Source organism: Schistocerca cancellata, chromosome 4 (assembly GCF_023864275.1).
Source record: "Schistocerca cancellata isolate TAMUIC-IGC-003103 chromosome 4, iqSchCanc2.1, whole genome shotgun sequence".
Taxonomy (NCBI): domain Eukaryota; kingdom Metazoa; phylum Arthropoda; class Insecta; order Orthoptera; family Acrididae; genus Schistocerca; species Schistocerca cancellata.
In genome coordinates this window covers 681,190,759-681,479,116 of record NC_064629.1, presented here as the reverse complement: position 1 = coordinate 681,479,116, position 288,358 = coordinate 681,190,759, and the positions used below count along the sequence as shown (strand labels likewise).

The 288,358-nt window shown below is 40.3% G+C and overlaps 1 protein-coding gene across 2 annotated transcripts; it reads left to right on the top strand.

The window, feature by feature from the left end:
• The first annotated feature begins 68,422 nt into the window (after window positions 1–68,422).
• LOC126184565 (oxysterol-binding protein-related protein 8) lies at window positions 68,423–279,971 on the top strand. Of its 2 annotated transcripts, none has more exons than XM_049926994.1 (19): window positions 68,423–68,441; window positions 69,285–69,400; window positions 77,443–77,584; window positions 77,670–77,732; window positions 99,647–99,708; window positions 129,562–129,783; window positions 148,346–148,490; window positions 149,513–149,731; window positions 151,372–151,538; window positions 167,822–168,000; window positions 200,688–200,865; window positions 206,607–206,703; window positions 221,052–221,248; window positions 229,392–229,517; window positions 245,835–245,978; window positions 261,835–261,939; window positions 267,947–268,108; window positions 269,216–269,391; window positions 279,222–279,971. In XM_049926994.1, exons 2-19 carry the CDS (start codon window positions 69,368–69,370, stop codon window positions 279,442–279,444), a joined length of 2,640 nt encoding a protein of 879 aa, XP_049782951.1. In that variant the 5' UTR covers window positions 68,423–68,441; window positions 69,285–69,367; the 3' UTR covers window positions 279,445–279,971. The 2 variants fall into 2 exon arrangements, with proteins under 2 accessions (XP_049782951.1, XP_049782950.1); XM_049926993.1 differs by lacking the exon at window positions 68,423–68,441 and adding an exon at window positions 68,706–68,978.
• Window positions 279,972–288,358: the final 8,387 nt, after the last annotated feature.

The window sequence follows — 288,358 nt, the reverse complement described above, 5'->3', positions numbered from 1 at the left end:
CCAGGAGGAGATACAATCACTATTACAGTTTAAAGAGGCACAATTAGAAATAAATAGGAAACATAGGGAACAACTAACACAGTTGCAATTAGCATGCAGTAGCGAAGGTGATACCCCACCAGGTAGATTGCAGAGGGAGAGTGCGATAAATTCAAAAAAAGAAAATAGGCAGAAAGAGGAAGACGAACTCAGAGAGTTAGAAGAACGGTTGTGTCGGATAAAACAGGTGGCAAACGTAACTGGTTATAGTCGACGGTCGGAAAACATAAATGCGGAAGAAGAATGTATCGTATCGGTACAAACGTACACTTGTTTTCCGGATCCTGATAACTACCAACATCCATGCCTGTGTCTGTCTCAATTTCAAGATTCATTACCTTCATCGTGGGGACCGCTCCTCAAAATGAAGTTTGTGTGTAACCATTTGAGGGACGAGAATAGAGCGAAAATGCAGGAAGTTATTAAAGACTGTAGTAGCTACAAGAAATTTTGTTACAAGTTTTTAAATGAATTCTGATCGAAAAGTAAGAAGGACCAGGTTAAGCAAAGAATATTGATGCCAAATTGTAACGAAGGTGGTATAAGAGATCCAGTGGCGTGCTATCAGGAAATGCTGAGACGAAATAGGTATTTGGATGTGCCATACGAACCTGGGGAGCTCATTAGGACCTGTATAACGAAGTTGCCAGTGAAATTGCGCAGAGATATAGCGATAGCAGGCAGAGGTTTAGACGATTCTGCGTCATTTCGGCACTTGTTACAGGAACTGGGTAATGAGAGCAACATCGTGAATGGAGACACGACTCATAGGTCAGACAGAGTCGAGGATTGGAACGGCAGAAACTATCAGAATGACAGGAGAGCATGGAATCTTGGCATTTCATTCTTGTCATAATGGATTGATGGATACGAGAAACTAATCCAACATATCAGCCCTTAGCATGTTGCCTTAAAACATATGCTGCTGGCACTGAAAATTGTCTATGTAGCAGACATACTCTACTGATATGTAGGAATGCAAATACCATACTTCTGATCATAGAATAACAGTAATGGCATCTGTTAGGCTGGTCTCTCAGAGAAAAAAGACATAAAGGTCTACAAAAATTTGCAAATTTTGATTTGTAACACTAAAGTAAAAGGACTGTTTCCTCAAAAACTAGTTGCTAAAAATGTTATGTAATAATGCCAATGAGTCCAGTTTAATTAGTGCGATTTGACTATTGCAGGTACTTAACACGTAATGTAAAAGGTCGACATTGTGATCAGTATGGCATGGGGTACATGTACACTGCTGTTACAGGTAACATCAGTAATGTGATCGAAGTTTTTAGATTAGCTGCCATCTGATCTATAGTATGTCATTGTCGTGGTGACAGTTATAATGAAGTGCTGCGTATGGTTGTTCGGTATCTGGTGTTAGGGAATGAGGCCACTGGCACCAAAGTTTCTAACACTTGTGCTGTCCCTTTCTCCCAGCTTGTATATTCTCTGCACACATTTAATTTTCATGTAAGCACAGGTAACTAACTAGCAAATTCTTTGCTGTGTAAAATCGACCGTTAAGAGTGAGGCGTATTGTCCATGAAAATGCTGTACTGATTGAGACGATCAAGGGAAAACAATCGTGTGGGCTTCATCACATTTCTAACATCAAATTATGGAAAAGCTAAGGACAGATCGAAAGTAGGCAAGTTATGGTAAATAGTGTATTTATTTGTGGTGTGTAACGTTGTGCAGGGTCAAATCGAACATAACAATTTTCAGTCGGGATGTCAGGAAGTATGACGGAATAGACTGGTCGAATGAGTCATGAATAGGAGTCGACAGAGTGGTTTATGTACGTATTTTTTGTCATATGAATAAGGATCAAGCAGAAACGACGTGATGATTAATGAGTGGATAAAGATGGTAGATAGAGAGAGAAGCGACATGATAAATAGTAGTGGATAAATGTGATATTTAAGGAGAGAAGCGACGTGAAGCAGTGTGATTAATAAAGAGAGATTCGACGTGATGAAATAGTGGTAAATAAAGGTGAGTTGAATAATGTGGAGATGTCTTAGATGTATGTTACAGAGAGGCCTGTGTGTGCTGCAATCGAGATTGATGCTAATGGCGAAGGAAGACCAGGAAATGATGGAGTAATGGACGGACGGAGAGCCGAAATACGAATGAAGAGATGAGGACAACTGCACAACGTGAGAGGACATAAAGGGAGTATGAGATGCAGATGGTGAACGTTGTGGATGGAATACTGACGTAAGATGTAATATAAGTGTAAATCTAATTCTTACCATAACATTTGCAATATGGCAAAAATAATATCTTTTTTGTTGTTGTTGAAGCCTGGTACCAGTATAACTAATCAAAACGGTCCCAAGAATGTGTACAGTTATTTTGCAGGATGAATAATTTGTGTATTTTTTGTTCTTAGATGAAATGTCGCAATTCTAAGTTGATATTTAGCAGGATGAATAATCGGTAAAGTGAATGCAGAGGTAAGCCGATGGAGAGAGGTGCCGGAGTGAAAGGACGTAATCGGAGACTGGAATGCTATCTCCGAAACAACTCCATGTGTTATGTGGTTGAGTATAAGGGAGCAAAGGTATGGTATGTTGCCGTGAGTGTGGTGGTGTTAAGGTTAGCTGACTTCTAGACCTATTCTGTTGGTGTATTAATGGGTTGAATGACAAGGAAAATGTGGTGTCAGTTGAGTGAGAGTCGTAGAGTAGTGTGATCAATGCACACACCCCTGTAAAGGGGATGCTACCGATCCATAAGTAAAACATTATTGTGCTTTCTTGTTTGATTTGGATTAACCTCGATGGTAGGTCAGGATATGACGTCATGTGGATAGTACATACATATCCTAGAAATGTTGTCATATATAATAAAAGGTAAAATATGTAAAGAGATACTGATTTCTGTCTGTTACAAGCACAAAGGTGCATTGTATGTTGTAGATTTAGAATCATCAGTTTCTAAAATGTTTATTGTTTTAGGATCTTAAAGTAGTCTACTATTTAATATTATGTGGTAGGTAATTGTGAGCTGTATAGATTGTTTTTTTTGTTTTGTTAGAACACTTTTATGGGGTATTAATTTCAGACTGTCATAAGCACAAGGTGCGTTGTATATTGTAGTTTTAGAATCAACAGTTTCTAATATGTTCACTGTGATAGGATGTTAAAGTAGTCTACTATTTGATATTGTAATTATGAGCTGTATAGATTGTTTCTTATTCCTTTTTTTTAACGCTTTCATGTTTTGTATGAGGGACGACAGGTACAATCAATAAGAACCATAAGATAGAGAATCACCAATGTAAAGCCATGCCCACTGAGCGGAGTTTCTCATGTGTAATTGTTGTATAAAATGTAATGGCGTGTTTAGGTTATCTTTGAATCATAATAGAATTTATCGCAATAAAAAAGATAGTGAAAAGAAAAAGATTGGTGGCCTTGTTCTTCGAATAGTGTGTAGCCATGATATCCAGAATTTATAATGTGTGCGCCATTCATATTCAGTGCGATGGTCACGTGTTGATCAAAGCCGTTGAATAAGAAAGAAAATGTGGTATTGCCAGAGCGTAGTGAACAATCAGAGTTGTGTAAATTCCAAATAGTCAGATGAGCGTTATCCGTTTCCGTTGCGTGTTATTCAAACAGAAATTGCAAATGTTGTGGTAAGAATTAGATTTACACTTATATTACATCAAACAGGAGAATAATTTGTAGCTTAATTGTGAGTACTAGAGCTCATAAACAGTCATTGATGTTGATAAGAATAAATCCACTCGCTTGGCAGACCACTCATTTTGCAGGTCTGACTGCTTGATGCCACAGTGTGAGCAAGGCATGTTGGTGCCTCTCAGTCTGGCTGATTTTATTTTAAAATATGGATCCAAGGACTGCAGAATTGTGTTTAATCATCGTCTCATTCACTTCATGAGTTTTACCTCTAGCAGATAGACTCTTATCTCGTGTACCATCTAACTCAGAATCAATCACTTCGAGGTTAGAATGCTTTCTGTCAAAATGAGGGGAAATCGTAATTGCCGAACCATAATCAGACGCATTCGGGAGGACGATGGTTCAATCCCGCGTCCGGCCATCCTGATTTAGGTTTTCCGTGATTTCCCTAAATCGCTCCAGGCAAATGCCGGGATGGTGCCTTTGAAAGGGCGCGGCCGACTTCCTTCCCCATCCTTCCCTAATCCGATGAGACCGATGACCTCGCTGTCTGGTCTCCTTCGCCAAACAACCCAACTCCCATAATCAGACGTGTGTTTCGTATACATCCAGAACCTATCAAGGAGTTGTTTCACGCAGAGTTACCAGCGTATTATATTATTTCAGTATAAAATTCCCATATTTCAGCAAATAAATGACAAATTGTGACGCACAAGTCAATGATTTCGCCACTAAATTCGCTGATTTCAAACCTGAATTACTTCGATGTCTTCCATTATACTTCTGTCTCATTAGGAAGTCTATCGTGCTATATAGCACTGTATTGAACACTGCATTTTCGGAGAACTTCCATAGCAAAATACATTAACAAGCTCTTATATCATAGCACTCCTTTCAAACTGTACCGAAGTTATCTGATGCCAGATTTATGAGTGTACTGAAGAGTTCCTAGCGAATGTCGTTCTTAATGGTGAGCAAGCTCGGGCTGTTCGTTCACAACCCCGGATGCTGATAGATACAGATGTCTGTATAGACACCACATTTGATAAAGTTCTGCACTGCCACCATATGAATAAAATACGGAATACCAAACTAGATTTGTGATTGGTTAGGAAAGTTCCTAGCAAATACCGCTTTGCTCTTAACATAGATAAAAGTTCAGGCCTAAATGTAGTTTCATGCATGCCTTCAGGGAGTATTATCATAGCTTCCGATAGGAGTGCTGTTCGGCACAGTGAGTGTGGTGGTGTCAGCTCCTATCTCAGTGCTCGGCCTGGACGCCCGTTGACATAATAAGCTGCTGTTCAGTTCTAAAACTATAGTAGCGTTAAGTGCAGAATCATATAGCGTGTGCCAAATTATCCAGCCCATATCGAACAATAGGAGACTAACATATATCTGTCCACATCCTGAACTGATGATATCCTGTTCAGCTGGTGGCTGGAGACTTTGCAACGGCAGTAGCATGACACTCATGAACAGCACTTTAAAGACATCAGTGTTCCTATTCTTTTCCCACTGCACGTGGTGGTGACAACCATACACGTTGAACACTGTTAAAAGTTAGGACAAATGCTGTAGTTCCAAAAATCAGTGGGCTCCCCATCAGTTTAAACGTAGTGTAAGTGTGCTTGTCACCATCTTAAATTTACAACAAGTGAATTTTTCCACCATTTTAAACTTAGGACAAATGATCTCTTGGGACTCAAGCTTAAGGTAATTGGGGTGGGGAAATTTGTTCAAACTGTGATGTCAGAGGGGTTACGGGGGCTGTTTGAACTACAACATCAGAGGGGCAATTGTACAAACTTTCGACAGTTGGGCTAGAAACATTTCTAAAATCAGAGAAAATGGACTCCTGATTTTCGAATTTAACTGAACTGAACATGACTTGAAATTCAGTTGAACTGAACTGAGTTAAATTGAGTTTCACTTTGAAATGCCACGCTGCTGTATGGCAATTTTGTGAGTTATGGGTATTTTTTTTTCAATTTCCCACTATTTCAGACTTGTTGTTGTGGTCTTCAGTCCAGAGACTGGTGTTATGCAGCTCTCCATACCACTCTACCCTCCACAAGCTTCTTCATCTCCAAGTCACTACTGCAACCTACATCCTTTTGAATCTGCTCAGTGTATTCATCTGTTGGTCTCCCTCTACAATTTTTACCCCCCACGCTTCCCTCCATGACTAAATTTGTGATCTTCATCTATGTCCTTATCCATTTCCATAATATTGTCCTCAAGTACATCGTCCTTGTATAGACCCTCTATTTACTCCTTCCACCTTTCTGCTTCCCCTTCTTAACTTATGACTGGTTTTCCATCTGAGCTCTTGATACTCATAGTGTTTCTCTTTCACCAAAGGTCTCTAATTTTCCTGTAGGTGGTATCTATCTAACCCTTAGTGACACATGCCTCTACATCCATGCATTTGTCCTCTAGCCATCCCTACTTAGCCATTTTGCACTTCCTGTCCATCTCATCTTTGAGACGTTTGTATTCCTTTTCACCTGCTTCATTTACTGCATTTTTATATTTTCCCCTTTCATCAATTAAATTTAATATATCTTCTGTTACCCAAGGATTTCTACTATCCCTCGTTTTTTTTACCTACTTGATCCTCTGCCGCCTCCACTATTTCATCTCTCAAAGCTACCCATTCTTCTTCTACTATATTTCTTTCCCCTGTTCTTGTTAATCATTCCCTAACGCTCTCTCCGAAGCTCTCTACAACCTCTAATTCTTTCAGTTTATACAGGTCCGATCTACTTAAATTACTACTTTTTTGCAATTACTTCAGTTTTACTCTGCAGGTCATAGCCAATAAATTGTGGCCAGAGTCCACATCTGCTCCTGGTAATGTCTTACAGTTTAAAACCTTCCTTCTAAATCTCAGTCTTACCATTATATAATCTACGTGAAACCTTCCAGTATCTCCAAGCCTCTTCCACCTTATACAACCTTCTTTCATGATTCTTAATCCAATTATTAGGTGTGATTAAATTATGCTCTGTGAAAAATTCTACCAGGCAGCTTCCTCTTTCATTCCTTACCCCCAGTCTATATTCATGCTTTTTGCTAACCTGCCAGCAAGACAAGCGTTCGCTCTGGAATTTCTTGCTCGCATGGTAGTGATCAGTGAATGACCATGGAACAGTCTGTGGACAGACGAAGCCCATTTCCATCTCCAAGGATATGTCAGTATGCAGAATTGCAGAATATGCGCAATGGAAAATTCACTTCAGCCGGTATCACTTCATTCTGCAAAGGTGATTGTGTGGTGCGGGTTGACGACATCGTTTATTATAGGACCGTATTTTTTTCCCCCCGAGGTGATGAGCCTTTCCCGGTCCTGTTACCTGTACCGTCACTGGTAAACGCTATGAGAGTCTTTTTCACATCAACGTCATTCGAACTCTTCAGTAGCACATATGTGTGGATAAGGATCATTTTTATGCAACGTAGCGCTCTTCTGCATGTTGCACAGCCAGGGAAGCGGCTGCTGCAGAGGCGTTTCCGAAATGATAGAATTATCAGCTGTCATTTCCCTACAGCCTGGCCGTCCATATCGTCTGATGCTGTCATTTCCCTACAGCCTGGCCGTCCATATCGTCTGATCTTAATCTATGTGACTTTTGTCCGGGAGGTTATCAAAGAGATGTTGTGTTTAGAGCTCTAATCACGAACGTAGCTGCATTGAGACACGCATTGTGCAACGCATCCTGAACACGACCTACGAGACACTCCAGTCTGTTGCGGAACATGCTGTAACTCGATTTCAGCTTGCGGCAGAAAACAGTGGACAACATATTAAACATGTGTTGCGCCAGACTCATGACAATCAGAAACCGATGACACTTTGCTTTTTGTGCGATTTGGCCCCAGGACAATTAAAAATCGATGTCGTTTTGTTCTTATGCGGTTTTTGCCCCAAGGACAATTAAAAACCGATTTCTCCCATCCGATGTGGTGCGACCGAGCGGTGGTCGATGGGCTTACCTAACTAACAGTGTCATAACTGTTGACTACCGAACTTGGGCAGTCATGCACATTGAACAGTATGGATGGTGTACTGTGCCGACCCCATTTACTTTAAAACGCTTACAGAGCCATCTATTGGTAAAATTATCGTTGCATTTTTTTTTGTTCCATGACGTTGCCCCTCCCTCCAACTCCCCGCATCAATAATATGCTGTTCAAATTTGAGGTAATTATGAACAGTGGTTCTCTTTCTACAACGATTTGAAACTGGAACTCTATTTATGGGTACCCTCTACATCAATCAGCATATCGCTTTAAAGGGGCAAGTAATAGTCAACACTAATACAAACATGAATTTATTCTTCTCGGGGATCCAACTGAGTCATATGGTTATACAGTAAAGCGTCAAATAAAGTGGTATAGGCATGCGTATTCAAACAGAGAGATATGTAAACAGGCAGAATATGGCGCTGCGGTCGGTAACACCTATACAAGACAAGTGTCTGGCGCAGTTTTTAGATCGCTACTCTTGCTACAATGGCGGGTTATCAAGATTTAAGTGTGTTTGAACGTGGTGTTATAGTCAGCGCACGAGCGATGGGACACAGCATCTTTGAGGTAGCGATGAAGTGCGGAATTTCCCGTACGACCATTTCACGAGTGTACCGTGAATATCAGGAATCGGGTGAAACATCAAATCTCCCACATCGCTGCGGACGGGAAAAGATCTTCCAAGAACGGGACCAACGACGGCTGAAGAGAATCGTTCAACGTGACAGAAGTGTAACCCTTCCAAAAATTGCAACAGATTTCAATGCTGGGCCGTCAGCAAGTGTCAGCGTGCGAACCATTCAACAAAACATCATTGAAGTGGGCTTTCGGAGCCGAAGGCACACTCATGTACCCTTGATGACTGCACGACACACAACATTACGCCTCTACTGGGCCCATCAACACCGATATTAGACTGTTGATGACTGGAAACATGTTGCCTGGTCGGACGAGTCCAGTTTAAAATTGTATCGAGTGGATGGGCGTACACAGATATGGAATTCATGGACCCTGTAAGGGGCAGTTCAAGCTCGTGGAGACTCTGTAATGGTGTGGGGCGTGTGCAGTTGGAGTGATGTGGGACTCTTGATACGTTTAGATACGACTCTGACAGGTGAAACGTACATAAGCATTCTGTCTGATCACCTGCATTCATTCATATCCATTATGAATTCCGACGGACTTGGGCAATTCCAACACGACAATGCGACACCCCACACGTCCACAATTACTACAGCGCCTCCAGGAACACTCTTCTGAGTTTAAACATTCCCGCTGGCCACCTGGGATGCCTTGCATCGTGCTGTTCAGAAGAGATTTCCACCCCCCCCCCCCCGTATTCTTGCGGATTTATGGGCAGCCCTGCAGGCCTCGTTGTGTCAGTTCCCTCCAGCACTACTTCAGACATGTTACGTCGTGTTGCGGCTCTTCTGCGTGCTTGCGGGGGCATACACGATATTATGCAGGTGTGCCAGTTTCTTTGGGTCTTCAGTGTATAACCATGAGCTTTAGACTGAGTTCTCCTCAGGCTTCGTTAAGTAGTAACAGATTGCCGTGTGGTTGCTGCCCTCTTCTTTACATAGACGTGCTACTGGCTTCATGTACCGGTGCTCAATCAATATTTAACGTTACAATGGCCAGGTTGTTCGTTGCGCTTAGCTGCATACCGCCGTCTTTATTGATAATGTTACCAGATATTTTTATTTCTATAGTTTCTTTAATTAGGCTATCCGAGAAACAGTTAGTCTTTGTAATGGAAGAAGTGGCACTGTATGCAGTTTCTAACCTTCTCTTATGTATTTGCATAGAATTAATAAGATTTGATAATGTTCGGCAGACCTCATTGGAACATCTATGTGGTTCGCTCAAATAATTCTCAATGCCGTAGAGAATAAGGAAAGTGATTATAAATTTCTTGATTAAAAAAAGTCTCAAAATCTGTGATAGATGTTTTCTACTTTTTCTCTTCTTCAGAAATTACTCAGTCATTCTCGGCATATGATGTCTTGGGGCATATTTCATGGTTTTCTTCGAAGAAAACTCCAGGGTCGTGTTTGCTAATATGTACTATTTTCTTTTAATGAAATGTTGAATAACTTTCTTTGACAAATTCCGTCATTCTACAGGCTGAGGCGCTTAAATCCGGACAGATTTCAATTTGAACTTCCCGCCATATCGTAGTTCCGCCAGAGGTCGCGATTGGCGTTCTTGAAAGCCATAGGCATCTAGTAAACAGTAAGAAACTCAAAATGGCCGAGATGTTACGGACAAGTGCGGAGTACAACCGAAAAGCCGCGATTATCAAAAGTCTTCGCGCTGGGCGTTCGCCCACTGAAGCAGTTCGATTCTTCGGGCCCCGAGATCAACTGTTTACGATGTTGTGGCCAAGTATAATGTCCCGGAGAATCTGGCGAAGGTTCCGCTAACCCTGCGAGGAAACCTCATTCGAGGAAACGCGTGTCACTAACTGCGGAGTCATCGAAAAGGCTCAGGCACTGATTTCGGAGGACCCGGGGAAATGGCTGAGGAAATTGGCGTCAGTATTGAATGTCAGCGAGCGAACAATTCGTCGGATGGCAGAGGAGGACCTCATGCGAGCCATTTAGTCCAAAACTGGCTCTCGTATACCGTTGACTTGTTCTGGTCAAAGGAGTTCTGCCCCCCGAACAGCCCGGAGTTGAATCCCTCTTGCCGGCCGCGATTGTCAAGCGGTTCTACGCGCTTCAGTCCGGAACTGCGCGACTGCTACGGTCGCAGGTTCGAATCCTGCCTCGGGCATGGATGTGTGATGTCCTTAGGTTAGTTAGGTTTAAGTAGTTCGAAGTTCTAGGGGACTGATGACCTTAGAAGTTAAGTCCCATAGTGCTCAGAGCCATTTGAACCATTTTTTTTAATCCCTCGACTACTATATTCGGAGCGTAGTCGAAAGAGCTACCAATAAGACGAAGCACCCTAATGTCGCATCTCTACGCACCGCTATCGAAGCAGCATTCGCGAATATGGGCAGCGCTGTTTTAAAGAGTACGTGCGATCGTTTCAGGACAAGATTGGAGACGGTCACTGCAGCTGAAGGGGGTTACATCGAGTAATGTTACTATTGAAAGATACCACTACTTATATTTAAGAGGATTTTCATTTTCATTGTATTTTGTACTAATAAATTTGATTTTAAAAAAGTTTCATTTGACCGGATTTAAGGGTCGCACCCTTTTTTTCTTCTTCTTTTTTTTATTAAACAGCTTATAATATACTGGGTGTGGGAGAGAAACGGACCGGTCTGGATACAGCGAAACAGATCGAGGACTATACCGTAATACATTTTCAATAACAACAACAAAACCCTTGCATAATGCCACATCACCCACTGTTCTTGTTTTGAAAATGTCTTCTTGTAGGCGGTCACCATTTTTACTTTCACACTCCGACGACATGCGATGAAAATTGTTCATGGCACGTTTGGGCATCTTTATAGCAATGTTATTGATTTCTCACGAATGGTATCTTTCAGTAACCGTAATTGTTTGTAGATGTCTAGCATACACTCTGTGTTTCAGAAACCTCCAAAGATAGCAATCACAGACCGATAAATAGGGAAATGTGGAGATCAAAAATGTCTTCACTCCTTGAAATGATGTGGTTATCAAACAGCCTGCGCACTGCTGTCACTGAAATTTGAGTACAATGAGACGTAGCATCATCGTGCCGAAACCAATACTCATTTGCAGAAAACTGTTCAAGTGCCAGGAAGGTGTCAACTACCGCTGAGATGTGACTATGGTTGCTCTTCCATGTTCACTGTCAAAAAAGAAAGGGCCGATTATGCCCATTGAAGAGACAGCACACCACTCTGTGGCTTTCCGGCTGTGTAAGAGGCGTTAATGGCGTTCTAAAGGATTGTCCCCTCAAGATTAATGGCAGTTTCGTAGTAACTGAGATGACTGAGACGAAAATGTACCTCGTCACTCATCCACAGCAAATTTAAGAAGCCTTCATTGTCCCTAATTTTAGTCAACAGTTGAACAGACAGATTCATTCCCTTTTTAATTATTTTCATTTAACTGTTGTACAACCTGTCTCTTGTATGGTTGCAGCTTCAAGTCATTTCGGAAAAATCTGTGCGCACTACGACTGGATATTGCCAGTACTGCCGCAATTCGTTTCACATAACGCTTTGGACTGTTGGTTACACTTTGCACCTGCTGTGAGCGACAACTTATGGGTCTTCGTGCTGAATTCAGCTTAAGTGCACCTCTTGTTGCTTCGCAGTTTTTCACCCATAACCAGAATGCATGTGTCGATGCTACAGGATCATTCCGTCTAAGGTTGAAATGAAGATGGTATTCCTGTCTAGCAGCAGCAACACAGTCACCAGTTCTGAAAGGGCCTTCATAGCTACAGCACATTGACGACCGTTTTAGCGCTCCATCACAGCAAATAGCTTACCGACCTGAAACGGATTGCAAACATTCAATAATACCAATCCACTTTTAGGGACAACTGAAAAGAGCACTTTTTTTTCTGCCACATCCTGCACATTGAATCAAAGCAACGAAAGCTCCTCAACAAACATGTGCATCTCGATTTCACAACAGCTTACAGTTCTCTTGCCTCTCTACACTCATTCCGTGGAATTATTTGCTCAGGAGGAAGAGTTTTTTAAATATTTTACTGGTTTTTGACATGATGGTTTAATAGGGTAATGTCTACGTGTGGAAACGAGAATAGTTGATTCGTTTATCAGTAGAAATAATAACTGATGTAGTGTTCAATGAAACTAAACCCTTCCAATTGCTTCTGGTAGTCTCTGAAATAGTACCTGTTTCTGTTTCAAATCTACACACTGCGCACATTCTACACAATTTGTGACGTACTGGTTTCCTTCGGTCCTACCAGTACTTTCAGTGTCTGGTTCGTCGCCTGCGTCCTCCACGGCCCGGTAAGACGTGATCACGCAATTCACGAAATATTTCTCGCTTCAATTCTGCCGGCACAACTACTTGTGGTCCTAGTTTTGTTTCTATTCACAATTGTCCCTCATGTACGCTAAACTGCTGTTACTTGCTGTACTGTTTACTTTACTCGCACGCTGCACACGTTCTAAACAATTTCTGACGAACTGATGTACATCATTCTTCCTTCCTTTCCATCGGTACTTTTCCGTCAAGCTTCGATTCGTCGCCCTGCAGCCCCTATTGCCCATCAGCAGTTATCACGCATGTCACATAGTAACTGTCGCTTCAACTGTGCTGGCACAACCACCTGTGGTCCTAATTTTGTTCGAATCCTGCCTCGGGCATGGCAGTGTGTGATGTCCTTAGGTTAGTTAGGTTTAAGTAGTTCTAAGTCTAGAAGACTGATGACCTCAGATGTTAAGTCCCATAGTGCGTAGAGCCATTTGAACCTAATTTTGTTTCTCTACACAATAATGCATTATGCATGTTAAACTGCTGTTGCTTGCTGTACTGTTTACATTGCTAGTTGGTGTTCTGTGTTCCCTCCCGTCCAGCAAGATCCTTACCCAAAGTTTGTACTAACGTTATTTTCCTGCTTAAACCGCCCGCATTTCTGTGCTTCTTCCCTGGTTTGTGGATTACATCGTACTCAAAATTCACTGACTTTTTAATGCTCATCTCGTCAGCCTACTGGGTGGATTTTTCAAACCTAGTGACCACGTCAAAGTAACGTCAGATCGTAGATCGTTGCAGCAACGAAAGGTACCTAGCGACTGGAAGAAAGCGCAGGTCATTCCCGTTTTGATTCAGATCAGATGACTGAGCACTATGGGACTTAACATCTGAGGTCATTAGTCCCCTACACTTAGAACTACTTAAACCTAACTAACCTAAGGACATCATACACGTCCATGCCCAAGGCAGGATTCGAACCTGCGACCGTAGCAGCAGCGCGGTTCCGGACTGAAGCGCCTAGAACCGCTAGGCCACGACGGTCGACTCCCGTTTTCAAGAAGGGTCTTAGGACAGAGGCACGTAATTACGGGTCTATATCATTGACGTCAATTTGTTGTAGAATTAAGGAATATGTTTCGTGCTCACGTATTATGACGTTTCTGGAGAACGAAAATGTCCTTTAGAAAAATGAACATGGATTCCGCAAAAAGAGAGCTTGCGAAACACAGCTCGCTAAGTCCTCCATGAGACTTCAGGAAGAAATTTGACACTGTCCCGTATCGGGCCAGATTTGCGACTGGACTTCTTCACAGATAGAACTCAACATCTCGTTCTAAACGGAACAAAATCTACAGGTGTAAAGGTAATTCCCGGAGTACCCACGGAGGAGTGATACGACCGTTACTGTTTACAGTATATGTAAATGATGTAGCGGGAAGCGTCGGAAGTTCTTTCAGATTTTCGCAGATGATACTGTTGTCTGCGAAAAGCAGCAATGCCAGAAAACAGTATCTATTTGCGAAATGACGTGCAGAAGATTGATGAATCTTACAGACTCTGTCAGTTGACTGTGCACGTAAATAAATGTAACATATTGCGCATATATAGGAAAAAAATCACTACTGTACGGCCATACTGTTGATGACAAAACAGTATATGCTGCAAAATATCTAGGAGTAACTATCCAGTGCAACGTTAAGAGCATTTACCGTATAAAATAAGTAGTGGGAAAAGCAGATTACAGACTGAGATTCATAGGAAGAATGTCAAGGAAATGTATCTCATCCATAAAGGAAGTCGCCAAAAAACGTTTTTTCGACCGATTCTTGAGTATTGTTCATTAACTCGGATTCTTACCAGGTAGGACTGACAGAAAAGATAGAAAAGATCCAACGAAGAGCGGCGTTTTTCGTCGTCGAATCGATTAGTCTGTCCGAGAACATCACAGATATCCTCAACAAACTCCGGTGGCAGACACTAGAAGAGAGGCATTGTGCATCACGAAGAATTTTACTGTCAAAATTTCTAGATATCGCTTTTCGGGAAGCGTGTTGCAACATATTACTTCCTCCCACATTCACCTCGCCAAATGATCACGAAGAAAAAAATTGCGAAATTAGAGCTAATACAAAGGCTTAGCGACAATAATTCTTCCCATTTGCAAATGGAACATAGAAGGCGGATCAGTTTGTGGTACCAGAAGTACCTTCCGCCACACATCGCTGGTGGCTTGCGGACTATGATGTAAATGTAGATTTCTTTCACTACCTTTGACTTTCTTCCTACGGGTAAAAAAATAAAAAATATGTTGCTCTGTACACCAAGCTAAGCATCTCTCTCTCCATTAAAGACTAATTCTGTGGTGTCACCGCCAGACACCACACTTGCTAGGTGGTAGCCTTTAAATCGGCCGCGGTCCGTTAGTATACGTCGGATCCGCGTGTCGCCACTATGAGTGATTGCAGACCGAGCGCCGCCCCACGGCAGGTCTAGAGAGACTTCCTAGCACTCGCCCCAGTTGTACAGCCGACTTTGCTAGCGATGGTTCACTGACAAATTACGCTCTCATTTGCCGAGACGATAGTTAGCATAGCCTTCAGCTACGTCATTTGCTACGACCTAGCAAGGCGCCATTGCCAGTTACTATTGATGCTGTAAAACATGTACCGTCAAGAGCGATGTTCACCAATTATGGATTAAAGTTAAGTACTCCAGAAGATACGTACGTTTTTTGCTAGTCTCAATTCCTTGTCCTGTTCCAGACCTCACGCCAGCCTGCGTGAGTTTAAACGCGTGCCTATCGGCTTCCTTATAGTGGGTTGGCTGTCTTGCCAATCCACAACAAATTCTTCTCTGCTCCACTCTACTGTGTTCATGCAAAGGCAATAGGATATCCTTGGCCGTCAACCTTCAGGCACAAAGCACCCAAGAGCATGGTTTGATGCATCACAAAACAATACAAAAACCTCCTGAAAATCTGGAAACCCCAATAATGGACTCGATATTAACGCCTTTTTTGATTTGTCAAAACCCCCTGACCTTCCTCTGACCACACAAACTATATACCTCCTTCAACAACTGTATAAGTGGTCGTGCAATACCCACAAACCTCCTCACAAACTTTGTATAATAATGTGCGAGACCTAGAAAATATTAAAACTCCCTGGTCGTTCATGGTACCAGAAAATCTTGCATTTCTTGCACTAATCTAGGATCAGTTCTTACGCCATCTTTATTAATTACATGGCGTAAATAATAGACGTCTTCTAGTGAAAAATGACATTTCTCAGTACTTGGTGTCAAATGAGCTGCCCATAACCTTTTGAATACTTCCTCAGTCGTTACGTACATTCCTGCATATCTCTCTAAAATACGATTATGTCATTGAGATACACCAGACAGTGATGCGGTTTCAATCCTTTTAATACTCTGCCCAACAAAGGCTGGAATATTGCAGGTGCATTCTTCTATACTGACAGTGTCCCCAGTGTGCTGAAAATGCAGTTTTTCGTCTATCATCCAGAGCCACTTCTAACTGATGGTATCCACTCTACAAGTCCACTGTCGAGAACTATTGGCATTGCTCAACATTATCAACCGGTTTTTTGAAGTTTGGAGTTGGATAGGCATCTCTCGTAGTTTTACTATTTAAATGGTGGTAGTCGCAAAAGAATTGGTATTTCTTCAAACCATCTGCAAACTTCCTCAGTATAACTACAATTCCCACCTCCCAGTGGCTACTAATTCCTCGTGTTATACTGTAAGCCAGTTGCTGATTAGTAAATTCCTCTAAAATTGGTTGCAGAGATTCTGTATGTGCTCTGATACACTGATGCTTCATTCCCTGTCAGAATCCTGTGTTGTGTTATTGCTGTAGCAGGCAACAGCCCTTATGGAAAAAACAGATCTTGAAATTCTAGCAACAGGTCCTCCATCTGTGTCCCTTTTATTCCTTTCAAATGCTTTAATTTTTCACAAAATCCAGTCTTACCAGCATCCTGTGCCTTCTCATAGCCTACACCTTTTGTGAGGCAGTCTTCTTCATCCGGAATCTCTAATGTAGCCAACAATATTGCCTTCAACACCTTAACTTCCTTGGCGCGAAAATTACCCAAATTAACAGGTACAATCTTGCCTCCATCCCTCTTTTCTATGCATATAATACTAAATCTCACCAAACAACATGCTACATCTCATACCTCACTATCCTCCAGCAGTTCCACCATACACAACGTATCACTTTGTAAGCCATGCTCCACATGCGCCTATAGTGACTTTCCGGTGACACTCGACACACAACCATGTGAATTAAGGTTTAATGTCATTATTCACGGTTTAACTGTATTGTCCTGTACACTAGACGCACATCATGACGCATCAGTATTGACAGCATGTCTTCCCACTAAGCTCCACCTTAGTCATCGAAGGTCAGTTGTGGAATGATGTTGATGCAGAAAGTCTAATCCTAGATCGAGTTGTAGCTCTCACTTACATGAGACACCACTTCCACACATTGCCTAAACTTGATTGTCTTAAACTAAAAATTCGTCATTACTGACCCCAACAGTCATATATCACCAATTCCAACTCCTCATAACTACTAACTCTCTTGAGGCCACTGACATAAACACCCCTGTGTCCAATAAAAGTTTATATTGCCTACCACATATCACCCCCACTATGGAACATTACGCCTCTGTATCCGCTTTTAGTGCATTTATCTTCACTGGGAACCTCTTTTGGGGTCCCTAGGGTTCCATCTAAGCTTTAATAGGTAATTCATACCCCCAGACCAGCCCCACCACAACCCATTTTAAATTGTCGGGAGTCCATGTGATTCTTATTACCTTCGATGGTTGATAGCATTTCCTCTACATAAGCCTTGCTCTTCCACAATTGAAACATTTTTCATGTGATGCATACACATTTCTTCAACCTCTCATACCTGATGACAGATCTAAACGAACCTCGCCATGGAGATCTTGAGGTACCTCAGTGCGCACCATCCTGTGTACATTAAGTTTCCTAATTCTACCCACAAAGCCATCTACTGCACCATTATGCCTTTTGAAAACAACACTCATCTGTTCGTGGAAAAATTGTGCACTGTTCTGCTTCATTTGCCCTTCTTCCAATCGCTGTTTGTGCTGATCAGAAGTCTCTGCTTCGCACACCACCTCTGTTTACCATACAAAGGTCTGCTGTCTGTAGTAACTGCTCATCTGACCACCCCCCTATGTCAGCTGATGACGTGAGATCCTTCACAAATGCTAACACATCCTCAGATGACCTACCAGAAAAGGGAGAAACAAGGTTGGCAACAGCTGGATCCACTCCAACAGTGTGTGACTTCAACAACTTGTAACCTCCCTCTCACTTATCGACCTTAATGACAGTGAAAAATTAAACCACGTGTACCTAATGGAAATTTGGGAAAAGCAATCATCACCGAAGTTAATCTGTTGGTAAAGAGGGAGGAAAGGGTTACATCTAAATGAAAGGAAAAATGCTAATGAAACAGGTGGAAATTAATTTTGAAAAGGGGTAAAGTTAATAAAGAAAGTAAATGTGCGGCCGTTACGTTAACAATTGACTAGCGGTAATTAGATATTTGAGATTTGGGGAAATTACGGTCGCCAGTCCTAAGGACAATTACTATAGTAACTGAAAAAGAAAGGTTATTACACATATAATTAGCACTAGAAGCGTGGCAACTGAAGGTTGACACATGCAGTGTGAAAACTGAAAGTTTGTCAGAAGTAATAAATTTCGCTACACTCTGACTTAATTTAGCAAAAGAATTAATAAAACAGCAAAATCGAAAGTTAATTTAGTGACTGAAGTTAATAGTGAGCTTTCTTTCTGAAGCACATCGAAATTCAGTAAAATACGGTTAGTCTTGGACTACCTCAACAATCATTTCAAAAGCTACTTGAATCTACGCAATTTAGAAATAAGGGATTTAACTTTGAACTTGAATTAAATGATTCTGAACAATTAACAGTAGTAAAATTTAGTACGTACCAAGCTGAGCTGCAGTCACAGGTAAGCTAAAATACAGTAACAAAACTCGCACTCTTAATTTGTGCTTGTGTACTCTGAATATTGTAGCCAGCTATGAATACCTTAACTGAACTTTGAAATTAAAGCAGTGAAATCGAATGATGCTGGCATCTGAATTTCAATGACACTCGGGTTCATTCTGGAAAAGGAAGGGACCCTGCTTGGTAATGCAATTGGGACAATGAGCAACAAACGTTTATGCTAAGTTGCTGTAATTTTGTGATGCAACAATTTTAAAAGTTTGAAAAGCTGAGGTCTGCCATACAGTTCTAAAACTTTACGTGCTTCCAGTCTTCCTTGTTGGCTGATTGAAGGTTTGAAGCCGTCGATCGAGGAGGTGGCGACAGTCACTCATTGTCGGCCATCGCTGTTGCTGAAGCTGGATGTTGGCGCGCCTTCTTCTCGACACGGTCACCAGACGAAACGGGCTCTTGATGTGCGCCAGCTAATGCTTCCTGTCCGCGACACCATGTTAGAAACTATCATCGCAAGTCGAGCGCAATTACATTCTGCCAAACCCCGAAAGCGCGGCAACTCGCGGGAGCTTCACACAACACACCTGCTCCACTGCACCACCCCAGCCAGACTCTCTCTGCTCAGCCCGCGCTCCACGCGGCAGAGTTAACACTACCAAAGATCCTAAACACTTTCGTTCTCCACACGACCTATCGATGTATTTGTTCGATAGTATAGTTTTCCCTAGGCCAGACCCAGCGTATAAATACAAATAATATTCACAAAACAAACCAATTATACATCGACATAAATGCATATATATACAAATAGTAAAACAATTACAATATACAAAGACACAGAAATGTTATATCTTCAGGTAACAAAATAAGGAAAAAAATTTGCTGTGCAATAGATGGAAATAGGAGGATATGCATTTCCGGCGTTACACGTGCCCCACATTGTCTGAGGATGTTTGTGCAACCTAAACAGACTCAGAAAATGTCCCAAAAAAGAAACAGCGGAAATGCATGTGCTCAAAACATCAACAAAATTTAGTATTCGTCTAATTAAGCATAAATCAATTTTTAGACCATAATAATTGAGTGGAGACACTCCTAATCTTATTCCACTCTGTCATCTTGCACAAAATAAAACAAGTTGACAACATATTAAAGTTCATAGAAAACATAGAAAATGGTTTAGCTATTCCAAAATCGTCAAAATTCGTAACACTATCAAGAAATGGAATTCTGTTTACAAAATTAAGCAAAGTACATGGTCATAAAAGAACAGGTATATCAAATACACAATTTAATAATTAATTACATAGAATACACATTTTATATAACCGTTTCATAATTAATATTCTCGTCATGAGAGTGCCATTAACGCTAAACAAGAAAATAATATACAGCAGATCGAGAAAAACATAAATATTGACAACAGAATTCTTTCACATAGGCTGTCCGGGAAGAAAAACATCTCCGCCTTCCTTACTCGCAAGCATAAAGAATGCTGACAGCGGCACAAGAGCCGACAGCGACACAAGAGCCGACAGCGGCACAAGAGCCGACAGCGGCTCCACCTTGCCAGTATTGTTGCGCCCGCCTGTGCGGCACGCTTGATCTCACTCGCCCTTTTAACGACATTTCCAGAACGTGCGTTTCACTGAATTCTTTCGGAAAAACTCACTCCCGAGCAATCGCAAGGAGTCCATTAACACTATCACAGTGGATAACTCGACACTGTCCATCATCACACGCAAGTACTAGCCTGAAACTCAAAACAGCGTCTAAGTACATCGGCAATGACTAGTAAATTACACATTCATTAAATCTTACAGCTAGTTACAAAATCATATTTACATTCCTTAATCTACTGTGACTCAGCTGAAAACTTAAACTAGCAGCTTGGATTTTTCAATTGATTTATAATGACTCTCTTTTAAATCATTTAGTAAAAATTAATTACTTATTAATTACAACTTCTTTAATGCCCTCTTGGTCAGGCAAAAGCATGGCAATCTAGCAAATCGTTTAAATCTTACACTCTATATTTACATACTGTACAAATTACCCATTCTGTGGTATTAATCAATCCTAGGTTGGTACAATTTCAAGTCTACAATGTTCCGTATACCTAATAGTTTTCCAGAGCTTGGATACTCTAAGCAATAAGCATTTGTGTGAGGTATACCAATGACTTTATGTGGTCCATTATAAACAAACTTAAATTTAGAGAGTTCATTGTCTATCTCGCTCGATTTCTCATGAGCTTTTACAAGTACTAAGTCTCCGATTGCAAACTTATCAAAACGTGCTTTAGCGTCATGACGACATATGCGACCATCGGCTTTTAGCTTCATTACTTCTCGCAAACGATCTTTTTTCACACCAATACTAATGTCAATCCGTGGAGGGAATTTGATTATCTCTTCCACAAGTCCCAGTTTGTCTGAAAACACACTCTTATTCCTCATTATCACTTCATACAGGCCCCGTCTTTGTTCGTGTGTTACGTTTGACACACCGTCTACAATACTTTCCAATTCACTTTCTATACTATTGTCAATGCCAAGATTCCTCACGTTACAGTAGTTCAAATTCATACCTAAGTCAATGGCATCCGGCCACTTAACAATGTGTATAGGCTGGTATTGCCTATGCATGCCGTCTCCTGCCTCATCAAAACTAACTACTATTGTTTTTTCTTGTGATGTACAAGTCAAAGTTTTGCTTTTGCAATTAATCACTGCATGGTACTTTAATAGCCAATCTAACCCGATAATTACTTCCATAGTTAAGTCTGGCACGACGACAAATTCTTGTTCAAATCGTGCCCCACATATCTTGAAGTTGACAAAAATCTGTTTTGTGACTGGTTTACTGGCCTTCCCAGTAGCACCGATAATTTTCACTCCTTTTACTGGCATAACTACGATGCCGGGTCTGTCTTTCAGTAACTCAAATATTTTCCCAGATACAGCACTCAATTCTGCACCGGTGTCAATCAACACGTTTAGTTGTAGGTCGTGCATATTAACAGACACTACTATCTGTCTACACTTGTCCTCGACTGTTTCTTTATTTTACCACAGTAAATCCTCGTCTATATCCAGGTCATTCCAGAAAAAACCATCCGGCTTTGATCCTAAATCCGGCTTATCTGGCGGCTTTTTCAGCCTGTGTTCACATACAGTGTTAATTTCAACACGTTTGTCCTGAGGCTTAGTCTGTAGCTTCGCCTCCAATACCGAAACCTTTTCCTGTAACTCGTCAACTAGTGAGTGTTGCTTTGCCCAGTAGTTTCTGCAATTACTTCCTCTGGATCTGCGCAACCCACACTGCTACCGTCTGACCGTATAACGTCAGCTCTAACCTCATACACGCTGTAATCTACGTGCTTTCCTACCAATCGTGTCCGGCTATCACTAAAATTTTCGTAATCTTTCTCCTTAATACTCTCGCAATGTTTAAACTGGAGGTTTGCGTCGGATGGGTCGACTACTTCTACCACTACAACTTTCGGTAAGGTCTGCCGCGTAGGGCCAGAACTTTCCGTTACTACTTCAACATCTAACTCCTGCGGGACGAAACACGACGAATCTTGCTCGTGCTCCCCATTAACATCGACTGTTTCTGGTAAAGTCTGCCGGTTAGGGCCAGAACTTTCTATCATTTCACAAACACTATCTTCCTGCGGGACGAGACGCGGAAAATCCTGCACGCGCTCCTCATAAACACTTCTCCCGTACAGGCCCCTATAATCTCTTAGTTCGTCGTATAAGCGACCGAACTGCCTTAACCAGACCTCATCCCTCTCTGCATCCCCTCGCTCGATGACAGACGTTTTATCCGACATCTGATCTCTCAACACTTGCGAATCATTCTTAAACTCAATCTCCAGTTCCGCTGTGGAAATTACAGCTGCCACTTTATAATCGATTTCCGGAACACTACTTAAATTGTTCTCACTGACAGCGAATGTACTTCCTACTGCCGTGTATACAGCTTATCTACTTCTTGTGGGCGCACTCCTTTCTCCTAACACTGGCACACTCTCCCGCCGTTGATTATTCCACACGGAATTTTCATAACGACGACACCTGGGTTTTCTCCTGTTATTGGGCCGCCAAAATTTCTCCACGCCCGGTCGGCCCCTCACCGGCGCGGCTAATGGTTTCCCTGTCTCGTCCCAGCAGATACGCTCCCCGGATGCTGCTGAGGCGGCTGATCACACCCTCTGGCGTTATTACTATTCTGTGAAGCACGTATCACGCTATTATGATACTGGTTTCCGAGATTCCTGTTATTATTTGCATTGTACCGATTGTCATTACGGCCCGAGCCACTATTGTTATTGCTGCCATGGTTGCGGTATGCATTATTCCCATGGTTATCGTTGTTGTGGTTCCCGTTGTTGTTACCACGGCCTCTACCACTGTCGCGATTATTGCACCAATTGTCCTCGTCCTCCACTCTTCCCAGGAAATCATTTATTGTCCTGTAATTGCTTCCTGCGTAGCGTTTTGTATCATCTGGAAGCTTCTTGTAGAGTTCCCAGACTATTTCGGATTCCGTGCGGCGATCACGCAAATATTCCAACTTGCGGATCCAGCCCTCACAAAACTCCTTCATCGAACCGCGCGAATTCGCATCGAAAGGCCTCGATACGACAAATTCGCGCCAGACACTTTGCTGTTTTTGCTCTGACCAGTATTCAGCCAGAAACAAATTTTTAAACTCGTCAAAAGTCAGGTTCGTAATGTTGAGGTTTAAGCCCCAACGCTTGGCATCACCAGCCAACACATCAATAATCGCATTAATTTTTCTCTCATTAGTCCATGATCTGGGTAAAACTCTTTCACAATTTTTAATGAAATCCGTCGGGTGTATACCGCCTTTTTTCAAGGGGTCGAACCGCTCCTCTTTCGTCAACAATTCCGAACTATGTGCACAGATTGGCACATAGCTCTGTTTTTCGTCAAGTTTCTTTTCTAATTCCGAAACTCTCGTAATTACTTGGCAAGTGGTTGTCGCAAGCCTTTCCACTTCCCATTTTTTCTCTTCGCAGGTATTAACCTGCTTCGTCACTTTAGCATCAACCTCGGACACTAAAGCCTTTAAAGTTTCCACCTTCTATTGATCCTCTTTTTTCACTAATTGAATTTGTTCCGTCACCTTATTCTCGATGATCGGAGCAACTGCTTCTCCTACACTTTTTTCGATTCTGCTAATTTCGGAATTAAAACGAGTATTTATGCTCGCAATTTCCGCCTGAACGCTTACCATTTCCTGTTTAAGATTACCGATTTCGGTATTAATTACAACAATATCTTCTTTCATTTTATCAACTTTTGTGTTAACAACTCCAACATTGTTGTTAACAATATTAATAGCTTTGTTCTGATTGTCTAGCTTCCGTTCAATTTTTTCAGCCTGAGCTTCTTGCTTGGCAGTCTGAGCTTTAATTTCTGCCGATTGACTCTTGATTTCATTAATCAAAACATTCAATAAATCAGTTAAATTCCCGGAAACTACCGGTTTTACTTCCGTAGCGGCTTCCTCTTTAATTGTCCCCCCATATTCGTCATCAAGGGACTCAGATTTGATTTTCACTTCCGATTCCGAAACATTTTCTAAAGTTTGGAATTCCATTTCTGCTCTTTGTTGCGTTTCGGCGGTCGCGTCTTTCATGCTAGCCGCCTGCCCCTGAACAATGGGTACCGCGGTGCGCGTTTCCCACTGTTCGACCGATTGTTTCTTATCCAAGTCTACCAAATTTTGGTAATTGTTGCCTTCACTCATTTTAATAATTTTCAGTATAAATGCCAAATCTCAAATCTAATTAGGATTCCTCACACTAATATTCTCGCTGACGTATCGACCATTTCGTAACCAGTACTTTGTTACGAGATTTGCACAATGCAAAATTCGTGTCCAGAACAACCTCAAATTGAACAACGTCCTGTCACGGTCGCCACGTGTAACCTCCCCCACACTTATCGACCTTAATGACAGTGAAAAATTAAACCACGTGTACCTAATGGAAATTTGGGAAAAGCAATCATCACCGAAGTTAATCTGTCGGTAAAGAGGGAGGAAAGGGTTACATCTAAATGAAAGGAAAAATGCTAATGAAACAGGTGGAAATTAATTTTGAAAAGGGGTAAAGTTAATAAAGAAAGTAAATGTGCGGCCGTTACGTTAACAATTAACTAGCGGTAATTAGATGTTTGAGATTTGGGGAAATTACGGTCGCCAGTCCTAAGGACAATTACTATAGTAACTGAAAAAGAAAGGTTATTACACATATAATTAGCACTAGAAGCGTGGCAACTGAAGGTTGACACATGCAGTGTGAAAACTGAAAGTTTGTCAGAAGTAATAAATTTCGCTACACTCTGACTTAATTTAGCAAAAGAATTAATAAAACAGCAAAATCGAAAGTTAATTTAGTGACTGAAGTTAATAGTGAGCTTTCTTTCTGAAGCACATCGAAATTCAGTAAAATACGGTTAGTCTTGGACTACCTCAACAATCATTTCAAAAGCTACTTGAATCTACGCAATTTAGAAATAAGGGATTTAACTTTGAACTTGAATTAAATGATTCTGAACAATTAACAGTAGTAAAATTTAGTACGTACCAAGCTGAGCTGCAGTCACAGGTAAGCTAAAATACAGTAACAAAACTCGCACTCTTAATTTGTGCTTGTGTACTCTGAATATTGTAGCCAGCTATGAATACCTTAACTGAACTTTGAAATTAAAGCAGTGAAATCGAATGATGCTGGCATCTGAATTTCAATGACACTCGGGTTCATTCTGGAAAAGGAAGGGACCCTGCTTGGTAATGCAATTGGGACAATGAGCAACAAACGTTTATGCTAAGTTGCTGTAATTTTGTGATGCAACAATTTTAAAAGTTTGAAAAGCTGAGGTCTGCCATACAGTTCTAAAACTTTACGTGCTTCCAGTCTTCCTTGTTGGCTGATTGAAGGTTTGAAGCCGTCGATCGAGGAGGTGGCGACAGTCACTCATTGTCGGCCATCGCTGTTGCTGAAGCTGGATGTTGGCGCGCCTTCTTCTCGACACGGTCACCAGACGAAACGGGCTCTTGATGTGCGCCAGCTAATGCTTCCTGTCCGCGACACCATGTTAGAAACTATCATCGCAAGTCGAGCGCAATTACATTCTGCCAAACCCCGAAAGCGCGGCAACTCGCGGGAGCTTCACACAACACACCTGCTCCACTGCACCACCCCAGCCAGACTCTCTCTGCTCAGCCCGCGCTCCACGCGGCAGAGTTAACACTACCAAAGATCCTAAACACTTTCGTTCTCCACACGACCTATCGATGTATTTGTTCGATAGTATAGTTTTCCCTAGGCCAGACCCAGCGTATAAATACAAATAATATTCACAAAACAAACCAATTATACATCGACATAAATGCATATATATACAAATAGTAAAACAATTACAATATACAAAGACACAGAAATGTTATATCTTCAGGTAACAAAATAAGGAAAAAGATTTCCTCATTTTCTTTCCCACTAAATTGTTATTAAATCCAGTTCATCCACCCTTAACTGAGTTATCTGATCCATGAATGATTGAATGGCTTCCTCCCTGATGACAACTTGTGTCTCTAATTTTGCCTGTGTCTCACTGTTACTCATTTTCACAACTCAGAATTGATAATAATCAACAATAACATAAAAATATTAATCCACCAATAACACAGATAGAACACCTGTACTACCAACCTACTTCTGTTGCCTAGTCATGAGCCACCTGGACTGTCTACATTGTCTAGCCATGTCCCAGAACGATTACACATAAAGCAAACAAGTGCTACAGACTCGGCACAAGAAACAGAATGCACAGGTTCTAACCACTCATCTCTGGAATTATCCACTGGTTCCTCCAGCCTTACAAAAATAGTCCCACTATTATCGCGTCCCCTAATCCTCAGCCCCCCACAAAAGAACAAGAATAACCTCACTCATCGCAACAGACGATATTTTGGTTGTGGCTCGAATGTCGCACTCGGTTGGTGACACACTCTCTGCTGCTGACTGCAGTGACATCGGCTTCCATGTAACCCCTATGAAGAGTGCAGTTGCACTCAGTTGGGTGAGTGGTGGTGGTTACTTGCCAGGGATAGCCAAGAACGTTTTATTCAACTTTGGTACATGCTTTGTAGTGGATCAGTGAGGCAAAACAAACCTCACTCCATCAACCCCGGCTAGCACTGACGTCTGGGCAGCAGCTTACGCCATGGTGAGAGGATGCTGCGTAGGCACCCTGTGTTGCTGACGGCAGGCCCATGGACGTCCAGTGGCCTCTGACATTCACAACTGTGATGTCAGAGGCATGCTACTTCTCCATCGAGATGGCACCTGGAATGGCCCCTCGATCCTGCACACTTTTACCGAAGTGGCTTGTGGAGACAGCTGTGTGTGAGATTCTACCCATTGTCCTCTGGCAGGAGTCGGGCAGTGGCTGGCACTGAAGGACAAAGTCCTGTGGGAAACTCAGTGGTGGCGGCAGCGCCCTGATGGCAGACTGGCAGTGCTGGGGAACTAGTTCCTGTGAGGAACTCAGTGCTGATAGCAAAAGGTGCAGCCCTGTCCCGAACTCATGGTTGCTGCTGGCGATGCACAGTCGTCTGGCTGTCCAGCGTGGCCCTGGCACTGTGGTGGTATTACTAGACTCCAGTGAAAGGAAGTGCCTCTTCCGCAAAATTCAGACATATTTATGTTGTTCCAAGGCTCATTTGTTTCATTAAAACCTGGCACCTAGTCACGTCGCCCATAGCAAAAGACTTGCCCCAGTGTGATTATATCGATCCATTTGCTACGGTTATTACTGCTGTGTTGTGCAGTTTTCCCCTGAGTGCAGCTATCCACGTTTTGCAGTCTCCTCACATGCATCTTATTCTGACCCATACGTCGCCACACTGCGGCCACTATCCTGTGGCTGCTAGAACAATACTTCACACTGGCTTTCTCACCACTTCTTATTACTTTTGTTAAAAGACTAGGTAACGACGCTACACTATATATAATTGTAGCAGCGCAGTCATTTATGAAATGTAAAAGATGTAAAACGGTTAGTTGTTATTAGATGTGTTATGACCTCACAAAAGCAGTGTTTAGTAATTAATCACTCCTCACCATTATTCAGTAAAAAGCCACATTCTTCCATCATTTATAGCTCACACATCTGCTCCTCTATATCCATAAATCGATAGCAGAATCTCAATAACTTTACTCACTTGCAATCACCTTTTTAGTATCTGTTAATCTCTGAATAGTTCAAACCCTCATTTTCACACGTTCTGTGTCCATAAAACCGCATGCCAACCCTCGGTTTCTACCCCTCCTTCCACTTTTTTTAATTGTTTGTTCCTCTGATTTTACACAGATATTAATCTCTCTGGACATAGATCCAGTAGTGGAGCTGTGTGTGCTTGGGGATAAAGGACCCATTGTTATTCTTATGTAAACAAACTGGCCACTTGGCCTAGCCTCCTTATGTAAACAAACAGCACTCCAGTAAGCTACTCCATTGTTTATTTAAGCTAATTTATGTATCTAATATAAACAAACTCCTTTCTTTTGCTCTTAAGTTATTTTTATGTAAATCTAATTTATGACAAGGGGCATTTAGCCCTGTCTTAAATACCATAATTTATCATTCAAAATGGCTGTCTTTCCCCAATCTTCCCTCTCTCTGACTAGTCCACTTGTGCTCTTATCCTGACGTAAACAACCCGCTCACTTGTCTTCTACTGTTATGTTTATGCAAGTCTAATTTATGAAGATATGCTTTTAGCCTATCTTAATTGCAATAACTTATCATCCAAAATGGCAGCCTTAACGGTCCCCCACTCTTTTAATTCAAATAGATGATATGTAAATGGTGGGTACTTACCCCATTGGTAGGATTTGTCCCCGCCACCAGTCCAAGTTGTGGCTTACCCCCTACCATTCACTGGGGTATGGTCGCCACCATCATAAGAGGAACCCATCATTCATGCTCTGTACACTGATGTATCACCAAGAACATCAGCAGCAGCAGATGTTACTTTTGTGGCAGTTTGTTACAATTTTTGGCCAACTACTGGCATCTTTGAGCACAGTCAGCAGTCTCCAACCGAGCATACAATGGTCTATCTTCGTGGGTGCTGAAAAAGTAGCTGCACCGTGTCATCGCAGTACGTCTGTGTGGGCCATGCCTTCCTTGCCCTGCTGCCGTCACCAGCACAGTATGCAGCGGTGTCACTGACCTGCAACACTGACATCATGACTCACTGATGAGGCACCAGCATTCCGGCACTGCACATGCACCTGCACCCAGGAGCCACCTGCAGCTCTGAAGACAGTTATACCTCTGTAAATTCTGCTCGACCAAAAAATCTTATTAGTATCAATGCTGTATCACTGACGCTTTTCGATGTGCACTGGATCATTGACCTTCACTCTTCACTTGAACTCCTGATCACAGCATAGCCCCAGCCACAGGTTGCTATAGGAGGGCGAGTTGATGTCTGCCACTCGTTGAAACATCATTGTTAACGGTATGTGGTCCACGTGTATCACAAAGTGCTGATCTTAAATGGATGATCGGAAATACTTTACAGCCAAATAAATGGCGAGAAGCTCTCCGTCGAGCGCACTTCACTGCTTTTGCTGCTCAGAAAGCTTCTTTGAGAAGAATACAAGTGGCTGCCATCTGCCAGCCACGTGTTCCTTGAATGGTACCGACAACCATCTGACTAGCGTCTACTGACAGTGTAATGTAGCTTTCAACAGTAAGGTAGCTTTCAACAGTGCCATTTTTAAATTTTGAAATTCTACTTCAGCTTCTGGTACTTTACTACCGCCAGAAATGTTTTTCTGTTTAGCAGTTTGTCTAGTGGTTCTTTTATTGTAGCCAAATGAGGCAATGTCCACCAATAGTAATTAAGCACTCCAATGAACTTGCAGAGTCCTTTTAATGTTGGAGGCAGCAACATCTGCTGAATTACCTCCACCCTCTCAGGGAGAGAGACTGCATGCCCTAAAAAATGCAATTCCTTTTTTGCAATCACACATTTGTCTACATCCACATCTATTTCTATACTCTGCAAACAACCGTGAGGTGCATGGCAGAGGGTGCATTTCATTGTACCAGTTGTTAGGGTTTCTTCCCATTCCACTCACATATGGAGTGCGGGAAGAATGATTTTCTGAATGCCTCTAAGCGTGCAGTAATTATTCTAATCTTATTCTCACGATCCCTATGTGAGCGATGCATAGGGGATTGTGGTATATTCCTAGAGCCATCATTTAAAACCAGTTCTTGAAACTTTGTTAATAGACTTTCTCGGATAGTTTACATCTGTCTTCAAAAGTCTCCCAGTTCAGTGCCTTCAGTATCTCTGTCACACTGTCTTGCGGATTAAACAAACCTGTGACCATTCGTGTTGCCCTTCTCTGTATATGTTCAATATACCCTGTTAGTCCTATTTGGCACGGGTCCCAAACACGTTAGCAATATTCCAGGATGAGTCGCACTAGTGATTTGTAAGTAATCTCCTTTGTAGACCAATAGCTCTTACTCAGTATCCTACCAATAACCTGAAGTCTATCACCTGCTTTACCCACGGCTGAGCCTATCTGATCATTCCATTTAATAACTCTACAGAGTGTTACATCAAGGTATTTGTACGAGTTAGCCGATTCCTACTGTTCTCTGTTAATTAGAATGCCGTACTCTTCTAAACATTGAAATAGAGTTCACAAATTTTTTGTGTGTTGCTACCTTGTCTCAGAAAATACTAAAATGTTGTCTATCTAGCAGATTGTAAGTGATAATCCTCTGAGCACTTCATGCAAAAAGTGCTGCCGCATTTCTGAGACCGAAAGTCACTGGATTAAACTCAGACAAACCGAAATCTGTCATGACAGCTGTCTTATGCCTATCTGCCGTGGCCGTCGGAATTTGTGAAAAAGCCTTTGCACAGTCAATAACACAAAAAATGAGCAGTCTCCCATTGCTGTTGAAATCCGCTACATTCGGTACAGGGTATCTATCAGGGATGGTGCTGGCGTTTAAGCCCTACAATCTCCATACAGTCTCCAACGACTGTCTTTCTTGCATACCATATGTATTGGCGAACACCCGAACTTGTCCGGTGGCAGCCCTCAATGTCGTGCAGTGACAGGTTGTGCCATCATAGTCTGAATGTGATACAGCATAGAATAATGGGATGTTTCACCCACTGAAACAGTCATTGAGTGCGGGGAATTCCTGTAGCAGCTCTAGAAAAAAGCTGTCATCAGATGCTGAAGTGGTCTTAGTAGACTGCACCTTCATATCCTTATTGAGTTGCTCATGCATACCGTTGGTGTGGCGCAAATGCTGCCACTCTCATGTAGTACCTTCCAGTTCTTTATAAGGATCAGACAACTGTGATCGAAGGGACGCATTCTCCTCGTGTAAAATGTAGACTGGGTATGGCAAGGAAAGCGTTTCTGAAGAAGAGAAATTTGTTAACATCGAGTGTAGATTTAAGTGTCAGGAAGTCGTTTCTGAAAGTATTTGTATGGAGTGTAGCCATGTATGGAAGTGAAACATGGACGATAAATAGTCTGGACAAGAAGAGAATAGAAGCTTTCAAAATGTGGTGCTACAGAAGAATGCTGAAGATTAGATGCGTAGATCACATAACTAATGAGGAGGTATTGAAGAGAATTGGGGAGAAGAGGAATTTGTGGCACAACTTGACAAGAAGAAGGGACCGGTTGGTAGGACATGTTCTGAGGCATCAAGGGATCACAAATTTAGCATTGTAGGGCAGCGTGGAGGGTAAAAATCATAGAGGGAGACCAAGAAATGAATGTACTAAGCAGATTCAGAAGGACGTAGGTTGCAGTAAGTACTGGGAGATGAAGAAGCTTGCCCAGGATAGGGTAGCATGGAGAGCTGCATCAAACCAGTCTCAGGACTGAAGACCACAACAACAACAACAATGTCTCTATTGTTCTCTGTACCTTGTTATAATTAATTTTGGTAGCTTTGAGGGTGGCTTTCAGTGAATGGTACGTGTTTATCCAGATCGACAGCTTCTCCAGATAAGTAAGATCCTGATACAGCTTGTACGAGCACACGAGATATTGAGTTTTTCTCGTGTAACACATGTGTGTTCACTCCGCATTGTTTTGGGTGTGGTGGAGACTCTTGTCGAACAGGTGCAGTTGCAAGACACCCGGACATTGCACATCACGTGGCATGCTGTGGAAGGTAAACAATGAAACGAAGACACAGCAGGCACTTGCACTATGTTCTGATTAACGAGATCAGGCATTAAGTGAAACTGTTGAAAGAAATTTGTGCCAATTATAGGACCCCCCAAGCCTGCCACTGCAGAAGTGCAAGGTCAACGTCTTCTCCTTGCATGTTGAAATCTTCATATCGTTGGCTATTGCCACAAGAACCAAAGTCTCTATGGGGCATGTATTCGTGATCTTAGGGATCACTCTTGCGACGGGGCGGAAAATAAGTGCGGTTGAAGAGTTCACATGAATGTGCGTATACAAATGTTCGTTAAAAAAATGTTAGTGCAAATTTTGGCTCTCACGTAAGTCTCAACGTATGATTTCCACACTTGGTGCATTAGTACACTGTTCCACACCCACGCATTAATTATAGTTTTTGAATTAATATTCACGCAGACATGAGTACAGTTTATGCTGTGGAACAAAAATTAGGCGATTTTTATTGCAAAATCATTTTTCACGACACAGTGCAATTAAGTTTTTATCATCACTATTTATTGGCATCGTCCTTTTCTTTCATACAATGAAATTAGTACTGGTGAGACGGTTTACAGTTTTACTTTAATAATAATTTTACTCCGAGCCCCCAATAGCAGTAATGTAGGCTGCTATAATCGAAAGTTACTCAGTCAACTCGAACAAAACCACAAGTCCCACTGTCCTCTTTGTTCTAGCAGTTTTGGCGCGAGATCACATATCGCCACATGTTCACTTACTTCGATGTATACCTCGTAATTCGTACTCACACAAATAATCATAGCACTTCCAGTTCACCAAATATATGCTTGCACACTTGCACTATTAAACAGTACTCTTTGCCGAAATAAATCGGCGCGAAAAATTCTTACTCAAACGACCACATGGTCCACCCACAAGTGGGGCTCGCTCGCCACCCACCGGCCAACTCCTCCACCCACACGCTCACCTCTTTGTTACTCACTTTCTGTGATCTGGCACAAAACATTCTATGCACAAACCAACATCACATTTGGAGCACATTGTTCTTGGGGTTCCTTTGCAGTTTTCCGCCGCACAGCATCTTCTTTTTTTCTGTGGCACCATGGTTAACAGATGATTTGTTTCATCATATCTAATATCATGCATCACTGTGCCTTGGTTTGAATTACCTGCAGGGCGTCCAGGACTTCTTGGTTCTGCAGCATTGGAAGTCAGGTAACATTTCACAGTATAGCACCGGAAGTGCAGCTAAGACAAATGGCTCTGAGCAGTATGGGACTTAACATCTGTGGTCATCAGTCCCCTAGAACTCAGAACTACTTAAACCTAACTAACCTAACAACATCACACACATCCATGCCCGAGGCAGGATTCGAACCTGCGACCGTAGCAGTCGCGCGGTTCCGGACTGCGCGCCTAGAACCGCGAGACCACCGCGGCCGGCTGCTAAGACATATTTATACCAGTCTTTCTATGAAGAATCCACCCATTATGTATAGAGATATCTACAAGCCATGTAAAAATTGGCCACCACCATTTCTTTCCTCTGATACTCACTCTATATAACGCTACATTTTCATCCATTCGGTCAGTTCCTCCCATATTTTTGTTGTATTTTCCAATTACATTAGGTCGAGGTACAAGTATTATTTTCTTCTCTTGTCTAGAGTATAAGGGCAACGGTGCTGACTGGATTGATATCATGGCTTGTGGAAGCAATTGTTACTGTAGCCCTCTGGCAACGATTATTCCACTTTCCTTGCTGCTCTTGTAATCAAAATCTAACATAGTGTTAGAAGGTATGAGATGACACTCTTTAGGCAGACGATTTTCACGAATAGTCCCAGTTGCACCAAAACCTCGTTGCTTCAGGTAAATCAACAATGTTTGTGATGTAAACAGGTTGTCAAAATAAAACCTGTATGAAAGATGTTTGTTCTTTTCAGGAAGAGAATCGATCATTTGAATCAAAGGAGCAGCACATTTTCCAAATGCTTTCTCATATTTTTCATTCCTCTGAGGATCAGCTCCTTGGTATATTTGGATGTCCACTAGATAACCCATGGTTGTGTTTAGACACCATGCTCTGTACCCATATCTAATGGGTTTACCTTTCAGAAACTGTTTACATCCATGTCTGCCAAAATACTTTATCATGCTCTCATCGTAAGACAAATCTTGCTCAGGCTGAAAGTGGAGAGCAAACTTTTTCCTTAGCATATTTATTAATGCATTAGCATCTACATTTGTAGAATGAAAATCCTTTCTTCCAGGAGTGCTAGTTCTGCAAGGTTCGCAGGAGAGCTTCTGTGAAGTTTGGAAGGTAGGAGACGAGGTACTGGCGGTATTAAAGCTGTGAGGACGGGGCGTGAGTCGTGCTTGGGTAACTCAGTTGGTAGAGCACTTGCCCGCGAAAGGCAAAGGTCCCGAGTTCGAGTCTCGGTCCGGCACACAGTTTTAATCTGCCAGGAAGTTTCATCTATTTTTGTGTTGAAACGAGTGAATGAACCTCACAATTGTTTCAAACCAGTCCCTTCTCATCGTGCTGTGGACCATTTCATTTTTCATGTACAATCCAGAAACCCAATAATATCTTCTTCTAGGTAAAGGATTACAGCCAGAAAGAATTAGAATTCCTGGAAAACCTATTATCTCTTCATATATTATTTGTGGATCTGAGAAGTTCTTGAGCAAAGCACACTTCGTCGATTCGATGAGAAGAAATTCAATTACTTCGTCGTTCAAAAATAATTCTAAGCACTGTACTGGAGACAAGTTTCTGTATTTACTATAATCACTCTCAGGAAATACAGAACTAACACTACGCAGATCGTCTTTTTTCCAATCTCTGATTGCAGTTTTTAAGATCTGTGACTTTTCCTGTTCATCTGGTTTATCATCAGGAGAGAAATTAATCTCAGGTTCACTACTTAACCTGTTTTTACTTGCTAAAACCACTTCTGCACCAGCCTGGAGTTACCTTGGTCCAAGATTATCGACGTTTACTCCCCCATCTTCTTCCCCAGAATCTTCATCCGAATCCACATTAGCTTCAGGAGATTCAATAAATATATCTGTTGCATCTTCTTCCTACCCTTCAAGAATAGCCAGGATCTCATGGAGAGATAGACCTCTAAAGAGAACGAATCGTTATTTTCACTGTTTTGCCTAGTGTGACATATATGCAACACAAAATTAAAACTGTATTTGGAGCCACAAAAATAAGAATTGCATTTTGTATATAACCATTAACATAAATTTCAGTACTTTTAACATTATAATCAACCATAATTTAAACAAATAGTACTATAATTTGCAATAAAAATGATACTTACTTCTTATTCCAAGACATACTCTCACTCAGAAAAGTCTGCCGTACTTGAAGCACCAGTCACTGACCACTTAATGCTTTCAACTGACTGAAACCTACCTGAACATGAACAACAAAGCCTCCTTATCTGAAAGCCATACAACAATAGCCACTCCAAACGCAGGCATTGTTGCCAACGAGAGAAAACAATGACAGGCTGTTCCGTGACATATATGTTACGCTAGGCAGAAATGGGTTAAGGTTTTTTGACACATACATCCCTCAACAGAAATAAGTACACCATCGGAACCGCGCTAAAAAGTACATCCTATTTACCATGTTACATTAATTTCTAGGATTATTCTATCGCCCGTAAATCAAGTTTTAGTTTTTTTGCAAAATTTCGCCACTTAGCGCAAATTTGCTTGTTTACATCTGTGCTCCAAAGTTTTAACATAGAACTGCATATAGCACTGTTTTTAGACGTAATCTTAGCGATCTACACATTGCACTGCTCAAAATCTTCATATATATAATAATTAATTAATTATGGGCGATAAATGTTAATAGTAATTCGCAAACAATGAAAACTATTGCAAGCTAAGTGTATAGTATAACTTAACTAGTTTAAAATACGTGTGATGCCACCCAAAATATCATATAGTACCGTTCTTTACGTCTTGAATTTTCTATGGAATTTTATAAACAATTTCCCATCAAACTTTGTTTATTGCTCTTTACGAGCTTAATTATTTATGAATCTTAACATATGACTACGGCACTCAGTTCGCTATGACGAGACGATTTTAATGAGTCCTTGCTCATCTCTGTAAGTTGTTATTTACTATTTTTATTAATTTTTCAGTATTCGTGATATTAAGGAATTTTCAAGTTACTATAACTTTTGCGTCTCGTGACTTAAAATAAAGATCAATCTTTCAGAAGGTGCTGACTACAATCCACTGCCGCATCACTCTCCACCGTAAGTTACGTAGTTTTCGCGTAATGCGCGAAAAACCAAACGATGCCCCAAGCTGCGGGCCACGTGGCTGCCGTGGATGCCTCCGCCGGCATCCCACCGACACGTTGCAAATCTCGCGCGGGCGCGCCACACGCTTCCGTGAATGGTGCACCATGTTGTGCGCTCGCTCTCCACAACACAGTCCCTGCATACTAAACCTATTCATCTGGTAACGGGGGTTTGTACCGTCACATTCTATTATTCGATTTGGTGTCAATGAAAAATTGGTAACCTAACCGTAGATATTGCACTAAAAGAAAGAAAGAAAAAAAAACAGTTGCCAGATGAGACCGTAACATTCGTGCAGTTCATGCCGCGCTTGTGGTTCTCCCAACGAGCGTGCGTACCTTCCAGTGCTTGTCGTCAAAGTTTGGGTACTTGCGTGACCTTGTACATTGTACATCTGCGTTTCCAATCTGTATGTGGTACTAGCACCAGATGAATGTATCACTCTTACTAGGGCAGGATTAAAAACCATGTCTCTTTTCTACATGCTGCTGCTCCACTTTTTTCTCCGTCTTAGCACTGAGCCTCTCTAGCTCCCCTGCGAGCTGGTTAACGGAGCGCTCGGTGTTCGCCGGCTGCTGCTGTGGTGACGCTATGCTTGTTCCAGGGCTGGTGACGTCAGCAAATGTGGACATGTGCATGTCCAAGCCACTGACCATAACTTCCTTAACTGTTGCACATGTGCTTTCATCACTTGGTGCAACCGCAGTGGCACGTGCTTTACGTGCTACCTCAGTCATTGGTAGTTCACAAAAAGCGGAAATAAATGTTCTAACATTGGTTGGCAACCTGTGCAGCCAGAAGATAACGTAAAGACTGATCAGCCAATAGTTCTGTGCCAGCCAAGGCATGTTAAAATTGCGAAATTTGCCAGTGGGAGTTACCTGCACATGCTTCGCCCTCAATAATTTTGTGCAAGTTCGATTCTGGTGGTAGCACATTGTTCTACAGCAAGGGCTCTTTCAGTACTGTGTAGTACTAGTCCTGCAAACTTGATCTATTTATTCGATCATGTGTAAATCCAGTTGTGACACTAACACTGTAAACTTCTCCGAATCATCACTAATACGGTGTTACCAAAAGATAGCATCTGCTTGTGGGAACCACAGCTACAGTTTGGTGGGCCGAAATGCAAATACATTGATGATCCTAGGTAAGCAATTTATGAAGTGCTGATTATTGAAGGACTGGTGATCACCGAAGGTTCAAATGGTTCAAATGGCTCTGAGCACTATGGGACTCAACTGCTGTGGTCATCAGTCCCCTAGAACTTAGAACTACTTAAACCTAACTAACCTAAGGACATCACACACACCCATGCCCGAGGCAGGATTCGAACCTGCGACCGTAGCAGCAGCGCGGTTCCGGACTGGAGCGCCTAGAACCGCACGGCCACCGCAGCCGGCGATCACCGAAGGCAAAATCATCTGTGGAGGTGAAAGCTCCTCTTGCTTAAGCGTTGTGTCTGTACCAGGCTTATCCGTTGTCCATCCATTGTTCCATACCACATTTGTTCGGAAATGGAATGTGGTGGCATGCATGGAAATCATTCAACTCGGGATCGCGACCATGAGAATGTGCTAACCCTTCCCCAATATTAACGTGGAACACGGTGAGTGATTTAAACAGAACTTTATAGCGCCACAGCATATCCACTCCCTATCTAAATAACCATGTGTTACAAGCACTAAATGTCACTACTCGACTTGTGTCTGGGATAGTGATTATATTCGCATTGTTGACGAATCGATATCTATCGATGTAACCACGCGTTCTATATTTATATAAAATGCAACACATTCAGCTATTTCACATTTCACAAAATCTATACAAATTTTCAACTGTTATTATACAGGATGGCACCAAAAGAACGCATTAGTTTTAAACTACTATGATTATACTTATTTTAATCGCATATAAAACGTATTTATACTAATGCAACCTGTAGGATACACTATTTAAGAATTGCAATTAAGTTTTTAAAGATAGTGTCCGAAAGATGGCGCCCTTCTTCCAGCACACACATTGCACTGCTCAGACAGACCATTATGACCACCGACCTACTATCGATATGAACCCATCCAGGCGATAACAGCGTTACCTGGCGAGGAATGACTGCTATTCAGACGCACGCACGGTGCATGTAGTATCGGTGAGCGTACTGTTCGCATGTAGAATGTTCGCATGTAGAATGCGTTTGACCGAGGACATATTGTGATGGCTCAGAAGCTCGGCATGAGTATTTTGGAAACTGCACGACTTGTCGGGTGTTCAAGGAGTGCTGTGGTGAGTGACTTCAACACGTGGCAAAACCAAGGTGAAACCAGTCCACACGTCGTGGGGTTGGGCGGCCACCCCTCATTACAGATGTCGGACGTCGTAGGTTTGGCAGGCTGATAAATAGGACAGGCGGCGAACTGTGGCTGAACTAACAGCAGACTTTAATGATGGGCAAAGTAAAGGTTTGTCTGAACACACGATGCAAAGAAAACTCCTAACAATGGGCCTCCACAGCCGACGACCCAAGCATGTGCCAATGTTAACACCATGACATCGGACACCTCGACTTGAAATGGGTACGTGACCATCGGCCCTGGATATTGGCACAGTGACAGAGCGTTGCATGATCTGATGAATCCTGATACCTTTTTCATCATGCTGATGGCATGGCACGAATCTGTCGTCTTCCAGGGCAACAGTTCCTTGACACCTGTACTGCGGAACAGAGACAAGCTGGCGGTGGCTCCATTATGCTCTGGAGATCATTCACGTGGGCATCCATGGGTCTACTGGAGCTCGTGCAAAGCTCCATGATGGCCAAGGAGTATCGTACACTGGTTTCAGACCACTTACACCCTTTCATAGCGAACACGTTTCCAGACGGCAGTGGTATTTTTCAACAAGATAATGCTCCATGTCACAAGGCCAGGAGTGTGATGGACTGGTTCAAGGAACACACTGGTGAGTTCTAACTGATGTTCTCGTCCACAGCTTGCCAGATCTGAACCCGATCGAACACTTCTGGGATGTGACTGAACGTGGCATCAGAGCTCATGCCTCCCTCCCCGGAAATTACGGGAATTAGGTGACTTGTGTGTGCAGATGTGGTGCCAAGTCCCTCCAGTGACCTACCAAGGCCTCACTGCTTCCATGCCACGAACGCGTTGCCGTTGTTATCCATGCCAAACGAAGACATACCTGCTATTAGATGGGTGGTCATAATGTTCTGAATGATCAATGTAAAAGTTTTTCTTTAATGTTCCACATAACTTTTGTCAAACTGTGCCGTAAAATAGCAACAATTTCTTCACGTATTTCAATTTTCAGATTGTTGAATGAACTATGTTTGCAGCAATTAACTTCACATTTCAAATGACCCCATAAGAAGAAGTCGCAACCGATAGACTTTGCGAGCGTGCATGCCAGTGGAGGTCGCCAAAACGTGAGATCAAGTGTTGAGGAAACATTTCTCAAACAACTGCCATGGATGCATTAGCCGCGTGGGCTACGGCTCCATCTTGTTGGGACCACGTTTCTATCATGTTGGTCCACAAAGCTTCAAGTTGTGGCGGCAAAATATTGGGGAGCATTACAACATAACACTAAAATTCTTTTGGGTTGCCTACTGCCCAGCAGCGACAGTTTTGCTTATTTACAAAACCATCTAAGCGTAAAAAGAGTTTCATAGCTCAACATTAACAACACATTATCAGTAGCACGAATATCAAGCATTCTCTCACAGAACAATCTCCGTTCAATCAAAATCACGTTCATGCAGCTTCTGTACGTTCATAATTTTATAAGGCTGGAAATGTAACTCACAGTTCAGGATGCACTGCAGCAAGCGCCGAGACATGCCGAAACTAGGAGCACGCCGCCTAGAAGAGCAGCGAGGACTTTGTAGAACAGACGCTCTTACTCTGTCAGCATTTTGCCGAGTTCGCGCTGTACAAGGGCGACCAATCGACTTCTTTTCATAAGTGATTCAGCTGTGCGAAAAGAATTAAGCTAACGCAAGTACTGTGTTGCGTTCAAGTAATGAAAGATTGTTGTTTTGGGGGAAGAGACCAAACAGCGAGGTCATCGGTCTCATCGGATGAGGGAAGGATGGGGAAGGAAATCAGCAGTGCTCTTTCAAAGGAATCATTCTGGCATTTGCCTGGAGCGATTTAGGGAAATCACGGAAAACCTAAATCAGGATGGCCGGACACGGGATTGAACCAAAGTCCTCCCGAATGCGAGTTCAGTGTGCTAACCACTGCGCCATCTCGCACGGTATTGAAGGATTACCCTCAACATTGAACTGTATACGGAACAGCCATTGAACAGTGGTAACAGATTCATTACTTTTGAAATACGTTCAGCTGTAAAAACACTTTGCTGAACGGTCCACTGCGCCATTGTTACTGCATCTGGGTGCTCTAACCGATAGAATAACAGTGCTTAAGGGGGGGGGGGGGGGATTGGGGGTGATTGACTGCTCCCCTCCACTTCTACTACGCAATGCAATTCTATACGTTTATTTTGCGCAATCCTGTCATATTACAATAATAACGTACATATTTAGGCTTTCAACCTGCTAGATACTCAGCTATACTATAATAACAGTTACGGAGTAGGTAGACATTAACAGCTGTTTTAAATACTGAAAAATATTTGATCGTTTTGATGTCACAAGCTAGTTTGCTGTACAGCTTGTTTCCTGTTTGGGGTGGTCAGTTACCTAGTGTTTCAATAGCGACATTTAATTATATTTAGCTCTAAAGGTCAGGAGCATGCAGTAAAGGATCCACTTGGTCTCAAATCTTCAAATATTTGTTACCATTCAATAGCAAATAACGCAGTTTTGAATACAACTATGCTTTCCTTTTTGATGACTACTACTGAGTACATCTTTTGAATGCATGTAGTAATATATTGTATCTCGGGTCGTCACAACAGTAATTCATAGTCTAGGAAGCAGGACCAGGGTAGATTGGCACACTACAAAATATCAATAGAAAGTGCTGTAATTGAATAATCAAACACATTTACTTATCTTTTGAAAAGCAGTCATGCAGACGTACAAACATTTCCAATCTCTGGATAAAGTCTTGTCAACTCAACATAAAGCTAACTTTCTAGCTGCGCAGGTTGTCGCAGATCTAATTAACTATGACGTGAGCAGTCGCTGTCTCGTGGAGCTGAGCTATCAAACTTGATGAACTGCCCCCTCTCCCCCCTCCTCTAGTGCTGACGTCAGCGTGCTTTATGCCAACGATAGCGAGGGTGTCGTGTAGTCTTCCTGGAGAGGGGTGTTGCGGTGCCTGATTTGTATATACTGCCACCCTGGCGCCAACCCTCGGGTGCTGGCGGGCTTTAAACAGTCAGCGGATGATTGGTATCTTACGATGACACCATATCCCTCTCCCCAAATCCCTGCGCGGTCATAGAGACGAACGAGTACCATAACGATGACGGGGAGGAAGGCAGGATGTAGCAGATAGTGAATGAACAAGGGCGGTAGCAGCAGCATCTACATCTACATCTACATCTACATCCATACTCCGCAAGCCACCTGACGGTGTGTGGCGGAGGGTACCTTGAGTACCTCTATCGGTTCTCCCTTCTATTCCAGTCTCGTATTGTTCGTGGAAAGAATGATTGTCGGTATGCCTCTGTGTGGGCTCTAATCTCTGATTTTATCCTCATGGTCTCTTCGCGAGATATACGTAGGAGAGAGTAATATACTGCTTGACTCCTCGGTGAAGGTATGTTCTCGAAACTTCAACAAAAGTCCGTACCGAGCTACTGAGCGTCTCTCCTGCAGTCTTCCACTGGAGTTTATCTATCATCTCCGTAACGCTTTCACGATTACTAAATGATCCTGTAACGAAGTGCGCTGCTCTCCGTTGGATCTTCTCTATCTCTTCTATCAACCCTATCTGATACGGATCCCACAGTGCTGAGCAGTATTCAAACAGTGGGCGAACAAGTGTACTGTAACCTACTTCCTTTGTTTTCAGGTTGCATTTCCTTAGGATTCTTCCAATGAATCTCAGTCTGGCATCTGCTTTACCGACGATCAACTTTATATGATCATTCCATTTTAAATCACTCCTAATGCCTACTCCCAGATAATTTATGTAATTAACTGCTTCTGGTTGGTGATCTGCTAAATGACAAGGGATCTTTCTTTCTATGTATTCGCAGCACATTACACTTGTCTACATTGAGATTGAATTGCCATTCCCTGCACCATGCGTCAATTAGCTGCAGATCCTCCCGCATTTCAGTACAATTTTCCATTGTTACAACCTCTCGATGTACCACAACATCATCCGCAAAAAGCCTCAGTCAACTTCCGATGTTATCCACAAGGTCATTTATGTATATTGTGAATAGCAACGGTCCTATGACACTCTTACTTCGGAAGACTTCTCTCCATTGAGAATGATATGCTGCGTTCTGTTATCTAGGAACTCTTCAATCCAATCACAAAATTGGTCTGATAGTCCATATGGTCTTACTTTGTTCATTAAACGACTGTGGGGAACTGTATCGAACACCTTGCGGAAGTCAAGAAACACGGCATCTACCTGGGAACCCGTGTCTATGGCCCTCTGAGTCTCGTGGACGAATAGCGCGAGCTGGGTTTCACACGACCGTCTTTTTCGAAACCCATGCTGATTCCTACAGAGTAGATTTCTAGTCTCCAGAAAAGTCATTATACTCGAACATAATACGTGTTCCAAAATTCTACAACTGATCGACGTTAGAGATATAGGTCTATAGTTCTGCACATCTGTTCGACGTCCCTTCTTAAAAACGGGGATGACCTGTGCTCTTTTCCAATCCTTTGGAACGCTACGCTCTTCTAGAGACCCCCGGTACACGGCTGCAAGAAGGAGGGCAAGTTCCTTCGCGTACTCTCTGTACAATCGAACTGGTATCCCATCAGGTCCAGCGGCCTTTCCTCTTTTGAGCGATTTTAATTGTTTCTCTATCCCTCTGTCGTCTATTTCGATATCTACCATTTTGTCATCTGTGCGACAATCTAGAGAAGGAACTACAGTGCAGTCTTCCTCTGTGAAACAGCTTTGGAAAAAGACATTTTGTATTTCGGCCTTTAGTCTATCATCCTCTGTTTCAGTGCCATTTTGGTCACAGAGTGTCTGGACATTTTGTCTTGATCCACCTACCGCTTTGACATAAGACCAAAATTTCTTAGGATTTACTGCCAAGTCAGTACATAGAATTTTACTTTCGAATTCATTGAACGCCTCTCGCACAGCCCTCCTCACACTACAGCCGCCACGCCCCTTATTCACACCCCAGCATGTGCCCTGATCTTGGCTGGTAACATCTGCCTGGAACCTGACCAAAGGGCACAGCTTTTGCATCATGATGCAGTGTGGCTAGTGTGGCAGGCGAAGCTGATATGATGTCAGGAGCAGTTGTTGCGTCGCTGGGAGCCACCAGAGGCGGCTCACGGCCCGACAACGGAGGCAAAGACGAGGCTTTGGGTCTTCATCCAGGTGCTTCGGCTCTGGATGCAGCACCTCCGATCCACAGCGCCACAGAGCCGACCATGACGAAGGCGAAGGTTGAAGCAACGTGATGACGAAGGTGGCCTTGCCGCTGGGGTAATGGGTCTGAAAACAAAGAGCCCACGGCAGTCATCTAGGTGCAGCTGGCTGCGATGGCGCCTCAGCACACTGATTGGACCATGTAAGACATACACAGCACGTCCAATGCAATGGACGATCGCCCCTTCTCCCAGCGGCGATTTCTGCGGAAGCACCTGAAATAAACAGAGTCGCCTAAGTAATATTTACATAGCTGCGGGAGGCGGCGTAGATATTGCCCGGCGCGGCGCGTGCAGTAGCTGGAGCGAGATGCAGTGGCAACGGCCATGCATCAGCTTTGCAGGAGATAGTGCTGCATGTGCATGGGATCAGTACGAAGATGAAAACAAGAGCAGAGTCTGGTCGCAGATGTGGATAGAGCGTAGCTTTTCCATTTATTCCCTGAAGGTGCAGATGAACCATTCAACTTCGTCGTTTGACTGGGGACGGAACGGCGTTGTCATGATGTGGTGGATGACTGAGGCAACACAAAACTGCTGGAACTTAGCAACAAAAAACTGTGAGCCATTGTCACTCACAGTAACTTCAGGCAAAGCTTCTAAATAAAACTTCCTGGCAGATTAAAACTGTGTGCTAGACCGAGACTCGAACTCAGGACCATTTCTATTCGCGGGCAAGTGCTCTACCAACTGAGCTACCCAAGCACGACTCACGACCGGTCCTCACAGCTTCAATTCTGCCAGTACACAGTTTTAATCTGCCAGAAAGTTTCATATCAGCGCACACTCCGCTGCAGAGTGAAAATTTCATTCTGGAAACATCCCCCAGGCTGTGGCTAAGCCATGTCTCCGCAATATCCTTTCTTCCAGGAGTGCTAGTTCTGCAAGGTTCGCAGAAGAGCTTCTGTGAAGTTTGTAAGGTAGGAGACGAGCTACTGGCAGAATTGAAGCTGTGAGGGTGGGTCGTGAGTCGTGCTTGGGTAGCTCAGTTGATGGAGCACTTGCCCGCGAAAGGCAGAGGTCCCGAGTTCGAGTCTCGGTCTGGCACACAGTTATAATCTGCAGGGAGTTTCATATCAGCGCACACTCCGCTGCAGAGTGAAAATTTCATTCTTCTAAATAAAAATTGTTAGACAAGCCCTGGACTGTGGTATCAGCCATGGAGGAGAGCATCAGCATTACGAACAGAAATTTACTAAAGGCATTCACGATGATGAGCAAATGTGCGTTCCAAAAGGGGCCCACAAAATCGAGATGTAACCTTCGCTACAGTGGGTAAGGTCTAGGTAAGGCGAAGAACTTTCGAGGTGGGGCCCGCCTGATTTTTGGCAGAAGTGTGGCACTGAGTAGTCAACTGTTCAATTTGTTGATCCATGCCATGCGATGTACAGTGACGACATGCCAACTGCTTCATGTGAACAACACCCCAGTGTCCTCGATGGAGAAGATGGAGCTCTGACTGCTGAAGAAGAGAGGGAATCAATCAACACACAGCCGGCAGAAGTAGCCGTGCGGTTCTAAGCGCTGCAGTCGGGAAACGCGAGACCGCTACGGTCGCAGGTTCGAATCCTGCCTCGGGCATGGATATGTGTGATGTCCTTAGGTTAGTTAGGTTTAACTAGTTCTAAGTTCTAGGGGACTAATGACCTCAGAAGTTGAGTCCCATGGTGCTCAGAGCCATTTTTTGAATCAACACACACGACTAGGCCGAGTCTCTTGTGCACAACAAAATCACACCCTGGTGGACCGTGAGATCGTGCTGGTGAGCAAACTAGTGGCGAGCCAAAGAGTTTTGGATTTGGTGTGCCGAACGTCACCAACAAAATACGCAAGGCGGGGTCAGAGACCTTGCCAGGAGCAAATTGGACATAGTTAAGAGGAAAGTCCTGCGCCGTATCCGAGTCCTGAACATCCAAGAAACAAGAAGCAGTCGAAGTTTTCTTTTGGTCATTAGTCTACTGACTGGTTTGATGCGGCCCGCCACGAATTCCTTTCCTGTGCTAACCTCTTCATCTCAGAGTAGCACTTGCAACCTACGTCCTCAATTATTTGCTTGACGTATTCCAATCTCTGTCTTCCTCTACAGTTTTTGCCCTCTACAGCTCCCTCTAGTACCATGGAAGTCATTCCCTCATGTCTTAGCAGATGTCCTATCATCCTGTCCCTTCTCCTTATCAGTGTTTTCCACAAATTCCTTTCCGATTCTGCGTAGAACCTCCTCATTCCTTACCTTATCAGTCCACCTAATTTTCAACATTTGCCTACAGCACCACATCTCAAATGCTTCGATTCTCTTCTGTTCCGGTTTTCCCACAGTCCATGTTTCACTACCATACAATACTGTACTCCAGACGTACATCCTCAGAAATTTCTTCCTCAAATTAAGGCCGGTATTTGATATTAGTAGACTTCTCTTGGCCAGAAATGCCTTTTTTGCCATAGCGAGTCTGCTTTTGATGTCCTCCTTGCTCCGTCCGTCATTGGTTATTTTACTGCCTAGGTAGCAGAATTCCTGAACTTCATTGACTTCGTGACCATCGATCCTGATGTTAAGTTTCTCGCTGTTCTCATTTCTACTACTTCTCATTACCTTCGTCTTTCTCCGATTTACTCTCAAACCATACTGTGTACTCATTAGACTCTTCATTCCGTTCAGCAGATCATTTAATTCTTCTTCACTTTCACTCAGGATAGCAATGTCATCAGCGAATCGTATCATTGATATCCTTTCACCTTGTATTTTAATTCCACTCCTGAACCTTTCTTTTATTTCCATCATTGCTTCCTCGATGTACAGATTGAAGAGTAGGGGCGAAAGGCTACAGCCTTGTCTTACACCCTTCTTAATACGAGCACTTCGTTCTTGATCGTCCACTCTTATTATTCCCTCTTGGTTGTTGTACATATTGCATATGACCCGTCTCTCCCTATAGCTTACCCCTACATTTTTCAGAATCTCGAACAGCTTGCACCATTTTATATTGTCGAACGCTTTTTCCAGGTCGACAAATCCTATGAAAGTGTCTTGATTTTTCTTTAGCCTTGCTTCCATTATTAGCCGTAACGTCAGAATTGCCTCTCTCGTCCCTTTACTTTTCCTAAAGCCAAACTGATCGTCACCTAGCGCATTCTCAATTTTCTTTTCCATTCTTCTGTATCTTATTCTTGTAAGCAGCTTCGATGCATGAGCTGTTAAGCTGATTGTGCGATAATTCTCGCACTTGTCAACTCTTGCCGTCTTCGGAATTGTGTGGATGATGCTTTTCCGAAAGTCAGATGGTATATCGCCAGACTCATATATTCTACACACCAACGTAAATAGTCGTTTTGTTGCCACTCCCCCCAATGATTTTAGAAATTTTGATGGAATGTTATCTATCCCTTCTGCCTTCTTTGACCGTAAGTCCTCCAAAGCTCTTTTAAATTCCGATTCTAATACTGGATCCCCTATCTCTTCTAAATCGACTCCTGTTTCTTCTTCTATCACATCAGACAACTCTTCACCCTCATAGAGGCTTTCAATGTATTCTTTCCACCTATCTGCTCTCTCCTCTGCATTTAACAGTGGAATTCCTGTTGCACTCTTAATGTTACCACCGTTGCTTTTAATGTCACCAAAGGTTGTTTTGACTTTCCTGTATGCCGAGTTTGTCCTTCCGACTATCATATCTTTTTCACCGAGCGAGGTGGCGCAGTGGTTAGCACACTGGACTCACATTCGGGAGGACGACGGTTCAATCCCGTCTCCGGCCATCCTGATTTAGGTTTTCCGTGATTTCCCTAAATCGTTTCAGGCAAATGCCGGGATGGTTCCTTTGAAAGGGCACGGCCGATTTCCTTCCCAATCCTTCCCTAACCCGAGTTTGCGCTCCGTCTCTAATGACCTCGTTGTCGACGGGACGTTAAACACTAACCACCACCACATATCTTTTTCGATGTCTTCACATTTTTCCTGCAGCCATTTCGTCTTACCTTCCCTGCACTTCCTATTTATTTCATTCCTCAGCGACTTGTATTTCTGTATTCCTGATTTTCCCGGAACATGTTTGTACTTCCTACTTTCATCAATCAACTGAAGTATTTCTTCTGTTACCCATGGTTTCTTCGCAGCTACCTTCTTTGTACCTATGTTTTCCTTCCCAGCTTCTGTGATGGCCCTTTTTAGAGATGTCCATTCCTCTTCAACTGTACGGCCTACTGCGCTATTCCTTATTGCTGTATCTATAGCGTTAGAGAACTTCAAACGTATCTCGTCATTCCTTAGTACTTCCGTATCCCACTTCTTTGCGTATTGATTCTTCCTGACTAATGTCTTGAACTTCAGCTTACTCTTCATCACTACTATATTGTGATCTGAGTCTATATCTGCTCCTGGGTACGCCTTACAATCCAGTATCTGATTTCGGAATCTCTGTCTGACCATGATGTAATCTAATTGAAATCTTCCCGTATCTCCCGTCCTTTTCCAAGTATACCTCCTCCTCTTGTGATTCTTGAACAGGGTATTAGATATTACTAGCTGAAACTTGTTACAGAACTCAATTAGTCTTTCTCCTCTTTCATTCCTTGTCCCAAGTCCATATTCTGCTGTAACCTTTTCTCCTACTCCTTCCCCTACAACTGCATTCCAGTCGCCCACGACTATTAGATTTTTGTCCCCCTTTACATACTGCATTACCCTTTCAATATCCTCATACACTTTTTCTATCTGTTCATCTTCAGCTTGCGACGTCGGCATGTATACCTGAACTATCGTTGTCGGTGTCGGTCTGCTGTCGATTCTGATTAGAACAACCCGGTCACTGAACTGTTCACAGTAACACACCCTCTGCCCTACCTTCCTATTCATAACGAATCCTACGCTTGTTATACCATTTTCTGCTGCTGTTGATATTACCCGATACTCATCTGACCAGAAATCCTTGTCTTCCTTCCACTTCACTTCACGGACCCCTACTATATCTAGATTGAGCCTTTGCATTTCCCTTTTCAGATTTTCTAGTTTCCCTACCACGTTCAAGCTTCTGACAGTCGAAGTATCAAAATCAGACTCAGACCCAACAGGAAGACAGCAGAGTATGTCGGCGTTGGCCGTGGGCTGATACAAAATTTCGTATTTATTGATAATTAGATAAAAAAGAGAGCCTATCGATGCATCTTCTGTGCAGTACGCTGCGTAACGGTCTTGGATGGACTAAACAAGGTCTGCAGAGGCATGTGGTCTGCCACCAGGGAAAATTTGAGACCAAACAAGTTCTGATGCAATTTTGTTATGCCATATACTATGGCAAGAGCTTCTTATTCAATTTGAGAGTAGATCCTTTGAGCATCTGTCAACAGTATTGAAGCAAAGGCAAACGGGCGGTCGTAAGAACCATATCTGTGGGACAAAATGGCCCCAGAGCATTGAGAAGAGGCATCGACAGCTAGCAACAACAGATTTTTTTTTGGGTCAAAATGTGCAAGACAACGCTCATGAAGCAACGCATCTTTCAAATTTTGAAAGGCGTCCTGACAATCCTGTGGCCAAACAAAAGGAACATTCTTTCTGCGACACCGAGGCAAGGGGACTGCAATTTGAGCGGCAGTCAGATTGAAACAGATAATACATTAATTTGCCCAGCACAGATTGCAACTGGCGTACACTGCGGTGGGGTGGAAGTTGTCAGGTGGACTGCATATACGATTGGAGGGGATGATCACCCTGTCAATTGATGACATAACCCAGGTACTCCAGATCAGACAATGGTTCAAATGCCTCTCAGCACTATGGGACTTAAATGCTGAGGTCATCAGTCCCCTAGAACTTAGAACTACTTAAACCTAACCAACCTAAGGACGCCACACACATCCATGCCGGAGGCAGGATTCGAACCTGCGTTCGTAGCGGTCGCGCGGTTCCAGATTGTAGCGCCTAGAAGCGCTCGGCCGTAATTTTTCCCGAGAGCATGCAACTTTACTGTATGGTTACATGATAATGGCGTCCTCTTGGGTAAAATATTCAGAAAATAAAATAGTCCCCCATTCGGATCTCCGGGCGGGGACTACTCAGGAGGACGTCATTATCAGGAGAAAAAAAAACGGGCGTTCTACGGATCGCAGCGTGGAATGTCAGATCCCTTAATCAGGCAGGTTGTTTAGAAAATTTAAAAAGAAAAATGGATAGGTTACAGTTAGATATAGTGAGAGTTAGTGAAGTTCGGTGGCAGGAGGAACAAGACTTCTGATCAGGTGAATACAGGGTCATAAATACCAAACCAAGTAGGGGTAATGCAGGAGTTGCTTTAATAATGGGTAAAAAAAAAAAAGGAACGCGAATAAGCAACTATGAACAGCATAGTGAACGCATTATTGTAGCAAAGATAGACACAAAGCCCACACCAATCATGTAGTACAAGTTTATATGCCAACTAGCTTCCCAGATGACGAAGAGATTGAAGAAATATATGATGCGACAAAAGAAATTATTCAGATAGTTAAGGGAGACGAAAATTTAATAGTCATGGAGGACTGGAATTCGATAGGAGGAAAAGGAAGAGGAGGAAAAGCAGTAGGTGAATACGGACTGGGAGTAAGGAAAGAAAGACGATTTCGCCTGGTAGAATTTTGCACAGAGAATAACCTTATCACAGCTAACACTTGGTTTAAGAATAATGAATGAAAGTTGTATACGTGGGAGAGATTTGCAGAAACTGGAAGGTTTCAGAGAGATTATATAATGGTAAGACAGAGATTTAGGAACCAAGTTTTAAATTGTAAGACATTTCCAGGGGCAGAGGTGGACTCTGGTTATGAACTGTAAATTAAAACTGAAGAAACAGCAAAAAGGTGGGAATTTAAGGAGATGGGACTTGGACAAACTGAAGAACCAGAGGTTGTAGAGAGTTTCAGAGAGAGCATTAGGGAACGATTGACAAGAACAGGGGAATGAAATACAGTAGAAAAAGAATGGGGAGCTTTCAGAAACGAAATAGTGAAGGCAGCAGAGGATCTAGTAGGTAAAAAGGCGAGGGCTAGTTGAAATTCTTGGGTAACAGAGGAGGTACTGAATTTAATTGGTGAAAGGAGAAAATATAAAAAAGCAGTAAATGAAGCAGGCAAAAAGGAATACACACGTCTCAAAAATAAGATTTGACAGAAAGTGAAAATGGCTAAACAGGGATGGCTTGGTTCAAATGGCTCTGAACACTATGGGACTTAACTTCGCAGGCCATCAGTCCCCTAGAACTTAAACCTAACTAACCTAAGGACATCACACACATCCATGCCCGAGGCAGGATTCGAACCTGCGACCGTAGCGGTCGCGCGGTTCCTGACTGTAGCGCTTAGAACCGCTCGGCCACTCTGGCCGGCAGGGACTGCTAGAGGACAAATGCAAGGATGCAAGGATGTAGAGGCACATATCGCTAGTGGTAAGATAGATACTGCCTACAGGAAAATTAAAGAGACATTTGGAGAATAAAGGATCACCTGTATGAATATCCAGGGCTCAGATGGAAAACCAGTCCTTAGCAAAGAAGGGAAAGTAGATAGGTGGAAGGAGTATATAGAGGGTCTATACAAGGGCGATCTACCTGAGGGCAATATTATGGAAATTGAAGAGGACGTAGATGAAGATGAAATGGAAGATACGATACTGCGTGAAGAATTTGACAGAGCACTGAAAGACCTAAGTCGAAACAAGGACCCGGGAGTAGACAAAATTCCACTAGAACTACTGACAGCCTCGGGAAAGCCAGCCTTGACAAAACTTTTTCATCAGGTGAGCAAGATATATGAGACAGGTGAAATGTCATCAGATTTCAAGAAGAATATCATAATTTCAATCCCAAAGAAAGCAGGTGTCCACAGGTGTGAAAATTACCGAACTATCAGTTTAATGAGTCACGGCTGCAATATACTAACACGAATTCTTCACAGGCGAATAGAAAAACATGTAGAAGCCGACCTCAGGGAAGATCAGTTTGGATTCCGTATAAATGTTGGACTCCACGACTTATCTTAGAAGATAGATTAACGAAAGGCAAGGCTACGTTTCTAGCATTTGTAGACTTAGAGAAAGCTTTTGACAATGTTGACTGGAATACTCTTTCAGGAACGAAAGGATATTTACAATTTGTACAGAAACCAGATGGCAGTTATAAGAGTCGAGGGCCATGAAAGGGAAGCAGTGGCTGAGAAGGGAGTGAGACAGGGTTGTAGCCTAATCCCGATGTTATTCAATCTGTATATTGAGCAAGCAGTAAAGGAAACAAAAGAAAAATTTGGAGTAGGAATTAAAATTCATGGAGAAGAAATAAAAACTTTGAGGTTTGCTGGTGACATTGTAATTTTGTCAGAGACGGCAAAGGACTTGGGAGAGCAGTTGAATGAAATTGACAATGTCTTGAAAGGAGGATATAAGATGAACCTCAACAAGAGTAAAACGAGGATAATGGAATGTAGTCGAATTAAGTGGGGTGATGCTGACGGAATCAGATTAGGAAATGACACACTTAAAGTAGTAAAGGAGTTTTGCTATTTGGGGAGAAAAATAACTGATGATGGTCGAAGTAGAGAGGATATAAAATGTAGACTGGCTATGGCAAGGAGAGAGGTTCTGAAGAAGAGACATTTGTTAACATCAGGTATAGATTCAAGTGTCAGGAAGTCCTTTCTGAAAGTATTTGTATGCAGTATAGCCATGTATGGAAGTGAAACATGAACGATAAATAGTTTGGACAAGAAGAGAATAGAAACTTTCGAAATGTGGTGCTACAGAAGAATGCTGAAGATTAGACGGGTAGATCGCGTAACTAATAAGGAGGTACTGAATAGAATTGGGGAGGAGAGGAATTTATGGCACAATTTGACTAGAAGAAGGGATGATTGTTCGGACACTTTCAAAGGCATGAAGGAATCACAAATTTAGTCTTGGAGGGTAGCGTGGAGGGTAAAAATCGTAGATGGAGACCAAGAGATGAATACACTAAGCAGATTTAGAAGAATGTAGGTTGTAGTAGTTACTTGAAGATGAAGAAGCTTGCACAGGATAGAGTAGCATGGAGAGCTGCATCAAACCAGTCTCTGGACTGAGGACCACCACCACAACAACAACAACTAGGACAAGATGGAACTGTTGCCGTCAGCTGCTGCAAATAGCGCTGGAATATGGCAGGTGCCGAAGCGCTGCCAAATGGCAAACGCAAAAACTTACACAAGCCAAGATGAGTGTTCATAACAAATACTTATTGTGACTGTTCAAGTGCAATCTGCAGATAGGCGTTGCGCAAGTCAGTCTTTGAAATGAAGCTGGCAGCCCCCAGCTTGTCCATCAGCTCTTCCAGGCGTGGCAATGAAAAAGTGTCAATCGCTGTTTGAGGGTTCACTGTGGACTTAAAAGCGGCACACGAACTGAGTCTGCTTGAAGGTTTCTTTAAAATTACAATGGGTGATGCTCGTTGGCTGGCAGCAACTGGAGCAGTAACACCATTGTCCAGCCCCGATAGAGGTGGCTCAGTGGTTAGCACACTGGACTCGCATTCGGGACGACGACGGTTCAATCCCGCGTCCGGCCATCCTGATTTAGGTTTTCCGTGATTTCCCTAAATCGCTCCAGGCAAATGCCGGGAGGGTTACTTTGAAAGGGCACGGCCGACGTCCTTCCCCATCCTTCCCTAATCCGATGAGACCGATGACCTCGCTGTTTGGTCTCTTCCCGCAAACAACCCAACCATTGTCCAGCAATGTTTGAAGTTCTTGCGCAACCTGTTCGTGAAGTGCATGCGAACAGGGCGAGCTCTGCAAAAGCGCGGGTGCCCATTGGCTTTCATCGTAATGCGTGTGACAGAAGTCTTCATTTTTCTAGTCCATGAAGAAACAATGATTGAAAGTCTGCACAGATTTTGCTCATACTGTCACTAGGGCCGGCCGGTGTGGCCGAGCGGTTCAGCGGTCGCAGGTTCGAATCCTGCCTCGGGCATGGATGTGTGTGATGTCCATAGGTTAGTTAGGTTTAAGTAGTTCTAAGTTCTAGGGGACTGATGACCTCAGATGTTAAGTCCCATAGTGCTCAGAGCCACTATCACTAGGTGCAAAAGAACATTGTTCTAAATGTAAAGTCCAAACAAATCAAAATAATAAAGCACGAAAATATTTGCACTGTCATGTGAACGGAGAATGGTAATTGTTGCTGTTTCATATGTCAATGATAAGAAGCAGGAAAACTGCAAACACCAAGCACTGGGATGTCATAACCACTGCACGCTGTGAGCGTAGCATGCCACATTTTGCAAATGTGATCTGCCTGTCAAGTCATATGCGCTGCGATTTAACAAGAAAACTGAAAAACCAGTATCTAATTGCAATTGTACATCGTGATCAGCAATGTTCACACTCGCAAACAATTTATTGCCCCGGCGCTGATGCAAAACGCCGTGTCTGTGTGTCACATGCACTGCTAGTTTGTGTGCATGGTGCCCCAGTGTGTGGTTTAGACGACACACTGTGTACAGATTGGGAAGTTCACGATCGCAATTGCGAGGCGGACTGAAAGGTCTTTTTGACACTGCTAGTAGACCGGTTGCACGTGTCCTCGCTTCCCACTACGATGACAAGTAGCCTCACGCTAACCACAAGAGCTATGCGCGTGAGCTGCAGTACAGCGTGGACAGCTTTTCCTCGTCTGAGCATTGCTTTGCTGTTGTTTATGCAGTGTGCGGAGCTAGCACGGTGTAGAGCGTGGGCCAGCCGCCCAAATTCGAGTTTTCCTGGTCCGGTCGCAGCGCGCCTCCGGAAGCCGAGCCTTAAGTGATGAAGAAGACGGAGCAGAAGTTTAATCTCAGAACACACACGTGTAATAGCAAAGCTGTCCTCTACAGCGTCGCAAGCGTCCCGATAATCTAAAATTTTAATACTTGCTGCAGGTTAGGGTCTGCGTACTTGAGGATCCGTTAGCGAATGCGAGAGTTCGTCACATTGTGAGTGACTGTGTCTCTGGTCATTGCATCGTTATAATATTTGCACACTCACGCTTCAACCGACAGTGCCTAGTACGGCCATGGAGGTCGGCATACCACTGACGATACGTTTATCCCTGCTATTTCTTGAACCGAAAAAAAAGAAGTCACGTGCAGCAGCCACGAGCGCTTTTTCTTCAAAATATTTGCTAAGGGCCACTAGTAAGTCATCGAAAGAAAGGTTTTCCGATTGGGACATAGTAAACAACTTCTTTGCAAGTCTAACCTCAACTGTGATATTATGAGTAGTGAAAGAGAGCTGCAGAAGAGCAGTATACAGGGTGGTCCATTGATCGTGACCGGGCCAAATACCTCACGAAATAAGCGTCAAACGAAAAAACTACAAAGAACGAAATTGTCTAGCTTGAAGGGGGAGAAACTAGATGGCGCTATGGTTGGCCCGCTATATGGCGCTGCCATAGGTCAAACGGATATCAACTGCTTTTTTTTAAAAAAATAGGAACCCCCATTTTTTATTACATATTCGTGTAGTACGTAAAAAAATATGAATGTTTTAGTTGGACCACTTTTTTCGCTTTGTGATAGATGGCGCTGTAATAGTCACAAACATATGGCTCACAATTTTAGACGAACAGTTGGTAACAGATTGGTTTTTTAAATTAAAATACAGAACGTAGGTACGTTTGAACATTTTCTTTCTGTTGTTCCAATGTGATACATGTACCTTTGTGAACTTATCATTTCTGAGAACGCATGCTGTTACAGCGTGATTACCCTTTAAATACCACATTACTGCGATAAATGCTCAAAATGATGTCCGTCAACCTCAATGCATTTGGCAATACGTGTAACGACATTCCTCTCAACAGCGAGTAGTTCGCCTTCCGTAATGTTCGCACATGCATTGACAATGCGCTGACGCGTGTTGTCAGGCGTTGTCGGTGGATCACGATAGCAAATATCCTTCAAATTTCCCCACAGAAAGAAATCCGGAAACGTCAGATCCGGTGAACGTGCGGGCCATGGTATGATGCTTCAACGACCAATCCACCTGTCATGAAATATGCTATTCAATATCGCTTCAACCGCACGCGAGCTATGTGCCGGACATCCATCATGATGGAAGTACATCGCTATTCTGTCATGCAGTGACACATCTTGTAGTAACATCGGTAGAACATTACATAGGAAATCAGCATACATTGCGCCATTTAGATTGCCATAGATAAAATGGGGGCCAATTATCCTTCCTCCCATAATGCCGCACCATACATTAATCCGCCAAGGTCGCTAATGTTCCACTTGTCGCAACCATCGGGAATTTTCCGTTGCCCAACAGTGCATATTATGCCGGTTTACGTTACCGCTGTTGGTGAATGACGCTTCGTCGCTAAACAGAATGCGCGCAAAAAATCTGTCATCGTCCCGTAATTTCTCTTGTGCCCAGTGGCAGAACTATACACGACGTTCAAAGACGTCGCCATGCAATTCCTGGTGCATAGAAATATGGTACGGGTGCAATCAATGTTGATGTAGCATTCTCAACACCGACGTTTTTGAGATTCCCGATTCTTGCGCAATTTGTCTGCTACTGATGTGCGGATTAGCCGCGACTGCAGCTAAAACACCTACTTGGGCATCATCATTTGTTGCAGGTCGTAGTTGACGTTCCACATGTGGCTGAACACTTCCTGTTTCCGTAAAAAACGTAACTATCCGACGAACAGTTCGGACACTTGGATGATGTCGTCCAGGATACCGAGCAGCATCCATAGCTCACGCCCGTTGGGCATTTTGATCACAATAGCCATACATCAACATGATATCGACCTTTTCCGCAATTGATAAACGGTCCATTTTAACACGGGTAATGTATCACGAAGCAAGTACCGTGCGCACTGGCGGAATGTTACGTGATACCACGTACTTATACGTTTGTGACTATTACAGCGCCATCTATCACAAAACGAAAAAAGTGGTCCAACTAAAACATTCATATTTCTTTACGTACTAAACGAATATGTAATAAAAATGGGGGTTCCTATTTAAAAAAAAAAAAACGCAGTTGATATCCGTTTGACCTATGGCAGCGCCATCTAGCGGGCCAACCATAGCGCCATCTAGTTTCTCCCCCTTCAAGCTAGACGAATTTCGTTCTTTGTAGTTTTTTCGTTTGATACTTATTTCGTGAGATATTTGGCCCGGTCACTATCAATGGACCACCCTGTATTCTTGATAAACCCCTTAAGCCTTATCGAATTCGCGGAATGGCGGTGCTGAGTACTGGTTGGGTGGCGTGGGCTGCTGCGGAGGCGTCGGTGTTTGTTGAGCAGAAACTATCGCCGATAGCAGTCGATTAATAGTGTCCAAAAGTGAAGACTTCTGCTGCGCCTGAAACTGTATAAGTTGCGTTAAATTGAGGGCGGCGGACGCGGCGACAGTGTGCAGCAAATATGGCGCAGCCATGTTAAGAAAGCAATGTTAGTACTAACAAAACGAGAGAAACACAAACTTAAATGAATACCGTCTATGTGATCTGCAGCAAAAATGTCCGCAAACAAGCTCAGACGTGGGTACTGCGATGCAAAAACAACACGTAATTTTTTCCGTGATTTCGCAGAAACTGCAGCAATATACCTCTTCGCCAACGCATTGTTATATCTCGGGTGGTCACAACAGTAATTCGTAGACTAGGAAGCAGAAGACAGACTAAAGTAGCTGGGCACACTATAAAATATCGATAGACAGTGCTATAAATGAATATTCAAAGATTTACTCATCTTTTGAAAAGCAGTCATGTTGTGTGTACAAATCTTTCCAGTCTCTGAATAAAGTCTTTTGTCAACTCAACAGCAAGCTATCTTTCTAGCTGCACTCGTCCCCGCAGACCTAATCAACTACGACGTCAGCAGCCGCTGTCTCGTGGAGCTGAGCTATCGAACTAGGGAGACGCTCTGCGCTAATGAACTCATGATGTACACTCCTGGAAATTGAAATAAGAACACCGTGAATTCATTGTCCCAGGAAGTGGAAACTTTATTGACACATTCCTGGGGTCAGATACATCACATGGTCACACTGACAGAACCACAGGCACATAGACACAGGCAACAGAGCATGCACAATGTCGGCACTAGTACAGTGTATATCCACCTTTCGCACCAATGCAGGCTGCTATTCTCCCATGGAGACGATCGTAGAGATGCTGGATGTAGTCCTGTGGAACGGCTTGCCATGCCATTTCCACCTGGCGCCTCAGTTGGACCAGCGTTCGTGCTGGACGTGCAGACCGCGTGAGACGACGCTTCATTCAGTCCCAAACATGCTCAATGGGGGACAGATCCGGAGATCTTGCTGGCCAGGGTAGTTGACTTACACCTTCTAGAGCACGTTGGGTGGCACGGGATACATGCGGACGTGCATTGTCCTGTTGGAACAGCAAGTTCCCTTGCCGGTCTAGGAATGGTAGAACGATGGGTTCGATGACGGTTTGGATGTACCGTGCACTATTCAGTGTCCCCTCGACGATCACCAGTGGTGTACGGCCAGTGTAGGAGATCGCTCCCCACACCATGAGGCCGGGTGTTGGCCCTGTGTGCCTCGGTCGTATGCAGTCCTGATTGTGGCGCTCACCTGCACGGCGCCAAACACGCATACGACCACCATTGGCACCAAGGCAGAAGCGACTCTCATTGCTGAAGACGACACGTCTCCATTCGTCCCTCCATTCACGCCTGTCGCGACACCACTGGAGGCGGGCTGCACGATGTTGGGGCGTGAGCAGAAGACGGCCTAACGGTGTGCGGGACCGTAGCCCAGCTTCATGGAGAGGTTGCGAATGGTCCTCGCCGATACCCCAGGAGCAACAGTGTCCCTAATTTGCTGGGAAGTGGCAGTGCGGTCCCCTACGGCACTGCGTAGGATCCTACGGTCTTGGCGTGCATCCGTGCATCGCTGCGGTCCGGTCCCAGGTCGACGGGCACGTGCACCTTCCGCCGACCACTGGCGACAACATCGATGTACTGTGGAGACCTCACGCCCCACGTGTTGAGCAATTCGGCGGTACGTCCACCCGGCCTCCCGCATGCCCACTATACGCCCTCGCTCAAAGTCCGTCAACTGCACATACGGTTCACGTCCACGCTGTCGCGGCATGCTACCAGTGTTAAGGACTGCGATGGAGCTCCGTATGCCACGGCAAACTGGCTGACACTGACGGCGGCGGTGCACAAATGCTGCGCAGCTAGCGCCATTCGACGGCCAACACCGCGGTTCCTGGTGTGTCCGCTGTGCCGTGCGTGTGATCATTGCATGTACAGCCCTCTCGCAGTGTCCGGAGCAAGTATGGTGGGTCTGACACACCGGTGTCAATGTGTTCTTTTTTCCATTTCCAGGAGTGTAGTTATCGGTTGCTTATTGCAAATCTTTTGTGTACCACTGTTTAGAAACTCATCAGATGGGCAGTGTGGTGTACTATTCGTTTGAATCACACATCTGTGCTATTACTGAAGCTATTCAAGGGCAGATCGCTGATTATTTTTGGGAATTTGTTATCGAACTTCAAACTTAGGTATTTACGGCTCTTATGTATTAATATCAGTATATGGGAGGTCTTCTTTTTCTACTTCTGGGTGGTTTGATGGGGCCCACCACAAATTCCCCTCCTGTGCCAAACTTTTCATCTCAGAATATCACTTGGAACCTACGAACTAAATTATTTGCTGGATGTATTACATTCTCTATCTTCTACAGTTTTTAACTTCTACAGCTCCCTATAGTACCATAGAAGCTATTCCCTGATATCTTATCAGATGTTCTATCATCTGGTCCCTTCTTCTTGTCAGTGTTTTCCATATATTCCTTTCCTCACGTATTCTGTGGAGAACCTACTCATTCCTACCTTATCAGCCCACCTGGTTTTCGACATTCTTCTGTAGAACCACATCTAAGATGATGTTAAGTTTCTCTCTGTTCTCATTTCTGCTCCTTATCATTACTTTTTCCTTTCTCCAATTTACTCTCAATCCATGTTCTGTGCTTATTAGACTATTCATTCCAGTCAACAGATCCTGCAGTTCTTCTTCATTTTTACTGAGGATATCAGTGTCATCACCGAATCTTATCACTGATATCCTTTCACCTTGAATTTTAAACCTTCTCTTTAACCTTTCTTTTATTTACATCATTGCTTATTTGGTGAACAGATTGAACGGCAGGGACGAAATACTGCATCCCTGTCTCACACTCTTTATAATCCCAGCGCTTCGTTCTTGGACTTCCACTCTTATTGTTCCCTCTTGCTTCTTGTATACAGTGTATATCATCCATCTTTCCCAAAAGCTTATTCCTATTTTTCTCAGAATTTCAAACATTTTGTACCATTTTTCATTGTCAAATGATTTTCCAGGTCAAGAAATCCTATGAACATGTCTTTATTTATTTTTTTGCTGAAGCCAAACTGATTATCATCTAATAGATCCTCAATTTTCTTTTCCTTTCTCCTGTATATTATCCTTGTCAGCAACTTAGATACACGAGCAGTTAAGTTGATTGTCCAATAATTCTTGCACTTGTCAGCTTTTGCTATCTTCGAAATTGTGTGGATGATGTTTTTCTGAAAGTCCAATGGCATATCGCCAGTTGCATACATCCTACACACAAGTTGCATACATCCTACATACCACTGTGAATAGTCGTTTTGTCATCACTTCCCCTGAATGATTTTATAAATTCCATGGAAATTTATCTAGCCCTTCTGTGATATTTTATCTCAAGTCTTCCAAAGCTCTTTTAAATTCTGTTTCTAGTACTGGGTCCCCTATCGCTTCCCTATCCACTCCTGTTCCTCCTTCTGTCACGTAATCAGACAAGTCATCCTCCTCATAGAAGTCGTCAGTACTCTTTCCATGTATAAACTCTCTCCTCTGCAATTTCCATTGCATTCTTAATGTTACTTCCCTTGCTTTTAATTTCACTGAAGATTGCTTTGACTTTTTTATATTCTGGGTAGTCCTTCCAACAATCATTTCTTTTTCAATTTATTCACGTTTTTCAGGAAACCATTTCGCCTTAGCTTCCCAGAACCTCCTATTTAATTCATTTCGAAATGAATTGTATATCTACGTATATTCCTGAATTGCCCAAAACATTGGAAGATTTGCGTTACTATTATTTCAAGTATTATGGACATGCACTTGGGCTCTTAAGCTAAAATTCTTTATGTTTTCTTTAGCATATATTAAACAAGTGTAGATATACATACTAGGTGGTGTCATTATCTTGAGTTCTTTCAAGTGATTTTTACAGTTTTTCTTGGTGCTGGACCTAATATACATGCAAACTGTTTCCTTGTGCCACTTGAACATGGTACTATACTTGAACCCACTGAGTTACAGTTGTAAATGAAAGGAAGCAAAGAATGAGGAAATTAATACATTTTTAGTAATAATGTACCTGATCTTGTGCAGTAGGAAGAGAATACAGCAAGTTTAGCAAATAGATAATTAACATGCCATACACTGGGGTTGCTTTGACGTGTTGTAGGTAAATTTGGCCCACTGGTTGGAAAAAATTTTAAATTTTGTTTCCCACTAAAACTACATTGTTAGTATGGGGTTAACAAGGCAGTATGCATTTACACTGTGTAAAGGATTAGGAAGGTTGTGAGTTCATGAAGTAATACTGTGTTGGCAACACTGGACTCAATGTTGATCATAAATATTTTAACAGCTATTACACCCAATAACTTCAGTATAGAGGGTTCATATCAGTTATGCTAAAAATGTGGTGAGTTTAATTTTGCATTCTGTCAGTATTGGGTAATAAGGTGATAAACTGTCATTTGTGTGAAATGCAATTTAGGTAATACATACAACACTTCTCTAAAATGTTCCTTTTTTTTTCAAAGCATGGGTTACTTTTACCTGGGTCAAAGTAACCCCAAAATGAAGATGAAGTGGTGCTAAAATCCGATTGTGGTTCTGAAAGTATTTCGGATGTGCAAGATGATATCCAGTACCACAAAATGTTGGCAGATAAATTAGCACTTGGGCAACATGCTACAGGTTTATATGAGGAAGAAGAATATTCAGGAAATGGGTCTTAGATGAGTGATGAGAGTGCTAAAGTGAACTGACAGGAAAGTCAAAGTCATACTGCAAATAGCCAAAACAGAAAGATAAACTATTTTACCCTTGGGACAGCTTGATGAAAATTATCAGTCCAACACAACTAACAAAATGTGACATTTTCTCATATCAGAGCTTCAATAATTTGTTTAATAAGGCACATATCCGTACTGCACAGTGTCCTTAACATATGAAATATTCTTTTTCCAAATAGTTATCATAGTTTAATATGTAGGTAACTTGAAAATTAATTAGTCAGTTGATGAAATATACTTCAATTGTATATTTACTGTATCACTGCCAGAATTAAATTCAATATTCCCTGTCTTTACCTTCAAAATTTAGTATTTTATTTGTTCTTCATGCTCCTGAATGTCTACTCTAGAGATATTCATTGTGTTTACTTTGTCCCAACATCATACTGCCACTTTTTCATGAAGAAATGAGTGAGTGGGTCAAAGTAGCACCAAGAGCACATTACATTAGCCCTTTGTTTGGGATTCCACAGAAACAGATGTGTTGTTTTTTGTAGTACAAGTCTTTGACAATACTAGAAACATGTATTTGGAATTTTATATCTGCCTTTAACCTTTGTTTTCTTGTCACATATAAAAATACAGGCAAAAATTGGGTCAAAGTAACACCAGTTTATGTCCATTTCATTGTAAGTTTTTGATCTACATGCAATCCCAGTAATTTGACATTTTCTCGTATCTCGTTTGAATGTCTTCAGGGTGAAGAAAATTTCTTCAGATTTTTATTTTATTTGTTTATCATCTGAAATCATTATGGCACTAAGTTAACTACTGATAATATGAAGCTATGTTCTGGTCACCATCTATGTCATTGTTTTGATGAAAAGGCTGTAGAAAAAAGATTTATGCTCACCATAACTGAAGAGATTCATCAGTGGATACACCTGTATCCCAGTGCTTCCAGAAAGTGTAGCTAATGGCCACTAGCTATCACTGCACTTCCCAGTAGTTTCATGCGTTAACAAGTCAGTAGGGCTGTTACCTTTCAAGAGTCAGCAGAGTTTATCCTTTTAGTTAATGTTTTTGGTACAGGTGTGCCACAGTGTAGCATAATCAGTCTAAGAAATTTCACGAGTAAGATTCTTTATATCTGTCAATTATACTATATTTATGCTTACTCTAAACAAAGAAATTACAATAATGCTACTTATGAAGCTTAAATTATCTATTGCTTTCAACAATTACAGTGGATAATTGAAAATTATCAGAAAATTGACTTTTTATAGGTGAAAGAAAATGGCATCTCGAAAACGGACTTTCGACTTTAGAAAGGATTGGGATGTTATCGAAATACATTGTATGATCTTCAGTTCAGATTCTTAAGGCCTTAATTCTGAAACCAATGAAGTCAATGAAGAGGATTGTTATTCCAGATTTTAAAAACATAGAGGAACCTGATAATGAAGAAGAACAATCAGATGCTCTAGCACATCAAAGTTAGTGTCCAGCTGTGCCAGTATCCAATCCTATTAAAGATAATCTACCAGTGCATCTTCAGAGTTCTGATTCATTGAAGGTGAATAGTGCAAGGGCTCCAAATAAACTCTATGGGAGAAATAAATTCAAGTGGAGCAAAAAAAGAGGAGTTCTTCATTGCACTCCCAAAAGGAATGTTGTAGTGTGGTTACCAGGAACAAAAATGAAGCAAGGCATGTAACGAGCGCACTGAATGCTTAGCAGCTGTGCTTTACAAAAGAAAATTTCGATCTGATTACAGAGTGCAGTAACACAGAATTTTAAGCTCAGAGATCTAACTCCAACAAAAACAAGGATGTTAAAAATTACAGTGAGGCAGCACCTAAAGACAATGACGGTGGATTCACACTTGTCGGACCGTCACTGTAACGATTTTAAGCGTAGACGGTCAGAGGATTCCCGAGCATTCACACTACATGGCATGTCAATGTTGAAAGAACATTGTGACGTTGCAGTTGGTTCATAAAATACCCACCAGAGGCGCTGTTTCATAGTTCATGGTAGAACTTATTACCAACAACAGAGGCAGAAATAGAAAAAATTATTCATACAAAAATCAAGAAAAAATCCTCTGCAGGACAAGATCAGATCCCCTGCTTTCTTCTCCATAACTGCAGCAACCTCATAAGTAAACCACTGTCCCACATAATAAACTCTTCATTCCTCAATGGCATATTTCCTAATATACTGAAGACCGTAAAATTATACCCATTCACAAAAAAAGGAAGTAAAGATGATACCAGCAATTACAGGCAAATAGCAGTACTCTCAGTATTCAGCACAATATTTGAATATACTATGGCAGACAGACTAAATTCATTTCTGAAAACAAGAAATGTCATATCACCTGCTCAGTTTGGTTTCCAAACTGATGCAATACAGCAACTCCTAGATTACACCTTAACATTAGTACACAAGAAACTTCCAGCCATAGAAATTTTTCTTGACCTAACAAAGGCATTCAATACGATCAACACAATATACTGCTGCAAAAAATTTATTCCCATGGAATAAGGGGCACTGGCCATGACTGGTTTAAAAGCTACATGAAAGACAGAAACCAATATGTCTAAATGAATGCAACCAATCGACCAGGAATCGCCAATACTGTACAGTTATCTACCCAAATCACAGAACATGGAGTTCCCCAAGGCTCAGTGTTGGGACCCTTATTATTCTTACTTTATGTAAATGACCCCCCCCCTCCCTTAAATTTACACAATAACAGAACCTTCCTGTTTGCTGATGATACCACAATTATGATATCTGACTCAAATTAACATCTTCAAGATGCAATAAACAGGAGCACAGCACAATTAAATTCATGGCTTAATTCAAACAGACTACTCCTAAATATAAAAAAGACATTACTTTCCATACAGTTCAAAATAAAAACCCACCAGTACCAAATATATCACTGAGTGATGATAAAATCAACTATGTAAAGGAAACCAAATTTTGGGGGTTACCATTACTGACACACTTAAATGGAAAAGTCTTATTGATATAACCTGCACCAAATTGAGTAAAGTATGTTTCATGATTAGACAAATAAGGAATATTGTTAATACCAGTGCCCTCATATCAATGTACTATGCTCTTTTCCACTCTATAATAAGCTACAGAATTATCTTTTGGTGCCACAGCGCAGACGCAATGAGGCTGTTTAAACTGAAAAAAAGTAGTTAGAATAATATTATTAAAACAGCAGAAAGAATCCTGTAAACCATTGTTCCAGAATCTGAACATACTATCCCTGCCACATCAGTACATACTGGACCTACCATGTTTCACCAAGAAAAATATTAGCAACTTAGATATAAACTCAAACTGGCACCAACATAATACAAGGTCAAAGAACTCTCTATGAGTAATTCCCCATTCAACAAAACTATACAGTAAAGGTGTCAAATATATGGGAATAAAACTCTACGATCATCTCCAAATAGCTGTGAAGAACATTTCACAAGTGAAGGATTTTAAAGTAAAACTACAGTCACTCCTAATTAAACACTGACTCTACAGCATGCAGGAATTCCTCGAAAACAACCTGCTATAAGGAACAGTTATAAGGAACTGCTCAACAAAAACATCAGATAATGGATCCCAAACTACTGACCTTATGTAACATAACTGAATGTAAGTTTTACTGGTATAATGATAAATTCTTGTACAGAACAAATAAAAGACCTAAGCACATTACACATGTGATATAAAATGTAATCATTTTATAGATTCATAGACATGTACCTCTTCTTATAAATGCCTAATATGTATCAAATGACCCGTCCTATATCATGATGTGAATTTCTGTACTATGTATGATTCAGAGGATCAAAATAAATAAATAAATAAAAAGATGACTCCTCCTCTCCAGCTCCTTGGGTAGAGTGTGGAACTCACCTTCACAGTCTCGGTTTTTTAACGTTTTTCTAACACAGACCCTTTTTGCTCACTGCTCCTGTTCCTCATCATCAAACACAACAGCAATCACTGCAAGCTACTTTAAACTAAATTTCGGCATTTTATGGCCCTTTACCATAAACTACAAAATAGCGCTTCTGGTGGGTAATTTATGAACCAGCTGCAACATCACAATGTTCTTTCAACATTGACGTGCCATGTAATGCGAATGTTCAGGAATTCCTCTGACCATCGACGGTCAAAAATGTGACAGTTACGTGACGGTGACGTCCCTACAACTGTGAATCCACCTCTAAACAAAACAAACATGGATGTGCTACTTGCCTGCAGCAACAGGGAAATATCACGTGATTCCGTCACTGGTCCGTTGATACATTCTTCCGGGGAAACCTTGATGTGATGCTGACGTAACGTGGCATGTCGGTGACGTTCCATTGACAGCGTGTATGAATGCTGCTATTTGAACTACAGAGGAGACTCTTTTGACCTGACGGAGGTGACGGTGACATTCCATCAAGTGTGAAACCGCCTTAAGCCTTTATATACCGAAAGCACTGATTGTCTTGAAATCCAAGCTCTTATAGGACAGATCTACTATGCTGAAGTAATGTAAATGGGAGGTGTCTTTACAAAATAGCTCTTTGACCCAAACAGTGGAACAGGAATATTTCGGCTTAAGCAACCTTGGTTGAAGCGAGTATCAGATTGTTAGTAAATGGTCTCAGATTTGATGACAAAGACACTTGAATGCAGAGAAGACTGAGTGACAAAATTGCTCCTTTTTGGGAAGTATTTCGGCACTCCATAAACAAAGTGAAAGAACTGTACGTACCTTCCAAATACATCACAATAGATGCAGAGTTAGTTGGGTTTAAAGGCTGGGGACCCTTTAAAATGTATATTACTTCCAAACCAGACAAGTATGGGGTCAAGATAGTGATGTGCTGTGATGCAAAATACTTTATACGCTTGATGCAGAAATGTATGCAGGTAAGGGCTCTACACCAGATAATATAACTGTGGCTCGATATTAATGCGAAAAACAGACTTCTTCTTTTCATGGAACCAATAGAAATTCAAATGTGGACAATTGGTTTACATCCATAGCGACAGCTAAGAGCCATTTAGAGAAGAAAATTACCATAGTTAGTATGCTGGTAAAAAATAAATAAGAGATTCCTCAGGATTAAGGAGAGAGAGCCAAATTCTGCAGTGCTCTATTTCAGTGGTCACGTTACCCTGTTATCATACTACCCTCCAAACCCACAGAAAAAGAGTGTTCTTATGCTGTCAGCCGTGCGTGAAAAGGGGGATCAACCAAATACAGTAGAACTCCCAAAAATTATTCAGTTTTATAACTGTGCCAAAAGAGGTCTTTACATGCTAGACGAGTTATGTCATTCGTTTTCTTGCGCTAGGAAAACTCGTCGTTGGCCTCTCTGTCTATTTTTTAACTTATTAAACGTTAGTGAATACAACTCTATGTTACTATTGGGAGGGCGCTCTGCACATGACATGGAAATATTTCGGAACAGAAGATCTTGCCTAAAGAGATTGGTTGTAGATGTGATGCGACTACATATGATAATACGTTTGGAAGAACAAACTTTTAAGAAGAGAACTCCGTAAAACCATCAGTCGCATTTTACATGTGCCAAAGGAGGAAGATGGCCAAGGGGATCCAGCATCGACAATAGAGAAGTGTATTTTCTGCCCACGAGACCATCAACGAAAAGTGTGTGTTTCATGTCTTCAGTAGTGTAATTTTTTCTCTCTGGACATTTTTTCTTAAGTATGATTTCAGTGTTTATTACATTATTTTGAAATAAACAATGTAAACATTTTAAAAGTCCGTTTTTATTTGGGGTACAACTATACCCCAGAGTAGCAGACCCGTCGACGAAAATAGGTGTAGCATTCCACAGTTAAGACAGAGGCTAATTATAAAGCAACATTCAGTTCAGCCAAGTATAAATAAGACAAATATATGCACTCCGTTCCACAGATCCAGTGTGAGACCTTTAGATATGTAGTACACGTCAAGAAATTTCGCCGAAGATGAGAGTTAAATTAGGGAGGTATGCCATGGAATTTGTGGCAGTTAGTCTTGACTGCATTTCCCTGGCATGCTCCCTGGTTACCGCCTCTGGCACTCGTCTCATAAATTCAGTCGTTAATGATTTTTAATGGGTAGCAAAATTTTTATAGAAATTTTATCCACCTGTTTCCCCTAATTTTTCTTAATTTAGTTCAGCGTGAAGATATTTGTTGGATTTACATATTTCATAAGGCGCTGAGTGGCTGATTGTCTGTCTACGTCTATAGGCCCTGCATAGCACATTGCATTCTATTTATGTCCTGTATGATGACGTTTAATGAAATATTGTTATAATTGAAATAGTTTCACTGTTTTGGGCTAACAAGTCGTCTTTGCAGACTTCAGATTCACCTCTTACTCTTTTTTCGCACGTCTTCTTCCCGAATCTAAATAATCTGTGGTGCGGTATTGCCAATTTGTCACACACTTGAGAAGCTAATACACGTTGTGATATTTTCTTTTCGCAGCTGAATGGTTTATACTCTTTTTCTCTCTAGCGAACATTTTCACTTACATACTATTATTAAACTAGTAATTAACTCATTATAATATGCTATAATTCATCATTAGTCACACCATGCCATTTCCTTTTCGCCAAGAACAGATGTCATCACAGCTCGTGTTTTTATGAAGACATTACTATGGCTGCTTTCCTGTACAAGCCCTGTAAATCTCGTGCGTGCAAAGCATTAGAACATGTAATATTTGCTGCGAGATGTTACTGAGCTTTGAAAATAAAAAAAAAACAATAAACACATTTAGCGGTCTTTATTGTTTGACAACACTTGGCGTCTCAATAAGTACTTTGGTTGTGTTTGCGATCGACTTTTGTTAACAGGATGCGTCTGACGGCTCATCGTAGTGTACTAATTGAATTTGACGGATATTCGTAGGGCTGAATAGAAAATCGGCTTGTCTTATGAATTGAGTCGGGAATTGACAATGCTGCAGGACTGTCGCAGAACGTATTATTTGACGCGAACTGTATCTTATTGGGTCGCAAAATAATAGGTACCACTTAAACACTACTTTCGCATCGTTGTTTTTCTTGTTTGTGTATTTGGTACGAAAGCTTGCGAACACGAGAGAGAACTGCCAAGTCACTGCGACTGGCTGATATTTCGGAAAAGTAGTATTACCTGTAGATGACTAGATTTGTTTCCCAATTTGTACTTAGCAGCAGAGCGTGTCTGTAGTAAACTCTTGTGTTTGCGAACTCAACCTGTCATTCGTTTTGAAGTCGTGGTACTGAAGTCAGGACTATGCGTGATGTGGCACAAGTATCCCGTTGCAAAATTTTTGAATGTTTTTTCGCAGACGTTGCGTTGAGGGAGAGCTATGTTTGTAAACATACTGTCGCTATTGGAATTGAATCGTCTTTTCTGTATCGCCGAATGTAAATGGATATGGCAGAAGAGCGCAAAAGCAGAAAGGTAAGTTACTCTATATTTGGTCCAGATGCTTGTTATGCATTTTATTTTTTAATGCAAGTTACTTACCATAAAATGTAAGAGATAGAAAGATGGTTACATAGCATATCATTTAAGTATCAGGGATGTAATTTTCCATATTATTTTAATGTGGCATTAATATATTTGTTGTGTGTTCACTGCGAAATTCTATAGCGACTAGAAAGAACTTGTTAGTGCGACATAAACGTATGTCTTCCTCAATTTGAGTATGCAGCTTTGTTACAATTTTTTTTTTTTTTTATGCTGACACTAGACAGTGTTATCCCATACCAGAAATACCTATACATTTTGCATGTGAATGAAAAGCCCAATCTGCTACTGGTGTGACCATACGTTTGCCAGTAGCAGTTGTTTGTGAAGGTTAAAAAATATTGTCCCCTTTTAATACCACTCTTTTTGTATTCTCCATAGAGGCAGTATCCAATTGTGCAAAAATTAGATTATTTGATATCTGTGTCTGAGGACTGTTGTAGTTGTATTCTGGTTTCAGTGGCATAGTTTCCAGGTGTTATGCTCACCTTCCTGGTTTAATGTTTCAGTTCTGTATCATTATTCAAGTGTGATGCGAAAGATTTCTTTAAAAGTGTTTTGGAAATCTGTGGAATAGAACACCAAAAATACACTTCTGATGTTCATGTAATATTTTGGAGTAATTTCACATAATGTATGATTAATGCAATTTCAAACTACTGTTATAATAAAGCCAAAGCAGATGTGAAAGTGTGAGTTAAAATAGCTAAAGGTTTTTTGTTAAAAACTAAATGAAAAAAAAAAAACAGAAAACTAATACCAAGTAGCTCCCAATGATATTGTGAATAGAATTTAAAGTAACACCATCATTAGGTGAATTTTTTCTAGCCAAACATAATGAAAACCTGTCAAAGTTTGAGCGAACATTTGTGAACACCATCTTATTGAGAAGTGACATCAGAATTGTAATTTGAAAATTTCAGTTTAATAGTTGGAATGGGTTTGAGTGGTGGTGTTATATGCTGATCTCTCTCAGCAGGATAAATGATCAAAAATAATGTTCATTATTACAGTTCACACTAGTAATAAACAAAGTGAAGCAAACATTAATGTAAAGACTATTTGAATTCCATGGAGCTGTGCTAGATACGTTTCCATTGGAGATGACATGTGTTTGGCAACAGAAGAAAGGTTATTTACATACAGTTGTGGACAGCTTTAGAGTTGCAGCTGAAAACCAGGCTACAGTATTGTGGCTTTCACCATATTTTAAAACTACATTTGCTTCTGCAATGAATGTATTAAAAATATTTGTACATTTTATTTGGCAGTATTTTGTATATCATGATTAGTTCTCTTGGCGGTAGTTTCAGATTTCAAGTAATTGTTCAGGGATATGTATGTTACACTATGCTGCGTTAGTCTGATAAAGAATTTTACAGTATCTTGTTTTAAATGTAATACTTGGACATAGTATATAAGGAAGTCCTCTTACATAAGTTGTTACTGTGTCCCTTCTTGCTAAATGCCAGCTTTTAATTTGCAGTGTAATTCTTTTGAGTGATTTTCCTAGTTTCTTTATTCTCCAGTGAACGCAGTGTTTCTGTTGCATATCTAAGATTCCAGTAGTTTCGTAGTATGGTATGACTCCTCTGTTTGATTTGATCTTTTTTTGTGTGCCATGATGGCTGGTTGATCCTGTGAATATTATTGTGCTGAATGGAGTTTAGAGTGCTGTTACTGGTTATTTGACATATGCTGTAAGCTCTACCCTTAAAATAAAAGATGCAGTGCACATAAACTGCTGACGGCTTCCAATATTGTTTTGACTTCAGTAATAAATCCTTATTTGTCCATAACGGTGAAATAGTTAATGTAACTAAATTATCTTCTGCCAGTGGTAGATTCAGTTGCTGTATGCAGCAACACAACATCAGCACACCACTCTACTGGTGTACTGTGGTTCTATTAACATGTGAAATGGCACAATGGTTTAAGCATTGCACATATAATTAAAGAGTAGTGAGATTCAAATCACCATCTTGAATCAGTATGTGGCTCCCCAAATCACTCAAGGATAATACTGGGATTATTCCTTGAACAGGCCAATTCCTACCACAAATCATCCTCCAACAAATCATAATGACTTCATTGCAGGCAAGAAGAAGGGGCTTTCTCTGGTTTGCAGCTTAACTGATTGGTGCCTCATACCCTTCTTTGGGAAGCAGTGCCGACCGGGGTGGCCGAGCGGTTCTAGGCGCTACAGTCTCGAACCGCGCGACCGCTACGGTCGCAGGTTCCAATCCTCTTTGCTCAGAGCCATTTGAACCATTTTTGGGAAGTAGTGTCATGGCAGGTGAGTGAAACTGATCTGCCAGTGGTGTGATTCATAATGAAAAATCTGGCAGATGGAAGAGTTCATCCCAGAAGCTACTGAGAACAAGGTTGCAATCAGATGCATGCCATTACATCAGCACCAGTGACAACAGTTGCCTGGGGTCTGAGACAATTTACAGTTCTTTTGCAGAGGTAGACAGAAGTTGTGAGGGCAGCTAACTTCAAATCAGCACAGCTGTATATTCACACCATCATTCATAGGACTGAGAGGGGTATGTTGATATGCAGCTGAGTGCAGAGTCTAAACCAGAGGCCGTGTAGGTTCTGTGATGATCAAACCTGTAGATTGTTTGACCTACACTACAGTGTGGAACCTTGCAGAGTTTCCCTGGATTTCTCATGCATGTGCTATACAATGGAAGTTACAATTCTGGTGTCAGATTGTGTGTGGAGTACCAATAGGGTCTTTTATATTAGGCATACCTTGAGACTCCAGACAGAAACCAACTACCACTGTAGAAACAAATTATCAAAACTATACTCTGATTAAAATTACTTTGTGGTTGACAGGCTACAGTTTCGGTGGGCAGTGTTGGTGTGCATGTAGCCACTGTTCAATTGGCTGGCTGCTGACCCCTACCACTCAATTCGCTGAAACGTCAGTCACAAAGTAATTTTAATCTGAGTATAATACCATAAGAAATAGGGGAGACCCCAGATTTAAAATCCACTGATGTGCAAAATGCAAGGACGAAAGTAACTTTAACTTGATTTGTCACTGCCAAGTAACATAGCTTAACGAGTATTGGACTATACGTAGAAATACCTGATACAATAGTGTAAAGAAGGTAACTGAAAGGAATACACAATGAGACGAACAGAAATGACATTTTTATTCAGAGACAATAGTAACATGGCAGTTATAGTGATTTATGATGGTCCCCTAGACATTACAAAAGGTGGTACATGGTTCTTAATAGGATGTGTCCTCACCATGGATAGCAACAAATGGTCTGCAATGTACTCCCATGCTGGCCACAAGGTTGGTAAGCAGTTCTTGTGGTAGTGTGGCCCATACCTGTTATCAGCATGGTTGACAGCTGGTGGGTGGTCATTGGTGCATGTGGGCGCACTGCAATACATGTTCGCGAGGCATCCTACATGTGCTCGATGGGATTTTTTTGGTGTGGGGGGAATGGACAGGCTAGTCCATTCACTAAGTATTTCACTATTAGTTGTATACATTTTCATGGAACAAGAGCCAGTTTGGCCTTACATTTACCAAGAAAAAACAAAAAAACTCAAAAACACACAGCATTTTCTATCAGGTAATAAAGTTGTGTAATAAACTCTCCCGATGAAAAATTACTGAAATACATGTATTTAAAAAGGCAGCTAAAATGTTCTTGACAAATGCTGCATAATCAGAGGACTCAGATAAGTGGTTAATAATGGATAGGTATAGCACCAGACATTGTCCCATTACAGTACTGTATTACTTTTGGAAGAAAATCATCTGCCATGATCTATAGTGCATGATAGTAATGTCATTCTCCTGAGTTCAACATCTCACTCATCATGGGGGACAATGACTTGGTTTTTCTGGTGGACTGGGGGAGGACATGAAGATGTGCAAGGGTGGATAGTTACATGTGTGTGGACTGCAGTCCATTTTCCTAATGGACTGTAGTTAGTGCTAGGGGCATAGCAGCAAGTTCATGATTCCTGAGTCACCAATGGGTGTCCTATATGTGTGCAGTGATGAAGACCAAAACTGTGTTTACATCAAAGATTATTTTACAACAAGGACCAATTGAGTGAGGCAGTGCAGTTGTATAATCACTGGCATCATATTTGGAAGGATGAAGTTTGCTCTGTCTAGCCATCTTGATTTAGATCTTGTGTTGTTTTCCTAGATTATTTAAGGCAAAGGTCAGGATGGTTCCTACAGCAAGGCAATGGCCGACTACCTGTCCAATCCCCTTAAAAGTGCCAGTAAATGAACATATCTGACATTGTCAGAATAGGAGAAAGCAATTGTAAGCAGATAATCAAATGTAAAATTACAAAGATTTCAAAAACTTTGTATAAAACTTTTTGAAATTAAAAAAAATATATGTATTGTGTCTACCACATTTAATATTAAAAAAATTATAAATGATGATCAGTTTTGGTAGCATAAATACCATCTTCAGAGCACATGTAACATTAGAAATGCACTAGCAGTGTACAACACTGTTGCATCATCCATAATATTCTTATTTTAAATCTTCAAGTAACATCTGTTACGTACAGTCACACTTCCTGTGATAGCAGAGAAAACAAAAAGCCAGTACAGCATCATAAAAAATTAAAAGAAATGTTTTCGTTACAGTCAGTAACTGCAAGCAGGGATTTGCCATGTGAGCTGTACTTGAAGTCAAAAGTAAAACAAAAAAAATGTGTATATACAACATTTGTCATACTGGATAGCTTGTCCAAACAGTATAGATGTATTACACTGGATGGCACGACTCCCACATGCTAGTAGTTGCAGCAATTTTACAGAGTTATATGGAAAGTTTTTAAAATTTTTATAATTTTACATTTGCTTCTGTATATATTTTGTGTGTATGAATATTTGAGCTTTTTATTTTTGTTGCATTATGATGACATCCTATTTCATTGTGAAATGGTCCTTGCTTGAAAAAATAAAAACAGAACACAAGTTCAAAAACATAAAAACAACAAGAATTAGTAGAGATTAACACATAGACGTGTGCTACTGAGCAAATACTGAAGAGTAACTCACTAATAATTTTAACTCTGTCTAGATCCCCACTGAGAAATTTTGAACTGTTCATGAATAGGGATTCTTTACTACAATATCTTTCAGACAAGTGGTTAATAGTCTGCAGTGATTTCACTGTAGCTTATTGAAAGAATTGTGATAGGAAAAATGACTTGGAAGCATTATTTGGCTGCTGAAGTCTGATCTCAGTAATTAACTTTCCAGTGCAGGTGGATACAGACAGTGGAACTCTGATAATGTTTTCTTTGATGACACTCAAAGTAAGATAAATAATGTAGTGTCTAAAATATAATTCCCTCAGTGGTTATCAGGTAGAATAGTTAATGTCTCCTGGACAAAGATTTTAAGAATAGTTTACACGAGATGGCTTTGGACGAAATTTGTAATGAACCAAATGGGTACTTAAAATTTAATCTCTTCAATGATAAATTCGTAATATTATTTGTAAATGGCTTTTCTCATAAATTAAACAGATAGGACATTTAAAAGACAAGTAAAAAGTAGTAGATCAATAGCAGGATTAAAGTATCTTGTTAAAAGGAAAGGGAAATGTATCTCCTATCAAGAACAAATAAAAATCGTGTAGTAGTTGTACATTACAAAAATTACTCAACATTACTAAGAGAAATGATTAAAAATCAAGTAACATGTGTACTGTCAGAAATCGGTAATTCCAAAGTAGTCCTAAGTCTACACAGAATGTAGTGAATTGAGGCAGCAATGGTCATTGAACAAGAAAATGATACTGTTGATTTAAATGGAAGGGCTATAAATGTCACATGTAGCTGTTATGTTCAATAACCATTTTTAAATGTAGTAGAAAACAGAGTGACAAGCAGTTCACAAAGAAGCAGCGAGTTGCAAAAGCAACTCAGAAAATTCAATCATATGGATGTGTCAACCAATTCTCCTTCTGAAGCTAAGAAAATTATATATTTTCTCAAAAATAAAAGCTCGTATGGGTTTGATGGTGTTTTCTAGAGTGCTAAAGTGTTGTTCCCATATATTAACTGCTATCTTTTCTGAAATATGTAGTTTATGGCTTATACAGCGCATATTTCCAGACAGAAAGAAATATGCCATTGTTACAAGCCTCTATAAAGGTGATACGAGAGATGTCAATGGCTACAAACATATTTCAGTACTATTGTCATTTTCCAAAATTATCCAGAAAGATTTATATTAGAATAGTATCCTACCTGAGCAACTGTATTATCCTTAGTAAATCACAGAGATGGTAAATAAAGTTCTTCAAAGTATTTTGAATTTATTTCAGAAAAGGTTTAATTTTCAATTAATGAAAAAATTACATTTTCGTTTCTGCAGTCTAGAGCCTCCACCTGGAGGCTCACGTCAAAGTTATGATCTGTCATCTCCTGGCCACCTTCCAGATCAGGGGAGAGTAATGACACCATGTAACACATGGTGTGGAAACAATAACTAGGATGTAAACTTCAGTTGTTTTGATATCCATATTGGTGATAATTTAAAGTGGAAAAATTCAGCTTTGAGCTCCTAAAACAACTCAGTTCAGCCACATTGGCACTTCGAGTCATTGCAATTCTACAGAATAAACAAATCAGTAAGTTAACATATTTTTGCATATTTTCATTCAATAATGAATAATGTTCTGGCGCAACCCGTCTTTAAGAAAGTAAGTTTTCCTTGCTCAAAAAATACTGTAAGAATAATTTTTGGTGCCTGCCCATGATCATTTTTTAAACATCCATTTAAGGAATTGGGCATTTTGACTATTGCTTCACAGCACATGTAATGTCTGTTGAAGTTTGTTGTAAATAACACACTACAGTTCAAAAGAAGCAATGGCAGACATCATTACAGTACCAAAAGAAAAAATGACATTCATTATTTTGTATTAAGGTTGACTTTAGCACAGAAAGGGTGCATAATGCTACCACCAAAATTTTTGATCATTTACGTAATGATATAAATTTTCTGACAGCAAAGTTAAGTTTGAAAACAAAATAGAAAAAAAGTTTAGTCTTGACAACTCCTCCTGTTCTGTAGAAGAACTTCTATTTATGTAATATGTAAAACTGTTGAATAGGAATTACTCCTTCAGCTGTGTATAACAACAATGAAAATCCCCGAGTGTAATAATATACAAAGTAAAGGGAAAGTAAGCACTCACCCATAGATGAGTGATGTATGGCTCATAGAAACACACGACAGAAAACAACATTTGTACTAGCTTTCGAGCTCTTGTTCTTTGTACAGTAGAAGCACACCCAAATGCACTCATCCTTGGTTGTGATGAGACACTATGTAATACAGATACAAAATGACTCATTCTACATCATTGATTCATTGTGCAAATGATCCATGGAACACAAAACTAACCAACCTAATTTGTCCTATAACTCGGCACAATATGTGAGGTACACATAGAGTGAAACATTCTATACTTATTCTTCAGTATTTGAGATCATTAATATGCTGTCATTGCAGATGGGATATCAGGAGTTATCATACTCTTTAGCATTCAGTGACTAAATAGAGAGCAAGAAAAATGAAATGAACAAATACTTTCTGCATGTTATTCTCCTGCATACAGACATGACTGCCCTTTTACGTTTTTACCTTTTTCCGTTTTATTTTTCTGCCTTTACTGAGATGTCCCATTAGCGGAATGGAGCCTATTTGAAACAAGGGACTGATGACCTTGCTGTTTGGTCCCTTAAACCTCAAACAACCAACCAACCATCCTGCGTACAGTCTACCTCCTGCTGAAGCAGGATGACTACATTAGTTAGTGTAGTCAATTTAGACAAATCATGTGTATATATGACGTATTTAATTATAGATACTGTTCCTCACAATTGGAACCTTCCCATGTACATTTGTTCTTGCTTTGATAATCTAAATTCTGAACTTTCTTCAACAGGGAATGAGTTCTCCAATACCAGTTCCATCTGGAGGCTCACGTCAAAGTTATGATCTGTCATCTCCTGGCCACCTTCCAGATCAGGGGAGAGTAATGACACCACCAAATTCTTCAGGCCGTGCATCAGTAGGAGCATCGATTGGTAAGTTCATTCTATTTCATTGTGTACATAGTTTTTGTACTGCAAATTTTCTGTGTGGTAATTTACTGTTTTGATATTTCACCAGATCAGGGGAGAGTAATGACTCCACCAAATTCTTCAGGACGTGCATCAGTGGGAGCGTCGATCAGTGAGTTTATACTATTTACTTCATTGCAGATATTATGAAATAATATTTCATGGAGAATTCTAATGCATTAAAATTTTCTGTTATCATCCTATATTACAGCTCTTGTTGTTTTCTTCTTCTTCCTCTTCTTCTTCTTGTGTCTTTTTTGTTCTTTTCATACAAATTTCATTTTTCATCTGGTTTACATACACCAAATACCTGTTGCATCACGAAGTTGTCTCAATTTCCAATTCCTTACAGCCATGTTACTGCATGTTAATGGAATTATTTTCTTTCCACAGACTTTGACCTTACCTTTAATCAGATTGTACTCATTCATTCTTTCATTCATTCACTCTCACCTACTGTGTTGTGTAGACCTCATTATGAAGGAGAGCCTTCTGAGTTGGGGAACAAATCAAGATGTACATTAGCAGGGAGAAGCAGCTGTCATAAACTTCAACTATGTACCTTTGTAAGAACTGCCAGTAATGTTTATTGGATGATGTTTATTAATAAAGAGATTTACCTGCATCCATAATATTCTTGAAATTGTTGTTAATGAAAATTTAAGTAATCGAAAGGCAATCCTTCATAAAGCTACAGCTTTTTTACTGTCATTATTCATAGATAGTTTATATACCACTGCATACGCTACTGCTCTGTATTGGTGTCAGTAATTATTTGTGTAAAATAATTGTCTACATACCGTTAGAGTGAAACTTTATTTTACAGTGTACATTATTATTTATTGTGCTAATTGAGTTATAGTCCCAGAGCCCAGATTTTCAACAAACTTTTAAGCCTGGTTAATGAGGAATGAGTTTAATTTCTTGTTTGAAATTGCCTGTTCCCTGCATTGCGTCGGCCGCTAACTTGATGGTGGTTTTTTTTTTTTTTTCCTCATTTGGTCATGACAATCAGCATTAGATTCTGGAACCTATAGGACATTATTTGTTTGGAATTGCATGTATGGGTCTTTGTAAGACTAAGACTTAAAACTATTTGTTGAAAGTCAGTTCCAGGCCTGTCTGACTTGTTCTTCATCTTAAGATTCTTTCTAGGTGAGGTAGTTCTTTTATAATATCTGTATTCCCTTGAGACTGCAACTTTGCCGCAAGATGTTTTTAAGCTGCTGTGAACTTCATGTACTATAGAATCATGGAGAATGCTACTCACAATTTCCACTTCTTGTTCTTATGTTTCCACGAGACATTTAATTATAGGTAAGTTGGCTAGTGTTTTACATACAGAAAAGTTGAGACTAGATTACACATCCTTTGTCCTTTTTGCAGTTACATAAGGAAGCAGATAATGTTATGACATTAACTATAATGCTAATGGTAAATATTGTGAACATGTTCTTGCAAGAAGACCCATTCCACTTGACAATGGCCAGTGATTGTTAGGTCAAAGCTTGTGGTATTTTGACCGCTTGACATGGCTGAAAGCCCGAGGATTTAGGGAAGTAGACACCTGCTCTGCTTTAAGGAATGAAGTTCATTATTAACAGCTATATGTTTGGATTTCGAATGCTCACATAAAAAAATTCCAAAGGAATCATTGGCACATTTTTCAGATCCGAAACGATTACTGCATCACGCTATCTGGACATTCTTCGTGAATTTGTGGCGGTACAAATTGCCTTAGACGACACTGCGAACACCTCATGGTTTATGCAAGATGGTGCCCGGCCACATCGCACGGCCGACGTCTTTAATTTCCTGAATGAATATTTCGATGATCGTGTGATTGCTTTGGGCTATCCGAAACATACAGGAGGCGGCGTGGATTGGCCTCCCTATTCGCTAGACATGAACCCCTGTGACTTCTTTCTGTGGGGACACTTGAAAGACCAGGTGTACCGCCAGAATCCAGAAACAATTGAACAGCTGAAGCAGTACATCTCATCTGCATGTGAAGCCATTTCGCCAGACACGTTGTCAAAGGTTTCGGGTAATTTCATTCAGAGACTACGCCATATTATTGCTACGCATGGTGGATATGTGGAAAATATCATACTACAGAGTTTCCCAGACCGCAGCGCCATCTGTTGTTGAAAATTGTAACTACTGTAATTTCGAAAGTTTGTCTGCCTGAAAATGTACTGTTGTCTCAAGCATATTGCAACAAACGGTGTAAATGAGTCTGATGCTGTGCTGTAAAATAAGCCCACTGTCATAGATTATTTATATATAAAGAATTGTGTGTTGAAAAGGGGGTGAGGGTGGGATGAGACTGGGTTTGTATGTAACTTAATGCATTCTTGATGATACATATTTCTTAGCCTAATTCAAAGTGCGATTAAGTGATGGAGGTTTTTGGCTGAGCCACATTAAGAAAAGAGAACTGTGCAGTTCTGTGCAATCATTAGTAGATGTTACACTTCATTTCTGAAGTGTGGATTGTATGGAATTATTATTAAAGGTTTGTGCTTGCAGTCTTCATGTAGGATTTCGGTACACGCCCGTAAGATTTCTGAAATAATTGTTTTGGAATACTGTTCTGTTCCATAACTCTGCTGTATTTTTAGATCGGTACAAACATAGAAGAAAAGACAGTACCTCAGCTTATGTTCAGATTCTACAACCATATGTCTGTACCCTGACAGATTGTTGTGGACATCATGCGAAATATGCTATCAAATGTTTCATTGATGCATACAACCTCGGAGAAAGTATCTCTTACATACTATTGGACATGGACTCAGTTTAACCTCATTTCACCAGTCTCCATACAAAAGTAATAAAATTGCTTACAAAATAGATATATCCTTCACCAACAACTCTTTCTCCACATGTTGTAGCTTTTCTGCTTGCTATTTAGATTTTTCACGTTACGTACAGCAGTCATTTGTATTGGAAAACTATTCAAACTTACAATTAAACGAAGTGCTTATTTTATTTTGTGTTCTCCCAAGATTATTTTCTCTTCTCTTAAATGTGTAGCTAGTCATGATCCACTGATTGGGTAAATGTAGACTGAAACTTCCTGTCAGATTAAAACTGTGTGCCCGACCGAGACTCGAACTCGGGACCTTTGCCTTTCGCAGGCAAGTGCTCTACCATCTGAGCTACCCAAGCACGACTCACGCTCGGTCCTCACAGCTTTACTTCTGCCAGTATCTCATCTCCTACCTTCCAAACTTTACAGAAGCTCTCCTGCGAACCTTGCAGAACTAGCACTCCTGAAAGAAAGGATACTGCGGAGACATGGCTTAGCCACAGCCTGGGGGATGTTTCCAGAATGAGATTTTCACTCTGCAGCGGAGTGTGCGCTGATATGAAACTTCCTGGCAGATTAAAACTGTGTGCCCGACCGAGACTCGAACTCGGGACCTTTGCCTTTCGCGGGCAAGTGCTCTACCATCTGAGCACACAGTTTTAATCTGCCAGGAAGTTTCATATCAGCGCACACTCCGCTGCAGAGTGAAAATCTCATTCTGGAAATGTAGACTGTTAAAATGTTTGTGTGTGCTGAAAAAAATTGCACCACATCAGGGTCCCACTACTTTACATATATGCTGCAGCAGTAACCTCTGATGGAAACTTTTTCATTGCCCTGTACAGAAAAGGAGCTTGGTCTTTTGCATAAGTTGAGTAGAATCTGATAGGTATCTGATGGGCTTGAGATGTCTTACATTGTTGAGTGATTTTTGGACGAATATTACAGCCTTCCATAGTGAAACAATTTCAGAAGGCCAAATTCAGTATTTTGGTCTCCTTTCTGCATTGTCTCTTTTGGTGCCAGTATGGTTGCTGAGTAACTGAATGCATTATTTTAGTCCTCTTACTGACTACTTCGAATTTTTGGTGAGATTGGTTTACAAAATTTTACCTTTGAATTCATAGACTGCTTCCATCTTTGGTCTCATTATGTTCATTTTGGCTTTGTTCATCTGTTGTTTGTCAACAAGGCTTAGGTTTTGCAGAAATCTGTGATGAAGCTATCTTTGCTTCAGTAGCAATTTTTGGATACAGCTATTGAACTACAGTGGGATTTCCTTCATACCTTAAGACTTTGCTTTGCATATACAAGTTTAAGGCATACTTTAAAAGTATTTTCAATTTTATCCATTTATATCCACATCTTTGTTGTCTTCACTCTGAAACCTATTGTGTGCAAGCCTCTCCATCTCTGCATAACTACTCCAACGTGTATCCATTTGAACCTGTAATTGAATATTTGGTGTCAAATGTTCAGATACATTGTTTCCTGTCGGTCTTACTAAGCATAAATATGTCCATATGTTATCTGGCATTTCTTGTAACACTTGTAGTTAGCCGTGCGGTTTGAGGCGCCATGTCATGAACCGCGCAGCCCCTGCCGCCAGAGGTTCGAGTCCTCCCTCGGGCATGGATGTGTGTGTCGTTCTTAGCTTAAGTTAGTTTAGGTATTGTGTAAGTCTAGGGACCGATGACCTTAGCAGTTGAGTCCCTTAGGAATTCACATGCATTTGAATATTTGCACCTGTAGTTATTGATGTTATAATAGCTATACAGTCACTGAGATTTCCTATTGTTTGTTAATTGATTTGAAATGTGTGAGTCTGTTAATAGCTAGGAGGCCCAACACATTTCCCTCAAGATCCGTTATCCAGCTAATGACCCAAGGTATATTTCAGAATAAATGTTCAGAAAAATCTCTCACAAATTGCTTTCCCTGACACCAGTTTTAATGAAATTACTAGTGCTGTATAGCTGGCAAATTGAAGACTTCCCCTGCCACAATAGTGTGATCAGAAAATTTACCTGTGATATTCACATAATTTTCTGTGCAACTGTCAGCTGCTACTTGTAACAAAATCATCTCTGTAGCAACCAACATGAATTCCAAAAACACGTACCTTCAAAAACAATACCTATGCCCTTCCCACATGATTCCTTAGTTCCATGGATAGAGATAACTTGGGGAATCCAGTTGTTTAAACCTTTCAAAATGTTTAAGTACCATGGCAATGCATTACAACCAAAATACGCTTATATCGGATATATGAGCAGGTTTTGCTTGGACTAAAAATGTATTAATGGGCAGAATGCAGCATGTGATCCTGGGTGGAGGTTATCTAGAGATTCAGAAGTATTTTTAAAATGTGTCCCAGGTTATCGTGGTATGAAATTTACTGAACCACAACTGGAGTTAGTTATAGCATACTAATATGTGGGAGTTCTAATGTGTAGGATTAGGAAGTGGGACAATCACATTGGCTTAACTGTTTGTAAAGCAAATAAGTCTTTATTTATTGATAAAATACAAAGAAGCTGTCATTTTTATGTGAAATAAATTTCTTGTGAACACTCATTCAACCCATAATGGAATAGTGTTATATCAGGTTGGACTATCTGAGGAAATTGATCATATACAAAGAATGGTAGTCCAAGTGGTCACAAGCCACAACTTGCCCTGACAGCCAGTCTTACATCTCCTGCCTTTCAAACTTCACAGAAGTTCTGCTGCAACATTGTGTGACTAGCACTTCTGGAAGAAAGGGTATTGAGGAGATGACTTAATCACTGGCTGTACTCTGCCAGGAAGTTTCAAATCGGCACACACCCCACTGCAGAGTGAATATACATTCTGGAAACAATACCCAAGACCATGGCTAAGCCATGCTTCCACAATATCTTTTCTTAGAGGAGTGCAAGTCCCGCAGGGTTACAGAATTTCTGTGAAGTTTGAAGGTAGACGATGAGAAACTTGCTGAAGTGAAGTGCGGCTGTGAACGCAGGTCATGAGTCTTGCTTGGATAGTTCAGTTAGTAGAGCACTTGACCACAAAGGGTGAAAGTCCGAGATTAGAGTCTGTGATGTAACACACTCTTTCTGACATCAACGGCAGTTCTGCGACATAAATTGTCCACCTACCTCAATACTGCTGCAGATCTGCACACGTAACTCCTGACTGCAGCTACTTAAGAGATCTCAGAAAAAGCGGTGTTGAAGAAACTGAGATTCCATAACTACTCGCCGGAGGCCACTATAAGTACAAAAAAAGCTGAAAATAGTCTTGTGTACACTAAAGAATAAATCAGAAATGGGTTGCTGTTCAAATTTCCAAGTTCAAAGGTCCTCTTAAACTTGCATTAGGATTTCTTTTGTATTGCTATTAAGCAAGATCATCAGCCCACATGTGTTCAAATCATTGAAGTTCCTGTTCACAGTCCTCGTCACACTCAAACAGCCAGAACTTTTCCTTTCCAATTCTGAAATCATTTACGAGAGTAACACAGTCAATAAACTGCTATTTACTTTTGCACTCGGCATTCAGTGGATGTCCTTATTTGAAGTTTTTGCTTGCCATAAATACTCAGTAAAGAAAATTTACTTAGTACCACCACGCTTTTAGTTCCAAATTTTAACACGCAATTTCCTCCAGAACAAAATATCTCTCGACTCTTAAAATTTCACAAATAGTTAAAGGTAAACACCAGCTACCTTTATCACTGTACTGAAACACGGAAGTCACAATATCACTTCATTTTACACGTAATGCGTTCGGACACATTCAGCGTGACCGGCTCCTTCGAAAGCTAGTCCACCACTTCTTTCTTCTCTCTGCCACTACAAGCCTTTCTATCTCATGCTTTAGGTGGCAAACAATCTCACTTCTTATTGGCTGTATAGAATTACGGCCAATCAGAACTGACTTTCAGGGCGCGGCTTGCACCAAAATCTAGCAAGAACCAACCACTGCCCTCAGCTCATTGATGTCATTAAAGTAAGCAACTCAAAACTCTCTTGTTAAACAAATAAAATGAAATAAACTTTAAGCTGTACCCTTCTGAGGGTACCCAGCATTTCCATGTCTAAATTTACTTAAATAATTCATCTCTTCCTGGACAATATTACCGTTGTCTTACAGCCAGCCTTGCTGTTCTGTAAATATTTTTCATTTCTTCTTACAATAACAACCTTCTGATGTTTCCACAGCACTTAGCTCTCTTACTTAATATTACTATAGTGAAGAAGGAAAGACGACAGTCAAAAGTTCTGAATGATGAAGAGGAGGAATGATAACACGAAATTAAAATTAAGTAGCATTGTCATTAACTCGAGTCCTAGTGTTCGTCAAACACTTAGCCTTGCAAAGAGTGCAAAGCCCTCTGAGGTTTTCAGTTATTCCTGGCTACGTCTCTTTTTTTTGTACATATCTCTTTAGGTCAATAATATTTCTTAAGCCTAGCAGTTTATGAGACTTTACAAATTCCAATCGGTAAGCATCAGGGTGAGGTTTCTCTATTATCCTAAATGGACCCACGTACTCATCAGTAAACTTTTCTGTTTCCGAGGTAAGCTTTTTTGATTTCTCCTTGGTCTTTATTAAAACTAGATCACCTATTTGGAAGCTAGTAGGATTAGCTCTAGCATTGTGTCTCCTCTTTCTTTCCAGTGCCTTCTTCCTTATAGTAGCACGTGCTAGTTTCTTCTTTTCTTCCATAGTTAAATCAGTAAGACCAGGGAATTCTACAAGATCAAACAAGATGTTATTTGCCCTAATTCCACACATTAGTTCTACAGGTGCAAATCCATTGGCTTCATGTTTAAGATGGTTAATGACCTCCTCAAAATACTCTATGTAGTTGGCCCATGCAGAATGTTTCTTGTGGCAGTAAGTCCTACATAATCGGTTTAGTTCCTTCATGGTCCTCTCACATGTATTACCTTGAGAAAATATTCTGAGATCTTAATATGCTCTACCCTACATTGTTTTAGGCACTCCTCAAACCTCTTAGAAATAAATTGTGGCCCATTGTCAAATAAGATAGCTTTAGGCACTCCTATATTTACAAAGTATTCCTTTTCCAATTTGCTTCCTATTACCTTAGAATTAGCTTTCTTGAAAGGGTAAAATCTAATGTACTTGGAAAAACCAGCTACCAAATGCACATACACTTATATTTAGGCCAAACAGCACCACCTTACATTGATAACATCTACCTTCAAATAGAAACGCCGTATACTTTCTTGATTCCTTGGCTAAAGGAAGATTCCAGTAACCACAGGTTACATCCATGGATGTGAAGAATTTTGCCCCTTTAAACTTCTGTAACAGTTCTTCTATATTTTCAGGTCTGTCACTATCAGGTAATACTATCTTATTCAAGGCTCTAGCATCTAATACTAATCTGATCAAGCCATCCTTCTTTGGCACTATAACCAGTGGGTTGTTATAAACACTTATTGCTCTTTCAATGATCCCTCACTCTAGCATATTCTGAATCGGGCCACGTACTGCTTCCTTGTGTACTTCAGGAACTGCAAATGGTTTTTTGAAAAAATGGGCATCCTTTTTCACTGTCAAAAAACATTCGTAATCTTTAACTAGACCTGGCTGATCAGAAAATACTCCTATATGCTTAGTCAAAATTTGTCTTAGATCATTTCTTTGTCCCTCATCTTGCTCACTTAATTCTAGCAATTTATCATTGATCCTAGCTCTGACACTATCCAGTTCAGACGGATCCACTTCTTCATTACCACCATACTCATTATAGCCTTCCATTAGTTTTGTTGTCCTGCAAATACAGATTGGCAAGTCATTTAGTTCTTCATCCTCACTTGGTCTCTTACCTATGAATGGTATAGTGTGATAAGGTTACCATTAATTCTTATCATTACGTCATTGGTCCCAAAATTTACCCATCCTTCATGTTTACTAAGAAAATCGGCACCCACCAGCGTATCAACACTTAGTTCACTAATTACTAAGAAATTCTGCTTAATTGCTACCCTCTTTACTACTATGGGTAGAAATATTTCTTGCTTCATCACCTTTTTGGTTTTTCCCATTGCTACAATTTTATTTAGGCCACTTACTGGCATCATTACTACCTGCTTATTTGCTGGGAGTTCATTAACAAAATTTTGGGACACAGCACACACCTCTAATCCTGTATCAATCAAACACTTTACATTTTCATCAAAAACACATACCTCTATTATAGGCTGTCCTACGTACTCTTTTATTTGCAGGTTCTACCTCGTCTAGTAAAACCTGCACCGTTTCCCTTCTGTCAAAACCTATGTTCTGTGTGGATATCATATTTATGTTTACTGGGTCTTCCTCATGCTTAATATTATTACTACTAGTGGCAGCTTCTACCAGTCTGTCCACTATCGCTAAATTGGAACATCTTTCTAGAGTTTCCCATTCTGTATTTACATCTGTTTCTGTGACCCTATACCAGGTGTCATCAGCATTATATATTTCCTCCTCTTCACTACTCTCAATAACTTAAAATAATCTATCAAGCACCCCTTCGACCCCTTCTCCATTATTGATTCCACAACTGTCAGACAGTTCCTTCTCTGTTTCGCCGTGCATATTTACCTCCACCTCCTGATTCAGAACCTTATTATTAGTGCTGATCTCCCCTACAAATGTGTTGTTATTACAGGTGTTACTACTACTGTGCTCCCTTAACTCTACATTGGTCAATTCCCTTGCCTCTTGCAGCTCCTAATTATTCTCCCCTTCTTTCTTACTGACTACATTAATACTAGGTGGTTGTACTGGTGCCGTTCTTACAAATGGTTTCGCCAGTGGGTTCAACTGGTAATGTTGTTGTCTACGAGCACCAGCCTTCTCGTAAACTCTTAGCAGTTTTCCTGTCGAGGTACGCCACCACTAACTGATGTCCTCCGCCAGCTGGTTGCGTCATCTCCTGACAGCTGTCTACAGTCGCCATACTGACCTCGGTCACTGACCCGATTATCATATGTCCAGCCTCTCCCTCGTGATCGACGTCGGTATCTGCGTCCTCTCTGTACACGCATTCTGTTTATGTTTACCTTGGCTCAGATTTTCATTCTGCTAACAGGATGTCGATACTCTCTCCTCGCGCTGTCCTCCTCTTTTAGTACAGTTTCTATACATTCAAGATATTGCACGAATTTATCTACATTATCTCTAGGTGCAGATATAATCTTATTCTTCCAATACCAAGGTAGCTTATTTTCTACCCCCATAACTATCTGTTCAGTTTCTACCTTAGTACTAAGATAGGTTAGAGTAGTTACCCACCTCTGTACGAATCTTTTTATCCCTTCTTTCTTGGGGCTGTATTTTTCCCCAGACCAAAACTAATTTAGCACATCCATTTGTTTATGCTTTCCCCAGTACTCTTCAAAGAAAGCTTGCTTAAATTCCTGTAACTTCTTATATTTATCTGAGGCCAAGTTTCCCAAGATTCTTGCCTCCCCCATTAAGTTAGAAGTAATAAACCCGATCTTCTGCTTATCACTCCACCCTTTAGGCAAGATATCCTCAAAGTCATTCCAAAATTCATGTGGATGTACACTTTTATTTGGATCAAACTTGAGAAACTGACGATGTGTGATATACGCAATCTCAGCGGATTCTATTATTCCACTAGAAACAATGCTACCACTACTGTTAGTAACACACTGTTCTACTTTTGTTATTCGACAGTCATGCTCACACAGTTGCCCTTCACACTGTTACTGAATTGGTTAAGATGGGTTTCCAAGCCCGTGACGTTATTTATTACCTGTGCCCCAAGTTTTTCACACTTATCTTTACTTTTTTTCAATTTACATTCTAATGCTGCATGATTTATTTCACCATAGTTTTCCACCACTTGGATATGTTCATGAGTCTTGACTCTCTCTGATTTAACATGCACTTTAAACTGTTGGTGGTCATCAGTAACTTGTTCGATCTGTGTTGTTAATTCACTTTTTACTTTAACAATAGATTGTGTACATCCCTGTTTAACCTGATTGATTTCAATTCTTACATTATTGTTAAGCACTGCCATGTCGCGCTTGCAAAATTCTCTTAGATCTGAAATTTTTTTATCCGGTTTAGATTCTATTTCAACACCCATATTACTCATTTTTGAATCTAACCCACTCATTTTTGTATCAATATCAGACCGCATTTTACGTATTTTAGAGTCCATCTCATAACGTACCTATTTTTGTCATATTAGACTCTAACCCACTCATTTTTGTCAATAGATTCATTAACATTCCTGCTACACCATCGTTTGCCCCATCATTGACTGACACAATTTCCTGATCAGTATTAGCTACCGCAACAGGTAGTTCTGAAACACTGGGGTCCGATACATTCTGTTCCCCCTCCGATCCATAATTACCATATAATGAATCTGACAAATTACTACTAAAATTTGCTTGTGATACATCCATCTAAAGCTCATGGAATCATTAACTTCTTCCCCTTTTTCTTTCCCCAAATCTACCTTCAGCTCGTCCTTCACACTTGTCCGCTTACTTTCAGCCATGTTATTCAATTTCTGCACACTCGCACACAAAGTTTTAAAGGACACTATACTTAACTTTGCGCTTCTGATGTCTCCGACACAGCTAGCTGTAACTGCAGGTCCGACCACCATTCGCTGGGCCATCGTACCAGTTTATGGGCCACCACTCAGCTCAGCACTCACAGATGATGTTTATTTGAGACTGTTGCTGAAACTTACAACATTTAGCACTTCATTCATTGCAGAATCACAGTGTCACATCAAAGTACAGTTGTCTGTAACTTGAGATAAAGTTATGACTAACTGTTGTATTAACACACAGTCGTATCTGTGCTAAGATGATACAGTCATCGTAAGTGATGATTAGAGGTGGTCATTGATTACGGAGAGACTGGGCTTAGTGGCACAAAAATAACTTTCCGCCTGCGGCATCGTAAGGAAACATATGGGGGCATGTCTGTCTCAGATTCTTTGATGTTTCTAGCAGTAACTGTCCTTACTTGTGATGTCAATGTGAGGTATCATCTTTTGCATGAGACCTCGTTCTGCAAACAACACCACAAATACAGTGCACTCTACTCATCTGTTCCAGTGAACCAGATGAATTCCTTTGTACTTCACTCTAGTTCATAAGACTGATTTTATCAGAGAACTTTTGTGGTATAAATACAGTTAACTGTGCAGAAAGTGCTCCAGGCTTATTACGTGGTAGAATATTTTGATCACCCTCTCAAAATAGTGAAACCAGGAAAACGTCGACAGTCTGTGTATGCAGCCTTACAATAATTCTGTATCTGAAGATGACTTTCATATATATGAGTGACTGTCTGACCCTCCCCACCCCTCATGAAGTGGTTTTATGTCACCTACCCAACCTACAGGACGTTCAATTCCACTCCTATGCAACACCCCCTCCCAGTCCCTTGCCACAGGGATATGATCCCTGTAGCAGACAAAGGTGCAAGACCTGCTCAATCCACCCACCCAGCACCCCCTGCTCCAGTCCCATCACAGACTTATCCTATACCATCAGTGGCTGGTTCAGCTGTGAAAGCAGCTATGTCACATACCGACTCTGCTGCAAACACTGCACAGCTTTTTATGATGGTACAAGGGTGGTTTGAAAAGTTCTCGGAATCACCACAAGAGGTCAGCGCTAGCGCAACAAGTTGTTCACGTGATATTCATTGGACTGTTGCCTGTAAACATGTGCCATGTCAATGCTCTTGGAAGAGAGCTGTGGTGGTCACGTGGCTCTGTTGTTGTTCCCATATAGTGATTTGCAAAGATGGAAAAAATCGAGATTTGAGCAGTGATTAAATACTTTGTAAAGAAAGGTATGAAAGCATAGGACATTCATGCTGATTTCCAGAATACACTGGGGCTCTGCTCCTTCATTTCAACTGTTGCCAAGTGGACAAATGAATTTAAATTTGGTGATGATCCACACAGTGGTCGGCCAAGATGTGTTGCTACTTCAGAAATCATTGCGAAAGTGCACAAAATGGTCATGGAGGATCGCCGATTGAAAATTCATGAAATTGCTCACACTTGCCAGATGTCATCCGAAAGGGTATATCAGATTTTAACTGAAGAATTAGAAATGAAAAAATTCTCGGCAAGATGGGTGCCACGACTCTTGACACATCCTCACACACGTGCCATTGCCATGGCAAAATCACACGAACTAAGGTATGAATTGAATTGTTGCCACACCCACCTTATTCACCTGATATGGCTCTGTCAGACTTCCATCTCTTCCCAAAACTGAAAGTTATTCTTGGTGGACAAAGATTCACTTCAAACAAAGAATCAATAGCCAGAGTTGACAACTATTTTGCAAGCCTGGAAGAAACTCATTTTCGAGATGGGACCAAGTGCATTAATCTACAAGGAGACTACATTGAAAAATAAAAAAAGTTTCAGTGATGTAAGTACTTTTTTTTTTCTATTCCGTTCTGAGAACTTTTCAAACGACCCTCGTACAACTACCAACCAGCTGGCCACTAAGATGAATGGCCACCACCAAACTGTTGTCAAGAACAGAGTTGATCACTTGGTGACACAATATGTAGCTGAGCAAAATCTGCTCAATTTCAGTGGCTGCTTCACAAACTAGGTTATATAGTTCCTTCCCTACACAAACAACTTCTCTGAACTATACAGACAGAGCTATCCTTACAACACATTCTCCTCTCCTGTAGTCGTCTTGACTTCAATCTCAGGTAACACACTGTCTCCACCTTCCACCCCCCCCCTCTCCACCCCCAACCCAACAGTTTCCCTTCCTCCGTCCTGTCATCCCCCTCCCTGTTAAAGTTCACATGTCACCTTCAGTGTGTGCCACTTCCCTCTGGCCACTACAGTTGTGCCAGCCCGTATACCCACCACCCTTCCCTCCTGCATTTCTAGCCAGCAAACCACCTGCCTCCCTCAGAGCCACTAGCCACCCACCCTTAGTCTCTATCCATCTCCCTGTCTCCCACCTCCCAACTCCCTTTCCTTCTCCCTCTATCCACCTCACCCAACACTACCCCCACCATAACCACTCCACCTGCCGAAAAATGGCACTGTTAGTTCAGCTGGCAGCATGCGGGCATCATAGTTCTCTCTCTCTCTCTCTCTCTCTCTCTCTCTCTCTCTCTCTCTGTGTGTGTGTGTGTGTGTGTGTGTGTGTGTGTGTGTGTGTGTTCATCAAAGGGTAGCTCTAAAAGCTAGCAGGTCTTTCTTTTATGTGTGCCTATCGACAGCTCGGTGCTTCTGATTTTCATTGAGTGGTCTCCTTTAATTCAAAAATATGTAGTGTATGCAGAGTGATAAAGCAATCTAAAAATACTGATAAAACACCAGCAGTGGGCCATTACAGTGCCAGACAGAAAGTAAAATGAGAAGTTGGTTAAGAATACTTTTCCTTCATGACAAAGTTGCTGCAACAGCTTAACATTGTGATTTTTTGAGGAGGAAGGCAGTCATGATTGTGAAAGAGAATCATGACTTTGGAGAATTGCTTCAGACATGCTCACAAAGGTCAACAGTCCAAGACTATCAATTATAAAACTGTCTTACATAATTTAGTAAGTTTTGAGTGCTTTTGAGTGTCTGGAAATAATTTGTTACTGTATTACAAGTTTGTTCATATAAATATCGAATTCCTTTAAATACAAGATAAATTTGCTGTAAATTTGAGTCCAGAGTTTAACCTGCAGTCTTGATTTTGTATTTACCTTGATACACATTAAAAATTGGCCAAATCAGACAGCAACATGACTGTATATCTGACTGTGTAGAAATCACATCATTCGGAAACCATAATTCAGTTATTTCCTGAAAACCTATGTCTGCTTTGCATCTAAGTTATATCACACCAGTGGCATAAATGTACTTAAGTTTTAAAATTTTGACAAACTTCACTAAAATTTTGAGTTTTGTCTTTAACTATATTTACATACTGATCAGCTTAGGTTGGCAAAATACTGTAGCCATTTGCAGAAGTTAAACATTCACCATATATGTTTTATTCTTATTCATTAGGTAGTCTGAACTGCAAAATGTCAAAGTTTTGGTTACCATCACATAATGACTTCAAACACAAGAAACTGCTTGAATAAAGCTTAGAGCGTCTTGCATTGTGTGTTGGTGACTGGGTTAATCTATACTGTAACAGTAGACAGACTGCCTACACTGTGTCAAGATTTGCATGGCCACAGGAATACACCCACTGGACACAGACTACATGGAAAGGGATGTTTTCTGGTGTGACGAGTCATGATACGGGTGGTGCACACAAATGGTAGTACATTAAAAACTTGATGAAGTGATTTACACAGCTTGTGGGCAGAGCACCAGTCAGTCAGGTGATTGAGGTATTCTGATGTTAGGGTTGTTTTGTTGGGATTAATTTTGGTCCATGAAAAAATCTACCATCTCTCCCAAATGACTGATATAGGAAGCTGTTGTATGGCCATTGCACCTGTTGTTGCATACGGCACCCTTCAGGTGATCTGTACAGTTATTTGACAGTGCACAGTACCCCATTACTCCTGAATTGTCAGAATGGTTTGAGAGATGTTAGGAAAGTGTTTGTGTAACCCACATGCCATGAAACTCGCTCATTGAGCACGTATGGGACAGCATTTAGCAAACTAAATGCAACTTCAGTCTAGCTGTGACCAGTCTCTGTGAATTGGTGATGGCAGTGGAACAGTCGTGAATCAGGATAGCTCTCCATTACTTAGTCATGGAGTCTATGCCATATTTTGTTGCCATCATCATCGGACCAAAAGGATGTGCTACACAGATATATATGTATCTCTAATTCTATTACTCATGAATATGTTGTAAACCTTGCTTACTGTTGTAAATGCTAGTAGTTTGCATGTACACTTTTCATTTGACATGGTAAGGCAAATGTAGCAAAAAGACAGTAAGAACAATGTAAGCTGACAGTAAGGATAATTGTGAACAAGAAACATCTGTAGGCATCCATGAACATGGATATTTTGATCAGACAACCATTTAGCATGTAGTAGATGGGTCACATTGGATCATTGTCGGTGGATGTACCTTGAAGTCCTCAGGCAAGCTTCAGAGGCAGCTTAGCATGATGGTGGAATCACAATTGTTGCTCAAGAATTAGGAACAGCCATGTATCTGTGCAGTGATTCAGATTCCTGTTACCTGTAGAAAATCTATCAGCCTTTAGGATAATAAGGTGAAGATAGTCAAGAGACAGCAAGAAGAGATCATGACATGGACTCGGTGAAATGTTCCACTAATGCTACAAAGGTATGTTAAGCCATAATGAGGGTTTCTGACAAACATGGCTGGTCAGCTTCAACAAATGTGTTGAAGTAGGTGTGTCTTCAGACAGTACCTGGAGATTTGCCTATAGCGTGGTAGAGCATTAAATTTCTATCGCCAGACTCTAGCTTTCTGCACATATCGGGCATTAAGGAGAGCAGCAGTTGGTAGTTCCATTGCAACAACACCAAAGAGCACCACCGCACCGTCTTATTGTTATTTTGTGTTACGGCCCAAGAGACTTGACCAAGCAATGATCAAATCTGGTAAGCCACATTAATTAACGTTAAGAAAGTGAAAGATACCTTCCTAGGTGTTGTTAATGATGTATGGTTGAATGGTAATTTTCCCAGCATGTGGGGAAAGGAAATTTCGGTTCCTTTCCTGAAACCAGGGAAGTACCCTATAGTACTAAGTAATTAAAGTCTTGACATCACTATAAAAGATCCTAGAATGCATGATCAACTGGTGTCTCATCTGTGTCCTAGATTCCAAGAAACTATTAGACTTATAGTCTTGGTGTATGTTGCTTAATCACAAAATATTTTAGAAACGGCAGTGTTGAGCGTGTTTGTCATATGAGGGGCATTCAATAAACAATGCAAAATATTTTTTTCAGAAAGCAGGTGGGTTTAATTCAGGATTCAAATACTCTATATTATTCCCCACTCCTGTGGCTATAAAACCCTACTTGTCAACATAATCTCCATTCAATACAACAGCCTTATGCCACCTTAGTGGAAGGGCCTGTATGCCCACATGATACCACTCAACTGATCGACATAAGAGCCAATGTCTTGCTGCATCAATGACCTCCCCATCACCTATTTACTCCTTCCCACAGAGTGAATCCTTCTTTGGGCCAAACAGATGGAAGTTGGAAGGTGAGAGATCCAAGCTGTAGACTGGATGAAGAAGAACAGTCCAGTGAAGTTTTGTGAGCTCCTCTCAGGTGTGCAGCTTTGTGAAAGTCCTGTAGTGCAGCGAGGTGTTTGACTGTGATGCAGCACATGGGATATTAGACAGGTTTGTGTGACTTTGTTGCAATGATGACAGGCACCTTGCTCAGTGACTCGCTGTGATTTTGTTCACTGCCAGGTCTCCATAGACATTCTGCAAGTGCTTATAAATATCTACGATGCTCTGGTTTTCTGCCAAAAGAAACTCAATGATAGCTCTCTACTCAGAATGGATCTCCGTTAAAGATGACATTTTGAAGGCTGCATATGGCACTGACACATATTAGAACTTAATAAAGCTATAGGGACTGAAGCAGGAAGATTCCATGATGTACCACAACAAATTTTGCATTTTTTCAACCGAAATTGCCCAAGAAGAAAGTGTGTTTCATCACTTATTGAATGTCCCCCCCCCCCCCCCCCACCCAATACAACTATAACATTACATACCCTACTGTCAAAAACTGCAGGCTCATACAGTGTCACATTTGGAACAATGTCCAATAAACACCTTGATTGACCATACTTGTCTTTTCCTTAATGTTGTATTCCAACAGCAGTTGCGTTTCAGATTGACACACACTGCATGTTACAGAGCTGAAAAATTCAGACGCCCACATAAGTTGACAAGACCTTGTTTTTCAATGCATTATTGACTGCTAATGGTGTCATAGTAGGTCACCAACTTGTAAATATTCAAATAATGGGACCAGAAGAGCATGTGACGAACCCACCATTTCCGTGACACTCATTTCCTTTCTCTGAGCACTATATTCTAATCTTTTTCATTGTCAGTTATATCAACTTTTTTTATTTATTTGTTTAGTTATTTATTTTAAATCTGCATACAGAAGTAGTCAAACAGTTTCTGTTCATTCTCCAGCATATATCCTCCAGCATTCCTGTTCTGTTGCCCACTCTCCAGGTGTCATGTTGATTGTCATTTCTGTGGCAGAGAGATGACCCAGTATTCTTTTTGATCACTGTATATTGTTAATTATATCTGTCTTTTTCACACTGGCATAAGATGTTCCCAAGACTTCATCCAGTTTTGATGTCTCTGATGACATGCTGACTTCTGTCTGCTAGCAAACCCTTGGTACACTCACATTTATTCAAATGTTCTACAAGCAACATGTTTTGTTAAATGCACTGACAGAAAAAAAATCGCAACACTGAATTAATATAGAGCAGGGGTTCTCAACCTTTTTAAGATTGTGATCTACTATGTGCAGTTTAGCCCATTTATAAATCTACGGACTTAAAATTCATAAAGGTTGAAACACAAAACAACACTGAGCCAGAATTAACCATTTCCATTAGGAGGAGGAGGAGGAGGAGATTAGTGTTTAACATCCCGTCAACAACGAGGTAATTAGAGACGGAACGCAAGCTCGGGTAAGGGAAGGATGGGGAAGGAAATCGGCCGTGCCCTTTCAAAGGAACCTTCCCGGCATTTGCCTGAAGCGATTTAGGGAAATCGCGGAAAACCTAAATCAGGATGGCCGGAGACGGGATTGAACAGTCGTCCTCCCGAATGCGAGTCCACCTCGCTCGGTAAACCATTTCCATTACCTATACAAAATACGTAAAAGGTAATTTCTCTCCATCAAAAGTTGTAGGCCTACTGCTCAATTTTAAAGATATTACATAGGTGAAAAAAAATTCAAATATACACCATCATACATGTTGGAAAAAGTTTAGTGAGATACTTGCCTTTCCATAGTCTGAAAGATGAGGACTGATCAGTTTATTTCTACACTTATATTTCTCTATGTTCATCATTGAAAACAATGCATTGCATAGATAAATTTATCTAAAAAAACAATAAATTGTAGAGTAGGTTTTTACACTCACTTTGCAAAAGTACCTTCGTTGTATTCTGACTTTTAATTAAATATTATTTTGAAATCAAATTATTTCCTCTTCAAGTTAATACTCACTACAAGAGGTAAAAGTACCCATTTTGTTTGCAATATCTTCCACATCCTCTTATTGTAAATGATGAACTATGAAAGCTAGAACAGATTTCATTGCCCTGAAATCTGAAAACTGGTTTAGACTGTCTTCAGTGCTATCAGGCTGGCTGTATACTTCTTTGCAGCTTCATGATCCAATGACATTTGTAGATCTGACAGTTCTGACTGTGTTTGAGGAAAGTTTTACACATTTAATTTCTGTAACCGTGCTATCCAAAGGTCAAGTTTTTGCATGAAGCACTTTATAAAAGACATTAAAGTTATAATGGTCTGGTTTTTTCCTTGAAGTTCTTTGTTTAACTTATTTACACGTTCCAGTCACAATAATGACCACCACCTATGTTCGACATCAGTGTGCAATAACCACTCACAGACAGCAGGTGACAGCACAAGCAGTGGAGGGTATAAAAGGCATGAAAGGAGGACGCAGGAGTTAGTGCAGTCATTGTCGTAATGCGGAAATGGAGCAATTTATCAGGTATTCGAAAGGGCATGTTCATTTGCTTGCAGGACAAGGGTGGAAGCATTTCCAGAATAGCTAAGTTAGTAAACTGTTTGCATGCCACTGTGGCTACAGTATGCTGTGCATGAAAAAAATGGTGCTATCCAAAACCGACACTTAAGGAACTGTGGTGTACCATGGGCCATAGATGATAGAGGTGAGCAACTGCTGTGGAGGTGTGAATAGACATGCAACTGTTGAGCAGCTGACCACTCCGATGAATCAAGGGGTTACTCAGAGTGTCTCCTCAGTGACCGTTCTGCGAATATTGCTACGTATAGGCCTCCCCAGCAGGTATCTGGTTTGTGCATTCATGCTGCCTACTGCTCATTGGTAATGAAGGCTGGAATTTGCATACCAATACCGCAGTCGAATCTCCACTGAGTGTCGACTAGTGGACTTTTCAGATGAAACACATTTTATGCTCCATCGGACAGATGGCATTGGTGTGTACAGCATGTAATGTCCTCACTCAGGCTGCAGGAGGGAGCATTGTACTTGTAGGAATGTTTTCATGGCATTCCCTGGGTGATCTCTGACTTGTTTTCAGATGTGGAAAATGAGGATTCACTAGCTGCCAGAAAGTGCACCTTAACAACTATCCCATCGTCAAATTGTTTTGCATGCTGCATCAGTATTTCTTATACACAGAATGATGATATGTTGTATGAAAGACACTTTTTTAGAAGATTTACAAAAAAAGATAGCTATGATTGTAATTTACTTTGAAGATTAGAAAGTTGCTTCCTCCTTGACCCACTACCAACAGCTGTTTCCGATTGGAAGTCTTTGTTAACTGTTCGGAAGTGGTGTTCAGTATTTTCCATTATAGGTATGCCTGCTGCTATTGTATTGGCATTACACATCAAACTTATACACCTACATTTATGCATTGTAATGGGAATTGCATGTTTTCCCATGTTCAGCTGCACTCGTTTTTCACAAACACGTTAGTAAGTTTGTCATGTACACTTGGCACGAGCATTAAAGGCGGTGAAATGCAGATGGAGACAAAATACATGTTGAGAGATTTACCGCCTACAAAAACTGTGTGAATAATCCATTGTCAGCAAACTAGTATTTTCCAGAAGCAGCTCATTTAAACAGATTTTGTATATGGTTTTGTAAGATCAACTCAAAAAGCCATGGTGATCGACCGATAGATTGCGATCAGTGGGTTGAGCACCCTGATGCAGAGCAATGAAATTTTGGGAATACATTTGTCTGGGTAACATATTTCAGTGATAAGCATTGCAAGATCACAGGTTAATCTAAGTGTGAGATAAGCCATTGGAAATGTAAAATGCTGCTACATGAATAACATGTGTAAACTGCAAGAATGTTGAATGCAAGCATGCAAACATGCATGCATTTTCTTGTACAGGTGCTGGATGTCAGTTTGTGGGATGGAGTTCCGTGCCTGTTGCATTTGGTCAGTCAATCCAGTGATGGTTAATGCTGGTTGTGGATTACTCTGAAGCTGTCGTCTGATCATGTTCCACATGTGCGCGATGGGGGACGGACCTGGTTATTGAGCAGGCCAAGGCAACATGTCTTTCTTCAGGTCTCAAAATATATGAAAATTGAATGGGGAGAGAACGGGACTGTATAGAGGATGTGCAAGGCCTTCCAGGCAAATCTTTGTCATAGTTGAAACAATTAGCCCCTTCAGTTCTGGGAAAGTCATGATGACATTTTTCGTTGACTGCAAGGACCCGCTGCTCATTGACTTTCTCATACATGTCACCACAATTAACGCACAGTTGTAAATGGATATTTTGCAAGAATTGAAGCAACCCATGAAGTCCAGACACCCAGGAATGTTGACAGCCAGCGTGATTCTGTTGCAGGGTGATGTCCGCCCACATGTTACCAAGGTTGTTTTGACTACACTGCAGAAGTTTCTCTGGGAAGTCCTTACACATCTTCCATACATTTCTGATCTCTCCCTACGGGATCTCCATATTTTTGGAGCCCAGAAGAAAGATATTTACGCCCATCAATTTGCTTCAGACGAAGAGGTGCATGCTGAGGTACAGTGTTGGTACCATAGGCAACTGCAAACATTTTTCCATGGAGCCATTAACTGTCTTGTCTCACAGTCAGATAAACAGATGAAAATGACATTTTGCATGTGAGATTCATTGTTTATATTAATTACATGAGACTCTTCCTTAACTCATATTTAGCTGGTTACTGTGCTTTTCGATCGTTCATTTTGAGCCTTAAAAAGACTTGTATTATTCACATTTTGTTTACAAAACATATATTATCTTGTCTGTTGATATTGAACCAGCAACAGAACATCAAAAACATTTGTCAGGGCCAACCCCTTTTACTACTGTGAGTAAAACATATCTGATTTGTTCATATAGAATGAAACAAAACCTGTCACCCATGGAATTGCATAAAGAACTATTCTACACTAATTTTTGTTTTGTTTTCAGATGTAGCAAACTGGCTTGACAACAGTGTGTCTAAATCTGGAGAATCTCCTGCATCCGACAAGGTATTATTTTGCTCACAAAAATCTTCCATTGTACTTATTTACAAAGTTAATCAATCACACATTTGCATCAATTAATTAGAAGATTGTTTATCTGGATCACCTTGTTAATCGTGTTATGTAACTGAAGTAACTTAAGAGATGATATTAATTTAATGTCACCAGTAATGTGAAAATATATATACTGCAGTCTTTGTACACACACCTGAAAGTATTTCACCGTAATTTTTTTTTTTTTTTTTGTCATTGTAAAGATGTGAATATCAAACGCTCATTGTTGTTCAAAACTTTTATTTCAAACATAGACAGTCCTGTAGTGGATGCATAGCAAGTAACACTGTGTTACAGTGTTGAAACATCCTGTTCATTGAGTCAGAGAGCAGATCTGATATGATTTCATCTTTCCTTAATTTTCTTTGTTGAAACATGTTATGTTTCAACAAAGAGTACCAGTTTCCCAACGACCGATACGTGTTTGCAGCGAATGTGTGGGCGGGCAATTGAATACTGCTTGGTGGTGTTGAGAGCATGTGACACAGTAAGGGAACTGCACAAGCAGAGCAGAAATGAATAGGGAATTGTTTTAGTGAAAATACAGTCAGCAAATGGAGTAATCCACTGACATAAACAGCTTTGACAAAGGGCAGATTGTCATGGCCTGGCACCTGGGACTGAGCACCTTGGAAATAGCTGCCCTGGTGGCTGTTGTCATGGCACTGTCATGAGCATCTGTGGAAAGTAGTTGAAGGATGGTGAAATCACGAGTAGACTCTATAAGGTGTTAGATATCCACACCTTGTCACAGAACATGGAGGTCGGAGGCTTGCTCACTCTGTAAAGCAGTATAGGCAGTGATCTATGGCAGATGTGTTGACAGGGTACAATGCTGGACATGTACAACTGTTGAAGATTATTCCATTCAGTGTTTATTGATGAATGTGGATCTCTGTGTCTGATGGCTCTTGTGTGTCCCCATGTTGATGCAATATCATCAATTACAATCGAAGTGGGTAGGGTATTATTTAAATTAGACTATCAATCAATGGAAACATGTCACCTGGTTGGATGAATAGTGTTTCTTGTTACACCAGATCGATGGGCGTGTCCAGATACCCGTCATCCAGGCAAATGGCTGATTGAAACCGAACTGCACCATCATTGTCTGTCGTGGTAGTGATATGCTATAGTCGACATTACCTTGGCCTGTAGTGGGATGTGTGGTAGTGATAGAAGGCACCGTGACTGCTGTGGACTACCTTGGGCTGCAGTGGGATGTGTGGTAGTAAAAAGCACCATGACTGTTGTGGACTATATGAACATTATTGTGGGCCACTTGCATCTCTTCATGCTTGATGTCTTCTCAGATGGTGGTGATGGCATTTTATAGTGGGATAACCGTCACAAAGCCAGAATTATGCTACAGTGGTTTGAGAAGCATGGTAGTGAACACTCATTGGCGTCTTGTTCACTAAATTTTCCTGATTTTAACATGATGGAAGGCACCAGCTCGGCACCACAAACCACCGGCATGACCTGTTATAGGGTAATCAGTCCCTTACTATTTCTGCCTCTGAATTAGCTCTCAGTTTTGTGATTGTTACCAGAATAAATACACATACGAGGGTCATTTCAAAAGTTTTGCACACTTTGCATGCGTGACCACTGTGGTGGCCTGATCAAGTTGAAATTCGTGTCAGTTGTGACCGAACCTTTAGGCATGATGTTTGTATATCTGTTTGCTGGTTCAAATGGTTGTGTCAACAGTAATTTAGTTTTAAAATGGAAGTGAAACAGAGTCAGGTTTAAGTACACATAGTGAAAAGCATTCTTACATCAAAATCAAATCCCTGCATGGAAAGAACCCAGTAGAAATTTACAACCCTTTGGGAGGGGTGTGTGTGATTAGTGTAGTGGATCATAGGACAGCATCAAATTGGTCTGCCCATTTCCATGAAGGTTGAGTGAGCACTAAGAATAACTCAAGAACTGGAAGACCATCAACTGTAACAGACTACTCTTCTCATGTTATTGTTAATGACCTGTTGAGAGAGGATTGATGAAAAAGTGAGGAAAATCAAAGATGAGAAAAGTTGCTGAGTGAAAAAGTCTCACAAAAATCATGGAAAAATTGCTCAGACATTACTGAATAGAAGGAGAACAATTTCTGAAAGGGATTTTTGCACTCAATGAAACCTGCATACAAGATTATGACCCACAACGGAAGCCTCAGTTGTCACAATGGAAAAAATTCCGTCTCTCCACACTCGAAAAAATTCTGCCACAAACAAACATAAAACTGATGATGATCTTTGCATATGATATAAATGGAGTCATAGCTACAAACAGAGTGCTCCAGAGGATGTCTGTAACGGGAATGTACTACAAGCTGTTTCTACAAAATGTTTTGCACCTTAAAACTCAACAGAGAAGCCCTAACAAGCTTTCAGCTACTCTTCTCATTTTGCACAGTAATGCAAGACCTCATATTGTCTTACCAATGAGAGAAACACCCAACAGATATGGGTGGGCAAACACTTCTCCACCGACCATTCTGTCCTTATACGAGCCCACCAGACTTTGATTTGTTTATCAAGTAGAAGAAACAACTCCGTGGAAAACATTTTCATACATTTGATCAGGCTTCCAGTAAGGTGCGCGAGCGATCAGACAGCTCAAAAATCAAGGTGCTCTTTCTGGAATACAGAAGTTGACAAAACATTGGGAAACTGTCATAAGCAAGAATGGAGATTATATTGAAGGCTTGTAAAGGTATTTTGTAAAATAAATTAATTGCTTTAATTTTGTCTTACAGTGTGCAGAACTTTTGAAATAATCCCCATACTTCCACTGCCAGTGAGATCCACCTATCTCTCCGAAACCCTTACCCCTACTACTACAGATCTCCACTTCTACCATCCCCACCACCCTCTACAAACCCCGTCCCACCACAATCTATAACCGTCACCCCCCCGGTCCCCCCACTGTCCTAGTGCTGCTCCATTGTCCCAGCCACCCCACAGTGCCCACTGCCTCCCCTTCCCTCCAGGCTGTCCCACAGCCTCCCCTTCCCTCCAGGCTGTCCCACAGCCTCCCCCTCCCTTCCAGGCTGCCCCACTGCCTCCCCCTCCCTTCCAGGCTGCCCCACTGCCTCCCCCCTCCCTTCCAGGCTGCCCCACTGCCTCCCCCCTCCCTTCCAGGCTGCCCCACTGCCTCCCCCCTCCCTTCCAGGCTGCCCCACTGCCTCCCCCCTCCCTTCCAGGCTGCCCCACTGCCTCCCCCCTCCCTTCCAGGCTGCCCCACTGCCTCCCCCCTCCCTTCCAGGCTGCCCCACTGCCTCCCCCCTCCCTTCCAGGCTGCCCCACTGCCTCCCCCCTCCCTTCCAGGCTGCCCCACTGCCTCCCCCCTCCCTTCCAGGCTGCCCCACTGCCTCCCCCCTCCCTTCCAGGCTGCCCCACTGCCTCCCCCCTCCCTTCCAGGCTGCCCCACTGCCTCCCCCCTCCCTTCCAGGCTGCCCCACTGCCTCCCCCCTCCCTCCCAGGCTGCCCCACTGCCTCCCCCCTCCCTCCCAGGCTGCCCCACTGCCTCCCCCCTCCCTCCCAGGCTGCCCCACTGCCTCCCCCCTCCCTCCCAGGCTGCCCCACTGCCTCCCCCCTCCCTCCCAGGCTGCCCCACTGCCTCCCCCCTCCCTCCCAGGCTGCCCCACTGCCTCCCCCCTCCCTCCCAGGCTGCCCCACTGCCTCCCCCCTCCCTCCCAGGCTGCCCCACTGCCTCCCCCCTCCCTCCCAGGCTGCCCCACTGCCTCCCCCCTCCCTCCCAGGCTGCCCCACTGCCTCCCCCCTCCCTCCCAGGCTGCCCCACTGCCTCCCCCCTCCCTCCCAGGTTGCCCCACTGCCTCCCCCCTCCCTCCCAGGCTGCCCCACTGCCTCCCCCCTCCCTCCCAGGCTGCCCCACTGCCTCCCCCCTCCCTCCCAGGCTGCCCCACTGCCTCCCCCCTCCCTCCCAGGCTGCCCCACTGCCTCCCCCCTCCCTCCAGGCTGCTCCACTGCCTCCCCCAGGTTGTCCCACTGCACTCCTCCCCACCCCCACCCCCACCCCCTCCCCTCCCCCCACCCCTAGGCTATCCCACTGCACTCCTCCCCACCCCCATCCCCTCCCCTCCCCCACCCCCTAGGCTGTCCCACTACCCTTCCCCTCCCCTCCCCCCCCACCCAGAACAGCCTCCACTGTCACGCACACTCCCTATCCTTAGCCTATGCCCGCCCCCTGCTCTCCCACACCTTACACCCCCTCTTCCCTACCCCTATACACCTACTACTCCAACTCCCTCAATACCTTTGCTGCACCCAACCCTTTCAGTACCGGCCCACTGTACCCCACAGCCACTCTACTATACCCTGCAGCCATTGCACCTCAACTTCATTACCTATTCTTCCCCTTACCCCTTTCTATTGTCACCACCCTGTATGCCCTGCCACCACATTCACCATACATGCTTCTAACTCTTTGTACACCCTTATCACCATTATCCATATCTTCCCTTTCCTCAGAATCTCCTAATCCTTTCCTTCTCATTGCCCCTGCCCCAAATGCAGCTGTCTGCCTGGCAAACCAACCACTGTACACTTTTATAAATACTTTTCGTCTCATGGCTCCCTTTTATGAACACCAGAAATTGTAAAGTTAGTTTTGTAGGTGATAATATTTGGCAAATTAGATGCTTCACATGCTCTCAACATGCCTCCATTGCTGACATTACTATAACATCGTGTTGCTTCGTTTGACTGAAACCTGCTTGTGTCCGGATGATGGAATAAGTATTCATTGCCAGCAAGGAAGATGAAGGAGAGGCAGTGGTGTAGTGTTCCTTGTTACTACATTTTGTGTTGTGTCTGATGCTTAAATCCAAACTTCCTGCATTTTTGTATGAACTGAGGGTGTAAAATACAAGACAGCCATCAGTCTCTGGCAAGCGAAATTCGCCATTGCACCCCCCTCAGATTTAGTGGTGAGATGGCCCAGTGGATAGTCCACCAAAAACTGAACACAGATCAAGCATGAGAACAAGAAGAAAGCTTAACATATGCAACATCAAGTGAATTTGAATAGCCATGGCCTCATGATTATGCAGTCATGGTGTTGGACTGTGAAGGGGAAGATCCACGTTCAAATCTCCCACATGCCATATCTACCACAGGAAGATCATGTGTACATCACTTAGAGGGTTCATTGAAAAAGTTAGAAACTGAAACACTTCATGTGATTTAGATTTATTTGCAGTAGTGCATTGGGGAATGTTTCTGTCAGTGAGCATAGGTTCCTATTCAAAAAGTTTTGCAATAAATATCCTCTACAAAACCTAGAAGTTAATTATAGGTGATCTTAATTTTTTTTATCCATCCAGAAGTTGGACAAAATAATATCCCCACCCACCCAATAAGCAGGTTGGAGAGAATGTCATTTGGCATCCGTCACATATATATGATGTGAAACAAAGTGGAGGAAGTGCAACTACATGTAGAGTGGAGACTGATGTTCATTGTGTCCACAGATGTACCCATTTCCCATGTGTAACATGCAGCACCAGTCAGTGTACTGGAGTGGAAAAAGTAAGTGGTTGTCATTAGAGATACCATAGGTCATACAAAGAAATATGACTGATTTTGAACAGTTATTGCCACTTAGGGATATTTTGCTTTTTTGCATTGTTAAACATCCTTTTTATAAGATATTTGCGTGAGAATGTAGCTGAAAGATGATCATGAAAGACTGGAACTGCCAAAACGTGTCTTAACTTTTGTCAAAAAATTTATTTATACGAGACAGCTGCTTCTGAATGAAAGTTCTCAAGGGGCAGTGTTTAATGAAAGTTTTCAAATCTGTGTTGCAAGAACTAGATACATTCTCATAATATATTGGTACATAGGGTGTAAAAAAACTATTAAAATGGTGTGTTTAGAGGAGATAAACAATTTTTTTATGTGACAAAATATCACAGATCCACCTTTTTCCTACTAGGGGTCTGTGAAGCTTCTGAAACTAATAATGATCAGACATGTTGTTCAAATTGTCATCTGACAAGAAGTGTTTTAGATATGTTGCTGAAAATGTTGTCAGTTTACGTTAATGCACAACTAACACTCTGTGCATTAATGATTGTTTGACGTGCTCAAAACTACCAGGTATTTCACGCATAATGACTGCAGCTTCAGCCAAATGGGCATTCAGCTCTTTTGCAGTGTGTTGATGTCTTGTGCTGCAAATGCTTCATCTCCCTCCCTCAAATACAAGAAATCCATATGAGTGGGGACAGGAGAATGTGATGGCCATGGTACTAGCCTGCAGTTCATAATCCAACAATAAGGAGAACTTTGTCTAAATGTTTTGACGTCAACACCAAAGTGAGGTGGGGGGGTTGTCAGACGTTGTACTGGAATCGGAATCGTTGCCTGGCTGCTGTCAGGACATCCTCCATCGTTTCCAGTAGTATTTCACAGAGAAAGACCAGTAATTTCCTCCACATACTGTCTTAGACGGAAGAAACAGCCCAATCAGGTGGTTGTGAACCATACCAGCTTGCATTTGTATGGTAAATCCTCTGTTGATGGTGCAACACTCCAGTTGCTTTAGGATTTTCCAATGCCCAGACATGTCTGTTATGACTTTTGAACTGTGAACATTGGCCTAAGGTAAGGGAAATCCAGCATCAAACAACTTTTGACATTTGTGTCATACAACAAAAGTGTTTTCATCTCTTTTAATAAATCTACAAATTTTTGTACCTAGTTTTTTTTACACTCTGTATATCAGTTATTATTGGAGTTAGCTTCCTGCAATTAAAGAGTATTTTTCACCAGACATCCAATGAAAAGTACTGTTAAATTGCAGTGTACTTAAGATGGAAAACCAATAATAATTGAAAAATACTGACTTTCATCAACGAACTTGCTAGATTATGCCAGAAGTGGACTTTCCATGGCTGGAGTAATTTTTCCTGCTCATATGAATCTCATTTGTGCTTGTATATGAAATGATAGGCTTTGTTGTGGTACTAATGTTTATACAAGCTGAAAGAGGCAGTTTGGTGAATGTTTTTAATACAAATTTGACTAAGTTTTTGTCCAATGAGCTTCTTTTGACATCCAACCAGCCAGATTTCTCCTGCAGATCATTGCTTGCAAGAAAATGTTCATATTACTTCAAAGCTACTGGAAGAGGTGAATGGTTATGAATTCATAATTAAGGAGGCTAGGTGATAAGCATAAGCATATACCTATGTTATCAAACTGATCTTGGCCATTTTCAACGTTCATAACAAGAAAATACTGTCTTGGCACCTGCAATCCCCAGCTGGAAACAGTGCCTCACACACAGAATGAAAACAATCATCTAAAATGATTGCTTAGAGTTCATCAGCTACCTTACCTTTCAGAGAGCAGTAGTACCTAGTCAAAGCAATGTGACTGTTCAGATTATTACAGAGCTGATCTGATTTTTATTTCCAGAGACAGTCACATTTATGTTCATATGTTACTAGTATCAACCGTATCAAATGCTTCAATGTGCACCATGTTATTGATGACCGTTTGTTGTTGTACTTCGTTACTCAGCTTTTATTGTGATTCACATTTGGAAGGAGGAAGTCTACATTGAAATATTACCCTGCCATACTATATACATAAGAAAATCCTGCTGCAGGGATCAGTGTAAAAGTAGACTCGATGGACCACATAACACGATTTTGTTGATTGGTAGACTGTGTTTTGTACTTGTTATAAAACTGAAACAGCTTCTTTGCATTCATTTGGCTTCTGAGTTCTACAGTGAATTTTTTGTATACAGTTACTGTTGCACTGTTTGTTGAAAAGTATTCTCTACGTGCGTGCTAACTTCAGTGTTACTACGGCAGTGTTTATACGCTAAACTCTCGCCAACCTAGCCCTCAATAGTCCGACCTCTCAGTAATGTGGCCCACATCTGGCCACTAGTTGCTCAAGCAAAAATGGTGCATGCAATAATGAATTCCCATGTGTAACAATGTTGTATGTTACTTACAATGATAAACAATACGATACATGTTTGCAATTGTGACTTTCTCTATGGTTCAGTATCATGACTTCTTCTAGACCTCAAAAAGAAACTGGAAATTAGAGATAAGTTGGACTGAGGTTCTTCAGAGAAAGACATTGCTCTTGAGTACAGTGTTGTATATGCAACTATTTATGACCAAAGTTTAACAGACTTAGAGATAATCAAAAGCATACAGGAAAGTTATGATGAAATAGATGAAGACGAGCTCATAGAAGGAGAGAACATGAAGATATATCACACTGCTTATGCTGAAGATGCAGACATCTTACTGAGTACATTATGCAGCCATTGTAAAATGCAGTACCGATATAATGCTTGTAAAGCTGTTGTGTGGTAAAGCATTCTTCTGTCACGTAGAATCATTGCAACAACCAAAAATTTGGGACACGTTTCATAGTGAGTGCTATTACTGTGTATATACACGCTCAAGTACTAAGTTTTCTATGAAAATATATGTATCTTTGGTTTTAATAAAGTATAATTCCTATGTATTTACACAAAATTTAAACACTCTCAATAATCCAGAAATTCCACTAATCTGGTCCCCGTATGTGCTAGGAATGGCCAGATTAACGAGAGTCTAATGTATTAGGGGCAGTAATCCTCTTTGATGCCGTTAAAGGTTAGTCACCTTTTGTAATGCCCTCTTGTCTCCATAAGAAATTTTAATTTTTCTATCTCTGGTGGGTTCACTCAGTTAAATTTTCCCATGAAGTGTACATGCTTCCTGGCATCAGATACAGTAACTCTAGATTCCAGTAGCAGATTTTCAGCTGCCATGGATGCACCAGAAAGCTAGGCTTGATAGTGTGCCTTCATTAAAAGTATGTTAGGTACAACCTTACTATAGACCAAAGCAACACTACAACAATATGTCGTACAGAACACTATTAGACTGTTACGGTATAAAGAGAAAAATGTCATCCATATAGTACAGAGAACTTAGAAAAATGCTCTAAAGTAGGAGTTGTTGTTCGTGGGTGTTCATATTATTTTGTCCAGTGCTTGTACATTATTCTGTTAGTGGGATTATACAGTTTGTGTTGGACTGGGACTGGAATGCTGCAGGAGTAGTAAGGTACAATAATTTTCCCGAAATGGCTTCAGTGTATGTATGGCATAATGCCACCTCATAGTACCACATTTTTCATGCAGAAACAAAATTTGATCTTAGTATGTTCCTCATTTCAGTTTACATAGTTTATATGCTAATAAAAAACTTTCCATTGTTTAGCAAAATATTTTTATGTGCAAAAATTTGCCATTCCTATAGACAAATGAATTTAACATTTGAAGCTTGTTCACTATGATAGTGCAGTAAGAAAGTAGTAGTGTACTGAATGTTTTTAAACAGAGCTTAGTAATTGTAGCTTTAGAGTATGAGCAGTAAGGTAAGTGATTTTCCAGGAAATATGCATAAAAATTTAGAAGATGTCTATGGAAGTCCTCTGATGGTGCAGTACCATTACTATGATGGCGAGGACAGAAAGGACATGATGATGAATGTCTTTATCACTGTTACAACAGTAGGTGATCACTAGAGAAACCTGAAAGAGGTATGCACCAGATACAAGTGGAGTTTAGTTCTGAGTGACAATTTATGTACAGTATGTTGAAAAGAGTAATTATTAACCTTGGACAGGAAAGCATGGATAAGTTTGTGAATCAACAAAAATGCATGTGATGATAGTAATGGTTATAGACAAAAACAAGTTTTGCAGAAATTTGTTTCACACATTTGAAAATAAAGGGAACAGACTGAGGTAAAATGTTTCCATTCTGGAGAGAATGGACTTTGTACTTGCACTAAGAAACATATAAAAGAGAAGTCCAATATGAGAGGAATTATTTACTTTTTTTTATCTTCCCTATTAGAAACAGAGTGAGCATAAACAAATAATTGACATGACATACTAATTGTGAGTCTAAGGCACTTAAGTGAGAGATAAAATTTAGAGTGCAACTGAGGAATGGGAGACATATACATTCAGCTGTTTAATGTCTTATTTTACACAAATGATAAATTTTGTTTTTCTGAAAACTGTCATCCCCTCCACTTCTCCACTGAAGTTTTATTCTGTGATAACCTGAAATTTGAGAGTGGGTATACTAAGATTGTAATATTAGCCAATTATGTTATCAATAAATTTTCATGTCGATGAACAAATATTATTTTTTTTTAAATAATCAGCAACCAGTCGCACAAAAGAAATTTTGTTTCCTTAACCAGTTTCAGGCACTAAAGTTCCCTTCAGAAGGCTGTACAGACAAATTACCATAAATAAGTGGAAGTTAGATAAGAATATTAAAATTTAATAATGAAAAGTTTAAAAATTTTGATACTTTAAATGTAAAAAATAGTACATCCTTACAACTACTGCATTATTTGTGAGAGTCAGAAGTAAGATGATAAATCCCATAATAGAGAAAGACCTCATAAATGCTTCCATGTGGTTCAAAGTGCCTGTACAAAAATGGTATAAGGAAGCCGAACAAAAAGTGCAAACATCGTGACAGAACTGGAGCTAATCAGTTAATGACATGCATATCTTAAAGTTTGTCTCAGGTTGGGGGTAAAAGTATGATAAACTAATAAAATAGAATCTTACACAACTGTAAGTTTTCATTAGACATAAACAAAAATGTAAGTGTGTATAAGCAGCATAATAAGTAATATTTAAAAAACCTAATAAATAAAATAAGAATACAAATGACAAGTGGTGCTATGGATGGGAAATTTGTGAACTAACCTTAAAACAGCTGTAGTTAGGTCAGTATTTTGTACAGACACTATGAACCACATGGAAGCATTTACGAGCTTTTTTTTGTGTTAGGGATTTATCATCTTAGTTCTGACCCTCGCAAATAATGCAATGGTTAAAAATGTGTACTATTTTTTATCTTTAAATTTTCAAAATTTTTAAATTTTTTGTTCTCAAATTTTAATATTCTTGTGTAACTTTACTTATTTGTGGATATTTTTCTGTACAGACTTCTAAAGAAGAGCACTAAGTGCCTGAACCAGTTAAGGAAATAAAATTTCTTTTGTGCAGCTGATTGCTGATTATTTGAGGGGAGCTGGAACGATCCATCTCCTCCGTGTTAATTTTAGCAAACAGAAGGAACATTTTTTCTAAAACCATTAAACATATTGTTCTGAAATTTGGACTACATGTTCAGTGAATATTTCGCTACAAAGTAATAATGCCATGTTAAAAAATATTTATTGGTTTTTGTTTTACAATTTTTTTAAACAGATGCTTATTTTTTTCTCTAACATTTTGCACTTTCTTCTATAACTCTTGAATTATACAATATTTTTTTACAGTTTATTATAAAAATGAAGGAAAAGTAGTAAACAATATTGTGTATAAATTTCATTGATATTCTGTTAGCAGTTTTTGAGAAAATGTTCCTCAAAGATGAAAATTTTAAAGTTACAGGAAATGGCTTCCGAAGTTTTTTAATACATTCCTGCCCCATATGATGGATTATCAGCATCCTCTTTTTTTTCCAGTGTTAGTTTCCGTTTCACTGGTCTTTTCTTCCCTTTTGCTGCATGTTGTAGGCTTTTCGCTCTTCTTCATGCACCTCTTAGTCTTTCTTCATCAATTAGGCGCATTGTGGAAATGGTGGTGTGTCGTGGTTGGAAACCTGAATGTTTCAGCACATCACATTTGATAATATTTCCTTCATTGTATATTGTCACTGCATCATACACTCCAAAATGCAATGTTTTTATCTGTACAAACACTCTTTTGGGAATCCTAATCCAAATTAAATTATTTACACTTTCATTTGGATTTTGCGTTTTCTCATGTAAACACTTTTCCAATAAACTTGGCTGTGATAAATCTCTGAATATGGGCTTAATTACATCAATACATCAATTACAGCATTTGGCAAATTGTTTTTTGGGCATATTCCTTTTCTGATTGGTACTTACACCATGAGTCATCCATCACCTGTGGGGCACAGTGCATGTTGTGGGTTCTCATTTGTTGATGCAGTATGAAACAATAATGCCCATACTGCTCTGCTCAATGCTTCTTTATTTTGCCTAATTGAAGGCCCATAATACCTCTGAAATCTATCAATTGCTTCATCTGTCAATCTTCCTCTTCCTCCTAGGGTCTTACCATCACCAAGCTTCTGGGATCCTAATGTCTGCTTTAGTTTGCGCAAGCGAGCCTCCATGCGCTTCTGCACATGTCCAATGCACTCTTGTTTTTTAATGTGAATTTCATTGCCATAAGGTTTGAGTTCCTCTACAGTTTTATATCCCTTAGAATCACCATCTCCTAGATAATTAGTGTATCATACATTATACGACTCCTGTGATATGATCTGGAAAAAATTGCTTTAACTCCCTTTACTTCCAGCGCTCCACTCGTGCCATGAAAATTTGCTTCACAACTTTTACTATGTTTGTCCTTGGTATTGCCCTTACATCTACAATGTTTTGAGATAATACATCAATTACTTTGTAGCTGTATCCACTGGTAGCTGTCAAAACTCCATTTAGAGATTTATGACCTCTACATTGCCATGATCCATCTAAAGCAACAGTTAAATCTCTACAATTCCCATTATCTGTCACAGCTTCTTCAACTGCTTTCTTCATTGTTGCTTGAGCAATATCTTCAGCAGAATATCCCAGCGATTCATTATAAAATCCAAACTTGGTTGGTGGTTTTGGGAAGTTCATAATGCGAGATAACATTGTCCCTGCACCACTGTCATTGCCAGTGCAATGCAAGCCATACACTAGCCTAACATTTATATAATACGTCTTCTTTCCACTATTACCACTACGAGGAATACTGTTAGAATTAGAAAACAAAACTTCTGCAGCACATTTGTTACACTTCAATAACATTTTACATGCCAAACCAATGTGTGAAGTTATTTTCAATTCCAGCCCTCTTTCTTTGCAAACTTCGCATAGTACATTATGTTTCAAAATATTAGAGAGCAAGGAAATGTTAATTATTTCATTCACTTGATTACTGTCACTTTCATAGTTTTCAAATTTTTCTTTGCTGTCACAAAGTTTCTTGCTGGAAGAAGTTCTATAACATTCATTTGGAGTAATCGGTGAAGCAATCTGAGCAGCATCTCCCTTCAAAACAACAAAAGATTTCTTCTTTCACTCGTTGTGCCTTTTCTTGAACACTCGATTGCTAAACCACGGCATATTGATATCCCGAAACCAAATACGTAAAACAGGTACAAGCAAAATTCGTCAAATATGCGAAATTGAACAGCTAAACAACACAAAGCAAACTCCACAAGTCAACACATATGGTATAGCGTGTATATTTGCCAGTATGAACAGTCACTTGTCACAGAGATAAAGCCATACAACGTTGGAAAACAAAACACTAATTCTGCAAAGGTACCCTGCTAGCAGCCAGCGAATGGCACCATCAGAGGTGACGCACCAAGTCGCTACAACCGTTTACACGTCATGTAAACTTTGCAGTGATAAAAAACACACTTAGAATTCACTTAAAATTCACTTAGAAGGGTGAAACTTGCTTTATTTTTTACAGAAAACTCCAAATAATGAAAAAACCAAAAAATGTTATTTTTATCATTTTCATCGTTCCGGCTCCCCTTAAATAAATACACCATCTCTGAAGATGGAGAACATAGTAAACAAATAATGTCCTACGTCTTTTTTTTATTACAATAGCAAAAATTCTGATCTGTTATGCCATCACGTTTCTTATGTTTTTGATATAAAAAATTATAACTGCTTTAAAATTATGCACAACTGCTGTGGTGACTTCCAAATGATTTTCATTGTCCAGTATTCATGTGAAAATGTATTAGTTTATGTGTGAGGTAGCTTATGACAAACAAAAGAGCCTGTACATGTATAGTAGGTGTATTGAGATACATTTATCTAGTAATTGATTTCATAATTGTGGGAAACTGGTTCATTTGCTTAAGCAGCAAAGTGATGTTGGAGAGGTTTTGTTTTTGCTCTCTTAGTTTGTGTCTTAACATTTTATCATTGTGCGCATATGATTTCAACATGCGATTAAACTTTGAATGCTCATTATAACTGGCTGGGTGCACTGGTTCTCGTGTCGGAAGGCATGGACAAGGAACATTTAGCACTACTGTACCTAAACTCAAGAGGTTTTGCTTAAGACAAACTATAGTGACCATAATCTACCAAGACCAGGAATGAGTCCAGAACTAGTAGAAACAGGCAGATCAGCTGGGGGTGTCACAGCTAGTCACCCAAGAGTAAACAGGTAGACAACAAGTCACATGAGAGTAAACAGGTGGACAAGAGTGAAAGGAAGACAAACAACAGAGATTGCGCAACAGAATAATGAGTCTATTGAGTAAACCGAGATCAAAAACCTAGGTCATAGGGAATTCGGAACCAAGACAGTGATGTGTAATGAGATCAATCAGTAGAGCAGAGAATTAATGACTGACTGCAGAGCTACAGTGCTGCTGGCTTTAAAGGGCAGCCATGGGCACTTATAGTCCAGCTAGGTGAATGTGTCTTCGCGGCAGCACTTGCAGTGGTGACATAAGTGCCCACAGATGTAGCAGTGCTTTGTAGTGGCTGTCTTAGAATTCTATACCTTTCAGGTTCCAAACTCACTATGCCAGGCTACCAGATCCCTCCCCTGAAATGTGCACATAAGGCCATAAGTGCTCCAGACAATTCTTGGGAAAGTGAACTGGTGGCATGGATGGATTCCCAGCGCTGCAGCCTGCTGGCTGGTAGAAGGAACCAGTGTGTCTGGGAATGTGCTTGGGTGTGGCGGCGTAGCCTGTGATGGTGTGAGTGACGATGGCCAAGAGGACAGAGTGCACTGAGACCTCAACTTCCATGCTCACATCTGTGGGAACTGCCATTAATGCCTTGGAGTGCAACCAGTACCTGTGCAGATGTGGGAGTGATAAGGGCAGGTGTTCCGGGAGTGATTGAGCCAATGGTGGTGCAGTTGGTAGGCGGGGATGGAGCTGGTTTGTGTGCCAGTGTTCCAAACCCCTCAGAGTGTCAATCATCGTAAGGAGCCACCAGTGGGTGGCAATCACTGTGACTGGTATCCATGAGGGTTTTGCCCCATAAAAGTATGCCCACACAACTGAGCCCAGCAGAAAGTGCCTAAGGTGCCGGGTCCAGGGTTCTGTGGGTTGTGGGCCTAGGAAATGGAGGCTTCATTCGTGGGCAGGATTGGTCCTGTATGTGCTTAGAAAGATCATGCGTACAGCTGTGGTGATGGAAGTACCCATCATTTGTAACATTTGTTGTTTAAACATTTGTGCCATATGCTCTGCTTTGCTGTTGGAGGATGAGTGAAACAGTGGACTAAACAGGTGCTTGATGCCGTTGGATATTCAGAACTGTTGGAAAGTTTATGCTGTGAAATGAGGCCCAATGTCCAACACAATAGTGTGGGGAAGCCCTTCAATGGCTAGAATATGCACGAGAACATTGAGAGTGGTGTCAGTTGTGGTGGACACCGTGCCAATCACATAGGGGTAGTTAGAATAAGAGTCGACGACGATGAACCACAGAGAGCCCAGAAAGGGGGCCAGCAAAGTTCAGATGAATGCAGCACCAGGGGTGACGGGGGGTGAGAAAGGGAGTAAAAGACTGGGGTGAAGCAGCGTGTGCAAGCAGAGCAACTGTGCCCCATGGCCTCCACATCTCTTCTGTGTAGTGCTGGCCAACAGGTGTTCACCTCATGAGGCAAGGCATTGCAAAGAAGCATTTTTCCTGGCACTCATTCTTTTGAAATACTTTAACTGTTCACGTTACTGCCCATGTGGAGCATTTAGTACAAGGGACTACCTAAATACTCGCAAAAATTAGTACTCCTTGAAAGTTAATAAAGATTTTGGTACAGTAATGATTCTGCAGTTCTTTAAAAATGGAGGCACTTGGGATATTTCATTTCTAGGAAGAGAAACCTATCCAGGCAAGTGACTGATGATAAAATAGTGTTTTTGACACAGAGTTAAGAATGGAATAGTTATTATTTAAATGTTCATCAAATTTCTCGTCCATGCAAATAAATGCTACATTAATTTTACTTTTCCTGATTGTGGCAAAAGTTGTAATTATGGTTCTTGATGTAAAATGCTCTGTAAAATATCTTCTCAGTGTTGGAATTTTATGGTTTGGAGCAAACCCATAAATGGCATGATCTTACAACCCATATAAATCCACGTGTGAGGCATAATTAACACAATCTTGCTACAATTCTTGCCTCATTAAGCACTCAGAATGTCAGCTGGTTTGATGCTGGTCACCAACCTTCTCTCTCTGCCAGGAAGACCTGTTGCACTACTTTGCACCAAACTTCCTTTCTCACTCTCACCTAACACTTTTCATTGTAGAAGGACTTCCCTCCAGGTTTTACATTTCACATTATACACATGTACACATGAAACCTCTCATACATACAACGCTTTAACACACTTACATTACAAAAGAACATAGTTAAAAAAAATAAATTCACAAATTTCTTTAAACATAATTTTACAGAAACATGAACAATTATTTCGATATGCGGTGGGTCAAAGAACATTATAACACAGCTATTACAGTATTCATAGAAAACATTGAAGTTACATAAAAGAAGTACAGTTGATAAGTGTTACATATACCTCATGCTTCAGTTATGTTTCCTGTGAAGGTTACCATCAGTGAAACATCTACAACCCATCACGCAGTGTTGGGCGCGACTATATACAAACTTTCCCAGAACAACATACTTTTACAGAGATGGGAATAAATGTAAGATTACCTCATCCAGTGTATATAAGAATACCATAAGTTACATTAAACATAAACATATCATTATGGAGAAGTGGTTTTTTTTTCCACTGAAAATTTTGGGTAACAGTGGTTAAATGAAATGGCATGTGACAAGGGCCTCCTGTCGGGTAGACCGCTCGCCTGGTGCAAGTCTTTCGATTTGATGCCACTTCGGCGACTTGCGCATCGATGGGGTTGAAATGATGATGATGATGATGATGATGATGATGATGATGATTAGGACAACACAACACCCAGTCCCTGAGCGGAGAAAATCTCCAACCCAGCCGGGAATCGAACCCGGGCCCTTAGGATTGACAGTCTGTCGCGCTGACCACTCATCAGCTACCGGGGGCGGACAGGGGTGAACACACACAAAAGAGAAAGAAGTTCATTGACATTGCTTTATAGTAAGCTACTTTTGGAATTCTTTATATTTCAAAAAACTACTAAAATATTTGACTTCCAGTTTGTGAAAGACACCTAAGTAACAAGATTAACAAGCATTTTATGATACACACAGTGTTTAGGTCATGTTTTGAAACAATGGCATTTCTTGTTCTGTCCAATGGATGTAAGGTCTTTAGTCTTTTATATTGCGAGCACCTAATGGTTTCTTTGATTTTGGTAATATTAGATAGTATGTGTTACCATGGGGAGTTCTCTCTATTTTGGATTGTTGTAAATATATTTAAATTTTAAAATAAACCTGCCTCATATCCTCTAGTTATGGTGGCACTTTTTAACTGTACGAAGTGTAACACTACACATTTTAATTTTACGTGACTACTTTATTTTTAGTGTTTTTCCGATCTGTCCACAAGTGTCAAAGAAGTCTAATTTCATTCCAAGGAATGTTGTCTCTGTGCACTTTATCTATATCCGTGGCTTTCTTTGGTTTTAGGGTCTCTGCCTTTTGCGACCTGAACCCTTTGCTGGCAGTATATAGTATCATCTGGTGGTTTTTTTCTTTCCTAGTTCTGTGTGCTGGTCTTTCTTTTGACAGTACTTTGTTTTCGGTGTACAGAATTTTGCTATGCATTCATCTAATTCAATTGTTTCATTTCTCCATTGGAATTGTCTTCCGACTCTGACCACTAAGACTCATTATTTGGTTCTAACTTGAATGCTTTTCTGAGACATGTTAGTCTTCATCTGACCGTTCATCAAAACTTTGCTCTAGTGGCATTTCGTTGGTCAAGAGTACTTCGTCCGCAATACTGTTGATTCATCTTCTTCCATTCTCCTCCTGTTTATCACTGTACTTATTTTCCTATCATTTATTTCAATTTCATTATCGGATCACTCATTTTGCGCAGTCCTGTTAACATCCATACCCATCATCCCATCAGTATTTGCTGCATGGAAATTCTGCGCGGTGCTGTTTACTTCAACATTCTTCCTTCCGTCTGATAACTTTCAACACCCTTATTTCTCCAAACACTACTACTTGAATTTTGGATTGCATAATCCATTTTGAAATCTTCCTATTTGCATTGCTTTAGCCTCCTTGCACAGATTGTTGACCTGTTCGTGCCAGTTAGTTATTCCTGACAACTAATTTTTACAAGAAAACATTATTTCATTATCATTTAAACTGTTGTCAGTATTTCTTATTTCATCTACGATTGTTTTCTCTTTAGCTATGGTGTCATTAGCTATTGTAGTGAGTTCATTACTCTCTGTTCTGAAGTCACTACTCTCTCTCTCTCTCTCTCTCTCTCTCTCTCTCTCTCTCTCTCTCTCTCTCTTTTTTTTTTTTTGCCAGTGCTACTGTGCTCACATTGGCTGCTAACCATTTGGTCCTATCTGTTGCTAGTGGGAGCTCTGCCTGCAAGGTTATATTCATTTTATTGGCTGCCTGGCATGATTCATCCCTCTGCACATCTACATCTACATCCATACTCCGCAAGCCACCTGATGGTGTGTGGCGGAGGGTAACTTGAGTACCTCTATCGGTTCTCCCATGTATTCCAGTCTCGTATTGTTCGTGGAAAGGAGGATTGTCGGTATGCCTCTGTGTGGGCTCTAATCTCTCTGATTTTATCCTCATGGGCTCTTCGCGAGATATACGTAGGAGGGAGCAATATACTGCTTGACTCTTCAGTGAAGGTATGTTCTCGAAACTTTAACAAAAGCCCGTACCGAGCTACTGAGCGTCTCTCCTGCAAAGTCTTCCACTGGAGTTTATCTATCATCTCCGTAATGCTTTTGCGATTACTATCTTCTATCAACCCTATCTGGTACGGATCCCACACTGCTGAGCAGTATTCAAGCAGTGGGCAAACATGCGTACTGTAACCTACTTCCTTTGTTTTCGGATTGCATTTCCTTAGGATTCTTCCAATGAATCTCAGTCTGGCATCTGCTTTACCGACAATCAACATTATATGATCATTCCATTTTAAATCACTCCTAATGCGTACTCCCAGATAATTTATGGTATTAACTGCTTCCAGTTGCTGACCTGCTATTTTGTAGCTAAATGATAAAGGATCTATCTTTCTGTGTATTCGCAGCACATTACACTTGTCTACATTGAGATTCAATTGCCATTCCCCGCACCATGCTTCAATTCGCTGCAGATCCTCCTGCATTTCATAACATCTGTTGTTATGCAGCTAGTCTCTTGCAAAATTTTGCAGTCTCTACCTTGTGCATGAAATTTGTAATGTTTATTCTAATGCTGTTTCCTATGTCTGGCCCATGAACATCTTTCTGTGTTAGTTTTGCCCACAACTTTAGCAGTCCTTAGTTTTCTGTGCTGGTGTTGTCATTATAATTTTGCAGTGCAAAACCTCTGCTGCAAGTGGCTAAGTTAAATCGTTTTATGCCCTTTCCCCTTTGTACCATGTTGAACCAGTATCTTTTGCTATTATTTTGACATTGTTGTGATTACCTCAATTGTTATTGTTTGGACAATGATCATGATTTCCTTTCCAGCATTCTTCATCCTCTACTCTTTCCAAAAACTTAGAAAGGTATTTCTGATTACTACCTCTGTATCTTTCAGAATCTTCTGGGAGCTTTCTCGATAGCTTCCATATAATCTGATTCGGGTTGTCTCCTTCTCAAGTTAGTTAATTTCCTGTACCAGTATTTGCAGAAATCTTTTATAGAATTCCTGCCTTTATTGTCATACATTCTAGCCATAATCAACTCACACCACACAGTCTTGGTTTCTGTTCTGACCAGTACCCCTCAGTAACTTTTTTCTTGAAATCACTAAAAGTCATTTGATCTGTGTTCATATTCAATCTCATCTCTTGGCATCCCCTGGTAATGCACTAATTACCACATTAATCTTTCCCTCATCTGTTAATTCTTCAGGAAAAATCCTGTAGCAGTTTTTCAGGAAGTCTATAGAGTGCCAACCATTATGTCTTGTGACTCAATCAAATTGTTCTTTGGCCTCTTAACGGTTTGTTGTGAGCTACTCCATCAGTTACAGAAATGGAGGTGGTCCCTAATTTTCTTCTCAAGGTCACAAATTTTGCTTTGAATGTGAGAAGTGTTTGGCTTACACTTCTGTTCCCAATTTAATTGCTTCCATATTTCTTGTTCTGTCAAATGTGAGCGTTCTGCTTTACAATCATCAATTTCAGTTTTCAACCTGAAAACTTTTTTGTCTGCTTCTACCTTTAGTATAGATTCCACACTTTCTTGGATCTTTTCGATTTCCAAATTGAACCTTGCTTTAATATCATTAATTTGGCTTTGCGTTGTGGCTTGGCATTTGTGGAGGTGGAACTTGAGCCCTTCATTACTCAAAGTAGAGAGGGTGCAGAGGTTGTGCAGGTGGTCATGATGCATAGTGCTTACGTCAGTTAAGACATCTAGGTAATTAGTACAAGCAGCGATGGACATCATTATCCCTTCCAGGTATCTCTGGAAGATTGCCGAAGCAGAAGAGATCACAATGGGCAGGCACTTGTATTCGTATAAGCCAAAGGGAGTGTTGATGACCATAATGCATTGTGATTTCTCATGCAGTGGGATCTGCAAATATGCATTGGAAACTTATATCTTAGAAAAATATTTGCCCCTGACTGAGTTTGTGAGGAGGTCCTCTGGATGTGGTATGGGGTACGTTTCCACTTGTGGCTGGGTGTTGACTGTCAATTTGAAATCTCTGTAAAGCCAGCGAGAGCCATTGGGCTTCTTGACCATGACCAGGGGTGTGACCCAAGCTTTATTTTAGCAAGTTCAATCACCCTAGGTTCATGGAAGAGATGGAGTTCTTCCTTCATGACTATCCATAATGAGACAAGAATAGGACATGCCTAACAGAAACAGAGCACTGCATCTTGACATGAGGAGATATGCGCTTGGAAACCTGTGGCCCACCCCAGGCCAGGTTTAAACAGAGGCCCAAAGGCAGCACAGAGGTCGTTGAGTTCCTGGAAAGGAACTGTCAGATTTGACATGAACCTCATCACCAAGTGAAAATCCAAACAGCGAGAAGGCACCCAGACCAGAAATGTAGCCAGCTGAGTGTCTATTGACCACAAACAGTGTTATCAGCCATGTGACCTTTTTGTAGGCAGTAGTGATTAAGAATGGAGCAGGAAGAGGTGTCGAATTGTCACCATATGCGACCAATGTACGAGAAGGTGGCGCCAAGTCAGCAGAGCCCAGGTGAGCTTACATTTGGAGAGTTATCAAGGAAATGGTGGCTCTTGTGCCCACCAGATAATAGACCTCTTGGTTCACAATCATTAGTGTTGTGATTTGGCAAGACAGCCAAGCCACTATGAGGAAGCCGAAAGGCACGCGTTTTAGCCCACGCAGGCTGGCGTGAGGTCTGGAACAGTTAAAGGGATTGAGACTGGCAAATAAAGTACGTAGCTGATGGAATACTTAACTTTAATCCATAATTGGTGAACATCGGTCTGACGGTACATGCATCACAAGATAAATAGCAAATGATAATGGCGCCTTGCTAGGTCGTAGCAAATGACGTAGCTGAAGGGTATGCTAACTATCATCTCGGCAAATGAGAGCGTATTTTGTCAGTGAACCATTGCTAGCAAAGTCGGCTGTACAACTGGGGCGAGTGCTAGGAAGTCTCTCTAGACCTGCCGTGTGGCGGCGCTCGGTCTGCAATCACTGATAGTGGCAACACTCGGGTCCGACGTATACTAGCGGACCGCAGCCAATTTAAAGGCTACCACCTAGCAAGTGTGGTGTCTGGCGGTGACACCACATTCCTCCCCCGCAAATCGGCGAACGGTTGTGTTATAAGGCTTCCGCCCGCCATGGAAAGGACCCCATGTTGGCGTATGCGACGAGGTGGGAAGCCTAACAACAGGCGAGGCTGTGCCACTCGCACCCTGCCATTCGGCCCGAGGGGAGCTAGGAAACGCCTGAAAACCTGCTTCAGGGTGCACGCCAACATGCGGGGTATGCGCCCATAGAGGGACAGGAGTGGCCGAAGGGTCGACCTCCATCGAGCCGGAGCACCCGTCGGGCGAAGACGACAGATGGTCCGGAGCGGGCAAGAGTTCCATGGTGGAGGACAACTGGTCACGGGAAGTGAACGGCGGTGCGTGACCCAGGGAGGCGCCCGGCGGTTGCAGCGACGCGTCCACCGCGGGCATGGCCGGCGGGTGAACAGGCGGCGGCGGCGCGTTGCCATGGGGCAAAATGGAAGGCAGCGTCGGTGACACCTGGGGCTGAGGCGAGCCAGTAGATGGGTCCCCAGGGCACTGACCGGATGGCACCGTCGCTGAAAGCAGACGGGGAGCGGCAGATCCCGTGCGACGACAGAGGCACAGCTGAGATGCCGACGCACCTCACCAGAGGCCCCCAAAACCAGATACATAGTGCGGCCGAGGCAGCGAAGAATGCGCCCTGAGAGCCAACGCCGTGAACCATGATAGTTGCGATAATAGACAACGTCGCCTGGAGCAAAAGCAAAAGCAGGTGGCCGCCGCTGCACAGGAACCTGATGCGGCGGATGTAGCAAAGACATCAAGGTTCGATAAGGGCGACCGTGAAGCAATTCAGCCGGCAAGCGACCATCCCAAGGCTGAGAGCGATACGAGGACAAAAAGAGCAATAACGCGTCCTCCCGAGAATGCGACTCTTTCAGCTTCAACATCTGTGACTTGAAAGTCCTCACCAATCGTTCAGCGGCACCGTTTGACTGTGGCGATAACGGCGCGGACATCAGATGTTGAATACCATTGGCCTTGCAGAATGACCGAAATGCTGCGGACATGAATTGCGGGCCATTGTTGGAAACAATAGTCTGTGGAAGACCTTCAATGCAAAAGATAGCGGACAACGCTTGGATGGTGGCAGATGACGTCGTGGAAGACATCCGGACAACAAAAGGAAAATTACTGAATGAATCTACCGCAACCAACCATCGAGCATTCCAGAATAGACCAGCAAAATCAATGTGTAAGCGTTGCCAAGGGGAAGTTGTTTTTGGCCATGCAAAAAATTTCCGCGGTGGTGCGGATTGGTGTTCGGCACACGCCATGCGAGAAGAGCACATATTCGTAATCGCAGCATCGATTCCGAACCAAGTACAGTGCTGACGAGCAAGTTGGCTCATTCTCACTATACCCCAATGTCCTTGGTGGAGAAGCTTTAAGACAGAGGACTGTAATGAATGTGGGACCACGACCCTGGACTGATCATTATCAGAACGCAACAGCAAAACACCACATCGTACAAAAAGTCTCTCCTTGTGAGCAAAAAATCGGCGAACCAACGGATCCTCGATCCGTGACTCTGACAAGGGCCATTGCGTAGCAACAAAACGCAAAACGGTAGCAAGGACAGGGTCAGCAGCTGTGGCTGTAGCTACACGACGAAAATCAATCGGAAATGATTCGACCACGTCATCAGTTTCCGAATCAATGAACATGCAAGCAAGTTCGGAGGAATCGAATGCTCTATCCTCAGCAACAGGCAAACGGGACAACGCATCGGCATTTCCGTGCTTAGCAGTGGACCGATACAAGATATCGTAGCGGTACTGCGGGAGGAAAATAGACCAGCGAATGAATTTGTGCGCTGTACGTGGAGGTACAGGCTTGGTCGGATGAAAAAGCGATGTCAAAGGTTTGTGGTCTGTGATGATGGTAAAGTGACGACCATACAAGAAATCATGAAACTTGGTAACACCAAATACGAGAGCCAGTGCTTCTTTCTCGATCTGTGAATAATTTCTTTGCGCAGACGAGAGCAATTTGGACGCAAAGGCAATAGGGCGATTGTGCGAACCATCTTTGTGCGCAAGCACAGCACCGATCCCGAAATCTGATGCATCCACCATCAACAAAAGGGGCTTCTGGGGATCGAATGGCGTAAGGCAAGTATTGGAAAGCAACGCCAATTTCAACTGGCAAAAGGCGCGTTCGCATTCCGTCATCCAGACGAATGGAACACCTTTACGGCGTAAGCGATGAAGCGGAGCTGAAATGGAAGAGGCGTGGCGCACATAGTGATGATAGTAATTTATTTTTCCCAGCCCACTCTGTAGCTGCTTCAAATTCTGTGGCGAAGGCAAGTCTTGCATGGCACGGATGTACTCTGGACTGGGATGTATGCCTTGGGCATTGAGTGCATGTCCCAGATAGGGTAAGTCACGAGCAAAAAACACACATTTGTCCTTCCGCAAGCGAAGACCATTTTGTCGCAAGACCTGAAATAATGTTCTGAGAGTGGCTAAATGTTCTTCTTCCGTCTTTTCGGAGATCACAATATTGTCCAGATAGTTTGCTGCAGTAGGGACCGACGCACAAACAGTTTGTAGATATTTCTGAATCAATGCAGGGGCGGATGCACACCCGAATGGCAGTTGTTTGAATCGGTACAAACCAAGATGCGTGTTAACCACCAAAACGCGCTGGGATTCTTCGTCCACCGGTATTTGCAAGTACGCATCTGCTAGGTCCAACTTCGAAAAATATTTACCTGGGCACAGTTTGTCAAAAAGATCTTCCGGGCGGGGTAAAGGAAAAGTTGCAGTCACTAGTTGTGGATTCACTGTTGCCTTGAAGTCCACACAAAGTCTCAATTTTCCGGAAGATTTGTGCAAAATTACTAAGGGTGATGCCCAGAGGGAAGCCTGCACACGTTCAATTACACCTTGTGATTCCAAATCGTGTAACGCTTTTGCGACCTCATCACGCAATGCGTGGGGAACATTGCGCGCTCTGAAAAATTTCGGTTGCGCGTTGACTTTCAGTTCCAAATGTGCTTTATAGTTCTTAGTGCAACCGAGGCCCGGTGCAAAAATGTCTGCAAATTCTTCACATAGACGAGAAACACTGTCTGAAGGCACAGTCTGGTTCACTAATAGGACCTGATTTACTATAGACAAGTTAAACAACTGAAATAAATCGAAACCAAACAAGTTCACTGCAGCAGAAGAACGAAGGACGTAAAATGACACAAGTTTCGATTGTCCCTTGTATGTTGCAAGAAGGCTGCACTGTCCTAACACAGGGATCGCCTGTCCGGAATAACTAGTTAGCTTAACATTTGCGGCATGCAACGGAGGTGTGCCCAGCTCTTGGTACGTGTCCTGATTGATCAGTGAAACTGCAGCTCCGGTATCAAGCTGGAATGGTATCACTTTGCCGTTAATGTCCAAATCTACAAAAAGTTTATTGTCCCACTGACGACAAGAGCGACTGTCTTGTGCAACGTGAACTGACACTGGTACAGAATCACTTGCGACATGACGAGATTTCCGGCGATGTCGACGCACACTATTTGTGGGACCAACACAGGCACTGTTAGAGAAATTGGCACTGGGCGGAGTGGAATGTACTACATGAATTTCCATAGGCGAAGTGTCGCGAGCCTGAGTATCCTTGGTTCAATTCCGATTCCGGCGCAAAGCAAAGGGCCTGGAATGGTTGTGAGTGTCCGATCGGAGCTTTTTCTGGCAAACACTTTGAACATGTCCTGTTTATTACAGAAAAAGCAAATAGCTTGGCGTGACGGGCAGTTCTCACGTGAATGTCTAGTAGCACACCACGGGCATGATTTTACTGCATTTGCATGCCGGCACGGGACACGTGGCTGAAAGCCAGGCGGCTTTGGCGCGGCCGGGCACGAGGACTGTTTACTGTTCCGTGCAGTTCGCCCGACGGGCCGGTTAACGTGACACACAGGTGGCAAAGTTTCAAATGATTCCTGAGCAAAGTAAAGTGTGTCCTGCCAATCCAGTATGTCAATCACTTGTTGAAGGGAGGGATTGACTAGTTTCAAAATCTGTTCCCGTATACGAACATCAGAAACGTTCTGTGCAATTGCATCACGCACCATAGTATCTGAATAAGGGAGTCCACATTCACACTCAAAAGCACAATCCCTAGTAAGGCCTTGCAAGGTTGCAACCCACTCCCTATTAGTCTGACCCGCCGTACGTTTTGTACGAAAGAACGTATACCGTTTGGCAACTACATTGACTGATTCTTTGAAATATGCATCTAATGCAGACAAAATTGCTTCGTAGGACAGAGTTTCTACGTCGTGTCGGGGAAACAATTTGACTATCACACGGTACGTGGACACGCCGACGCACGATAATAAGAAAGGCTGCCGCTCGTTACCTTGAATTCTGTAGGCGGCGAGATGGAATCCAAATTGGCATGACCACTCCGTCCAGCTTTCCAGCGCCGCATCAAAAGGACAAAAAGGTGGTGCAACTGCGTGTTGTGTCTGCGTGAGCGGTGGAGCGGCGGCTGCCGCATCGTTTTGCAGTGCACGTTGACCCTGGACGAGCTGTCCAAGGGCATCCAATAAGGCCTGCGTCTGCTGATTCTGCAAGCGATAAAATTCGGACAGTACATCTGGAGATTGTGTCGAAGCCATGACACAAGTAAATCGGGAAAATCAATACGAACGCAAAATTCTCATCGCCAAACTGTTGTGACTTGGCAAGACAGCCAAGCCACTATGAGGAAGCCGAAAGGCACGCGTTTTAGCCCACGCAGGCTGGCGTGAGGTCTGGAACAGTTAAAGGGATTGAGACTGGCAAATAAAGTACGTAGCTGATGGAATACTTAACTTTAATCCATAATTGGTGAACATCGGTCTGACGGTACATGCATCACAAGATAAATAGCAAATGATAATGGCGCCTTGCTAGGTCATAGCAAATGACGTAGCTGAAGGCTATGCTAACTATCGTCTGGGCAAATGAGAGCGTAATTTGTCAGTGAACCATCGCTAGCAAAGTCGGCTGTACAACAGGGGCGAGTGCTAGGAAGTCTCTCTAGACCTGCCGTGTGGCGGCGCTCGGTCTGCAATCACTGATAGCGGCGACACGCGGGTCCGACGTATACTAGCTGACCGCGGCCGATTTAAAGGCTACCACCTAGCAAGTGTGGTCTCTGGCGGTGACACCACAATTAGATTGATAAACAACTTAGTAGCTTAAGGATCACCATGGGGAACAGTTACCAGATGTTCATATACCATCCATTGAAGCATGTGGAGAGTGGTATCCAACTGTTCCAACAGTTTATGGCAGTTGGTTCAGAGATGTCCATCTTTCCAACAACAGGCACAATGTGCCCAGCGATCCAGACAATCCACATGTGTGTGTCCTGCAAAACAGTCAAGACACAATGGGTGACCCTGCTGCTTATACCATTGGGTTGTGGCTGTCTGCTATGAGGCCATTGAAATGTCTAAAATCGAGGAGTCGTGATGCCCCAATTGAGGAAAAGACATATGAGAAATCTGCCCCTGAGGCAGCAGCTGGACCACAGCTACCAGATAATGGACTGTGAGTCTTTCATTTGTATCCTGTGTGATCTCAAAAGAGTGCGCAATTGTCTAGATATTGTGAAATAATGGGTTGTCCAGTTTGAAGGCTGCAATGCAGCCTTCTGGATTGGTAGTTAATTGGATCACTATGTTGTGAATCAAAGAATCTGCATATGAGGATTTGCAAGATGGATTTACACAAATGATACTGGAATGTCATCTCAACCCTTGCAAATCAATCACTCCCAAGCAGTACGACTGAAAAGGTTGCTTGTAGTATTGATGGAACTCGAGGCACAATGCAATCACATTGAACTGTTGTGAATAATAATTCAACAGCAGGAGCATGTCTCCTCAAATGTGGGCATGACTGCTTCTTCAGTGAGAAAAACTTCTCCAGGGAAGCCCAAGAAAGGAAGAGGGACCATTGGAAAGCATCACTTGAAACCTCAGATGTGGCAAAGTACTGTTTCAACTGCTGCAAATAAGTGTCCCAGACCTCTTTGGCATTATTAAATGACGGAAATGAGATTGGACAGAAAGCCACATGGGAAGTGACCACAGCCTGGATTGGGTGGGTACACTGAATCTGTAGTTGATCTTTTAAAGCTGAATTTCCTGATGGAGCAACTCTGTCTGTTGCTGTTGGAACTGCTGCTGCAGGAGTAGCTTTTGCTGTTCCACAAGTTGCACAAGCTTTGCATCTACAGGGTGCCGCTAACATTTTACCTCATCACCAGTTCTACTGACTGACTGGAATTTAATAAGACTGGGAATAACTCAAGAACCAGAAAGGGAGACCAACCAGCCAAGGGCATCACAATGAGTTGCGTGAGAGGAAACACGTGGACAACGAGACACATGAAAGTAAACAGCTGGACAACAAGGGGAGGAAGACAAACAGTGGAGATAGCACAGTAGAATAATGATTCCAGTAAGTAAATCAAGATCAACAACCTAAGATATAGCAATAGCACAAAGTAATTATGACTGGCTGGAGAGCTGCTGTGCTGCTGGCTTTATAGGCCAGCAAGGTGGGCGTGTCCTAATGGTGGTGCTTGCAGTGATGATACCAGTGCCTGCAGATGTAGCAGTGCTGCCTAGTGGCTGTCCTTGAGCCCCATATCTTCTGGAGAACCTCCCGAATTGCTGGGCCAGGATACTGGACGATTTTTATTTCATTTGTTTTTGTTATTTTTTTGGATATATTCTAAAATACTAAATCATTCCTGATAGATACCTGGTTGCTGGTCAAATAACTTCCACATTGCTATCTGTCTACAGAAGCTGAGGTGGTAAAATTGATAATGGCTTGTATTAGTTTTAACAGTTGAAGAGCCTACTTTTTTAAATGTATAATTAACATGAAGATGCACACTACTGATATTAACTATTAGACTCAGTCGTTATAATGCTTCCCCCTCCCCCTCGTTTTTCTGGTTGGTTGGTTGGTTGATTTGATTTGAGGGAGGAGCCAAACACAGAGTTAATTGGTCCCATCGGTTTATGGAAGGATGGAGAAGAAACTCAGCTGTTCCCTTTCAAAGGAACCATCCTGGCAGTTGCCTCGAGCAATTTATGGAAATAACAGAAAACGTAAATCAGGATGGCTGGACACGGGTTTGAACTGCCATTGTCCCAAATGCAAGTCCAGTGTGCTCACCACTGCACCACCTCACTCGGTCCCTTTTTCTGATGAAACACTGTTGGTAATTGCAAACATTATAAAATGTTTTTATTGTAGAAGTAAAGGCATTAGCTGAAATTAACTGAAGCTCATAAATGTTGCTAGTTTGCTTTATCCATTTTAAATGCATTTGAAATTCAGCATGTATGACTGTAATACACTAATTAAAATGTGTGTTCGCTGTTGCCTCCCTCCTTATAGATGATGTAGCTCACAGCTTTATGCATATTACCAAGTGTTCTTTGAGACATTGTTGTACAAGCATTGTGAAGTTTTGTTTATATTTTGCATGATATATATGACCATTATTGACATTGTTGTTGTTCCATAGATAAGGAAACAGGTAAGCTTCTCTTAGCATGCTGTTCTCGGCCTTTGCTGTAATTGTAGGCGTATGAAAGTGGAACTCAACCTAGACATTTTAATTACTTTATATTATAAAATTACTCCACAACAGGTATCAGTTTTCAGTAATAAATTGGAGATCACCCATGACGTGGATAACTATAATACCTCATTTTCTTTTTTCTATTTCCAGTTACAACCTCTAACAAGAAAAGAGTCGTACAAAGCCCAGCGCAAAAACTACTGCCGAGAGAAAAAAAGAGTGGCTAAAGAACTACTGAGCTCTCTCAAAGATCCATCTGTAATTGTATTAGCTGACTGGTTAAAAGTTCGTGGCACGCTTAAGAGTTGGACTAAGTTGTGGTGTGTGCTAAAACCAGGACTTTTACTATTGTACAAGAGCTTAAAATTGAAGGTAAATTACTTAAAATGTAGTTTCTTACACAAAACTTTGATCTCTTTAGTCTGGCTTCTTTGCTTCTTGGACTCCAGTTAACTTACGTATAAAGAACTTGATGCCAAGTGCATTTTTGATGTAGGCTTCAAAAGAGTTTGTTGTGAATACTGTGGTATGAATAAAATCTCCTTGAAATTCCAGCCACATAAAGTGGTTATACATCCATGAACTTACAGTTGAGTGCTGCTTGGACATTTGCAAGTGGTAACTACATGGTACAGCTTTATACACTGGGGAAGTTTTGCATTAAGAAGGCCAATCTGTTAATATATGAGAAAAAGTACCACAGCAGCTGTATGTTGAGAATGACTTTATTGTCTCACGTGACTAGTTTTGGCAGCACATTACCGTCTCCTCAGGCCCCAGCACTGCCAAAAGAGTATTAGATTTCCTTGGCACATTTATTGTAGATGTCTCATTACTGGTACTCATGGGCTAGCTTTCCTCAGTAGTCTCTACTCGACACCATGTTGTGATACTTTTTCTCATATATATACAGGGTGTTTCAAAAATGACCGGTATATTTGAAACGGCAATAAAAACTAAACGAGCAGCGATAGAAATACACCGTTTGTTGCAATATGCTTGGGACAACAGTACATTTTCAGGCAGACAAAGTTTCGAAATTACAGTAGTTACAATTTTCAACAACAGATGGCGCTGCGGTCTGGGAAACTCTATAGTACGATATTTTCCACATATCCACCATGCATAGCAATAATATGGCGTAGTCTCTGAATGAAATTACCCGAAACCTTTGACAACGTGTCTGGCGGAATGGCTTCACATTCAGATGAGATGTACTGCTTCAGCTGTTCAATTGTTTTTGGATTCTGGCGGTACACCTGGTCTTTCAAGTGTCCCCACAGAAAGAAGTCACAGGAGTTCATGTCTGGCGAATAGGGAGGCCAATCCACGCCGCCTCCTGTATGTTTCGGATAGCCCAAAGCAATCACACGATCATCGAAATATTCATTCAGGAAATTAAAGACATCGGCCGTGCGATGTGGCCGGGCACCATCTTGCATAAACCACGAGGTGTTCGCAGTGTCGTCTAAGGCAGTTTGTACCGCCACAAATTCACGAAGAATGTCCAGATAGCGTGATGCAGTAATCGTTTCGGATCTGAAAAATGGGCCAGTGATTCCTTTGGAAGAAATGGCGGCCCAGACCAGTACTTTTTGAGGATGCAGGGATGATGGGACTGCAACATGGGGCTTTTCGGTTCCCCATATGTGCCAGTTCTGTTTATTGACGAAGCCGTCCAGGTAAAAATAAGCTTCGTCAGTAAACCAAATGCTGCCCACATGCATATCGCCGTCATCAATCCTGTGCACTATATCGTTAGCGAATGTCTCTCGTGCAGCAATGGTAGCGGCGCTGAGGGGTTGCCGCATTTGAATTTTGTATGGATAGAGGTGTAAACTCTGGCGCATGAGACGATACGTGGACGTTGGCGTAATTTGGACCGCAGCTGCAACACGGCGAACGGAAACCAGAGGCCGCTGTTGGATCACCTGCTGCACTAGCTGCGCGTTGCCCTCTGTGGTTGCCGTAAGCGGTCGCCCTACCTTTCCAGCACGTTCATCCGTCACGTTCCCAGTCCGTTGAAATTTTTCAAACAGATCCTTTATTGTATCGCTTTTCGGTCCTTTGGTTACATTAAACCTCCGTTGAAAACTTCGTCTTGTTGCAACAACACTGTGTTCTAGGCGGTGGAATTCCAACACCAGAAAAATCCTCTGTTCTAAGGAATAAACCATGTTGTCTACAGCACACTTGCACGTTGTGAACAGCACACGCTTACAGCAGAAAGACGACGTACAGAATGGCGCACCCACAGACTGCGTTGTCTTCTATATCTTTCACATCACTTGCAGCGCCATCTGTTGTTGAAAATTGTAACTACTGTAATTTCGAAAGTTTGTCCGCCTGAAAATGTACTGTTGTCCCAAGCATATTGCAACAAACGGTGTATTTCTATCGCTGCTCGTTTAGTTTTTATTGCCGTTTCAAATATACCGGTCATTTTTGAAACACCCTGTATCATCAGCTGAAGTCCCTCATCCATGCAATAGGATGGACATCCATAAACTGATCTGTTAAGTTCTCTAGCGATTTTTCTATGCTTCTATGATGAGAACGTAGTTTTGTGGTATGCCACATTAATCAGTCACATAAATACAGCTGCAGGTCAGCAGCTTCATACCAGTCAGTTACCACTTGACAGTGGCGGAGGAGCACTTGGCTGAACACTTGTGAATTTATATCCAGTTAAAATGGTTAGAACTCTGAGAATATTTTGTAATCATATTGATGTAAAATGTTTAATTCATACATTACAATACTCTGGTATTCATTTTGGATGACAACAGATGGGATGCCTAATGTTGATCACTGATGGAAATAGTTCTGAAGTTTACAACTGCCTTCACCATGGCAGTTCAGGCATAACCATTGAGACTGCAGTCTCCTTGACCAATGTAGTCCATAGAATTGATTGGGGCAAGCATATAGTCTTTTGTGTAACTTGTTCTGTTTGCTCTCTGGAATTGTCTATAGCTGGAATCACATTTGTCCAGTTGTCCCTGTTCTGCTCAAGGTCAATAATCTCCGCATGCATTCCTGCAGCATCTGATTGTATCCTGGATGGATTGGCAGAATTGACAAGTTGTGTGGTGTAGCTCCCATGTGTCGCACATCCTTGAAGGTCAGCCACTTAGTGTGTGCATCTGTCCACCAACCACCTCCATCATCTGCTGCCTAATATGTGTGAACTGCAGTTCACAGCTTTACGTAGTAACTGGTGGATTACACTCCCATGCTGTTCCAATGTATCCATGTCCGGGTGACTTATCAAGATGACAATATTGTTTAGATTTCTGAAGGTATTGTGTGAACCTCTGCTACTAAATTGACAAGAAGTTGTGTATCTTAATGTGTGTAGTGGAGTGGGGTTCAAATTCCCATTTGGTCATCCAGATTTATGGTCCATGTTACTTCATTAAATCATTTTTGGTGAATTCAGAGATACTGCCCTATCTTTCTTCAGTACAACTCTGCTCCATTTCTAATGACCTTAGCGGCACTAATGCAAAAAATGCTAATCTTTGTGTCATTTTTAAATGTGTGTTCTACAGGGCTGGCGTGGATGAGGTAATGTGTGAAGTTATCATCATGTTTAATCAGCAGATACACCTGTTGACTGAGTTGTGATACTGCTCCATAAACTGCACACAGCTGCCCTTTAGTGTTTCCTAAAATCCATCTGAAAAACATGTGCAAATGGCTCAGAAAATATTCCCAGGCATTTCAGGCCAGGATTATTATTGACAGTTTGCTAGATTTCTTACATTTGTGGAGTCAGATTGTTCCAGTTACCACAGAAACCATTTTCATTTAATCGTACAAGCATAATGGACTACTCGGCACCGCGCGGGATTAGCCGAGTGGTCTAGGCACTGCAGTCATGAACTGTGTGGCTGGTCCCGGCGGAGGTTCGAGTCCTCCTTCGGGCATGGATGTATGTGTTTGTCCTTAGGATAATTTAGGTTAAGTAGTGTGTAAGCTTAGGGACTGATGACCTTAGCTGTTAAGTCCCATAAGATTTCACACACATTTGAACATTTGATTACTCGGTAATTAAAGCATATTTATCTCAGTACTTGAGTAAAAAAAAGCTGGAATCATACTTTTCAGTAGACAATGGAAAACCAGCAGCAACCCTATATTATGAAAGCATAATTTTCTCAGGGAAAAACCATGATGTGCTAAATCGTACTCTGGCTCAGATGTTTGGAACTTGATCTATCAGCACACCATTGTGCAGTAATTTACATGGAGAGTCTGAAGCTTCCTGACCACCCCCCTCCCCCTCCCCTCTCCCGCCATTAGGGAGACATGACAATGGAGGGGCCTATGGTATGATGAATAGGTCATTCAAGTACATTCAAATTCAACCCTCTGGATCGAAGTAGCTACTCACTGAAACAGCCCTGTGGTGTTTCACAATTCCCAGCAAGGACAAATTTGTATAAATATTATTTAATACTGTATGACAAATATATTGTCAGTGTGAGAAACGTAATGTACAGAATCCAATATACAATATCTGTCCATAGTATTTCCAAGTAAAATTATAGAGATCGACTTGTAAACAGAGTAGAGCTAATAGAAGTCAGTGTGATACAAAAAGCCCATGCTTTACAAGCAGCCCTAGTCAGTATAGAAAATTACACTTCCCCTTTGTATGGCCACACACCCTTGAAGAATTATGAGACACACCAAGTAAAGAGCCCCACCAGGGGGCTCGCGTACTATTTGGTAGGTTTAAGCTTGGCTACCATGGGGCCCTAGCTTTTGCAGCATCTTTTCCCTTTCATGCTGTGTGTCTATCCTCTTGCTATTCTTTTTCCCCTACTTTTGGGAACATGACTGGGATGTTTTTGGAAATGTTCTGTATTTTCAGTAGGCAATATAAGAACAGTGTTTCCACTGTTTTTTGTTCCTTTTTTTCTTTTTTCATTCCCCTTCTATCTTCCTCTGCTTCTGTGTTTGAAGTTCCTCTTTTTTCTTCTACCTCGCCATGCATCCCTGAAGGCTGTCCCACATGTTTGACACATAACAGGTGATATGGTAATGCGTAATTCTCAGCCCCAGGTTGATAGGTAGGGTTTGCACATACACCCTGGTACAGGCCAAGCCCAGGGAGAGGTGATTGCCTGAGCTGCTACCTTCCCAAATTGTTGATTGGTCCCTCTGTCAGGTGTTCAGGAGGTGTGAACAATCACTTAAGGTGGGTACATCCCCCCCCTCCGAGGGAGCCCACCCAATTGGAAGGAGCATGGCATTGGAGACACTGGCAATCATGGGGGATTTTCTTGCAGTGAGCCAATCATCATCTTCAGTCAACATCTACTAAATGTAAATGGAATGAGGCTGATGATTCAGAGATCCTCCCAGCTTTCCTCATGCGTTCATGTACTGAATACAGTCAGTCCATTGCTATGGTAAATCTGTTTACTATTCAGAAAAGTGTTGATGCAGTTCCCGACCCTGTGAAATCCTGCTCTTGTTTAAGCATGGAACTTTGCTTTTTGAGACTACTTCAGTGTCTCAGGCACAACAACTGCTTGCAGCTTCGCTCTTCCACGGCTATCCTACTCATGTCGAGTCCCATCGGATGCTGAATTCTTCCCTTGGTGTTATTTACACACGGCTGCTCAATGGTTTGGCTGAGGCAGAAATCCAAACGTACCTCTCTGATCGGGGTGTCAGTGCAGTGCATCGGGTGATGAAAAAGGTAGATGCATCCTTAGTTCCTACACGCACTCTTTTTCTCACTTTTGGCAGAGTGGTGTTTCCATCAAAGATCAAAGAAGGCTATGAAATTATCACAGTCCAACTGTACATCCTGAACCCAATGTGCTGGTACCAGAGTGATCATTATAAACACACTCGAATGTCCTGTCGACAATCAGCCAAATGTGTGGTAGGGATACTCACGAGGGCGATTGTCTGCTTCCTCCTCCTCCCCACTCGATCAATTAAACGGTGACCAGGCTGTCTCCTCCCAAGATTGTCCCATGTATCTCGACAAGCAGGCTGTCCAGGAGATCTGGGTGAAGGCAAAAGTGCCTTTATGGTTGCTTACAAGTTGTTGGCCTGTCGGAAACTCTGCATTCTACTATCTGGTACTTAAAGTACTGTTCTTGTTACAATGTTCATAGTCAACCTATCTCCCTGACTACCCGGCTTCAAGCTGTTGCAGTCTGCATTTTCCTTCCTCACTTCACCATCTCCCTTTGTAGCATTTACATACTTCCATCATTCATTGTCACTAGGACAGACTTGCTCCAGCTTATTGGGCAACTCCATCACCCCTTTCTGCTGCTCGGTCACTTTAATGCACATCATCCCCTTTCGCCTTAACATGGAAGTATCCACATTCCTTTCAGACTCCATGCACACCTGTTCCCATTTGGACCTCCCCTTCTGCACTGTCAGCTTGCCCATCGTCTCGAGTGGTCTGTTCAGTCTGGCATGTACTCAAGCAACCATTTCCCATGTGCTATCCATTTGCTGATTCCTACCCCACCTACATGCACATCCAAATGGCAGCTATCTAAGGTCAGCTGGAGGCTTTACTCCTCCCTGGCAATATTTGATGAACAACGTTTCCGCAGTTGTGATGAACGGGTAGAATATCTTACGAATGTTAACCTTACCACCGCAGAATGTTCCATTCCTGGCACTTCCTCTGTACCACGCAGTGTCCCAGTCCCTTGGTGGAAGGAGGCATGCCGTGACGCAATTTGCGTGCGGAGAAGTGCTCTCCGCAATTTTAACTGTCATCCTATGATAGAAAACTGCTGTCTTTATGAACAGTTGCATTCACAGTGTCATCGCAAATCCAGCTAGATTTTTCATTTACTAACTCTTTTAATAATTCCAGTCTCTCTTTCATCATGTGGGCCAACCTCTGACGGCTCTCTGGGACCAAGGTCCATTCCCCACTTTCCAGCCTAACAGTAGCAGATGATATCATAGTAGACTGTGTTGTTATCTTGAACACCTCCAGCCGATATTTTGTGGAGATTTCAAGCTCCACCCACTATCACCTTGCCTCCCTTCATCGGAAACGAGTGGAGAAGGCTCTAGCGATACCCCTCTCTTCTCAGAACCGTGAGTGCTACAATGCCGCCTTTACTATGGTGGAGCTAGATCATGCTCTCACTTCATCCAAATCCTCTACCCCAGGGTCAGACAATGTTCACATACTGCTGTTGCAGAGCCTTTCTCTTCTGGGCAAGCACTCTCTCCTTCACATGTACAATTGCATCTGGGTGGAGGACACTTTTTCCCAGACATTGGCATGAAGGCACTGTCATACCCATACCTAATAACAGTAAGAACAGACACCTTCCTTCTAGTTATCACCCCCATTTCTCTCACCAGCTGTGTTTGCAAGGTGATGGAATGTGTGATTCATGTCTGGCTAATATGGTGGCTCGAGTCTCACAATTTACTAACCACTGCACAGTGTGGATTTCGAGTGCACTCTTCTGCAGTTGACCATGTCATCACTTTGTCCACCCATGTCGTGAATGGTTTTTTGGCAAAATACCAGTCTAGCCATGATTTGTGATTTAGAGAAAGCTTCTGACACCCTCTGGAGGACTGGTATCCTCTGTACTCTCTACACATGGGGCTTCCATGGCTGCATGCCCTGTTTTCGTCAGGAATTTTTAAAAGACCAAGTTTTCAAGGTATGTGTAGGTTCTGCATTCTGGGACACCTTTATCCAGAAAAGCAACGTGCCTCAGAGTTCCGTCCTGAGCATCATCCTCTTTTTTATCGACATTAACCCTATTATGGCCTGTCTTCTGCCAGGCATCTCCTGCTCCCTTTTTGTTGACAATTTTGTGATTTATTTCAGTTCTCCACAGACTTGTCCCCTTGAGAAGTGTCTTCAGCAATATGTCGACTGTCTTTACTCATGGAGTGTCGACAATGGTTTTCACTTTTCCACTGACAAAACAGTTTGTATGAATTTCTCATGGTGCACGCAATTGGTTTCTTCCACTGTCTTTATGTCTTAGGTCTGTTGCTCTTCTGTTCGTTGAAACTACAGAATTCCTGGGGCTCGTGCTCAATAAGAAACTTTCTTGGTCTTTCCATGTGTCTTACCTGACCACCCGCTGTACGTGATCCCTCAATATCATACTTGTCTTCAGCAGTACTTCCTGTGAAGCGGATCAGACCATCCTCCTCTGTTTGTACCAGTCCCTTGTCTGTTCGAAACAAGACTGGGTGTTTTGTTTATGTGCCTGCACGTCCGTCCATCTTACACCATCTCAATACATTCCAACATCGTGGCATCCATTTGGCCACTGGTGCCTTTTACACTAGCCCGGTTGAAAGTCTGTTTGCAGAAGCTGCCGAACTACTGCTGTTATATTACCATGACTTTCTTCTCAGCAGACAAACATGCCATTTGTATGCTATGCCTGTGCTTCCTTCTCTGCTGACTCCTTTGATCACCAGTATGGGGCATGTCCCCCTCCTCTGTTACCTCCTGGATTTCGCTTTAGGCTATTGCTCCAGCAGCTTAACTTCATGCTATCTGCCACGTTCTAATGGGTGTGAACCATCCACCACCTTGGCTTCATGCAGCGGCCTGTGTTCACCTTGGCCTTCATTTGCATCCTAAGGACACTACTCCAGCCTCACTCTGTTTCATGACCTTTGCATGTATCACTGTAAGTTTCATGACCTTTGCATGGGACTTCGCAGTAGTACCTTTATGTACATTTATGGCTCTCGGACTGACTGTGGTGTCGAGTGTGCCTTCATCATTGGTACTGACGGTTTTCGGTATCAATTTCCAGAACACTGCTCAGTATTTACAGCACAGCTCTTCGTCCTGTATCAGGCCATGCAGTACACCTGACGATCCAGCCTTTCCTATTGCATCATCTGCTCCAACTGTCTGTGCCCTTCAGAGTCTCTCTCTGCTGTAAAGTCCATCCCTTAGTGCAAGGGGTCCAGGAAAGCTGTCACATGCTCTCTCTTGATGGAGCCGCTGTGATGTTTATAGGGTTCCTGGTCATGTCGGTCTGATGTGGAATGTGGCCTCTGCCAAGGCTGCAGTGTTTACCTCAGCCCACTAGTTCTTCCATTCCCTCCAGTGGTCTCTGTTGCCGTCTGTCAGCAGCTGATGTCACTTTGGCATCGCCACTGATCCTCCCTTCATGGGAAAAAGCTCTGGGGAATTAAGCCTCTCCCAGCGGCATGGATTACCTGCATGGATGACCACCTCTCGGCCCTCTCACCATGACATCATTTTAGCTAAGTTGTATATTGGGCACGGTCTTTAACCATCACCATTTGTTAAGTGTTGCTCCCCCACCACTTTGTACCCACGGCCTCAAGTTTGATGGTTCTCCACTTCCTGATGGAATTCCCTTTTTTTTTGACCACCTACGTTCTCATTTATGTTCGCCATCTGAGTTATTGGCTGTTTCAGTGGATGATGCGCTGGCTGTCAATCGCATTTTACTTTTTACCCATTGTAGCAATGTGGCGAAGGACATTTAATCTTTATTTCAGAACCTCTGTTTCTCTATGGCATATTTTGTGGACCTTTCTCCAAGTCTCCCCCCCCCCCCCCCCCTTTGCTGTCTTTTCTTCCATCGATTGGGCTTATTGTGTAGTCATTTTTAACTCATTTTTTGTTTTCGTGTTCTACGGTTCTGGTATTGGCATGTATGACCGTAGTAATAATCAAGTAAAGAGCTTGTTTTAAAGCAGCAGAGCATAAAGTGGTCAGGTAATCTCTCCCATTAATGGTGAACCAGCTCTTTATATAAAATTTGGAAACAAATTAATGGAAAGCTTTGACATAATTGCATGGCTGACATGGGGGAGGGGCAGGAAAGAGAAGTTGTCACAAGAACTTTTATATGAAAATTTCACTGGAATAGAGATTAGAGGCAAAAACCATTTCACATTTGGCATATGCTGACAATGTGGTCCTGATGTCCAGTGGAAGAAATATTCAAATTGTGATTTCATGGAGTGTGCAGCAGACAACATCACATTACTTGTTAAAGAAACAAAGAAGAGTTCCTCCCTGGATGTGATATTCAGGATAGATGCATGATGCACAACAGAGCAAATTATTATGATTATATTTTTAAAAAAATATATGTATTATTATTAAAACCATAGGCATCTGTGGCATGTTAAATTTTGGAAGTGATGGCAAATTAATTTTGGACTGTCCCCACCATCCCCTCCCAGTACTGAACCTTGCATCTACACATGCTTCAGACTCAGACTATGTAAGACGTTAATCCAACCAGTGGTGTTACATATATGTGAAACATGGAATACATGGAAGCTAGAGTGGAACGATCAACTGACATTTAAACAGGAGAGTATAAACATATTTCATGGCAGATTAAAACCATGTGCCTTTCGCAGGCAAGTGATCTACCAACAGAGTATCCAAGCACAACTCACAACCTGGCCCTCAGAGCTTTACTTCTTCCAGTATCTTATCTCCTCCCTTTCAAACTTCGCAGAAGTTCTTGTGCACATCTTGCAGGGCTAGCACACAGTTTTAGTCTGTTAGAAACTTTCAGATCAGTGTACAATCCTCTGCACAGTAAAAATTCATACTGGATTTTAAACACAATCTTTGGCCCATTATTGAACCTTCATCATTCCCACATAAATGAATGAAATGCGGAAGATGCTCTTCAGTGGCGATATGATAGGGGACATTTGTGTGCAGTTGTGAATTTCCTCCTGACAGCAAGAAGAGTTAGTCGCTGGCAGTTGGTCTACAAGTGACAATGTGCAGCGAGCTTTGTGAGAGTCTAGTTACTTGTAAAATGACAGAACTAATTGAGCAGTGATATTGCATCAAATTTTGCCATACGCTTCGCAATACCAAAGTGGAAACCATGTACATGATTTGACAGGCTATTGGGGGTGATGCCAGGAGCAACTTATACATAAAAGAGGGGTACAACCACTTCAGAAATTGTTGCACATCTGTGAACAGCAAACCACATTCAAACAAACCTTCAACAAGTCAAAATGAAAATGTCATTGAGCAAATGCAAACTTTGGTCATGAAAGACTGTTGAATTATAGTACAAGAACATTCAAAGAGGTATGTATAGCTACTGCATCAGTACATTCAATTTTGACCAATAATTTGTGCATGAGGGGAGAGTCCATGAAATTCATACTGTAACTCCTGTCAATGGACCAGAAGAAATTCTGTCTTGAAAACACACACACACACACACACACACACACACACACACACACACACACACACAAAACATTACTGTTGTTAGTTAGGGTCCATACTCCAACGACATGGCTCCATGTGACTTTGGACTATTTTCACAAACTGAAGATGCATATGAAAGGAACACTATTTGAGTCAAGAGATGACATTGTTCAGGATCCGGGGGCCCAGCTGATTACCATTCCAAAACCCACACTCAAGAACTGTTTCCAACTATGACAGTAGTGTTGGGAGAAGCGTGTGCATTACTAAGGAGGCTGCTTTGAAGGGGATTAGGGTTCTTTACCTTCAAATCAGTAAATATGTTTCTGCCAGCTGAAGATTCCATATTTTTTTAACACACCTTGTGATAAGAGGAATTACATAAAGAACCATGGAGTCAATGCTTTAGGTGGGCAGACTATGTTATACGAATGAATGCTTTGTGTCAGCATTTAAAGCCACTGTATTTTGTACTTTATGGAAGGAGACTGCCTGTCAAGCCAAAAAGGAGAGATGAGGTGATATAATTCAGGAAGATCTGAGACCAGTTAGTGTGGGAGTCGACTGGCAACAAAAGAGCAGTAGGTAAGAACCAATAGCAATTGATGGTGGGGGGGGGGGGGGGGGAGGAGGGGAACATTGTCACAGCACACTGTCCCCTGGGTATGATTGTAATGGTGATGGTCGTATTCAAAGCTTTTGGAGTGTGTGTGTGGCAGAATACAGGTGCTATTGGAAACTATTGCAAAGAACAATCTCAGCAGGGAATGTAACTGTTTGAATTGTTCTTTTCTGGTTTTGGTTATGCAAATTCATATGTTGCACACACAATGCTAAAATCAAGATACCAGCCAAATATTCCATTGGGTGGGGAGGGGGGGGGGGGGGGGGAGAGAGAGAGAGAGAGAGAGAGAGAGAGAGAGAGAGAGAGAGAGAGAGAGAGAGAGAGAGAGAGAGAGAGATCCTTTATTTGTAGCAATTTCAAATATACTATCAACTAAATGACAAACTGAAATGTGGTCCCTTGTCATAAGGAATTACTCTCCACGTTGGCAGAGACTTAAGAGACACGGCTCAAATTACCTTTGGACAGAAAGTCAAAATAATTTTTTGCCATCAGCATGTCATTTGAAAATATCAGTACTAATAAGTGCTGGTCAAAGTATTTGGTGCAAGATAATGTTCCATCATTACCTCAAATGTCAGGTAGAAAATTCCTTGATGGGTGAATTATCTAGGGGATCTTTGGACAACATTTACATACTTGTGCAGTATTATATGAAGTATAATGGGTAAAACATATTGAAAAAATTGTAACATGCTATTTTTCTTAAGCAGGTGGAAAACCATGACCATATACTAGAAACAAAGGATATACCACCCACAGAACAATCCTCTTGATTTTTTAACAGTCTTTCATTGAATCAGAACATGAATTGCAGTAATTCCCTGGTAAATTAAACTGCATTGGGTGTTCATCCAAAATTTGCTGTAGCTGCTCCTTTAAATTAGGATCGAGTGGAGTGCTGCTTGAGTGGTCTGATGAATACGATAATGCATACAATGAACTTAAGACAATAGTTGTTCCAAACGCTGTATATGTCCCATTTCAATCCACAGCAGCCATTAATGGTTGGCACTGGTGCATCACAGTATGGCATCGAAAGTACTGATGAAGTAACTAATAGAGTTCTGGAGTTTTCGTTGGTTACCATGGTCATGCTATGGATATTGCCAGTGAGATCACACTGCCCCTCTTTCTTGAGAACATTGTTGCTTGAGAAGTCTCAGTTTTTACATAACTGATGCCACACTGCTTTCCTTAAATGGAACCCATTGTGTGTGATGTCCACCATTGCTGCATGGATTGTGGCCACATTTAATCATCCCAGCCAGATGAGTTGAATCTGTGCTCTGACCCTTGTGCATCAGATATACTTGAAACTAACTGAGAAACTAGACATCTGTTATGGACCACAAGATCCACACTAACTACTTACATCATCATTGACTACCCTTATGCAGTATTCATAAACCATAATTCAGGGCTAGTAATGGGTGAATGACCCATCCAGACTGTCCCAGTGTATCCACATCCCAGTTGCCTTTAATGTGACAGGATTACTGATCAGCACTCTTTTTTCCTTGTGTCAAAAATTGTGTACAATTTCTATTCAGACTTGAGTATCCATGTGTTTGAGAACAGATTTGCTTTCAGAACATTGTCCACTTGGGTTGGAGCAGTTTACAACAACAGAGTGATGATGTGCAGAACTTACACTAATATGGAATACCTCTGACTTTGTTGGAAATAAATATATTTATTATTTCCAGAGATTTGTTGAAAAGTCTGTAGGAGCAATTAATTATGGCACAAAGAGGTGTAACTGTTTTAGAAATGCAAAATTGCCCTTTGTTGATCTTGGCTATTACTGATACGTGATTCTGAGTTAACAGTAGTTGTATCCAGTGTAAACTGGATGTATCTCAGGATCTTTGTAGAGCTGTTGTACACATTATAGTGGAAAATGTTTTATCCAAATTCAATTTTGTTAGTTGTACTGTATGTTTTGTTGAAAACTTGTCATTCATGCTTTTCAAATGCAAATAGTTTCTGTCATATATATCAGGTGCCCAAACATTCAAAGTTAAAATTGTAGAGAGTATTGAGGCTCCTGAAGTGAGTACTTTGATATAAAAGAACAAATATGTAGTCCTTTGTTTGATATTAACATCTTTCCGTTTATTGTAACAACTTAAGCTCATAACAGCCATTCAGTGACAACCACCAATTTCAGTCTATGCTTTGCAATGACATACACAATTTTGTTGCATTAGCTGAATGTGTGCTCTACAGAGAGACCCTACCAACCAGCTTCTCTCCAGTTTTTACCTGTACTTCATACATAAATAACCCTTCATATACCCCATAGAAAAAAAGATCTATATGTGTGAGATCCAGTGGTCATGTTGGTCATGGGAAAGGACCTCCCTATCCAACCAAATGTTGATTATATTAGTTTTACAGATACTTACAGACATTAATGTTGACATGGGATGGTGCAGCATAATGTTTAAACTACATATTCCAATGAACAAAAAAAGGTATATTCTTCAACAATTGTGCCAGCACATCTTGAATGAATATCAGGTAAAGTACACCAGTTACACTAAGTGGCAGCAAATAATATTCTGTTAGTCTTACAAAGTAGGCTTCCACGGCCGTAACTGACTTCACTTAAAACTTTCGAGCTGATAGGTCATGATTGACGCATAAAACTTTCCCCTAACATTTCATCTCTGACTGTGGGAGACATCTTCAGAGGTAATATGTCTGAAGATTCAGAGATGAAATATCAGCGGAAAGTTGTAAGCATCCCCCCACAGCCTATCAGCCTGGCAGTTATAATTGAAATGTCCTGTTAGTTGATTTTGTACAATTCCACCCTATGCATTGATAAAGAATTATTCATAAGAGATAAATGTGGTTATCCCATCATAATCCTCATCCTTGAACAAAGTGAATTGTTGGGAGCTAAGTACTGTACTACTGTGAAGTACATGCCAATGAGGGACCTGAACTATGACTTCAAAATCATTTGGCCTCATTACATGCAAATGTCATTTATGATATGGATACGTTTGCTACTTTACCCGTAGTCTTCATACCATGTTCTTCAAGGTTTGCATTTTATGGGAAACTTGGTCAGAGGTTATTGATAAATTGTGCACGTGCAAATTGAACCCAGTGAAGATAGTCAAAATGGGGTGTTAAATCGATAAGATGTATCTTCTTAAAGCAAAAAATGTAGTTTATTCGGTATTCATTTGGATGCACCCAGGATTGTTTTTAATGTGCAAACCAGTCATGGCAGGTCTGGGAGATGATATTGTACAAATGTAAGTTAGTCACTGCAGAGCTTAAGTCTGAAAAGGAAATAGGAAGAAAATATGTCCCAGCCAGCTTTGAGCCAGTGCCAGAGAGAGAGCTTGTGGCTTGGGCCAATACTCTCTAGTGGTGGCCAGCAGTCAGTAAGTGATTTATCTTCCATGATTTGTGTGGTGTCACCGCCGGACACCACACTTGCTAGGTGGTAGCCTTTAAATCAGCCGCGGTCCGCTAGTATACGACGGACCCGCGTGTCGCCACTGTCAGTGATTGCAGACCGAGCGCCGCCACACGGCAGGTCTAGAGAGACGTCCTAGCACTCGCCCCAGTTGTACAGCCGACTTAGCGAGCAATGGTTCACTGACAAATACGCTCTCATTTGCCGAGACGATAGTTAGCATAGCCTTCAGCTATGTCATTTGCTACGACCTAGCAAGGCGCCATTACCAGTTTATATTGAGATTGTAAAACATGTACTGTCAAGAGCGATGTACACCAATTATGGATTAAAGTTAAGTATTACATCAACTACGTACTTTATTTGCTATTATAAATTCCCATAACTGTTCCAGACCTCACGCCAGTCTGCGTGAGCTTAAACGCGTGCATTTCGGCCTCCTCTAGCAACATGGTGTTGGCTCTTCTGCCAACACATCAATTTGTATTAGCAGATGCACAGTGGGTAGAGTGTAAGTGGTTCACATTCCATTGGAATAAACAGGCTCTGCTAGAGTGCTGATCTTTCTAGGCAAATTGGCCACAATAAATTATACTTGAACATAACAAAATGCAAAAATTCAAACTAATATCAGACTTGTACTCCTCCCTCCTCTGCAAGAGTTTGGGTTGTTCGGGGAAGGAGACCAGACAGCGAGGTCATCGGTCTCATCGGATTAGGGAAGGATGGGGAAGGAAGTCGATCGTGCCCTTTTCAAAGGAACCATCCCGCCATTTGCCTGGAGTGATTTAGGGAAATCACGGAAAACCTAAATCAGGATGGCCGGACGCTGGGTTGAACCGTCGTCCTCCCGAATGCTAGTCCAGTGTCTAACCACCTCTGCAAGATCCACATATATTGGGGAGGGGGGGTGGCAGGGGGAGGGTTTAAAGCAAGGCACAAAAGAATATAAAATCTATTAGACTGGTTTAAAAAGTTTGTTTTTACAGTTTGTTGTGTTACTAGCCTGACATTAACCAGATTGTCCTGTTGTTGAGAATGAAAGTGCAAGGTGAAGGTAGTGGCCCTCATCATCCACAGCGGTGCCTTGGGCCTAACATCTACAGAACATGACCAAGATACTGCACCAGTGTCTCTGAGAAAGGGACATTTCTATAGTTTCAAGCCAAGATCTGCACTTCATAAATGAGACAGTATGCACATCAGCCACACAACATGTTCCTCAAATGACCAAAAGAAAACAATAATGTCATCAAGATAAAAAAGACACACAGTGTGCCTCGATCCATATAATAGCAAATCTGCAAATAGTTAAAAAGTAGCAGGGATGTTTCTTAGACCAAAAGACATTCTGGAAATTTGTGCAGCCTAGGAGGTACAAAACATGCTGTTTTGGGTCTATCCTATGGTGCTCAGAGTTTCTGATGGTAACTTGACTTCATATTTAAGGTGGTAAAATACTTGAAGTTCCTGAAGTGGTCAAGCATTTTGCCAATGTAAGTTAATGGATAAGTACAAGGACTCTTAAGTCAGTTTACCACTCTCATATCGACAAAATAGCCAATAAGTCTTTCCCCAATTGACACTCTGCTTGGATACTATGGCAGTAGATGAACCCCACTGGATAGAGGAAGGCTGAATTATGCATATGTGTAATTAATACTTTATAATTTTTTCAACTACTGACTAAATGGTAATTATGTCTTCTGAGCCATGTCTCCTTTAGGAATTTTGTGTTGTGTCAAGTCAGTCACAGGCTTTTCCTTGAAAAACTTTGACTTCCTCCAACATTGGAAATAACAGATATCCATCCTGTTCCGATAAATGCAACTACTTCTCTCTCAGTTGACTGGTAATTGGTGACGTGACTACATATATTTCTCTATTTGGCAGTGTTTTCATATTCTATAGAGGTTGCTTTCTATGTGTTCTGATACAACGATGGGCCCTCAGACTTTCTGTAAACTCTGGTTATTATGTTTTCCATGATTTCCCTAAATTGCTCCAGGAAAATGTCTTTTAAAGGTCACAGCTGATTTCGTCCCCCTTCCTTGAACCAATCAGAGCTTGTGCTCTGTCTCTAATGCTCTGATTCCTACAGTGTGTTAAACTCTAATCTACTGTCCTTCCTTCTTCAGTGGTGTTCCATGTGGAACTGTTACTTCTTGTTTCCCAAAATTACCTAAGCATGTGGTAACAAATATTTCTCCATTGCTCCCCTCATCTCAGCAAATTTTTCTTTTCACATGTACTTTGAGGTTGTCGAGGCTCTTGTTTCTGATGAGTGGGTCAACCAGAAAGAGAATTCCTATCAAATTTCGGTTATGCAGAGAACTCTTCCTGTTGTAACAGGTCAGGAGCTTCATGCAGTGCTTAGGAACACTTACAGTGTCTGTCTCGGTGTGGCAGCAGGGGCCCCGATGATGGCTATTTTGTTGGCTGTGACCGATGACAGCTGTGTGGCAGCGACTGGGTAGCTGGCAGAGGGCGACTGTGAGGAGGTTGCATCCTGGTAGCGTTCGTCAAGCAGTGATTACTGTGGCCCAGCGGCATGTGGCAGTCAGCATTGAAGTTGCTGTGTAATGATTCAGCTTCTCTCGCTGACCCAGCTAGCTTTGGATGCAATACTCATGGCAGGTGTTGCCACAAAAATATAATCGCCCTCGAAAACTGAAAGGTGCAGTTCGTGAAGGTGCATAGTGAGCGTGATTAGGATAGTTAAAATGTGGATATCTTTTAGGAGGCATTAAATTATATGGTGTAGATTTTTATGAACGAAAAGAAAGTTTATTCCTTATTCAGAGCACAGTTTGGTGTACTCAGGTTGGTTTGCAAGGCGCCAGCTAGTAATGGCTGGGATGATAGATGATACATTAAAAATGTAAGTTAGTCATTGCAGAACTAGTCAGCAAAGAGTTAGCTATGTGGGAGCAAGTGCCAGAGAGCGAGCTTGTAGCTCGTAGCTGGTAGTGACCAGCAGTCAACACGTAACTCTTCTCCCATGATCCCAGTAGGGTGCACAGGTACATAGTAAGTAGAGTGCCAGGAGGTTACGTTTTCACGGTAACAAGCCGCATCAGCTAAAGTGATGATCTTACTTGGCACATAGGCCACAATGAATTGAGTGTTACAAGACAGTATTTTAATGAAAAATTCAGGATAAATATTCAGTGGGGTGAGTGACCTGTACAGAATTTTTTTTCTCATACAATCAACACCATTTCGTCAAATTCTGCTGTGCCAGCCGTTTTGTACTGAGAACCGTGGTCAGGTATTTGTGGCTTCAACAACAAAGTCTCTTGTGAGTTTCTATACATAATGATGAATTTCTTCCCATTAGGATGCTATGTGTTGTGAAAATTTTCTTTGCAAAATTCGTCCAGACATTGTGCTGCATCGTACCTTAAACGAATATCTACTATTTCATCTTAACTAGTAGTGATAGACCTTCAACAACTAGCTACATACTGTGAACAGTCGTGAACTCTTTCCTGGACACACACAATGATTTTGTGTTGTTTTCCAAGGTACACCACCATCATCAATCCTGCAGTGTTTTTTATCAAACATAGGTAGTTCAAAAGTGTGTGCAGATTATTATAAATTGATGCATATTTGAGTGCATTTGTATCTTGTGTTACAGAGTAGTCATTGGGTAGGAACAATCCTTCTCAATACATGCCAGGTAATTGAAAGGCCTTCAAAAAAGGATGGATTCTGCTTCAAACTTTTCCACCCACTGGAGCAGTCCATATGGGCACCTAGAGGACCACACAATGAAACGATTGGTGAGGACTGAACCTTTAAATCATATTTTGGCTATGTCGTTCAACATAAATACTGATAGGCATTTAGGATTAAGAACTGAACTAAATAATGTTGTACTTCAGTGGGACAAATATTTTGTTAAAGGATGGAAGATTTCTTTTTCTTTCTTTTACTCTTGGAGCTCCACTTCCACTTCATGAACTGTTAAATGCGCTTTCAGCTTGCGAGACAGCTCTGTGACAGTGAAAATAATTTAGCAGTGCAGAAACTGCATTTATATTTTGTGAGGTAACAACTTTACCTGATAGTTCATACAACCCTTGACATAACACGTATAAACAGTGATGGTATTTGCCAGTGATAAATGTTTTATCTGGTATGTAGCATTAACTATTTTGAATCAGTACTGCATTATGTTCTCATGGTTGTTAGTGCAGACTGTAATTTTCAGTTTGTGTGATTCATCAACTTACATGCTGTTGCATATCCAAATTATCTATTTTGACAGATTTTCATGTTTGTGTGACATGTGTCATAGTCTTTGTTTTCCCTAAGTTCATTATGCAATAAAATAATATGGGAAACAGTACCTTAAGTCACATACCAAGATTTTACTAAGCAAGGAATGACCACCATGTATGAAAAGTACAATTTTTTTCTGGCTCCGTCTGTTGTAGGCAATGAGTGAGCCACTTCGTGGAAGAAGTCACAGCATTTTAGTAATCTGCATATGCCTTCTTCTTTCTAAGAAGATTGTGCATGCAAACATTGTTTAATTTGATTTTCCTGTAACTCGATAGAATAATTCTTAAGACTTTAATGTTACACAGAAAATTTAGTTTTTAGGTTAGACTTAGAGATTCATGAAACTTATTTTCACTTCAAGTACTAATCGTGTACACAGTACACAGAAACCGATTTTTTCCCCCCAATTGTGATGGGTTTCCTGAGTATGAAATGTTGGTGAATACTTCACTGGTCAAAATACAAATTTTAAATTTTGCAACACCTAAAATTGGTGTTTGTTTCTTTTCTTCCTTAGGTGCTGTTGTTCAGCCATTGCCAACATCTTACCTGATATTCAGAGCACCTTCACAAGCAGCTGGCAAGTGCTGGCTTGATGCTCTGGAGCTCTCTCTCCGTTGTTCATCATTATTGGTTAGGAGTAGTAGTGCCTGTAACAGAGGCTCAACTGATGCTACTACCAGCCATGAAACACAGTGGAGTGAAGCTGATTATGAGCGCCATTTCAATGATCATGGTAAGTATTCAAGTTTGAATTGTCTCATAAGGCTGTATGCTTGCTTTTCTCCCATAACAATGAACCAACCTGTAGTTTCCACCTCTCCTGTTATTAACACTCAGTAGTGTATATCTTCTGGAACCTCCCCCCCCTCTCTCTCTCCCCCCCCTCTCTCCCCCCCCCCGCTCTCTCTCTCTCTCTCTCTCTCTCTCTCTCTCTCTCTCTCTCTCTCTCTCTCTCTCTCACACACACACACACACACACACACACACACACACACACACACACACACACACACACACCTACCCTACTACACCTGCCTCACTTTTGTCAATTATGCGGTTGCCTTTACCCCACACCCGTCACCTATATAAACTATTGCAGATTGCACATTTAACACTCCTACCCCCTCCCTGGACTGCTAATTTCGTTTTCAACTGTCCAACTGCAGCTGCTCCATAAGATTGCATCACAGATCGGCCAACCTCATGGTCCGTGACTTGCCTGCCCCCTTGCTGCACTCTCTCGTACCTACAGCCTTTCTCCCTCCTGGCTCTCAGCCCATCATTAGTTCTTCTTTTGCACAGTAACACTGAGCTTCAGCTCCAAATTGCTTTCTCCCCTCCCCCCATTTCCTACTGTCCATCCACCCTTCTGTCTCATTCTGATGGTAGTTTGCCAGTGATGTGGATGGCTGTGCTGGTGATAAAAAACTATATTATTAAGAACCTTTGTGGTGATGAAACTGTGATGACTGTTCTGTAAGAGATACATTTGAGTTACAAATGCATTGAATCAGTAATAGCATGTGCTAGAAGCATAACAAAGAAAATTCTAACTTATTTCTGAGTACATAAAAAGTATTATCATTGTAGCTGTAGATTACATAGACAAAGACTTTGAATTCTTAAATAAAGTTTTCCACCAGTTTCATTAATGACACTTTATAGCACTGTGTTTCATATAAGTTCAGAGTATTTCTGAAACTTCCTGGAAGATTAAAACTTCAGGGTTAGTCTCAGTCTGGCACACAGTTTTAATGTGCTAGGAAGTTTCATATCAGATCACATGCCACTGCAGATTGAAAATTTCATTCATAGGATTTCTGTCTCCACACTGCATTAATTATTGTTAGATTTCAGAGTAGTACTGTAACTAGATGTAGTTGACAACAGTCTGCATCTGCTTTCCTTTCAGTGTTGAAAGTTGTTGCTGTATTTTCCTATATAAGGAAGTGTATTATTTTCTGAATTTCTTTCAACTTTTAACTCTTGCTATACTGACTTAAGAAACAAAAATTCAGTAAAGCTATGAGAGATTGTGCCTTCAAAACTAACTGGTGGAATTGAGCGAATGATGATATTTCTTATGATAAAATGTTGCTCAAATACAACAGTTTCTGAATTCATTATTATTTGCCCTATCCCTGCCAGATGCCTTGCTATCAGTCAGTAACCTTCTGCGTAGTGTGAGTTCACGCACGCCCAGTCCATATCCTTCAGCATCATCTTCCGGCCCCAGCCCTAGTCCGTGTCCCAGTCCTGGCCCACTGTTTCAGCAGCTGTTTCATGCAGTAACATTCCTGGAACGTGAGTGCCCACCCTCTATATGCATAAGCCCTGCCCCAGTAGAGCCCAGCCCTGGACCTGTGTTTACAGATTTGGATGACCTCAGCCAGCCAGACAATGTACCTGAACAGCTCTCACTGTCAGACTCGGATTCAGAGGGATCAACTGGCAAGCGAGATGAAGTGGGTGATCTGCTGGATGACCCACCTGAGACCATATATGTTCACCATGAGGAACGTCCAGAAGAGTTTGGAAGTGTGAGCACAAAAAATTCTGTTTTTATCTTCTTTGTGATTTAGATGTGAAGTGTGTGTTTACTTTTGACTATGAAGCAGAAGTTATCAAAACTGAAAGTTAAAATTATTGTTTTTAAAGTGTGCCTATCTGTTATAACATGTTAAAGTACAATATGTGACAACCCAATAGACAGGAAAGAACTTCGTAGGGTGATCATAATTAAACTTCCAGTTTCAAAACACTGTAAAAAAGTGGACTCCTGCTGAGAATGGTGTCAAATTTGAATAGAATGTTATCACGGAAGTGGGAAACATTATGGAAACATTTTTTTTTAACGAAAATTATACCACTGGATGGTGCTGTCAGGGTATACAAAATAAAAGACCCAGAGTACATAGCTGTTCCTCAATTTGCATCTGAAATGCACAGCAGGATTGTCTCAGTGCAGGATCATGTGCTGCTGGTGAAGCTCTTTTACAAGAAAGGTGACTGTGTGCCAGTAGCTCTGCAGAAGTTTCAGATGCTCAAGAGAATGAAAAAGGGCATTGGTTCGATGTCTGCCATTGGTCTGGAGAAAATGAGTATGAAATTCAAAGAGACAGTGTGGCAGAGAGAGGAAAACAACTGCTCCAATGTCACTAGGTGTTGTGGCCACAGCATTACTATGGTGTGCACACATGCAGTGTACAGGCTATCACCTGAACTTTAGATGTGCCCGTGAGCACAGTGCAAAAAATTCTATGAAACATCCTGCATTGTTATCCATACAAAATTATTAATGTTCTGGAATTGTTTCATGCTGACTTGCCTGTAAGACAAAATTTTACTCTAGGATTTCTTGCTCACGAAGAAGCAGACAATAATGGCCCTTGAACATTCTGTGGATAGACAAAGCCCATTTTCATCTCCAAGGAAGTGACAATACACAGCATTTCTGAATATGGGCAATGGAAGGTGTGCTCATACATCAACTGGTGCGACTTCATTCTGCAAAGGTAACAGTGTGGGTTGACCACATCCTTTATCATATAGCTATTTCCCCCCTCCCCCCAGAAGATGGGTCATGCAGGTCCTGTTACCTGTACCATCACTGGTAAATGAGCACCAATGTTTTTCCAATTCTTTAGCAGCATGACTGTGTGGGGAGGATTATGAAAGATTATGGACCTCCACACATTGCACAGCCAGTGAAACAGCTGCTGCAGAGGCATTTTGGAAAGGCTAGAATTATCAGCCATTGTTTACCTACAGGCTGGCCATCCAGATCACCTGATCTTAATCCATGTTACTTAGGGGTGTTGGGTTATTGAAATATGCTATATTCAGTGCTTCAGTTACAAAACTTAGCTGAATTAAAGGCACAGTGCACAACACATTCAACAGATTTTTCCCATCCGATGTGGTACGACCTTGCCGTGGTGGATGGGCTTAACTAACTAACAGTACCACAATTGTTGAATATCAAACTTGTGCAGTCATGCACATTGCAAAGTACAGTTGGTGTAATGTGAAAATCCCACCATAGCCATCGTATTTCGATTCATCTGTCATTTGTAGCTGAACCCATTTACATTAAGAAACTTACAGTGCCATCTAGTGGAAAAATTTTCATTAAATTTTGTTTCCAGAACATTTCTCCATTCAGTTCTTTAATAATATCCCCTTCAAATGTGACATCTTTCTGAGCAATGGTTCATTTTTTACAGAACTTTGAAACTGGAATTTTAATTATAATCACCTTGTGTGTGTGTGTGTGTGTGTGTGTGTGTGTGTGTGTGTGTGTGTGTGTGTGTTGCAGGGGAGGGAATAGAGAGACTGCACAGTGGAGGGGATAGGGAGATTCTTTTGGAGGGAAGTGATATGATGGATTTAAGTGCAAAGCTTTAGTATATAGACTCACAGCAAGCAAGCGCGCGTGCGCGCGCGCACACACACACACACACACACACACACACACACACACACACACACACACACACAGAGAGAGAGAGAGAGAGAGAGAGAGAGAGAGAGAGAGAGAGAGAGAGACTGACTGTGGAAAATTGTAGCCAGAGTGAGTCTCGTAGAGCACCGACAGGAATGAAATTCACCATGTTATTTTTATGGTTTACATTGTCAACTAATGGAAGACGAAATATTTCATAAAAATGGCCCTTTCTGTATTCTAGACCTATTGCAAGCAGACAAAATCTGTGCTGATAAATTGTGCTGTTATTAGTTATGGGTACACTACAGAGACCCTTAACAGGGAAATTTTTGCTAGTCATCATTGTTGCTGAAGGGTCAACCTGCAAGCAACATGATCACATTTTTCTTAGGATTATATTGTTGAATTCAGTCACGGGGAGCCTATACCCAACAGCCCATGATTTTAATACTCTTCTACATACTGATAGGGGATCAATCAAAACTGGCTCTTGTAAAAGGGTTCAGATCACTAGGCCTTAGTTTCTAAGGAAATAGATAATCGTGATGCGTATTATTTCATATTGTCGTTCAGGCAATCTATTCCTGAACTTCATGTTGCCAGTGCACTGGCTCATAAATGTCATAAAAGCATTCAAAACACACATTGTCAGCACCATGCATACTGAAAATAATACACTTTGGTACATGCATATTTCTTTTGCCTAATAGTCACTGGAAATGAAACTTGGATTATATTCATGGAAATGCACTTGGATTTAATTAGTTAATGGTAATAATGTGTCTGATTAATTGCATAAAATGGTATGTTTTTAAATTATCTACTACTGTATATTCTGTTATTCTGATTTGTTATTATATTATTGTATAAAGTAAAGTTAATCTTCATTTTTATTAAATACTTTAAATTATATATGTGATAAATAAACTAAATGTGTACCTGGATATTTCAACCCATGATGTCCCGATTAGTAAGTAATCACTCTACATGCAGTGCTGACTTTCCAGTTGAAAGTGGTGAAATGCTCAAACCTGATGACGGTTGACCTCGATTATTTCAAAAACCAGGGCCTAGTGACCTAAACCATATATGAATACATTTAGAGAGACTAAACTGCTTAACTTTATTGTAGGATTGCCTTACCCAAAGGACAGTATAACTCTGGATTAAATTGTCTCATTAAGTGTTATACCCACATCTTGTGACAGTATTCTGCTGCATTGAGTGACAATCCAATGTGGCAAGCTCATATATCATTGTATCATATGTTCTGCAACAGTGAATGAATGACAGTGCATGATTCAAGGCCAAATACCTGTGCCACCGTGCTTTGAGTCCAGCCAGTTTATCCATGAGCTAAGCATTATCAACAGGCTGTTCTAGACCATGTCACTGCTATTGTGGAAGAATGGAATTTTAGTGTTGAAGCCTGGGACATAGTATGATTTTTCTGACTGCACTGGGCAACAATGGACAAAATTATGTTATGAAACTGGAGAATCTAGTTGGCACATGGGAACTGGACATTGGCATATAAAACCACAATTCCAGGATAATGAACTTTTAAACACATCATAGCAAAATCCTTTCTTAAATGCAGTACAGCTGAAACCAAGTCAGTTGACACAGCCTCCTGACAGATTTGGTAGGCTGGACTGAAAATAAACTTGCGGTAATCAAGGAGAAGCTCCATGATGATGATCAACTCTACCAATTGGCATTTTCTGATGAAAATATCTATTTTGAATGGCAGAATGTAATGTTTTCTGACCTCTCAGTATTTTCCCCAGCAAACGATGGTCCAGTACCAATTTATAGGCTTCATGGTATCTGTGCTTTTTTAGTGGCCAAAACATGATAGTCAGAAGTATGGACTGTTCATTCTGTTAATTTTGTATTTTCTGTAGATGAAACATATTAACACAGTAAAACAAAAAATCACTGCTGAAAGTAGGTTCATTCTGAATTCTTTCATCTTGCAGTTGCTTTTCAGTCAGTCCAATATGGCACCAAACTATGAAGTTAGTATACTGAGTGCTGCAGTATTCAGTTATTTCTTACTGTTGTTTTGCACTTGACTCTCTTCATGTCTTAAGTGCCTCCTTCATCTCTAAAATCCTGTGATTTTCTTGTGGGTTTTCATAGGATGTGTGCTTTATACTGAGTGTCAACAAGATGTAACTCCCCAGCTACACTTGCCTTTATTTTCCTAAGCAGTACTGAACGCTGTTTAATGTGAGTGGTTCTAGGGTAATATGACAGGCAATTAAAATACTAGCCACTGTCCCTTTTTATGCTGTCAAGTGTACTTTCAACAGACTGTGCCTAAATGCAGTAAACAGTTTGCATTGCAACTGCATGAAAATATATAACTTTATATTTAAGTATATCCATTGTGGATGACAAACTGCGGCTGTGATTTAAATTGATGTTTATTTGGTAATAAATAGGCAACAAGTCGCTTTTTTATGATTTATTCAACCCTGTACATGTTTTTGAGCCTCTGCAGGCTCATCTTCAGATGGAGGTGTTACAGAAACATTATCTTGTGCACCAAGTGTAGCTACGTAGCGTAATAATGCAGGTTATATGAGCAATCTGATGTGAATACCACAAGGCAGTGCACTGTAAGTACCTAAAACATAAAAAAAAAAATTTGTATTCATAAATGTTTCGTCACCGATTACTAAATTTCCATAATTTCTGCCAGCAACGCTAGCACTGCATCTAGCTACACTTGGTCCACAGGATAATGTATCTGTAACACCTCCGTATGAAGATGAGGCTGCAGTGGCTCGAAAACATGTTCATGGTTGAGTAAATCATAAAAAAATGAATGGTTGCAAATTTTTTATATATAATCCTCACTGATAAAGGTAGTGCGGTGATTTACATACCAGGCTTGAATGTGGAAGAATTAGGTTTCAACCAGTTATACTTCAGCCATCTGTGCATACATTTTCTTCCTCCACCATCCTTACATGATATATGCCTGTCTCTGTCTCTGATGACAACAATACATTTTTAAATTTTAACATTCCTTCTTCGTTTCTTGTTTATCTTGTAGAGTATTATGACACTTTCTCACTGTGATAGCACATCAGAACTCCACATACAGAAAAATTTTTTGTGACATTCTCTTGGTTGAATTATTAGACTGCATGAAATACATTCATGTCCACAAATTTAATGGTCATACATGTCCACAAACCACTTGAGATGCTGTTACTGTGTGTGTGTGTGTGTGTGTGTGTGTAAGATGCTTCGCTAACATGTTTACATGTGACAAAGAGACAAAGAGTAAAAGATACACTGGAAGACCAGCAACAGGCCATGGGACATGCTTGCCACATGTAGTGACTCTTCACTGACCACATACGGAATGTTAGTATGGTGTGTGGTGCCCTCGTATTGCAATACAGGATGCACAACAGCTCCTCATAGTGTGGGTGAGGCCATTCAGCATAGCTTACACTTACTGAAGTGTCCTCTAGAGATCAGCATTGGTTTGTGGTTGCAGAGTTAGAACTGCCATGTATTTTGTGTATTTCTGTATTATCCTATCTTAGGTTTGTCCACACAGTGTCACCATAAAGCAACAATTGTTTCGTAAATCTCGAAGATACAAGGTGATCAGAATTATCATGTTATCCACTGTACGGTTTGCAAAGGTTAACAGGACGGCAAGTGATAATATATGAAATTCATTAACTATGTGTCCTGTTCTAACTACTACTTGTGAGGCTGATCGAGAGACGCCTTAAAGGCTCAGTTGACTTACCCGATATGAGAAAACCAGTCAGAGGATGGAGAGGAGAATTTGCAATTCATATGATACTTGATATTAAAGTTAGCGACACTAAACCGGTGTCACACTTCTCCACACTAAGTTCTGGTGTGTACAACATTGTACTCGTAACTAGTTTATGAACTGATCTTCAGAAATATTAACATGTGAATTGGACTGTAGCTCAGCCACACTGACATAGAGTATACTATTTTCCTAAGCTGTTATAAGAAATAGTATAGACAGCAATTGGGGGATTTATACCAAATAAATAAACAAACGATGGAGGTGATCCCCCTGGGTATGCAAAATGTGTCAGAACACTGTTGCAGAAACAATGAAAAAAAGCATGTCAAATTTAAATGAATGCAAAATTTCCAAGATTGGTGATCTTTTACAGAAGCTCGAAATTAAGCACAGACTTCAGTGTGAGATGCTTATAATAGTTCCCACAACGAAACTTTTTCTCAAAACCTGGTAGAAAATGCAAAGAGATTCTGGTCTTGTGTAAAGTATGCTAGCAGAAGACACAATCAGTACCTTCTCTGCACGATAGCAATGGAAATACTATCGATGACAATTTTGCTAAACCAGAGCTAGTAAACACAGCCTTCTGAAATTCCTTCACCGAAGAAGATGAAGTAAATATTCCAGAATTTGAATGAAGAACAGCTGCCAACAAGAGTAATGTAGAAGTAGATATCCTGGAAGTAGTAAAGCAACTTAAATTACTAAGCAAATCTTTCGGTCGAGACTATATACCAATTAGGTTCCTTTCAGAGTCTGCTGACACACTGCCTAATGATCATATACAACTGCTCACTGTATGAAAGATCTGTACCCAAAGACTGGTAAGTTGCACAGGTCACACCAATATTCAAGAAAGGCAGTAGGAGTAATCCACTAAATTACAGGCTGATATAATTAACGTCAATATGCAGTAGGATTTTGGAACATATATTGTCTTCAGACATTATAAATTACCTCTAAGAGAACAGTCTATTGACACACAGTCAGCACGCATTTGGAAAACATCGTTCCTGTGAAACGTGACTAGCTCTTTACTCACACGAAGTGGTGGTTGCTATTGACAAGTGATTTCAAATTGTTTCTGTAGTTCTAGATTTTCAGAAGTCTTTTGACATTGTACCTCACAAACAGCTTGTAGTAAAATTGTGTGCTTATGGAATATCATCTCAATTGTGTGACTGGATTCGTAATTTCCTGTCAGAGAGGTCACAGTTTGTAGTAATTGATGGAAAGTCATAGAGTAAGACAGAAATGATTTCTGGACAAAATGATTTAGAAAATATATCTGTATGTTGCGAAAAGTGACTATTGTTCCTAAATAATGCAAAGTATGAGGTCATCCATATGAGTGGTAAAAGGAATCCGTTAAACCTCAGTTACATGATAAATCAGTCAAATCTAAAGGCCATAAATTCAATTAAATATCTAGGAATTACAATTACAAACAACTTAAATTAGAAAGAACACACAGAAAATGTTGTGGGGATAGCAAACCAAAGACTAAGTTTTATTGACAGACCTCTTATAAGTTGCAACAGATCTAGTAAAGAGACTGCCTACACTATGCTTATCTGTCCTCTTGTGGAGTATTGCTGCATGGTGTGAGATCTTTACCAGACAGGATTAACACAGTACGTCAAGAAAGTTCGAAGAACAGCAGCACGTTTTGTATTATCAAGGAAGTATGTTTCACTGACATGATACAGGATTCGGAGTGTGTATCATAAAAATAAAGGCATTTTTCACTGTGACGGAATTGTCTTATGAAATTGGAATCACCAACTTTCTCCTCCAAATGTAAAAATATTTTGTTGATGCTGACTACATAGGAAAGAAATGATCATAATAATAAAATAAGGGAAATCAGAGCTTTCAAGGGAAGATATAGGTGTTCATTTTTTCCGCCTGCTGTTCAAGATTAGAATAATAGAGAATTATTGTGAAGGTGGTTCGATGAACCCTCTGCGTGGCACTTAAGTGTGATTTGCAGACTATCCATGTAGATGTAGATGTAGATGGAAATACTAAAATGACTCTTCAGTTAAGATTCCTTCATGTACACAGGCAAACAGAAAATGTGAAGACCCAGAAGGATAGGAGGAAATGAAATGAAACATCATGGGTTGAGAGGGTCTGTCATGTTATTTTAGTGATTACAGAATCACGTCAAGTTTACAAAGAACATTGGGAATGTGAGCCCAATTATTAATATGTCGTTGCACTCCCTCTGCCCTGGATGGATGCACCAATTCGGTTGGGAAGGGTATCATAAAGCTGTTGTAGCCTCTCGTGAGGCAAGCTGGCCCGCAACTGTTTGGTCCTCAAGATTCTGGATACTGGCACTGGGACAGAGTTTACATCCAAGCTGGTCCCACACATTTCTGTCGGGAACAGATCTGGGGATCTTTCTGGCCACAGCATCTATCGTGCAGATAGATGATAGACACCATTGTGCCATCAGTTTCCTTAATCATCAACAACTATTGTAAGGTAACACATATTTAGGCAAGCTAATCAGCTGCCCAGTGTTGGAACGAGGTGAGATGCACGGCTGAATGGTAGCAGACCCAGGTCTCAGAGTGCACCAGGCAGTTCTGGCTTCCGGCTGGGTGACGATGCGCTCAAGTCCAGGTACATAGACTAGCATCAAAGGACTGGATGTGAGTAAATCCAAGTACAGGGAATTTGGTAGACAGACATTCACATAGGACAACAGACAGTGCTACGGCGGATTGTCAGACAATCTTACAGCTGTGTAAGTTACAGATCTTTGTGATTTGACAATAACTCTTATCAAATACTAATGCAAATCTGAATACATCTGCGATCTCAGAAAAATTAGGCACATCCAATGGCACAACAGTATTTCAATATCTTTAAAATTATAGAAGTTAATATTTCACAGTGAATAAACATGCACACAGTGAACGCCTGCATTAACAGCTTTCAAACACATTATGCGATTTCAACATATGATATCTCCTATGATAGCATTGCACCATAGCTATCATCCCTGAAAGCTAAGTATCTGTATCTGTTTTATTTATTGACGTACGATGTCTTTTTATCTCTCTTTTATTATGCAAATGTCTTTCAGAACATTGTACTCCCGACATTTATGCAGCAAATGAACACAGCATCAGTACTTCACCTTTTGCCATAATTGTGTTTTTATTATTTTGGCAGTAATTTTATTTAAATGTTGATTGCATGTGCTATTAAAAACTGTGCTAATTTAAAACCGGTTAGTCACACATGTAAGCGGATATTACAATTGAGAAGAGAACCAAAAGAAGGAATAAATAATTGTTTAAATAATAATTAATGACAATCCATCATTTATCATGAGCGCACTTGTGCAAGGATACTAGCTTATTTATTTATGGACAAACTTTCATTTATATTTATTGTGACTTATCTGAGTGCGACAGAATGTTTATAACATTTAATTATTGCTGTATTTTTGTAATATATTAGTTTAGTCTGGGATATGGTCAGCGTGAATCACATCATGTCTGTAGAGCTTAAGGATGATGCATTTTTGGTGGGGATGGGCTTCAGCCAATGGAGAAGCAGGCAGTAGCGGAACGCTAGGGGAGTCGAGGGAGCAATTCAGGACACTTTGTGGTGAGTGCTGGGAGAAGGCAGACCTGTCTAAAGTAACATGCGCGATTCAGTCGTGTAGGTGATTGTTTTTGGGTGGTGAACGGCTGCTACAGTACTCTTAACTTTTGAAGGAACTTTATATTCCCAGAGGTCTAAATGTGCTCCAGAGTAGAACTCTAACTTTTGCTGCTTGATTTATGGAACTGAGAATAGACGGAATATGAGTGACTATTCTTTATATCGTGTGTGTCAATTTGTGAATCATCATATTGAACTCTGAACTATTTTGAACTGATGTATCTTTCATGTATTGTGATCATGAAATGGACTCAGTTTTTGCTAACCTTTGATGACTATTTCATTTGGGGATTTACTACCATTCTCTTAATGCTCTCAATGTAACTTCACTGCATTTGATAAGGGTATTTTCTGTCTATATTTTAACTGAATATCGTAGGACCACTTCCCATTTGCGGTGTCCTTTCATGACTGAACATTATTAAACGTAATTCTATGTCTTTATCAATTACAGATGTTACAATAGAATCTTTTTTATTAAATTATTCATTTAACTTTTATTTTATATTTCTTTGTATTTTATTAACTCGCAATTCTGGCCAATGCATAGACTATTTGACGGCAGGAACACAGCTACAGGTTATTATTTTCTGCGAATTAGCTGCAGGGCATGAAAACAGACGTGTGGCTCGACCCTATTGCTACATTGAGCTATTCTTTTTAAACAGTGCTGTACATAGCCCAAGTATGTAAAGTACAAGCAACTGCAGGTGAAGACGGAACTGGTTTGCTTATGAGATGCTGTTTAAGAAGAGCAGCTAATCAGCAGTAACCATTACTTACTGTCACATCATGACCTGAAGTCATAGCCAATGGCTTCACACTCCAGACACTAAGGGTAAGATCATTAGCCCTCCTAAACATTGGAAGAATGGGACCAGTCCCCAAGTCACCACGAAACTCAATTATGGTCACCTGGGGTGGTGCAGAACTGCACTACATTGGTGAACATAATGCTATGCTATTAATCAGCAGTCAATCCTTCCCGGTCATGACACCACTCGAAATACATCAGTTGGTGTTTTGATGTTAATGGTATCCTATGCGCGTCAGTAATTCCATAGTCTGGCTGGTGCTAGTCTCCAACCAATGGTGCAGGATGACACAGAATGCTACAGGGGTCCATTGCGTGTTTGCGAATCTGCTTGGTGTCCAAAATGGCAAGGCTCTCTTGTGGTGGTCAGATGTCGCCAACAAGAACCTTGACAAGTATGCCTGATCTCATTTTTCCACACAGTCTAACACTGGGCCACTGCCACATCTGAATGCCCCATAAATTTGGATATTGCATGATTCGACCAGTCAGCCAAATGGAGACACACAATGAGGCACCTTTAAAAAAAAAAACTGTTGTGTGCTAATAATGCTGTCCCACACAAGAATGCTGCATCACTGTGGCCTTTGAAGTTATCATTAAACATTGGAAGTTGTTTACTCTCCTTTTATATCCTACCAGGCCTGTAACAGCACTAAATACAAACGACACTAATGCACTCGGGTAGTCAGTCTACCTGTTGCAGATATTGCAACACTAGTCATATACATACCTGCTAGTGATGAGTACATTTACAAAGTTACATTGGTATCTGACCATGTCTTCTGTGTGCTTCATGCTTTTTGTGAAGCAGTTTATGTGGATAAGGTTCTGTGTGATTACCTTATTGTCAGCAATATGTGTGTGTTCGTATGAAATTTAATGACATGAAATGTTGCCAGTAGTTTGCTGCATATGTATGATTTTAAAGAAATAAAGGAATGCCAGTTTCTCATTGTCCGAGTTGGAGAACGTAGTGACCCTAGTTTTGTGTTTCAGGAAATTGCTTCTTCATTCTCAGCTTCTTGTTGGATTATAATGGAGTATCTATTGAGTAAAAAGAATAGGAAGAGAATTTCACATTTCATATATTCTGCAGAACTTAATGTGATAGTCACAATAAAGAACATAGATGATCATGCCACCCACACCTCTGTCTTTGATGATAGATTTAGCATAGCCATTAGTTCACCACCTGAATCACAGTAGTAGTATTTCATGTGAAGTCTTACCACACATACTGAGTTTATGAGAGCTAATCAAAAATGTTTAATTTTCACCTCACAAAAAAAGGTCAGACAGTGGCCATTAAACTTAGTGGTAGTGTTAGTCCATCTCCACATATTCACCCTTCAATACAACTTGTCTCTCAGCAGTGGATAATGTTGCAGAGACCTTGGTTGTATAAGTCTGCATTTTGTCTGTCAGGAAATGTATCACTGCACAAATCACCAACTCAACATTCTGGAAATGCCTGCCACACAAAGATTTATTCATCTGAGGAAAAAGGAAGTAGTCACTGGTGCCCTGTCTGGAGAACATGGAAAGGGGGTTGGGGCTGGGGCACAAAAAACCAGCATGTGTGACTGCACCCTGTGCACAATGGTCTGGGGCTTTGTTATAAAGCAAAAGCTCCCCCTTGAACATTCTCGTGCAGTGCTTCATCGTGAAAGACTCCCAGAACGTCAGGAGGTTTCTGTAGTATGATCCTGTGTCAGTTTACCCTCTTAAAAGTGTAATCTGTTAGCACCACTCCTTGGTAGTTCCAAAAAACACTCTGCATCACTTACTCCAATGATGCATAGATCTTCCCCTTTTTTTGATGGTGGTGGATCCACGTTTCCACTGCTTGCTTTGCTCCTTTGTTTTGGTGCCATAGTGAAACACTCAGCACTCGACCCTGGTGATGAAGTGCGTAAACAATGCATCTGGATTGGCTTGACTCAGCTGCAACATTCTCACTGTTGCATCAGTTTGGTGGGCTTTTTAAATGAGTGTGAGTAGTTGTACAACCCAGTGGGTGGCGACCTTTGCCACATTCTAAATATTGTACAAGATATCGAAAACTGATCCAGGGCCAATTTTTCACTTTTTTTCCTAATCCCTCAGCTGAAATATATGTGTCTTTGAGCAGCAGGGCCTCTGCTTCTGTTGCGATTTGTGGTTTTTCACAGAGAGATGCCATTTTGTTTTTCATCATTCATACTTGTCTGAACACACTGGAAATGTCTGCACCACCTTATCACAATATCATGTGTTGGTACATTGTTGCCATACCTTTCCACCAGGATGAATTGTTGCAGTGTTGTTCCCCTCCAGATGCAGAAAATGAACTGCGTGGTATTTCACTTGATCAGAGGGCTGTAATACTGTTTGGTGGCCATTCTGTCACAGTGTGTGTTGGTGGTGTTCGAATTTAGTGTTGTCACCAACCCTTATAGGATGTATCTATATCTAAATCTAAATCTCCATCTACATCGGTGTACATACTCTGCAAACCACCATACAGTGCATGGCAAAGAGTACCTTGTACCACTACTATTAATTTCCTTTCCAGTCCCACTTGGAAATAGAGCAAGGGAGAAACAACTGTCTAAAAGCCTCTATACCAGTCCTAATTTCTCTTATTTTATTTTCATGGTCGTTATGCAATATGCATGGTGGCGGCATTAGAATCATTCTGCAGTTAGCCTCAAATGCTGGTTCTGTAAATTTCTGCAATAGTGAAAAAAAGCATCATATGCCCTGCAGGGATTACCATTTGAGTTCACAAATCATCTCCATAATACTTTTGTAGTGATCAAACCCACAGGTAACAAATCTAACAGCATCCTTCTGAATTGTTTCAATGGTTTCTTTCTGATGGGGAGCCCAAACACTTGAACAGTACTCAAAAATGAATCGTACTAGTATTCTATGTGCAGTCTCGTTTATGAATGAGCTACACTTTCCCAAAATTCTCCCAATAAAACAAAGTCCAGCATTCACCATCCGTACTACCAACCTGACATGGTTAATCCATTGTGTATTGCTTTGCAGTGTTATGCCTAGATATTTAATGATGTGACTGTGTCAAGCTGCACCTTACTAATTCTGTATTTGAATATTAAATGATTGTTTTTCCTACTTATCTGCATTAACTTACATTCTTCTACATTTAGAGCAAGCTGTTATTTATTATACCAACTAGAAATTTTGTCCAAGTCATCTTGTATACTTCTATAGTCACTCAATGACAACACTGTCCCATACACCACATACGCTATGTGATCAAAAGTATCCAAATGCCCCCAAAAACTTATGTTTTTCATGTGTTTCCCAGCTACTGCCAGGTGCTCCGTATTAGCGAGCTCAGTAGTCATTAGCCATTGTGAAAGAGCAGAATGGGGCACTCTGCGTAGCTCACCAACTTCCAACATGTCAGGTGATTGGGTGTCACTTGTGTCATACGTCTGTACATGAGATTTCCACACTCCTAAACATCCCTAGGTCCACTGTTTCCAATGTGATAATGAAATGAAATGGAAATGTGAAGGGACACGTACAGCGGAAAAGCTTACAGGCCAACCTCGTCTGTTGATTGACAGAGACTGTCGACATTTGAAGAGGGTCGTAATGTGTAATAGGCAGACGTCTATCCAGAACATCGCACACGAATTCCAAACTGCATCAGGATCCACTGCAAGTACTATGACAGTTAGGCAGGAGGTGATAAAACTTTGATTTCATGGCTGAGCGGCTGCTCATAAGCCACACATCACACCAGTAAATGCCAAACTACACCTCGCTTGGTGTAAGTAGTGTAAACATTGGACGCTTGAACTGTGGAAAAACATTGTGTGGAGTGACTAATCATTGTACAGAATGTGGCGATCCGATGGCAGGTGCCCGGTGAACGTCATCTGCCAGCATGTGTAGTGCCAACAGTAAAATTCGGAGGTGGTGGTGTTATGGTGTGGTCGTGTTTTTCATGGTGGGGGCTTGCACCCCCTGTTCATAATGCACAGCCTTTGGTGGAGTGGTTACATGACAATAACATCCCTGTAATGGACTGGCCTGCACAGAGTCCTGACCTGAATCCTATAGAACACATTCGAGATGTTTTGGAACACAGACTTCGTGCCAGGCCTCACCGACCGACAACGATACCTCTTCTCAGTGCAGCACTCCGTGAAGAATGGGCTGCCATTCTCTAAGAAACCTTCCGGCACCTGATTGAACGTATGCCTGTGAGAGTGGATGCTGTCATCAAGGCTAAGGGTGAACTAACACCATATTGAATTCCAGCTTTACCGATGGAGGGTGCCAGGAACTTGTAAGCCATTTTCAGCCAGGTGTCCGAATACTTTTGATCACATGGTGTACTCATGTGAGGCAGTGTAATAAACACCTGGCAGAGTTTGAAAGGGGTCTCATTTGACCAGTTGGCAGAATTGTGCAGTATCCAGGTTTGTGGGACATTCGGATGTGACAGTGGCTCAGCGTTGGACTGCAGGGTGATGTTAGGGCAGGCAGCCTCATCCTCAAGATTCTTTCCAACCACATCTGACCACCATATTGTGCACCAAGCTCATCATAAGCCCTTCACTTCTGTGCCTGCCATCTGAGAACAGGTAGTGGACTCACTATAATATTCTGTTTCATCCTGCACTAGTTATTGGAGACTATCAACAGCCAGACTAGGGAATTACTGACCCATGTGTGGGCTGCCGCCAACATGAAAACCCAAACTGCTGCTTCTGGAGTGGTGCTGTAACCAGGAAGTGTGGACCACAGATGAATCATGTTACATTGTGTTCAGCAATGAACTGCAGTTGCGCACCACCCCAGATGACGATTGTCGAGAAGTGTGGCATTGACCTGGGCAGAGGCCTCAGTCTTCCGATGTCTGGTAGAGAACAGCAGTGTTACTCCTGGCATCGTCATGTTTGGAACAATTGGGTATGGCTTTAGGCCACGGCTGGTAGAGGTTGAGGAACAGTGGTATGACATGGGCAACCTCATGTGTTACCTCTCGTGCGACAGTAACATGATGCCATTTTCCAATAGGACAGTGGTCATCCACAAATGGCTCATGTGTTTATGAATTGTCTGCAAGATGTCGAGGTACTCCCACGGCCAGCAAAGTCTCCAGATCTGTCGCTGATAGAACACGTATTAGCCCAGCTTGGATGTCAACTGCATCCCTGTGATAATATCGGGGATATCGAGGACCAGTTACAACAGTTCTGGCCCAGCTTGCCTAGTGAGAGGATACAGTGGCTTTGATATCCGACCCAGCTGAATTAGTGAGTGCATCCAGGCCAGAGGCAGTGCAACATCATACTCATAAGTGGGTGCATACTGCCAATTTTTTTGTAAACTTGACACAAATTTGTAATTACTGAAATAACATCATCTACCCTCTCAACACATGAAGTTTCGTTTCATTCCCTCCTCCCCTTGTGGGTGCTTCACTTTTTTTGCTCAAGCAGTGTATTACACAGTATGCTTGGGAAGCTACAAAGCACATTTATACAGCTTTTAGGTATTCTTATTTAAATAGCAGTTCCATAGCTCACGTGAAATGAGTTGCATTTCTGTAAGTTTCAAAATTTTTGTGTTTGGAACAGTGAATAAATGTACAACAATATAAATGCAATACAAATTACAGTATTGTACAATTCATGTGGCTAACAAGACAAATCTTGTCTGTCAGTAGGTGGCTGGAGGGTAAATAAATATTTAAGTCTCTAACCCTTTTAGTTTAAGAATGACACATTATTACATTAGGTGTGTTTGTTCAGTGGTGGTTGTAATGAAAATTAGACTCGGGGGGAAGTTAAAACATACTTGTAGTGATTATGTGGCACCTTTCCAGTAGATCAGGTAAAAAGAGTAGGTGTCCATAAATTTGTGCTTCAAAATGATCATCAGTTTCATCAATAATGAGTTTCTGCATTTCTGTTGCTACACTGTATAAAGAGTTGTTTAAATTGGTCCGATGAAATAGTAACTTTGGTAATGCTATTGTTCAGGTGTGTTGTATAGAAAAAAAAACAATTATTATTTATATTTTCAGGCTGGAGAGCAAGTTGAGGAGCTAGCAGAAGAGAATAAATCTCTGATATGGTATCTTGTAAAGCAAGTTCGTCCTGGTATGGATCTGTCAAAAGTTGTCCTGCCTACTTTTATATTAGAGCCACGGTCATTTCTTGACAAGCTGTCTGATTCCTACTATCATGCTGATATTCTTTCACAGTAAGTAAATTACTATGCATCTGTAAGTGGTCCTTGTCATTCTGGAAAGCAAACAAACAACAGCATAATATGTTTATATGAAATTGAAGATTTATTGTGTCCATACAAACTAGACTGTAAATTTTTACTGAATCAAAGAAACATTAATGTATTTCATTCTGGTAATGGAGAACACATTTGCTCACTCTTAAGAGGACAGAAACTGTAATATTAGGTACATCACTCAATTTTATTGGTGTTTAGTGATAGTTAATTTCTTAAATGTCACCCATGGTAGGAAACTTTGTTGACAAAAAGAGCTTCCTACAGCTGAAACAGGAAATGATAAATTTGTTGTATTGCTTGTTAATATTTACAGTGGAATTCATATTGCAATGGTGTGGTTTCATTTTACCTACAGAAAACTCCACACACAGCTCTTGGTGGTGTATTTGTCTCGTCTTCTGCGTTACTCATGCCTTACCCATTGGAAAACGAGTTATGTTTCTCTACTGGAGAAGCTGTACTAGAACCAGAACCACTATGCATATCTAAAGGTCTCATTAAAATTTTTCCAGTTTCACTGTTACTGTGATATTAAATGAGAGAGAATTTTTGATTGAAAAATTCAATATATTGCTACTTCTTTTATACAAAACACTGTCTAGTCCAGTTTTAACAATCACACCCTATCACAGTCACTTGTAACAGACAGCTTATGGTGTTCAGCCAATCCTGTTACCGGAAAGGTTACAAACAGGTTTTCTTTGTTTTCAGATGCTCGCTTTATCTTATCCAAATCAGTCCCTTCGAACATGAAGTTCTTGGTCATGACTTGCGTAGCATGCAACACAAATTGTAGCTAATTCAAAAGTCACAGTTAACACAGGAAAACTGAAACTTTTTGTGTTCATGTTTCTCACTCGTGCAATTACTTTGCAGCACTGCACAGTCAAGTTTAACTCATAATTCTGCAACATTACACCCACTTTTCAGAGCTCCTAATATACACATCCTACCATCGTGGCATATACAAGGGTTGGAACCCCTAGTAGTGGTAACTATTTATTTACAGCTCGTACAAAATAGATAAGTGTTTCAAAGCTTTACTGACCTTCAAAGTAGTCACCAGCATTGTGTATAACCCATTGCCAGCGATGTGGAAGCCGTAGGATACTCTTAGCAGTGCCAGTTGTGTTGACAGTTCAAGTGGCGTGGTCTATTGCCCAACGAATTTGTAGTAGTTCTGAAGCGAATGCCGTGAATTATTTCCTTCAGTTTAGAAATCGAGTTGAACTCACGAGGGCTTAAGTCTGGGGAGTGCAGTAGGTGGTATAGCACTTAGCAGCCCCATCAGTCAAACAAATCGGTAACAGCTTGCATTGTACGTGCTTGAGTATTGTCCTGCAAAATGATTGGCAGATCCTGCAGAAAGTGTCATCACTTCTGTCTCTATGCTTCATTTTTGGAACACAAGCTGTTACTGATTTGTTTGACTGATGGGGCTACTAAGTGCTATACCACCTACTGCACTCGCCTGACTTAAGCCCTCATGAGTTCAACTCGATTTCTAAACTGAAGGAAATACTTCACAGCATTCGCTTCAGAACTGCTACAAATTCGTCGGGCAACAGACCGCGCTGCTTGAACTGTCAACACAACTGGCACTGCTAAGAGTATCCTACGACTTCCACATCGCTGGTAACAGGTTATACACAATGCTAGTGACTACTTTGAAGGTCAGTAAAACTTTGAAACACGTATCCATTTTGTAGGAGCTGTAAATAAATAGTTGGCACTATTAAAGTTCCAACCCTCGTATATATACTCTGGCGTGCTTCTCCAAAATTTAATCACTTCAATTTTTTCCTACACCTTTCCCCGTATGGTGCACCCATGTATAACTGTAAATCCATTCCTACCTTACAGTTGGCACTCTATTTTTGTCCCCCTACACTTTCAATTGTTTTTCTTACATTGTTATGGCACCTTATTTGTGTGATGTACATAACACTCCACCTTCACTTAAAATACAGTCCAGGCTTCAGTTACAGGTAGATTTTTCCTTAAAAGTAGTTCCATCCAAGACTACTATTTTATACAATACCTTCCTGAGAGATAAATATTAACACACATTCTTTCTCTGAAATTATTCTGTCCTTTACATAATGAATTATGTGTTTAAATCTTTTAATTACTCTCCACAGTGAAAGTAAATTAACAGAAAATTTTCTTTAATTGATGCTCTCAAGTGGCGCAAATTGAAACTACTTGAAAAAATATGACTTCTGGGCAAGAAAATAATCAAGAACAATAGCAAAATAAGATTGTCACTGAAGCATTTCCTACATTTACTTAATTAATTTATAATATTTACTTGATACCAGCTTGTAAAATACTCAAAAAATCATAATTCTAGAACAAATAACTTTTTTACAAAACTTACAACGTAATTCATTTACCATCTCTCTGTTTCCTCTCCGAACTTCATATACCATCACATATATCATAGGCCAGTAACAATGCCACTCAAAAATTTTGTAATAAAATATTTGACCTAATTCTGAAAGAGATTACATCCAGAATCATGAAATTATTTCCAGAATTCTTCATATTACTTTCTTCCATTCTTACTCTCTCACGCTTGTCAAACCATGTCAGTAACAGGATATCTATTCTATATTCCCACTGAAATTTGTAAGTCGTCATACTACTCAGTTTATTTTAATAGTTGCATCTGCCCAAACTTAATCACTTTTTATCATAACAACTCACCTCACTGTAACAAGTCAACATATTCCAACATTAAACCCTTTTTTTAATTCACTACATTTGTTGTTTGTTACCTTCCAAACCACTTGATACTCTCTCTCTTTGCTCTAAATATGTATTGTATTCTCGATAGCTAACTTCAGCATGTCAGTACTCCCCAATACTTCTACATTTCTCTAGATAGGGAAGAAGATTAAAGATGATAGTTATAGTTCAGGATGGCAGAAAATGAAGATTGACAATATGAAACAAAAATTAAATAGTATTGCCAATAACTTCAGTGCCCGGTGATTGTCAGTCATCTGGCATTGCAAAGAGTGCAATGTCCTCAGAGGTCTTTATGCCCAGCTCCTATTCTTGATATACATCTCTCTTCAAGTCAGTAATATTCCTTAATCCTAATGGCTTTCCTGGTTTGCAGCATCCCAACCTCGAGGCAACTGGATATGGTTTCTGAATCACCATGAATGAATCCATGTACTAATCAGTAACCTTTTTCCTTCGTGATATTATTCTTTTTGATTTATCTCTTGTTTTGAATAAGACTGGGTCTCCGATCTGAAAACTTGTTGCAGGCACCCTTGCATCGTGCCATCTCTTTCTTTCTAATGCCTTTTTCTTAATATTTTCATTTGGTGTTTTCTCTTTTTGAGCTTGATTCACATCAACAGTAGCTGGAAATTCCACTTGATCAGACAACAGATTACTGGGTCTGATTACACACATTAACTCATGTGGAGCAAAACCTGTTGCCTCTTGCTTCAAATGGTTGAATACTTCCTCAAAAAATTGTGCCATGCAGTATGCTTCCTACAGCAATATGTACAACACAATCCATTAAGTTCTTACATAATTCGCTCATGCATATTACCTTGGGGAGAAAATGCTGAAATTATAATATATTCAATATTTCTGCTTTCTAAACGTTTTTTTAACTTTTTGGAGACAAACTATGGACTATTGTGTAATAGTATGGCTTTTGGTACACCTATTGTAACAAAGAAACCTTTCAGCAGTTTGTTCACCAGTACTTTTGCATTTGGCTTTTCAGTAGACTAAAATTTCACACACTTTGTAAATCCATCTACCAGCACAGAAACGTATTCACATTCCTCTATAGATACAGACGATAGCCCAAAAAGATCGACAGCGTCCAAGTCAAGTCTTGTGGTTCTTCATGTTTCTTTGACCTTGTGTTATTTTACTGTTAGCTCTAACTGTATGGCGTCAGTCGCATGTTTCTACTCTTTATTTCACACAATACTACATGTTGTTGAATGTGACCATTTCACTAAGTTTTGCTATAAATTCCCTAGCTCCATAGTGTCCATATTTTTTATGTGTATAGTTAAGAAATAAACCCACATGCTGGATCCATTACATTTGGGTTTTCTTTCTCCTTCTGAACAAAACACCTTTGTGTATCTGATAATAATAAGCTACTTTGGGATACACAGGATAGCCTAAATAATTTTTAACCAATTTAAGATTGTCATCCTGATTTTGCTCCCACTGTAATTTGCAAATCCTTTCCAACTTACCTTCCTCACCTATTTGTATCATTGTAGCAAATTGTGCCCCCCCCCCCCCCCCCCCCCCTACACAGCAGTTGGTTTTCATTTTGACCGTCATACTCTATGCTTCATGATAAAGTATCCACCTCCTACATTTTCAGACCCTTAATACTCTATTGTTGCAGATATAAAGCCCACTTTATTTTATTTATGTAATCGTATGGCGAGCCCCCCTCCCGTCATTGGGCAGATCGTTCGCCAGGTGCCAGTCTTTCAATTTGACGCAACTTCGGTGACCTGCAGTCGATGATGATGATGATGATGATGATGATGATGATGATGATGATGATGATAGCACACCACCCAGTCCCTGGACAGAGAAAATTCTCTGACTCAGCCGGGAATTGAACCCGGGCCCAGAGGATTGACAATCTGTCACGCTGACCATTCAGCTACTGGCGGCGGACAAGCCCACTTTATTAATCTTGAGTGTTAAAGTTTACATGTTTGTAAGAGTGTCAATACCCCATGATCACATGATCACAATAAGCATTGCTGAAATTTCTGTAAGACAAAAATTATAGGTAATGCCTCCTGCTCTGAAATGCAATAATTTCTCTTGGACTGTTGTAAAAATCTACTAACAAAGGCTAGAGTTTTGTTTATCTCTTTGTCCCCTTCTTTAGTCAATTGTTACAATTCTGCAATAGTCCCATACCCCTACGCATCTGCCATTAAACAAAATGGTTTAGCAAAGTCACGTTGATGTAGTACTTTACTGTTACACAAAGCTTCTTTAAGTTCCTCAAATGCCTTTTGACATTCCACTGTCCTTTGATGAGGTACATCTTTCTTAAATAGATTCCTTAAGCATGGAGCATTAAATAACTGTCCTGGTACAAATGTGCTGTAGAAATCAAATAAATCAAACATACCTTGTAGCTTCTTTCTATCAGTAGGAGCTATGTATTCTGTAATAGCTTCCATTCTCATTTTTCCTGGACCTGGAAGAACTCCTTTCCCACTAATGATATGTGATATGTGCTAAGAATTTCAGTTCCCTTTTTACAAATGGAGTTCATTTTAATTTTGTTCCCTATATCAATTGATTGCAATACTATCTCTAGAAACGTAATGTTCTTCCCAAGTTAATGCGGATCAAAAAATTAGCAACATATACTGTTATTTGCCTTTGTAGTTCATCACCCAAGATCTGTAAAATAGCTCATACAATAGCACAAACACTTATATTCAGTCCAAAAGGTACAACTTTGTACTGATAACATTAAACTCAAAAACTGTGTACTTTCTGGATTTCTTATCTAATTGTGGGTTCCAGTAGTCGCATGTAGTGTCAGTTGATGTAAAGAACTTTGCTCCCTTAAATTGTTGTAACAATTCATCATTGCTTCCATGTCGATCACTTTCTGGTAAAACCAGCATATTTACTGCCCTAGTGTCTAACGTAAACTTCACAGATACATCTTTTTTAATCACCACAGTTAAAGGATTATTATATACACTTACGGCTTTCTTGAAGATCCGCCACTTGAGCATATTTTGAATTAAGTCCCTAATAGCTTCCATATGATGTTAAGCAATTGGTGTTGGTTTTTTGACAAACTATACATGTTCTGTAACAGTCAAATAACATTCATAGTCTCTTACCAAACTCGGCTGATTTGAGAAACCATTTTCATGTTTAAACAAAACCTCTTTTTAACTCTTTCTTTTGTGTTCATCTAATTTCTTCCACATTTTTCTCTATTTTGTTTTGTACCAGTAGCAATTTCTCTGGATCCACCCTCACTCATTTGACATACTCAGTATATCCTTCCAATTCGTCTTTGTTCCTGCAATATCTTATAGAAATATTCTCTCTCCCCTCACTCGTTAATTTCTTTTTCCTAGAAAATGATACAGCAATTTTTCTTCCATGTATTTCTAAAATTACACGATCTTCCTTGAAATTCAAATTGCTCTATGCATTTATTAAAAAAATCTAAAACAATTAACATTTCATTGCTCAAGCTCAGGATTATACAACTAGGTACCATTTATGTTAGTAGGTGACATCACATGATACTGAACAGGATCCCTTACCTTCCAAGTGGCAATAATTATTTGAATACCCATCATAAGCATTATTGGTGTAATTGTTCGTTATCCACTAACACATCTAACCACTTGTGGCTAACCGCACAAAGATCATTGCCACTATCAGTTAAACAGAGCACTTCTTCACCTTGTACCCTCAGATTAATTATTGGTTGCCCTACCTCTTCCCCCTCTATTACTGACTTCATTTTCTTCCAAAAAATTGTGTAAAATTTCCTGTCTGTCAGAACCTTCCTCGTATGTAGAGATTACTCATTATTTGCAGGATTGCTCTCACTGTTCACCCTTTTGTCATTTGCCAATCTGTCCACTTGTGATATATTGAAACACTTGTCCCTATCCACCTCCTCTCTTTTCACAGTAATCAGTCTTTGAGTAACACCTCATTCACATCCTCTTCATCCTCCTCCACTTTTCCCTTAATTTACTGACCCCCATTGTGGTCATATGCCTGCACATCTTCAGTTACTACATGTAAGTGTACTTCAGCTGCTTCCAATATTTCATTCACCCTTTCCTCACCTAGTTCCTGCAATCCTTCATTATCTGTGTCCTTGTATTCTTCCTAACAAGATTCCTCATCCATTTCAATCTGAACACTTTTCCGTTTATCAGATGCTTCATCATTTACACTTAAACCTTTGACCAATTCATCTGTGCTGCAGTGTTTCCTTTGTCCGATCTTTTCAAAAATTCCTCCAAGCCACCATTAAACATGTATATTTTGACTTCATTAAACTCAGTTGTATCCCTCTTGTCAGGGTACTTATTGTTGTTGTTGTTGTTCTAATACACAAAGAGCACTGCTAGCAGGTTCAAATTACCATTACCTATTCTGCAAATTATTATCAGGAAAAAGAAAACTGGCATTCTACGGATCGGAGCGTGGAATGACAGATTCCTTAATCGGGCAGGTAGGTTAGAAAATTTAAAAAGGGAAGTGGATAGGTTGAAGTTACTAATAGTGGGAATTAGTGAAGTTCGGTGGCAGGAGGAACAAGACTTTTGGTCAGGTGAATACAGGGTTATAAATACAAAATCAAATAGGGGTAATGCAGGAGTAAGTTTAATAATAATAATCATAATCATAATCATAATCATAATAATAATAATCATCATCATCATCATTTAAGACTGATTATGCCTTTCAGCGTTCAGTCTGGAGCATAGCCTCCCTTATACAGTTCCTCCATGATCCCCTATTCAGTGCTAACATTGGTGCCTCTTCTGATGTTAAACCTATTACTTCAAAATCATTCTTAACCGAATCCAGGTACCTTCTCCTTGGTTTGCCCCCGACTCCTCCTACCCTCTACTGCTGAATCCATGAGTCTCTTGGGTAACCTTGCTTCTCCCATGCGTGTAACATGACCCCACCATCTAAGCCTGTTCGCCCTGACTGCTACATCTATAGAGTTCATTCCCAGTTTTTCTTTGATTTCCTCATTGTGGAAACCCTCCTGCCATTGTTCCCATCTAATAGTACCTGCAATCATCCTAGCTACTTTCATATCCGTAACCTCAACCTTGTTGATAAGGTAACCTGAATCCACCCAGCTTTCGCTCCCATACAACAAAGTTGGTCGAAAGATTGAATGGTGCACAGATAACTTAGTCGTGGTACTGACTTCCTTCTTGCAGAAGATTGTAGATCGTAGCTGAGCGCTCACTGCATTAGCTTTGCTACACCTCGCTTCCAGTTCTTTCACTATGTTGCCATCCTGTGAGAATATGCATCCTAAGTACTTGAAACCGTCCACCTGTTCTAATTTTGTTCCTCCTATTTGGCACTCAATCCGTTTATATTTCTTTCCCACTGACATTACTTTCGTTTTGGAGATGCTAATCTTCATACCATAGTCCTTACATTTCTGATCTAGCTCTGAAATATTACTTTGCAAACTTTCAATCGAATCTGCCATCACAACTAAGTCATCCGCATATGCAAGACTGCTTATTTTGTGTTCACATACCTTAATCTCACCCAGCCAGTCTATTGTTTTCAACATATGATCCATAAATAATATGAACAACAGTGGAGACAGGTTGCAGCCTTGTCTTACCCCTGAAAGTACTCTGAACCATGAACTCAATTTACCGTCAACTCTAACTGCTGCCTGACTATCCATGTAAAGACCTTTAATTGCTTGCAAAAGTTTGCCTCCTATTCCATAATCTTGTAGAACAGACAATAACTTCCTCCTAGGAACCCGGTCATATGCCTTTTCTAGATCTATAAAGCATAGATACAATTCCCTGTTCCACTCATAACACTTCTCCATTATTTGCCGTAAGCTAAAGATCTGGTCCTGACAACCTCTAAGAGGCCTAAACCCACACTGATTTTCATCCAATTGGTCCTCAACTAATACTTGCACTTTCCTTTCAACAATACCTGAGAAGATTTTACCTACAACGCTGATTAGAGAGATACCTCTGTAGTTGTTACAATCTTTTCTGTTTCCATGTTTAAAGATTGGTGTGATTACTGCTTTTCTCCACTCTGATGGAACCTGTTCCGACTCCCAGGCCATTTCAATTATCCTGTGTAGCCATTTAAGACCTGACATTCCACTGTATTTGATGAGTTCCGACTTAATTTCATCCACCCCAGCCGCTTTATTGCACTGCAATCTATTGACCATTTTTTCCACTTCCTATTTCCATCATCATTCCTATCCCATTCTACCTCGAAATCTGAAACATTACTGATCGTATTTTCACCTACATTGAGCAACTCTTCAAAATATTCCCTTTTTGCAGTTTCTTCAGTTTTAATCTACAATTCATAACAAGTTTAATAATGAATAAAAAAAATAGGAGTGCGGGTAAGCTACTACCAACAGCATAGTGAACTCATTATTGTGGCCAAGATAGACATGAAGCCCATGCCAACTACAGTAGTACAAGTTTATATGCCAACTAGCTCTGCAGATGATGAAGAAATTGATGAAATGTATGATGAGATAAAATAAATTATTCAGGTAGTGAAGGGGGCCGAAAATTTAATAGTCATGGGTGACTGGAATTCGAGAGTAGGAAAAGGGAGAGAAGGAAACGTTATAGGTGAATATGGATTGGGGCTACGAAATGAAAGAGGAAGCCGTCTGGTAGAATTTTGCACAGAGCATAACTTAATCATAGCTAACACTTGGTTCAAGAATCATAAAAGAAGGTTGTATACATGGAAGAATCCTGGAGATATTAGAAGGTTTCAGATAGATTATATAATGGTAAGACAGAGATTTAGGAACCAGGTTTTAAATTGTAAGACATTTCCAGGGGCAGATGTGGACTCTGACCACAATCTATTGGTTATGAACTGTAGATTAAAACTGAACAAACTGCAAAAAGGTGGGAATTTAAGGAGATGGGACCTGGATAAACTGAAAGAACCAGAGGTTGTACAGAGTTTCAGGGAGAGCATAAGGGAACAATTGACAGGAATGGGGGAAAGAAGTACAGTAGAAGAAGAATGGGTAGCTCTGAGGGATGTAGTAGTGAAGGCAGCAGAGGATCAAGTAGATAAAAAGACGAGGGCTAGTAGAAATCCTTGGGCAACAGGAGAAATATTGAATTTAATTGATGAAAGGAGAAAAAATAAAAATGCAGTAAATGAAGCAGGCAAAAAGGAATACAAACGTCTCAAAAATGAGATCGACAGAAAGTGCAAAATGGCTAAGCAGGGATGGCTAGAGGACAAATGTAAGGATGTAGAGGCTTATCTCACTAGGGGTAAGATAGATACTGCCTACAGGAAAATTAGAGAGACCTTTGGAGAAAAGAGAACCACTTGTGTGAATATCAAGAGCGCAGATGGAAACCCAGTTCTATGCAAAGAAGGGAAAGCAGAAAGGTGGAAGGAGTATATAGAGGGTCTATACAAGGGCGATGTACTTGAGGACAATATTATGGAAATCGAAGAGGATGTAGATGGAGATGAAATGGGAGATACAATACTGCATGAAGAGTTTGACTGAGCACTGAAAGACCTGAGTCGAAACAAGGCCCCGGGAGTAGACATTATTCCATTGGAACTACTGACGGCCTTGGGAGAGCCAGTCGTGACAAAACTCTACCATCTGGTGAGCAAGATGTACGAGACAGGCGAAATACCCTCAGACTTCAAGAAGAATATAATAATTCCAATCCTAAAGAAAGCAGGTGTTGACAGATGTGAAAATTACCAAACTATCAGTTTAATAAGTCACAGCTGCAAAATACTAACGTGAATTCTTTACAGACGAATGGAAAAACTGGTAGAAGCCGACCTCGGGGATGATCAGTTTGGATTCCGTAGAAATGTTGGAACACATGAGGCAATACTGACCCTAAGACTTATCTTAGAAGAAAGATTAAGGAAAGGCAAACCTACATTTCTAGCATTTGTAGACTTAGAGAAAGCTTTCGACAATGTTGACTGGAATACTCTCTTTCAAATTCTAAAGGTGGCAATGGTAAAATACAGGGAGTGAAAGGCTATTTACAATTTGTACAGAAACTAGATGGCAGTTATAAGAGTCGAGGGGCATGAAAGGGAAGCAGCAGTTGGGAAGGGAGTGAGACAGGGTTGTAGCCTGTCCTCAATGTTATTCAATCTGTATATTGAGCAAGCAGTAAAGGAAACAAAAGAAAAATTTGGAGTAGGTCCATGGAGAAAAAATAAAAATGTTGAGGTTCGCCGATGACATTGTAATTCTGTCAGAGACAGCAAAGGACTTGGAAGAGCAGTTGAACGGAATGGACAGTGTCTTGATTGTAGGATATAAGATGAACATCAACAAACACAAAACGAGGATAATGGAATGTAGTCGAATTAAGTCGGGTGATGCTGACGGAATTAGATTAGGAAATGAGACAATTAAAGTAGTAAATGAGTATTGCTATTTGGGGAGCAAAATAACTGATGATGTTCGAAGTAGAGAGGATATATAATGTGGACTGGCAAAGGCAAGGAAAGTGTTTCTGAAGAAGAGAAATTTGTTAACATCGAGTTTAGATTTAAGTGTCAGGAAGCTGTTTCTGAAAGTATTTGTATGGAGTGTAGCCATGTATGGAAGTGAAACATGGACGATAAATAGTTTGGACAAGAAGAGAATAGAAGCTTTCGAAATGTGGTGCTACAGAAGAATGCTGAAGATTAGATGGGTAGATCACATAACTAATGAGGAGGTATTGAATATAATTGTGGTGAAGAGGAGTTTGTGGCACAACTTGACAAGAAGAAGGGACTTGTTGGTAGGACATGTTCTGAGGCATCAAGGGATCACAAATTTAGCATTGGAGGGCAGCGTGGAGGGTAAAAATCGTAGAGGGCGACCAAGAGATGAATACACTAAGCAGATTCAGTAGGATGTAGGTTGCAGTAAGTACTGTGAGATGATGAAGCTTGCACAGGATAGAGTAGCATGGAGAGCTGCATCAAACCAGTCTCAGGACTGAAGACAACAACATTCTGCAAATGCTACCCACTTCACAGACAGACTCTAGTTGCCCATACTCAGTGATTCTGCCTCATTTCCTACTTATACCCTCACCTGTTGTCTATATCTCAAATCATTGTCATCACAAATTGGAGAACACAATATATGCACATGTCATTGCTCTCTGTTAATTGATCTGTTTGTCATAACATGGCACCACCTCTCTGCTCCTCTCCTATTATCATTACGGAACATGCTCATTCTGTTTACATTTACATTTTGATGGTTTTCCACATTTCCCTGGGGCTTATAATTTTAGTTTGCTAGCTCCTCTTCCTGCATTAACTTTTCTAACCTTTCCAAATCATTTATATAGTTGCAAATGTCATCTGGGAGCAACAATTATTTTATGCTAATTGATGGGCACCTGCCCATGTAAACCCATGATTGTCTGTTCTGGCCTTTAACGTAATGGTTAAATATGATAAATTAGTAAAGGCAAATCTTTTTACTCTTTAAACTTTTCACCTGCCCAGAAACTGTTCTGTAATTCCATCTGTTTCTGTTTACCCCGATATTCTTCAAAAAATGTTTCCTTAAAATTGTTGTAACATATATCCTGCCCCCCCCCCCCCCCCCCCACACACCCAGTAACTGTCACACCCCATGTTCTAACATTGCCTACGAATTTTGATATAACAAGAGTAATCTTTTGTGAATCAGTCCACAAACTAGTCAAAAATTTTCAAAATTATTTCAAAATTATTCAAAAATTCTTTTGGATGCACATTTCCTGATGAATCAAAACCTAAAAATTGGCTATTTTTAATACAAGCAATTTCACATAATTTCATCACCATCTTACAACCCTCACTTGGAGTATCAATTCTGATGTTATGCTCTACTTTAGACAGTCTTGTTGTGTTCATGAAATTTAGTTTGTACATTCCAACCTGGTTATCTATCTGATCTACATTAGTTTCTATCACTTTGACATGACCAGCTACAGCATTCACAGATCTCAAACAGTTTGCACTCTCAGCATTAATTTTACTGTCCAAAGCTTTATGATAATTTTCACGAACAAGTTCTACAGTGGCAACTTCCTGCTCAGTTTGATGTACATCGTCTTTAACCTACTGCATTCTTTGTTTGCTTCCAATAGTGATCTTTTCAACACTCTCAGTTAATTGACTTTTTAACATTTTTGGAGGACTGCCTACATTTATTCTCAACTCAAGAAATTAGTTTGTCAACCTTAGCATGAAAAAAGCAGATCTTGCTTCCACATTTTCTCAATCAGCTGCCTGGCATTCCAATTTTACATTAATTTCAGATATAAACTTCTTAAACTCATCAGCCAAATTGTTAATACTGCTAGACTGTTGGTCAGTCTTCTTATGAAGATTATCAGTCTGTTGTATAAACTCACTAGACTGTTGTTGCGCCATATTTTTATCAGTGAAATTTTTATTCACAGTTGTTCACAACTACAAAATTGTTTTCCATAGTGCCCAGCATTGCAACCAACATCTCCTGCACACTTTCCAATTCAGTTTCTTCAGATATTGCTTCATGTTCTCTCTCCTCCTCATAGGCATCAAGCCAAGTTTGGTCTCTTTTTGTACAAATTCCTGTTCATTTACATTACCCTGACTAACATAAGCAGAATCAGAATAATTAAAATCATGCAACTGACCATTGTCAAGAGTATTATCACTAAAATCGTCAAAAGGATGACTGTCAAAGTTCAAACTATTTCCCTTAGTTACATTTGTCAAGACATTTTGTTCCAGTTCCACATCCACAAATGGAGAGCACTGAGGCACATCATAAGCTGAAACATCATTATTTACTGACTCACCTATTTGGCTTTGCTCATGAGTGCTTGTTCCACTAACATTCACTTTAATCTGAACTTCATCTCCATCTCTATCAATTACAGAACTGTCACTCTTTTCCGTCATAGCAAGTCTTTTAATGCAAGCACACAATAACAAAGATACACATAACTCATCTCCATTTGTCTGCTGTGGCCTGATCTCCAACTTCATCTATGTAAGTTTGAGGGTCACCAACCATTCTGTAAGTTGTTAGTGCTGCTCTGCTCCACTGGGTGCTAACTGCAACACTTTCCATTGCCTTGTACAATTATACGCTGTACCTTCCATCATGTGGATGTTTGCCATCCACTTCTCATCTTAAATATTGAGTTCTCATGGTATCAATCTCCAGTTTCACTTTCCCTTGTACTGCATTGTACTGTCACTAACTCACTGCCCTATACTGTCCTCCTTCAGAATTATTCTTGATCATGGTTTAACTTTACACAAACAATGTGCGGCAGCACAATTTTGTTTTGCATACAGAAAACTGTCCAATTACCTTCATAAGGTATCTTCGTCTTGTCTTCTTCAGCACTTAAGACGTGCTGTTAGAAAACAAATAATGTTTTTACTACTGGAGAAGCTGTAGTAGAACCAGTATCACTACACATACATAATAGTGACAGTAAATTTTTTCCAGTTTTAGGATTACTGTGATACTAAATGAGAGACTGGTAAGTGTGCAACAGGATGTGCTACCTATTATGTTCCAAAATGCCGTGTGTAAGAAACTCAGGTTCCATTGGTGATAGAAAGGTAGGGCCAAATGTTTTGGATAGCCCTTATGCTAGAGGCCACTTTCATTCTGGAAACATCCCCCAGGCTGTGGCTAAGCCATGTCTCCACAATATCCTTTCTTCCAGCTGTGCTAGTTCTGCAAGGTTCGCAGGAGAGCTTCTGTGAAGTTTGGAAGGTAGGAGAGGAGGTAGTGGCAGAGTTAAAGCTGTGAGGGTGGATTGTGAGTCGTGTTTGGGTAACTCAGTTGGTAGAGCACTTGCCCCCCCGAAAGGCAACGTTCCCAAGTTCAAGTCTCGGTCCAGCACACAGTTTTAATCAACCAGGAAGTTTCATATCAGCACACACTCTGCTGCAGAATGAAAATTTCATTCTACTCCTCTCTTTACCTAACTGAGTTATCTGAATATGTTACTTGTTTTCCCAGTACCATAAACTGGTGAATTGCACTTTCAAAAATTTCCCTGGTGCATATTACTCATTCATGCTGTCTAGATACAGTTCTTACACTAATATATATTCTCCATTAACAGACACAACAATAATCATTTATCATATTCTTTTGCATCCACACCTTCATTCACATTAATAACAGAGTGGCAATTCATCCGGAAAACCTAGAATTCTCAGGGAATTAAATTTTATCTGGAAAAATCAGAGAAATGTTACGGAATTCCATGTTTTTAATCTAGCATTAGAATTTAATTTGATTGAGCTTTATAAACTACAAATTTCAAAATACTTCATATTTTAAAGTGAGATAATTGTAGACTATTATTCCATATAAATTACTGATGCTGAACCTACCTCCCCCCATTCTCTCCACTGTTCATTTATCAGGAGATACCTGGAATTCTAAGCTGTGTTTTTCTTTTTATGTCTGAGTAGCCACCCTGAATAATCGCACATGTTGAATCAGCAATAAATAATAAAAGACAGAATATTCACAGAAGAGCAAATTTTGTTTACAAAATACTATGCTTGGAGTGTTTAGGATTTCATTATCTGTATGATAGCGACATTGTTCCACCACAGGCATTACTACTTATTGCTAGCTGGAGTGCAAGAGCACATTAGTTACACTTGCACATGAGTGGCTAGTTGCTGTCGTTAACTGCTATAGGCACACTGTAAAGGTGCTGTGTCACAATGTGTGTGGGAAGATTTTTCTCAAGTTCATCTTGATTAAACAGAAATTGATTTCCAGGCAAATCATGTGGTAAAGAGGTGCTGATTGTACTGGGGAATTTTAAGTTTTTTAAAGAGAGACATCTGAAATAAATGTTTGTTGAAAATATTATTGTAAAGTGGATTGGTAGTTCAGTTGTCCTTTAGTTGCAGAGTAGTAGTTACAGATTAGTGTTGAAGTCTCAGTAGGTACATCTCCATATTGGTAACAAATGACACTGTTACAGGCTCTTTTCATATTAGAGGGAAAGGGTTACCTAAGTGTGTTCTGATAAGGAATTCTTATCTTTATATCTTGAGTGTCTTGTAATGTAGAATCATGTTTGGTAAGATAAATGTTAATTCTGGTGTGATAGCTCGGCCATCTACCAGGAAATGTTTACATTTACAAAACAAAAGTATGGAAAGGATAGATTTCACCTCACCATATAAGGGAGCTGTTGAATCACAGACAAGCACAACAAAGAAAAAAAAATCCTTTAAATGTGATTCCTAATACTGCATTGAGTGGCCTTATCCTGTCTGCACCATGTCTCTACATGCTCCCATAGCCTGCACTAGCAACTTCCCCACCCTTTTCATGCTATCCTTTCTCCTCCTTGCGTGACACCGCTTGCTTATCCTTGCCTAGGTTGCTGTTCACATGAGATGCAGTCACAGTCTGTTGTCAACACCTGGATACAGCAGACATATGAGATTTGAATGTGTATGATTTCCTGCTTCTGAAAAAGGACTTTGTACAAAATCTGAAATATGTACAAAATCTGAAATACACTCCTGGAAATTGAAATAAGAACACCGTGAATTCATTGTCCCAGGAAGGGGAAACTTTATTGACACATTCCTAGGGTCAGATACATCACATGATCACACTGACAGAACCACAGGTACATAGACACAGGCAACAGAGCATGCACAATGTCGGCACTAGTACAGTGTATATCCACCTTTCGCAGCAATGCAGGCTGCTATTCTCCCATGGAGACGATCGTAGAGATGCTGGATGTAGTCCTGTGGAACGGCTTGCCATGCCATTTCCACCTGGCGCCTCAGTTGGACCAGCGTTCGTGCTGGACGTGCAGACCGCGTGAGACGACGCTTCATCCAGTCCCAAACATGCTCAAGGGGGGACAGATCCGGGTAGTTGACTTACACCTTCTAGAGCACGTTGGGTGGCACGGGATACATGCAGACGTGCATTGTCCTGTTGGAACAGCAAGTTCCCTAGCCGGTCTGGGAATGGTAGAACGATGGGTTCGATGACGGTTTGGATGTACCGTGCACTATTCAGTGTCCCCTCGACGATCACCAGTGGTGTACGGCCAGTGTAGGAGATCGCTCCCCACACCATGATGCCGGGTGTTGGCCCGGTGTGCCTCGGTCGTATGCAGTCCTGATTGTGGCGCTCACCTGCACGGCGCCAAACACGCATACGACCATCATTGGCACCAAGGCAGAAGCGACTCTCATCGCTGAAGACGACACGTCTCCATTCGTCCCTCCATTCACGCCTGTCGCGACACCACTGGAGGCGGGCTGCACGATGTTGGGGCGTGAGCGGAAGACGGCCTAACGGTGTGCGGGACCGTAGCCCAGCTTCATGGAGACGGTTGCGAATGGTCCTCGCCGATACCCCAGGAGCAACAGTGTCCCTAATTTGCTGGGAAGTGGCGGTGCGGTCCCCTACGGCACTGGGTAGGATCCTACGGTCTTGGCGTGCATCCGTGCGTCGCTGCGGTCCGGTGCCAGGTCGACGGGCACGTGCACCTTCCGCCGACCACTGGCGACAACATCGATGTACTGTGGAGACCTCACGCCCCACGTGTTGAGCAATTCGGCGGTACGTCCACCCGGCCTCCCGCATGCCACTATACGCCCTCGCTCAAAGTCCGTCAACTGCACATACGGTTCACGTCCACGCTGTCGCGGCATGCTACCAGTGTTAAAGATTGCGATGGAGCTCCGTATGCCACGGCAAACTGGCTGACACTGACGGCGGCGGTGCACAAATGCTGCGCAGCTAGTGCCATTCGACGGCCAACACCGCGGTTCCTGGTGTGTCCGCTGTGCCGTGCGTGTGATCATTGCTTGTACAGCCCTCTCGCAGTGTCCGGAGCAAGTATGGTGGGTCTGACACACCGGTGTCAATGTGTTCTTTTTTCCATTTCCAGGAGTGTATTTCTAACATTCTGTTTCATTGTGCCTATCTGTGACTCACTGCCTCCTGTATGTAGTGATGCAATCTGCCGTTTCCATATTGTTCTTATTTCATGCTGGACTTTCTATTGTTATATTTACAAAATATTGGGCACATAAAAATTGACAAAAGAGTACATAAGCCTGTTACATACATAATTACATTGTAATAGTTCTTATAGATATCAAAGGAATTGCAAATAGTCCTTAAAGTAGCCAAGCTCATTTTCTACTGCCTGTCCACAGTTCTACATTTTGATTTTAACCTGCTGTGCAACAGGTGCTAACTCTTGCAAAGTTTCACAATATTGGAGCCACTATTCTTGCATATGTTCATTGCTAAAATCAAATATGTTAGCATCTATTTTAGATTTGACATGACCACCTGCTTATCCAATTTTTTTTCCCCCAAATATCTCTTGATGTTTCTCTTTGTTGCTTTTTGTACTTAGGTGACCATTTTTGCAAAAACTGCTCATGTTCCCTCATTTTGTTTTCTGTACGCTCAGAGAGGTTATCAAGTGCTTATAGATGCAAAAGAGCAGCTTACTATTAAGTAAATGGTGTTTAAGGACCGAGTCTTGAATCAGTATTGTCATGTCAAAACTACTGTCAAGTCCAGATCTAAAGGCAGGGTCATCAGTGAAGTACAACACTTAGATTGAAAGCACATTTATTATGTACAGGCAGAACAGAAATGAACTCTTGGAGGGAGTGTGCAGCTATACAAACATTTAATATTCCAGAATGCTGGTATTTATACAGACATCGAATATTCCAGAATATACAAACAAAAGATATTTCAAGAAATCCAGAAATTATAAATACTAACTAACAAATAATTCCTGGTGGTCAGGTTAGAACTGGTGACATTGAACACATTAAACAGCAATGCTAACCACTACACCACATTGCGTATGCTGTAGGCTGTGGAATTGCTCCCTCTCCTGAAGAAACAGTGACCTGCTGTTGCAGAAGTTCTCACTGGAGCCAACTACAGCATACTGGATCTAGGTATGCCAGTGGGCCTTTGTATGGTGGTTTTGGCAGATACTCTCATTCTGGTCACATTGTTACATCCTTTCACCATGATGAGCATCAAAGGTATCCCCTCCCGACAGAGCTTCGCAATCATAGAGTGGGTCTTCAGTTTCCTCGAACCCCCCCCCCCCCCCCCCCAATCTTCAATCTGAGTCTCCTGGACTGTAATAGGGCTCCATACAGAGGACCTGGGTGATGTCTCGGTGCTTCTTTCTTCTTGGCAAAGGGTCATGATCGAAGATTTTGTATTCGATGTCCAACAAAGGATATGATACAGTCCTAATTAGTGCTTTAGTAACTTTTGTCATAGTCCTACTTTCTCCACAGGTATAAAAATTCAGTCCCGTGGGCTGTATCTCAGTGGCTAGTGCATGAAATTGTAGTGCTCTCAGTTGTTGTTGTGGTCATGCTTTAGTAACTTTTCTCATAGTCCTACTTTCTCCATGGGTATAAAAATTCAAACCAAGTCCCATGGGCTGTATCTCAGTGGTTAGTGCATGAGATTGTAGTGCTCTCAGTTGTTGTCATGGTCCTCCTCCTCCCATGCATCCAGGGTCCATATGCGAATCAGCTGTCTTGCTTCTTTTGTCGTGGTGATGAGGTGTTTCACATAGTCATGGTGAGTATAGTTTAGCTGGGACGGGAACAGTGTATATATTGTTGTTTCGGCCTCACAACTGAGGAGCAGGACGACGGTGTGAAGCCTGCAGTGTCTTGCTTCACTGTATTGTATCTCTCTGTTCAACATTATCTACATCTACATGATTACCCTGCAATTCACAACTAAGTGCCTGACAAAGGGTTCATCAGACTATTTTCACACTATTTCTCTTCTGTTTCACTCCTGAACAGTGCGCAAGAAAAACAAACACTTAAGTCTTTCTGTGCAAACTCTGACTTATTTTTATTATGATGGTCATTCCGTCATATATAGGTGGCTGTCAACAAAATATTTTTGCATTAGCTGGAGAAAGCTGGTGATTGAAGTTTTGTGAAAAGATCTTGCTGCAACAAAAACCACCTTTGTTTTAATGACTGCCACCCCATCTCACTTACATATCCATTGTACTCTCTCCCTTATTTCATGATAATATAAAATGAGCTGCCCTTCTTTGAACATTTTTGATGTCTCTCCTTGATTCTATCTGGCAAGTATCCCACACAGCAATACTCAAGCAGAGGGCAGAGAAGTGTAGTGTAGGCAATCTTTTTAGTGGATTTGTTGCAACGTCCAAGTGTAATTTTTGGTTCACCTTCCCCACAACATTATCTATGTGATCATTCCAGTTTAAGTTGTTTGTAATTGTTTTCCCTAGGCATTTAATTGAATTGACAGCCTTTAGGTGTGTGTGATTTATTTCGTAACCAAAATTTAATGACTACCTTTCCATACTCATGTAAATGACATCACACATTTCTCTATTTACAGTCAATTTCCACTTTTTGCACCATATAGATATCATGTCTAAATAATTTTGCAATTAGTGTTGATCTTCTGTTGATTTTACTAGACAGTAAATGGCAGCAGCATCTGCAATCAATCTAAGATGGCAGCAGAGATGGTCTCTGAAATCATTTTTATAGATTAGCAACAGCAGAGGGCATATAACACTTCCATGGTGAACACCACATATCACTTCTGTTTTACTAGATGACTTTCTGTCAGTTATTAAGAACAGTGACCTATCTGACAGGAAATCATGAATCCAATCAGCTAAGATGATACTCCATAGGCACGCAATTTGATTATAACCAGCTTGTGAGGATGTCAAAAGCCACCTGGAAATCTAGAAAAATGGAATCAATTTTAGATCCCTTGTTGACAGTGCTCATTACTTCATGAGAATAAAGAGCTAGATGTGTCGCACAAGAATTATGTCTTCTGAATCTGTGTTGACTACATGTCAATATATCATTTTCTTGGAGGCAATTCATAATGTTCAAACATAGTATATGTTCGAAAATCATACTGAAAACTGATGTCAGTGGTATGGGTCTGTAATTTAGCGTCCGCAGCTCGTGGTCGTGTGGTAGCGTTCTCGCTTCCCGCGCCCGGGTTCCCGGGTTCGATTCCCGGCGGGGTCAGGGATTTTCTCTGCCTCGTGTTGACTGGGTGTTGTGTGATGTCCTTAGGTTAGTTAGGTTTAAGTAGTTCTAAGTTCTAGGGGACTGCTGACCATAGCTGTTAAGTCCCATAGTGCTCAGAGCCATTTGAACCATTTTTTGCAATTTAGCAGTTTACTCCTATGTAGTTTCTTGGTTTTTGGTGTGACATGTCCAACGTTCCAGTCCTCAGGTTCAGATCTTTAATTTTGTGAGCATTTTTATGTATGAGTGCTAAGTATGGAATTATTATATCTGAATACTCTGAAAGGAATTTGGTTGGTATACAGTCTGGACCAGACGTCTTGCCTTTATTAAGTGATTTAAGCTACTTCTTTACTCAGAGGCTATTGATGTCTAAGCTACTCGTCTTGGCAATTGTTCTTGATTTGAATACTGGAATGTTTGCTGTGTCTTTGGTGAAGGAATTTTGGAAAACTGTGTTTCGCAACTCTGCTTTACAGCAGTCTCATCTGTAACATTAGCATTGATATTGTGTAGTAATGGATTGACTATGTCTTTGCCACTGGTGTACTTTACTTATGACCGGAACCTTTTTGGACTTTTCTTCCAGATTTCGAGACATATTTTATGCTCAAATCTGTGCTCAGTATCAAGCTTCTGTAAAACTCTAGCAATCTTTGGAATTTTGCTATCTTTTAAATTTGGCATGCTGTTTCATTTCCTCTGCAATAGTGTTCTGACTTGTTTTGTGTACCATGGGGCATCAGTTGGGTCTCTTAACAATTTATTTGCTATAAATTTGTCAATTGCTGTTGATACTATTACTTTGAATCCAAACTACATGTGGTCTATGCTTCCATAGTTAATTCAGGAGGAATGGAGACTGTCTCTTAGGAAGGCATCAGGAAAATTTTGTCTGCTGTGTTAAATAGATATATTGTTTTTATTTTTGGTGGGCCTTAATGTTGTGGTATTAAGTCTCCCTAAAATAACTTTTTGGTCATTAGTCCCTATTTACTCAGCTAATTTGTTGATAATAGGTCAAGTTTTCACAACCATTTACACTTTTACTGGGCACTTGAACTAACCGCTCAAAATAATTTTCGGGAAAAGCATTTAGTACAACTTTGGATGATGATCTATACTTACCACTGGCTTAGAACATGTATTTTCACCAACATACTGAGGGCAGATCACCAAGTGAGACTTGCATTCAGGACGACGACAGTTGAAACTCTCATCCTGCCATCCAGATTTAGGTTTTCTGTGATATCCCTAAATCACTTCAAGCAAATGTTAGGATGGTTTCCTTTGAAAGGAAACGGCCAATTTCATTCCCCATCCTTCACACAATCTGAGCTTTTGCTCTGTCACTAATGATTTCGATATTGATGGGACGTTAAACCCAATCTTCCTTCCTTTGAGGGTAGAGTGAAGTACATAACTGTTTTAGTTGACTACCTAATTGAGGTGATTCTCACGTTTTCTTTGAACCTTTCAACAAATGTATCATCCGAGTCAGGGGGCTGCAAAAGGAACTAATTATTAATTTATTCCAGATCTCAAGCATAAACAACTTCTACCCATACAAACTCACATAACATGTCTACTTAAATTTTGCTGCAAGATACAATACTACTAACAGTAACAAATTCGCCATCACCAACTGTATTTAACCTACCCTTTCTCCGAACTGTTAGGTCTTCATAAGGATTCCGACTGAACGTACATCCAACGTTAGCCAGCTTTCATTGCGTATTATCATTTGAGCTTCAGAGCTTTCTATTAATGCATGGAGATTGGATTTTTTTTCCCAGCAGTGTTCATCAAGAACATATCTGCCAGTGTCTTATTGAGGCATGTGAGGCCATTCAACTGAGGATGGTAGGGAGTAGTTGTCCTGTGAGTGATGTCGCAACATGAAATTACCTTTGATACTAATCTTGACTGTAAAAATCTTCAATGATCAGAGATCTTTACAAAGGGTGCTTCAGCATTCAGCACAGTTTAGTGGAAGCATAGCGGGCAAGGTAATCATTCCAGACCATGTCCATAGGTTAGAGTTTGTTGACTGTGGGAACCTCCCCAAGAGGTCAAATAGTGCTGTTGCAGATGGGATTGATAAATAATGCTGTATTGACCAGGTTGAACTCAATAAGGTCATGTTTTCTTTGATGATGTGCCTTTTATGTAAATTTTGCTTGTGTAGGGTTCACTTATTTTTGGCACTGTAGTAAGGAGACTTGCAAAATAGAGATGTGGAATGATCTGAAATTCTCACATCGAGGCATAATTTGTTTGTTGTCAAATTTATAATTTGTAAGACAGTTGTGCATAAAGGTTGCTGTGTGCTGCGTTTTCCTAGAGTAGTACTCTAAATTTTGACTGAATGTGTATTTTTTAAATTAAACTAATAAATTTTGCTGTTTCACAGGATTTATTTTACTTTTTGTTATATCACACTTCTAGTTCCATAGAACCAAATAGAGGAACAAAACTCCATGGTCATAGACTGTTTCAGTACTTGAAATGACAACAGAAACGTAATAACAGATAAAATAAAATAGTTTATCAATCCTAAAAAGAGTCAAGCTATAAGTTTATGCAAATGCAATCAATAGTATAACACAGGAATTATCTTAATTTTTCATAAAACTCCTCAACAGAATAGGAATTACACATAAGGAAACACTTCAGTTCAGAGATTAAAGTGCATGGATTAGTGGTAAGATTTTGGAATTCTTGTAGTAGCTTATTGAAAATGGATGCAGCAGAATACTGCACACCTTTCTGCGCAAGAGTCAAAAAAGTGCAATCCAAATGCAGATTAGATTTCTGCTCAGTATTAACCGAATGAAAGGTGCTAATTCTTGGAAATAAACTGATATTATTATCAAAAAATGACAGTAAAGGCTGTACCAGACTGTTGCATGGAGGGTGATGAGTTCAAAACTCACCTGAACTGTAAAATTTTAATTTGCATGTTCAGTTAGAGTACATCCTAGAAGTATCCATAAATGTCAAGAATCATTGTACTGGAACATTCTGTAACTGTATATATACCATATGTGTTCTGGCTGGAGGCAATTAGCTTTAAAACGGTGAAAAAGTCAAGACCCAGGCGAAGTTACGTTCCTACAATACTGCATGAGGAACCTGTTTGGGCACCAAGGATGACTGACATATGGAGGACCCAGGATAACCAACCAGTATGTTTCCACTGTGAATGACCAGGACATAGGGTGCGCTGTTGTCGAGAAAACTGCGGATATTTGATGATGCCAACGCCAGAAGACAGCAGACCGATCTTAGCTGATATCAACTCTGGGACGACGAAGATTAACAAGAAGGTGTGGGTGCAGGACAACGTAGGTCACCATTGCCGCAAGCTAGCTGCGGGAGAGGATGCTCCCCAACACGCAGATCAAGGTCTCCATCGCCGTTTAGAAGCTCCAGCCGATCACCTAGCCGCCGCAACCTGGAAAACTAAAGGGTGCGACCTTCCTTGGAGGTGAGGCTGCCAAAGAGAAAAATTCTCCACAGTTGATCACTTCAAAAATGATAGGAAACTACGTTGATATCCTCATGGATGGTTGACCAGTCCAAGCTCTTGTGGACTCTGGAGCATCGTATTCAGTCATTTCGGAGAAGTACCATCGCCAGTTGCAGAAAACCGTATTCGTCGACAACAAAACATCTCTGCTGAAGGTGACTAATGGGGAAATGTGTAAAACCTACAGGAACATCTGGGTATAAGTGGCTATATGTAGCCCTTAGAATTCATCATCTTACAAGAGTGTAGTCATGACATCATTCTCGGATGGGACTTTTTGAAAGCTTCTCAGGCAATTATAGATTGTGCTCGCTGTGGTGACTATGTGTGCTGGATGAAGTGATCATTCTTGCAGTCAGCACTAGAAAGGTAACTGTCATGTATCATGCCATGCATTAAACCATGGATCTTGTAGTGGAATGTAAGAGAAGCATACCACTGAAGAATAACTTGGTCATCCCAGACTCTGTCTTCTCATTTAAGAACGGAGTTAACTGTCACTGAGGACAACAGATCCTTCCAAGATGCATGTGCGTAGCAAATGCGGAACCATTAATAGCCGAACAGCTGAGCATCATAGAAATCTCCCATGCCAAGTCTGTGGGCGAAATTGATGCTACCACTAAGAGACAAGATCTTCTAGCTCGACTATCACCAGATCTCACTAAGAAACAACAGAAGACGCTACTTGTCATTCTTCAAGTATTCTCTGAATGCTTCAATCCACAGGTTAAGAGCAAATTAGGCAAATCAACGGTGAAGCACTGGATTAGCTCTAGAGACCATCAACCAATAAGCCAGAGAATATACTGTGTGTCAGCAATGGAATGTCAAATAATTCACAGTGAGGTAGAGAAAATCAAGAGGAATGACATCATTCAGCCTTCACAGAGACTATGGTTGTCACAAGTGGTTCTCGTCAGGAAGAAGGATGGCATTTGGCGCTTTTGTGTTGATTACAGGAAGCTTAGTAAGATAACTAAAAAGGACATTTCCCCCCCTCCACAAATTGATGATACACTAGATTGTCTGAATGGGGCTAAGTTTTTCTCAACCATGGACATGTACTCAGGATAGTGGCAAATCAAAGTAGATGAGGCTGATCGTGAGAAAACTGCATTCATCACCCCTGAGGGCCTGTATAAGTTTAAGGTAATGCCGTTTGGTTTGTGTAATGCACCAGCAACTTTTGAACAGATGATGGATAAGCTTCTAAGTCACCTGAAGTGGACACTGTGTCTTTGTTATTTAGATGACATTATAGTGTTCTCAGAGACATTTGATGAACGCGTAAAAAGACTGAGGGCCATTCTTAAGTGTCTTCAACAAGGCGGACTGAAACAAAAGAAATCAAAATACTTGGACACTTTGTTTCAAACGAAGACCCAGAAAAGGGGAGATCTAGAATGGAATTTCCTATTCCTAAAAGTATTAGAGATGTGATAAGCTTCCTCGGATTATGTTCTTATTACCATCATTTTATCAAAGACTTTTGTATCAAAGCCAGGCCACTCCAAGAGTTGTTAAAAGCTGATGCGAAATTTATCTGGGGTGGTGCTCAACAAGATTCTTTCAATGTGCTGCGAAAAGCTCTGGCAACTGACCCTGTACTTGGTCTGTATGCTGAGAGAGCACCTACAGAACTACACACAGATGCCAGTGGGTATAGGATCAGTGCTGTTCTGGTGCAAATTTCGGGTGTAAAAGAGAAGGTTATAGCCTATGCTTTGAAGACACTTACAAAAATTCGAGAGAAACTACTCAACCGCAGAAAGAGAATGTCTTGCTGTGATCTGGGCCATGTGCAAATTTTGACAGTATCTCTATGGAAGGCCATTCACAGTTGTTACAGACCAACATTCACTTTGTTGGTTGACAGGTCTTCAGGATCCAACAGGGCAACTCGCCAGGTGCGCACTATGTCTTCAAGAGTATGACATTACCATAGTGTACAAAAGTGGAGGAAAACACCAAGATGCCGACTGTCTCTCAAGAAACCCTGTGCACGACCATCAAGACTTTGACGAAGATAGTGACTGTGTTGCTGCACTCCAGGATCTCTCTGCTGAGCAGAAGAAGGGCACCAAGATATCTCAAATTATGCTTGCCTTAAATCGGTCAGAGGATGTGAAAGGACAATTTAAGTTAGTTAATGGATTACTTTGCAAGAAAAACGTTGATCCATTTGGAAAGAGGTGGCTACCAGTGATTCCTAAACACATGCACTTAGATGTTCTACAGAAATTCCATGACACACCTGAGGCCGCACATTTAGGACTTATTAAGACATACAATAGGATCTGCAAGAGATTTTTCTAGCCAGGTGTATTTAGGAGAGTCCATCACTATGTGTCACACTGTCGAGAGTGCCAGAGCAGAAAGGCATTTCCTCAAAAACCACCTGGCTGACTCAAACTTAGCTGAAGCGCCTTTCCAGCATGTTTGGATTGACCTTGGACGATTTCCAACGTCTGCTAGTCCGTAGCTCTCAGCAGTATTTTGCAAGTGTAGTAGGTTGATGCATAGCTTGTCGCAGAACCTCCAAATCTTCCACTCAGCTCAGAATTAGAGCGCCCGCAGTTAGTTCTGGAGACAGTTCTCCACATTACGAGCTTCCTTGAAATTATTTGAGCAAGTCTGGTCTTCTCTTCTTAGTTGCTAGGGTGATTCAACAAGAAATTCAGACCCTAGATGACAGATGTTCTTCATTTCAGCATGCACCATGATCAATGTCCGCAGCTCGTGGCCTAGTGGCTAGTGTTGCTGCTTCTGGATCACAGGGTCCTGGGTTCGATTCTGGGCCGGGTTGGGGATTTTCTCTGCCCGGGGACTGGGTGTTTGTGTTGTCCTCATTATTTCATCTTCGTCATTCATGACAGTGGATCAGTTAGACTGTGCGAAAAAATTGGGACTTTGTACAGGCACTGATGACCGCGCAGTTGGGCGCACCACAAACCAAACATCACCACCACCATGATCAACAGTTGGTTGCACCCTCTTCCCTTTTGGCTCCAGAAACAGTCTCTTCAACATGATGGAAGGGGCCTCCAAGAATACACACACAGTGAACAATATGATCTGTCCCATCGCTTGCTGCAGTTTCCCTAAGGGGTACCATTATTCATCATATGTTTGAATTGCTGATAATTAACAGACCCCTACCTTATTGCTCTTGATTCTTCCTACATCTGCATCAATACTCTGCAAGGCACTGTATATTGCTTTTTTGGCGGAGGTTATGTTGTTCTGCTACTAGTCATTTCCCTTTCTGTTCCAGTTGCATTAAAAGTGAGGGAGCTGCCTATATGCCTCCATATGAACCCTAATCTGTTACCTTACGTTTGTGGTTCTTAAGTGAAATGTACATTGGTGGCAGTAGGGCAAGTCTATGGTCAGCATCAAATGCTGGTTCTCTAAATTTTCTCAATTGTGTTCTTCAAAAAGAACATTGTCTCTCATCAGGGGATTCCAATTTGAGTTCCCGAAGCATCTCCATAATACTTGCATGTTGATCAAACCTCATGGTAACAAATCTAGCAGCCTACTTTTGAATTCCTTTGATGTCTTCCTTTAATCCACCCTCGTGAAGATTCAAAACACTTCAGCAGTAGTCAAGAAAGGGTTGCCATAGTGTCTTACATGCAGTCTCTTTTACAGATAAACCACACTTACCTAAAACTCTCCCAGTAAGCTGAAGTTGAGCATTCACCTTCCATCTACAGTCCTTACATGCTTGTTTCATTCCGTATCTCTTTGCAGCATTATGCTGACATATTTAATTGACCTGACTGTGTCATGTATCACACTACTAATGCTGTATTCGAACTTTATGGTATTGTTTTTCCTACTCATCTCAATTAATTTATATTTTTCTACATTTAGAGGTAACTGCCATTCAGTGCTCCAGACATGAGACATTGGAGCCTTCCCAACAGGTAAAGTGGAACTCGCATCTCATTTTTAGTCTGATGGGGATCCCAGACACTCGAACAATACTCAAGAATGGGTTGCACTAGCATTCTATATGCAATAAAATGAAGATAAGCATTTCCATTCCCTACTACCAACCTGACATCCTCATTCCATTTCGTATCACTTTATAATGTTGCACCTAGATGTTTAATTGATGTGACTGTGTCAAGCAGCACACTTCTAATGCTGTATTCAAATGTTACATGATTGTTTTCCTCCTACTCGTTCACATTAACTTTCATTTTTCTATATTTAGAGTAAGCAGCCACTCATCACACCAACTAGAAATTCTAAGCCACCTTGTATCCTCCTACAGTCACTCAATGAAGACAACATCCCGTACACCACAGTGTCATCAGAAAAAAGCTGTAAATTGCTGTTCACCCCATCACTCGAGTTACATTACAGCATTTCTTGTAATCGTTAACAGTATCATGCTGCCATGGTAAAAAGACTAGGTTGCATCAGACTTTTGCACAAGACTGTTATGTATTTCCATTTAATTTAATTTATAGTGGTGTGGCATGCACTGCCCCAGGTGTTCGTAGTCTTATTCAGGATTTGGCCGTGATTTTCTGATGAAAGCACCACAGCTGTTAGAAGTCCCCAGTAGAAATATCGAGTAATGCTCCCTCTATAGCCATCCATAACTACAAAAATGTTGTCAGTGCAGGATTTCGTGCATGACTGACCTCTTGATTATGTGCTATAAATGTTTGTTGGGATTCATGTCTGGTGATCTGTGTGGCTAGATCATTTGCTCAAATTTTCCAGAATGTTCTTCAAACCAGTCACAAACAATTTTGGCCCAGTGATATGGCGCATTGTCATCCATAAAAATTCCACCATTGTTTGGGAATATGGAGTCCCTGAAGGGCTGCAAATGGTATCAAAGTAGCCAAACGTATCCATTTCCAGTCAGTGATAATGCTTGCACAGTGTCTTGTTGACAACTTTTGTCCATGACTTTGTGGGGTCTGTGCCACACTCAAACTATACCATCAGCTGTTACGAACTGAAATCAAAACTCATCTGACCAGGCCATGCTTGTGCACGTGTCTAGGGTCCAACCGATATAGTCACGAGCTCAGGAGAGCACTGCAAGCGATGTGGTGCCTTTACAAAGGCACTCGCACCAGTCATCTGCTGCCATAGCCCATTAATGCCAAATTTTGCCACACTGTCCCAATGGATATGTTCATTGTATGTCCTACGTTGATTCTTGTGGCTATCTCACACAGTGTTGCTTGTCTGTTAGCACTGACAATTCTATACAAATGCCACTGCTCTCTGTCATTGAGTGAAAGCCATCAGCCATTGCATTGTCCGTGGTGGGAGGTAACGCCTGAAATTTGGTATTTTTGGCACACTCTTGACACTGTGGGTTGCGGAATATTGAATTCCATATTATATCCAAAATGGAATGTCCATTGTGTCTAGCTCCACCTATAAGTCTGTGTTCAAAGCCTGTTAATTCCCATAATGCAACCATGATCGTGTCAGAAACCTTTTCATACGAATCACCTGAGTACAAATAAGAGTTCCACTAATGCACTGCTCTTTCATACCTTGTGTATGCGATACTACTGCCATCTGTTCATATGCATTGTTGTTGTTGTTGTTGTTGTGGTCTTCAGTCCTGAGACTGGTTTGATGCAGCTCTCCATGCTACTCTATCCTGTGCAAGCTTCTTCATCTCCTAGTACCTACTGAAACCTACATCCTTCTGAATCTGCTTAGTGTATTCATCTCTTGGTCTCCCTCTACGATTTTTACCCTCCACACTGCCCTCCAATGCTAAATTTGTGATCCCTTGATGCCTCAAAACATGTCCTATCAACCGATCCCTTCTTCTAGTCAAGTTGTGCCACAAACTCCTCTTCTCCCCAATCCTATTCAATACCTCCTCATTAGTTATGTGATCTACCCACCTTATCTTCAGCATATGCATATGCATATCACTATCTAAAGACTTTTGTCACCTCAGTGTAACATACATTTTTTTTAAAAAATGAGTGGGCATGTTATTTTCAAGTTGATATCTTGTATTGTGCAGTGAATTGTACACTCCTCTCTCTCTCTCTCTCTCTCTCTCTCTCTCTCTCTCTCTCTCTCTCTCTCTCTCAAAGTATATAAAATAATTACCATTATTTCTTAACTGTTGGAATAATTTACTGCAGTCATTACTGTGCTGCACTCAAGAAACTATGCAAGTCTGTTAGAGCTCTGAGTGATCCATAACTTTTACTTTCCATTGGAAAGTAGGTCTTCGTCATGTTGCAGACCCCTGACTCAACATCTTACTGCTTTGGCCCACTCCCATGTTCATTGAACAGAATGATACTAATAGTGTCATGGTTTTCAGCAACACTCATGGCCCACTCCTATTCTATTAGGGAGTTCCTGGGGGGCAAAAAAAGCAAATTCCTTTGTTATGTTGTTGATTATGCTAGTATATACTTGACAGCGTGTTGTCTGTATATGATTCATGGAAATTGTATCTGTTGTTAACTTTTCTGAAGTTAATTTCATGTAGTGACTCATTCCATGACCATGTAGATTTGCTCATCTGTTTGGTCCTATGGAGTTCTCGTGTGTAAAGTAAATGGAAAAACAAAAGAGTTGATAGGGTTTGCCCCTGCAGTGTGTCATTATCAAGTACTGCACTCCTGATGAACTTTGAGGAAAGACTGCTTCTGATTTGCAGTTTCAAACTAGTTGCTTCAATCTTCCCAAACAACTTGAATGGGAGGCACAGAACGGAGACCCATCAAAAGTTCTACGTGATGTCACCTGTTGTATCTGATTTCAGGATGGCTATAGCTTTCACTTATTTACAAGTCTTAGTGATATTGCCTACTTACATTCTGTATTAGTCCCTAGTGCTGGTTTTAAAAGTCACTCAATTTTGATGTCATGGAGTATGTGAAAACCATAGTTATCATCAGAGCAATATAGGGTGAGGTTCTTTTGTAGTACAAGTTGAATGTTGTAATCAGGTGTGGTGTGATTTGCAGTTACTGACCAAGTAGGTCGTACAACAAATGACATCAAATATTTGCTCAAATCTAGGGCCTCGCTGTAGATTTGATCAAAGCAGTCGCTTGTCTTCTGTTCACTGCAATGTGACATGTTACCACATTCAGCACTAACATCGCTGCAGCATTCTGTCATCTGTAGTGTTTTTATAAACATTGCCGGTAAATACAATTGGTGTGTACTGACAACTACAAAATTAATAGAGATGTATGAAGCTGATAAGGCACTTAATAACATGAGGCATGCTGAATACAAAAATATATTAAGAAGATTGGAGACCTGACGTAACTTAACCTAACTCTCTCCTGTAGAAAGGAATCTGAATGTTACAGTGAGCCTGTCTTCTGCAGATATAGCAGTTCTTAAGTGAGTGTTGTGCTGTGTGATATGAGGACATATAGACATGCATGCTCATCCATTCTTAAGTAATTGATGTACGATTTGATGCCCTCCACTATAAGCTCACGTAACAAGTTTTGTTGAATGCTTTTATCGTGTCGTCATGAAACCTACCGCTTCACCCAGGTATGTTTCCTTGCTGCGGTTAATAACAAGTTGTTGTTGTCAGCCATCTTGAACTTTGACGAAAAATATGACTACAGTGTAATTCCTCTTTTTAGCGCCACATCAAAGATCTTTGTCAAATATATTTGATGAATATTGATCACATCTTTGATCAGATCTTTGACAAAGAAATTTGATAGTGTAATATCGGCCTAAGGCCCTGCTGTAGATAATGTTAGATTTTTTTGCGCATTTTAATTAAAGCTGTATAAATGCATTAAGTCGGGTTTTTACGGATACATTGCCCCAGGTACTACTATTGTGATAGTCTTTTGAACAGTCAACTAATTGTATAGACGGTTTGATTTGTTTTAATTTCTTAGCAGTGGAATGCTTTGATAACTTAAGATTTGTCTCTTAGAATTGTACTCGTAGCAAATTTATTGGCAGAATCATTGTTTCATTCTTTAATTTGTAAATTTTTAAAAGCAGAACTGTTGGTAGCTGCCCCCACCTTCCTCCCCACTCCCCCTACCCCTCCTACCCCCCCTACCCTCCTCCCCCCTCACCCCCTCCTCCTCCTCCTCCTCCTCCTCCTCCTCCTCCTCTTTCTCTTTCTCCATCCTCTCCCTCATGTGTGTGCATATGATCAATGTCTCTCATCAATAAGCATCATTAGTAACTGCTGCAATTTATTCAGGGCAGTACTGGAGGATGATGCCTTTACCAGAATGAAGGGTGTTGTAAAATGGTACCTGTCGGGTCTTTATAAAAAACCAAAAGGCTTAAAGAAACCTTACAATCCAATCCTTGGTGAAACATTCCGCTGTTACTGGGAGCATCCAAATTCATCTCGGACTTTTTATATTGCTGAACAGGTATTTCCACTATAATTTTGTCTATTTGGTATGTATCTCATTAAGATGTGTTATTTTACTTTCTAAAAGCAAATAAATGTAATGTGGTAAGTATTTCATTGACTTATGCAGTAGTGTTCTGCTGTTTTGTATGATCTGTTTGAAACACTCTTTTATTATTGATGATATGTATAGCAATATGGTATTTTTCTTTTAATTTATTGTGGATTTGGTGAAAGCTTTGAGTCTTGTACATCCTCAATACCTGATCTGATTTCGTACTCCCATTTTCATTTTAGGGAGGTACAATTAGCATAAGACACTCAAGCCGAGTTAAAGTACTTGTATATGAACAGTATTGTGTAATATACAGTTGCTTTCAGTGAATTACATCCCCAAAACTAACAGGGTGAACCTGAAGTATTTCTGCAGGGAACAGGAGTTTTCCAAGAGAGAAGCTTTCAAATTGTACATGAAAAACTGTGGTATAACTTTGAAGTCCAGTGATTACCTATTGAATATGTCTGTTGAAGGCTGTTGTGTCGTTTTGAGAATGTAACTTAAGGATGTGCTCACGACATAAAACTAACGATGGTATTCTAATTACAGTCTTCAGCTTCTGTAAGAAGTTTTTGGGTTTGTGCCTTCCATTAGAGCTTCTTATATAACATATTCGATAGCCAGTAACCCCCCCCCCCCCCCCCTTTTACGCATTTCATTGGATTGACCCAAAAAAGTGTAAGATACAGGAACGCATAGAAAACACTAAAAGTGAAAATGAATGGATTACTCTTACTGTCATTTTCTTTATATTGTTCAAAATCTGAAATAATTGTTTTAATTTCTTTCTAACAGCAATTAGCTCTACTTGTCTCTCCACAGGATATGAGGCATAAAACACACTATCATCACCTGATGCACTAACAATGTACTGTCTCAAAATGTTAATAACCTCCATAGCTTCTCTACTGCTTGGCATAACTGGTTCTTGTTCATCTGCTTCATGATCCTCTTCACTAGTCACCTCTCTCTTCCCTTCTTCAAATGTTTGCTAATGGTGCTCTCTGCTGTTGGCACCTGTGAAATGATGACTGAAACATCAACACCAGCATACTCTTAAAATGTAAACAATATGCCTATCACAGAAAAATCTATAGGCTCGGGCAAATCTTCTTCCAGTGATTCTGGTGTGTCTTCTGTGAACTTAAATCCTGCATTCATGAAACAGATAGAAACAGTTTTGGCTACATAATGCATGGCATCCAAAAGTGATATGGTCATAGATTTTGGGTCCGTGCCATTATCGTGCATAAATATAGTCTTCTGAACAAGCATTTTTCAATATTTACATTTAAATGAATGGATGATTAACAGATCTAATGATTAAAGCTCACTCATACAAATAGGAGGCAGTAACACTGACTTCATATTTCTGAGCCTCAGATTGTCAGGATGTGCTGGATATCTGTCAAATAGCAGCATTATTTTCCTATTTTTTTGCCCCCGTCTTAGCGTCCAGTGCATGTGTGGTGGATGTGAAAATGGAACCAGTTACCCATGAACTGCTGTTGGAGTAATAATGAGTGGGCAGAGTCCTCACATTTTTTTGAAAAACCTTGCCTTTTTAAATGTACCAGTTACCAAAGAAGATAAGTTTTTAGACCCATCAGCATAGACCTCTGCTTACTCAGTTTCTCACTGTGGCATTTCTCACTTTTACAACATACGATCTTAGTTGGTAACACGTTATAAAAAAAAAAAGAGGACCAGTTTCATTAACGTTAAAATTGTTTTTTGATGATAATCTTTAAAGATATTTTGCAGTTCTTTTTTACATTGGTCCACAGTTCCACTATAAACATTTACATTTTTACCACACCATTGGTTGTATACATTATGAAGAGTTTTAAATCAGTCGATCCTACCATTCGGTGCTGTGAAGTTGCTGATCCCCATTTTTGCAGCAAATTGAAGTGCCCTTTCTCCGAGTACATTGCTATCAAGTAGAATTCCCAACACTCTTGCTAACAAACCACTCTGCAACAAGTTTATTCGAAAGATCATATGCTGATGGCTGAATGTATTTATGCTTTTTTCCCATGGAACCAGACTCTCACATATTGATTTCATTGTTGGTGCAGTTTCTCTCTGTCACATCCAGGGTGCAAACAGAATGTCCTAGGTCCTTTGATAGATATATATATATATATATATATATATATATATATATATGTGGCACTGTTTAAAGTTACAATAGAATGTAACTTTTACACTACTGTTTGTTTGCTTTTCATTACCAGTACAGTACTATTTTTCTGGGGTGGTTAGAATTATAGCTCCCTTCTTGCATTCAAAGAAGCAGTCACTATATGGAAAAGGTAGAATATAAATTTTTCTGGCTGCTCTTAGTGAAGTTTAATCTAATTGCACTTTTTGTTTCAGAATTCTTAATTATATGTGCAGCAAACATTTATTATTTAGCGACTAAAAGACTAGGAAAGCATAGTTCTTTTCATTATTGCAACTTAAATGATCCGACAGTAATGACCCTAATAGCAATGTTCATTCTGCTCTTTGCGCTGTTACAACAGGATTAATTGAATTTCACAATCATTTATACAAATAAACCCTGCTTTTGAAGACTGGTCCCTGTAATGGACTTTCATGAATCGTCGTTACTTCTGCATAAAATATGCTAATCCGTACTAGACGCACAGTCTTAGGTTGGTACAACCTGATGTTATACATAAATGTTCCTCCTGGAGATGCTCTGTAACAAGACAACAATTTCTGCCCTTTTTCTCACCCAAGGCATCCCTAAGTCGAGTGACCTCCTTGTTGGCAACAAGCTGTACATTTCATGCCTATTGTTCTCTGTTTACAAAGGCTGCCAACTTTAGTGTTTTAAACAACATTGTGTTAAAAGTTTTGTTTACTGTAATTTCATAATGATTATCAATAATAGGTCTCACATTAGAACACGAATGTCTTTAAATGTGTTTTCATGAAAGACTTTTGCTTACATGTTTTATTTACACTACTGGATATGATCGGAACGAAGAAGGAAATGCACATTTGTGTGTTTCAGCACTCAGCCATTGTCTTTGTTATAATCACAAAGGCAGTGACTGAGTGCTGAAACACACAAATGCATGCATGTGTTTCTGTCTTCATTCTTACCATGTCCAATGGTGTAAATAAAACACAGAAGCAAGTCTTTTGTGAGACATTTTATTCATTATCACTTTAACATAATGGTAAATAAAGCTTACAACACAGTATTGGTTAAAACACTAAAGCTGTCTGTCTTTATAAACAGAGAACAATAGGCACAAAATCTACAGCTTACTGCTGACATGGAGGCCACTCAGTTCATTCATATCCTGGGAGAGAAAGAGGTCAAAAATTTTCCTTGTGTTATGGAGCATCTTGAAAAGGAATGTTTACATCTGACATTAGGTCTTACCAGCCTAAGACTGCATGACTAATATGGATCAGCGTTTTTCATGCATAAGTAACGATGATTCATGAAACCCATTATAGAGACAACTGTCTTCAAAAGTAGTGTTTATCTGTATAAATGACTGTGATATTAAATTAAAGATGTTGTATTACAATGCAGTGAGCAGAAGGAAGGTTGCTACTAGAGTCACTGTTGTCAGATTATGATTATCATTAAGGAAGTGACTCAGCATACTTTCCCATCCTTCCAACCACTGTGAACGTATAACACAGGTGGCTGTGGCGCAGTGCACCAACAATGAAAATCTTGCTTACTGCACTAATGCTAGATTACCTTATAAGTAACTTTGCATATAGGCTGCATTTTCTGCTTTGTTCCAAGGCTGACTGTGAGCAGGAATATGATGCACTTTTTCGAGAACTCTGTATGAAAATAACACAGAATAATTAATGATGGGAAAGAATTGTATTGAGAGAATATGACTTCTATATGGACCAACAAAAAAGAACATAAAAAGTGGGAAAATGTAAACTGCAGGAATGTAAAAATGGGTTTTGCTGTGTATGGTGTCTTCTGCTGTACTAATTGTTCTACCATAGTAAGAGAATTGACTGTCTGTGCAAGTTGAATGGTAATGAACTGGATGCACTTCCTTTGTTAAAATTGAAGGTCAGCTTATAAGTAGTGATCCAAGAGTTGATTCTCTCCATGTAATGATTTGATTTTGTTTTATTTTTTAAATCTGTAAGACATGTACTTGCATCACACGATAAGATGGCTTAAGAATCGTCTGCTACAGTTAAGTCCAGTAGTTAGTGTATATTAGGGAAAAGAACATAACACTGAAAGCAATGGAAGGCTGTATCATTAATTTCATAATTTCTTAATTTCCACTTATGGAAATGCTAAGTGTTACATCTTGAAGCTCCAGGCTGTGAGGATATTCTTCGCATAACAAAAACTGAATGATTCAACTTTCATTTCATTTGGAACTGATATCCTTCATCTGTATGGGATGTGACACCCCACCCCGTCCCCCTCCCACCAGTGCCATGGGCATGGATACACTCTTGTGTTCATTGTGACATGGAAGCAAACAGCCTTTGAATGTCATCTTGACAAATTTCTCACCATGACAGAAACACAGACTGGGCAGGCTGGTTAAGGACCTGAATATTTCTCAATTTATGATATGAATTGCAGTTCTGTTTTACATTATCCTGCTGGAATATGCCATATGGTTCCTGATCATAAGTGATATTAAACGTCCTTACAAAAATTACCAAATCACTCCTGTTATCCTGTTCAATAGCTCCCTACACCACAATTCCAGGAGTGTCAGAGGTACAGGACTCGAGAATCATTCCTTCCCTTGATGTTTTGTCAAGTTGTGCAATCTGACTACCATAAGCACAAGCAAGACTCATTGTGAAACACCCAGAATGCATCTAATGTCCCAGATGACTCAGACAGTGTGCAAGTCTCTCTTGTCTGTTAGTTTATTAAATACATTGTCCTAAAAGGTCAAAAGATCCTAGAAAAATTTCTCTCGTAACTGTATGTGAAACATCTGCCAAGTATTCCTCAGTAAACAAATTTGCCTTATCACCATACTTCGTGGAAACCACACATGCCATGGATAACTGTTTAGTAAATGACTATGAGCCTGTGGAGACTGAAACATACCTCACAGTGTTAATTTGCAATTGACTGAAATAAAGACAAATACTTTTTAACACAGGTTAATATTTAAGATGGAACAACATTTCATGTACTTGTTGAAGTAAATTGACAAAGTATTCAAATTTGTATCTGAGTAATTGCACAGTGCCATGAAGTGTGTTTGGGACATGCTGTATGGTGACTAGTAGCACATGAGACAATTCTAAATATAATATTTGCTGTGGTTTATATACATCATGATGACTACTTTTCTTTGCAGGAAAATGTGTGGTGATTTCTCATGTGTAACTGTTAAAATACATATTGCCCTTTGGATAGAAGAATGCTAAATAGAACTTCCTCTATCTGACTCCCCAGATGTCACGTAGCCCCACAAAGATAGTCAGTAACATGGAGGACAAAAACTTACATCTTATACTGAATACGAAGTAGTCCAAGATAGAATAAAACAATTCTATTTGCATTCAAAATAGATTAAAACATTGTTTACATGCTGTGAAAATTTATCAGACAAGTTGTTTTGTATTCTTAGATATGTCTGTTCTTGCCCATTTACATTTGTTCTGTATCAACTTTGAATATTCATCAGTGTAATGGTTTTTCTTTCGTGTTACAGATTTCACATCATCCTCCAGTGTCAGCATTTTATGTAACCAATCGGAGAGATGGATTCTGCATCAGTGCCTCAATTTTAGCAAAATCAAAATTCTATGGTAAGAACTAAATATATGGGTGGTGAACATATTTTAACTTTTTTCCCCAGTCATGCTTCTGGATTTTGATGCAGAGATTTGCCTGCATGTGCTTAGATAGTAAGTGTATGTTTATCACAAGAGTCACTGTGATCTCCAGCCCCATTACTTAATTGCTGCTTGAGCTGCAACCACAAAAACCAGCATATACTTGACAGCAAATACTGTGTGCTGTTGTTTCAATTGCAGAAAGCCCATCAGAAACTAGAAAGGAAAGGAAAAGAAAGGAAATAGAGAAAAAGTGTTGATAGCTGGCATAGCTGAGTAACATAATTTTCAAGTAACTTCCAAATACTATTATTAAATCGTAGTGAATATTTCACAGCCATCTGTACCGTGAATTTTCTTGCCCGTATGTCAATCTTTGCTGCTAACTATGTGAGTAAGTAGTAATCACTTCCTTGCCCCGTTTACTGAACAAAAATATTCTCCTGTGTTTCATAAATTTTCTTTGTAAGAAAGGAGTCACTAATGCTGCAATGGTCTTGTGGTTAATAAAATCTTCTTAGTCTTCACGACATGTCAAGTTGTTAAAATCCCATGAGCTTCAGCTGAGGTTTTCTGACTCATTGCCAAGTTGTAACTGACTTCCACGTCATTAATGAACTAATCATTGTGTAGTCATGCTGCAACAGTGACATCACTAGTGCTCAGCCCATTTCAAAATATGACAATATTTTCATCCCATGTTCCCACACCCATTTCAATCTTGTCAGGGTTGAATCTACACTCCTGGAAATTGAAATAAGAACACCGTGAATTCATTGTCCCAGGAAGGGGAAACTTTATTGACACATTCCTGGGGTCAGATACATCACATGATCACACTGACAGAACCACAGGCACATAGACACAGGCAACAGAGCATGCACAATGTCGGCACTAGTACAGTGTATATCCACCTTTCGCAGCAATGCAGGCTGCTATTCTCCCATGGAGACGATCGTAGAGATGCTGGATGTAGTCCTGTGGAACGGCTTGCCATGCCATTTCCACCTGGCGCCTAAGTTGGACCAGCGTTCGTGCTGGACGTGCAGACCACGTGAGACGACGCTTCATCCAGTCCCAAACATGCTCAATGGGGGACAGATCCGGACATCTTGCTGGCCAGGGTAGTTGACTTACACCTTCTAGAGCACGTTGGGTGGCACGGGATACATGCAGACGTGCATTGTCCTGTTGGAACAGCAAGTTCCCTTGCCGGTCTAGGAATGGTAGAACGATGGGTTCGATGACGGTTTGGATGTACCGTGCACTATTCAGTGTCCCCTCGACGATCACCAGTGGTTACGGCCAGTGTAGGAGATCGCTCCCCACACCATGATGCCGGGTGTTGGCCCTGTGTGCCTCGGTCGTATGCAGTCCTGATTGTGGTGCTCACCTGCACGGCGCCAAACACGCATACGACCATCATTGGCACCAAGGCAGAAGCGACTCTCATCGCTGAAGACGACTCGTCTCCATTCGTCCCTCCATTCACGCCTGTCGCGACACCACTGGAGGCGGCTGCACGATGTTGGGGCGTGAGCGGAAGACGGCCTAACGGTGTGCGGGACCGTAGCCCAGCTTCATGGAGACGGTTGCGAATGGTCCTCGCCGATACCCCAGGAGCAACAGTGTCCCTAATTTGCTGGGAAGTGGCGGTGCGGACCCCTACGGCACTGCGTAGGATCCTACGGTCTTGGCGTGCATCCATCCGTCGCTGCGGTCCGGTCCCAGGTCGACGGGCACGTGCACCTTCCGCCGACCACTGGCGACAACATCGATGTACTGTGGAGACCTCACGCCCCACGTGTTGAGCAATTCGGCGGTACGTCCACCCGGCCTCCCGCATGTCCACTATACGCCCTCGCTCAAAGTCCGTCAACTGCACATACGGTTCACGTCCACGCTGTTGCGGCATGCTGCCAGTGTTAAAGACTGTGATGGAGCTCCGTATGCCACGGCAAACTGGCTGACACTGACGGCGGCGGTGCACAAATGCTATGCAGCTAGCGCCATTCGATGGCCAACACCGCGGTTCCTGGTGTGTCCGCTGTGCCGTGCGTGTGATCATTGCTTGTACAGCCCTCTTGCAGTGTCCGGAGCAAGTATGGTGGGTCTGACACACCGGTGTCAATGTGTTCTTTTTTCCATTTCCAGGAGTGTAAGTTGCTGACTGCCATCTTTATTGAGGGTGTTTCCTGAGATTGAAATTATAATCTTCTCCAGTTGCTATTCTGTCCAAGAATTCATCCAGTCTTGTAATGACAGATATGATGCTTCTTGCAGTTTAGTGTCATTTTTTTAAAGTGTCTTCTGTCACAGCTGAATTCAGAGGATGGGATAGGCGTAAACACGTCTGTGTTCTATCTCACATTGCTCCACAGTGCGCAGTGTGCACTGTTTGTCTGGTGTAATAGTAATTTTACCTATGCTGGGCATTATGGTTGTTTTCCATTCACCCTTCCAATTATCTTTGAAGCCTTTCGCTGTATTGATAATTAATTTTTTGGGTATTTTTATGCTTTCTCATAGATTATTTCACTTTTTGCATCTCCCTTTACACCGTAATAATTAATAGGAGTTCTGGCAATAATAAATAATTGCCATCCATTATGTATTTCTGGTGTATCTTCCATTTAGAACTGAGAATTTCATTTATACATGTACAATATCTGGTTTCTTAATTTTCCACTTCCAGTTCATTATGAGTATTAGTGCTGCTGATAAATGGAAGTAATTCACATATTTTACCCATTGTGTTATTTCAGTTGACACACAGAGAGAGAGAGAGAGAGAGAGAGAGAGAGAGAGAGAGAGAGAGAACAAATCCCAATTGCACCTCTGGTTTAGCCCCTCCATCCTGCCCAAAACAGAACTGATGTATTTGTGTTTCACTTTGAAGAGAGCAATGTTTGAAGCCTTCAACAATTACTGTAGAAGACTATTATTAAAAAGTGTTTGACAAAACACACAGAAATTCAGGTTGTATGTAAAGATTGTTGCTGTTGGTGGTATCAAAGTTAGTGTCCAGATACTCGTAAGTGAGACAGGGATGAAACTGAGGGCAGCAAAATAACAGAAGAACTGCTGAACTCGGGTTTTCAAGTGTTCCTTCACAAGTGAAAACCCAGGAGTATTGCTTGTATCTAACTCTTGCACCACTACAAAATTTGATATAGATATCAGTGCCAGTGGTGTTGAGAAACAGCTGAAATCACTAAAATTGACCAAAGCTCCAGTGCCAAAATGGGGTACCTATCAGATTCTGTACCAGATATGTGGCTGAGATATCCTCTCTCTTAACTATAATCTACCATAGATCCCTCAAAAAACTGTTCCCAGTATTTGGGAGAAAGGGTATCAAAAGTGATCAACAAAACTGTCCCCTATTATCCTTGACATCTGTTTGTTATAAAACCTAAGAACATAGTCTTACCTCAAATATAATGAGGTATCTCGAACAGAATGACCTCCTCCATGCCAACCAGCATGGAATCTGAAAACAGTGATTGTGTGAAACCCAAGCCATTTCAGAACAGTCAGGTAGATGTAGGACTTTCAATTTCTGAAACACAATAGACTCAGTACCACAGCTATGCCTATTATCAAAAGTAAAATTGTTTGGGGTGTCAAGTGAGTTTTGTGACTGGGTTGAGAATTTTTTAAGAGTGGGTGCAGCAAACTATGGAGAGTAACTTTGGGTGTGCCACAGGGAAGTGTAATATGACCCTTATTGTTCATGTTAAATATTAATGACCTTTCATACAATATTAATAGTATCCTCAGACTTCTCATTAATATTAAAACTCTAGGTAACCTCTTAAGCAACATTTTGAACAGACGGTGGTTTAAAGTACACCAAGGTGAAAAGAAGAGCACATGGCATGTACTCAGTGATGAGTTACCTCAAGGTTCTGTTTTTGCTCTGGTGTTGTTCAGTCTCTTCACCTGCTGAATTTTACCTGCCGGAAATTCCATTATGCAGATGACCTTGAAATTTCATGTCAGAGTGAAGTTCCTTCTGAGTGTGAACAACACCGAACAAACGGCCTCACCAAATTTTATGAATATTTTCAGACATGGTGACTTAGAACTAATGTTTCTAAAACAGAAGTGTGTCTTTCCCACTTCTTTAATCACTTAGCACCAGCAAAGATCACCACACAGTTTGCTTGTCTTGGCATAGTCAAATATAATGATATGTCAAAATACTTTGGGGTAACATTAGACAGAAAACTGTCAGGAGATAAATACCTCTACACCACAGCTAAGAAGATACAAACACGAGTGAACCTGATGAGGAAGCTGGCAGGTAGCACATTGAGAGCAAATATGTCAGTTCTCTGAGGAGAACCCCGTGCATTGGTATACTCTGCAGCAAAGTTTTTGCTAACCAGTTTGGCTCCATAGCATTCACGTGAAGAAAGTTGATGTTCATGTGAACGCTGCTAGGAAAACCATTAGTGGCACAGTCAGTTCTGCACCTACAAGCTGGCTACCAATACTATCAAACACATATCCAGCTAATCTTCCTCAAAAGGCAGCTCTCTACAATATTTGCCAGCAAGTTTTGAAAAATGAGTCAATTCCTCATCATGAAGAATTACTTCAGCTGCCTAGAAACACCTCAAATCTGGAAGGCCAGTATATGGAGGAGTCCAAATGCTCTCCACTGGGCTATACTGTAACACTGAGTGGAGATGTGAGTGGCAAGCCAAATAAAGCCAGAATTATGAACTTATTGACTACCCAGTTGCTACAGTTCCGGGCTTCTATCATCTGAGGGAGGTGTGGGTACAGCTTAACGGACACTGAGCTGAAGAAGGTATGTGCAAATACAACATGCACAAGTGGCACTCTTGCACTGACAGTACATGTGACTTTGGTGGCATTCAGAAAGCAAGTCACATTGTGAGTGAGTGTCCTAACAGACGATTACCTGGTGGTATCGAGAGTCAATGAGGTGCTCTACTGGGTTGAGTCTTGAGACATTCATGTGTTGTCTTGGCCGTCTGATATTTATACAGTGTAAACAGTTGCACAGGTGAATTCTTTTGTTTAAATGTGTATTTGGTTTCTTGTAATTGATGACGATGACGGTGATAACCAGTAATTAAGTACTGTGTGAAAAAAGCTGCACAAATATTCTATCAGATCTTGGAAAGACTAGCAACTTGCTTTAAATGACCAAAAATGTAGAATTTTGCACTTCAGAAAATGAGATGATGATGCATCCTATGACTACAGTTTCATAGATTCACAGTTAAAATCAGTCAACTCATATTAATACCTGGATGTAGGGATATGAAAGGGAGTGATAACACAGACTCAGTCATAGAGAAAACAAGTGACAGAATTTGGTTTATTGGTAGACTGCTAGGGAAATTCAATCAGTCTACAAAGCAGATAGCTTGCAAATCACTTGTGTGGCCCATCCTAGAATACTGCTCAAGTGTGTGGGACCTGTATCTTATAGGACTAACAGGGGACATTGAACGAATACAGAGAAGTCACAGGTTTGTTTGACATATGGGAGAGTGTCACAGAGATACTGAAGAAAATGAACTGGCAGATATTCAAAGATAGATGCAAACAGTCCCAAGAAAGCCCACTTACAAAATTTCAATAACTAGCTTTAAACAATGACTCCATAAATATACTGCTATCCTCCATGTATCGCTCCTGTAGGGATCATGAGTACTAGAGTAGATTAATTACAGCACACACAGAGGCATGTAAACATTCATTCTTCCCACTCTCCATATGTATATGGAAGAGGTTTAGATTTAGATGAAGATAACTTGTTGTCAATAGTCAGTCCCTAGAGTCCGTATTTCTTAGCAAATTTGGCAATAGGGTCCATGTGTGTGTTGTTACTGTGTCAGTAACTTTACCAATCTTTGTTGTTGGTTATTCACTGATATTAGTAGAGGAAGCTAACATGAATGAATTAGGACTGGACAAGTTTATAGATGAATTCTCTGATCGTGTACATATCTACAAATCAGCTTAGTCATCTAGTGGTGATTCAGAGACAAAACACAGTATAGGTACTGAAGATGATGAGCAGGTTGGTCCAACAGATGGTAATGTAAACAACAGTAACATGCAGTAAAAATCAAAAGATGCATCATTATTTGTATTCAACAAGAATGTGGGGTTGAGATTTAGCTTGTATAATTTTGACATTAGTGCACTTATTCATTTGTTCACCCTCACACTTCTGAAGAGCTTATTCTGTTGGTGGTTGAACAAAGGAATGTATATCCAAGACAGGAAGTGAAAAAAATGTTTGAGGAGAACATCAGCTTGGCTATTAAGGATGAAGGGACAGAGTTGATTATGAATTGAAAGTGTTTCTGAGACTGTTGCTGCATGTGGGACATAGGACTCTATAATGTATTAGATTGACAGTCTTTTGAAACAGTAACATTTTGGCAATTTTTTATGATGATGAATAAATTCAAACAGTTATTGAGATACCACACTTCTCAGATAATTCATTAAAATCCATTAACCAACCCAACAAAATTAAACCTGTTGAAAAGCAATGTATGCGGTAGTTATATTCCAGACAAGAAGTTCTGCATTTGTGGATTGAAAGTTTAGCAGTGTAGTTGTTAATTTTTCATGTATTATACCAAACAAAAACATGAGTATGATGTAAAGCTTTACTAACTCTGTGAACTAATTTATGCAGTTCTCAAAATAAGACAAAGATGCCTGGTGCACCTGGAATTGTTGTACACATGATAGAAGCCTACTTGAAACAAGGATGTGTGCTTTATGTGGACAATTTTTTATAGCTCTTTAGCCTTGACAAAACTACTTACTTGTAAAAGCTATGTATGCGGAATATTACATAACAACAGAAAGGCTGGTAACTTAAGCAGTACAATACCCAGAAAATTTTCGCGTTAAGTATAATAACTGGTTGCTCTGAAACTAAAGAAAGGTTAAATGGTATGGTAAAGAAATGACAGTGTATTTATTTGGCCATCAGAATCTGATTCCTGGTTACCTGAGGCAAAAATGGCTCCAAATAGCTCTGAGCACTATGGGACGCAACTGCTGTGGTCATAAGTCCCCTAGAACTTAGAACTACTTAAACCTAACTAACCTAAGGACATCACACACATCCATGCCCGAGGCAGGATTCGAACCTGCGACTGTAGCGGTCGTGCGGTTCCAGACTTTAGCGCCTTTAACCGCTCGGCCACTCCGGCTGGCAGGCAAAAATGGTATGAGGATTTTTCCACCTGGATCACAACGCCGTGGTTTTCCTGCCTGCAGTGTTCTTGAGCCATGGTTAGGTGTTTCAAATTCATTTCACTGATCCAAACTCAAAGAAGGGCAGTATAAATAGTCACAGGCTTGTTTGATCCATGGGCAAGCATCGTGAAAGGACCCTCTGTGGTTTAATATTCAAATTCAGGAAATGATGAGGGAAAAGATATTGTTGCACACTCATTTGAAAAAGGAATGCGCATATGTTGATGGGCAAAAGTTAGTAGAAATCCGTGCATCCGTAAGATCAAATCACGAAGCGTACAACGTCCACTTTCATACCTTAGGGAAATATCTTGCCGAGAATGCGAGAAAATTCTGGTCTTAAGTACAATCACTAGTTGGGATGAAGGCTTCTATCGAGTCACTTGTCATCCAGTCGAGGGTGAAGATGTTGTGGTCTTCAGTTCTGAGACTGGTTTGATGCAGCTCTCCATGCTACTCTATCCTGTGCAAGCTTCATCATCTCCCAGTACCTACTGCAGCCTACATCCTTCTGAATCTGCTGAGTGTATTCATCTCTTGGTCTCCCTCTACTATTTTTACCCTCCCTGCTGCCCTCCAGTACTACATTGGTGATCCCTTGATGCCTCAGAACATGTCCTACCAACCGATCCCTTCTTCTAGTCAAGTTGTGCCACAAACTCCTCTTCTCCCCAATCCTATTCAATACCTCCTCATTAATTATGTGATCTACCCATCTAATCTTCAGCATTCTTCTATAGCACCACATTACGAAAGCTTCTATTCTCTTCTTGTATAAACTATTTATCATTCATGTTTCACTTCCATACATGGCTACACTCCATACAAATACTTTGAGAAACGATTTCCTGACACTTAAATCAATACTCAATGTTAACAAATTTCTCTTCTTCAGAAACGCTTTCCTTGCCATTGCCAGTCTACATTTTATATCCTCTCTACTTCGACCATCATCAGTTATTTTGCTCCCCAAATAGCAAAACACCTTTACTACTTTAAGTGTCTCATATCCTAATCTAATTCCCTCAGCATCACCCGACTTAATTCGACTACATTCCATTATCCTCATTTTGCTTTCGTTGATGTTCATCTTATACCCTCCTTTCAAGACACTGTCTATTCTCTTCAACTGCTCTTCCAAGTCCTTTGCTTTCTTTGACAGAATTACAATGTCATCGGTGAACCTCAAAGTTTTTATTTCTTCTCCATGGACTTTAATACCTACTCCGAATTTTTTTTTTTTTTTTTGTTTCCTTTACTGCTTGCTCAATATACACGTTGAATAGCATCGGGGAGAGGCTACAACCCTGTCCCACTCCCTTCCCAACCACTGCTTCCCTTTCATGCCCCTCGACTCTTGTAACTGCCATCTGCTTTCTGTACAAATTGTAAATAGCCTTTCGTTCCCTTTCAGTGCTCTGTCAAACTCTTCACGCACTATCATATCTCCCATTTCATCTTCATCTACATCCTCTTCCATTTCCATAATATTGTCCTCAAGAACACATCCCTGTACAGACCCTCTATATACTCCTTCCACCTTTCTGCTTTCCCTTCTTTGCTTAGAACTGGGTTTCCATCAGAGCTCTTGATATTCATGCAAGTGCTTCTCTTTTCCCCAAAGGTCTCTTTAATTTTCCTGCAGGCAGTATCTATCTTACCCCCTCGTGAGATAAGCCCCTACATCCTTACATTTGTCCTCCAGCCATCCCTGCTTAGCCATTTTGCACTTCCTGTCAATCTCATTTTTGAGACTTTTGTATTCCTTTTTGCCTGCTTCACTTACTGCATTTTTGTATTTTCTCCTTTCATTCAATTAAATTCAGTATCTCCTCTGTTACTCAAGGATTTCTACTAGCCCTCTTATTTTTACCTACTTGATCCTCTGCTGCCTTCACTACTTCATCCCTCAAAGCTACCCATTCTTCTTCTACTGTATTTCTTTCCCTCATTCCTGTCAATTGTTCCCTTATGCTCTCCCTGAAACTCTGTACAACCTCTGGTTCTTTCAGTTTATCCAGGTCCCATCTCCTTAAATTTCCACCTTTTTGCACTTTGTTCAGTTTTAATCTACAGTTCATAACCAATAGATTGTGGTCAGAATCCACATCTGCCCCTGGAAATGTCTTACAATTTAAAACCTGGTTCCTAAATATCTGTCTTACCATTATATAATCTATCTGAAACCTTCTAGTATCTCCAGGGTTCTTCCATATATACAATTTTCTTTCATGATTCTTGAACCAAGTGTTAGCTATGATTAAGTTATGCTCTGTGCAAAATTCTACCAGGCGGCTTCCTCTTTCATTTCTTAGCCCCAATCTATATTCACCTATAACGTTTCCTTCTCTTCCTTTTCCTACTGTCGAATTCGAGTCACCCATGACTATTAAATTTTCTTCTCCCTTCACTACCTGAGTAATTTCTTTCATCTCATCATACATTTCATCAATTTCTTCATCATCTTCAGAGCTAGTTGGCATATAAACTTGTACTACTGTAGTAGGCGTGGACTTCGTGTCTATCTTGGCCACAATAATGCGTTCACTACGCTGTTTGTAGTGGCTTACCCACACTCCTATTTTTTATTCATTATTAAACCTACTCCTGCATTACCCCTATTTGATTTTGTATTTATAACCCTGTATTCACCTGGCCAAAAGTCTTGTTCCTCCTGCCACCGAACTTCACTAATTCCACTATATCTAACTTTAACCTATCCATTTCCCTTTTTACATTTTCTAACCTACCTGCCCGATTAAGGGATCTGACATTCCACGCTCCGATCCACAGAACGCCAGTTTTCTTTCTCCTGACGACGACGTCCTCCTGAGTAGTCTCCGCCCGGAGATCCGAATGGGGGACTATTTTACCTCCGGAATATTTTACCCAAGAGGACGCCATCATCATTTAATCATAGAGTAAAGCTGCATGCCCTCGGGAAAAATTACGGCTGTAGTTTCCACTTGCTTTCAGCCGTTCGCAGTACCACAACAGCAAGGCCATTTTGGTTAGTGTTACACGGCCAGATCAATCAATCATCCAGACTGTTGCCCCTGCAACTACTGAAAAGGCTGCTGCCCCTCTTCAGGAACCATACGTTTGTCTGGCCTCTCAACAGATACCCCTCCGTTGTGGTTGCACCTACGGTATGGCTATCTGCATCGTTGAGGCACGCAAGCCTCCCCACCAACGGCAAGGTCCTTGTTTCATGGGAGGGGGGGGGGGGGGGGGGGGTGAAGATAAAAGGCAGCAAAAGGAAAGCTGAAGTTCTAAATTTCACATTTAAGAAATCATACATGCTGTAGGATCATACAAATGTACCTCATTTACTGTTGTGCAGACTCCTGCATAGGATCCATTGAAATAGGTATACACAGCATAGAGAAGCAACTGAATGATTTTAAAACAAATAAGTCACCAGGACCAGATGGTATTTCAGTTCAGTTTTACAGAGAGTATTCTGCGGCATTGGTCTCTTACAAATAGCTTGCATTTATAGCGAATTTCATGCCCAGTGCAAAATCGAAAATGGCTGGAAAAAAGTGCAGGTGACTCCTGTATACAAGAAAGGTAAAAGAACAGACCTGGGCCATTACAGGCCAGTATCCTTAACTTCAGTTTGCTGCAGAATTTTTGAACACCTTCAGAGTTCATATTTAATAAATTTCATTGAGACAGAAAAGCTTCTGTTACCAAATCAGCACAGATTTAGAAAGCATCTCTCATGTGAAACTAGGCTTACCTTTTCTCACATGATATCATACAAACCATGGATGAAGGGTAACGGGCAGATTCCATATGCCTTAATTCCCACGATATGTTTTGACATGGTGCCCTACTGCAAACTTTTGATGAAGGTCCAAGCATGCGGTTTAGGTTTACAGATATGAGTGGCTCAAAGACTTTTCAAGTAATAGAATCCAGTACATTGTCCTTGACAGTGAGTGTTCATCAGCGACAAAGGTGTTGTCAGTAATGCCGCAAGGGAATGTCATAGGACCCTATTTATTCTCTATATACATAAATGATCTGTCAGACAGGGCAAGTAGACATTTACAGCTGTTTGCTGATAATGCTGTGGTGTACAGGTAGGTGTTGTCGTTAAGGGACTGTGAAAGTATACAGTATGACTTGTAGGGAATTTGTAGTTGGTGTGGTGAATGGCAGCTTATCCTAAATATAGAAAAATGTAAATTAATGCGTATAAGTAGGAAAAACAATCTTGTGCCATTCAAATACAGCATTTGTAGTGTGCCGCTTGACACATTCACATTCATTAAATATCTAGGCATAACATTTCAAAGCGATAAGACATGGAATGAGCATGTAAGGTTGGTAGTAGGGAAGGTAAATACTCTGCTTCATTCTATTGGGAGAATTTTGGGAAAGTGTAGGTTATCCATAAAGGAGACTGCATTTAGAACACTGGTGCAACCCATTCTTGAGTAATGTTAGATTGTTTGGGATCCCCACCAGGCACAATTAAAGCAAGACATCACACCAATTCAGGGATGTGCTGCTAGATTTGTTACCTGTAGGTTTCATCAGCATGAATGTATTGCAGAGATGCTTCGTGAACTGAAATGGGAATCCCTGGAGGGAAGATGATGCTCTTTTTGTGAGGCACTATTACAAAAATTTAAAGAAGCAGCATTTGAGGCAGACTGCAGAACCATTCTACTGCCACCAACATAAATTTCACATAAGGACCACAAAGATAAGATGCAAGAAAGTAGGGCTCACACAGTGGCTTTTACAGAGACTTGTTTCCCTCGCTCTATTTGTAAGTGGAACAGTACCCTCCATCATGCACCATATGGTGGCTTGCGAAGTATTTATGTAGATATAGAGGTGCTGAGAAAAACTTTAATGGCAGATACTTGAACATAATCACAAACTAAACCTGCAAAGCCTACTTACAAAGTTTCAAGAGCCAGCTCCGAGTGAGGACTCTAGGAGTGTACTACAACCCCCTTTGCATCTTTTCTACAGGGACTGCAAAGACAAGATTAGACTAAGGTATTAAAGCAATCATTCTTCCCACGGTCCTTATGCAAATGGAACAGGAGATGTACCCATTGTCATATAGTTCAGTGATTTACAGAGTATAGATGTAGATACAGAAACAGCATTACTGTACTTATTCCTCTGAGCCTTTGTGCTATTGTGGCTACATGCTATTAAATCCTGAAGAACAGCTACAGCAGCTGGGGTGACCTTAAAGCTTAAATTTACTGCATGAAGTGCCACAGTGCTTTAAGAGGCTGAAATCATATCTGAGAGGAGCGGTGTGTGTTGTATGTGCACATGCGTATGCAAATGTGTTTGGAATGTGTGGGTGTGCGCATGCATGCATGCATAATCTTAGGTGTGTATGTGCTCAACAAAAGGGTGGTAAATTAAATTGTTGGAAATGTTGTCATGTTTATGAGGTGTGTTCATAAGGAAAGGTACGAAACAACACTGTGGGTATAACTGAAATCTTTATTCAAAAGTAATTGCAAGTGGCCTGAGCACAACTATGTCACTGTCTCATGAGCTGAACGATTCCCTGTTCCCAGAATTCCTGTGGCTGTGACAGGAGTGATTCCTCCACTATGTTCTTCACTTTCTCCCACATGAACTTGGCCATTGCACTTTGTGTGACGTTTGAGATGTGTGGACACATGTTATCATGGAGCAGAATCACCCCTTCCATGTGCAGCCCAGGCCATTTGCTCCTGATTGACTTACATTAGGCTATGAAATGTCACAGTACGTGTCACTGTTAGGGGTTTTTCTGTGCTCAAGAAATTTGATGAGTATTGGACCTCAGACATCGAAAAAGTCAATGAGGGCGTGGCTTTCAGTTTTTTAGGCTGAGGTGATGACACTACATTTGTGTCTCTAATTGTGTCACTAGGTTATCCCAAAGCAGCATATGCAAATTTCAAATGGTTTGGTTGTTATTACATTTTATACCTTTTCATTTGAACACTTCTCATAGTTATTTTGTAAGCCTGTCTTTATCTTCATATTTATTCTGTAAATTTCTAATCACATGCTTTACTTTGTCGTACTGTCCTTAACACTTTCATACTGGATGCACAAACTGTGGTGGTACTAATGTAACAGAACTAACCATGTATTCAAAGAATAGCTTCCATTTCCATGAGATGAAATTGTTTCTATTGTGTTCTTAAGTCATAAATAGCATGCTTCAGACATGCCACTGTTGTGCATAATCTATGTTCATACATTTGCTTGTGAGAAGATACAGTGCTCAACCTATAAGTAAATTGCTTCAAATACTTTATAAGTAATGTGCACAACATTCTTAACAAACAGGGCTGTTGAATGAGATTAGTCCTATTTTCATGTAGGCTGTTCTTTTCCTTCAATTCTTCACTGCATCAGCCTGCAGTTTTCACGGCAGTAACACATGCTAGGGAAGTACACTGAAAAAAATTCACACATTGGTAGTTAAACATTACAGCCTAATTCTCACTTACTGCAAACAACCGGAAGATGTGTAGTTTTAATCAGTGGAAGCTTTAATTTTGCTATTTTAGAGATTTCTGTGTTACGTGCTACTGTGTAAATGTTAGCAGCATGGTTAAAGTCTCTAAACAGTGCTTTTCAACAGGCTTCAGGATCAGAATATCAATTTTGTATTAAATGGTTGAACACTGCATGTATGTAAAATGTGTATTCATTTCTTGCCTGTTGTAGTATGGCAATATTGCATGTTTTTGAACACATAATACTAATTAGTCTATCAATTTGAAAAAAAAAAAACATTTACTCATTAACAAGATGGTTATTGTTTCATAATGTTTTTAATTACTGTCAAAGCATTCAGTGCTGCATCAAAATTCCAGTTACAAAATTTGTATTAGAATATTGCATAACTGGCACAGTAAAATAGGTGGAGATAAAATGCCAATTAATGTGCTATTTTCTTTTTCTGTCATCAGTACACAGAAGAGGAATCCTTTCACATAATACTTTTGTCTTGATTTGTTTCCAACACCTTAATAGTGACATAATTACTCATTTATTGATTATAGGGAATTCTACATCAGCTATTTTAGATGGAGTGGCTGTTCTAACATTCCTTCCACGTGGTGAAGACTATAGCATTACCATACCGTATGCACATTGTAAAGGTATCCTCATGGGAACACTAACTATGGAATTGGGTGGGAAGGTCACAATAGAATGTGAAAAAACAGGATACCGCACTGAAATTGAGTTCAAATTGAAGGTTGGTGTTATCTTTTTTAACGTTACTATAAAAATTATTTTTTGTTAGAGTATTATGAAAATAATTGTAGGAGACAGTCCAAAAGTTTTGTTGGCTGTGAAGTAATAACTAACACTTCTGGTGTTTGTATTGCATTGTAAAGCACCAATGTAACCTTTTATGCACTACTGATGGTGAAAAACTGCAACACAAAGAAGGATACATGTGACTGAAATGAATTTCATTTAACTTACTAGATGTATGGTAATAGGCAAATCATTAGGATTACAAAACTATACACAATCTCTGACTTCAAGACTTTTGCATGGTGTGAAGCTTCCACGCAATGAAAACGGAGCCTTAACATTAATGTTAATGTCAAAGAATCAGAGAGTCCACATATATAGCTGGCGAATGCTCTTCCGTGTGCTTTGTGTAAGAGCTCATAGAGTGTGGAGGCTTGTCATGAACAAATTGCTGACAAAGCCATTCCTCATCAACCTTCCTCTCCTGTGTGTGTGTGTGGGGGGGGGGGGGGGGGCACACTCCTGTGTGTGTGTGGGGGGGGGGGGGGGGAGGGGGGGGGGGGCACACGTAGCTGCCTGCCAGAGTGTAGAAGATTTTTGTGCATTTCCCGGTACATGTACCTATGCATAATTCTACTAACATGTGGCATGTGGATTTTCCTGGAAGACGGGCAGTACTTCACCCTATAAAACCTACATAATTAGTGTTTCCTCTTAATACTTTGTAGAAACAGAAATTGCTTGTTTTGTCCAGTGGCACTGTACTGCTGAACAATGCAGGCTGCCTTACAGTGGTTACCATGGTAGCACCTGACAGGCCATCCCTGTAGCACAGATTGATCAGGACCAGTCAAATACTACAAACTTAGTCTGTAGGCTCAGACTGAGCCACACCCAACACAGTGCTCCACCACCACCACCACTGTGGACAAAAGTGTAAAATTTGTTATGGTCACTAAAACAGGATGATAGCCATTGTGTGTGATGGTCACAGCACAAGGTGCAGTGTGTGTTTGTCACTACTGTTTGTACATTATTGCACACTTTATATTTATATGATGGCATTCTTACATATCAAATTCTAACAGCCAACTAGATGCTGTAAGACTAGAGGCCTGTTTAACACTGAAGTCATTTTACAGGAATCTTGAATATAGAAAATTTTATGATTAGTAGAAGGAATTTGCTAATAATACATATGCTGCATGATCTCTATTGCTCCAGAAGATAATTTTGTAAAGGAGTGAGGAGTGAAAGAATGCAAAATACAGTTTAGCTCTTTAGCTGTTTAGCACAAAACATGGCAAATTATACTTCTTGATTGATTAAATAATGAATTAGTTGTTTGTTTATTCACAGATCATTTGTGTAATGATAGATGACACATTAGCTAAATAAAATCAAAAACTTAAGTAGAATTAATGAAGTCATAGACATACAATTCAATACAGGCCTGCATTTATAGAGTGCTCTTTCTTTATATACACACTCATAAATGAGTTAGCAAACATTTTATGCATTAAATGAAATGAAATCTCATTCTTGTTCCTTGATCATAGATAAATTTGTTCGTGTAAAAATACTAGTTTTTCATGATGTATTGACTAATATATTTACACTGAGGTGACAAAAATCATGCGATAGCAATATGCATGTATACAGATGGTCTTAGTATTGTGTAAAAGAGATATGAAACAGCATAGCATTGACAGAGCTGTCATTTGTACTCAGATGATTCATGTGAAAACATTTCAAACGTGATTATGGCCACATGACGGGAACTAACGGACTCCGAACACGGAATGGTACAGTTGGAGCCGGATGCATGAGATACTCCATTTCAGAAATCATTAGATAATTCAGTATTCCAAGATCCACAGTGTCAAGAGTGTGCCAAGAATACCAATTTCAGGCATTACCTCTCACCACAGACACCACAGTGGCTAACGGCCTTCAGAGAGCAGCAGCATTTGCGTAGCATTGTCAGTGCTAAAGAGAAGCATCACTACATGAAATTACCACAGGAATCAATGTGGAACATATTACAAACATATCCTTTAAGTCAATACTGTGAAATCAGGCATTACTGGGCTACGGGAGCAGCCAACCAATGTGAGTCTCTTTGCTAAAAGCACAACATTGCCTGCAGCACCTCTTGTGGGCTCATGACCATATCGGTTTGACCCTAGTTGACTGAAAAGCCATACTCTGATCAGATAAGTCCTGATTTCAGTTGATAAGAGTGTATGGTAGGGTTAGGGTGTGACACAGACCCCGAGAAGCCATGGACCAAATTTTTCAACAAGGCACTGTGCAAGCATGTGGTGGCTCCATAATGGTGTGAGCCATGTTTACTGGACTGGCTCCTCTGGTCCAGCTTAACTGATCATTGACTGGAAATGGTCATGTTCGGCTGCTTGGAGACCATTTGCAACCGTTGATGGACTTCATGTTCCCAAACAATGACATCATGTCGCCAGGCCACAATTGTTCATGATTGGCTTGAAGAATGCACTGGACAATTCGAGTGAATGATGTGGCCAACCAGATCATCCAACATAAATTTCATCAAACATTTATGCGACATAATTGAGAGGTCAGTTTGTGCACAACATCCTGCACCAGAATCACTCCCCCAATTATGGACAGCTATAGAGGCAGCACGGCTCAATATTTCTGCAGTGGAGTTCCAATGGCTTGAGTCCATGCCACATTGAGCTGCTGCACTATGCTGTGCAAAAGGTGGCCTGACAAAATACACTCCTGGAAATTGAAATAAGAACACCGTGAATTCATTGTCCCAGGAAGGGGAAACTTTATTGACACATTCCTGGGGTCAGATACATCACAGGATCACACTGACAGAACCACAGGCACATAAACACAGGCAACAGAGCATGCACAATGTCGGCACTAGTACAGTGTATATCCACCTTTCGCAGCAATGCAGGCTACTATTCTCCCATGGAGACGATCGTAGAGATGCTGGATGTAGTCCTGTGGAACGGCTTGCCATGCCATTTCCACCTGGCGCCTCAGTTGGACCAGCGTTCATGCTGGACGTGCAGACCGCGTGAGACGACGCTTCATCCAGTCCCAAACATGCTCAAGGGGGGACAGATCCGGGTAGTTGACTTACACCTTCTAGAGCACGTTGGGTGGCACGGGATACATGCGGACGTGCATTGTCCTGTTGGAACAGCAAGTTCCCTTGCCGGTCTAGGAATGGTAGAACGATGGGTTCGATGACGGTTTGGATGTACCGTGCACTATTCAGTGTCCCCTCGACGATCACCAGTGGTGTACGGCCAGTGTAGGAGATCACTCCCCACACCATTTTGCCGGGTGTTGGCCCTGTGTGCCTCGGTCGTATGCAGTCCTGATTGTGGCGCTCACCTGCACGGCGCCAAACACGCATACGACCATCATTGGCACCAAGGCAGAAGCGACTCTCATCGCTGAAGACGACACGTCTCCATTCACGCCTGTCGCGACACCACTGGCGGCGGGCTGCACGATGTTGGGGCGTGAGCGGAAGATGGCCTAACGGTGTGCGGGACCATAGCCCAGCTTCATGGAGACGGTTGCGAATGGTCCTTGCCGATACCCCAGGAGCAACAGTGTCCCTAATTTGCTGGGAAGTGGCGGTGCGGTCCCCTACGGCACTGCGTAGGATCCTACGGTCTTGGCGTGCATCCGTGCGTCGCTGCAGTCCGGTCCCAGGTCGACGGGCACGTGCACCTTCCGCCGACCACTGGCAACAACATCGATGTACTGTGGAGACCTCACGCCCCACGTGTTGAGCAATTCGGCGGTACGTCCAGCCGGCCTCCCACATGCCCACTATACGCCCTCGCTCAAAGTCCGTCAACTGCACATACGGTTCACGTCCACGCTGTCGCGGCATGCTACCAGTGTTAAAGACTGCGATGGAGCTCCGTATGCCATGGCAAACTGGCTGACACTGACGGCGGCGGTGCACAAATGCTGCGCAGCTAGCGCCATTCGACGGCCAACACCGCGGTTCCTGCTGTGTCCGCTGTGCCGTGCGTGTGATCATTGCTTGTACAGCCCTCTTGCAGTGTCCGGAGCAAGTATGGTGGGTCTGACACACCGGTGTCAATGTGTTATTTTTTCCATTTCCAGGAGTGTATTACAAGGTACCCCATGACTTCTGTCATGTCAGCGTACAAGCTGCGGCTAGACTCTCCAACTTTTAAAACATGTTTTCATAATGAGCCTGATAGTTGTTTTTAATTATTTTGTTTGTAACCTTTTTCTGTAAATTTTAAATTGTGTTCTTCTTTATTAATTTGTTTGTATGTTAACTCAATTATTATGTGTTGTCGGGGACTTTGACACATTGTTTCATTTAGTGTATGACCATGAAAGTCTACATGTGGTACCAGAAACCTGTTTTATTTGATAGTATGTACTATGCCATTAAGACATAAACTGTTTGCTGTGAATCAGGTCTAGTTCTGTTTGGATATCATCTGGTCTGTGTGTGTTGCGGTGGCATTTGGACCCTCAATTAGTATGCTTGTGTATGTGCAGTTTATTGAAGTCTATTGGAGATAATTTATGTAGATCTCAGATTTGTATTATGAATGTGGGTCTCCCAGCATGGAAAATACTGTTACAACAAAATACTATAGTTTCCAAAGAAAAGTTTTGTAGGACTCCATTTGTGAAGTCATACATGCCTTTCTCTGTAGAGAAGCTTAACTGAAAGGTGATTAACAAATTCAGATTGGAAAAATGAATCCATATTCTAAAGTCAGACAAAACTACCATAGACAGAAGAATTAAAGTTTTCTAGTAACTTATTTTCCCGTGAAGAACTTTTTTTTTTTTTTTTTTTTTTTTTTTTTTTTTTTTTTTTTTTTTTACATATGTCCAAGGGTGGTTAACGTTGTGTCTGTTGAAGTAAATATAATGCATCTGAATACAATTTTATTTTTCTGTTTCAGAAATTACAAATGAGTTTGATTACAAGAATAAAGACGCACCTACTTCGTAATGAAACTCAGTAATAATGCTGTATATAAGTAATGCACTTTAGGTATTGTACAACGGGAAATAAACATCTTCTGAAAGAATGTAAATGACTTAGAAAGTGAAGTAAACATGAAATAAACACCACCAATTGCAATTTTCGTTGCCTACTTTTGCAGCCCTTTACAGTGCCGGCACCTTTTACACCTTATTGCCCATTTACGCATCCTAAAAAGGAATACAAAAATTCACACAGATTGGCAAGTGCTGCCACCTTTTATCAGATGATGCAAGAAAATTATATAGTGATCAGTTTTCTTTGCTGCTTCTAGAATAGATGAATATAACTACCCCATCTCCCAATCCAGCTCCACCTGTTATGATTGGGTATTCTCAGGATCTGAGAGTTTTTTTTTTCCCCTCCACCACTCCTCTTACGTAGTGTTGCCTACTGATGTTAAACCTGATAAGCAGATCTGAAAGACTAAATAAATTCATTATGCAATTGAAATTGAATTAGTAGTAAAGACTGACTCGGTTTGCGCAAATACTTGCAACTGTGGACAATAAATCAAAACAAGATATTGAACAAAACCATTGCAATGATGTGTTATTTGTCTCCAAAGTCTAGCATACACTGGTGCTGACATATTTGTGGCCTAAAGTAGTGTAGTTGCTACCAGTTCAGAATGTGGCTTCTGAGAGGCAGATTACCGGATAGTAATAAATTACAGATAGTGAATAAAGTGGCTTTTGTAACTTGTAGTGCTGCTGTATTTCTATCATTTGTCTTTTGTTCTTCTCCAGTCAATCTGCCAAAACACAAAGTGAGCACAATAAGGGTGTGTGGCTGTAGTGAAATGTTTAGTAATGGCAGTACACTATTGAGAGTGATGAATCTGTATGTTAGGTACCATACAGTGTTTGTGATGTCTGAATTACAATTGATGGAAAACATCAGCCACATTATACACTGAGTGAAAATCAAAATGCAAATTTAGAATGGGGAAATTCTGTGGCAAAAGTGAGATAGGGCAGCTGTTTATTGATAATGCATTACATCAAGTAGTAGAAAATATACTGGGAAATAAAGCCCTGATGATGGTACCTTAAAGTAGTATGAAGAAAAAAGACACTAACCAGATGGCTATTAACTCATAATCCATGATTTTTTACCCCAAATGCAGATGGGCAGAATAGTTACATATTGAATAATTCAGTGAGGCCCTTCTCCCATTCAGGCTCGGGCTCTGTTTCTCGTGACCGCATTATCAGTGGGACATAAACCCAAACTTCCATCATTTTTACTTCTGGATAGATAACATGTAAAACCTATGCATTTTCTAAAGTCTGTTGTTGAAAAAACTGACAATACTAGCATGATGTACAGTTTCAAGCATGATGTACAGTTTCAGTTATGCATATTATGGTCTGACACAATAATGTATAATTGAGTGTTTTAACAATTTCAGACTGGGCTGTGTATGTGTCAGGCTTCAAACTGGAAGAAAAAGCCACTATCTCCTATAATACAAAACATGTGACTTGTAGTGTGCATGCTTTACACTAAATTTGTGAAACACTGAAAAATTAATACTACTATGCTTAGGAATTTGTGTCTTGTGTTAAAAAAATCATATAAAAACCTCTTGCTGAAATACAAAATAATGTGGAAATTACAGGATTTATTTTACCAACTTTGTCTATCAACACTAGAAGTATACATGGTTTAAATCAGGTGTTTATCTGCAGTCTTTCTCAGAATGCAGAATATGATTTTATGGATGTTGTATCTAGTCTCTCTATAGCTAGAGAAAAGGACAAAGACTGGTTAGGTACATAGGAACATGGACGCTCTTTCCTGGCTAATCATGAAGAAAGTAGCAGACCAGTATTCCAAGGAAAAAGTACACTGGGCTCTGAAGGTTGTGGCTGTGGCGGAGGTGGTGGTGGTGGGTGGTGGTAATAGATGCAGTAGTAGTAGTAGTAGTAGTAGTAGAAGAAGAAGAATTTTACAGGCCTCAGCAGTCCCAATGGAGTCTGAAGACATTAAACCATATTTCATGAACAGTAGTGTATCAGGAAAGGGGGGGGGGGGGGAGGGTCTTTATAGGATCTCCACTGTGTCAACAAAAACCATCCATGCCATGTAACTGTTTCACAAATCAAGATTATAGATGTCAAGATTATAGATGAAGCTGTCTGTACATGCATTCACATTAAACCCATGTATTTGTCTGGTGCATAATCACTACTTTAATTACTATTACAGTTGTATGCAGAAATAGTGGTGTATGGTTTTCTCTTTTAAGAGCAGTCTTTTTGTTCATGTAAAGTGTGGACTGTAATGATAAGGCTCTGCACATGACAGTATCATGATCCAGCCCAGAGTTTAGATTTGAGATGCCATCATTTGTGACCTCATCCCTTTCTGTATATTTTGTGAAGGCACAATATGGTACTACAAGATCACAGGCTAATGATTTTTGTTTCCACAGGTTAAATATGTGTAAACAATGCATCATGGTCTGTAGCCATCATTTGTGTCGTAAAATTTTGAACTCACTAGCAATGAAATAGAAAAGTGCCTTCTTCCATGATATGTAAAGCATGCAAACACTTGAAAACCTCTGTGCATAGTTGTAGTAAGTATATCAAAATCTGCCTTAGGATGCTTTCAAAGTGTGTGAGGAAATGGGACGCTATGTCAGATTGCTTCCTTGGTAGTCTCATAATAAATGCATGCTTTATTCTGCTTTCATGTTTTGTAAATTCTACATGAGATTCATTTGTGACTATGAAGAAGAGCTTCGAGTCTTGGCAGAGATATTTACCGTTTACTCATACAGTAATGTATGTGGCTACTACTTTGGAACATACCAGATATGCTTTTCTGCAACAATCAGAACCATATATAGTGTTCAGTTTTTTTATTCTAGTTTGGTATAGATTGTTATTATTATTATTATTATTATTATTATTATTGGAATTGTTTGAAGATTTTCAGAATTGTTTGAAAATTCTTATTGTAAAAGCAAAATGAAAAATTCTTATTACTGAGCATTCAGCATAGTATTTTCAAGGTGCGACTGATCACCATTGCTTTTGTTCTAACACAATTTTTGTTTGTGTACATGTAGCCCTTTCTGGGTGGTGCAGAACAGACAAACATGATATCGGGACAGTTAAAGTTGGGGAAGGAAACCTTGGCAACGTTGGATGGATACTGGGACAGCAGTGTATTCATCAAAGATCGGCGTACAGGGGTACGTAAAATAATTCCTGTAATTAAAAGCATTCCCAAATTATCGATCAAATATGAGTAAATTATAAGGTTTTATTCAATTACCACTGCCTTATGTTACATTAATTGTGGTGACTACTTTTTAGTAGCATTTAAAAGGCAAAAGTTGAAAGAATAGCAACTGTTAAATCGGTATTACTGACACTTCATTGTGCTCTTGGTGTATAAATATTTCAGTGCCTTTAAAGGAGCATATTGTAGCAGATTTCTTATTTACGAAAGCTATTTGTGATTAAATTAAAGCAGATCTGAGTGGAGTAGAAGAGACTACGAATTGTTTTGTTTCAGTTTGTTTCCAGATATCTTGAATCTCAGAGTGAAGCTGCAGTATCATTTGTAATATGTGAATAAATTCATCAAGCCCTACATTACTTTCCTTCAGCACCAACTGGTGTTATTGAATTTTATATTTCCTGTGCTATATAATCTAGCACATGTGCACACTGCTCAAGAAACACAGTGTTTATTCATTTGTTTGTATTTCACTACCTGTTTTCATGTGTAACTTAGGGCTACAGATGTATACTTTGCAGTTTTTAAAAAATCATTTTAGGTGATTCCAGTATATGTACACACACACACACACACACACACACACACACACACAGAGAGAGAGAGAGAGAGAGAGAGAGAGAGAGAGAGAGAGAGAGGGTGTTACAAAAAGGTTTACTTTCAGGAAACATTCCTCACACACAAATAAAGAAAAGATGTTATGTGGACATGTGTCCGGGAACGCTTAATTTCCATTTTAGATCTCATTTTAGTTTCGTCCACCTACGCTCAATTGAGCACGTTATCGTGATTGCTAGAACATGTGCCTTTACAAGTACGACACAACATGTGGTTCATGCGCGATGGAGCTCCTGCACATTTCAGTCGAAGTGTTCGTACAATTCTCAACAACAGATTCGGTGACTGATGGATTGGTAGAGGTGGACCAATTTCATGGCCTCCACGCTCTCCTGACCTCAACCCTCTAGACATTCATTTATGGGGGCATTTGAAAGCTCTTCTCAAGGCAACCCCGGTACCAAATGTAGAGACTCTTCGTGCTCGTATTGTGGACGGCTGTGATACAGTCCGCCATTCTGCAGGGCTGCATCAGCGCATCAGGGATTCCATGCGATGGAGGGTGGATGCATCTATCCTCGTTAACGGAGGACATTTTGAACATTTCCTGTAACAAAGTGTTTGAAGTCACGCTGGTACGTTCTGTTGGTGTGTGTTTCCATTCCATGATTAATGTGATTTCAAGAGAAGTAATAAAATTAGCTCCAACATGGAAAGTAAGCGTTTCCGGACACATGTCCACATAACATATTTTCTTTCTTTGTGTGTGAGGAATGTTTCCTGAAAGCTTGGCCGTACCTTTTTGTAACACCCTGTATATAAGGTAAGTTCAGAAATGCAGAGTTTCTATCTATCGCATAAGGTTTTCTCACAAAGTAATAATGAAGATCTAGAAAATTCATACAAAACACATACATTCAAAAAAAGGTAATAAGAAATCATGATAAAATAAGGCATTCCTAACATTATAATGGAGTATTATGTTCTTCAGGTTTAATACAAAGTCATAAGTCATAATGTCTCTTCTTTCTCTCCTTCATTCGTTTTGTTCTGTGCACAGACTGAGGACACCCCCCCTGTGCAGCATCCAAGAGTAGTCAGCTATCATGCTGACATCTCATCAGTCCCAGTACTCACATCCCATTTGTTTCATGTTTTGATGGAACCTTTATCCCTCTTCCTCACACATAGCACCTAGGAAGTGCAGCTTCAGGCTCATTGAGGCATACAGTACTATAAATTATCCAATATGCTTCATTCTAATTCTCACAGTCAAGGTCTTCACAGTTGCGAAGAAATTTGTTGACAACTCATTTAAAGATTATCCAAGATTATGTTTAAATTTCATTCAGTTGATGTTAGTGTTGCATATTTCATTAGTTTGCAAATGTCAGGGCTGAAGAAAATGCCCTTCTTTCATCTTAGCCCTTGTAGCCATGGTTACGTTTTCGCCACATAATCAAGTGTCACCATCTTTTGGTAGGGATTTAATAAATTGTTTCATAATGCCAGATTTCATGTGAAGTGAATGCAGAAGGTTTTTTTTGGTCCACCTGTGAACTGAATCTTACATTTTTAACTCCAGATTTTAGTGTTCTAATTGGTCAGATTTTTTGAGACCAGTGCTTGTCTTTTGCACAACTGTCTCATTTGTGTAGGAGGCAGGGGTCCTTCCTCCCAACTTCAGCACACTCAAAATGAGGCCCTTGTCTTCTCATGCTCTCCAACCTTTGTGACAGGACAGAAAATACACTTCTTTGACAAAGTCTGAGATTGTCTGTTGTTGCTTTTTCACCACAAGTTTGCCACACATGTATGAGAAGTGAACAAGAGAATTAATATTGTTTCTTAAAGCCATGAAATTCACAGAATTTGCAGTTTGCTTGAGAAATGATATGTAAAACAAACATATAGGTGTCAATCAAATTCTTGGCAGGTTTCCAGCCGGATCAAACTGTTATCTGAGCACACTGCTCTTGCCGATAACTGATTCCACTCGCAAATGACTGCATCTTTATATGCATCGAAACAGCACATGTGCTAGATACAGTGTGCACACGCTCAATCATTCCTGCTGCCGCCTGGCGCAAAAAGACTTGCAGCGCCTCCAATGGTGAATACTGTCGAAAACGATATAGTGTTACAAATGATTATTCATAGCTGTCCGATTCAGGTGCCGTTGTTTCTTCATGTCTGATAAAACAGGATTCCACGTTTTACTTAGCGGGTATCCATTATCACGATTAATGATATTATCAGCTAGTCTGATTTCGACAGATTCTTTTAGATCACAATCCCGATACCATGAAGCATTTGCAACTACTTGCGTCTCATTATATAGCATCCTGTGGCCCTCTGTAAGGTGATGCTCAGCCACCTCAGATTGATCTGGTTGTAATAATCACGTGTGGCAATGATGTTCAATACACCTGTCGTTGACGGTACGAATTATTTGGCCAATGTAAATTTTCCAGCACTCGCACGGTATTTTGTAAACGCCAGACTTCCTCAAACCTAAATCATCTTTGACAGACCCAAGAAGTGCCCGAATCTTAGCTGGCACACGAAAAACACATCTGATTATTATCACATTATTGAACACGTCCTTAAGATGTTGCAGCTCCTGGGGTAAATTTTCAGCATCCGAGACAGCATATGCTCGTTTAACCAAGGTCGGGTGAGACAATTAAAATGGTCCAATAACCGGTGCAAAGAGTCTATTCCATGTGGCCAAGCAAGTAACATATCGTCTATGTATCTCAGAAAACACGCAGGCTTCAAAAAAGATGTTTTCAGGGCCATATCCTCAAAGTCCTCCATAAAAAGATTATGGGGGTAAAGGACTCCCCATAGTCACACTGTCGGTTTGTTCAAAATATTTGTCATCAAATAAAAAATAGGTGGATGTCAGAACATGATGGCTGAGCTGCTTCATCTGCACATCAAATTCACAATGGAAATTGAAAAGGAGGGAAAGTTACCTTTTTTGGATGTACTATTTTATAGAAAAGAAGACGGAACTCTTGGACGCAGGGTTTACAGGAAACTGACTCATTCTGACAGGTATTTACATGCTACCAGTTGCCATCCACCTTTCCACCGTACAGGAGCCCTTCGGACCTTGGTTAAACAAGCATATGCTGTCTCGAATGCGGAAAATTCACCACAGGAGCTGCAACATGTTAAGGACGTGTTCAATAATAACGGCTGTACAGACTGACAAATTCTACGTGTTTTTGAGCTTTGACCTCTAATTGAACCTTCTGGAGACACCTTTAGGTCTGTGGCTTTTCCTCCATATGCTGGGAATGCGTCCACCAAGATAGGTAGACTTTTGAAGAAATATCAGATCAGATGTGTTTTTCGTGTGCCAGCTAAGATTCGGGCACTTCTTGGGTCTGTCAAAGATGATTTAGGTTTGAGGAAGTCTGGCGTGTACAAAATACCGTGCGAGTGCTGGAAAATTTACATTGGCCAAATAATTCGTACTGTCAACGACAGGTGTATTGAACATCATTGCCACACGTGATTATTACAACCAGATCAATCTGAGGTGGCTGAGTATCGCCTTACAGAGGGCCACAGGATGCTATATAATGAGACGCAAGTAGTTGCAAATGCTTCATGGTATTGGGATTGTGTTCTAAAAGAATCTGTCGAAATCAGAGTAGCAGATAATATCATTAATTGTGATGATGGATACCCCCTAAGTAAAATGTGGAATCCTGTTTTATCAGACATGAAGAAACAATGCCATCTGAATTGGCTGGCTATGAATAATCATTTGTAATGATATATCGTTTTTGAGAGTATTCACCACCAGAGGCGTTTTTGCGCCAGGAGGCAGCAAGAATGACTGAGCGTGTGCGCTTTTGTACTTCCGATGCATATAAAGATGCAGTCATTTGCGAGTAGAATCAGTAATTGGCGAGAGCAGTGTAGCTTTTCTCACCTGATGATGGCGGCCAGGTGGACCGCTGAAATATTGTGCTCAGATGACAATTTGATCTGGCTTGAAACCTGACAAGAATTTGATATACTAATATGCAGGGAAAGTTTACATCAGGCAGTCCCAACCCAGCTCCAGGGAGCCAGAGCGCTCCGGAGCGCTCACTGCGGCAGCTCGGAGCCCGCATGGAGGGGGAAAGCGAACTAACTGCCCCCTGGCCGCATGCAGCCACAACTGACACAATAATCCGTGTTCAGTGACAGCTATGACTAGCCGCGGGAGCCCTGTACCTCTATTGGAGGATACTTTTCCATTCATTGAGAGGGATGGTCGTCTGCAGTGACTTCTATGTCATAAAGTATTTAATTCTGTGAAGAAGTACAATATACGACGACATTATACATGTCTTCACGCAGCCCACAACGATCAGGTAGAAGGCGTTGCACGCAGAAAACTGGTAGCCAGGCTTAAGAACGACATACTAGGAGACAAAACTTCGAAAATGGTTTCGTAATACTTCTTCTTCTTCTTCTTCTTCTTCTTCATGTGCCGTCTCCTCTAAGAAGGTTGGCTGTCATCATGGCTATTTCTGATCTTGATTTGATCGTAATACGGAGGGTATCAAAACATGCAACATAGTTCGTGTTCTGTAATGCGTTTATAATTTTCAGGTGAATGAGAGTGGAGAAAACACTACTGAATCTGCAATTCGAGCAAGCTACAGGGCCGCTCACATCATTGCGACAAGTGGCAAGGCATTTTCGGTGGGACCGCTCGTAAAATCGTGCATGGTAGCAGTTGCAGAATGTTTGTTTCCAATGGAGGTGCAGGCAATTGAAGGGGTTTGGCTGTCGAAGCAAACAATGTCTCGTCGAATCCTGGTTATGGCAACGGATTTAGAGACACAGCTCAGGAAAAAGGTGGAGAGCTTTGTTGCATTTTCGCTAGCGCTTGACGAAAGCACCGACATATCGGACTGTGCTCAACTTGCAGTCTTTGTGCGAGGTGACGACATGGAGCTGCAAGTAACTGAAGAACTCTTGGATGTGGTACCACTCGATTACACAGCAACAGGACGTGACATTTTTGAAGCTGTTTGTGAATCAGTGGACAATATGAATTTGCTGTGGGATAAGCTCCATTCTGTAACGACAGACGGTGCACCACAAATGATCGGGCGTCACCAAGGTTTTGCTTCTCATTTGAAAAATAAACTCGGGGACGGATTCGGGAAAGACATTTTGACTCTTCATTGTTTTATTCACCAAGAGGCACTGTGTGCTGAAACAATAGAGCTAGGTGGCATAATGAAAGATGTCGTGAAGTGTGTGAATTTTGTGCGATGTCACGGTATGAATAATCGCCAATTCAAAGGATTCCTGAAAGATATGGAAGTGGAGTATGGGGATATACCTTACCACAGTACAGTTCATTGGTTGAGTCGGGGAAAAGTTCTTGATGTTTTCTTTGCCATTCGTGAGGAAATATCCCTTTTTCTCGAAATGAAAGGGGAAGAAATGCGTTGTCTGAAAGATATAAAATGGATATCAGACCTGGCGTTCCTAGCTGATATGACTATGCATCTGAATAATTTAAATCTGTCACTGCAGGGCAAAGGGCAGCTAATCGCTGACATGCATGACCAGATCAAAGCGTTCATGGAAAAGTTACGTTTATTTGAGAGGCAGATGAGTAATGGACATTTAGCGTTCTTCAATCGTCTTGCTTCTTTAAAACTACCTGAAGGTACTACTTTCGGTGATTACCAAGCAAAGTTAAAGCAGCTCATCACGTCGTTTGAAACACGATTCCGAGACCTCACTAGTTTGGAAATGGAACTTAAGGTGTTCATCACTCCTTTTTCAGTTTCCCCTGATGACTTGTCACCGTCACTTCAATTGTAGATAATTCATTTTCGAAATTCAACTTTGTTGAAAGAGAGGTACTACAGCATGTTGGATTTGTCACGATGGTATTGTTCATTACAGCAAAAACATTTCCCAAGCTTCACAACAATGCCGCTCAGATCATGTGCATGTTTGGATCTACGTATTGTTGTGAGCAGCTTTTCTCAGCAATGAAAAGAGTAAAAAGTAAGGAACGATTGTTGCTTCAGGATGCAACAATGAAGGCCGTCCTCCGCATTAATGCTGCAAACACTTTGACGCCTGATATTTTTGATCTTGTAATGAAAAGAAAATGTCAAGCTACAGAGGCTCAATAAATTTAGTATGCAATTTCTTGTAAAACAGTTGTTTCTTATTTATCTCCTGAACATCGTATTTCCTGGTGTAGCATATCACCACGTCTTAGCAGCTAAGAGTATGAGGTTGTCGATCTTGTAAGACGCAGCTGGCACATCAAAACGCTTGCCTTTCCGCCTGCCTCAGCCAGCCATGCCAAGTGCCGGCATGCCGGCCCACTCGAATGGTCACAGCGAGCGACACGGCTCCCTGGAGCAGGGAGCGCTCCGCGGCTCACAACGGAGCCGACGAGCACAAACAGCCTGGTCTACATAGTCACATATAGGTGTCAACATTACAATATCACCAAAATATATTGGTAGCTGTATTACAGACTATAAAATTAAACACCTTTTTGTAGCAGGTTAAATTGCCAACCTTCACAAAAATATCTTCTTCTTCCTTTTCTTCTCCTCTTGCTTCTGTGGCTCTACAGGTCATTGTGAGCCTTGGTCTCTTCAACAGTTTTCCTCCATTTATCAACCCATTTTTCAGAGATTCTGTGTCACACCATCCTCCCATTTGCTTCTCAGCTGAACGCACCCTCTTTGTCCTGGATTTCCTTGTGATACTCTTTTAGGTACTTCTGCATCACTCATCCATGCTACAAAACAAGCCCACCTCAGTCACAAAACAATTCTGGCATTATTAAAATAATTAAATAGTTGCATTTTGTGTACCTCATGGAAATTCTAATTTTGTGTCAAAACTGCTTGTGATTGAATGTTCTAAGTACTTTACCTGAAATTGGCACGCAAAAATACACAAGGAAAATCCTTTACCTTTAAGCCAGTGTAATCTCTCTCCCTAACTACATATTGCAATCACATAAGTGATAGCTTTTTTTGTAAAATTGAGGGAAAATATTTTTTTGAGTAATCTGTTATGTCAATTTTAATAAACATTTTTGGAACAGTGATCAAAAAATTTTTAAAATTTTTATTTTCAAAATTCAGTCTTGATCACACCTGAGTTCTTGTAGCATATGCGGTGCGATCAAGACTGAATTTTAAAAAGAAAAATTTTAAATCTATTATGTGCAATTCTTGAAATCAAGGTCTGATTATTTATTCTGACAGAACATGATAGAGCATTCTGGATTTTCTTTTCTTCTCTTTTTTCTTTTCTTCTCTTTTTTCTTTTCTTCTCTTTTTTCTTTTCTTCTCTTTTTTCTTTTCTTCTCTTTTTTCTTTTCTTCTCTTTTTTCTTTTCTTCTCTTTTTTCTTTTCTTCTCTTTTTTCTTTTCTTCTCTTTTTTCTTTTCTTTTAGTCCTAAAAGAATTTTTTGTGTCATTAGCTCCATGTAAAACAATATCATGAAATAGATTACAACAATATCTGTGAGAGGGGGAAAAATACCTCCGCTGTGCATATCATGTTAGGTTAGTGTGTATACTTTACATTGTGAGTACAAGGGACTTTACAGCTTTGGAATGATACAGAAATTTATTGAGGTAACTTACAAAATATGTAGATATGTCATTTAGTAGCAAACAACCTCAAGTTCGATTAATGTAGTGCATCAGTACCTCGTTTCACCACTAGGAGCCCTTGCATAGTGCACAGTTAAAATTGCTACTTTCACTGGTTCAGAGTGTGCTCATTGTGTGTTTTGGTTTCATGAAATTAACTCTGCAACAACTGCCGAACATAAATTTAATTGATGACCATGTGTATGTTCCTCCCCCTATCAAACAATTTAGCCAACCTGAAAAATCAAATCTACGCTACTGTTGCATAAGTTATGCCCAGTTTACCACAATGAATGTCAGAAGGAGGTGTTACCGGCGGGATGTTTGCCGCATCACAAATGGTATTCACATCAATCCAAAATGACATTTGACACTTTTAGTGAAACTCGAAGTTCTTTACTACAAAACGACATGTCTACTGATCCTATAAGTTTTCTTAATAAATTTATATATCATTCCAAAGTTGCAGAGTCCTTTATGATTCACCCTGTATTATGTACACCATTCTTAGACATAAAAGAATTGGCTGTTGGTATCTCAGTGCAGTATTTCTTTATTGTGGAAAATGATTACATTGCCAATAATAATAATAGTCTACTGAACACCAAGTAGATTTACAGTGATAGCTAATCACACCAGTTTGAGCCACAGCATGCAAAATATTTTCCAGTGAAAATCTTAAAACATTTATTAAGATGGTTTTATAATGTATACAAAATTCTGTTCTTTTGTTCTATAAAAGCACATTTATTATCATTATTTATTATTATTATTATTATTATTATTATTATTATTATTATTATTAGATTAGCAGCACAAAAGAAATTACTTAATGTTAAATAGGACATTTTGGCAGCCTGAATTTTTATTGCATATAAATATAGCTATAAAACATACAAACATCATTTTTGACAAGTAATTTCTTCAGATAAACTTTTATCTGTGGTGTGGTAGAACTAAAACTGCTTTTGATGACACATCTGCCATTTTAATTCCTGTATGTGGTTGGACTCATACCAACAGTACTATCCTGTGACTAGTAATATGGTATTTTTCTTTGTATCACATATCAGATTGTCATGGATAAGAGGCTATGTTTGGTTATTGTGTTTTGAGTGACAAACACTGCTTTTAATATATTATTGGTTGGAGAGCAAAGTTCTGTAATAGTCCTTAGGTTTACCCTGCAGATGACTTGCACTGATCTTTCTGTTAGGATAAGTAGTCTAATTAACTTACTTTGGATTATTGCACTCCATATTTCTGATCTGTATTTACTGACTTTATATGCTTATAAGACAAGGCTTTTTCCCAAGTTTGTGATTATAAAACTACGGGTTCACCTTATGTTCACAGATTAAACTTTTGCTGCCAAGGTCAACATTTTTATATTGTGCAATAGATTAATATAGGGCTCGTCTTACATTTATAGATAAAGCTTTGGCAATTGAAATCACATGCAGATTCTATTTGAAGAATTCAGAAGGGTTGGATGGGTAACATTAACACCAGCTTGGCTGAGAACGGGGATGAATTTAGGGAGGGGAGTGGTGAGCAGGCTACAAATTTTGTTGCCCTGCTGACCATGGGAATGTGTACTGCATACCTTGGCTTTTTATGAGCATCTACCACATTTAAACTGCAGTTTGCATGAATCAAATTGTAGTCTGTCTTGAACTGATTTCAAAATTGGACAGAGTCTCAACAATAATATACTGTTTCTGCAGGAGACAGTCACTACATTTACGTGTGATACAGCTTCCAGAAGACAAGAACAGAATGTTGAAAACAGTTTTTCACTGTTGTGTTTACAGGTAAAGGCCTGAATTGGTTTTGCTAGTTTGGGAAAATATGTCATTTGGTAATCAGCTGTTCCAGTTTCTGATTTAGTCAGCACAATGGCTCTTTATAATTATTAGAGGTAGAGAAATCCATACTCAGTCTAATACTTCTACTTCTCCTTCATTGCACAAAAAGTTGCTCTGTTCAGATTAGCCAAAAAATTTTTTGAAGCAAGACACAACCATCAACCCAAGCTTCTTTCAAAAACTGTTGTTGTGCATGAAAGTGAAAATCAGTTGTAGAAGTGGAAATCCAACAACTATAACCACATTTCCAGAATCGATATGGGAGTTTTCATATGACCAACCAGAAGTGGTATTGAGAATTACGTTTATGAAGTCAGTCTTTGGGAACCCGTATGTAAACATAGCACTTAAAAGTCAAGAAAGGGGGCTAGTGGTGTACTGATAACGTTTTGTGCAGAAATGTCGTCACCACTCGCCGTGAGGTACAATGGGTATAAAAGGGGATGTGTCAGCTGCTGGTTCTACACAGGCAATAAAAGAGCAGTGGATGGACAACATGTTTGAAAGCAAGAGATGAAGCAATATTGTTTCAGTCTCCCATCCACATAGATGTTGTAAATCCTCTATGTATTTGGGGGGAAAAAAAAAAAAAAAAAAAAAAAAAAGTATGTTCTAAGATCCCACCATGACTGCAATCTCAGAAATAACATATTCAGAAGCAACAGCCAGATATTTGTGGCAACCAAGATTATAAATTTTATTGATTCTCATATTCTCATATGTAGAAATACATTGAATGTTTTCTTGCCTCTCGTTGGTGACCTGAAAGTATCATCCCAGAAATGATACCGGGGGTGGTGGTGGTGGTGGTGGTGGTGGTGGTGGTGGTGAAAAAACAAAAAAACAGTGATACTATAGATGATTGGCTTAGATAGTGAGTAAAAAAGGACATGCAGATAAAAATTGATGTGAATCATTCGTTTGGTTTGTTTTATTTTTCCTCGTATTATCAAAATGTAGACAATCAGTAAATGGCATAAGTTTAGAATAGGTGTAATGTTAACTTTCTTTGACAGATTCTTTATCTCGGTAAACTAGTTGGTAATTTTGATTAGTCGGAATATGTTGAAAATAAAATTTTCTCAATAAACCTCTAACAAAAACGGGGGTCATCTTTTGTTTAGGGTCAAATCACGATGTGCAATTCTTTTTGTAACACGATTTTTATGGTATTTTGTCAACATATTTGTTGCAGATACTATTTACTTGAAGGTTCCACTTCAGATTATTCTGAATAAATATACACAGATACAGGACTTCCACATATGCCATCGTACATAAGGATTTGGGGTTCTAAGCCCATTCTTTTCCTTCACAATTGCTTTCGTCCTCTCTTCTTAGGTATTCCAAGGGATCATTTTCCTTTTGGTGCATATTGATTAATGTTTTTAGTTTCTCTTCTGTTTGCAATTTGATATTTATGTCCATTTCAATACTCTGCAAGCCACTATGAATTGCGTGGCATATGGTACTCCACATTATATCAAATATAGAGATATCTTCCTGTTCCATTCATGTTTTAGAAAGGGTTGTGTTATAGTTCAATTGTGAACTGCAAAATCCTGTATAAGATACAAATTAACGAATTAATTAATTAAAATAACCACTCATCTTTCATGTGCATACTGTTTTCAACTTTCACCCTAGTTTTCTTTGTTGACTTTAGTTCTAAGCTTACTTTATATATCACTCATTGGACCCCCTTTATTAATTTGGTTTAAAAGAATATGAGAGTCCAGTTTCATTACATCAAAGGCAGTAAGTGTTAGCCAATTATCTCACTTGCAGTTTTTATTTTATTTCATGCTACAAAATTTCATATGACTGTGTTTCTGCAACACATATCCATGTTAGTTACATTTACCTTGGTTATGTGACAGTAACCATGAATTTACAGTTTAAGAAATAAACTTGGGTATTTGCCCCTCAAAGCATTGTATTTGCCGTATAGTGTTTTGTTGCTGTTTTGAAGCATTTTTTTACCCTTATTTCTACTTTAATCATAGCCATTTTCAACCATAGTTTTTTATGACACAGTCTTAAAATGTGATGAATTAGTTGGTTCATATTAAAAGATATCTAAATGTAGGTGAGAGGTGTTCATAAACTGAAAATCATAAAAATTATTTCACATTTAAAAATACGTGAGAACACTTTTAAAGTTATAGAAAAATGCAGCATATAGGTAGCAAGCATCTTCTGGGACATTGTTCCTGGAAAACAGCATTCAAAAAATTAGAACAAAAGTTTTTAAATAAAAATGGTGTAGAATCACATCTAAGTTATCAAAATTTATTAATCAGGTGACCAGTTTCGATCATGCTATGATCGTCGTCATACCATTAAAACTCTGTGAAAAGAGTAATACAAAGTTTGAGGACAGGACTTAGGTATAAATTTAGATAATGTAACTAATTTAAAGTGTTATTCCGTATCTACCCATTATGGTGGCTGGAAAGAGTGAGAAGGAGCAGCCGGCTTTGCAGTGACAATTAACACTACTGACCAATCCACAGTTGTGTGCTGTTAAGTAGTGGAGGCTCTGCCCACTGTCTCCCACATAACATTGTTTACAGCCAATGGTTGTAGAGTATGCCATAATTTCATAATAAGATTGCAGTAAAGTGTAATTATTATAGATGTAATTGCAAAAATATTAAATATGAGATGGTATATAAATTATGCAATGCAGAGAAATTTTGTTTATGATAATCAAAAGGAACTAGTACCCCATAATGTGTGGTATTTCAACATGGCCTGCCCTCTGTAGGAGGTGCAATAGCCACACTTAGTCCAAAAAATGGCTGACAGGATGTCAAGTGTTTACCTAAAAGATGAAACCTGAATTGATACATGCTGTTATCCATCAGAGATGTTATATTATCAGTGATGGCCAGGCACAAGCTAAAATAAACAGGAAAATGCATCATCTTTTATGACAGTATATCATTATTAATCACAAACATTAAGCATAAATCATACGTCAAAATACATGATACATCATAAAATGAAAGTGAAGTTGTGTAAGCTAAATGTAAACTGTAACATTATAAGCAAAATTGAAGGTTAAATATTCCTCTGTCAATTCAATAAAATATTGAAATTTCTCATAATTAGAGGTAAGAAGGAGTTAGAGGTAATAAGGGTCAATCTGTAACTGATTTGAAGAAAATTTGATAGCCAAGATCACATTCAGTACTTTTGAATGTGATCTTGGCTATTAAATTTTCTTTAATAAAATATTTATCATGAAGTACACATAAGTATTTGACATTTTAAAATAATATAACAAGTGGCAATAACAGAAATCACTAAGATATCGACAATTGTTTAGGAAGAAAGAACAAAGTTGATGTATTGTTTCTTTTCAGTTGACACAGCATGTACAGTGAAATATCCATAAGTATTTGTACAAATGTATAAATTGTGACATCATTTGAACACCGGTTTGTCATTTAGGCAACAAGGTATAGTTGAACTGTCGTGTACACAGTCATTGTCAGTGTGAAAAAGGCTGTGTAATTCAGTATGGTAGGTGAGCAAGGGTAGGCTTAAAAGTAATGCGCATATGCCTGTAGAACATAATCAAAAACTATTAGGAAGATAAGGCAGAAAAGTACATATAATACAGTTTTTAAGCTTCAGAATCGAGTATTTATTTTTCAATATAATCACCATTAAGACTAACACATTTCTCCCAATCTGGAAAAAGTTTTTTTCATTCAGTAACTGAAAAATTTTTCCGACTTTTCTCAAATCTAGGACTTGACAGGTGCCTTCACCTCATCACCTAAGGTATAATGATTACCCTGGAGGTCTCTCTTGATTAGAGAAGAAAAATAAAAATTGCAAGGCCCAAGCTCGAGGGAGTAAGGAGGGTGTGTAATCAGTTCAAACCCCAGGTTTTGCAGTGGTTCTTCAGTTGCGCATGAGGGTGTGGATGAGTGTTGTCATGTTGCAAGATGTCATGTTCAGTTATGAAGCCAACACATTCCGTGAATATTCCAATAGGGTTTGCAAAATGTGTTTGAATGATTTACCAGTCATTTTGAATCAAATCATTGATGAGTTTGCGATGTTTATCGTCAGCGACAGTGATTGGACATATGCTGCATGTTGCCTCAACAATAACAGTTTTTCCAGGCTCGCAACCGTGAAATTTTAGTACACACCAATTTACAGTAGACCTACCAATAGCATCGTCACAATAAACAGCCTATAAACAATGATGAGTCTCACTAGGAGAGAACACATCTCCTTCCTTTCACTACTCAAAATATATTGGATGAATACAACGCATTCTAACTGTCCTTGCATTTAGAGGGGGGAGGTTACCTACCACATCAAGGTCAAGGTCATTTTGTTCGTATTCTACAAGCATGTGTGCATTACTTACCAGCCTACCATTGTAGTACAAGGTTATTCTGTACAAATGGAACAATATCATTGACATTAGTTACCAGAAATGTACAAGATATTTGCTGGAAATATTGTTTATTTTAAAAATAAATTTTTTGGGTTGCATAATTTATATCCTCTCATATTTATATTTTTGTTATTACATCTATAGTAATTACACTTTATTGTAACCTTATTATGAAATTGTGTCATACTCTGTAACCATTGGCTGTAAATGACGTTAGCCGGAGACAGTGGGCAGAGCCTCCACTACTGAACTGCAAATGGCCATGCGTTGGTTGGCAGTGTTTATCATCACTACGTAACCACTCTCTTCAGTTGACATCATGTGTGGATATGTAATTCTGTACTTTAAATTAGTTAGATTATTTTCATTTATGCCTTTGTCTTGGCCTCTGAAACTTTATATTTATCTTTTCAAGGAATTTTAACTGTCTAATGATGTACCATAATCAGAACCAGTCACCTGATTAATGAATTTTAGATTTTAATAACTTACATGTAATCATACATTGTTTTTACTTTAAAAGTTTTATTTAGGTAGCAGCTGTTATGGATAATACACTGTTGGAGCTGACGAGAAGCTCTCAGATTTCCATCCCAGTGACACCGTTGATATATTGCAGTGCTTTTATGAGTGTCATATGCATCTTCTGGTGAAGATGGTGTTCATGACTCATCAAAACTTTGCAGGTTGTCAACCCTGCCACCATGGTTGGAAACATAGCTTTTAATCAGTATTTACCAAGAAAGTCTACATGCATACACAGGTGAAACTGTTCACTAAAGCAGTCCATGACTTTGCAGTTGATCACAGGCAGTGTGATGACAAATTCATTGTATGTATTTCTTTACTTCTTACACAATTCCTAGGTAGTAGGCATAGATCTTAGCTTTTATTTATCACTAGGGAAGAAAAGATCATTGTGAGTCAAAGTAGGTAGGTGTCCAGTGAGCCAACTAGTGATACCATTGGAAGAAATAAGATAATTAGAGAACATTCCTTTTGAAATCAAGAGTGAATGATGTGATGTCTGGTGTGACCTAGTCACATTGACGTTACACTCTCTCATCAAGTTCATATAATTTGGGCTAGAATGCTCTTTGTGTTGCAGTCACAGAGTCACTGGTCTTGTAAAATGATTTAGCAATGAGAGTACAGTGCTCAGACAGTCAACTCTTGGTGGTATTACTTGTAAAACTACAGATAACTATAAAGGTTTCTCCCACCACTATAGTCCCTCCACAGTGCAAACACTGATCCCTCCATGACAGTCACTTTCATTTCATTTGTGACAGCCTCCAAAATCATAAGGAACTTCCACAAATGGCTTCAACATTGCTAGCAATAACACTTACTCTTTGTGCAGTGTCATCTTTAAAAATGAAAATATTAATCCAATGTGCTGTTCATTAATAAAAAATTCCATTTGTTCTTTCATTAATTTTTTACAACCTTAATGTGTGTAAATGTGAGAGACTTCTATCCACATTTCAGATACATTAAGAAACAGTTAAAGCATTTCCACTCCTTACTTCAATTTTGTACCAAATTACAAAGTTTTTTTTTCCTCCTTCCTTAACAGTGAAGTAAATTGTATCTTCAGTTTTGTGTTTGTATAACACATTCTTCATCTAATATCTGAAAACATTAATTTATTCCTTTAATAATTTTGTAGTTCCTTCTGTATATACTATTAATCACATGAGTATGTAATATCTTTTGTGTTTTGATATATTTTGTCCTTATCTTCCTCAGGAGGAGCAACTTCTGTGGAAGCCTACACCTGAGATAAAATCAAAGAGGTTGAAACGTTACACAGTTCCTATTGAACATCAAGGTGAATGTGAATCTGAAAATTTATGGCAACATGTCACTGCAGCAATTCTACGAGATGACCAGGTAGGATATACTGCTAGTAACATCATCCATGTACATGTGGATGTCAACAGTTGTCATACAATCTGTTCATGGAATATAGTGATTTTTTGTAGCAGCAAAATAGTTGTGTGCAGCAAGTAAATTAAGTTTCAAATAAAATACCATATTGTATTCATTTCAGAGATTAAAATATACAAGATCTTTGGTTTTTGCATTGTCAGTAATCTGGTGGTATTGCATATCTCCTGAGATGTTTTAAACTAATCTAACAAGTTTGATGTGATGGAAGCTATTAGTTGGCAATTTTTCCAGTTATTAGACTGTATTAGAACAAAAAAGGAATGGTGTTGTATTACAAATAAAGGTTCAAACACTGTAAAGCTGGAAAAGGTAGGTGTGTGTGTGGGGGAGAGGGCAGCAGTTCTTTCAAGAATTTTAGGCTTTGCCCAGGTATGTATTTATTCCAACCTTCTGTTAGTCCATCTCCTCCTCTTTCCTCTACGTGCACTTCCCCCTCCCCCTCCCCTTCCCACCCCACCCACTCACCCCCCCTCTCTCCCCCCCTCTCCCCCTCTCTATCCCCCCCTCTCTCCCCCCCCCCTCCTCTCCTGTCTCTTCCTCACACCTATCTGTGCCCATCTCCTTCTTCCCCTATCTCCTCCTCCCCTTTCTCTCTTAACAGTGTCGCCCCGATCCCAATAGAAAGTAGCTAGTTCTTACCCTAACAGCATTCTTTCCAGGTAGTAAATAATTTCCTACCAAGTTAGATTGAAATCAATTCAGTGGTTCAGGAGATGTGGAACATACACAGTACATACATACAAGTATCTCTTCTGTTGTGAAATAATTGTATCATTATATCTCAGTTCTTGTACTCAATTAATTCTCGGTACACATATCTGCGTGTTGGTCCATCTTTTGACTTCAGTGCAACAGTGATTCCATGTGACATGGATTTGACAAGTTCCTGGCGGTATGTGTCTATTCATCGTTCACTCAATTCCCCTAAATTTGCCGCCAGTGTTTTGCAGGCACAGAGCTGGTGCCAAATACTGTCACAGGTGTGTTTCATTGGGTTCAGCTGTGGCAAATTGAGTGGCTAAGACACCAGTGTGAATCCATTATAGTGTGCTATCATATCGTGGTGCCTTCAATTGTTACCACATGTCCCTTGGATGCTTAGGCAAATGTCCCTCCATAAAGTAATATTGCCCCCACCAGCCTGAGTCCGTGGTGCAGAGCATGTCTCAAGCAGCTGTCTATGTGAATGATAGCCTATCTGGACACCACCATTGACCTGGTGTAACAAAAAACATGATTCATCTGACCAGGCAACATGTTTCCATTGATCCACAGTCCAATCTTGATGATCCAGTACTATCTGAAATTCTAGCTGATGTCATTGATTTCAACATAAGCACACACAGGGATCATCTGCTGTGAGGCCCAATGTTCAATAATGTGTGCTGAATGGTGTTTCCTGAAACACTTGTGCCTGTGCTAGCATTGTACTCTGTTGCCAGGTCTGCCACCTTTCCAACTTCACAGTTCAGGCAAGCCTGGAATCTCCACATTCTGTGATGAGAAACAGAGGTCATAAACTTTGTTGCCTACTTGTTGTTCTGAAACAGTAGCACATAAACAGCTGACCAGCAGCAAGACTTGTTGTTTTGCAAACATGCCCTTGATTTAACTACCCTCAATATTTTATTTGTTTGTGTTATGTGTAGAGTTTTATGTTCAGTCCTCCAAATACCATCAGATCTGAGTCAATTGCCTATATTGATGCCACTAAAGGAGTAAAAACAAAATGACACACCTAATTTAGTTTTTGCTGCTCTAGTGGTATGCAATGATATTGTGGCACAAGGATTTCAGTATGTACCAGGACTGCAGGCATGCACCTAAAAAACTGAAAAATTCAATTATGTAATTTTATTTTTTGTGTGATAATTAAAACTTTATGATAACACTTTGTATCTGAGTCAATAGATGTTAAGTGTTTTGAAATAACAACCTTTTAAAGTGAAACAATGGAAAATCAAGAAGGAATAATGTTAGTATTATGAAAAGGATAGATGGCTACTCACCATATGGTGGAGACAGATGCAGACAAGCTGTGTGTATATTCTTTCAGTGTGTTTAAAATCTTATTTTAATGTGCAGAAATGCATACTATGAACAAACTGTGCAGGATATGTGACTGGAAGTGTTAATTATGTCACACAAAGCTAATTGTTTGTAACTGCATATGTTTCCAGATGAGAGAGATATATCTGCTAACATGGTTAACATGTTCTTTCCGGAATGTGAAGCCACTGTGAATACCTACAAGTAACCATTTTCTGCTCTATACTCGCTGGTAGTTGCAACAGTAGCTACTGAGTTTTATCCATATGACAGACATTTAGTGGTTGCAAATCAGTGCAATCCCAGTGATTCTTGCATTATATGTACACTCCTGGAAATTGAAATAAGAACACCGTGAATTCAATGTCCCAGGAAGGGGAAACTTTATTGACACATTCCTGGGGTCAGATACATCACATGATCACACTGACAGAACCACAGGCACATAGACACAGGCAACAGAGGATGCACAATGTCGGCACTAGTACAGTGTATATCCACCTTTCGCAGCAATGCAGGCTGCTATTCTCCCATGGAGACGATCGTAGAGATGCTGGATGTAGTCCTGTGGAACGGCTTGCCATGCCATTTCCACCTGACGCCTCAGTTGGACCAGCGTTCGTGCTGGACGTGCAGACCGCGTGAGACGACGCTTCATCCAGTCCCAAACATGCTCAAGGGGGGACAGATCCGGGTAGTTGACTTACACCTTCTAGAGCACGTTGGGTGGCACGGGATACATGCGGACGTGCATTGTCCTGTTGGAACAGCAAGTTCCCTTGCCGGTCTAGGAATGGTAGAACGATGGGTTCGATGACGGTTTGGATGTACCGTGCACTATTCAGTGTCCCCTCGACGATCACCAGGCCCTGTGTGCCTCGGTCGTATGCAGTCCTGATTGTGGCGCTCACCTGCACGGCGCCAAACACGCATACGACCATCATTGGCACCAAGGCGGAAGCGACTCTCATCGCTGAAGACGACACGTCTCCATTCGTCCCTCCATTCACGCCTGTCGCGACACCACTGGAGGCGGGCTGCACGATGTTGGGGCGTGAGCGGAAGACGGCCTAACGGTGTGCGGGACCGTAGCCCAGCTTCATGGAGACGGTTGCGAATGGTCCTCGCCGATACCCCAGGAGCAACAGTGTCCCTAATTTGCTGGGAAGTGGCGGTGCGGTCCCCTACGGCACTGCATAGGATCCTACGGTCTTGGCGTGCATCCGTGCGTCGCTGCGGTCCGGTCCCAGGTCGACGGGCACGTGCACCTTCCGCCGACCACTGGCGACAACATCAATGTACTGTGGAGACCTCACGCCCCACATGTTGAGCAATTCGGCTGTACGTCCACCCGGCCTCCCGCATGCCCACTATACGCCCTCGCTCAAAGTCCGTCAACTGCACATACGGTTCACGTCCACGCTGTCGCGGCATGCTACCAGTGTTAAAGACTGCGATGGAGCTCCGTATGCCACGGCAAACTGGCTGACACTGACGGCGGCGGTGCACAAATGCTGCGTAGCTAGCGCCATTCGACGGCCAACACCGCGGTTCCTGGTGTGTCCGCTGTGCCGTGCGTGTGATCATTGCTTGTACAGCCCTCTCGCAGTGTCCAGAGCAAATATGGTGGGTCTGACACACCGGTGTCAATGTGTTCTTTTTTCCATTTCCAGGAGTGTATATTCCAAAGATTAAATGCTATGACCTAAAGTAAATATTGTTGTATTAATAACATAACAGATGATGAAGTATAAGTAAATTAAGAGTAAAGGAGAACATTTGCCAAATAACAGAAGTGTTGAGCATGAACCTACAATGTGCCGAGTGGACATACAGTACCAGGATTGCATTTGACAGGTGGACTGCGATGATGATTGTGTTCGGTGGACTGGGTAGAGCGAGAAAGAGTGGGAAGCAGGAGGAGGGGTTGGGGATGGCTAACTGGTTGCTCGGAGGGGGGCAGCAGGTGTGCAGGATAGGAGTGTGGGAGGAATGGGTGGCAGGTGCACAGGCTAGGCACGCAACACACTAGCATGGCAGTCAGTGAGGTGTAGTGCAAGATGACATGGAGACATGGGCTGGGAGAGGGTGACAGGACAGAGGAAGGGGAACCTTCTGGGTAGGGTATGGGGACAGTGGGTTAGCAGGGATTAAGACCAGTAGGATTACTAGAGAGAAGGATGTGTTGCAGGAAGAATTGCCATCTACATAGTTTGGAAAAGCTAATGTTGGAGGGAAGGGTTTAAATGGCATGGTTTCTGAAGGAGCCATTGAACTCGAGCATGTTGTATACAGGAACATGTTGCACCACTGAATGCACCAGCTTTTCTGACCTACATGGATGGTAATTATTCTTGCAACATACCCTTCTGTTTTCATCCTTCTGTCGCAACTTTTACACAATTTCTGAGGACCATGTCATTAAGAAAAAGTTAAACCAAAATCTTTTTCTCTTTTGTTATACAAGTCCCAACTTGTATTTGTTTACTTGGTAATAATTAAGATACTACTGCATTTTGATTTCTTATTCTTGTCACATTAAATTTAGTGTAGCAACACTTGTTCCAAATTTCTGTTTTTTAACCATGAACTAAGTTAAAGAGAATACACTTGTATCACTATCTGGAGACCTACAAAACGTAACAATAACTATTATCCTCAACCAGTCTTACAAAGTAAACTCTCCCTCTAGTTCTAAACTGTATGGTGTTACAGTAATATTTGAAAATTTGAGACCAGTTTGAAATAAATTTCCCTACATTTTCTCTCCATTTTCTTGAATTAACATCTCCTAGGAGAAAAAAATTATCTATTTGATTTCTGTTCAACTCTGTTAGTCTGCCCATCATGACCACATTTTTAACTTTACAGTTCTTTATGGCAGTGAGTAGCAAATATTAACTTGTAGCAAAGTAAGTATTGTATCTCAACTTTCATTTTTGCTGTCAATACCATTTATTTCTTCTGTTAGAATTTTATCTGGTTTTTAGGGTCTCATGAAATGTTAATATATGTTGTAATCAATGCAATATGTGCTGTGGATTCTTCTTCTCCTTTAGTCCCCCCAACCCCTGAAGCTCCTGGTTTTGCAGTTACGCGTACTATTTTATATTCTGTTGTGGCTTGCCATTCCACCTGTATTTAATTCTGCAATCTTTTCACTTCATTGTGTCAGCTCTATTATTTTGAGCCTCAGTTCTTTGTTTGTTTTATTCAGATGTAGTGGCTGTAATATAAAGGGTGCAAGAAGACAATGTACAGTTGGTGACTGAATTTACAAGTCTACATGCCTTATCGTTCTGCTAAACTGCACATCTTTGCTATCTCTTTCACCACATAACATGCAAGGAGATGAAGTCTACCAACATATTGTCTACAGGTGTGAAGTCAAAAAACTGTCTGAGCATTGTCAGACTAATGTAGATAATGTAGGAGACTATATTCCTGCTGACCAATTTATCTCTTGTTTTTATCTGCTGTGTTCAATAAACTAATGAAAAAATGCTATTTAGTATGCACTGCATGCACAAATGCATTACAACTTACCACGATGCTATGAAAAAGTCTTTTTTAAAAACACAAAATATTCCAAATTGTAACAAATCAGTAGGATAACATGAACTTTTGGCTTTGAAATGACCTTTGTAGACATTCAGTCCAATCATACTAAAATAGCATTACAGGAAGGACTACCCTAGAAGTATATAAATGTAGCAGTAGGGGGTAGTTACATAACTGAATGCAGTTTCAGCTCTAGATCCACAGTGTTCAGAATCAAGGTAGCAACAAAATTTATTGGGGAAATAATGTCTTCAGTTTTCTTTAATGATTGTTGATCTTCCTGCTAATGGCTCTTTCGTGGAAGAGGTAAAAATATTATGTCCAGTAGCATACAACTGCAGCAGTCATCGCTCCCTTGATGTCCCAATAATGGCTGTGACAGAGAATTCACAGTGTATTAAGCAAAGTAAGCTTTGTGGACTCAAAATCATTAATTTTCTACCTGTGTGCCATCCCTTAAGTGAGAATCATTCAGAATGTTTAATCTAAATGACAAGAAAATATAGAGTGAATTTTAAAAGATAATTCTGAACCACCCCTGGAAGTAAATCTGTGGTGTCACCGCCAGACACCACACTTGCTAGGTGGTAGCCTTTAAATCGGCCGCGGTCCGCTAGTATACGACGGACCCGCGTGTCGCCACTGTCAGTGATTGCAGACCGAGCGCCGCCACACGGCAGGTCTAGAGACACTTCCTAGCACTCGCCCAGTTGTACAGCCGACTTTGCTAGCGATGCTTCACTGACAAATTACGCTCTCATTTGCCGAGATGATAGTTAGCATAGCCTTCAGCTACGTCATTTGCTACGACCTAGCAAGGCGCCACTACCAGTTTATATTGAGATTGTTATTAATGTACTGTCAAGAGCGATGTACACCAATTATGGATTAAAGTTAAGTATTCCAGCAGCAACATACCTTATTGGCTATATTGATTGCATTGTCCTGTTCCAGACCTCACGCCAGTCTGCGTGAGCATAAACGCGTGCATTTTGGCCTCCTCTAGCAACACGGTGTTGGCTATTCTGCCAACACATCAAAATCAATGGTCACATAGTTGCCCAATGTATTGCACAATGTTGCAAATTCTCCATTAGATTAGCAAAAAGCTAAAAGTGAATGTTTTTCTTGAGCTGGCTAACGCCAGGGGAGCTCATGCTTTGAAGATGAAGCAGTGCCGGATGCCACCATGTTGCCTGGGGGCGATCATACCTACTGTAGGGTAATGAGTTATATTCGCATTTCTGTAACTATGATTTCGGTCCGAAGCATAATTGCAAATAATATCCAGATACACTGACTGCAACTTGAACATTATAAATGAGTAGGGGAATTTATTTGTGTGGTTCACCTCTTCAGTAGCTGTTGTAGCTATTTTTGTCTTTCTGCCTTAAATGAACAGCAAACAAAAAATTAAACTCATTTACCACAAGTGATTTGCATTTTTAGTATCACCAGACACTATGAACATTGAGTAAATAACATTCATTTTAATATTATATACTTCAAAACAGTTTTCCTTATGAATGCTTTCTTTGGCATTATCTCAAACGTATAAGAACACAAAACACAGCATAGATTACAAAATGCTAATACTCACAAATAAATTTCACAAGCTGTGAATAACACAGTTTCAGATCAGAAACGCAAACCATGCCAGGAAATCTTTCACAATGACAGAAAAATGGGACTCAAAAACTGCAAACAAAATTAAACATGTGAATGATTGCAGTGCAAGCTTATTCCAGCTTATGATAATGTGAAAGGAGAATCTTTTGTGATGAGAATGTGAAACAAGGTACAAAAAGTACTGATAGTAATGTCTCAAATATGTCATTTGTAAGTAAAAGTGTCATTCATTTTATAAAAGCCAAAGGAATGAAAAGTATCGCTACTCATAACAATTACAATAGAACTGATAGTGGTGATTTGTCAATAAAAGCAAAAGCGGTAAGTGAGTTTTTCAATTTGAGATAACTTAAAATAAAGGAATCAAAGACAGAAGAAGAGATTACTCTACATGATCATGGGATGGAATTTCTATGCAGTACTTTGCTGTTGGCTCATCATGCTTGGAATTGTTTTTGCCAGTTGTTTCACATTAATAATACCTCTATGCTGTCACAACATTCATAGGACAATTATCAAAGTGTGATTGTTAAAACAGACTGCTGTGTTAAATATTATCGGTGCAGAGTTTCCGGGGTATACTGGGGGTTGCATCTCCTTTACTTTCATAAATCCACAGAGAGGAAAAAGAGCTACATTTTATTCATATTGTAAGGCAAAAATATCATACATCAATTACATTATTAGTGAAAGTAGCTAATGATATTATATTTTGTCTGTATATAGGGTATTTGTGAATGGTATGTTGCTATTCGTTTCAGTTTTCCTCGCAGCAAATCTACAGCTTTTTCGTAATGTGATTAGAATGTTGACTTGTACAGTATTATTGAAATAGTTTCACTTGTGAATGTTAAGAGCCACAGAAATAAATAATTGTCTTGTGTGGTCAGATTTTAAAATAAATTTCAAGAAGACACTGCTTTCATTGTTATTCAGTGATGCCATAATGTTGTTTGTTCACTTCTACATTCATTGTTGAAGAGATTTCGGCAAAGTTTGGAATTCTGTCAGAGTTTGAGTCAAACTAAATCACAAGATTAAGCAATATTTCTCATCACCAGCAAACAAAAAGATTGGGTTATTTGAGGGTGGTGATGAAACTGGCAGACATGATGAAAATAAGGAAAAGAGTGAAAATCAAATTGTCTGCCACTCTTATGCAGGGCTCCTGCTGAAATAGTGTTGATTGTGATTTTCCTTACTGCTGGTCAGTGGAACAGAAAGATGATTTCTGTACAAAGAATGAGTGGTTGATAGTAAAAGACAAGAAACTGGGGTGCAAAAGTTGTAATAAACTTGAGTCATTGGGGACAGAAAGAGGTAAACAAGGAATGAATATTTAGCAACAGTGGCCAACAATTTCAGTATTGCACAAAACAGGCCAGATAACATCTCTCTGGAAGAAAATCTTTAAACACAGAGTAAGTTCAGCCCATAAAGCTGCTTTGAAAATACGGTGTGTTTCAAAAAGAATATACATATTTCAAATGCATATATTTATTACATACAACATGAAACTTCACTCATATATTTAGGAATTTCTCACATTTAGATTACAGATGTAAATACGTTATCCACCAGTCACATGAACAACATCACATTGATACTTGAATTTCGCCCATACTCAGGTAAGCAAGTCAATTGTCACTGGTGTTACGGCCATACAGATTCAGTTCTTCAACTCATCAAGGTTTTGTTGTATTGTCGTTGCATAGATGTTGTCCTTAGTGAAACTCCCCAAGAGGAAGTTACAGGGCACCAAATACTATGACTATATAGGCCAGCTGAGAAGTGGTAAGTCACTAGCTGTTTGAGAACCAATCCAACGACTTGGTCGAGTTTTATTCACATATACAGGCACTTGGTGACTCCAGTGAGGGGGGTTCCCCATATTGTTGAGAAACGAATTTCAGACTTGTTCAGTCATGAAAACAACCAGTTTTTTAACATAGCAGGATACTGCTGACAGTTAACCGTGTTTCCATCAAAGAAGAATGAGGTGTAAAGAGGTGAATGGGATATTGCACAAAATGCTTTGACTTTGGGTGAATTTCATGCATGTTCAATGTGGGTTCTGTAGGCCTCAAATCTGAATATTGTGTATGTTTACTTTCCCAGTTGCTTCATTGCTTTATCACTGAACACGACGGGTTGTGCAAAAGTGTTATCATTCTCTATAGCATTCTGAAGCTCATCAGGAAATGCCACAAATATGTGTTTCTCATGATGTAGAGCCTGTAACAGCTGTAACTTGTATGGCTTCATAACCAACCATTGTCTCAAAACAAACCAAATTATTGTTGTAGGCAGTTGTAGCTCCCAACTGGCATGACGAGTAGATTTTGTAGGACTTTGTTGGAAAACAGTTTGAATTCGTGCAACATTTTCATCTGAACAAGAGGTCAGCCAGGAATCTTTCCTTTACATACACATCCTGTGTCTGCAAATTGATGATACCATTTTCGAACATTCTATTCATTTGGAAGATCATTTGGTACCTCAGCCTGAAATGTCCTTGCACAGTAATCAATTGGCAAACTCGAGAACACAAAAAGATTTCTACTGCGGAGCAGCAATTTTGCTATATGTGCCGGTAACCAAGCAAACAGAAGACATCCGACATCTGGGAGCAATGAATGTAGACTGGACAGTGTATTCGTTCCTCCAATAATCGAACCATGACGCAGCAATAGATAGTTTTGACAACATAATAGTTTTTTTTAAATGCCCTGTATGATCTGCAGAAGTGAAGACTCCTGTCAGTGTTATGGCACTGAAGAATGATACATCAGTAACAGCTAATGTTTTCAGACTGTATACAAAGTTGCTAGAAGGAGTCAACTATTAAATGATTTTTAGTCGGGAATTTATGTTCAGAAATGGAGGAGTGGACATGAATCGTATTCTTCATTCTAGGTTTGTATCTTTCAACATAATAAGTCATACTGCTCCACAAATGAAAGCCAGAGTCATCAAAAATACACTTAAGCACCAAAGAAACTGGTGTAGGCATGCATATTCAAATACAGAGATATGTAAACAGGCAGAATACGGCGCCACAGTCGGCAATGCCTATATAAGACAACAAGCATCTGGCACTGTTGTTAGTTCAGTTACTGCTGCTACAATGGCAGGTTATTAAGATTTAAGTGAGCTTGAACATGGTGTTATACTCGGCGCTTGAGCGATGCGACACAGCATCTCCGAGGTAGCAATGAAGTGGAGATTTTCCTGTCTGACCATTTTACGAGTGTACCACGAATATCAGGAATCCAGTCAAACATCAAATCTCCGACATTGCTGTGGCTGGGAAAAGATCCTGCAAGAACGGGACCAACGACAACTGAAGAGAATTGTTCAACATGACAGAAGTGCAACATTTCTGTAAATTGTTGCAGATTTCAGTGCTGGGCCATCAACAAGTGTCAGCATATGAACCATTCAAAAAAACATCATCGATATGGGCTTTCGGAGCCAAAGGCCCACTCGTGTACCCTTGATGACTACATGACGCTAAGATTTATGCCTTGCCTGGGCCCGTCAACACCGACATTGGACTCTTGATGACCAGAAACATGTTGCCTGGTCGGACGAGTCTCATTTTAAATTCAATCGAACAAATGGATGTGTACGGGTATGGAGACAACCTCATGAGTCCCTGGATCCTGCATGTCAGCAGAGGACTGTTCAAGCTGGTGGAGGCTCTGTAATGGTGTGGGGCTTGGGCAGTTGGAGTGATATGGGACCCCCGATACATCTAGATATGACTCTGAGAAGTGACACATTTTTAAGCATCCTGTCTGATCACCTGCATCCATTCATGTCCACTGTGCATTCCAACAGACTTGGCAATTCCAGCAGGACAATGCAACACCCCACACATTCAGAATTGCTACAGAGTGGCTCCAGAAACACTCTTCTGAGTTTAAACACTTCCACTGGCCACCAAACTCCGCAGACATGAAGATTATTGAGCATATCTGGGATGCCTTGCAACATGCCGTTCAGAGATGTCCACCCTCGTACTTTTCACATTGATGGACAGCCCTGCAGGATTCATGTTGTCAGTTCCCTCCAGCACTACTTCAGACATTAGTTGAGTCCATGCCACGTCATGTTGCGGCACTTCTGTGTGCTCGCAGGGGCCCTACCCAATATTAAGCAGGTGTACCAGTTTCTTTGGCTCTTCAGTGTATAATCTAATCGCATAACAAAATTTCCTTGATACTTGATGAAAGTTCAATATTCAGCCAATTGCTAACATTGGTTATTTATTCTCAGTGATACCTGATATGATGAGCCAAATAATATTTTCCCAGATTTCATTGAAATATAATGCATGACAACTGAATGTATATTCAATGCTGTAATGAATAATTAAAGACTAGGGGTTTTCACCAAGAAGTTTTGAATGAAAATCTCATTTCTGTTGCCACTTATGGCATGACAGTAATGTTGGTGGAAAGAAAAGTACTGTTTCATTGCTATTGAGCAAATACTTTGATATGCTTTATTTACTGCAAAATTATTACCAGATTATGAAGTATTTAGCAACGTCAAGGAGGTTGCTTTTCCTAATAACACCCACACTGAAAAAATGTTATTGTGGCATATGTGCCTTCACACATTCCTTCTGGTGCGCTGAATTTTTATGCTTTCAATCTTTTACGATAGATATCACCCTGCTGAATACACTGATTCTCTTGAAGTATAAAAGTAAAAAGCATAGCAAAAAATGATATACTAGACTTTATGTTTTTCGTTTTCAATTACTGTTAGTTTCATAAGGTCATATAAGACTTGTGATGATAAAATCTGGTTCTAATAATATTTGAAATTCTTATTTATTTTCACCATAATCCCTTTCTGTTTCTTGATGTCACAAAAATATTGACTATGTAATGAAAAAATTTGAAACTGTGCTCTTAGTCATTATGCTACCTACACACTTGGTTTAATACTGCATGTGTGGGAACTTATGAAGTAATATCAGAACTCTGAGTGTCAGTTTCTTGGAAATTATTGAATGGTGGCACATAAGACAAACCAGGTTACTTTCGTTTTCACTCTTTTTGCACCAACCAAAGTTTCAACCATGTCAGAGTGTGACCTATGGCAATTTCCCTTGTTAGCTGTGCTCCCTGGTGAAACTGCATGGTGTTAGTCAGGCGTTACATGAAGAGTGGAAAAGGTGCATGTTTCCTGTTCAGTAGCCCAAATTTGGAACTTATCTGAAGGTAATCAGAGTGCTACAGAGATGACATTGGTACACAACTTCACTTGTGAGGCGAGCCTTATATAAACTATTTCGTTAGTGGCAAGGTGAAGGGAGTTGATCTGAGCTAACTAAAACTTTTTAAATAATGAGTATAATTGCATCATATAGTGAGATTGCATGCTGTATTGGTCAAGGACTGTGCTGAGTGGCAGATACTTACCGCTGTGACTACAAATTAGCATAGCAAGTGTGTAAAATGAATCAAAGCAATCTTTAGTGACACTTATTTGGCATTTGTTAGCTGTGTAGGGGCAGTTTCAAAGTGGGAATATTTATGAAAGCAGTGATGTAAGTTAATCTGGAAATGTTTAATTTATGTCATTAACCTCATTTCACCTGAATTCGTTGCCTTGCCAATGTTCAGTTTTTTCAAGTTATTCCACTGCCGTGTCAAGAGTGTAGTGTCTAGTCTCAATGTCTATTTGTCCGTCTGGTTTTTGCCCTATTTATGTGACCCTCAGCTTGTAGTTGTGGAAGATCTGATGAGTAATTGTACCAGGGGACAAGACAATGTACACAGGATCTATCTTAAAATCATTATTAAGCCTTTCCAGTAGTCTCCAAGATCAAATAAAACTATAATTAGCATTTTCCACCGGTTCAGCTGCAATATACCAATCTGTTTTAACAATTACACTTCCTTAATTCTCTTATGAATGGTGTAATAGCATACAGACATCATTTGTGTTAACAAGGAAATAAATTATGAGCAAGATGTGCCAACAGTGAGGTTCTGCATAGAAATTCTGCATAAGTTGCCTGAAATAGAAAAGCTTATTAATCAGGCACTTTTCACATTTATTGATCAATTACCACAACCACATCTATTTGAATCATCATGAGTAGAGGACACTTTTTGTCCCTTTAGTTTTTGTAAAATAAATGACACTTTTACTTAAAAATGATATATTTGAGATGTTACTTCGGCACTATTTGTTCCTTGTTTCACATTCTCATCACAACAGATTCTCCTTTCATGTTATCAGAAGCTGGTACTGAACTTGCATTGCAACCATTAACTTGTTTAACTTTCTTCGTATGCCTGAGTTCCATTTTTTGGTCTTTGTGAAAGATTTCCTGGCACAGTTTGCTTTTCTGATTTGAAACTTCATGTTATTCACAGCTTATGAAATTTCATTTAAGTATTGCCGTTTTGTAATCAGTGTTATGTAAGTCTTTCATTTGTGTTTTTGTGTGATGCTGTTTCTGTGTGACTGTGTAATGAATGTAAACACCGGCTGTTTTGAAGCCGAAAGTGTTATCCTGCTAATTTGTGGCAATTTGGTATACTCTGTTTTATTGAAAAAGACCTTTTCATAACATTATCATGATAAGTTGTAATTCATTTTTGTTAGTACAGTGCATACTAAATAACATTTTTTCATTAGTTTATTGAACACAACATACAAACATAAGAGAGAAATTAATCAGCATGAATACAGTCTCTCATATAATCTAACATAGTCTGACAATGCTTGGACAGTTTAGAATTTGCACTTGTAGACAATATGTTGGCAGCACATCATCTCCATTTGTGTCATGTGGTAAAAGAGACAGTAGAGCTGTTCAGTTCAGCGTAACAATAAGGTGAGGGATCTCGCAAGTTTTTTCAGCAACTGTACACTTTTTTTAGGGGAGAGAAAAATGCTATATAACAAAAATGTCACAAGTGTGCAATTTACCTACTTGGGGTCCATGGAGATGACGATGCTAGTGATGAATGGAATTTTAGATTCACAACTGGCATCTGCATCCTAATGATTATCTAACATGCTGAAAACAACCAGGTGTTTCACAAACAATATTTGCAGCCTTAACGAAATAGGCAACCAGCTCTTCTGGGGTTTCAGTGTCTCTCACATCAAATACCTCATCTCTGTCCCCCACACCCGCTCACAAAAGAAATCCATAGGAGTGAGGACAGGAGAATGTGGTGTCCATGGTACTGGCCCACCCCTCCCAGTCGAACAATTGCAGAAAATATTGTCTGAATATTCTGTGACAACAATGGCAAAGTGTGATTGGGTCACTGTGATGCTGGAGCCATAATCATTGCTTGACTGCTAGCAAGGCATTTGCCAATTTCTGGTATTACTTCACTTCTATCAAGCATGTTAGGTAGAAGATACCAATCGGATAGTTGTGAACAATACCAGCTCACACATTTATGGTAAATCTCTGTTGGTTGTGGAAAACACAAGTTGCCTTAGGATTTTCCAAATCCCAGATATGGGTATTGTGGCTGGTGATTATTCCTTCCCTTGTGAAAGCATCCATGTCAGCAAATGAAACACACATGGAAGCGAGGGATGTTTTAATTTGGTGTTGATACCATTGGAAGAATTTTTAACAGTTCTCACATTACAAGGTCTATCAGTTTTCTGTCGGTGTCGTCTAAGGGATATCCTATCTCACGAAGACAGCCATCAAATCTTTGAGATGTGATGTGATGTGATCTGATCAAGTCCTTAAACTAATTCTACATACAGGTGCCATGCTGCTAGACTGTGGTATCATGCCTCCCCATAAATGAAATGCATCTCACCTAATACTATTGGAGTCTAATTAGTCATCAAGAATCTGTTAACATGAATAGAAACTATCATGTACACACAATATAAAATAAACACTGACAGTGGAACTCCAGACACTACTAGCAATAATGGAAACTTACACTTCCTAGCAAGAAGACTTAATTGTAGTGCAGATCAGGTTCCAGTGTCAACCTTTTGGATACACAGCAGCCAAAATTACTGTGAACATTGGCTTAGGGGAGGTCCAGCATCAAGTCCTTCAAACCCCTGCACCTCTGACATTTGTCACATAGCAAAAATATTTCTTTTTATCTCTCCTAATAGTTTTACTAATTTGTATTTGTGGTTTTTTCGCACAATGTATACACAAGGTGTCTCAGGTGGAAAGGTCCATCTTCAGAGATATAACAGTAACAGTCATTCAAACTGAAGAAGTCTAGTAAAAATGCATATATCAAGAGCTATGAGCACTTTTTCAGTAGAGGAGTGTGTTTCGCAGGAGCAAAGACGAACAAGAGCTCATAGCTCTTAGGGTATACATTTCGGAGCACATGATTCATAAGACTGTTTTGCTTTGAATGATTGTTCCAGTCCTATTCTTGAATATTGACCATTCCTTCTGGGACAGCCTGAATAACTGTGGGCAAATCCTAGTTTCCACACACCAAATTCAGTGAGTTGTTTATAATCTAATTTAACAGGTCATTCCAAAAAAAGGCCTTATCTCTCTGCATTTATTTTATAGGTTGCCGCTACAGAAGAGAAGACGGTTTTGGAAGAAGCGCAGAGGGCTGCAGCAAAGGAACGTAAGATAAAGGGTATTGAATGGATACCAAAACATTTTGAGCAGGTGGGACATAAGATAAAGAACTTTTAACAACCTGGGCATTTGTAACAGTGTTATACCTGAGTTTCATTTTTGTGAGGATTAGTTAATAAGTAATTACAGCATTGTTACAGTTTCTGAATGGGGGTGATACTGCAAGGTGGGACAAATTTGTCACACACTTCTGAATATAATTGTCAACAGTATTTTTGTCTATTATATTCCATAATATTTCAGATGTGCATGTGGGATAGCGTTATTTCTTCTTTCAATATTTTGGCTGATATCCTTACAGCCATCTTCTACTTAGCAGCAGATCAACAACTTTGTGCTGTTAGCTCAAATGTAACATGGATGTAGGTAAAGTTGTGCAATTTTAGAATACTTGTCTTTGAAGAATGACCTGTAAGTGTCACAGGAAGTTAAGAAAATATTTATTATATAATCTCTTACACATTGAATTTAATCCTTCAGGTGTGGAAACGCAACATATGTCAGTCTTTTTTTATATTGTGTATATAGTACTGACTGTCCAGAGATCTTGGAGGCTAGAGTTGTGGGGGCACAGATTTCTGCCCAACAAGCCTGTGATTCCTGCACTGGTGTGTACAGACCATGGGCTAGCCCTCATGGCCCAGTGAACTTTCAAGCAGAATGGATCCCAGCACACCAGAGACAGTGGACACCACTGGCAGGCTTGGCTATTAATTTTTCAAGGTGGCTTGTATCCATTTGCAACATCCGAAAACTCACAAGGAGAAAATATGACTTTGATGATGATTACTAAGTGATTCCTATGGATGAGTCATTAATCCTCAAATTGTTGATACAAAAAAATTCATCCTATAAGAATGCAGTGCTTTTATTTTTGGCAACATACACAAGATTTGTGCTATTTCAAATGAAGAAATATAACTAGAAGAATCTATTCAGAGTAAAGATATGCAGTAATTGTTATTATGTCACACACACACACACACACACACACACACACACACTTCTGATGATAAAAAACCTATAACTGGCTAGAGGTAAAAAAGGTAAACTGGCAGTACAGTAAAGAATGGAAGCTCTGATATTCTTGGAAACAAGTGCCAACCTGCCAATGCCTGGTAACTAAAATAACAATAAAGGAGACCTGGCTTTGTAGATAAATACAGAACAGCAGAGTGGCTCAGTGAGTAACCTTGGTGTGCAGCCTGGTGGGCTGAGGAACCAACTGACTGGCAAGGCACTTCGGTCTGGCCAGGTTGCACCCAGCTGTGCTGTCCAGCAAGCCAGCTGATCTCATCTGTGTCCTGTATGTTACAGGCTGCAAGACACAGGCTGGGCAGGCTAAAACTTGCACCATGCGTAACTCTATTGACAACAATACTGATAAGTCCTTAGCAAAGGTTGGGGTTTAGACTGCACATTAAATGTCCATACGAATGAGTATTTGTATCTTGACACTGTTCTGAACTTCACAGTAGGGGTTTCTGATATAGAATATTTTATCAGGTTGGCTTTTCATCAGTTAACAGGTCCTTAACCATACTTGATAAAAGGCTAGTGTAACCATCTGGAGTTGGATCACCTTTAATAGAGCAACATTATAAATTAAGCAGTTAAAATTGATAGAATCTAGGATGAGTACATGAACAGAAGCTTAAATATAAATCAAATGAATATCATAAAGTTTCATCAAAGAGTTATGTATTTTTGATGAATGAATAATGGCAGTCATGTTGATTTTGGACTGTACCATCAAGACATTCTTTTTTGAGGTCATAATGAGAGGAGGATGATGTCAATGTTCAGTACTGCTGACCATTTTAGCAGCATCACTGCCATGCATAGTTCACAAGTAACATCTGTTATTGTCAGGAATTGTTATAATACTCCATAACAACCCTACAGCCCACACTGTATTTTGTTGTTCATAGTGCACATATCAGTATGTTGATTTCTATTCATGTATATTTGATTTTCCTGCACAGTTAGCTCCTGGCTGTAGACTGAGATTGATTATAAATTGAAAAGTGCATTGCAGTAATTTTGAAACCCACATACTTTATTTCCAATGCTCAAGTTTTATGTTGATGAGGTGTGATCTTGTGAATTTTTTAAACTTATGTAGAGAGATGTGAGTCTTGCTGTAGCACTGTTATGGTGTGTTAGCACGTTTCTCTTGTGAATGTTTCTATAAGTTAAGGTATCACAGTTACCAGCTAGATACAGTCAGTTAAGTGTAAATATGTTAACCTGTGGACCACATTGTTTTTTCACACACTAGTGGCACTTGATGATGATTTCTTTAGTCTTCAGAAAGCTTTTGAAATACTTGTTGATAAAATATAGATAATCATCTCCACAAATAATGCTAACATAGACAGCTTTCTTATTTAGTCTTTATAACTGCCAGTTCAGAGGCACTTTGTTGGCTCAGATATTTCAGCAAAATAATATCCATTTCGTATACCGTTTCCAAATTTCCTGTTGTTCTTCCAAACTTGAAAATTCTAGTTCAACTTGAAACGACTCAAAACACTGATTTTCTTTACTTTTTCTGAGTGAGAAGAATCTATGAAGATGTGCTGAAAAGTAATGCCTCCAAATTTCTTATGTGTAAACTCTCAAAGATTTTGAAAGAAAACAAATATTATTAACATTCTATGTCTTTATTCTCATGCCCACATATTTATTTCTCAGTGTAGTACCCTGACAACAAACAAATTTCTCCCAACGAGAGACCAGTTTATTGGTACTATCACTGTAGAATGTTTGACACTGTTGATGCAGCCACAACCTCACCTCTGCTTGCACCACTTTATCACTGCAAAGTGAAGTCCACGAAGGTGTTATTTACATTTTGGAAATAGATGAAAATCAGATGGGGCCAATTTGGGACTGTATGGAGAATGACTGATGACAGTGAACGTAAGGCATGGGATTGTTGTTTGGTTGCAGTGCTGGTGTGTGACATGCTGAAGGAGAGAGTGCTCAATATGTGTAAAAACTCTTCAAATTCATGCTTTCAATTTTCTGCAGTTAGAAACTCAATTACAGCATGCTGTTTCTCACATGTTTCTCTCACGTAGCTAAGTTACATGCTGCCAAGTTGCATGGTACAATTCGGAGCCCTGTACTGGCAGAGGGTTGCAACTTGCATCAGTGAAGCAAGAAAGTTGACTAAGTAAAATGCATGACATGTAATACCTCGATCAATATTGAGAGAAGGGGGGAGGGGGGGGGGGGGGGGGGACGGAGTTGTTACTTTTCGGAACACCGTTGTACCCTTGTATGTAAATTTTCATCATTCTCAACTTTTTTTACTCATGTGTATTTTGTGGTAAAGGCAATTCTATCAGTTTAAAAGGTTTGTAGTATTTATGTAACACATCTGATGTGAATATGCAATGTAGCTTTCACATCAGAGTGTCAAGGTAACTGTGTAGAGCCATAGTGGCAATAATGTGGATAGAAAGAAATTCTCCTAGGACAATTGCGTGACGTCATTTCTGTGATATTATGTAAAATATAACTTCCATGTCTGTGAACACTCATAACCTTCATTTCTGAAGACTGGGATGCAATCCATATTGACAGTACCAGTCCATAGAAAGACCCTTTCTGTACAACTTGCAGTTTTCATCTTTACACACCATCAAGGTTGGTATCATGTACCACTTGGTGATAGCTTATAATTAGAAGGAAGCCACAAACATTTTAGTGTGTTCCTAAACAAAACTTTGATAATACAACTCCCAACTGGTGTGTTTCAGTTCAATTTACTCCTGTGAACATGTAGCAATGTGAGAGAGGTTTTGTGGATCTAAGCATGATAGACAAAAAAAATCTACAAATAAAATTTATCCTGTATACATGTGACACACAAATTGTGTTCAGTTTGCCTATTGCAATAGATCCTCATGCCACTTTAAAGAAATTCTTAAGTGAACTGTGACATTTTTTATGGTTTAGTGTCTTAAAATCAAACAGAAATTTCCTATATTTGCTGGGTTTCAGTATACATCCACTTAACCAGTGCACTGTAGATACCCTGAAAAAAGTCATCTTGGAGCAAAGCAACAAAATGCTTAGTAACTGATGTTTCATACCCAACCATATTTAAATTTTCTGCATTTTCTAATTCAGAGCAAGAAATTGTTGAAATGATATCATCAACATGGCACTGTCTACTGTTTTCTCTAATCCTTGTCAGTTGAGTACAGTACTCAGTGTCTCTTATTACTGATATGTTTAAAACCCACTGAAGTAAAAACTAGTGTGTTGTTTCCTGCACTTCAGATAAGGCTGTTCCATTGTTGCTCCACGAGGTAATGGCATTGGGGTACATACATCAGCTATCTCGCGGGCATGTGCAGCTAGTATAGGCTACCTGCCAAATAGCTCTGTTGCATGCATTCCTCACGCAGGCACAAGGACAGGGTGTTACGGTCGCACACACTACAGCCTGACTGTCCATGCTGTCCACTGTAGCCTGTGCGCACCTGGCTGCCTGTGAGCGAGGACTTGAATGGGAACATATGGAATGTGAAGATATGTTCAGAAGCCCCTCAAATTCCAAAAGTGCTTAGCAGATTTTCATATACTTTTGAGGTAAAGAAACATGTAATATCCAGACTGAATCTTTCACTTTGCAGTGTGTCCAACACACAATTTTATATTCACATGTTTCAGATCTATAACGTCCGTGACACTTCTGTTATGAGACATCATCAGAGCAGAAATAACTTTCTGCTATAGGTAGTGCACTGAAAATAAAGATAAATATGTCAGTTAATTCGTCAGTTCCTGAGGAATTTCATCAATACACTGGGTCATGGTCTAGCATGTAGTTGTCTTGCTATGGAGAATTCAATCGTACTACGAGAGAGTGACGAGTAGTGAAGAGCAGCTTTTGTTGCTGACACAAAAAAGTTTTTTTCAATCATTTTGACTGAGTTAAACCCTTTTTTTCTTATATTAATAGATTATTCCCTTTTGTCACAGAGCTCTGTTCAAATTAGCGCACAAATCAGCACACAGCATTTCATGTATGTTGGTCCTCATTTACCTCATACTGAGAGACAGTGTTTTGGTTTCCAACAATATAATGTCTTAAATACCATGACATATGTATTTTCTAAATTGCTGGGAGGAGTTTTCAAATATTTTTTATGTTGTTAAAGTTTCTTTGCAATCAGCCAGGGTCAATGATCGTGGATCAGTGATGGAAGTGAAATTAATTCAGTATAACTGCATGAACTGGGTTAATAGGGCAAAGCCAGCTTAAACATTAAGTTCTTTTTGTCTGAGCTAAGAAAACTGCAGACTACAACAGTAGAAAATGAAAATGATAAAAGAAGTAAAATCACTTCCTACTCTACTAATGTGCCCGCTCCTCGTTTTTGACACTTCATAACTCAGTAATTGTGAACTGGCTCTCAATTCTTATCTAACTTGTTGTCTGAAGTTAATGAAATTTCTTCCTATGAAATTTCTTCCTATGCTCGTTGTGCTTATGCTAGTGTTGTGTTTCTACATCTTTCATGTCTCCAGTTTAGACTTGAGCTGTTGTCAGATAAATGCTGTTTGTGCTTTATCAGTTTTACGTCACTATTACTACCATCCCAGCTTCTGCAACGGAAAGCACAGTACTTGTTTCTGTGATGATTCCTATTTTAATTTTCCCCAATTTGTGTTTTTATCCTACCTCTTAAAGCATGTTTCCTATGTGTGATCGTGATAATATCTTTTATGCTTCTACTTATCTTTGGTGGGTGCTTCTATCCTTCCATTTAGTTGTTGGTTTCTGTAGGAGAAATATCATGGTGCAATGTATAAAGTGTTGTTGCTGAGTTCTTTTGTTCAAAGATTTTGTGATATCCTCTACATATAGATCTCCATTTGTAGTGAAAGATTGCAAGATTCTGCATCTGGGGTACTTACTTTTTGTTGAATAATTTATAATTGTTCAGGTTTTTATAAATGCCAGTTATTTCAAATTTCTGCCTAAATGTTAGCTCTATTTTTTTTTTTTTTTCAGGATATTATATCTGGCCAATGGGTTTACAAACATGCTGATCTACGGCCATGGGATCCCCGCAATGATGTATTGCAATATGAATACAGCTATGTAATTCAGACAAAGACAAGACACAGGACACCAATGATCCGTACTGCCAGCATTGTCAGTGTTGATCCTCAGGTAATATCAGCACCCACTTAGTTATTTACATACCAATACAAGTTGATAAACAATATTATTCAATTTATATGAAATACACAATAATGACCCTAAGACAAAAGTACATAATTGTATGTATTAATAATATAGTAGTCAGTGATGATAAGAAACAAGAAAGTTTTTCTTTGCTTGGTCAGCTTGACCTGCCCTGATCGCCTAACTGTTTCTCTTGGCTCTGCAAAATTAAATTCCTGCAAACACTGTTTTGTCTTTGTGCACCTTGTCAAAAAAACATGAACATATTGAAATAAATTACCTTTAGTTCATTACTCATTTTTAAATCTTAGTAAAGTGAAGGTGCTTTTTTCCCCCAAACAAGAAATTATTTAGAAATTTTGGAACAGGTCCAGGAAGTACTAAGCTTATCATTGAGACAGTTCCAAAAGGGTGTACAAGTGTGTGAGGGAGATTAGCTGGACGTGTTGTGTGGGTTGATGGGTTCAGCAGGCTGAAATCAGTGGTATGCCATTTATGAAAGAATCTGTGTCAGTCAGATGGATGGCCGAGTGTGTTGAACTGGGTAATGTACAATGGGTAAAGACAACTTAATGCAGACAGTTCATTATACTTCACATTCTTATTGGTAAAGTGTCTTGCTGCAACTTGTACAGTGGTTGCATCATAAGAGGCAACCAAAATCTTCAAATTATAAGAAATTTTTGGTAGCGCCTCGTGTCACTGATCACATTCTCATATTACAGTCTGTTCTGTTCCCAGGTGATAAGTGATATAAAGGAAAAATTAATGCTTGTACTAATCACTCTCATTTTAGATTTATCACACTTGTGATAAAAGCTTATAATGCAGGAAGGTGAAATATCTTATTAGGTGTTTTGAAAATTAGGTCAACTACTTTCTGTATGAGAGAGACATTCCCCATTTCAGTCTTAGGCTCATAAGACAATTCAGCATCTGCTTTGTGAGTTAATATCTACTAGATTTGTGGGCTACAGATATAGCTGTACATTTTTTTTAAAACTAAAACCTCTTTTTTCTCTTTTTCTTTCAGATAAACAGTTAGTTGTGATTGATTTTATAAAGTGTTAATGCATGTGTTTTTACTTCCAGAATACACTTCGTCAAACAGAATCACGCTCATCTGTAACAGTAATAAAGTCATCGAAACACCAGCTTTCTACGCAAGTGAGTCCAGTTGACAGGAACAGTGGAAGCTCATCCCCAGAATTCCACAGTGATTCCAGCCACACTGAAAGGCATAAAAGTAGTTCTTGTGGGTCTGCAAGGTATGTTTTTTACTATGCTTGACATATGAACATTTTGTGTTTGTATGAGGGGGCGAAGGCGTGTGCGTGTGTGACTGGATGAGTGAAAATGCTTCAATTCTTCATTGAACTGATGTAACAATGGTGGAGGCCTCGTAACAGTGGCATATTATATTTAATGATCATTATTTGAACAGTTATAAATTACATTTAATGGGGACTGTATTTGGTTTAATGCGTCCCATACTTCTGTACAAATAATTTGTCTACAGCATAGTACAAAATAAATGAAGGGCCGATGATGATAGTTATGGTGATATTATTATTATTATCTTTTTGACTTTTTTTTTCTCAGACTTAAGTCTGGTTAAAAATGGAACGTGACGCGGACCTCGGTCAAGCGTGACTTCCTTGTAACTGTATGGTATATGTTATATTGCATTTAGGAACTTTCGGGTAATTGAACATGTATCAATAATTACAGATTTTTGTAGTTGTATATATATGTTTGGATGTAGCTCTATTGCATTGATGTACTGGTGAATATTGTGAGGTATGACTCCTGTAGTTGATAGTATAATTGGGATAATGTCGACTTTATCCTGATGCCACATGTCCTTGACTTCCTCAGCCAGTTGGATGTATTTTTCAATTTTTTCTCCTGTTTTCTTCTGTATATTTGTTGTGTTGGGTATGGATATTTCAATTAGTTGTGTTAATTTCTTCTTTTTATTGGTGAGTATGATGTCAGGTTTGTTATGTGTTGTTGTTTTATCTGTTATAATCGTTCTGTTCCAGTATAATTTGTATTCATCATTCTCCAGTACATTTTGTGGTGCATACTTGTATGTGGGAACGTGTTGTTTTATTAGTTTATGTTTTATGGCAAGTTGTTGATGTATTATTTTTGCTACATTGTCATGTCTTCTGGGGTATTCTGTATTTGCTAGTATTGTACATCCGCTTGTTATGTGATCTACTGTTTCTATTTGTTGTTTGCAAAGTCTGCATTTATCTGTTGTGGTATTGGGATCTTTAATAATATGCTTGCTGTAATATATGGTGTTTATTGTTTGATCCTGTATTGCGATCATGAATCCTTCCGTCTCACTGTATATATTGCCGTTTCTTAGCCATGTGTTGGATGCGTCTTGATCTATGTGTGGCTGTGTTAGATGATACGGGTGCTTGCCGTGTAGTGTTTTCTTTTTCCAATTTACTTTCTTTGTATCTGTTGATGTTATGTGATCTAAAGGTTTGTAGAAGTGGTTATGAAATTGCAATGGTGTAGCTGATGTATTTATATGAGTGATTGCTTTGTGTATTTTGCTAGTTTCTGCTCGTTCTAGAAAGAATTTTCTTAAATTGTCTACCTGTCCATAATGTAGGTTTTTTATATCTATAAATCCCCTTCCACCTTCCTTTCTGCTTAATGTGAATCTTTCTGTTGCTGAATGTATGTGATGTATTCTATATTTGTGGCATTGTGATCGTGTAAGTGTATTGAGTGCTTCTAGGTCTGTGTCACTCCATTTCACTACTCCAAATGAGTAGGTCAATACTGGTATAGCATAAGTATTTATAGCTTTTGTCTTGTTTCTTGCTGTCAATTCTGTTTTCAGTATTTTTGTTAGTCTTTGTTTATATTTTTCTTTTAGTTCTTCTTTAATATTTGTATTATCTATTCCTATTTTTTGTCTGTATCCTAGGTATTTATAGGCATCTGTTTTTTCCATCGCTTCTATGCAGTCGCTGTGGTTATTCAATATGTAATCTTCTTGTTTAGTGTGTTTGCCCTTGACTATGCTATTTTTCTTACATTTGTCTGTTCCAAAAGACATATTTATATCATTTCTGAATACTTCTGTTATCTTTAGTAATTGGTTGAGTTGTTGATTTGTTGCTGCCAGTAGTTTTAGATCATCCATGTATAGCAAATGTGTGATTTTGTGTGGGTATGTTCCAGTAATATTGTATCCATAATTTGTATTATTTAGCATGTTGGATAGTGGGTTCAGAGCAAGACAGAACCAGAAAGGACTTAATGAGTCTCCTTGGTATATTCCACGCTTAATCTGTATTGGCTGTGATGTGATGTTATCTGAATTTGTTTGGATATTAAGTGTGGTTTTCCAATTTTTCATTACTGTGTTTAGAAACTGTATCAATTTAGGATCTACTTTGTATATTTCCAAAATCTGTAGTAACCATGAGTGGGGTACACTATCAAAGGCTTTTTGGTAATCAATGTATGCGTAGTGTAGGGACCTTTGTTTAGTTTTAGCTTGATATGTCACCTCTGTATCTATTATCAGTTGCTCTTTACATCCTCGTGCTCCTTTGCAGCAGCCTTTTTGTTCTTCATTTATAATTTTGTTCTGTGTTGTATGTGTCATTAATTTCTGTGTGATGACTGAAGTTAATATCTTGTATATTGTTGGTAGGCATGTTATGGGGCGATATTTAGCTGGGTTTGCTGTGTCTGCTTGATCTTTAGGTTTCAGATAGGTTATTCCATGTGCAAGTGTATCAGGGAATGTGTATGGGTCTGCAATGTAACTGTTAAATAATTTAGTTAGATGTGAATGTGTTGAGGTGAACTTCTTTAGCCAGTAATTTGCTATTTTATCATTTCCAGGGGCTTTCCAATTGTGTGTAGAATTAATTGCTCGGGTGACTTCATGTTGCAAAATTATCACTTCAGGCATTTGTGGTATCATCTTGTATGTGTCTGTTTCTGCTTGTATCCACCGTGCATGCCTGTTATGTTGTACCGGGTTTGACCATATGCTGCTCCAGAAGTGTTCCATGTCTGTTATGTTTGGTGGATTGTCTATTTTAATATGTGTGTTATCCATTGTTTGGTAAAATCTCTTTTGGTTTGTGTTGAATGTTTGGTTTTGTTTCCTTCTATTTTCACTTTTTTTGTATCTTCTAAGTCGTTTGGCCAATGCTTGCAATTTCTGCTTTTTTTCATCTAATTGCTCTATTGCTTCTTGTTGTGAGATTTTACCTAACCTTTTTCGTTTTTTGTCTGATATTTCATTTCTTATAAATTGTGTTAACTGTCCAATGTCTTTTCTCAGTTTTTCTATTCTGATCTGTAACCTGTGTTGCCATGCTGGTTTTGTGGGTTTCTTCTGTGTGTTGGTTTGTTCTGATCTCTGCCTAGTGTGTATATTTAGTGTAGTGAGTGCTCCTATATAAACCAGTAGTTGTAACTCTTCCATAGTTGTGTTTTCATTTATTTTGTTGTGTATGATTGTGTTGATAGTTTTTATTGTTGTTTCGACTTGTGGGTTATTTGGCGGTCTATGCAAGAATGGTCTAATGTCTGTATTTGTGTCTTTGTATTCTATATATGTCAGCTGAAATTTCTCTTCTATATCTAACACGTGTCTCTCTTCGTGTTCTATTTGTGCTTGTTCTGGTGGCTGTCTTAAGATTTCGTTTTCCTCTGATTGTTTAATTGATGCGTGTTGGTCTTTGTTTGTTTGCTCTGGGATGTTTGAGTCCATTACTGTGTTTTCTTCCTCTTCTGATTGCACATTATTTTGTTCCAGTATTTGTTGTACTTGTTGTTTGATGTTTTCTAATTCTGACTGGGGTATCCTGTTATTTTCGATTATTACACGGATCTGATCAGCTAGTCGTTGTTCTGTTAAAAATTTTAATTCCGGGTATCTGGTAATAAATGTTGTGTATACTTGTGATCTGTATCCAGTTGTGTTGGTTCCTAGGTTTGTTGCTTGGTAATAACAGAACATGAGGTGTCGATTAACTTCATCTGACCATCTCATCCTCTGTCTTTGTTTTCCTTCTAGGGTGGTTGCAGGAAGCATATCCTGCAAAACACCTCTATTCGGATTTAAATCCTTTTCCAGTTGGCTAGCAGTGTCGTTACCATTGTGGGCAGGCATAGGGTTCAAGCGTCGTCCCCGACCATGACGGCACTTGTCTGAGGCTTCTTTAGTTCTGTCCTGAACCAAGTAATCACACTAAAAGGGGGGTTAGCCCTATTAGTGGTTTGATCTTTTCGTCGCCTTTCACGACTGGCAGAACATACCGGAGGCCTATTCTTCTCCCGGGCCTCCACGGGGATTATTATTATTATTATTATTATTATTATTATTATTATTATTATTATTAATCATCATCTTCTTCTTCTTCTTCTTCTTTCCTTTCTCAGACCTTAGGTCTGGTTAAAAATGGAAAGTGACGCAGACCTTGATCAAGCGTGACTTCCTTTTAACTGTACGGTATATGTTACATTGCATTTAGGAACTTTCGGGTAATTGAACATGTATCAATAATTACAGATTTCTGTAGTTGTATATATAAGTTTGGATGTAGCTGTATTGCGTTGATGTGCTGGTGGATATTGTGTGGTATGATTCCTGTAGTTGATAGTATAATTGGTATAATGTCAACTTTATCCTGATGTCACATGTCTTTAACTTCCTCAGCCAGTTGGATGTATTTTTCAATTTTTTCTCCTGTTTTCTTCTGTATATTTCTTGTATTGGATATGGATATTTTGATTAGTTGTGTTGATTTCTTCTTTTTATTGGTGAGTATGATGTCAGGTTTGTTATGTGGTGTTGTTTTATCTGTTATAATGGTTCTGTTCCAGTATAATTTGTATTCATCATTCTCCAGTACATTTTGTGGTGCATACTTGTATGTGGGAACGTGTTGTTTTATAAGTTTATGTTGTAAGGCAAGCTGTTGATGTATTATTTTTGCTACATTGTCATGTCTTCTGGGGTATTCTGTATTTGCTAGTATTGTACATCCGCTTGTTATGTGATCTACTGTTTCTATTTGTTGTTTGCAAAGTCTGCATTTATCTGTTGTGGTACTGAGATCTTTAATAATATGCTTGCTGTAATATCTGGTGTTTCTTGTTTGATCCTGTATTGCAATCGTGAATCCTTCCATCTCACTGTGTATATTGCCTTTTGTTAGCCATGTGTTGGATGCGTCTTGATTGATGTGTGGCTATGTTAGATGATACGGGTGCTTGCCATGTAGTGTTTTCTTTTTCCAATTTACTGTCTTCATATCTGTTGATGTTACGTGATCTAGAGGGTTGTAGGAGTGGTTATGAAATTGCAGTGGTGTAGCCGATGTATTTATATGAGTGATTGCTTTGTGTATTTTGCTAGTTTCTGCTCGTTCTAGAAAGAATTTTCTTAAATTGTCTACCTGTCCACAATGTAGGTTTTATTATTATCATCATCATCATCATCATCATCATCATCATCATCATCATCATCAAAGGAATGTTCTTCAGAGTTAATTGCGCTAGTTTAGCTTAAGTTTGCCCAGAGATTTCACTAACAGATGAAATTATGAAATTGTGTTTATGATTAACTTTGTGCCACTGATTCCTCAGACCTGTCTTTACAAAATGCAAATAATGTGAGGACTATGAAGTTATCTAATGGTGTAATGAGAGTTTCTTATAGAATGTATTTGATCTGGAGCACCACATGAAAACTGCTACATTATTTGCTATATAACTGTGCAACTATCGTAATACACCTCAAAAGACAAATCCATTAAAATTTTGTTTAAAGTTCATTCATTTTGATTTTACCGTCATTGTATTTACCCTGCAGGTCTTAAAAAATACTAATTTTAATTTGAGAAGGAAAATGTAACATACTGTTTCCCAAGAAGTCTGAACTTCATCCGTAGTGATCTGTTAAACACAATTGAGACTGATATGACACCTCGGATAGGAGAAACTAGATTGCCGATTTTACCGCAATTTTTCAAAAATTGTAGTTTCGTAGTATGGTATGTTTTGTAACATTCAGGCGTACAAGTAGTACATCACAATTTGGACACCATAATGCCATTTCTTTACTCCTATTTTTTTTCTTTTCTGACTCCTCTTGACATCAGCACACACTTTGTAGACATGTCGAGTGTGATTTTATTTTAGTATCTTTCTGGTTTTTCAAAAATAAATCTGCTGATGCCAGTACCTGCAGGGGAAATCATTTCTTGGTGTTGCTTGTATGTTGTTATGCAACACAAAAACTCAATAACTCCACAAGAGACATGATGTAGTTACATTGTTTCTCTTATCAATGTTTTGTCTCTTATTATGAAACACAAATGCATTAGTGATGGTCATCACAAGAATTGGGAGAACCATCAAGAGCCGTAATACTTCGCCGCTGTGCCTCCTTTCCCGGTATCTACCCAGTCAAAGTATTACAAACAACAAACAGTTGTGTACCATACTTGTGTCTTGCACACCCAAAAAAGTGTGTCCTCAATAACAATGTTACCTTAATCAGCTGTTAAGTACCCATAGAGAACAAGTGGAGCAAAAAACACAGAATTCAAGTGATGAAAAATGAGTGGATTTTTAAAAGTGGGTCTCAGTTAGACTAATTATGAGGAATATATTTGTCAGGCCAGTTATGAGGAATACGTTTGTCGTCATTGTTGACATGCAAGGTGGATAAAATTGTTTTGTTTTACAAGGTGAAGTGGTGCAGTCGTAAGACACTAAACTCATGTTCAGGGCTACAGTGGTTCAAGACCCCATCCAACCATCCACATTTAGGTTGCCTGTGGATTCCCAAAATCCCTTGAGGCAAGTGCTGGGCTGGTTCCTTTTTAAAGTGCGTAGCCAGTTCCCTTGCCCCATCCAAGATTGTGCTCCATCTCTAATAACTTTACCATCAACATTACATTAAACCCTAATATTCCTTCCTTTTACCTTTTTGAATCTATCACAGCTCATAAAGGCAGCGACAAATGGATTAGGAAGCATGTACCCATTGGCGAGTAGTAAAGATTTTTGGCTTGTTCACAAGACACAAATGAATTATTACTGCGAAAGTAAATAAATGTATTAAATTTCTATTGCAGTCCACCATTTCGGTTTTCAACTTGTTTCGTCTTCAACTTTTTTAGTCCTGTTGTTGTCAGTTGCATTTTATATTGTGGTATGTTGATAATTATTACTTTCGGACTATTTAATTACAGCTGAATAAAACAGAATTATTGTGCCATATGCTTCTCACCTTTATTCAGTGTGAGACATCTTCAGTGGCCTAAAATACATATAAATTTTTGTTTATACTATTCAGTTTACATTTGACAAAATCAAGCCTCGAAGGCAAGAAACAGAGGTCTGTGTGTGTGTGTGTGTGTGTGTGTGTGTGTGTGTGTGTGTGTGTGTGTGTGTGTGTGTGTTTGTGTGTGTCTTTTTCTACTCTAGAAAAAGACCATTTGGCCAAAAGCTTATATGTATAGCAGCCTTTTTGGTGTGACTGTCATGAGCAGCAATCTAGTCTTTTCATAATAAGGTGGCTTACATTTGGAACATTATGTAAATAGGGTATCAATAGCTTTGGCACTTTTTGTTTTGCTATGATGTAGTAATAATTTAAACCCTACTTACAGATTTTGTGGATGTTGATTTAGATGTTGTGTTCTTGTTCCTTTGTAACAGCTGTTGTTCCTCTGATAACTGCCATTTGGAATTTTGTTTTCACGTGTCACAGCACTAGAATTTGAACACTAATTTTGATGTTATGTTTTGAATGGTGTTGCAAACTGTCAGTGTTATTGCCAACTATTGAATGTGTTTTTGTGGCATCTGTCTATGGTCTGTGTGTGTCAGAAACATACAGACAGAGAGAGAGAGAGAGAGAGAGAGAGAGAGAGAGAGAGAGCAAGAACATAAGTATTTGTTATAATATGACTGCATGTACAAATGGAATTATTTATCTTATCATTTCTTTTATTAAGTCCAGTAGAGGGTCTGTATTGATATGTATCTGGCCTTTTATCAAATGTATGTTCTCAGCTATGACTTTCTGGATTTGGTAGTTTTCCTGCATTTGTTTAAGGCATTTGACTTGGGTGTTATTGTGAATTTTTTCATTTCTTGTTCCATGTTTCTAGGATGTTGGTTGTGGTGTTTTAAGTGCTCTGAAATGTGGAATGGTTTGTTTCGTACTTCCAATATCTAATGTATTCTTTGTATGATGTTTCAAAATTCCTGAGTATCATGCCTGTGTATACTGCATCACCACTTTTACATTAAAGTTTGTGTATTCCTGCTCTCTGGAATTTGTCCCTCTTGATTGGTGGTTCGCTTAGGAAGCTTGCAGCACGAAGACACATGTTATATAGAATAAAAAGGATTCCACTATGAAAAGGAAATGAGTAAAATCACACAAATAGCTAGGAACAATGGATATGACACACAGCTTCATAAGCCAACCAACTACCAAGAGGACAAATTTCAGGGAGCAGGAATATACAAACTTGAATGTCAGTGTTGTGATGCAGTATACATAAGCATGACACACAGAAATTTTAAAATGTGGTACAAAGAACACATTAGGTGTTGGAAGTATGAAACAAACTATTGCACATTTGCAGAGCACAAAATAGAACACCACAACCAACATCCTACAAACATGGAACAGGATATGAAAAGAACCATAATAAACAACCTTAAATAAATGCAGGAAAACTACCACATCCAGAAAGTCATTGCTGAGAACGAATATGTGATAAATGACCAGACTGACATCAGTACAGACTATCTACTGAACCTTAATATGAGAGCTGATGAGATAAAAAAATTTGATTTGAACATGCAGTCATATTAAAACAAATACATATCTCTCTCTCTCTCCTCTCTCTCTCTCTCTCTCTACCCCCACCCTCTCCCCCACCCTCCCCCACACCTCTCCCTCCCCCACACCTACCCCTCCCCCTCATCCCCTCCCCCATCTTCCCCTCCCCATCTTCCCCCTCCCCCATCTTCCCCTCCCCATCTTCCCCTCCCCATCTTCCCTCCCCATCTTCCCCTCCCCCCATCTTCCCCTCCCCCATCTTCCCCTCCCCCATCTTCCCCTCCCCCATCTTCCCCTCCCCATCTTCCCCTCCCCCATCTCCCCTCCCCCATCTTCCCCTCCCCCATCTCCCCTCCCCATCTTCCCCTCCCCCATCTTCCCCTCCCCCATCTTCCCCTCCCCATCTTCCCCTCCCCCATCTTCCCCTCCCCCATCTTCCCCTCCCCCATCTTCCCCTCCCCCATCTTCCCTCCCCCATCTTCCCTCCCCCATCTTCCCCTCCCCCATCTCCTCTCCTCCCTCTCCCTCTCCCCCACCTCTTCCCCCTATCGCTCTCCCACTCCCCCCCTCTTCCCCATCCCCTCTCCTCCACCCCCTCTCCCCCACCTCTTCCCCCTGTCCCTCTCCCACTCCCCTCTCTCCATTCCCCCCACTCCCACCTCTCCTGCTCCCCCCCTCTCCCGCTCCCCCCCTCTCCCGCTCCCCCCCCTCTCCCGCTCCCCCCCTCTCCCGCTCACCCCCCCACCCACTAACGCTCACCCCCCCGCCCTCTAACGCTCACCCCCCCCGCCCACTCCCGCTCACCCCCCGCCCTCTCCCGCTCACCCCCCCCGCTCCCGCTCACCCCCCCGCCCTCTCCCGCTCACCCCCCCCCTCTCGCTCACCCCCCCCGCCCTCTCCCGCTCACCCCCCGCCCCTCCCACTTCCATGAAGTACGCCTGGAATCAAAGATATTTTTTTAGGTCACTAATCATTGACATGGTTGGGGAGGGGGATTATTTAATAAAATATATGTAAGTATATTAAGCCTCACTCATTATTGCTTTATTATTTAATAAAATACTAAGTTAATTACTGATTATGTTAGTGATTAAAGATGTAAATTGATAGTTGAAATTTGATCAATTGTTTACATGTCATATATAAGTGTGAAACTACTACACTTACAAGCTATTTACTCTGTCTTTGAATCTGTGTTGTTAACAGAAACTGATTTACTTTCTGTTTTTGTAGAGTGAAAGAAAGCCTCGCTGTAATGCAGTCACATCTTCAAGAACAGCACGAAAGGTTATCTCGCATTCAGCATAATCTAGAGCAGTTGGGGAAGCTACAAAGGGAGCAAGAGAAGGAGAGACAACTTAATTTTAACAGGCAGTTATACCGTGCAGCTGTTTTACTTATTGTGATTCAGTCCTTCATAACAATTATTTTCTCTTACATCGTTCAGTGGAAGTAATTTACTATTGGGTGACATATCTGTGTGAGCATATGCTTAACACAGCTGTGTACCTACTGTGACAGCTATAGAAGAAAAAACAACCCTCTGTGATATATTTTGTTTGGTTTCAAAATGGCATCTTTGATCATAATAGTGAACTGGTTTAGTTGCGTTTAAAATTGAGTTAGAGATTGAATGGCACGTATGTTCCATAAAACATTTGTAAACTTTTGTAATACTGTCACTGTAAATTGAGCTGATAATGTAAGTTATGTTCTGGTACCTCACATTTTATTTAAATTGTGCTGTGACTGTTGTGCAGCTGTTTCCCAGTGAACTTAGATTGTTCAGATGTTGTAGATATTATTTCATTTCTGTGTTTGTATGAAAGAGTGGTAAATATTGAGCCTAGTCTGTCTAGGGGCATGGATGATCAGACTTGTGTTCTTTTAAAATTTGGCGGAAAGAAAGTAAACAAGCATCTTGCTTCTGTGTCATTGTCAAGTGAGTGAAACTGAAATGTGATGTGCTTCCAACTCCCCACCCCCCCCTCCCTCTCTCTCTCTCTCTCTCTCTCTCTCTCTCTCTCTCTCTCTCTCTATCTATCTATCTCTCTCTCTCTCTCTCTCTCTCTCTCTCTCTCTCTCTCTCTCTCTCTGTGTGTGTGTGTGTGTGTGTGTGTGTGTGTGTGTGTGTGTGTGTGTGTGTGTGTGTGTGAGAGAGAGAGAGAGAGAGAGAGAGAGAGAGAGAGATAGAGAGAGGAGAGAGAGAGAGCGCAAAGCTGTGATGAAATTGTACTGTTGTATTATATTTACATAGTTCTTTTTTTTTTTTTTTTTTTTTTTTTTTTTAAGTAAACTATGCTCGGCAGCTATTTTCTCATGTCATATTCAGTTAGACCTAACTAGTGATTGCTCTAATATTTTACTTTTACAGTCCAGTGATGTCACTGTAGGTATTATTTTGTTGCTGTTTATGTAGCCAGATCTTAGTTTTTTCTCGGTCTTACCTTGCTGCAAGAAAGTTGTGAGGAAAAATTGTTGTAAATGGTGCTATGTGCTTCGATACATTATATATGTGTGTAATGATTCAGTGTTTTGAAATACATGAAGTCTTGTGCAAGTAAGGGTGTAGGATGCTTTAAAATTTCTGAGATGTAATTGGTGAATGACAGAAGCACAAGGCATCCTTTATTTCGTATCTGTAATCTTGTACTTCACGTCCTATAACTTTGCTTATCCTGTCAAATGGGAGTAGTGCTGCTGCCACCTGTCAGTCTGTAATATAAAGTTAAACAAATGCTGGACCTTGTTGTTTTGTGCTTGTTATATATTTGAGATGAAAGCGTTAATGCCTGCTGTATTAACCCAAGAGAAACCACAAAAAACATAGATGTTAATCATGAGGTGTATTTTATCAGTGACTGTACAGTGTATCCTTTGTCTGGAAACAGTTGAGTTAATGCTTAGAAAACTTTTTGCATTAGATGTAGCAATTAGTATTTCATATATCAAAAGTAGATAGCTAGCAGCAGAAATAGGTTTCACTAACCTTCATTTGAAAAATCCCGGAAGCATAGCGAGTTCACATATCTTTCTTTATTCTACCAGAAACTGTGTTGCTTGGGAAGTTTTTTAATCATTATTATTATAATAGAGACTGCAAGGAACAGATGACACCTTTATTTAAACATTTGTCTTCTACATTTTATGGTAAGTCATTAAGAACTGTACACTGGCCTATCTGAAATTGTACATAAGGTACACACAATGGTTGGTGTGGGTAGACTGTGAATCAATATGCACTGAAACAGCACTTGTTTGATAGTGAATACAGTAGGACACAAGGAGTCAAGGAGACAAAATTATTGATTGGTATCCAGTGAAATCAGACAATGTGGGGAGAAGCAGCTCATTTATAACAGATGTGAGAATTATACCTTTGTTCATGGGGGGAAAAAGAGGCTAGGGTACAACAGGTTGAGAAATACACCTTTGATCATGAAGTTTAGCTGTTAATTTTAAAACTGCCATGGGGTTTCTCTGAAAAAAGTTGTGGAAGCTGTTCTGACAAGGGTAACAGATTAAAGATTCTAGAATGTTGTTCAGACAACTGTAGAGAGAATGAACATTTATATTGTTTTACCATTTGAATATTACCAGTTAATTTCAGTGATCCAGTGAATTACTAAATAATATTTATCGTACACAAACTAAAAACATGTGATGTCACTTTTTCATATTCTGTAAGGACCATGAACAACTTTTTTTTTATTTTTAAGATATGGACACTCATATGGACACTCCTACAGGTAAGCCATGAAGTCATAAACTGTACATAACATTCACTCGAAAAGTAAGCACAAAATTGCATTCTCCACATTGCTCGAATTTCAATCTGAAGTAAGATTAGTGCATCATTATAACTTTAGTTGGCCTACAAACAGAAAAGATAATTCTGAAAATAATTAATAACACGTTTGACACGACATTCTCTACAATAATAATAAACATACAGAAGTTTCATGAAGTATGATTAACAAAGAATCCAAAAGATGTGCACATGTAAGCTACTGCTGATGCAATAAATAAAGAAAACTGTTGTGATGATATCAATTTAAAACTGTAGGTTAGTAGATGGAAAGCATGGCATAAAGAATGGTAACATGCATTTTACTGCAACAGCAAGATGTAGAAAAGAGGAATTCTAATAAACAGTTAAAAAGCACCTGGCTCCCCCCACCCCCACCCCCACCCCCTTACACACACACAAAACAAAACAAGGGTAAATTCTATAAGTGACTATCGTGAAACTGAAATGTGTTAGAAGCATTGCCTTGGAAAAGACAGTGAAATTTACTATCAGTCTTTCTTTAAATGTAGATTGTGTTGTTAAAACTGTCTCGACACAAAAATTTGTGATAATATTGGACCCATAGTCAGTGCTCTCACATATGACTAAAAACTGAGTTCCCATTATGGCAGTGAAACAAAATTATATCACAGCAGTTCAGAGAACAGTTGTCTTTGTATATATATTTAAACAAATACTCTGAGTTTTCTAAAGTTAACTATTACCTACACTGGCTTACGAACATTAAACTACACAGTTCTTAATCCGGTCTTGTAGTTTCTTTAATTATTTCATAAGCAGATATCTCCTAAGATGACACCTTTGTTAGTATGATATATCACTGGATATGGACACTGTTACAAACCTCTCGAAGAGAAAATTTTTTATTTTGAAGCTACAGAATAGCATAGTTAACTGCTATTCCAAATGGATATACCCCAAATAAACCATGCTTAGCATTTGTGGAAAAACTATAAAATGTTTCAGGTCACCAAAAGGAATCATTCGTAGGGTACATAGTGACTTTTAAATAATTTCTGAAATTTCAGAGCTCTTCTCAGGTGTACACACTTAAAGAAATCAAACATTAGTGCAACTGGATGATTGGAAAAAAAGTGCTTGATCATATTACAAACGTTCTTTGTGGGAAAATAAATCTTAACAGTCACACAGGCTGGACCTATAACTGTGGAATAAAGTGGAATTGTATTTTGAAAAAGAAACAAATGATGGTGATGTTTTTATTATTACTTTTAGGGGGAGATGAGGTGATTATAAATGTGACCAAAATCTTGTTAATATATTTCTGAGCAACAATGACACCTTCAGCACAGAAAAAACTATTGATTAGTTGTAACTGATGATATCCAAAATAATAAATTTGACATACACACATGCAGTTTTGTGCAGCTACTTTCCTGTTCTCCCTATGATTGGCTATAGTTTTCACTGTGTTCATATAATTGGGAACTTTTGTCTGTTGTGGAAACTTTTGACAAATAACAAATAATAATGAAACCAATTACACTTTGTATTGTACAAGACTGTGTTACATAGACTGTTATTCCCTGAGAGTTTATTTTGCATTTTTATTTCACTTGCTTTTAAACTTTGTAGTGTGCATTCTTGGAGTCCTCGTGCCTAGATTCTTGCAACAGTAAAATAATACCAGTATCAAATAATTATAGAATTTTAAAATTAGTTTTAAAATTGTTTGTCTTAATTTTCTTTTGTGTTGATATAGAACTATACTAGACAGCTTTTGTATATACTTTTCAATGTAGTGAATTACAGTAGTTGTTAAAATTTGAGACACATTATCTAAGTGCTGCATTAAGATGATTGACTTGGGAACATCAGTGATCAATGATCTCACAAATCACTTCATAACATGGGTGGGTGGGGGGGGGAGGGGGGTAGTAGTTACATTTAAACCACTAAATGAACAATAGTTTCTGATATGGGACTGTTCTGTACTTCAGTTACCACTGTACGTATGATTCACAATAAACCCAACTTACAACAACAGAACGATTACTTAAAAGAGTTGACACTTGAACTCTTCATTTGTTACATATTTCATAGATTTTGTCTGTTAATGTAATGCTTCATGAAACTGTTTAGGGGTACACACTTACAATCTTATGATTTAAATGATGGGAGCAATATTCACATCGCATTTGATCTTTTACCTCCAGCCAATTAAATTATGGAACATAAACATTTGAGATGGTTCCAGATTTATCTATTTCTCCTGATTATCTGAGGCCATTAAGAGGTGAAAATTGTAATAATTATGGGAATTAAAGTTGTTGATAATATGTCTTTCAAAGCAAATGGATAAAAAATTAAGAATTTTTACTGAGTCATTAATATACATACATTTCATTAATAATTATTCAGATAGGCCTTAATATTTTGTTCTAAATTTGGTTGTCCATTCAAATTAGTAACTTTTGCTGTGGTTTTTCCATTACTCCCACTCTCCTTCTCAGTTCGTCTCCCTTTATCGTAAATATTCTTTAGGTGTCTGGTTGCTGTGACATTCATATGTCTGATCCACATTATATTTAATAGGAAGTCCAATATTATACCGAAATTCATAAGAAGATGCTCATTAGCATTGTTAGCCATTGCTATAAGAAGAACCAGATTTTCTATCACTTATTTTCTACATACATTATTCCAAGTACCCTCAGAAAATTTGCTATCAAGAGTATACTATTATGATATCTCAGCAAAGAATTATTTTTTTTATCTGGCCTTTATGGAGGTCACCGACATCCGATGAAAACATTTGTTGATGTAATCATTATGTATTGCACCAAGAAATCTATTTAGGGACTCAACGCATGGGGTTAAGTAGTTATTCTCAAATTGACTGTGATTAACTACCTCAGTATTATTTTTTATTCTTCATGAAATGAAATACTCCATTTGGGGAAACTCAAATAAGATACCAGTTGCTAGCTTATCTTTATGTAGGGTGATTGTACAAAATAAAATAAAATATGGGAAGTACATGAACACAAAATTTCCCTCATAGAATCCCTAGCACTTCTATATACAGGCTTGTACTTGTGCATATTTTTGTGAATATGTGTGATGACACATATCAATTGCAAAAAATTTATTTTGAAAAGTCCTTGTACTAATTTGTTAACATGTCAGTTTTGTGTGTTAAGATATGTTATTTGAATTAGCTCATTGTATTAGAGTAAGAGTTGATTTTGTTTTCAAATATGATATGAAAATTCTTTCTCATCAGATATGTAGGCACTGATCAGGGAGATTAGGATCTGCCGCTAAGCAAAAGTTAGTATCTGAATAGAACTGGTTGTGAGATCAAGATCAGTAGAGCACTAAAATATTTGTAAAACAGAGCTGCATTCATTGTATAACTTGTTTGCTTCTTCTTCCAAGTGGAGACAAAATTATGTGAAAGCTTTATCTTTTTACTAAAACATTGTCTGTCGCACTGTCTTTGCAATGAAATTTTTGGTGGATGGTGTTCATGCAAAGGAAAATATAATAAAGGTGGAAAAAATACGTATTAATGAAAAGCATCGTACTAGTCTTTGTCACTTTTTATCTATACTCCCTCATTGTTTCTCATTAAAAAGGCTTCAACAATTGTTTATTTTACAAAACAGTCATCCTTCATATTTCTTTCAATCTTTTCTGTAGGTTTTTACAGTGTCTTATGTGTTAATTTATTATGTTTGCCTAAAAATTACAAACACCACTAATAGCAAATGTGCTCTTGTGCAGTTAAAATCAAAATTCTTTATGTAGATCAGGAGGTTATATCTGGATTCCAGACCATAGTTCCATAGACACACACAGCTTTCTGTATTAATTGGTAGTTTGTTATAAAATTTTATTTTGTAGCATTTGTATTTGATTTTTCATGGCATTGAAACAGTGGCAACAATCCTCACACATTCAGTGAATATACACAAAAGTTTAATGTTTCACATATATTGAAATAACACACTGAGAAGTTTATTGTTCCTGTTGATTCATTCTTGAGGTTCATATTGTGTTTGAACAGCAAACTAATGAACACAGTTGATACAATATACTTACCTGAAGTGCCTCCTGTACAGTTCAATGTGTTTAGAATGACCACATAACTTTCAGAAGTGCAGTATTCTAGAATGGTTCATTAATATTTATTATTGTCTATTACTTGCAGGTTCTTTCACAAGTTTTTAATTTAATAATATGGTTTATTTTTGTGTCTTCATATTGTTAAGTAAACTTGATGTGAAATGTTGATTTGAACAAATGAAACTGTGTACTTAAAAATATTCATGAAGAAAATAAATTTATGCTGTATTTTGTGTTTGTACTGCAGATTAAACAGTTGAATTAATTCCTGTTTGTATTCTGTAATATTGCCTTGATAATGCTAAGTTGCATGAAAACAGTTGGTTAGGTCATTGCCGTAAATAGGAGACTTCAAATTTAAAACTCTGTAATGGCTCTGAATTAGAGACTGGCTGATATATAACTAACATTAATTACTCTATTGTTTAAAAATCATTTATACGATACTGGACTTGTCGTGTGCACAGTATGTGGAAATAAAACTTGACTTGTACGATTAATAGAGTGTGTGTATACATACAACACACATTACAGTACATCTACAGTGACAAACTATACAGCTAAAGAAATATATCTAACCACTTCAGTTTGAAATATGCAGATTTACCTGTAAAATATATGCTAACAGCTAAACTACACCATAGTTTATAAATTGCTTTCACCATGAAATGAAAGCTGGAATGTCCCAGATTTCACCTTGTTATTTGTTCTGTAGAAAATCTAGCTGGGACCTCATTTCTATGACATATTTATGGGGTATGTAGAGGTCAGCTAAAGATTATGGTCCCCAGAATGAATATTTGAATCTGTTCCAATGTATGTACTGTTATGAAAATTCCTGTCATGTAAAAACTGTGAGCCAAGTTGTAACTGAAACCCAGAACCTTGTTTACACAGAAGTTACCATATCTTTGGACTACCACAGCAGCTGATTGATCTAAGGAACTGAAGGAAAGAACACTGTTTGATGGTGTGGGTACCAGTGGATGTTTCATACAGACAATGGATATTATAAGAGGCAATAATTATGGATGTCAGATACATACAAAGAAATAACCACAATACTGAATACTTTGTAGCTCTACAGTGAATTTTTTTGACTGCCATTCACGGGCTAGTCAGTTCCTTATACTATCAAGAGTTTTGCTATCATGAGAGAACTGGAAAGTGGTGATCTTGACCTTCCAAGGACAATTTCAGAGCTACTCTAAGAGGAGGAGGTCACTCCAGTTTTAAAAAGCTGTGTTAATGGCTGTGAGAGTAGTGTCCTAACCACACGTCCCATGATGCAGGTGTACAACACCACCACTGGCAGAGGGTGACACATAGGTCAGCCAACAACATGGGTTCCACAAGGCTGAATGATGCATTTATTAACAGAGATAGCACAAACTAAGATGAAGAGAGAGGTCTGATTGAATGCTGACAATGCAGAAACAATATTGATGATATGAATTAATTATATAAATTAGCTATTGTAATATTAGATTAGGCTTTCTGGTCTGAATTGGAGACTCAAAACTATTTTTTAACTGTCATTAATCTGGGGGGCTGATTACAAAAGAAATATGTGTACTCTGTAATGTCATTAGTTAAGCATTATTTTACATTTCAGATTTATCCCCATGAGCTGTAAGTAGATTGTTACAGATAATTCACATAAATCTAATTCGATTGTACATGAATACATTTTGCATTATGACAAACGCTTGATTCACCTAGAGATAGGATTTATTCTTGGCATACAACATTAATAAAAAAAATTAAAGAAACTGTGAGGGTGATTGCATTCTGATCAAATACCCCTATAATTATATTTATTACTTCCATTTTTGTGAGTTATAAACTTTGAAAAATGCTATCTATTAACCTTTTTATTACATCTGTCAGTCCAGTTGAGTGATTGTCAGGCACATGTGGACTAATTTTGCTTATCTGCATCACATTACAATCTGAAAACTTTGGCAAAAGTATAATTGCGAAGGCTTCCGCAGCTAGAGCAGTCAACATAAAAGTTTTCTGGGTACGGTGCCATGTCATATTGTATAAAATTACTGCTGGAGAAAAACCAACATTTTGGCTACCATTGCAGCAGCCTTCTGGGTCTACTGGTGCGTTCTAGTTACGTAGTGTCCCTTATATTTTGTTATTACTGTTCACTGTGCATGCCATTATGTCATAATTTTAAAAAATATAGTTCATTTCATTGGTCACTCAAGTAATCTTTGGCAATCTGTGTGCAGTGCCTACATGATGCTGAAAACATAACACCTGAGATTAAAAGGCTACGCACATCATTTCTGGCCAATAGCTACCGCCATAAGCCAATCCACACAGCCTTGTTGACGAATACAAGTAAGCAATAAATAGACAAACTGCAGCCAGCAGTGTGCTTACCTTATGTGAAAAATGTTACTGACCGAATTGGCAAATACCGCCGTGTTGGGGTGCTGCCTGTCTTCTGTGA

Excerpts from the sequence above, each read along its gene's own strand:
- LOC126184565 (XM_049926994.1), top strand. The coding sequence starts at position 69,368 with ATGGATATGGCAGAAGAGCGCAAAAGCAGAAAG. Across the intron at positions 69,401-77,442 it reads AAGAGCGCAAAAGCAGAAAG|GGAATGAGTTCTCCAATACC; the intron begins GTAAGTTACTCT and ends TTTCTTCAACAG. Across the intron at positions 129,784-148,345 it reads ACAAGAGCTTAAAATTGAAG|AGTAGTCATTGGGTAGGAAC; the intron begins GTAAATTACTTA and ends CTTGTGTTACAG.